The 256289-nt window shown below is 38.6% G+C and overlaps 1 protein-coding gene, 2 long non-coding RNA genes and 1 pseudogene across 7 annotated transcripts; 1 reads left to right on the forward strand and 3 right to left on the reverse strand.

Moving 5' to 3' along the window:
* The first annotated feature begins 65871 nt into the window (after nucleotides 1-65871).
* Nucleotides 65872-146344, forward strand: LOC135231225 (uncharacterized). The gene is made up of 3 exons (XR_010321881.1): nucleotides 65872-66080; nucleotides 102604-102809; nucleotides 146290-146344. It is a non-coding gene; the product is annotated as an uncharacterized LOC135231225 (long non-coding RNA).
* On the reverse strand, nucleotides 124662-132340 carry LOC135231224 (rRNA-processing protein FCF1 homolog; annotated as a pseudogene).
* Nucleotides 141339-163116, reverse strand: LOC111752118 (uncharacterized). Of its 2 annotated transcripts, none has more exons than XR_002787116.2 (3): nucleotides 153250-163116; nucleotides 146285-146517; nucleotides 141339-144764 (listed from the first exon to the last, which is right to left on the reverse strand). It is a non-coding gene; the product is annotated as an uncharacterized LOC111752118 (long non-coding RNA). The 2 variants fall into 2 exon arrangements; XR_010321880.1 differs by having other exon boundaries at nucleotides 146285-151484.
* An 11400-nt stretch (nucleotides 163117-174516) lies between these two features.
* On the reverse strand, nucleotides 174517-243546 carry AEBP2 (AE binding protein 2). 4 transcript variants are annotated; one of them, XM_003405352.4, is made up of 9 exons: nucleotides 242778-243536; nucleotides 218561-218768; nucleotides 209037-209144; nucleotides 202092-202278; nucleotides 197902-198026; nucleotides 182881-182948; nucleotides 180754-180867; nucleotides 178153-178179; nucleotides 174517-177611 (listed from the first exon to the last, which is right to left on the reverse strand). In XM_003405352.4, the coding sequence occupies exons 1-9, from the start codon at nucleotides 243422-243424 to the stop codon at nucleotides 177569-177571; spliced, it is 1527 nt and encodes a 508-aa protein (XP_003405400.2). In that variant the 5' UTR covers nucleotides 243425-243536; the 3' UTR covers nucleotides 174517-177568. The 4 variants fall into 4 exon arrangements, with proteins under 4 accessions (XP_003405400.2, XP_064140571.1, XP_064140570.1 ...); XM_064284501.1 differs by lacking the exon at nucleotides 209037-209144 and having other exon boundaries at nucleotides 242778-243546; XM_064284500.1 differs by lacking the exons at nucleotides 174517-177611; nucleotides 178153-178179 and adding an exon at nucleotides 178186-180120 and having other exon boundaries at nucleotides 242778-243538.
* Between the last annotated feature and the right edge of the window lie 12743 nt (nucleotides 243547-256289).

A 256289-nucleotide genomic window follows, 5' to 3' on the forward strand; every position in this document is an offset into this window, starting at 1 on the left:
GAAAAAAAATTGACAGCCAAGAATTAAATATCCAGCAAAAATGTCTCTCAAGTATCATGGCAAAATTAGGGTGCTTCCAGATAAACAGAAGTTTAGGGAATTTGTGAAAACCAAAGCAAAATTACAAGAAATACTAAAGGGAGTCCTCCAGTTAGAAAATCAATAACATCAGATAACAACTCAAGATTAGAACATAGGACAGAGCAATCAGATATCAGCCCAGATAGGGAAATCACAAAAATAAATCAAGGCTAAAACAAAACAGGAAAACAGAGATGTCATTATACAAAACATGACAACATTAAAACAAAAAAGAGGAACTAAAAAATGAAGTCATAGATGTTTCATATGGAGAAGAAGTAAAGGCAATATAAAGAAACGAAAGATTGGTTTAAAATTACAAAAATAGGGGTAAATATTAAGGTAACCACAAAGGAAACTATCAATCCTACACACCAAAATAAAAAATAAGAAAAACATAATGACTCAGCAAATACAAAAGCAACAACAGTGAAATAGAGCAAAAAAATATACATAAAGAAAAATGACTCAGCACAGAAAATTAAGTGGAAAAAGTACTGTCAACAACACACATAAAAAAAAGACATCAAAATGACAGCACTAAACTCATATCTATTAGTAATTACACTGAATATAAATAGACTACATGCATCGATAAAGAGACAGAGAGTGGCAGAATGGATAAAAAAAAAAAAACACAATCCATCTATATGCTGCCTACAAGAGACACTGCTTAGATTTCAAGACACAAACAAAAACTCAAAGGATGGAAAAAAATATATCAAGCAAACAACAATCAAAAAAGAGCATGAGCACCGATATTAATTTCTGAAATAACAGAATTTAAAGTAAAATCCACCACAAAGGACAAGGAAGGACACTATATAATAATTAAAAGGTCAATACGCCAGGAGGATACAACCATAATAAATATTTACACACCCAATGACAGGGCTCCAGAATTCATAGAACAAACTCTAATGGCATTTAAAAGAGAGACAGACAGTTCCACAATAATAGTAAAAGACTTCAACACACCACTAACAGTGAAGGACAGAATATCCAGAAAGAAGTTCAGTAAAGACACAGAAGATCTAAAAGCCACAGTCAACCAATGTGACCTTCATGGACATATACAGAACACTCCACCCAAAAGCAGCCAAATATACTTTCTTTTCCAAAGCATATGGAACATTCTCCAGAATAGACCACATATTAGGCCATAGAGGAAGCCTTAAGAGAATCCAAAACATCGAAATATTACAAAGCATATTTTCTGAACATAAAAGCAGAAATTAATAACAGAAAAAGCAAGGGAAAAAAAATTAAACAGATTGAAATTGAACAACACCTTACTCAAAAACTACTGGGTTATACAAAAAATTAAGGACGAATAATGAAAAATCATAGATTCAAATGAGAATGAAAACAATTCCAATCAGAGTCTTTGGGACACAGCAAAAGCCGTACTCAAAGGTCAATTTATAGCAATAAATGCACACTTCCAAAAAGAAGAAAGGGTCAAAATCAAACAATTACCCCTACAACTTGAACAAATAGAAAGAGAGCAGCAAAAGAAGCCCTCAGGCACCAGAAGAAAGCACATAATAAAAGTTAGACCAGAATTAAATGAAGTGGGGAACAGAAAGACAATTGAAAGAGTTAACAAGACCAAAGGCTGGTTCTTTGAAATTACGAAAAAAATTGATAAACGATTGGCAAAGCTGACAAAAGAAAAACAGGAGAGAAAGCAAATAACCCGAATAAGAAATGAGATGGGTGACATCACAACAGGCCCAAATGAAATTAAAAGAATCATAACAGAATACTATGAAAAACTGTACTCTAACAAATCTGAAAACCTAGAAGAAATAGGCAAATTTCTAGAAACTCACTATCTGCCTAAACTAACACAGAGGCAGAACAACTGAGTAAACCTATAACAAAAGAAGAGACTGAAAAGGTAATTTAAAAACTTCCAACAAAAAAAAGCCCTGGCCGTGATGGCTTCACTGAAGAATTCTACCAAACATTCAGAGAAGAGTTAACACCACTACTTCTAAAGGTATTTCAGAGCATAGAAAAAGATGGAATACTCCCAAACTCATTCTATGAAGCCAGCATATCCCTGATACCAAAACCAGGTAAAGACACCACAAAAAAAAACAAAATTACATACCAATATCCCTCATGAACTTAGACACAAAAATCTTCAACAAACTTTTAGCCAACAGAATTCAACAATATTAAAATATATATATATATATATTCACCATGACCAAGTAAGATTCACACCAGGAATGCTAGAATGGTTCAACATTAGAAAAACAGTCAATGTAATCCAACCACATAAATAAAAGACAAGAACCACATGATCTTATCAATTGATGCAGAAAGGGCATTTAGAAAAGTCCAACACCCATTCATGATAAAAACACTCAGAAAAATAGGAATAGAAGGGAAATTCCTCAACTTAATAAAGGGCCTTTATACAAAGCCAACAGCCAACATCATCCTAAACATAGAGAGTCTGAAAGCACTCCCCTTGAGAACAGAAACCAGACAAGGATGCTATTTATCACCACTCTTATTCAACATTGTGCTGCAGGTCCTAGCCAGAGCAATTAGGCTAGAAAAAGAAATAAATGGAATCCAAATTGGTAAGAAAGAAGTAAAAGTATCCCTATTTGTAGATGATATTATCTTATACACAGAAAACCCTAAAGAATCCACAAGAAAACTACTGGAACTAATAGAGGAGTTCAGCAAAGTATCACAATACAAGATAAAAATACAAAATCAGCTGGACTCCTCTACACTAACAAAGCGAACATTGAAGAGGACATCACCAAATCAATACCATTTACAACAGCCCCGAAGAAGATAAAATACTTAGGAACAAATCTAACCAGAGATGTAAAAGACCTATGCAAAGAAAACTACAAGACATTAATGCAAGAAACCAAAAGAGACCTACATAAGGGGAAGAAAATACCTTGCTCATAGATAGGAAGACCCAAAATTGTGACAATGTCTACTCTACCCAAAGCAATCTACAGATACAATGTAATCCCGATCCAAATTCCAATGGCATTTTTTAATGAGATGGAGAAAAAAATCACAAACTTCGTATGGAAAGGGAAGGAGCCCCAGATAAGTAAAGCATTACTGAAAAAGAAGAATAAAGTGGGAGGCCTCACACTGCCTGACTTTAGAACCTGTTATACTGCCCCAGTAGTCAAAACAGCCTGGTACTGGTACAACAGATACATACAACAAGACCAACGGGACAGAATTGAGAATCCAGATGTAAATTCATCCACTTATGAGCAGCTGATATTCGACAAAGGTCTAAAGTCTATTACTTGGGGAAAAGACAGTCTCTTTAATGAATGGTGCTGGCATAACTGGATATCCACTTGCAAAAAAAACATGAAACAAGACCCATACGTCACACCATGCACAAAAACTAACTCAAAATGGATCAAAGACCTAAATATAAAATCTAAAGCAATAAAGATCATAGAAGAAAAAATAGGGACAAAGCTAGGAGCCCTAAAACATGGCCTAAACGGTATACAAAACATTACTAACAATGAATGCACAAACGCCAGAAGAGAAACTAGATAACTGCGAGCTCCTAGAAATCAAACACTTAAGCTCATCAAAAGATTTCACTAAAAGAGTAAGAAGACAACCTACAGACTGGGAAAAAAATATTTGGCTATGACAAATCCAACCAGCGTCTAATCTCTAAAATCTACAAGATACTGCAAAACTTCAACAACAAAAGGACAAATGACCCAATTAAAAACTGGGCAAATGATATGAAAAGGCACTTCACTAAAGAAGACATTCAGGTAGCTAACAGATACATGAGAAAATGCTCAGGATCATTAGCTATTAGAGAAATACAAATCAAAACTACAATGAGATACCATCTTACCACAACAAGGCTAGCATTAATCTAAAAAACACAGCATAATAAACGTTGGAGAGGTTGTGGAAAGACTGGAACACTTATACACTGCTGGTGAGAATGTAAAATGGTAAGACCACTTTAGAAGTCAATTTGGCACTTCATTAAAAAGCTAGAAATAGAAGTACCATACAATCCAGCAATCTCACTCCTTGGAATACATCCTAGAGAAAAAAGAGCCCTCACACAAATAGATGTATGTACATCTATGTTCACTGCAGCACTGTTTACAGCAGCAAAAAGATAGAAACAACCAAGGTGCCCATCAATGGATGAATGGATAAATTATGGTATAGTCACACAAGGGACTATGGTATATTCAGACACGTGTCTGTCGGTTTGTTTTACTGTGGGGGCTTGCATGTTGCTGTGATGCTGGAAGCTATGCCACTGGTATTCAGATACCAGCAAGGTCACCCATGGAGGTCAAGTTTCAGCTGAGATTCCAGACTAACACAGATGAGGAACAAGGACCCAGCAGTCTTCTTCTGAAAATCATTAGCCAGTGAAAACCTTATGAATAGCAGCGGAACACTGTCTGATATAGTGCCAGAAGCTGAGCCCCCCAGGTTGGAAGGCAGTCAAAGGACAACTGGTTGAAGAGCTGCCTCCTCAAAGTAGAGTTGACCTTAATGACATGGATGGAGGAGAGCTTTCGGGACCTTCCTCTGCTGATGCGGCACAACTCAAAATGAGAAGAAACACCTGCAAACATCCATTAATAATCAGAACCTGAAATATACACAGTACGAATCTAGGAAAATCGGAAATCGTCAAAAATGAAATGGAAAGCATAAACATCGATATCCTATGCGTTAGTGAGCTGAAATGGACTGGTATTGGCCATTTTGAATCAGACAATCATATAGTCTGCTATGCTGGGAATGACAACTTGAAGAGGGGTGGTGTTGCATTCATCGTTGAAAAGAACATTTCAAGATCTATCCTGAAGTACAACACTGTCAGTGATAGGATAATATCCATAGGCATACAAGGAAAACCAGTTAATAGGACTGTTATTCAAATTTACACACCAACCACTAAGGCTAAAGATGAAGAAATAGAAGATTTTTATCAGCTTCTGCAGTCTGAAATTGATTGAACATGCAATCAGGATGCATTGATAATTACCGGAGACTAGAATGCAAAAGTTGGAAACAAAGAAGAAGGATCGGTAGTTGGAAAACATGGCCTTGGTGACAGAAACAAACCCAGAGATTGAATGATAGAATTTTGCAAGACCAACGACTTTTTCATCGCGAATACCTTCTTTCACCAACATAAACAGCGACTATACACATGGACCTCGCCAGATGGAACACACAGGAATCAAATTGACTACATCTGTGGAAAGAGACGGTGGAAAAGCTCAATATCATCAGTCAGAACAAGGCCAGGGGCGAACTGTGGAACAGACCATCAACTGCTCATATGCAAGTTCAACCCGAAACTGAAGAAAATCAGAGCAAGTCCACAAGAGCCAAAAATGACCTTGAGTATATCCCACCTGAATTTGAGAACATTTCAAGAACTGATTTGACACATTGAACACTAGTGATCAAAGATTAGACGAGTTATGGAATGACACCAGGGACATCATGCATGAAGAAAGCAAGAGGTCATTGAAAAGACAGGAAAGAAAGAAAAAACCAAGATGGATATCAGAGGAGACTGAAACTTGCTCTCGAACATCGAGCAGCTAAAGCAAAAAGAAGAAATGATGAAGTAAAAAAACTGAATAGAAGATTTCAAAGGGTGGCTGGATAAGACAAAGTACTATAATGGCATGCGCAAAGAGCTGGAGATGGAAAACCAAAAGGGAAAAACACACTCAGTGATTCTCAAGCTGAAAGAACTGAAGAAAAATTCAAGCCTCGAGTTGCAATAGTGAAGGATTCGATGGAGAAAATACTAAACGACACGAGAAGCATCTAAAGAAGATGGAAGGAATATATCGAGTCATTATACCAAAAAAAGTTAGTCAATGTTCAACCATTTCAAGAGATAACATATGATCAGGAACCGATGGTACTAAAGGAAGAACTCCAGGCTGCTCTGAAGGCATTGGTAAAAAAAAAAAAACAAGGCTCCAGGAACTGACAGAAGATCAATTGAGATGTTTCAACAAACGGATACAGCACTGGAGGTGCTCACCCATCTGTGCAAAGAAATATGGAGGACAGCTTTCTGGCCAACTGACTGGAAGAGATCCATATTTATGCCTATTCCCAAGAAAGGGGATCCACCCAAATGTGGAAATTATAGAACAATATCATTAATATCACATGCAAGCAAAATTTTGCCGAAGATCATTCAAAAATGGCTGCAGCAGTATATCGACGGGGAACTGCCAGAAATTCAGGCTGGTTTCAGAAGAGGACATAGAACCGGGGATATCATTGCTGATATCAGGTGGATCCTGGCTGAAAGCAGAGAATTCCAGGAGGATGTTTACCTGTGTTTTATTGACTATACAAACCTATTCAACTGTGTAGATCATAACAAATTATGGATAACATTGGGAAAAACTGGAATTCATGAACACTTAATTGTGCTCATGAGGAAACTTTACATAGATCAAGAGGCAGTTGTTCGGACATGACAAGGGGATACTGAGTAGTTTAAAGTCAGGAAAGGTGTATATCAGGGTTGTGTCCTTTCACCATTACCTATTCAATCTGTATGCTGAGCAAATAATCCAGGAAGCTGGACTATATGAAGAAGAACAGGGCATCAGGATTGGAGGAAGACTTATTAACAGCCTGCGTTATACAGATGATATGACCTGTCTTGCTGAAAGTGAAGAGGACTTGAAGCATTTACTAATGAAGATCAAAGACCACAGCTTTCAGTACAGATTGCACCTCAACATAAAGAAAACAAAAATCCTCACAACTGGACCAATGAGTAACATCATGATAAATGGAGAAAGGATTGAAGTCGTCAAGAATTTCATTTTACTTGGATCCACAATCAACAGCCATGGAAGCAGCAGTCAAGAAATCAAACGACACATTGCACTGGGTAAATCTGCTGCAAAGGACCTCTTTAAAGTGTTAAAAAGAAAAGATGTCACCTTGAAGGCTAAGGTGCACCTGACCCAAGCCATGGTATTTTCAATCACTTCACATGCATGTGAAAGCTGAACAATGAATAAGGTAGACGGAAGAAGAACTGACACCTTTGAATTGTGGTGTTGGCAAAGAATATTGAATATATCATGGACTGCCAAAAGAATGAACAAATCTGTCTTGGAAGAAGTGCGACCGAATGTTCCTTAGAAGCAAGGATGGTGAGGCTGCGTCTTACATACTTTGGATATGTTGTCAGGCGGGATCAGACCCTGGAGAAGGACATCATGCTTGGCAAAGTACAGGGTCAGCGGAAAAGAGGAAGACCCTCAACAAGGTGGATGGACACGGTGCCTGCAACAAGGAGCTCAAGCAATACAACGATTATAAGAATAGCGCAGGACCGGGCAGTGTTTCGTTCTGTTGTGCATAGGGTCACTATGAGTTGGAACCAAATTGACGGCAACTAACAACAACAACATTCACACAATGGAATACTACGCAATGATAAAGAACAATGATGAATCTGTGAAACATCTCATAACATGGAGGAATCTGGAAGGCATTATGGTGAGTGAAATTAGTCAGTCACAAAAGGACAAATATTACATGAGCTCACTATTATAAGAACTCAAGAAAAGGTTTAAACACAGAAGAAAACATTCTTGATGGTTACGAGTATGGGGAGAGAGGGAGAGGGGTATTCGCTAATTAGACAGTAGATAAGAATTATTTTAGGTGAAGGGACGGTCAACACAAAATACAGGGGAAGTCAGCACAACTGGACTAAACCAAAAGCTAAGAAGTTTCCTGAATACAACCAAACACTTGGAGGGACAGACTAGCAGGAGCAGGGGTTTGGGGACTATGGTTCCAGGGGGCATCTAGGTCAACTGGCATAACAAAGTGTATTAAGAAAACGTGCTGCATCCCACTTTGGTGAGTGGCACCTGGGATCTTAAACGCTAGCAAGTGGCCATCTAAGATGCGTCAACTGGTCTCAACCCACCTGGAGCAAAGGAGAATGAAGAACACCAAAGACACAAGGAAAATAACAGCCCAAGAGACAGAAAAGGCCACATAAACCAGAAACTCCATCAGCCTGAGGCCAGAAGAACTAGATGGTGCCTGGCTATCACCAGTGACTGCCCTGACAGGGAACACAACAGAGAATCCCCGATGAAGCAGGAGAAAACTGGGATGCAGAACTCAAATTCTAGTAAAAACACCAGACTTAATGGTCTGACTGAGACTGAAGGGGCCCCACAGGACATGGCCCTGGACTGTCTTTTAGCCCCAAACTAAAACCATTCCCAAAGCCAACTCTTAGACAAAGATTAGACTGGAATATAAGACATAAAATGACGCTGGTGAGAAATGTGCTACTTAGCTCAAGTAGACACATGAGGCTATGTGGGCAACTCTTGTTGGGTGGCAAGATGAGAAGGCAGAGGGGGACAGCAGCTGGTTGAATGGACAGGGGAAATACAGGGTGGAGAGGAGGACACTGCTGTCACATTATAGGGAGTGCAACTAGGGTCACATAACAACGTGTGGATAAGTTTTTGTATGAGAAACTGACTTGAATTGTAAACTTCCACTTAAAGCACAATAAAAAAAAAAAAAGAACTACCACACCAAAAAACAAAAAAAAGCAAGGACGATGGAAGGAATACACAGTCACTATACCAAAAGGAAATGGTCGGTGTTCAATCATTTCAGTAGGCAGCATATGATACAGAACCAATGGTGCTGAAGGAAGAATTCTAATCTTCACTTAAAAAAAAAAATTTTGGCAAAAAACAAGGTTGCAGGAATTGATGAAATACCAATTGAGATGTTTCAACAAGCTGATACAATGCTGTAAATGCTCAGTCATCTGCACCAAGAAATGTGGAAGACAGCTACCTGTCCGACTGACTGGAAAAGATCCATATCTGTGCCCATTCCAAAGAAAGGTGATCAACAGAATGTGGAAATTATTGAAAAATCTCATTAATACCACATGCAAGTAAAAATTTTGCTGAAGATCATTCAAAAACAGTTGCAGCAGTATATCAACAGTTTGCTACCAGAAATTAAGCCAGATTCAGAAGGGGACACAGAATGAGGTATATCATCACTGAGGTCAGATGGATCTTGCCTGAAAGCAGAGAATACCACAAAGATGTTTACTTATGTTTTATTGACTATGCAAAGGCATTCAGCTGTGTGGATCATAACAAATTATGGATAACTTTGAGAAGCACGGGAATTCCAGAACACTTAATTGTACTCATGAGGAACCTGTATATAGACCAAGAGGCAGTTATTCAAACAGAACAAGTGGATACCGCGTGGTTTAAAATTAGGAAAGGTGTGCATCAGTATTATATCCTTTCATCATACTTATTCAATCTGTATGCTGAGCAAATAATCTGAGAAGCTGGACTATATGAAGAAGAATGCAACATGAGGACTGAAGGAAGACTCATTAACAACCTGGGATATGCTAATGATACAACCTTGCTTGCTGAAAGTGAAGAGGACTTGAAGCCCTTACTAATGAAGATCAAAGACCACATCCTTCAGTATGGATTGCACCTCAACATAAAGAAGACAAAAATCCTCACAACTGGACTAATAAGCAACATCACGATAAACAGAGAAAAGACTGAAATTCCCAAGGATTTCATTTTTCTTGGATTCACAATCAGTGCTCATGTAAGCAGCAGTCAAGAAATCAAACAACAGTCCATCTAAGATGCATCAATTGGTCTCAACCCACCTGGGTCAAAGGAGAACGAAGAACACCAAAGACACGAGGTAATTATGAGTGCAAGAGACAGAAAGGACCACATAAACCAGGGACTCCATCAACCTGAGACCAGAAGAACTAGATGGTGCCCGGCTACAACCAATGACTGCCCTGACAGGGAACACAACAGAGAACCCCTGACAGAGCAGGAGAGCAGTAGTAGGATGCAGACCCCAAATTCTCATAAAAAGACCAGACTTAATGGTCTGACTTAGACTAGAAGGACCCTGGACATCATGGTCCCTAGACCTTCTGTTAGCCCAAGACAGGAACCATTCCCATAGCCAACTCTTCAGATAGGGATTGGACTGGACTATGGGATAGAAAATGATACTGGTGAAGAATGAGCTTCTTGGATCAAGTAGGTACATAAGACTTGGCATCTCCTGTCTAGAAAGATGAGAGGGCAAAGGGGGCCAGAAGCTGACCAAATGGACTTCAATATGGAGAGTGGAGGGAAGGAGTGTGCTGTCTCATTGGAGGGAGGGCAATTAGGAGTATATCCCACTGCCGTCGAGTCGAAAGGTGTATATAAATTTTTGTATGAGAGTGACTTGATTTGTAGGCAAATCTGCTGGAAAAGACTTCTCTAAAGTGTTAAAAAGCAAAGATGTCACTTGGAGGTCTAATGTGTGAATGACCCAAGCTATGGTATTTTCAATCACCTTATAGGCTGCAAAAGCTGGACAATGAATAAGGAAGGCCTAAGAAGAATAGATCTCTTTGAATTATGCTGTTGGCTAAGAAAACTGAATATACCATAGACTGCCAGAAGAACAAATAAATCTGTCTTGGAAAAAGTACAGCCAGAATGCTTCTTAGAAGGGAGGATGGCAAGACTTGGTCTTACACGTACTTTGGACACATTAAAAAAGTACATTCTCTAAGATTACATTTCCATAAATTTCAAAAACAGACAAAACTACTCTTTGGCTTAGAAGTCAGGCTGGTGGTTACTTTGGGGCCTGTAGGGACTGGGAATTTATAGCAGGGACCCTCTGAGCTTTGGTCTATTTTTGTTCTAAGTACAGGTGCCTTCACTTTGTGAAAGCTGATGGAGCTGTGCTGTTATGGACTACACACTTTTCTGTATGCATGTTATACTTCAATAAAGCATTGATTTTTAAAAATTCCCAAAGCATTTTCCCAAAAGAGAAACATTGATTTTTCTCTGCCCAGAACAAATAAGGGATCTCAAGACCCGCTAGTTCTACTATGAAGTCAACTAAACCACTGCACAGTTACAAATGACATATGTCTCCAGATGCAATTTTCCTAAGCCTGATTTATTGGCAAGATTCAATTGAACCACTCTTGAGTATTTTTTTCTCATTCTTGCTTGTTTTCTCTTTTGCCGTTCTGTTAAGTTTGTGTCTTGTTTTCTCTTTCCTTATGTGGTTCTGATGCTGATGAGAAGTGACTTGCTTGGATCTCAGAATTTCATTTCAATTTCTTAATTTTGAACGGCAGCTAAAACACAACTGCAGAAATTTATCAATTTAGAAAGAAAATTATTTAGATGCTAATCATTTCTACGGGGCCCTGCTGGCACTGTGGTTAGATGCTCAGCTGCTAACTGGAAAGGTTGGTAGTTCAAACCCACCAGCTGCTTCGAGGGAGAAAGACGTAGTATTCTGCTTCCATAAAGATTACAGCCTTAGAAACCCTATGGGGCAGTTCTACTCTGTCCTATAGGGTCACTGTAAGTCACAACTGATGGCAATGAGTTTGGTTTGGTTTGGTTTTGGAGCAGGGTGTTTCATTTTGATTTTAGCATTTTATTTTAAATTTCCATTGAGTTTTATCATGTAATGTTAGCATTTTGCAAAGGAAGAAATATTTATGAATTTCTACTGCAAATCATAAAAATATCTAGATATCTGTCACTTTATTCTTGATATTCTGTTTTCAAGGTCAAAAACAGCATTAATTCACTTGTGTGTTTTATTAAATGTTATGGTGATGTTCCAAATTCCCCCTGGCCCCAACTCTAATTCCTTTCCCACTTTTGATTAGTGTACTCTATCAGAACCAAAACAACTAAAATAGTCTGGGAAGAAGTGAGAAAGAATTTGAATTTAGTTATTGACTTTTCCAAACGGCACGGTAATGAATACACAAAGCCATCAGGTGGTAAATAATCACTGGAGCACAACGAGCTGTGCAAATGACTTTCCACTGGCATTTTTAAACTTTCTCTGTGATTAAGCTACAGTAAAGAGCAATGTCTTGCATAATTTCTGATTTCTATCGTTTCTAAATTGCTTAAGCAATTTTTTATTATTATTGCACTATCCAGATTTAAGTCTCTATTTTTGACACTTAATAAAATTAATCCATAAGTGCAATGCTCTGAGTCATCCTCTTTCAAAGATTATGTAATTCTGAGATTAAATATGATTTATGCCAAGATAAAAATGCGTGCTGTGTTTTTTACACAAATAAGTGTGTGCCTTCTGTGTGTGTTTGCTAACCGCAGTCTCACTCCACAAGGTATTTTCATAAGTACCGCTATGCTAATTCCTTTCACACGTTGCTGTACCTTTCAGGGGGACAGCACAGTTGGCAAACAAATGTAGAAGGCCCACATTATTTACCTAAAAATACGCTACTTGGAGAAGAAATACTAATTTAAGTCACAGCTTATAATTTCATTCAGAAAAATGGAAAAAGAATATTTCTGATTTTAAAACAATGGTGAATTTTTAATTGTCTCCCAACACCAAAAAATTGTTACCAATGAAAATGTGCATATTTGCAATGCACTGAGAGTACAATAAAAAAAATTATAAAATGACAGGCAAATATATTTACATGGCAACAACTATTTTATTACTGGCAATTGGGTGAAGAAGAAAAAAACTTGCAAGTCTGACTATTCTTTTGGAAGTGACAGTGGCCCTACCGTAACCTTTTTTTTCTCTAAATGTTAGTGATTCTTATGGCAACACTCCGTCTGTTTCCCACTCTTTTTAGAGGCTTTTAAAATTAAGCTTACATATGTCAATGTTCCAAGATTATCTCTGTGTTTGCATAAACCATATGGCTATTTGACAAAGTTGGTTATGCCAATAATATTAGAAAAATATTTAAATGTCACGTCTGTTGTTTAAGGAAAAAATGGAGATAAGATGGAATAAAATTTGGGGTGGGAAGCACTATTTCTACAAGGGAGTTTATGATCAATAACTACGAGCTTCTCTTAAGTTTCTGGATCAGAATGTGATTTAAATTCCAAGAAGGAAATAATCTACACTGAATATTCTTAAGTTTATCCAATACTTAAAAATCTATAAGAAATACTCAAGCTTCCCAATGCACCTTTATGTTAGCAGTCTTCACTATGTAAATTATTCAAGTTATACTAAGGAACATGTAAGAGATTCTATTTAAAAATCAAAACCTACCAAAAGGCAGATGGAATGTGTAAGTTTAACAAATTTGGAACTTTTTTTCTCTATATGTAGAGAATATAATTAGGTCCAGAAGAGGTGTCCGGAATGTTTAAAAAAAAAGAGAAAAGGTCAATTTTCACCCAAGATTTATTCTTCAGTCATGTGTGATAGAACCTCCAGCCACAGGTCTCATAGAAAGAAAAAAAAAAAAAAAAACAGAATCCTTAACCCTTAACCATTGAAACTTCAGTCCTAAGAAAGGCAACTGTATATGAATCCAAAAGACTAAAACCAAACCCACTGTCATCAAGTAGATTCCAACTAATAGAGACACTGTACAACAGAGTAGGGCTGCCCCCATGGGGTTTCCAAGGCTGTAATGTTCACAGAAGTAGGCTGCTGCATCTTTCTCCCGCGGAGCTGCTGGCAGGTTAGAAGTGCCGACCTTTTGGTTAGTAGCCAAGTGCTTAACCACTGTGACAACATGGCTCCTTATTAATGGATAAAAAAAATGGATACATGCCCACAAAAAGCATTAATTTTAAGGAGACCTTCTTGAAGATGTAGAAATGCATTTTAATGACGTCGTTAAATGGATGTGTTTCCTTCTTTTTTTTCCCTAATAGTCTTACATGTCTTGTATATGTACTATGAGCTAAAAAAGCCGGGAAGGGCTCACCTGTCGCCATCTCCTCTGCCACTCTAATTTGTCCTTTTGTCCCAAATCTCCACTATTTGCTTTCTTCAGCTTAGGTCATTGAAATTCCCAACAGAAACACATATCTGAGAGAGAAAAGTCATTACATCTGGGCTCAGCTGTGAGGAAATAGGACAAGTATGTTTTCATAGTAGAGAATGGCAGTGTCACTACTGGGTTTGGACTCTACCTAGAAAGAGCAGGCTGGAGTGAACAAATACAGAGGAAGACTTGCTAAAAGTTTGGGCAGGTAAGTGAAGACAAACACAAAAGGACAAATATGATCCCACTTACATGACGTATTTAGAACAGGCAAATGAATAAAGATAAAAGAGGTTACCAGAGGCTAGGGGGAGTAGGGAGTTATCGCTTTAAGAGAACTGAGTTTCTATTGGGCTGTTGAAAAAATGTTGGAAATAGGTAGTAGTAATGGATGCACATAAAAAAAAAAAAACCCACGGCTGTCGAGTCGATTCCAACTCATAGCAACCCTATAAGACAGAGTAGAACTGCTCCATAGAGTTTCCAATGAGCGCCTGGTAGATTTGAACTGCTGACCTTTTGGTTAGCAGATGTAGCTTTTAACCGCTATGCCACCAGGGTTGCACATGGTGAATATAATTAATGTCACTGAATAGTATACTTAAAAATGGTTAAAATGACCAAAAAAAAATTTGTTATATGCATTTTACCATAATAAAATCATTTCTTTAAATAATAAATCACTGAGACATGAAAAAAAATGTTTTGGCAGGGAGTGTCATGAGCACATTAGTTATCTGGACCAGGCACAAACATGGAAGGACAAAGGCAAACTTAACCTATCCTGAGTTTGTTCATGTTTAGGCCTGCCCTAAACCAAAAACAAAAAAAAACGCAGACCTATTGCCATAGAGTCAATTCAAACTCATAGCGACCCAATGGAACAGAGTAGATCTACCCCATAGGGTTTTCAAGGAGCAGGTGGTGGATTCAAACTGCAGACTTTTTGGTTAGCAGCTGAGCTCTTAACCACTGTGCCACCAGAGCCCTAATGCAGTGATACTTATCTTTCTTTCTATCTCAGATCCTTTTGAGAATATTATAGAAAGCTACAGACCTCTTCCCCAGAATTTCTTCTTAAATACAGGACTATAATATTTGCACTAATTTCATGGCTTTTAAGGTCCTTCTGAAGCACTAGGTCCACAGTCTATGATTTAAAGGATCCCCAGAACCTAAGAAGCTCCTCTGTCCTATGGTTAGGAAGATAGGGCTTACCTGACAAGGTAGGACCTCTCCAGAAAGTCAGGACAGTGGTATCAAGTCTTCAGTGTAACCAACAAAATTTCATATCTACAACTCAGAACAGTTATTGGTATTGCATTTTTTGATAAGGAAAAAAATCAGTGTACAGTATCTGTAATCTTGTGGGTTATGAACTGCAATTCTCTATCCTGCTTTATGGGATAGAAGATATCTGTATCAGCTCTTTGAAATTATCTAAAGCAACTGCGATTACAGAAATAATGTGTCTGTACCCCTACTGGTATGAAAAGAAAATAAAGAAAGTAGAAGGGAGGAAGGGGAAGGAATGGAAGACGGAGTTAATAACTTATAGTAAAAATGTTCTGTTCACACATGCTAGATACATGTCAACAGTGGTGCTTATGAAAATACCTGGTGGGGGGAGGGCATGGTTGGCAAACATGTAGAAAATGCCCATTATTTGCATAAAAACATGGTCTTTACAACAACAACAACAAAAAAGAGGAGCTGCTGAGGTTACTTATATATAACCAAATACCTCATGGGATTTGGTTCCTTGGTTTGGAGGTTTGGAGTCATGGTTTTATGGGCTATCCCAGTTAATTGTCCTACTACCGTATTTAGTGCTTATATTCTACCACCTACGTCACTGCATAGGGCCTGGGGTCTTAGAAGCTTTCAAGTGGCCACCCTAGAAACGGCAATTGGTCTCTATATGTGTGGAGCAACAGAGGAAGAAGGAGAGTCAGGAACAGGATAAGGAAACGGAATGTGTTAAAACATTTAGAGTTTATCTTATACTGTTCGTTTTAGGTCCACCTCCTCATTAATAATCATTATATTATCAGCCCATATTTATTGACTTATAAATACAAGTCAGCACAGTGCTAAGTATTTTATATACATTATTTTAATTATGTCTCACAATAATACTAGAAATTAGGTATAATTGTTCTGATTCCAAAAATAAGGCAACTAAGGCTCAAACACATTAAGTAACCAGATTAACCTTATCTGAAAACAACCTAAATCCCTTTAACTAAATTCACATTGTACTTTTAGTCTGTATTATCTAAAGCTTGATATTTATTTATTGCCTTCTTGATCACTGTGTCCGCTAAATTAGTGGACAAATTTGAGCGAATGTTCTTTATTTTTTCCTATAAACTTGTATGGATCTGGGAAAAGCATAAGTGTTTGAAAATTCCAGCTTAAATGTCAGTTAAATAGGTTCACACAAAGCTTTTTTTCTTTTTTTTTAAATGTGATCCACTATAGCTTTGTATTGAAATACATGTCAGGATTATCAGTGTTTATAATAGTTCTTGTAACCTAAAAGTCCTGTGAATCTATTATCTTTCTATCCATTATGACCAGGCTGATGTTTACAACATATCAGTCTGTGAATTAGAACCAGCCCCTGCCTCCGCTCAACGCCATGTGGACATAGAGTACTCTACCAGAACTCAGTCCATGTCAAGTGACAACTGTAGCGCAGCACTATTCAATCTTTTTTGAAACTCTTCATTTAGTTATGTGGGGCACAGAAAGTACTCTGGAAGACATTTTACCCATCTGTCACATTTTAGAATTGTCTAGAATCCATTAGTACCAACCAAGAGGACTTCAGAAGGTCCTAGATCAAAATATTACGGATGAATCACTGCTTCACTACTTGCTGTGTGACCCTGAAGGAGTTTCTTAAACTCCCTGAGACTCAGGCTCCTCATGTTTACAAGGAAATATTAAACCCACTGCCATCGAGTTGATTCCGACTCATAGCAACCCTATAGGACAGAGTAGAACTGCCCCAAAGAGCTTCCAAGGAGCACCTGGAGGATTCGAACTGCCGACCTTCTGGTTAGCAGCCGTAGCACTTAACCACTATGCCACCAGGGTTTCCAAGGAAATATTACGTGCCTCAAGAAGTTAAGATATTTAAAAAATTAATAGTAAGAAATGTTTAGTACTCAAGTACTCAGTACATAGGGCACACTCAATAGCTTTTAGCAGTTATTATTGTGATTAATGCTAAATAATAATAATTGATTCTAAAATTAGCATTCTAAATCAATACACATTGTAAATATGGACTTTCAGTTTTGATATTCGTCGGTTTAACATCCATTGCATTTAACCATATTTGAAGTCTCCTGACATATTTGTAATGTCTAATTTTGAAAAGAAAGGAATTAAATTGAGTGCAAGGTGAATATGGCTTTAGTGAGTATCTCTGGACAATGACCCAAAATCTACAGTTCAATATGGCTTCCTATAGTCTGACCTTTTAGGGTTATTCTTGTTAAGTAATAAAACGTCTCTTTGATTTTCTGTGGAAAATGCTGTCTCACTTCCTTATCAAAGTTGGCTGCTGATGTAAGGAAAGATAAAGTAAATAAATCTAAGAAAGAGATGGTTGGAAGCCAGAAATGTGAGTTTCGGATACATTAAAGAGTGAAATGCTGAATTCAGCAAAAGTTGGGATATATGATGTAAAGTTCACCATATGCTCTATATAAAAACAAGAAAAGCAATTCTTGAGATTGCTTCAAGAAGTGTTCCAACCAAGTGCAAAAATTGCTTATATATGAGAAATTAAGCTGTACTAAAAATAAAAAAGGGAGTTAACTTGCAGAATGAAGAGATGCTTTAAAAAAAAAAAAAAAAACAGATGGCTCTTGGGGTAAATGTGACTAGAGAAAAAGCCTGGAGCTTATTTTTAAAAATTTCTAGAGAAGCACTAGAGAGTGAGAGCACTGGACTGATCTTTGCTGTGAATAAAGGTAGATTCAAAGTGTTAACAAAGCATTTTTTCCCCAGAATATGAAGTAAACATGAGACACAGCATTAATTGACTGTGTTGCTATAGAAGCATTTTCCTCCAGCACCAAAAAACACATTGGGCTATATATTTCCACATGTATTCAATGTAGACCAAAAAAAAAAAAAAAATCACAATCACATGAAAAAAGAGGTTAATATTTTTAGATATGAAAGCCAATGTATTTTTACATCAATAATCTCTAGCTCCCAGTTATTCAAAGACTTTCCTGCCATTGACTAAATGTCATTAATTAAACTTTCAAAAAGTCGATTTTAAATTTTAGGTTATATTTGAGTACACCTGAGACAAAAGTTTTGCTTTCAGGGAAATGAGTTTTTAAATCATAAAATCTTCCCTTTTCCTATTAAAATAAAGTCTGAAGATCTGAGTAAAGATTTTATTATAAGACACAAGGCAGAGAGGATGCAACTTATAACATCAAAGGGCTTCACTTTGCCTAGAAAATGAAATAAAAATTTAAGTAACAGGCAAGAGGCAGACAGAACTGGAAGGGTAAAGATTAGAGCAACATGTTGCCTGAGACCTCAAGAAAAGAACTCATGGTTCACTTCCAACCTCCTAGGCCACAACATGATAGAAACTTTAAAAAATCCCAGATAGCATAGGGAAAATTCAAGAACATCCAGACTGCAGCTCCACTTTCCCACCATGCCCAACAAGGTAGAAAAGGATGGTTAGAGAGGTGTATCTAATTAGATGAGACAGATAGCTCTTCTAGTTGCCCATTGCTTGTGCATGGCTTGGTAGAAAGCCTGAAACTTGCACAACCTCCTTGGGACACACAGAAAATCTGAAAGGAATAATGGACTTGTTAGAGGATATTGATTTTAAAAAACAGGCATAATAATGACTCTCATACAAATACGAAGTGAACATATGTCAAAGATTTTATTTAACTCATTAATTAATGAAGGAACCACCAAGAGGTTATAATCAGTTCAAAGGAGAATTCAAAGACTATATACATATATGGTGTATAAATTTACAAATAGATGCAAAATGCATTTGTCTACACAGCAGTTATCTACTGCATTCCACTGAGTATAACTAATTTGCATTTCTATGGACAACAATCATTTGCATCATTATTAGTTTTCTACAATTTACATAAATGTAAAATAGCTCAAAGACAATAAAAGGTGCAGAGTCCACAGAGAAGCAGATAACCAAAAGGATATTTAGACCATGTCTAGTTTTCCACTGAAGACACCCAGTAACCTTTTGATACAGTTCAAAGACTTTCACAGTGACTGGAAGAAGCCTGAGATCTGGAAAAGAAGGCAGAGATCTCACCTTCAGAGGCAATGGCACATCCCATGGGCATTAGCAGTGGAAGTTTGAAAAATACCCAGCAACAGGATGCAAATAGTCACTATGAGTGACATCTGAGCACAGAGTGTCTGGTTACCAAGGTGAGATGAGGGGTCAGTTAGTGCTGGCCAGTAAGGGCCCAGAGGACAAAAGCCCACTCTCTAACCCCCCATCAGGATACTAAGTTTCTGCCTGAATCCAGACACCTTCTTGGGAAGCAGCAATGAGGAGAGAGCCCTTGAGAGGTAGAAAGAGCTAGGGAAGTTAAACTTTTGATGAATATCTAATAGGAAGAGACTATTTTAAACCAAAAGAAACTGGGTTACTTTTTTTTTTTATTTATTAACTTTTATTGAGTTTCAAGTGAACGTTTACAAATCAAGTCAAACTTCACATATAAGTTTATATACACCTTATTCCGTACTCCCACTTGCTCTCCCCCTAATGAGTCAGCCCTTCCAGTCTCTCCTTTCGTGACAATTTTGCCAGCTTCCCTCTCTCTCTATCCTCCCATCCCCCCTCCAGACAGGAGATGCCAACACACTCTCAAGTGTCCACCTGATACAAATAGCTCACTCTTCATCAGCATCTCTCTCCTACCCACTGTCCAGTCCCTTTCATTTTTGATGAGTTGTCTTCGGGAATGGCTCTTGTCCTGGGCCAACAGAAGGTTTGGGGACCATGACCGCCGGGATTCCTCTAGTCTCAGTCGGACCATTAAGTATGGTCTTTTTATGAGAATTTGGGGTCTGCATCCCACTGATCTCCTGTTCCCTCAGGGGTTCTCTGTTGTGCTCCCTGTCAGGGCAGTCATTGGTTGTAGCCGGCACCAACTAGTTCTTCTGGTCTCAGGATGATGTAGGTCTCTGGTTCATGTGGCCCTTTCTGTCTCTTGGGCTCTTAGTTATCATGTGACCTTGGTGTTCTTCATTCTCCTTTGATCCAGGTGGGTTGAGACCAATTGATGCATCTTAGATGGCCGCTTGTTAGCATTTAAGACCCCAGACGCCACATTTCAAAGTGGGACGCAGAATGTTTTCATAATAGAATTATTTTGCCAATTGACTTAGAAGTCCCCTTAAACCATGGTCCCCAAACCCCCGCCCTTGCTCCGCTGACCTTTGAAGCATTCAGTTTATCCCGGAAACTGCTTTTGGTCCAGTCCAGAAACTGGGTTACTTTTAACTGACCAGTTTAAACGGTAATTGGAGCAAAAGCAAGATGAGGTCACTTATATAAAATGCAAAAGGTTACTGCTTTTTGTCTTTGTACATCTATGTAGTTTTAACCGTGTCACATTGTATTAGATCTTCATCAATTTGGGGCATGTTCTCATACCCAAAATTACTAATAATCTTCAGCAATTATAGTTCTTCAACACCAGAGTCTTACGAACACCAGAGAAACGTCTCAAATAGCTTCATATCAGAAACACATAAACACCTGCAAAAAAGAAAAAACACTGCCAGTCATAGCTTTAAGAAAGAACCTGATTCACAAATGTCTCCTCTCCAGTGTTTTATTCGGCTTCATAATTTCCCCCTTCATCTTCTCCATTGCTGTTAAAGCAGCTTCTGACACTGGGTGATCCAAAAGGCCTAGAGAACTTTAACTACCCTGACCTGAATTGACCTGATTAAAGAATAAACCAAAAAATACCTGCCGTTCACCTTAGGGTTATGGTTAAATTACCACAGCAATAATGTCGTAAAACATGCTGCAGACTTTATTTAATGTGGCAGAGTTTATTTTGGTAGCTTTATAAATGCCATTAGACTGCTATTCATGCCAGCACTATAGGCATAAAGATGGTCACTTAAATTTTGTTTTAACTTACCAAACTCTATAAGAAAAATTTTATCATTTAGTGGTACTTCTGAAGGTCTTGGGATATATTCCTCAGAATGATAGAAAATAATCCCCATATTCATTATGAGTTTTTTAAGAGAGACTATTTCTCTGAAGTGGATAAAGCCAGCACAGGCATCAGGCCAGGCCTTCCAGTCATAGTAAAGTACAGCAATAAAACAATTATTTAAATTACAAGTAAAAATTTCACTTTAGTTTATTACAAGTAAAAAAATTCACTGTAATTATCCTCAACTTTCTGTTTGAGGTTTTATTTGTCAAAGTTCAAAAGAACTATTTTAATAAACTAAATGGAGTCCTGGAGGAGCAGTGGTTAAGAGATCATCTGCTAACCAGAAAAGGTAAGCAGTTGGAATCTACCAGCCACTCCTTGGAAACCCTACAGGGCAGTTCTACTCTGTCCTATAGGGTTACAATAAGTCAGAATAGACTCGATGGCAACTGGTTTTTTATTATTATTATTATTATAAAAATTCCATCATAATAGAAGATGTATGTAATAAAGGGAATGCCCAGATTAAAGACTGACAGAAGGGGCCTAATACCAATTACCACCCAAATTCTGCTTCTTTATTGAAGAAAGCTCCATGCCATTCGAAGTATGATTTAATGTTTCAAAACAAGTCTTTGTATGATCAATCCTAAGAGACAGAATCCTTATACATCTAGCAGGCAGCAAGATAAAACATTTCCAAATTGTTTCCTACCCCATTTTATTATTTATTCATTTATTCAGCAAATACTTATTGAAGATGCACCCGACATTAGAGTGTTCAATGCACTGGGGTTGTAATAAAAATGAAAAAAAAAGGGGGCGGGGGTCTGGGGAACATGGTTTGAGGGGACTTCTAAGTCAATTGGCAAAATAATTCTATTATGAAAACATTCTGCATCCCACTTTGAAATGTGGCGTCTGGGGTCTTAAATGCTAACAAGCGGCCATCTAAGATGCATCAATTGGTCTCAACCCACCTGGAGCAAAGGAAAATGAAGAACACCAAGGTCACACGACAACTAGGAGCCCAAGAGACAGAAAGGGCCACAGGAACCAGAGACCTACATCATCCTGAGACCAGAAGAACTAGTTGGTGCCCGGCCACAATCGATGACTGCCCTGACAGGGAGCACAACAGAGAACTCCTGAGGGAACAGGAGATCAGTGGGATGCAGACCCCAAATTCTCATAAAAAGACCATACTTAATGGTCTGACTGAGACTAGAGGAATCCCGGCGGCCATGCTCCTCAGACCTTCTGTTGGCACAGGACAGGAACCATCCCCAAAGACAACTCATCAGACATGAAGGGGACTGGTCAGTGGGTGGGAGAGAGATGCTGATGAAGAGTGAGCTAATTATATCAGGTGGACACTTGAGAGTGTGTTGGCAGCTCTTGTCTGGAGGGGGGATGGGAGGATAGAGAGAGAGGGAAGCTGGCAAAATTGTCACGAAAGGAGAGACTGAAAGGGCTGACTCAAAAGGGGAAGAGCAGGTGGGAGTACGGAGTAAGATGTATGTAAACTTATATGTGACAGACTGATTGGATTTGTAAACGTTCACTTGAAGCTTAATAAAAGTTAATAAAAAAAAAATGTTAAATACAAAAAAAAAATGAAAAAAAGAAAGTCCACATCCTCAAGGTTACTTAAGGCCCAATGCAGGTAAAAAATAAGTGAACAGTTTCAATACAGTGTTATAAATATTAAGAAAGAGCACAGGGCTTTTCATGCCCAATTAAAGGAATTATATAAAATTTCTGGGGAAGCAACTCTAAATGGGTATTTGAAGGATAGGCTTTTCACCCAGTGATTACTAGTTAAAAACCCAAGAATTTTGCCCTAAATAAAGGTAAACCCAGGCAAGAGTACCTGGAGTAGAGACAATACTCTGCTAACTTCAGCAAGAAAGAAAAACACAAATACCTCATTTCCAAATTTAGTCAGCTAGGGACATTGAGTCAGGCTACTTAAAACAGGCTCAAAGTTTAATCATTCCAAGTAGTTGAGTATTGTGCCTCTTATCTACTAATCTAAAATTAAATTTTCCATTTAGCTTTGACATAGAGATTATTTATAGGCATTTTTAAAAAAAGAAGGAAAAAAAAAAAAGGAAACCAAAAAGCTTAAACCCAGGGCATATTTCCTAAAACCAAAACTGGGTGAGAAGAAAGCGACACCTAATGGTTTTGTTACTTCAGAACAACCCCAGTTCCTCCCCAAAACTCAAGAAACCAAAAAAGAGAGACTTTGACATAAGCCATGAGATAAAGATAGCCTCAAAAGTCATCTTAAAAAATCAAAAAATCAACCAGCCCTCTGGGAAACCAGCCTGATGCATCCAATCTGATGTTGTGCTGGCCTGCAGAAACTTTTGACCAGAAGGCATTCCAAAGACCAACCATAAATAACTCACACGGTATTAGACTCCTTATAAAATTCTTTTTTTTACTTTTGTGAATAAATAATAATAACAAACACTTACGTAGTGTAATCAAGTACTAAACCCTGTTCTAAGTGCTTATATATATTAACTCAGTTAAAGATTTTTTTATACAATCCACAATATTTATACAAATGAATAAACAATAAATCCTGTTAAAACCCTTACGGTTAAATAGGAATAAATTGCATTGAGAAAAGACAAGAATACTAAATGGATTTAATCACTTCTTAGAAAAGAACTGCAAAGGAACTTGAGAGGTCAGGGTTTATTTTTGGCCCTCAGGAGCTGTTGAAAAATCTATCCCTTGAGAGGAAATGCAGCATTTTTACTTACTGTTATTTATTCCTTAGGGTTTTTTTTGGATAATCCTTTCTAGACTTTTCTTTGCTTTTTTGTTTTGCTCCTCTGTGAAAAGTATTTTTTCTATTTTTTATTCCATCACTAAATTTTGCTGGTATTTTACAGGCTTATAAGGTAAACTCCTGAACAAGTTATCTCTTTCAAGGCTTCATTCCTCCAATTCTAGAAACAGTTATCAGGTGAATGGTAATCTCTGGTTTAAGATTAGTAGGTCACATAACCAAGCCAATACCAAGAATAGGTATATAAATCACAATGTATGTTTCTTCTATAGCAAAATGTCTTCATAAGAAAATTAGAATATAAGCATTGATCTATATTTACTGAAGAAAGATTTCTTAAATACTGTGTTAATCATCCTAACTTGTCAACTATCAACCAATATAAACTGTTCCTAAATCTAAATGTAGTTCTATTTCTCATAAAAAATGGTATAAATCATATTTGTTCTCACCTACAGTTTTGGGCGGCGCAATCAGTTAAGGGCTCGACTGCTAGCCTAAAGGTTGGTGGTTCAAACCCACCCAGAGGTGCCTCAGAAGACAGGCCTGGAGTTTTGCTTCTGAAAGATCACAGCCTTGAAACCTGATGCAGCACAGTTCTACTCTGCACACACAGAATCAACTCAAGGACAACTAACAACAACAGCAACACTTTTATTAGTCAATGAATTACAGGTAGTCCCTGACCTATGACACAGTTGAGTTACATAAACTGCACTTGAAACTGTCTGCATCTGTTTTGTTTTCCATCTGATCGTTAGTAATATATACTGTATACAATGTTGCAGCATATAACTTGCTAATGTTACCATTCTCAGATGTTCACTCGCAAATGTTCAATGTTGATAATAAAAAGCAATAATAATGAAAACTAAAAAAACGAGGCATTCAACTAACATCAGAATTGACTTACAACAGAGCTGTCAGAACAGAACCCCGCTATAAGTCAGAGACTCCCTGTACGTAAGTTCGGTTTGAGAAACAACTTCAGGATGTAAGGTAATCACGGGATGAACGCATTAATTTATCTCTTCTCAAACCAATCAAACCCACTACCGTGGTGTCCATTCCAACTCATAGCAACCCTACAGGACAGGGGAGAACTGCCCCACAGGGTTTTCAAGGCTGTAAATCTTTACAGAAGCAGACTACCACATCTTTCTCCCATGGAGCAGCTGGTGGGTTTAAACTGCTGGGCTTTCAGTTAGCAACCAAGCACTTAACCACTGCATTACCAGGGCTCCTTAACTCCTTAATTTATCTCTTAAGCACTCACCATTTGTTCTGAAACATCTTTTGTTGTTATGTAAACACTCCTCACACTTCTTGAAGGCGGGAGTGGTACAGAATGGAGTTAACAGGTCTCCTGCTTTTGAAGTGTATTTCTTCTCCCTTCTTTTGTAATGGTCAGAACAGAAAAGCCTAGACTATATAATTTTACCAACTAAAACAAAACCAAACCCGCTGCCAATGAGTCAATTCGGACTCATGGTGACCCTATAAACCAAAACCAAACCCACTGCTGTAGGGTCATTTCTGACCAGTAGATTGTCCCATAAGGTTTCCAAGGAGCAGCTGGTGAATTCAAACTCCAGCCTTTTGGTTAGCAGCTGAGCTCTTAACCACTGCACCACCAGGTCTCCATAACTTTGCCAGGATGTATAAAACCTTTATTTTTCCAACCAAGAAGAGGCTCTGTTAGAAACCACATTTCTATATGACCCAATCTTCTCTCTTTTCAGATGGAATATTTTATGTATAATGTATTTTGCACGAAATACATGAGGATTATCCATTAACCAACCTGGTAATCCCCAGCTCCTTCCAAATTCCTTAAAGGAGTTGGTCAGTTTGTTCTCCTTAGAAGAAAAGGAGCCCTTATTTCAGACATATAACCCAGGGTAAGTGTGAAGTCGATGGACTCACTGCTGAATAGATAAAGCTCTAGCCCACATCATTTATTGGCAACTTCCAGGAGCATAAGAAGCAAGTTTTTTTATTTTTTAAAACAAACAAATCTTTATTGTCTAGAAATATATATATATTTTTTTTAATCCCCCACAAAAGATGCTATTCTCTCATTTCCCCATTAATCGATGCCAATTAAAATAAAATAAATTTTTTTTTTATATATAGATATAAACTCATTACTTCCCAACAAATGATTCTCTCTTCCCCTCTCTCCTCAGGCAACCACTAATAACCATTGGTTTCTATACATTTACCTATTCTTGTCATTTCATATAAGTGAGGTATTTGTCCTTTTGAAGCAAGATTTTTCATTATTTCTCTCAAAGAGGAAAAACTGGAAAAGAAAAAGTTATAGCTATTAAGAGGAAAAACTGTTTCAGTCATGCTTCTGGCTCTGGAAAAAAACGACACGCTACTCACAAAAAACTCAAGGATGAAACTCACAAAGTTCTCCTTCCCTCAGAATCCCCAAATTCCTTCACAATTTGAGCCCTGGAATCTCTCTTTCAGTTTCTTCCCAAGTAAGGTCCTCCTCAACCTTCCTCAGGAAGCACCATCTCCCAGCCCTCACTTACACACAGTTCCAATAGTTAAAACAGTGCTTGGCACATAATTAGGCCCTCAATCAATGTTTCCTGACTTAATTAGTTAGTTAATTGCCATATGAAAATACCTGCAATCTTTCTAACTTGTTCACAGGTCAATTTCTCTGGCCATAAACCCACTGCCGTTGAGTCAATTCCAACTCACAGCAACCCTACAGGACAGAGTTGGACTATTCCATAAGGTTTCCAAGGCTATAAATCGTTACGGAAGCAGGCTGCTATATCTCTCTCCTGTGGAGCAGGTGCTTGGCTCAAACTGCCGACCTTTTGGTTAGCAGCTGAGCACTTTAACTACTTCACCAGCAGGGCTCCTTTTCTCTGGCCAGTCAGACTGTAAATACGGTAATTTCAATTTCACATTTATATTTCCGGAGGTGTGCAGGTGAAGCCATAATGTTAAATCAAACTCACAACTGTTTCAGGGAGGAGGATGACAGTAGCTAGGACAATTTCTCCCAAGACACTAGGTTGCCTAGTCAAAAGAAACTTAAACAAGGCAACAACTCTCTTGGTCATTAGACGCCAGCAAGAACTCTCTTGGTCATTAGAAGGCTTGGTTTTCGCATCTGTGAAACAAAAGACTAGGTCTAGAGGTCTTGTGAAATACTGACATGACCTTTGCCATAGAGCTTAGGGTGAAAACAAGAAAGTGACTGTAGTAAACAAGAAGTTCTGCGGTATAGCCAAGATGGAAATATACTTTACCAGAGAACCAGATAGCAGAATGCTTCTCTCATGAGAAAAGAGAGACAAATCCCCAAGTATTTTCTTTTCTATGCAGCATGTCAACGAGAAAGAGAAGGAAACAGAGGAGAAATATGGCAATAAGGAAATTCTGTAGATAAGAAAAAAGACAGGGAGCTTTTTAGTAATGGTTGTAAGTGGTAAATTTTCAGAAGAGAGGATGCTTCTAAAACTGTCTATGATAAACAACCAGTTTTATTTATTTTTATTTCCAATCTGTTGTGGACCGATCTCTGTAACAGAGACATGGTAACACTTCATTCCTAAAGTTTGGAAAGAGAGCGAGCAGTATCTTGAAGGCAATACTTATCCAGTTGCTTAGCCCTGATCTGGAGGATTTTTTTTTTTTTAATTTTGCAGGATGCATTGACAATGAACACACAGTTAAGAACTGTGAAGGGCATGAGATTTTACCTGTGGGGTATACAATTAACTTTATCAAAAAATTTGGTCTTTGTCCCTCTAGGGTTCTTAGAAGACAATCTCTAAAGCCTTGGGATTTCCCTAGTGATTGGAGTCTTTGTTATTCATGGAAGGACTCCAAACCACACCTGACAAGTTGTGCTAAAGAGGTGACTCTTGGTTGGGATTGGCCAGGCCAGAAAGACTCATCATATATCAACCCAACCTGGAGGCTGGAGGTTGAATTTAACCCAGGGCTTTGAACTGGTTCTTTCCAGTTTGAACTCCTACTGAGAATTTGCATTTCTAACAAGTCACCAAGAAACTATACATAAGAATCACCTGGGGATCTTGTTAAAATTTAGATTCTGAGTCAGTATATCTAGGGTTGAAATACAATTTCTCAGCAGAAAACTTGTAAGAAGTGCAAATCCTCAGCAAGGATTCAAACAGTTCTTCATGGGCAATGATTCAATTAATCACGCCTATGAAAATAAATTTTCTTTTATGAAATGAAACACAAATAAGAACTCCCAGCACCCAAAGTGTTAATACAAATCCAACACCTTTTAGTCCTTTTTGAGTTCTGGAGGCAACATACTCCTCATTTACAAATTTTTCTTAATTTCACCAATAACTGTTGCTTGCAAACTGGCCTGCCTTGAATGGGGCCACCTGGAACAAAAGGCTCCAGAATCCGTACAAACTGAAATCAACAGACACTGCTGTTAGTGCTCTCAGAGACTCCTTTACTATAGAAGCTTTAGCAACCTCCTCTGGAGTCTCTGGACTTCTGAGTTGCCTGTGGGCTTCTGATGCAAGAAACTGCCCTTCCACAGCCCTGTACTATACACCATCAGAGCAGCAATTTGCTGGCTGTATTTGATTTAGAAGATTCATAAAATAAGATTTTGGACTTCAAGTTGAGATAAGACTTTTGGGATGATGTGGTGGGGTGAATGTGTTCTGAATGTGGGAAGGACATGAATTATGAGGGGCCAACGGGCGGAATATTATAGCTTGAATTGTGTTCTCCCAAAACTGTGTTGTAAACCCTAACCTCTATCCTTCAACCCATTTGGAAATGGGTTGCTTTGTTACGTTAACGAAACAGGATTAGTGTAAAGTGTCTTGAGTCAATCTCTTACAAAATATAAAAGGAGCAGATTAAGGTGGGGGTGGTGGTAGTTGAGATAGATGCCAAGCCACGTGGAGATCTCCAAGGAATCAGAAAACAGAGGCTGAAGAGACAAGGACCTTCCCCCAGAGCCAGTGCCTTGAATTCGGACTATTAGCCCCCTAAACTATGAGAAAATAAATTTGTTTGTTAAAGCCATCCACCGTGGTATTTCTGTTATAGTAGCACTTGATAACTAAGACTGCTGGCTCTCCTGAAAATACAAGCTCTCACTGACCCTGAGCCTATGATTCTCTATATGCATTATAACTTGGGTAATGAAAGTACCACCCTACATGCTACCTAGGCCTCCTTGCTACAGGGCGGAGACAAACCCAGACCCTCTGACATATCTCACCTGCAGGAGGAAGTGGCCTCTCCTGTCCTCAGTACCTTGCCAGATGCCACAGGCACTGAAGGAGGTCACCCCTCCCCGAGGTCCCTAGCTACCTGGAGAGCCCCTTCGGATCAACTAAGTAAATAACAATGGGAGTTCACAGACTTTACATGTAACATCATTACCATTATATGTGATGGTGCTTAGTGGAATGTTGCTGTTTTCTAACCCTTAACCAAAATTTCCCTGCTAAAGGATGGGACCCAAAGGTTAAGACAATTGGTCAAACTTAAGTAGTCATCTTAGCATTATATGCTTTGTCCAATAATCTGTCCCATCTGCATGTGTTTTACAAACTCTATGGCCACTGCCTAAGAGTTGCCTCCCTTTGGGATAAAGAACTCTGGGAATCTCTGGCCTCATAGATAACCAAAATATAAATCAAGGTAACAGATGTCCCTACATATGCTAAGGTCACAATACAAGGTCTCTCAAGGACACTCCTTATCCCTTTCAGAGTTCTAGACATTTCTGATAGTGATCAGGGCACTCATTTCATTTCTCAGAATATACAACCCAGGGCTCTTGAAAAAGGCATTCAATGGAACTTCCACCTTTCCTATATGCCCCATGTAGCCAGTTTAATGAAGAGGCCAATGGGCTCCTCAAAGAACTCCTATTTAAGTTACAAAGTGGCAAATGGACCCCCTGTTGGTTGTCATTTATGCCACAGGCCTTGATTAGCCTAAATTCACAACTCTTGGGGACATGCCTATACCTATGGCACACATGTCCCTCAATTGCCTTTTATGGCCATTAAGAGGGACATCTCTGAAGTTTGTGTTTTTTATGACCACTTCATCATGTGCCCTTTCCCTCTTGGTAAGTGCATCCTTCACTTCTCCTAGTCCTTAGATATCTCAGTCATCACCAAAGTTTAAATTGATGTCAAGGCATCAAAGAATCAATTGTGGTGTTAGGCTTGAAATTTAGATTCAATATTATGTGCTGCACTGACATGCGGTAAAATCAAGAGGGCCTCAAATTGCCTAACTGTAAGTCCTCTTGCCCACTCTGCTCCCACTGATAAGGTCCTGTAGCCAAACAATCCTACTTACATCATCGGACAAAGCACAGTGTCTGCACATCCCTGAGTAGTAGACTCCAGAATTATTCAAACAAGCCAATTACATCCACCCATGGGAATCAAGGGTCACCCTATCCTCTTGTTACTGCAAAGTCTGCCTCCCCAGCAGTCCTTACTTATTCACTCTGTTCCCAAGTGTAACCTCTGTGTAGCCCTGTATGGCATGCAGTGTCCTCTCCCTGGCTATAAGCATATATGACTATAAACTGCTATCAATCTCATCGGTCTAGTGCTGAGTGTTGTATATTTGGCCATCCCCATGATTCTAGGGCTGGAAACCTGCCCTCACCAATGGAATGTGATCAAAACACATATTCACAGTTTCCAGGGATTAGGACATGGACATCTTTGGAGCCATTATTCTGCCTACCACAAGACTATAAGAAAACCTACCCTTTGAGCCAGAGGGAGATATAATCTCTATCTTCAAAGATTATTAGCTATACAAACATCCTTGAAAAAATAGTCCAGAACAAAGAGCAATCAGTGTTTTGCTTTGCAAGACATGGAGAAATGCACAAGACTCAGGGAGAATTGTCTCTCAACACTCAGCACCACTTGCCACCCTCATATATTTGCATAAGAAACCAAGTAAAGATTTTAATTGTTTTAAATTATATATTTTTTCCCATACTGGTTTTTTCTTTCTTAATATGACATCTGACAGAGTGGGATTCAAGGCTGCCTTGATTTATATAGGTTTAAAAAGCTAGACAATTCCATGTACCTGTGGGAGGAGAAATTAGATCTTTTTAGCATAGTTTCTTAGTTAAATCAGGGACTATCTAATCAATCCTCATTCACTTGCAGAGATCAACCAACACTTATAGGAAGTAAAGCTATTCAAATAACTGCACGAAGTTGGTTTGGTGGCCAGCACTGGAGGGAGAGTTCTTTGATATTTTATTCCAGTGCTAAAAAATCTTCTGTATCAGGAAATTCTTCATACTTAACCTTAACCCTTGATGTCTTCAGCCGTAACTCATTTCCTCTTAATCTGCCCTCAGAGATATTTCTTTCATATGATTCTTTGTATCTTCCGGAAAGGGACAGAGTTAAAAGACTTTCATGATACTGCTCCCTAATAAATGGTTCTGCAAGAAATTTACCCTGCTATTCTTATACCAAACTCATAAAAATGACTTCTGGTAAAGTTTAGTTGTCCAGTGCAGATAAATTTTATCTATATAAAGCTATTCTCACTGGAGTGAACTGAAAGGTGTTTATTACCTTTGGAGAAGTGTTTGCATTTTTATATTTTATTTATAATAAACCAAAAAAAAACAAACCCATTGCCATCAAGTTGATTCCGACTCATAGAGGATGTTAAAATAGAAGTTCCACTGACAGAGCAAGGTAAAAATAGATGATAAAGGTGATATTAGACCATCTGCAGAATTTACAGTGAAACCTATTACATGACTTGAAATCTTTCATGCACATTAAGGTTATAAAATGTCAGATTGCAAGAGAATTTTTGAAGAGGATTTCTTTGGAGGTAGTTGCTACTCCTCTCTGAGCCCCACTCCTTCAATACCCTAATAAGGCTGGGGAAAACCTGACTGACCCTTGACTCACAGCAAGAGGGAGCCTGAAGGCGACTACCATGAGGGTAAAACATTTCTCCTAACTGACCTGGAAGAGCCCTAGTGGTGCAATGATTAAGTGCTCGGCCGCTAACCAAAATGTCAACAGTTCGAACTCACCAGCCGCTCCATGGGAGAAAGATGTGGCAGTCTCCTTCAGTAAATATTACAGACTTGGTAACCCTAGGGGGCAGTTCTACTCTGTGCTAGAGGGTTGCTATGATTCAGAATCAATTCAATGGCAATGGGTTAACTGATTTGGAAGCAAGAAGGGTTTTCTGCTGTGTTGGAATCAGCCTTTATTCCCAAAATTTGTCTAGGTGAAGAATTTAGTTCCTGTACACCATAGGTGGCCCCAGGGCCACCATGTATGCTTGTACAAGTTGTGTTCTGTTAAAGGTCCAACATCTGATGACAAGAGAGGGTGTGGGGATGAGCTTCATTCACATAATAGTCATCATAACCAAAAACCCTAAAACCCGTTGCCTTCAAGTTGATTATGACTCCTAGCGACATCATAGGTTTATATATTAATTTTCTGGTAGATAGCAGTAGAAGGTCTTGTTCTAACAAAGTCAATATATATTACAAAAATTTCTCAGCAGGTAAAGGTAAAATGTCTTGAGGAATGGGTATCTCTTTCTGATAAGCACAAAGGCACCTCACTGGCACACGATGGCACTATGCGAGCTTCATGACAGAGAGAACCAACATAATTGGTTGTCCTGAATTCCATTTCAGCAGGGCTATCTGGAGATGTTAATGAGACCTCAGCAAACAGAAGCCAGAGGTGAAACATCAGATTGCAAGAGTCTGCATGTAGAATAAACAAGGGTGTTCATCTTGAACAAGAGAACTACAGAGGAGAAACTCTCAACCATGAGAGGAAATGGGTGTCCATAAAACAAAAGAGAGCATCTCAGGAGAGGGAGTTCATTTTAAATAGTGGCAAACCCTCTTCTACTATATATTACATAAGAACCTACACCTCACCTTTCCTCCTTCTTCCCTGTTTCAACTGCCAGGGTCGGTATCATTGATTGGCAAAGAAGGAAAGAGTGATGGAAGCATACATGCAAGATGGTACCACAGAGTGGTTAAGAAGTCCTAGAGGAATGCTGCTTCTCAAACTTTTCTCTCAGAGATTCAGACACCATCCACACTTAAATCACTTCTGCACAACCCCAAAATCTATTTTACACACACATAGAGGTTCCTTCAATCTCTAAGATTTGGTAAATTTTGAAATGATTTTTTTATAGTTTGATCTTTACTAGTATTTACTGAATCATGAAATAGGGCAAACTAATACCTAGGAAGGAAATGTAGAGAACAATTAAGCTTAAAAGAGGAAAGAAGACCAAAAGGTAAAAAGGAATAAGGCAGGATAAATGGAAACAGGGTAAGGCCAACAAAAGAGCCAGGTTTCCAAGTAGGACAACTTGGTATTTTTTAACTTAATTGGTACCTCATGATAGATTCAATGAAAGCAAAATGGCTGTCAGGTGGACTCAGTCACGGCCTCCAGTGGTTATCTGGTGCTGCTGAGGTGATCATAAGCCGTTGTGCCATCCTGGGATGCCTAGCACGGAAGATCAACTGTCAAGTTAAAAGGCTGGGAAGCCAAGAAAATGGTTAGAATAGGAGCCTTGAAAACATCAATCACTGAAAGATAGTCCATATTCAGGTGGACACTGAATCCAAACAGAAGCCAGGAAACAAGCCAAAACCAGAGGTTTGCTGAACTCACTATGTCCAAACCAGAGCAACAACCAAGATATCTGAGGGAAACAAGGAAACTTTGAATAAGCGGCAGTCTTCCAAGAAGGGTATGCCTGCCCCTGAGGTGTGCAAAGACTTTAGAACAAGTACAGTGCACAGAGAGTTTTGAAGGAATCAGTTTTCAGATGCTCTACTCTTTCCTACAAGTGATCTCCCTTTTCACAATGCTTTTACAAAAGGTCTACTTCTCATCCATTTCAAATCTTAAAATGGTTCCAGAACCATTTATAATGAATGCTCTGCCAATGCCTAAAATTTGGTAAATTTTGAAATTATATTTTATAGTTTGATCTTTACCAGCATTTAGAGACAACTGAATAATTTCTTTGATCAAGGTCCCATAAATAGTTGCATAGATACACTCCTGAACAAATTAAGAAATGCAGTTCCTGCATATTTTTACTTATTTAAAATAATCATCAAATGTTTTAATATAGCTATACCATTTTGAGTGGCTGCAGACTATTAATAACTATAGTGATAATTTGATGCCAAAGAAATATTTTAACACAAATAATCCTATTGTCACAGAAAAAAATACATAATTTAATTTTAACCTCTATTTACATATATTTATTTTTGCTGCAGCTAAGCTTACTAAGGTGAGCAACAACAGAAATGCAAAAATACGTTGCATTATGATAAAACTCTCTAGAAGTGAATAAAATACAATTTCAAGGAGTAAAAAATATTTTTAGTATCCCAACTATCAAGTCTTATAGAAGAGTGTTTTAAAACAGATACTGCATCTTTTGTAAAAATTTTTAACTTACAGTGAAAAAATACTAGATGTCAACTTAAAAATATGCAAGGGCTATGTTATCAAAATTCCCTTAGGAGTTATGCAAGCAGAAACATTTGAAGACAATCTCTAGAGCAATAGGATATAACTGGTAAACTTAGGGACTCAGACTGTATCTGAATCTAGGCTCAATGTATTACATGCATAGTTGTCATTCTTGTTGTTAAGTGCCATCAAGTCAATTCCGACTCATAGAGACGAATTTGGGGAAATTACTTAAATGGATTCCTCAGTTTTGGGACTGTTGTTTTAATATGTTATCACAATCATACCATCTTCATCAGGTTTAGGGGAAGACTGAGATGTCTGCAAAACACTTAATATATTGTCTGGCTCAGAATAATTCCTCAAAAGATGATAACTAGGGCTGAGCGCTGTGGGGACCATGGTCTTGGGGAACACCTATCTCAATTTGCATAACATAGTTTATAAAGAAAATGTTCTACATTCTACCTTGGTGAGTAGCGTCTGGTGTCTTAAAAGCCTGTGAGCAGTCATCTAAGATACTCCACTGGTCTCACCCCTTCGGGAGCAAGGAAAAATGAAGAAAACTAAAGATACAAGGGAAAGATTAGTCCAAAGGACTAATGGACCACATCTACCACGGCCTCCACTAGACTGAGTCCAGTACAACTAGATGGTGCCCGGCTACCACCACTGACTGCTCCGGCAAGGATCAGAATAGAGGGTCCCAGACAGAGCTGAAGAAAAAGAAGGACACATTCTAACTCAAAACGAAAGACCAGACTTGCTGGCCTGACAGAAACTAGAGAAACCCTGAGAGTATGGCCCCAGACACCCTTTCAGCTCAGTAATGAAGTCACCCCTGAGGTTCACCCTTCAGCCAAAGGTTAGACAGGCCCATAAAACAAAACGAGACTAAAGGGGCACACCAGCCCAGGGGCAACAACTAGAAGTCAGGAGGGAACAGGAAAGTTGGTATCAGGGAACCCAAGGTTGAGAGGCGTGAATGTTGACATATCATAGGATTGTTAACCCATGTCATAAAATATGTGTACCGTTTAATGAGAAACTGGTTTGCTCTGTAAACCTTAAAGTACAATAATAAAAAAAAAAAAAAAGATGCTACTTATTATTCAGCAGATGTCATTTGCAGAACATAATCCACCAAGACCTATCATGCAGGAACTCACAACACTTGGCTTTTCCTGCCAGACTCACCTTTCTGTGACGTCTCCAGGGTTCTAAAGGATTAGTACTAAATCCCAATCTCAGCTCATAACATATATCATCTCCAATTTTCCTTCAGAAAGTGCCCTGGCAATGGAATCACCAAGTTTCTTAAATATATATTGGACATTAGTTCTCTCCCTTGTACTGGCACATATCCCAAGTCTCCTCCTAATGGCTGGCTCTCATTCCTTAACAGATTTCTAGTTGACTATGAGCTCAAAGTTCCTCCAATGATCTACTCAACTATGACATAGTTCTACAGTATAAAAACAATTTTTCTTTCCAACTCAGCTGACTTTGTCTAGAAGAGATGCTCACCTGGAGCTGTTTAACAGTTTCAGGTGATATGTGATAAACCGTCAGTCTGTTTCCATTGAAACCTTGCAGACTCAGCGTGCTTACTTTGATGATTCCTTTAGAGGATTTTCCTGAACTTCCGTAGATGTGTGGCTCTCTTTCAGACTCTCCTGTTCGTCAGCTGCAGAGTAGTTCTGTAAACTTCCTGGGGCTGTTTCTTTCCCAGAGATCAAATTATTCCTCTCAAGCCTTCTACCTGTGGAAACCAGAAATTATTAAACATTCCAACTATTTTCTGCAATTTTGCCTAGTTTTAACACTTTTAATCACACTGAATTATTTCTCCAAATAAGCCTTTGGGTTTTATTCAAGTTGAGCCTACGAGATAGGCCTATTCAAAGAGAGAAAACACAAACTATCATATTAAAGCTTCAACATAGCTGATTTTTAATTTGATCAAAGATTTTTTTTTTAATTTGATCTGCACAAGGCATGGGTTTTCTGAAACAACTTGTTCATTCCCCAATTTGATTTAAAAGTTTAATCAATTTTTGAAAATCATTTAAGTGCCACCATATTAAAAATATATATATATCAATTAAGTAATAATGAACTTTGAGGATATTTCAGAGAAATGGAACAAATTTTTTTTTTTTAATTACCACTATTTCCATCATCCAATAACAACTATTGTTAACATCTCTGGATTTTTTCTCTAAGCAAAAACAAAAGCCTATGCCCCCCACCTCCATACCCCCTTACACACACAAACACACACGCACACACTTCGAAAATTAAAGGAAAAAAACCATTGCCATCAAGTCAATCCTGACTCATAGGGACCCTAGAGAACAGAGTATAACTGCCCCACAGGGTTTCCAAGGAGCTCCTAGTGGATTTGAACTGTTGACGTTTTGGTTAGTAGTCATAGCTCTAACCACTACACCACCAGGGTTTCCTTGAAAATAAAGGAAGGGAAAAGAAAAATAGGTCCAAATGTGATTTCCTGACTTGAAATCTTTTGCAGACATTCATGCTATTTACGCCACAACCTTCATTTCCTTAGGTCACCAAAAAGAACAAGAGGCTTTCTGAGCTGGCTGAGTTGTTCTTACCTGTCCCTCTGCCCTTCTGCTAATGAAATTTCCAAAGTTGTCTCTTGCTTTTGCTAACTAGACAGGCTTCCTACCGTTTCTGTCCTTTAGATGGCAGCATGATCTCTAACACTTTACTGCCTTTTCTCCACCAAGTTATGCAGTTCTCAAAAAAAAAAAAAAAATGAATATGTTAAGGTTGAATTATTTAAGGGAGTGCGGAGGAGCTGGAGAAGTTGGCAAAGAGGACTGGTCATTGAGGGCGAAGGTGTGGAAAATTGGGAAGCTAGAAGTTGTCTGCGGAATGTAAATGTCAGATTACAGCCACAACAGCTAAACCAAAGACAGTGCACGTGTGGGTTATCGTGGTCATATCTCACTCTTACAATTGTTAGTTGTGAGAACTGATGAACAACATTAAATTTGTTTCATTTATTCAACACGTACTTATAAACATACTACTTGGTGCCAGACACTGGGATACAGAGGAGAATAAAACAGATAATTCTCATTCACTTGTTCTGCCCTCATGTTGTTGTTGTTAGGTGCCGTCGAGTCGGTTCCGACTCATAGCGACCCCATGCACAACAGAACGAAACACTGCCCGGTCCTGTGCCACCCTTAAAATCGTTGTCATGCTTTAGCTCATTGTTGCAGCCACTGTGTTAATCCACCTCGTTGAGGGTCTTCCTCTTTCCGGCTGACCTGTACTCTGCTAAGCATGATGTCCTTCTCCAGGGACTGATCCCTCCTAACAACATATCCAAAGTATGTAAGACACAGTTTTGCCGTCCTTGCCTCTAAGGGGCATTCTGTCTGCACTTCCTCCAAAACAGATTTGTTCATGCTTTTGGCAGTCCATGGTATATTCAATATTCTTCGCCAACACCACAGTTCAAAAGCGTCAACTCTTCTTCGGTCTTCCTTATTCATTGTCCAGCTTTCACATGCATATGATGCAATGGAAAATACCATGGCTTGGGTCAGGTGCACCTTAGTCTTCAGGGTGACATCTTTGCTCTTCAACACTTTGAAGAGGTCCTTTGCAGCAGATTTGCCCAATGCTGTAAGTCTTTTGATTTCCTAACTGCTGCTTCCATGGTTGTTGATTCTGGATCCAAGTAAAATGAAATCCTTGACAACTTCAATCTTTTCTCCATTTATCATGATGTTGCTCATTGGTCCAGTTGTGAGGATTTTTGTTTTCTTTATGTTGAGGTGTCATCCATACCGAAGGCTGTGGTCTTTGATCTTCATTGGTAAGTGCTTCAAGTCCTCTTCACTTTCAGCAAGCAAGGTTGTGTCATCTGCATAACACAGGTTTTTAATGAGTCTTCCTCCAATCCTGATGCCCCGTTCTTCTTCATATAGTCCAGCTTCTCAGATTATTTGTTCAGCATACAGATTAAATAGGTATGGTGAAAGAATACAACCCTGACACACACCTTTCCTGAATTTAAACCAATCAGTATCCCCTTGTTCTGTCCGAACAACTGCCTCTTGATCCATGTAAAGGTTCCTCATGAGCACAATTAAGTGTTCTGGAATTCCCATTCTTCGCAATGTTTTCCATAGTTTCTTATGATCCACACAGTCGAATACCTTTGCATAGTCAATAAAACACAGGTAAATATCCTTGTGGTATTCTCTGCTTTCAGCCAGGATCTATCTGACATCAGCAATGATATCCCTGGTTCCACGTCCTCTTCTGAAACCAGCCTGAATTTCTGGCAGTTCCCTGTCGGTATACTGCTGCAGCCATTTTTGAATGATCTTCAGCAAAATTTTGCTTGAGTGTGATATTAACAATCTTGTTCTATAATTTCCACATTCGGGTGGATCACCTTTCTTGGGAATAGGCATAAATACGGATCTCTTCCATTCAGTTGGCCAGGAAGCTGTCTTCCATATTTCTTGGCATAGATGAGTGAGCACCTCCCGCGTTGCATCTGTTTGTTGAAACATCTCAATTGATATTCCATCAATTCCTGGAGCCTTGTTTTTCGCCAATACCTTCAGAGCAGCTTGGACTTCTTCCTTCAGTACCATTCGTTCCTGATCATATGCCACCTCTTGAAATGGTTGAATATCGACTAATTCTTTTTGGTATAATGACTCTGTGTATTCCTTCCATCTTCTTTTGATGCTTCCCAAGTCATTTAATATTTTCCCCATGGAATCCTTCATATTGCAACTCAAAGCCTGAATTTTTTCTTCAGTTCTTTCAGCTTGAGAAATGTCGAGCGTGTTCTTCCCTTTTGGTTTTCCATCTCCAGCTCTTTGCACATGTCATTATAATACATTACTTTTTCTTCTCGAGGGGCCCTTTGGAATCTTCTGTTCAGTTCTTTTACTTCATCAATTCTTCCTTTTGCTTTAGCTGCCCAATGCTCAAGAGCAAGTTTCAGAGTCTCCTCTGACATCTATCTTGGTCTTTTCTTTCTTTCCTGTCTTTTCAGTGACCTCTTGCTTTCTTCATGTATGATGTTCTTGATGTCATTCCACAACTCGTCTGGTCTTCAGTCACTAGAGTTCAATGTGTCAAATCTATTACTGAGATGGTCTCTAAATTCAGGTGGGATACACTCAAGGTCATATTTTGGCTCTTGTGGACTTCCTCTGATTTTCTTCAGTTTCAGCTTGAACTTGCATATGAGCAATTGATGGTCTGTTCCACAGTTGGCCCCTGGCCTTGTTCAGACTGATGATATTGAGCTTTTCCTTCATCTCTTTCCACAGATGTAGTCAATTTGATTTCTGTGTGTCCCATCTGGTGAGGTCCACGTGTATAGTCGCCATTTATGTTGGTGAAAGAAGGTATTTGCAATGAAGAAGTCGTTGGTCTTGCAAAACTCTATCATTCATTCTCCAGCATTGTTTCTATCACCAAGGCCATATTTTCCAAGTACTGATCCTTCTTAGTTTCCAACTTTCACATTCCAATCGCCAGTAATTATCAATGCATCCTGACTGCATGTTCGATCAATTTCAGACTGTAGCAGCTGATAAAAATCTTCTATTTCTTCATCTTTGGCCCTAGTGGTTGGTGCGCAAATTTGAATAATGGTCGTATTAACTGGTCTTCCTTGTAGGCGTATGGATGTTATCCTATCACTGACAGCGCAGTACTTCAGGATAGATCTTGAAACGTTCTTTTTGACGATGAATGCAACACCATTCCTCTTCGAGTTGTCATTCCCAGCATAGTAGACTATATGATTGTCCGATTCAAAATGGCCAATACCAGTCCATTTCTGCTCACTAATGCCTAGGATATCGATGTTTATGCATTCCACTTCATTTTCGACGATTTCCAATTTTCCTAGATTCATGCTTCGTACATTCCAGGTTCCAATTATTAATGGATGTTTGCAGCTGTTTATTCTCATTTTGAGTTGTGCCACATCAGCAAATGAAGGTCCCGGAAGCTTTACTCCACCCACGTCATTAAGGTCGACTCTATATGTCTGTCAGTTTGTCATACTGTGGGGGCTTGTGTGTTGCTGTGATGCTGGAAGCTATGCCACTGGTATTCAGATACCAGCAGGGTCACCCATGGAGGACAGGTTTCAGCTCAGCTTCCAGACTAAGACAGACTAGAAAGAAGGACCCGGCAGTCTACTTCTGAAAAGCATTAGCCAGTGAAAACCTTATGAACAGCAGCAGAACACTGTCTGATACAGTGCTGGAAGATGAGCCCCCCAGGTTGGAAGGTACTCAAAAGATGACTGGGGAAGGGCTGCCTCCTCAAAGTAGAGTCGACCTTAATGACGTGGATGGAGTAAAGCTTCCGGGACCTTCATTTGCTAATGTGGCATGACTCAAAATGAGAAGAAACAGCTGCAAACATCCATCTGTCCTTATAGATCTCATATTCTAGTAGAAGACAATTAAAAAGTAAGCAAATAAATATATAATGTAAATTTTGGTAGTGATAAGGGCCAAGAGGAGAAAAATAATAGGTCAAAGGAGACAGAAAGGGTGTGCTGCTGCTATTGTTGTTAGATGCCACAAAGTCACCACATCCCCCACCCCCAGTTTCATGGCAACTCCATGCACAATGGAACCAAACACTGCCTAATAATGCCAATAAGCCCCTGGAATACACCACTCACGTAAGTTCTATCATTCCTAACCAAATCCCAAAGGTCTCCCTTGTTGGATGGATATAAGGTGAACTGCTGAAAGAACCCATAAACCAACCATACTGTGAGTGGCCTCCAGGAGTAAGTCCAAGAGAGGGAAAGAAGGAAAAAAAATGGAAAGGGGGTTGTCTTAGTTATCTAGTGCTACTGTATCAGAAATACCACAAGTGGGTGGCTTTAACAAACAGTAATTTATTTTCTCACACTTTAGGAGGGTAGAAGTCTGAATTCTGAGCACCAGCTTGAAGGGAAGGCTCTTTCTTACTGTCTGCTCTGGGGAAAGGCCTTTGTCTCTTTTCAGCTTCTATTCCTAGATTCCTTGGTGACCATGTCGCATGTATCTTTCCCTCACCTGTTCTTGCTTAGTTAATCTGCTCTTTTATATCTCAAAAGATGTTGATTTAAAACTATACTAATACTGCCTTATTAACATAACAAAGAAAACCCATTTCTAAATGGGATTATAACCACAGGTATAAAAACCAAAACCAAATCCATTGCCCTCAAGTTGATTCTGACTCACAGTAACCCTAAAGGACAGAGTAGTACTGCCCCATAAGGCTTCCAAGGAGCATCTGATGGCTTTGAACTGCCAACCTTTTGGTTAGCAGCCATAGGTCTTAACCACTATGCCGACACAAGTATAAAGGTTAGATTTACAACATAAATTTTGGGGGACCACAATTCAATCTATAACAGGGGTGGTTAAATGGATTGAAAGATGAAGAGTCTAGCATCCCATTGGCATTCTTGAACCATCTGTTTCTCTCGATCTGCTGGCTCCTTCTGATCTTCAAACCTATACCAGTCCCACGAAAATTAAAAAATACAACACGAAAACCTGATATTCTCTCAAGATTCTCTCAGGTCCATTTCTATCTTTCCAAATAACCCCATGTCCTTGCCTCAACTCAGACACAATCTGATTTCTGCCCAGGACTGTATGCTCTTTGCAAAGCCAACTGACCTTTTCATGAAATCTAATGGCATCTAATCTTCTTAACATTCTCTGACTTCTCAGTCACCTCTGGTCAGGGTCTGTTTCTTGAAATGTCCCTCCCTTTAATGCCACGGCAGGGCCCCCTGGTTTTCCCAGGGTCTCCCTTATCACTCCTCTGGCTTTTTCACTGTCTCAACTTTGTCTCCCCTCCCCACTAACACTGAAAGCCAAAATGCAGTGTTTCAAGGTTCTGTCTCTGCCACCATCTTTTATATCTCTGCACTCCCCCTCTTAGAGATCTCATTCACTCTTGGAGTACTCGATTTTCCTCCCAGATCCAAGGTGACCTCCGATGTCTTGTGTTTTGCTTTGAGTCCTTCGCCTTCCAGTGTATTTTATCTCTCCTGGAGGAGTTATTGTTGGTTGCCATCGAGTCTATTCTGACTCATGTGTCACCATGTTAGAAGTCCTTGAGTGGCACAAACGGTTAAGTACGCATCTACTAGCCAAAACGTTGGCAGTTCGAACCACCCAGAGGCACCTCTGAAGATAAGCCTGGCATCTGCTTCCAAAAGGTCACAGCCTTGAAAATCCTAGCAGTCCTACCCTGCACACATGCGGTCATCATGCACTGGAACCCACTTGAAGGCAATTACAATAACAACAACCTGGAGAGAAAATTCCTTCGAGCAAGAAGTCTTTTCTTATTCATTTTTTATTACCCATACTAAGAAGCCAGAGGGTCGAGGGGGGTTCTTATACAAATGATAAAACTGAGATCTAGAAAAATTAAATGACTTGGAACTTGTAATTTCTAATAAAAAAAAATAATAATAATACTGTGCACTTATTATGTGCCAGACACTGTTCTATACACTTCGCATGCATTTACTCATTTAATCCTCACCGCAAACTTACCAGCTAGGTTACTGACACCATCCCCATCTTGCAGAAAGATTACATACCTGCCCGAGGTCACACAGCTAGCAAGTGGTCATCAGAAGGTTTGAATCTTAGTAGTCTGGCTCCAGAGCCCATGCATTTAACCAATGTTATATTGCAGACGAAATGGGTTCTGTGGCCTTTTTAAATGCAACCCAGGTCTCCTGATTCCTGGCTGGCATTTTTTTCTAGTAGACCATAGTTGCAAAATCACTTTTTCTTCAACTTATTTTTTAAACTATTTATAATTTCAAATTAGTTTATCAGAGAATCCAACCCCTTTTGTAATGTCCAACCAGTATTTCAGTATAATTATCCTAGATTTCCCACTCCACATTCTAATTTTCTACATACATCTGTTTAGCTTTAAGGTCCTCCTATTTCTGCATGAATTTCTTTCCCATCTGTCCCCCAGAAAGAAAGAGTAAATTAAATTAAGTCATTGAACATTGTTCAGGCAACTGTGACAGAAACTCAATAAGGTGGGAAATAAGCCAATAACATCAAGCTTCCTTTCATTAAGATTTTCAATACCTATTTGGTCAGGCTTAAATAAGGCTGGATTCATCCGAGAGCTCTCGATTTTAAATGCAGTGGGTCCCACACAGGTCGAAACCTTTGGATGGCAGCTGTGCCATTTCACACTTTAAAAGCCTGAAGAGAATTTTGGACTTCAAATAGTAAGCAAATGTCTACATTACAAAAAAATTAAGATCAGAGTAGCCTTCATATCAAAGCTGCCCAAGTGATTTCATTCTAAGGTGGTTTCATACTTCATTTGCCTGAGGAACCCCTTTCAGAAATCACAGGAAAATTTTACCATTGGATAGCCCTATAGTGTGTCATCATCTCCCCAAATTTTTTTTAACAATTTATTTTATTTTTTGGTGAAAATATATACAGCAAAACCATCAATCAACAATTTCTACATGTACAATTCAGTGACATTGATTATATTCTTCAGGTTGTACAATTATTCTCACTGGCCCTCTCCAAATTATTTCTCCACACTAACAGTAAACTCACTGCCCCAAGCTTCATATCTAACCTTTTGAATTGCTACTGTCAGTGTGATTCCCTATACATAGCTCTTTAAAAGCAGCACAATGTTCAAGGCAGACATTCTTTACCAATTAAGCTAAACTATTGTTTGGTTTTAAGAAAACTTCAAAACCAAACCAAATCCATTGCCGCCGAGTTGATTCCAACTCATAGCGACTCTACAGGACACAGGAGAACTGCCCCATACGGTTTAAGGAGTGGCTGGTGGGTTTGAACTACTGACCTTTGATTAGCAGCCAAGCTCTTAGCCACAGCACCACCAGGGCTCCAAGAAGGCTTCGTGGGATATTTTTGGTTTAAGGTTTAAAGATTCTCTCAGGGCAACAGCTTTGGGGATATCCAGCCTCAATGGATCCAGAAAATCTGGATTCCACATCATCTCCCTAAATTTTTAAACCAGTTTCCAATATGTACCCAAAAAGGTATTTTATTAGAAGGTAAAAAATTATCAAATGTTTATAGCAGGGCAAAAATAATTAAATTTACACAGTTTCTCAATATCAATGCGGCAAATATTCATATTGATGAGGAAACTTCATGTGGCAAATCCCAATACTCTGTCAACAGGCTCCTGCTGTAAAGCCTGCTTCCAGGTTCTTCCAATGACCTATTTTTTTTTTTTTTAACACTAGTGACTCTTACCAGGTATAGCAGGCGATAACAAGGAACTCGTCTCATTATCTATCCAGGAGTATAAACCTAACAGCTGAGCCTGTAACTCCAATAATAAAGCAAGTCTCATTCAGCTGCCCTTGAATGTCAGAGACTCACACATTGCCTTTCTTTCAGAAGACTCCCTCTGCCCCTGGCTACAGAAGATCCAAAAGCATTCATGGTTTTCAGAGGGGATGACAAACCTCACCAAAAACCCAATAGCCTTCCTGCCTCTTAATGAGATTATGGAATATTCTTTCCTTTAAAAGGTATGTTCTTACACTAACTATGGAGTTGGATTGGGGTGTCATGTATTTTTACAGAAGGAAAAATACGATACTGTCCAACAAAGTGATATTCAACCAACATACATACGTGTTCCTAGTATTTAAGAGCTCTTTTGATTTTGATCAAAGACACAATCCATATTGACATTAATTGTTGTTGTTAGTTGCTGTCAAGTCAATTTCAATTCATGGCGACCCAGATGTGCAGGGTAGAACTGCTCCACAGGGTTTTCAAGGCTGTGACCTTTCAGGAGCACATCACCAGGCCTGCCTTCCGAGGCTCCTCTGGGTGGGTTCAAATTGTCAACTTTTCAGCTAATAGGAGAGTACTTAATGATTTGAGCCACCCAGGGACTATAGGGTCGCTATGAATCAGAATTGACTTGATGGCAACGGGTTTGGTTTATCGGGTTTGGGGATTCCTATATTGATGTTTACCTAGCATGTAAGCAAATACAACAAACACTTTTGGAAATATAAAAAGGAAATTCCTGGAAATACTGACATAACGGCATTTCACAAAACACACAGATTTATACATACTAAAAACAGATACTATGGCATTTTTCAAGTTATCAGGTTAAAATTTTTTTTTTTACACTCATAAATCAGCTATATATTAGTAGAAAAGAAAACCTCATAAATTACAAAATTCAAAAAATAATCCAGGCCACAACTGATGACCATTATACCATAAAAGTAGAAATTTAAAACTGAAGTATAAACACAAAGACTTGTCAATTTAAAAGCATTCACTCAAATGACTTTCAGGTGATAATGTTTTAATTGTAACTTCGGACAAAGTTTTTGTGTTTTTGAGATTAAGAACGATGTTTCTGATGTAAACTTTTCAATGCCAACGTTACCCCCTATGTGTAAAGAAATGTCACCATCCCTAGTCACAGATCATCCCATGGTATAATTATGGATGCTAAAATTAGTTTGATTCCCATAGAAATCTCAAACTGGTAACCCTCCAAAAAAGCCTACAGAAGACATATTACTGCAGACATTAGGAAACATCTAGAATCAGTCTAAAATATAAAATCAGACCCTTTGGGAAGTTTTATTACAAATTTATGGCCTCTTTAAAGGCTGTGTTTAAAAGAAGATGAATCCCGAAGTTGGGTAACTTAATACTAACTCAACCCATTTTCCCAAATGTCATTCAAGAACGAGAAAATTGCCGATTTGCCTCTAACTTATTCTAATTTCCCTAAAGCATGCTCTTCTAAGAGCAAAGAAACTCATTTAGACTGTTAATTAAATCTGTTCCCAAAAGATGAAGCAAAGAACATGAAGCTATAATTCTAAATACACCCTCCCATGTACCACCTTCTAACACCTAAAATATTTTAACATTTCTAAAAGGCATATCTACATAGAATCAGCCCAAAATGCAAAAATATTCTTTTGTTCTTATTCTGAACACGCCTCCAGAATTAAAAATAAGGCCTTTACAAGAACCATGACATACCATAAAAGAAGGGAGAAAACTATATGGTTTAAGGGTCAAATAAAATTATTCAAAGGGCACCTTAAAACTCAGGCATTTTCAACAGAGAAATTATTTTCCATAAAAAGAAACATATGTGACCCACACAAATGTTTTCATTAAACCTAAAGTCTCATCTATTTTCTGGTTATAAAAAGTCTACATATGGAAAGAAAGTTTAAAGCCACTGAAACTTGAAATTCAATGTGTGCACACATAGACACACGCACATAATTTCTTGGATGTATAACTTTAAGCAGTGCATAAAATGCCTCTGTGGGTTTTTACTTTTTTCAATGTTAAATGATACCGAGTTTCAGAGCAACAGTTTTGTGCCTGGGTTTACACTTTAAGAGGATTTCTTATTTTCTCTGGCCACACACAGTAGGAAGAAATTTAATTTGGTCCTAAGAGTCTAGGCAGGAGGCACCAGTGGTTCTATTTACCTCTTAAACAAACTACACAACCAAAAATTTATCATCTGCCTATCCTTCTATATCCAAGCTTGGGCTCCTTAATAGATTACATGGCAGAGAGGAAAGACCCACAAGACGTGGCAGTAAACAGCTTCACCACTTAGCAACTCTATGATTTAAGTTTCCTAAGGATATAAGGTCACTATAAGGTCGCTAGGAGTTGGAACCGACTTGACGGCAATGAGTTTTTTTTTTAAGGATACTAAGAAGGAGCCCTGGTGTTGTAATGGTTAAGTGCTTACCTGCCAACCAAAAGGTTGATGGTTCTAACCCACCAGCGGGTTCATGGGAGAAAGATGCAGCAAGTCTGCTGCTACAAGAGCCTTGGAAAAGCTGTGGTGCAGTTCTACTACAGGGTCGCTATGAGGCACAACAACAAGGATACTAAGGAGTTCCTGAATGGTGCAAATTTTTAATGTGCTTCGCTGTCAACCAAAAGGCTGGGGGTTTGAATCCACTCAGAGTTGCCTTAGAAGACAGGAATGGTGATCTGCTTCACAAAGGTCATGGATTTGAAAACCCTGTGAAGCAGTTCTACCCCGCACACACGGGATCACAATCAGGAGTGACTGAGGCAACTAACAAGAAGGATATTTAAGGAGTCCCTCGCGGGGTGCAAATAAGCCCTGGTGGTGCAGTGATTAAAGTGGTTGGCTGCTAACCAAAAGGTGGTTCTAACCCACCAGCCACTCAGCTGGAGAAAGACGTAGAAGTCTGCTTCACAGCCCCAGAAACCGGTAGCTATGCGTCAGAATCAACTCAACAGCAGAAGGTTTGGTTTGGGTGGGGTGGTACAAATAGTTAAAGCACTTGGCTGCTGACCAAAAGGCTGGAAGTCTGAGTCCACCCAGAGGCACCTCAGAAGAAGGGCGTGGTGAACTATTTTAAAGAAAATAGGCCATTGAAAACCCTATGGAGAAGATTTACTCTGACACACATGTGGTCACCATGAGTCGGAATCAACCAGACTGCAATTGGTTTGTTAAGGACAGTAAAGGATTGCCCTCATCTGTACTGATTCCTTTACTGACCGCCCTACAAGTCTGCCATGGGAGGAAATATGAGAAAATGAATGTTCCACACTCAAGGCACACAGTATCTCTGTGGATAACGTACTCTTCCTCTGAAAGCCTTTTTTCTTCAGAAATCCACAAGGATCATTGCCTCCTTGCCCCACCACCACCAACCCCACCACCACCACCACATGCACACCCTTCTGGTCTCTGCTTACGTGGCAACTTTGCAGTGAAGCTTTCCTTGACACTCTATTATTTTGTTAATTTGTAACTCTGTAGATAGTCTGTTTTGCAATAGAATCCCATTATTTTAATTTGGAGGTATATTTAAGATGTTTTAACTTTCATTTTTTACCATTTTATTGTGATTTACAAACATACGCAAAAGTAGATAAAATAGGTTAAGTAACCCACACATACCTGTCACTTCGCTTCAACACTTAACACATAGCCTCCGACGCGGAAGTAGAAAACAGGCCATTACAAAAACGGAGCTTCAAGACTTCACTCCTTCCCCGAGCAAAATGAAACTAAACCTCAACCAATCAGATGTTGCTGGTTCCCGTAACCTTATATAACTCAGCAAATAAGATTAAACACTCGGTTCTAACCAATCACATGTTAGCTTGCTTGGCTTCTGGTTTGCCCAATAAAAGCAATCTGTTCCTGTACCTGGAAGGATCCCTAGTGGCACAATAGTTAAGTACTCAACTACTAACTGAAAGATTGGGGGTTAGAATCCACCAGCTGCTCCGGGGCATCCATAAGGATTGTTGTTAGGTACTCTCTGGTCAGTTCCCACTCATAGTAACTCTGTGTACAGCAGAACGAAAACACTGTCCAGTACTACACCATCCTCACAGTCTTTGCTATGTTTGAGCTCATCGTTGCAGCCACTGTGTCAATCCATCTCATTGAGGGTCTTCCTCTTTTTTGCCGACCCTTTAGTTTACCAAGCATGATGTCCTTCTCCAAGGACTGATCCCTCCTGATAACATGTCCAAAATATGTAAGACAAAGTCTCCTTATCCTCATTTCTAAGGAGCGTTCTGGCTGTACTTCTTCCAAGACAGATTTGTTCGTTCTTTTGGCAGCCCGCGGTATATTCAATATTCTTTGCCACCACCATAATTCAAAGGTATCAATTCTCCTTCATTCTCCCTTTTTCATTGCCCAGCTTTCATAAGTATATGAGGTGATTGAGAACCTTAGAAATCCTTTGGGGCAGCTCTATTCTGTTCTATAGGGACTCTAAGGATTTGACAGTAATAGGCTTGAGTTTGGTTCCTATTCCTCAATGGAGCACCCAGCCACTTTGTGTTGTCACCAGACATCGTGTGCTGGAATAAAATCACAAGAATTTTATTAAAAATGGAATTTTTCTTTTTACATCTCCTTGTTTCAGCTATAAACCCTCTTCTTGACTATATTAGTATATATCTCAAAATGGTAAAGGCTCTTTTTTCTTTTTCTTTTTAGTAAACCCACAATTATATCACCATACCTATACAAAAAAAAAAAAAATTTTTTTTTTTTTTTACCCATGCCGGCTACTCCGTTTAAAATTACAACCCCCTCAGCGTTTCCTGTCTTTCCTCACTTGATTTTTCTCCATTATCTTATTACCTTCTGACATACTATGTATTTCACTTATTTGTTCATTGTCCGTCTCATCCAGTAGAACATAAGCTCCCTGAGGAGTTTATTATTGTCTGTTTTCTGCCATATGTCTCATGTCTAGAATTGTGCTCAGACATATTGAGGCCATTCAGTCATTCATTTCTGAATAAGTCGATCCATTCCAATCAAAAGAGCACATCAGATACGTGCTAAACATATATGCTAAACTTAAGGCATCACCCTTTCCTGGCTGCAAATGTCACTTTTTTTCAGCTAAATTTTTGATTAGACCAAGAGAACACAGGGTTGAAATTTGCTTTTTTTCAAGAAAATCTGAAATTCGGCTTTCCATATAATTGTTTAAGGGTATATTCAGGTGACAGAACAGGAATTTCAAAACAAACAAAATAACTATTAGCCCAAGAGACAGAAAGGGCCACAGGAACCAGAGGCTTACATAATCCTGAGACCAGAAGAACTAGATGGTGCCGGACCACAACCGATGACTGCCCTGACAGGGAGCACAACAGAGAACCCCTGAGGGAGCAGGAGATCAGTGGGATGCAGACCCCAAATTCTCATAAAAAGACCAGACTTAACGGTCTGACTGAGACTAGAGGAATCCCGGCGGTCATGGTCCCCAAACCTTCTGTTGGCCCAGGACAGGAACCATTCCCGAAGACAACTCATCAGACATGGAAGGGACTGGACAATTGGACAATAGGTAGGAGAGAGATGCTGATGAAGAGTGAGCTACTTGTATCAGGTGGACACTTGAGACTGTATTGGCATCTCCTGTCTGGAGGGGAGATAGGAGGGTAGAGAGGGTTAGAAACTGGCAAAATTGTCACAAAAGGAGAGACTGGAAGGGCTGACTCATTAGGGGGAGAGTAAGTAGGAGTATGGAGTAAGGTGTATATAAGCTTATATGTGACAGACTGACTTGATTTGTAAATGTTTACTTAAAGCTCAATAAAAATTATTAAAAAAAAAAAAAGGAACCTAATAATTATTGCCACCTTGACAGAAAGCCATTTTACTTCCTTACAGAAGTTTAGTTCCCGGGAGCACTGAGGAGCAGAGCATAATTTCCACAACCTGAATTCATACTTCCTGTTTATTAATAGGAGTCCCTGGGTGGCACAAAGGGTTAAGCACCCAAGTTCTAACTGAAAGAGTTGGCAGTTCGAACCCAACCAGAGCTACCTCGGAAGAAAAAACTGGCAATTTACTTCTGAAATATCATAGTCATTGAAAACCCTATGGAGTGCAGTTCTACTTTGACACACATGGGGTCACCATGAGTTAGAAATATCTCAGCAACAACAGCTTTGGGGTTTCTTTTTTGGTTTATTTATTAGTAGTCTAGGAACAGGCACATGCTAACAGTAAAATTTTCTGATTGTATCTTGAATTATAAGAGCTAGCATTTGTAATTATTATACACCAGCATTCTTCAAAGTGTTTCATAACAACTCTACAGTGTAGGTACAAATTTTATCCCCAGTTTGTAGACGATGTTGAATGAGAAACAGAGTAAGAACTCTACATTGCAGAGCAGTTCAGGTACAGCCTCAATCCAGACAGCCAGCATCCCTAGCTAGTAAATGAGAGATCATTACTTGAACCCCAGCGGAATGCGTCCTCAGCCTGCACTCAGTCTCTGCACCATCCCTAAAACAGCACACATCTGTGAGCTGCCAGGCTGGATTATCTGTGAGGAAACCAGTGCAGTGCAGTGGCTAAAAGCAAAAACTTAGGAATCAATTTGAACTAGATTAGAATCCCAGCTCTACCATTCATTGGTTATATGACCTTCAGCAAATTAATTAACCTCTCTGAGATTCAGTTTCTTCATTTATACAATAGGAATCATAATAAGACGTACATCATAGAGTTATTACCAGGATTAAATGAGAGACTTTTTGTAAGATATTTAGCATACCATGTGGTACTTAGTAAGTAGTCAATACAGCATAGCAATTAAGAGTAGTCTGTGGAGTCACACCGCCCAGGCTGGAATCCCAGCCTGGTGCAGTGGTGCAGTGGTTAAGAGTTCAGCTGCTAATCAAAAGGTCTGCAGTTGGAATCCACCAGCCACTCCTTGGAAACTAAAAGAGGAAGACAAAAAAATAACTGATACATTTGATCTGTGGTGTTTGCAAAGAATATTGAAAATACCACTGACTGCCTAAAACACAACAACAAATCAGCCTTAGAAGAAATACAATCAGCATTTTCCTTAGAAGATTACTTTGGACACATCATCAGGGAAGACCAATTGCTAGAAAAGGGTATAATGGTTGGTTAAGTAGAGAGTTGAGGAAAACCTTTAATGTGATGAATTGATACAATAGTCACATCGATGGACTCAAACGTACCAACTATCGTGAAGATGCCAGAGGGCCAGGCAACGTTTCCTTCTGTTATAGATAGCCTTCATGAGTCAGACCCGACTCCACAGCAACTAACAGCAGCAACATACCTCTATTTTCTCATTCATAAAATGGGAAGAACATGCTTAGACCAGCAGCTAACATTATAAATTCTCATAAATGTTAATTATTTTATTATTATAACTACCCATGTCATTCCTTCTCAACATATTTTTAAGCCAGCTACTCATATTTCACACACCCAGATTGTTATACACAGAGCAGAACATTAAAACTGACATTTCCACAGAGATCCCAAAAAATAATAGTTGTAAACTCCGAAGAAGGATGCCAGGTAACCATATTGAAAATTTACAAATGCAAAGTCCCAGAATTGGTTTCCAAACTCTTTGTCTCTTAGCCCACTGCCATCACCCAGAAATCCTCACCTCAAGAATACAAAAAGACTGAGAAGAAGGAGATAGAAAATCCGCAATGCAATTTATTTGGAACACTGTTCACCCTGTAGGGAGTCTCGCTCTCTCACCTTGAGTGCTTTCTTCTTTGCCTCAAGCCTGTTGAGAGTCTTCCAAGGGACCATTCACTGGACGTGAAATGTCTTGTGGGGCATAGGTATTGTGCCTGGGGAAACTAAAGCAGCCTGTGGTAGCAGGGCCCAGGTAGGTGCACTCAGATAGGGTGGGCCTGCATGCCCAGAGCTGTCAGAGCCAAGATGTGTGAGGATTTCTTAGGGATCCTGGGGTCAAGGGCTAAAGAAGGTGAGATTGGCACTATTTTAATTCCAGCCAAGAGGACCACCTGGAAGGGCGAGGGGCCTCCCACAGGGACAGCCTGTGGAATGAGGGCACTGAAAGGACTGAGGGATGTCAGCAAGCCAGAGGAGATGCGTCATCCACGCCAAGGGAGTTGCATTGTGCAATACTTGGGGAATCTTCAAGAAGCTCAAAAAATGGCCATTAGGAAGAGAGCTAGTTTTAAACATTCGTCAAGCCTGGAGAGAATGAAGCCACCCAGTTTTGGAAGGCCCTTCCCCTCTAACAGAGTAAACGCTGCATCTAGAAAGTGGGAGAGGCTGGAAAGGGACAGAAGAATCTGACCACGTCTCCCCTTTAAAGACCACAGGTTCCCTCCTACCTGCTGTGATTCCTAGCTAAGGTAGAGAGAAGAAGGCTGCAGGAGACAGACCCTGGTTATAGGGCTAGATGAGGAGGAGCCTTACCTTTGAATATGACTGAAATGTTAATATGTTGAAGTGGACATTTTAAATACAATGTTTGCAAACTATATATGTTTGCAAACTAAAGTATGATAACGCATTTACCAACAGTGAGCAGAAAAGCCATGGGCCTCCTAGAGTTTTCATCCAGAGGCAAGAGTATATCACTCCACTGAGTAAATTTCATGGGGTCAGCGGGAGACAAAAATAAATTTGTGTTTTGTTTACATTTTACATATTCAACAAACAAGCTATCTGTAGGTTGCCTTTGCCTACTGTGCCCCAACCTCCCATTCAGGTCTGGGAATGTCCCAGTAACCCTCACCCTACCTCCATGCTCTCATCTTCCCTTCTCCATCCAATTCCAGCAGATCTCACTTTGTGCCACTTTTAAGCTCACCTTGTGCCACTTCCACTGTAAGATCTCGCCGCCAAACCTGCTCGCTGTTGCCAGCACAAGTCATATTTACATACCTCTCTATCTTTACACATACCCCTCCCTCTGCCTGCCATGTCCTTTCCCCTCTTCTACACCTGGAGGACACCTGAAACACCTCATTAAGAAGGCCACCATTAGTCAGTTGCAAAAGGACAAATATTATATAAGACCACTATTATAAGAACTTGAGAAATAGTTAAACTGAGAAGAAAACATTCTTTTGTGGTTACTCGAGGGGGGAGGGAGGGAGGGTGAGAGAGGGGCAATCACTAATTAGATAATAGATAGGAACTACTTTAGGAGAAGGGAAAGACAGCACACAATACAGGGGAGGTCAGCACAACTGGACTAAACCAAAAGCAAAGAAGTTCCCTGAATGAACTGAATGTTTCGAAGGCCAGCGTGGGAGGGGCAGGGGTCTGGGGACCATGGTTTCAGGGGACATCTAAGTCAACTGGCATAATAAAACCTATTAAGAAAACATTCTGCATCCCACTTTGAAGAGTGGCGTCTGGGGTCTTAAATGCTAACAACCAGCCATCTAAGGTGCATCAATTGGTCTCAACCCACCTGGGTCAAAGGAGAATGAAGAACGCCAAGGACACAAGGTGATTACAATCCCAAGAGACAGAAAGGGCCACATGAACCAGAGACTACATCATCCTGAGACCAGAAGAACTAGATGGTGCCTGGCTACAACCGATGACTGCCCTGACAGGGAACACAACAGAGGACCCCTGAGGGAGCAGGAGAGCAGTGGGATGCACACCCCAAACTATCATAAGACCATACTTAATGGTCTGACTGAGACTAGAAGGACCCCGGTGGTCATGGCCCCCAGACCTTCTGTTGGCCCAGGACAGGAACCATTCCCGAAGCCAACTCTTCAGACATGGATTGGACTGGACAATGAGTTGGAGAGGGATGCTGGTGAGGAGTGAGCTTCTTGGGTCAGGTGGACACTTGAGACTATGTTGTCATCTCCTCCCTGGAGGGGAGATGAGAGGGTGGAAGGGGTTAGAAGCTGGCAAAATGGACACGAAAAGAGAAAGTGGAGGGAGAGAGGGGGCTGTCTCATTAGGGGGAGAGTATTTTTTTTTTTTTTTTAGCAAGGTGTAGATGGGTTTTTGTGTGAGAGACTGGCTTGATTTGTATACGTTCACTTAAAGCACAATAAAAATTATTTTAAAAAAAAAAGAAGGCCATCATACTATTGGACACTGCCTTGCTTTCTTAGGGCTGCTGTAACAAAATACCACAAACTGGGTGGCTTATAGGAACAGAAATTTATTGTCTACCTGTCCTAGAGGCTAGGAGTCCAAATTCAGGGCGTCCTCAGGACCATGTTTCTCCGAAGGCTCAAGGGGAAGATAATTTCTTGTCTCTTCCAGCTTCTGGCAGCTGAACATAACTGTGTCACATGGCTGTCTGCCTTCTGTCTCTCTTTCTATAAAGACACCGCTCAGATTGAATTAGGACCCACCTTTCTCCAGTATGACCTTATATTCACTGCTAACATCTTTAAAGACCCTATTTCCAAACAAGTTCATGTTCACAGGTATCAGGGGTTAGGACTTCCTCTTGTCTTTTGGGGGGACACAATTTAATCCATATCAGATGCTTTGCCAATCTTTTTCAGGTGCATCTAGCCCCTGCCTCACCTGCCTTCCAGCAGCATGTTGCATGTGGCCGCACTACAGTACCCATACCGTTTATACTGTGCTGTGTAATGTGACTGCGACCCTGGAGAAAGGCGCCACAGGGAAAGGTCTGTCCATGTCTAATTCATCTGGGTAGACTCATTAACCAGCACTGAAAAGACTCAATCTGTGTTTCCTGATGACACAAAAAGCATTTCATTTTAACCTTAATGTTTAAGTGGGTCTTTTCATAGTCTTCCTGACCTATTTTTCTACCTTTAAAATTTCATATTTGTCTTTTAAAGAACTATCTATATGGGATCAAATTGACACCAGCAAATTAAAAGGTCAGACAGGAAGCTTAGGGGGCAGTGAGATTTTATTAATGGGGAAGAACAATTTGGAAAAGGAGGGTGAGAATGGTTGCACAACCAGGAGAATGTAACCAAGGTCACTGCATTGTTCATGTGGAAATTGTTGAATTGGTGCATGTTCTGCTGTGTATATTCTTCACAACAACAACAAAAAAATTACTTTAAAAATGTTCATATTTGATGTAAATCAGATATTTCCAAGTACAAATTCAGAGCGGTTGGTTTCTGAATGAAACACAGTCTCCCAAAAATGAAGGCATGTTATGGGAGGCAAGTAACAATGAAGATCCAGTTGAGAAGATCATGTTGTCCATTTCTTTACTCCTGGCTGAAGAGGAGCCAAGGTGGCCACTAGGAGAGCTCATGCCCACAAGAGTTTGACAGCAAGGCTCCTTCCACTTGGAAGGTAGCACATGTGTTCCCTCCCTGTCAAAGCTTTCTCCAGAAGCAGCAAAGCAGATTGCCTTGAGATACAGACAATTTTCTCTGTCCTGTGCTGGGGCTTCCTGCACAGATTTCCCTTTCATCTGTCTTCAGCGCATTTTCTTGTCTGGCCTTAAAAATCTCTGGAGATACTTCATAAGGCTCAACAGATGAAGGCAAGGTTGGTACATTCCAAACTGAAGGAAGAGAACAGATGATGTGCACATTTTTTCAAGGCCACATGTACCTTTTCTCTGCTTAGGGGAAAGTTGGGCCTTTCCTAAGAGTGGACGGCTTCAACGAAGTCCTGCTAATAATCAACTGATTAACCTCTGCTTTGAGAGGAACTCAAGACGCTGCTACCTACATGACATTTACACTCACTCTGTCATTGTGAGCAAAAATAATCACCAAAGGCAGTTGTATTGGAGCAACAAACGTGTTTTCAAGGGAATAGTCAATACGACTAAGCAATTTCTTCATCCTGAGCATGATTTATAACATTATGTTTTCAATCTGGTTCTATCGATTCCATATGATGAAAATTCTCTCTGGTGCTGATAATTCAGTAGCTAAGTTCACTCTTTCCCCATCTCTACTACCTCAATGTGAAAGTGGTATCTGGCTGGGCACTCTTTGAACTAGAGACACAGACTTGGATTGGGAGAGGGGATAGTAGGGCAAAGGTGGAAAAAGGCATTAAGAAGTGACAGATACTATTGGTTGTTTGCCACACAGTAAGCATTCAGGAAATGTTTTCTGAACATATGTTCTGTCTGCAGATTCAAAGATATGGTACTGTGTAATCTTAATTATCACAGAACACTAAAGCCCAAGAGTTTTACTATTGTCAAATGGTCTAGAGTCTGATATGATAAAATATTGCATGAATGCCTATAAACATAAGATAGAAGATAATTCCATTACTAGGACATTATTTACTGGCCTGTATTACCCCCTTAAGGCCCTGTGCCAAGGCTTTGGATACTAATAGGCATTTATGAGTCCCTTTTTTTATTATGTAGGGAAAATTACTAGAAGTTGCAGCATGACTGGATGGCACGGCCTCTTCCAGTTACTGAAAGAAGGCAGCACTACAGCCTACTAGTTTAAACCAATATTCAGCAGTATCAAGACAAGCCACTAGACCACCCCAATCACAGAGTTACTACATTTCCTATGGAATCTTCCAAGGATACTCAGAGCTTTCAAGCTAGAGATTATGACGTTCCATTCAGATTTATTCTAACAATAACCTCATGAATAGGGAAGTAGCTTTCAATTTAAAGTAAAATAAATTGATGAATATCTAACCAAACACTGTATTTCTGAACCAAATAAACTGATTGTGATCAGTAAGGCTGTGTGTCAACTTGGCTGGGTAATGATTCTCAGCGATTTGGCAGTTATGATGTAGTATGGCAGCCATCTCCATGGCTGAGATCTGATAGAATGTGATCACCTCCATGATGCAATCTGCTGTGAGTAGCCACTCAGTTGAAAGGGATATTCCTTGGGAGTGTGTTCTGCATCCAATATAGGTAGACTTTCTGGCAAGGCTCGTGGGCTTTTGCTCACTTTAGATCCTGCAGCTGGATCCTGTTCATCTGACCTCTAGTTCTTGGGACTTGAGCTAGCAGCTTACCTGCTGATCTTGGGATTTGTCAGCCTCTGCAGTCTGTGAGCCAGGGACCTGCCAGCTTACCTGCCGATCTTGGGTTTGCCAATCCCTGCAGTTATATGAGTCAGAAGAAGCCTCCAGCTTGACCCACAGACTGGGGACTTTCCAGTCTTTATAACTACATGAGCCATTTCCTTGATATAAATCTCTCTCTCTCTCCTTCCCTCCCTCCCTCCCTCTGTGTGTGTGTGTGTGTGTGTGTGTGTGTGTGTATACATATATAAAGAGGGAGATGCTCCACTGGTTTTGCTTCTGTAGAAAACCCAGCCTAAGATATTTGGTGCCAAGATTGGTTCTAGAGAAACAAAATTGTAAGGATGAGTTTTCTAAATTTGCTCTGAAGTCTGGTTAGTCTTAAAGATGTTGATGACTCTGCTTCCAGTAGTAAAGACAGCACTGCTAACCCACCACATGAGGTGGCAGTAGAAATAGACAAAATATCATTACCAATATATCAGATATTGATAAGAGGCAAGGTTCTGGGTGATCACATGTTTGACACCTTTCTATAATTTTGTCATAATGAGAAGTGTAAGGAAGCTGCTTGGTTGGTCCTGCCTTCACTAGATGAACTGGTGAAAGAGATGAGCTCAGGGCTTCAGAGTCAAAGCTCAAGCACTGCATAAACAACCTCAAATTTTCCACTTGTACCTTGAAAGGAAGCCTTATTTCTTGTAGTAACAGAGCTGATATTGCCAAAAACCAAACCCAGAGTCTTATCGTAAGGGTGGCTGAATTACAATGCCAAATGAATTTCCAAACACTAGTGTTGTCTGAACTTAAAGTGAGGGTATTTGTTGGGAAGAAATGAAATCCTGAAACTGGGGATGGGGGCACATAAGCAGATAATCAGGAAGCTGCAGACACTGAGCCCCTAAATTCCACTGAATCGCTTCTGTCAACAGAACCAGCCATCTCATTTTCATCTGCAGAGATCATTCCATCTTTGTCCGCTAGCCCACCCTCCCTGGTGAAATCATTAGCACCTCTACCCCTATCCCCATCTTATGAGATTAACCCCGCTATGTCTGAAGAGCCTTTGTCTAAATCATTGCCTGGGGAACCACCTGAGGCAGATGCTTTACAAAAGACAATGCTGAATGTCCTCAAAACACATCTCCACCACCGATTCTGACTTTTAGACCTATAAACCAAAAAACCTGTGGTCATCAAGTCAATTTCAACTCACAGCAACCCTATAGGACAGAGTAGAACTGCCCTATAGAGTTTTTAAGGAACGTCTGGTTAGCAGCTTTAGCACATAACCACTACGCCACCAGGGTTTCCTTCTAGACTTATAACTAGACTTAAATCCCACTGAGCCCCAAAAGGTGAAGTATGAAGTATGACCCAGGAGGAAGTACGCTACACTCCAAAAGAACTGCTTGGCTTTTCTAATATGTACAAACAGGAACCTGGGGAATATGTGTGGGAATGGCTATTAAGACTGTGGGATAATGGTGCAAGAAACATAAAGATGAATCAGTCTGAGTTTATTGACATAGGCCCACTAAGCACAGATTCTTCATTCAATGTTTCAGCTGGAGAGGCTAAGAAAGGATCTAATAGTTTATCCGGTTGGGTCACTGAAGCATGGATTACGCAGTGGCCTACACTAAATCAAGTTGAACTACCAGACCTGCCTTGGTATACTGTAGAAGAAGGCATTCAAAGACTTAGGGAAATTGACATGTTAGAGTGGATTTATCAGGTTAGACCCACAGGCCCACAAATGGAGTGCCAAAAAGAGGCACCTTTTACCACAATTGTGAGGAACAAATTTGTGAAGGGAGCTCCAGCATTCTTGAAGACTGCTGTGATTGCTATTTTATGTAAGTCAGATTTAACAGTGGTAACTGCCCTAACTGGATTAAGACATCTAACTACAATGGGGCTGATTGGACCCCATGGTTGTAGGGGTCAAGTGGTGACACTCAATCGACAAAGACAAGGTGGACGTGGCTAATGTAATGGACAGCAGAATCAAAGAATAATCTGGCTGCTATTATGGACTTATAGTATTGGCTACTTAGTCATGGTGTCCCTAGGAGTGAAATAGATAAGAAGTCTACTAAATATTTACTTGATCTGTATAAGCAGAAGGATCCTAGGTCAAGTGAAAGACAATCTAACTTGAATCACCAAAATGGAGAGCCAAGTCCCCTCAATCAATTCCCAGACTTGAGCTAGTTTACAAACCCACAACCCTTGAATGAAGAAGAGGCTGGGTCCCCTTGAAGAAGGACCCTACTACACTGCCAAAAATGAATACTGTAATTCTTCCTCCCAGCCTTCCCAAAAGAGATCTATGGCCTTTTACAATACTGACAGTTCACTGGGGAAAAGGAAATAATCAAACTTTTAGGAGATTACTAGATACTGGCTCTGAACTGAGACTAATTCCAGGAGACCCAAAACATCACTGTGGCCCAACAGTTAGAGTAGGGGCATACATAGGTCAGGTTATTAATGGAGTCTTAGCTCATGTCCATCTCACAGTAGGTCCAGTGGATCCCCGAACCTATCATGTAGTGGTTTTCCCAGTTTCACAATGCATAATTGGAATAGATATATTCAGCAACTGGCAGAACCCCCACACTGGATCCCTGACAAGTGGAGCCAGGGCTATTATGGTAGGAAAAGCCAAGTAGAAGCCATTAAAACTGCCCCTACCTAGGAAAATAGTAAACCAAAAGCAATACTGCATTTCTGGAGGGATTGTAGAGATTACTGCCACCATCAAAGACTTGAGGGATGCAGGCGCGGTGATTCGCACCACATCCCCATACAACTCACCTATTTGGCCTGTGCAAAAAATAGATGGATCTTGGAGAATGACAATGCATTATTCAAAACTTAACCAGGTGGTGACTCCAGTTGCAGCTGCTGTTCCAGATGTAGTTTCATTGCTTGAGCAAATTAATACATCTCCCGGTACCTGGCATGCAGCTATTGATCTGCTAATGCCTTTTTCTCCAAACCTGTTTCAAAGGACCACTAGAAGTTTGCCTTCAGCTAGCAAGGCCAGGAATACACCTTCAGTGTCCTACCTCAGCGATATATCAACCCTCCAGCCTTATGTCGTAATTTAGTCCACAGGAAGCTTGATTGCCTTTCTCTTCCTTCCATAAGACATCACATTTGTCCATTACATTGATGACATTATGCTGATTGGAACTAATAAGGAAGAAATGTCAAGGACTGTGGACTTATTGGTAGAACATTTGCATGCTAGAGAGTGAGAAATTAATCCTACAAAAATTTAAGCAACTTCCACCTCAGTGATATTTCTAGGGGTCCAGTGGTGTGGGGCATGTCCAGATATTCCTTCTAAAGTGAAGAATAAGTTATTGCATCTGCCCCCCCGCCCCCACAGCCAAAAAGGAGACACAACGCCTACTGGGCCTCTTCGGATTTGGGAGGCAACATATTTCTCATCTGAGTGTGCTATTCCAGCCTATTTATCAAGTAACTCGAAAAACTGCTAGTTTTGAGTGGGGCCCAGAACAAAAAAACCCTCCACAACAGGTTCAGGCTGCCATCCAAGTGGCTCTGCCACTTGGGCCATATGATTCAGCTGATGCAATGGTGCTTGAAGTAGCAGTGGCAGATAGAGATGCTGTTTGGAGCCTTTGGCAGGCCCCTACTGGTGAATCACAGCACAGTTCCTTAAGATTTTGGAGCAAAGCCCTGCCATCCTCTGCAGATAACTACTCTCCTTTTGAGAAACAGCTTTTGGCTTGTTACTGGGCCTTAGTAAAGAGTGAATGCTTGACCATGGGCCACTAAGTCACCATGCAGCCTGAGCTGCCCATCATGAACGGGGTGTTGTCTGACCCACAGAGCCCTAAAGTTGGATGTGCACAGCAGCACTCCATCCTTAAATGGAAGTGGTATATACAAGATCGAGCCTGAGCAGGACATGATGGCACAAGTAAGTTGCATGAGGAAGTGGCCCAAATGCCCATGCTCTCCACTCATGTCACATTATCTTCCATCTCCCAGTCTGCACCTATGGCCTCATGGGGAGTTCCTTATGATCACTTGACTGAGGAAGAGAAAACTCGTGCCTTGTTTGCAGATGGTTCTGTGTGATATGCAGGTGCTACTCGAAAGTGGACAGCAGCAGCACTACAGCCCCTTTTTGGGACTTCCCTGAAGGACAGTAGTGAGGGGAAATCCTCCCAGTGGGCACAGATTCGAGCAGTTTTTCACTTTGCTTGAAGGAAAAATGGCCAGATGTGTAATTGTGTATTGATTCATGAGCTGTAGCCAATGGTTTGGCTGGATGGCCAGGGATTTGGAAGCAACATGATTGGAAAATTGGAAACAAAAGTTGGGGAAGAGGTATGTGGATAGACCTTTCAGAATGGGCTGAAGAATTGAAGATATTTATGTCTCATGTGAATGCTCACCAAAATGTGACCTCAGCAGAGGAGGATTTTAACAATCAAGTGGATAAGATGTTGTGCTCTGTGGAAACCAGTCATCCTTTTTCTCCAGCCACTCCTGTCATTGCCCAATGGGCTCATAAACGTGGTGGCAGGGATGGAGTTTATGTATGGGCTCAGCAACATGAACTTCCACTCACCAAGCCAACCTGGTTACAGCCACTGCCTGCCCAATCTGCCAGCAGCAGAGACCAACACTGAGTCCATGATATGGCACCATTCCTTGAGGTGATCAGCCAGCAACCTGGTGGCAGGTTGATTACATTGGACCACTTCCATCATGAAAAGGGCAGCATTTCGTTCTTATTGAAATAGACATTTACTCTAGTTACAGGTTTGCCTTCCCTACACACAATGCTTCTACCAAAACTACCATCTATGGACTTACAGAATGCCTTATCCACTGCCATGGTATCCCACACAGCATTGCCTCAGATCAAGAGACTCACTTCACAGCAGATTAAGTGTAGCAATGGGCCCTTGCTTATAGAATTCACTGGTCTTGCCATGTTCCCCATCATCTTGAAGCAGCTGGCTTGAATAGAACAATGGAGTGACTTTCCAAAGACATAAATACAGCTCCGACTAGGTGGCAATGCCTTGCAGGGTTGAGGCAATGTTCTCCAAGAGACTGTATATACTCTAAATCAGCATCCAATATATGGTGCTGTTTCTCCTATAGCCAGTTTTCATGTGTCAAGGAATCAAGGGGTAGAAATGGGAGTGGCACCACTCACTATTAACCGTAGTGACCTACTTGCAAAATTTTTGCTTCCTGTCCCTGTGAAACCTATGCTCTGCAGGTCTAGAGGTCTTAGTTCCAAAGGGAGGAAAGCTCCCATCTGGAGACATATCACTGATTCCACTGAACTGGAACTTAAGAATGCCACCTGGGCACTTTGAGCTCCTTATGCTTCTGGATCAACAGACAAAGAAGGGAGTTACCGTACTGGCTGGTATGGCTGATATTATGTAATGGAGGTAAAGAAGAATATGTTCGGAATGTAGGTGATCCCTTAGGGTGTCTCTTAGTACTACCACGCCCTGTGATTAAAGTGAATGGAAAACTATACCAACCCAATTCCAACTTGAATACCAATGGCCCAGGCCCTTCAGGAATGAAGGTTTGGGTCACTCCACAAGGCAAAAAACCATGATCAGCTGAGGTGGTTGCTGAGGGCAAAGGAATTACAGAATGGGTGGAGGAAGAAGGTAGTTCTAAATACCAGGTATGACTGCGTGTCCAGTCACAGAAATGAAAACTGTAAATGAGACTTCTGTACTGACACAGCTACCTGGTTTTCTACTCCTACCAGTAGAACAGAAAGATAGTATCAATAAAGAAAGTACCCTCTGGCTGGTTAAGCAAACATTCTCTAGATGTTCTATGCTAGGACTGATGATACATTAGTATGTAAGGTGTGCTTATAACTCATACTTAAAGCCCTCATTAATTCTCTCTAGAGAAATTCACATAAAATGCTCTAGTCACAGCTCCCTTAAAGCTCCAGGGGCTAGAAGAACAAAATTACCATTGCAGCCCTGTTTACAACAGCAAAAAGATGGAAACAACCTAGGTGCCCATCAATGGATGAATGGGTAAACAAATACTCACACAATGCAATACTACACAATGATAAAGAACAACAATGAATCCATAAAACATCTCATAACATAAATGAATCTGGAAGGCATTATGCTGAGTGAAATTAGTCACAAAAGGACAAAAATTGTATGAGACCACTATTATAAGAACTCAAGAAAAGGTTTAAGCACAGAAGAAAACATTCTTTGATGGTTACAAGGGTGGGGAGGGAGAGAGGAATTCACTAACTAGATAGTAAAACCAAAAAAACTAGACATAGACAAAAATTATCTTAGGTAAAGGGAAGGACAACACACAACACAGGGGAAGTCACCACGACTGGACTAAACCAAAAGCTAAGAAGTTTCCTGAACACAACCAAACACTTTGAGGGACAGGGTAGGAGAGGCAGGGGTCTGGAAACCATGGTTTTGAGGGACATCTAGGTCAACTGGCCTAAAAAAGTGTATTATGAAAACATTTTGCATCCCAATTTAGTGAGTGGTATCTGGGATCTTAAAGGCTAGTGAGTGGCTATCTAAGATGCATCAATTGGTACCAGCCCACCTGGTACAAAGGCGAATGAAGAACACCAAAGACACGAGGAAAATATTAGCCCAAGAGACAAAAGTGGCCACATAAACCAGAGACTCCTTCAGCCTGAGACCAGAAGAATAGATGGTGCCCAGCTACCACCTATGACCACCCTGACAGGGAACACAACAGACAGTCCCTGATGGAGTAGAAGAAAAGTGGAGTGCAGAACTCAAATTCTAGTAAAAAGACCAGACTTAATGGTCTGAGACTGGATGAACCCCAGAAGACACAGCCCCCATACTCTCTGTTAACCCAGAACTAAAACCATCCCCAAGGCCAACTCTTCAGACAAAGATTAGACTGGACTATAAGACATAAAATGATACTTGTGAAGAGTGTGCATCTAGTTCAAGTAGATACACAAGAGTAAATGGGCAGCTCCTGTCTGGAGATGAGATAGGAAGGCAAAAAGGGGTAGGAAATCCAGGGTGGAAAGAGGAAGTATGCTGTCACATTATAGGAATAGCAACTAGGGTCACATAACAAACCGCATATAAATTTTTGTATGAGAAACTAACCTGAGCTGTAATCTTTCACCTAAAGTACAATAAAAAAAAAAAAGAAGAAAATGAAAGCTAACCTGTGATTCAAATTCTTTTCTTTCCCTTAAAGTCACAAAGATTATCATTGTACTTACTAATTCCATACGATGAGGGTGTACATCAGCTTTGTTTCATCTCTAGAATAAACCACTGGCAAGGTGATTTCTAGCTGTCTATTCTTAAAGAAAAAAAAAATTCTTTTACAAATTCCATGGGGTAGCTAAATTTAAAGGAGTTTTTTTTCCCCCCTTGCAAATGTAACTGGCATTACCATCATTTCTTTTTGTGCCCAGTCACTTTCTCCTTTACTACTAAGAGTGTCTCATTACCCCATAAGGATGTCCTCCTCAGGGTATATTTTAAACTCCTTGTAACCTTAAGTAACACCTAAACTCCCTCTACACCTCCAGAGCAAAGCCCCACTCTAATCACACTTAGGAACCCCTCGAGATGCTGCCTTAACTTTATGAAATTGCTCTATAAGGCTAGGAATTGTATTTACTTTAAGGATTCTTAGGAAACCTATTACTTCTCATGTAATGGTTGTAAATAGCAGTCTAATCCATAAAGTTTAGTGTAAGACTGGTTAGGGAGTCAGATGAGAAAACACAGAAGCACAGGCTTTTGAACAGCTTTTCAACAGAGTTCTATCTTCCTTTCTTTCCCCTGCCGGTAGTTAAAAAGGAGAATGAGAGAGGGAGGGAGGGAGGGAGGGAGAGAAGGGGGGAGAGAAAAAGAAAGACAGAAAGAAAGAGGGAAGGAGGGAGGGGAGAGATAAGAACAAAGAAGAGCGGGCTAGAGGGTGACAAAGAGAGAATCTCTGTACTGTTGAAGTTGGGCTGGAAGTGGCGGGGGGGAACTCCTGTGGTTGTAGAACCTTTTGGATGCTGAAGACTTGCTTAGCAGAAGAGTTAAAACAGTAAGAAGGTAAGTTATGGATCTTGGTGGTAGAAATTATCTCTAGAGATACCCCCATCTTGGCATGGCTTGCTCAATTGTATGAATTCCTGATGGGGTATTGCTAGTAAGAAGATTTGACTCAGCTTTAAATCAGCTGCCAGTGACTCCACCCAGAGTGGGTTGAGGAAACCTACCAGTAGTTGCCTTTGCAGTACTCTGGGAGTCCTTTTATGACAGATGCATCTTATTTACTGCTAAATTAATGGTCCTCAAAGCACAAGAGGCTCTGCAGGAGAAAAGACCTGGCAAACTAATTCCATAAAGATTTCAGCCTAGGAAGCCCTATGGAGCAGTTTTACTCTGTCATATATGGTAGCTATGAGTTGGAATTGACTCAGTGGCACATAGCAACAACAGGCACTATCTCAGCCTCGTACTTATTCTTCAACTTCTGGACATTTAAGCAAAGGCCCTTCTCACTTTCATCAGTTTTGCAATGATCAAAGATTACCACTTTTTCCTTGTTAGAATTCCCCTCTAAAAACATCTGAGTCTGGTGATTTTTTTGTGCATTATTTCCTTAATTACTTTCTTCCATTTCTTCCACAACAAATGAAGTGTTTAAGCTTCCTAGTTTAAATTTTGGTAAACTGTATTTAGCTAAGAAATCATATATTTCATCTAGGTTTTCAATTTGTTTTTCCATAGAGGACTGCAAAGTAGTCTCTTAAAATTTTTAGTCTGTTTCAATGATTATTCTCCTTTGTCATTTCTTGTTTTGTATTTGTGTTTTTATATAAATTTTTATATTTGTGTTCTCCCTCCTTTTTTCTTGATTAAGTTACATAGTGGTTTGTAGATTTTGTTAATTTTTTTGACAAAGGATTTTGGTTAATACTTAGATTATTTTTCTCATCTCTACCTCGTTAATATCTGCTTTGATTATTATGTTTTCTTATTTGCAATTTCTTTTCATTTTCCTTATCATTTCCAGTGTATTAAATTCATTTATTTTCCTATTTTCTTTTTAAATATTTTAGGCTATGACTTTTCCTTTGATGACGGCTTTAAATATATCCCACAGATTCTGATAATGTTTATGTTACTATCATTTCTCTTTCGGAAATTATTTAGAATTGGTTTTATATTTTTACTTTCATGAAAGGGTTGAATAACAAAAAGTTTTTGTTTGTTTTTTAATTTCCAGGTAGAAGGGCCATATTGTTTTGCTTTGTTTTGTTTGCCTTTAATTCTTACATTTATTTTATTTTGGAGGACATAATTCAGTCTATAACAGTTAGATTCTTAAGAATGTACAAAATCACTTTTAGAAATTAAGAAGAGCAAGGTTTACCCTATTTGTGCTGAATATTTTTATAAGAAATTAAAAGAATTCTTCAGTCCTTAGGACTACACTTCGTGTTCTATAACTAAAAGATGATCAGGTCCATTTGTAAACTAACTGGGGCCTAGCATTCAATCCAGATTTGCAGCAAACCTTCACTCATATTGAAAACCAGATGGAGGATTAAACAACTTTATAGGATTTAGCAGCTGTCTTCTTTTGGTGTTCACATTCCTAGAGTCAAACCCCATAGCCTGCTGTGTCCCCTAGTCAAGTAAAAGGCTTAGAAATAAAAAATTTCTATGTTTTTTTCCTTGTTTCCCATCTAAAATGTCTCCTAAAACATTAACCAGCTTGACAGTACACCAAACAAACAGAGAGAAATCCCATCCAATGTAGCCTTACATCCATACAATAGCTAACTTCATTTCACCACATGGTATACTCACAAAATGTTTTACTACATAGTTTGTACACAAATTGAGAATAAAGGACAATAAATTGCTCAATACAAGACCATCGTAAAAGATTTGGCAACTAAACCTTACCAGTCAGAAAGACATACATATGGTTCCTCTCTTTCTGGCATGCACAAATCAGAGTCTTAAAGAGAAATGGATAGGAAATCTCAATTCAGTGTCCTCATTTCAGAAGACAACTGGTAAAAACAGATGGCAGAATATAAAGCAATTCCAGCTCTTTATCACTTTGGTTCTTTCAGAATTAAACTCTTAGACCACATGATTTTAAAATCCATCCATGAAAAAGCAGAAAACAGAAAAGACATGCACGTTTTCCTGGAATTCAAGATAGAGTCATGAAGATGAAATTAGTCTGGGCCTTAGTAAAATCAGATAGTGTGAAGATTGATCTTTTTCATACAAAATTAACATATGACCCAAAGCTCTCTGGTGCTTGCTGGTACCCAAATGGAAACTGTTTTCCAAGTGAGGTATTTTTTAAAGCTGGCTAAATAGCTCAGCTGGATGGCAATATTTTACTCATGTCATATGCTTCACCCATTTTCCTAATGTTCATTTTTGATATTTAGAACGTAAGAACAGCTGTAGATTAAACAGACCTACAAAACCCTCAGATTCAATTTCACTGTGAAATACAGTCGGAGATCCAGTTGCAGAAAGACATTAACCAGTTTGATTCCTGGCTTAGCCTAAAGACTCACCAAGGGTAATGGAAAGGACAGGGCGGCGGGGGAAAGAGGAACTGAATGGGAAAGGGCTGAAGAAAAACATGGGTCTTAGGAATCCTAAATCACTGCTGTGAATGAGCCTGATAACCTACTTATGGAAAGAATAAATACAAACCATATCAGCCTGACTTTCCTACACACTTACTGCTATAATTAATGTATTTAATTATTACTTTCCTGAAGCAAGAGAAACATCAAAGTTTACAAAAGTGAATTGATTTCAAACAAAATGAAAAATTATGCCACAGTTGTCTTAAGTACCAATCATAAAAGTAGACATAATAACAAAAGAAAATTTAAGTCCTATGTCCCAACACTATTGTTTCTAAGGCATTGCTATGCAGTATCTTCAGTCAATGAAGAATGGCATTCTCTTAAAACACTAAGCTGGACAAGAATGCTCAGCCTTTTTGTTACAATGCTGCCCAACCCTACTGGTCTGAGAAAGGTTAGAGATTCTGAGACAAGCTTTTAGGTGATTGGAATGCTGCCCCTCCAGAGTTCCAGGGAAAATCAGAGATTAGGATATCCAGAAGGAAATAAAGATTTAATCACTGTTTTTATTATACACTCAGAGGCAAGCCAAGATGAATTACGGAACAGAAAAGGCTTATCTTCTGGGCCCTTATATTTTCCTCCCTTTCTTAACAAAAGAAGACAGAGAGGCTCTTGGCTATGGAACAGAGTGCTGGATTTAGAGATAGAAACACTTAATTCTGTTACTTTCTAACGATGCATCGTTGACCAAGTTACTTAATCTCCACACTACATTACCCGTTCCTGTCAAGTCGATTCCAACTCACAGTGACCCTGTAGGACACAGGAGAACTACCCCATAACGTTTCCAAGGAGCAGCTGGTGGATTTGAACTGCTGACCTTTTGGTTAGCAGTCTGAACTCTTAACCACTGCACTACCTGGGCTCCCTCATTATGTTAATAAAAAAAAAAAATTATGTTACTAAGTTATAATTCAAGAAAGTACATCAAACTCATTTGCCCTGAACCCTGACCTCTCACCAGCACAGTACTAGACACTAAAGCCCAAGATAATCTCTACTCTTGCATTAGTTGTAGGGTTCAGGGAGGGTGCAGGTGTATATGTTTGAAACAAAGAAATGTTTTGCAACAGAGTTAGAGAGCAATTATATGGCAATATGGAAACAGATGTGAAAAAGCAAACAATATATTCTACAGTAAAATTTGAAGAAATTCAAAACTCATACACGATGAGTTTAGGGAGTGAGACTAAGACTTTCAAGCTGGGAAGTGGGTCCCCTTCCATCAGACAGAGCCCCACCTCTCCCTAAAAAACAAACGAACAACAACAAAAAAAAACCTGTGGCCCTCAAGTAGATTCTGACTTATAGTGGTAAAGGTCAGGAGTTCAGTTTCTGACCCGTTTGTTTAAGATTTCTGTAATACATCCAAGAGGAAATGTCAAACAGGCAGATGGATAGAGTGATTGGGGTTGGAGATACAAGTTGGTGAGTTACAGGTATATTGACACTGTTTACGGCCACGGAAAGAGATGAGATCTGCAAGGGAGGAGAGACCTGAGGACTGAGTCTGGGACACTCCCAGAATCAGGGGGAAGGGTAACCCGTTGCTGTCGGGTTGACTCTGACTCATAATAACTCCATGTATGTCAGTAGAACTGTGCTCTATAGAGGTTTCAATGGCTCATTTTTTGGAAGTAGGTCACCAGGCCTTTCTTCTGAGGCATCTCTGAGTGGACTCAAGCCTCCAACCTTTGGGTTAATAGTTGAGCATGTTAACTGTTTGTACCACCCAAGGACTCTGAGGGAAGAGGAGGGTCCAGCACAGGTGACTGAGAAAGAGCTCGAAGTGAGGTCGGAGGAAGCCCTGGAGGGGGTGGTGTCCTGCAATCCAAGTGAAGAAACACACTCCAAGGAGGAGGAGTGGTCAGTTGTGTCAAATGCTGCTGTTAGGTCAAGTAGGACAAGGCCCAAGAAGCCATCATGGGATTTAACAACCTGAGGGTCACTGTTTCTCTTGCTGTGAAGAGCAGATTATTCGGTGGAGTGGTGGGATGAAGTCCTGGTAGGAACTGGCATATAAGAGAGCAACTGTAAACTACTTATTTAAGGAGTTTTGGTACAAAGAAGTGGAGCAGTGTCTGGGAGAGGAATTGGGCTGAAGAGAAGGTTTTTGCTTGTTGGTTTAAGATTGGAGAATTAACAGCATATTTGTGTGTTGATGGGAATGATCAGAGACTGAAAAATTGATGATGGGGAGGAGAGAGGGGAGTTATTGGAGTGATATTTGGAGAAAGAGTGAGATCTAGGGTACAAGTGTTGTTGTTAGTTGCCACCGAGTGGACTCCAACTCCTGGCAACCCCATGCACAACAGAGTGAAATATTGCCTGGTCCTGTGCCACCTTCACAATGGCTGGTATGCTCGAGTCTATTGTTGTGACCACTGTACACTTTGAGTGCCTTCCAACCTAAGGAGCTCTTCTTCCAACACTGTAATGGGTAATATTCTGTTGTGATCCGTAAGGTTTTCACTAACTAGATTGCCAGGCATTTCTTCCCAGTCTGTCTTAGTCTGGAAGCGCCACTGAAACCGGTCCACCATGGGTGACCCTGCCGGTGTTTGAAATACTGCTGGCATAGCTTCCAGTATCACAGCAACACACAAGCCACCACAGTACGACAGACTGACAGATGGGTGGTGAATACAAGTGTAGGGGCTATTATCTTCCTTAATTTATAGAAAAGGAAAATTAAAACAGGGAGAATATGGCCTTTGACCAAAGTCAGCCCAAGCAACCAGGCAGGACTGAAAGTCTAGTGACCCTATAGGACAGAGGAGAACTCCTCCATTAGGTTTCCAAGGCTGTAAATCTTTATGCAAGCAGACTGTTGCAACTTTCTCCCACACAGCAGCTAGAAACCACTGATCTTTTGCTTAGCAGCCAACCACTTAACCAGTGTGTCACCAGGGCTGCTTTGCTTCTTTCTACTGCTTAGTAAATCTCATCCTCAGGATGCTGCTCTCGGTTAGGAGCCAGTTATACTCCTTAGATATTAGCAAAGTCCTTAATGTTGTGTTTTTTTTTTTTTAATGTGCTCCTACCTTACTGTTGACATGCATATAGTCAAAGTATTAAACTTAAATAGATAATACACAAAGTCTAAAAAGCTATTACATTCCAAAGAAATAAATTTCTAATTGTAAAATTTCATAAAAGATTACACAGCCTTGGGAGCTCAAGGGATTGAAAAGTGTGAGTGTGAGCGTGAGTGTGTGTGTGTGGGTGTGTGTGAGTGTTCAGAATGCCTTTCATATCATACCCAATGGGTAATTACATGCTTTTATTTGTGACAAGACCAGCCCTGAATGAATATATTTAACCTGATAATCTTCAAAGAAAATGTCAGTTTCACCTAGGCAGCTATTTATTTTTTCATTTACTCATGTCAAGTTTATCTAAATTACAGATTTATCCTATTTCTAAAAGCCTAATACAATGCCTTGCACAAATTTATGTGCTTGATAAGTACCTGCTAACTTGGGTTTTTAACCATTAACATTTTCAAACCAATTTAAAAATATGTATATAAATTTCTATTTCTAACTATTAAACTAAGGTGAGGCATTATGGATGCAACCCTGAGGTCCTACAGAGCTCCCCCAAGTTTTGTGAAAGGGTCATTTACAAAATGGTGTGGAACCAGTAACTCAAACACTAAAATTACCACCCTCAGCGTCTGGTCCCACAGAACATGAAATAGCCTCAGTGCACAAGGGCAATGGTTGTACCATAGTGGTTTAACAAAAAGCTTTGGATTTAGATAGGCAACAGCACTGGGTTTCTGGGGCACTGAAATCTCAACTCTTTCACTTAATGGGTATATGACCTTGAACAAATTATCTAACTTCTGTGAACATCAGTACATCTATAACCCTTTCAAGACCCAATTATTTTCTCTTTTGAATTTTTTGTTGATACTACATGTTTTCACTAACGAAGGTATGCTGACTAAAGGACCCATCCAGAGTTTTTGTTATGAATTATGGATTTTGATACCCATTATCTGGGATCCCATGGGTCCCAATGGCCCCTGAATGGCATAAATCCTGCCAAAGTGAGTCAATGATAAAATCTTTTGTTGTTGTTTGTTTGTTGTTGTTGTTGTTGTTTGTTTGATTTCTTGAGAATTTGCAAAACAAGAGGTTAAATCCAAAGGCACCTGGCAATGACTACACATAAATTTTATTCTAGTCTCCTCCTTAGCCTTTTTATTATTTCATATGAAAGTTTTCAAAACATGGTATAATACATAAAGCAACCTGGCAATGCCTGAACATAAATTTTGTTCTAGTCTCCTTGTTAATAAGGCTGCATTGAGCGGAAAATGCTTTCCTTCTTTTGGAGCCATAGCTCACCTGGCATCCTTCTTACTGTTGGCTTGTGCATCTCCAGAAATGAGAGCCTTTCTCTTCTCTTCCTTTTCCGGCACCCAGGAAGATACTACTCAGAACAAAATGAGGATACTTGGTTACATTTTCCCCTGTGGATAATGTTCCACACTGTAAAACTGTTTACTATGGGAAAGTCAATGAGAAAATACAGAAATCAATGCCACCATTTGAGAGAGCACCTTCCAACCTCGTATCTTTCAAGTCTCTGCTCAAAACAGTCCACTCCTGCCATAATGGAGTTGTATGATGCAACTGCTTTTGGGCAAGAGAAATTAGAGGAAGAACCATCTTTATTCTTCCTATCAACAACACTGATATCCTGTGGATTGTGTAAGGTTGACAAAACTGTCACAGGTTTATTGTCCTGCCAATTCCGCTGACACACATCCTTTCCTGTTGTTCTTGTTAGGTGCCGTTGAGGCAGTTCCGACTCATAGCGACCCTATGCACAACACAACGAAACACTGCCTGGTCCTGAGCGATCCTTACAATTGTTATGCTTGAGCTCATTGTTGCAGCCACTGTGTCAATCCACCTCATTGAGGGTCTTCCTCTTTTCCGCTGACGCTGTACTCTGCCAGGTATGATGTCCTTCTCCAGGGACTGATCCCTCCTGACAACATGTCCAAAGTATATATGAGGCAGTCTCGCCATCCTTGCTTCTAAGGAGCATTCTGGTTGTACTTCTTCTAAGACAGATTTGTTCATTCTTTTTGCAGTCCATGGTCTATTCAATATTCTTCGCCAGCACCACAATTCAAAGGCGTCAATTCTTCTTTGATCTTCCTTATTCATTGTCCAGCTTTCACATGCATATGATGAGACTGAAAATACTACAGCTTGGGTCAGGTGCACCTTAGTCCTCAAGGTGACATCTTTGTTCTTCAACACTTTAAAGAGGTCCTCTGCAGCAGATTTACCCAATGCAATGCGTCTTTTGATTTCTTGACTGCTGCTTCTGTGGCTGTTGATTGTGGATCCAAGTAAAATGAAATCCTTGACAACTTCAATCTTTTCTCCATTTATCATGATGTTGCTCATTGGTCCAGTTGTGAGGATTTTTGTTTTCTTTATGTTGAGGTGCAATCTGTACTGAAAGCTGTGGTCTTTGATCTTCATTAGTAAATGCTTCAAGTCCTCTTCACTTTCAGCAAGTAAGGTTGTGTCGTCTGCATAATGCAGGTTGTTAATGAGTCTTCCTCCAATCCAGATGCCCTGTTCTTCTTCATATAGTCCAGTTTCTCAGATTATCTCCTCAGCATACAGATTGAATAGGTATGGTGAAAGAATACAACCCTGATTCACATCTTTCCTGACTTTAAACCAATCAGCATCCCCTTGTTCTGTCCAAACAACTGCCTCTTGATCTATGTAAAGGTCCCTCATGAGCACAATTAAGTGTTCTGGAATTCCCGTTCTTCGCAATGTTATCCATAATTTGTTATGATCCACACAGTCCAATGCCTTTGCATAGTCAATGAAACACAGGTAAACATCCTTCTGGTGTTCTCTGCTTTCAGCCAGGATTCATCTGACATCAGCAATGATATTGCTGGTTCCCCATCCTCTTCCGAAACCGGCCTGAATTTCTGGCAGTTCTCTGACAATATACTGCTGCAGCCGTTTCTGAATGATCTTCAGCAAAATTTTGCTTGGGTGTGATATTAACAATATTGGTCTATAATTTCCACATTTGGGTGGATCACCTTTCTTGGGAATAGGCATAAATACGGATCTCTTCCATTCAGTTGGCCAGGAAGCTGTCTTCCATATTTCTTGGCATAGACGAGTGAGTGCCTCCAGTGCTGCATCTGTTTGTTGAAACATCTCAATTGATATTCCATCAATTCCTGGAACCTCGTTTTTTGCCAATGCCTTCAGAGCAGCTTGGACTTCTTCCTTCAGTACCATCAATTCCTGATCATATGCCACCTCTTGAAATGGTTGAACATCGACTAATTCTTTTTGGTATAATGACTCTGTGTATTCCTTCCATCTTCTTTTGATGCTTCCTGTGTCGTTTAATATTTTCCCCATAGAATCCTTCACTGTTGCAACTCGAAGCTTGAATTTTTTCTTCAATTCTTTCAGCTTGAGAAATGCCAAGCGTGTTCTTGCCTTTTCATTTTCCTTCTCCAGCTCTTTGCACATGTCATTATAATACTTTGTCTTCTCGAGAGGCCCTTTGAAATCTTCTGTTCAGTTCTTTTATTTCATCAATTCTTCCTTTTGCTTTAGCTGTTTGACATTTGAGAGAAAGTTTCAGAGTCTCCTCTGACATCCATCTTGGTCTTTTCTTTCTTTCCTGTCTTTTCAATGACCTCTTGCTTTCTTCATGTATGATGCCCTTGATGTCATTCCACGACTCATCTGGTCTTCGGTCACTAGTGTTCAATGCGTCAAATCTATTCTCGAGTTGGTCTCTAAATTCAGGTGGGATATACTCAAGGTCATATTTTGGCTCTCATGGTCTTGCTCTGATTTTCTTCAGTTTCAGCTTGAACTTGCGTAAGAGCAATTGATGGTCTGTTCCACAGTCGGCCTCTGGCCTTGTTCTGACTGATGATATTGAGCTTTTCCACCGTCTCTTTCCACAGATGTAGTCAATTTGATTTCTGTGTATTCCATCTGGCGAGGTCCATGTGTATAGTCACTGTTTATGTTGGTGAAAGAAGGTATTTGCAATGAAGAAGTCGTTTGTCTTGCAAAATTCTATCATTCGATTCCTGGCATTGTTTCTATCACCAAGGCCATATTTTCCAAGTACTGATCCTTCTTAGTTTCCAACTTTCACATTCCAATCACTAGTAATTATCAATGCATCTTGATTGTGCGTTCAATCAATTTCAGACTGCAGAAGCTGATAACAATCTTCTATTTCTTCATCTTTGGCCCTAGTGGTTGGTGCGTAAATTTGAATAACAGTCGTATTAACTGGTTTTCCTTGTAGGTGTATGGATATTATCCTATCACTGACAGCATTTTACTTCAGCATAGATCTTGAAACATTCTTTGTGATGATGAATGCAACACCTCTTCAAGTTGTCATTCCCAGCATAGTAGACTATATGACTGTCCCATTCAAAATGGCCAATACCAGTCTATTTTAGCTCACTAATGCCTAGGATATTGATGTTATGTTTCATTTCATTTTTGAAGATTTCCAATTTTCCTAGATTCATACTTCATACATTCTGGGTTCTGATTATTAATGGATGTTTGCAGCTGTTTCTTCTCATTTTGAGTCGTGCCACATCAGCAAATGAAGGTCCCGAAAGCTTTACTCCATCCACATCATTAAGGTCAACTCTACTTTCAGGAGGCAGCTCTTCCCCAGTTATCTTTTCAGTGCCTTCCAACCTGGGGGACTCATCTTCCAGCACTGTATCAGACAATGTTCTGCTGCTATTCATAAGGATTTCACTGGCTAATGCTTTTCAGAAGTAGACTGCTGGGTCCTCCTGTACAATCTGTTTTAGTCTGGAAGCTCAGCTGAAACCTGCCCTCCATGGGTGACCCTGCTGGTATCTGAATACCAGTGGCATAGCTTCCAGCAACACAGCAACACACAAGCCCCCACGGCACGACAAACTGACAGACAAATGGGGCATCCTTTCCTATGAAACTAAAATTCTCCACACTGTAAATTTTCTTTCCTCCTCAGCATGTATGGTAGCCCCTTTGTATTTTCTCACACTGTGCCTACAGCCTACAGTCCTACTTCATTCAGGCTTTTCACCAGATTACAGGATGTAAAGTAATTATTGAGCCTCTGAGAATGGTACCATGAATGGCATAGTCCCAGCACAACACTTTCACTAAGGCAAAGAGATGAGTCATTGCCTACATCTGTTTTTTTCACAATAGATGTTAAAATGGCTCACAAACCCAGTTTCAGAGTTATCCAAACACCACACTTTGTACCTGTATTTGAACGGCTCCATGAGCATGGATTGTTTTATTGATGAGTGGCCTTTGAATGGCACCATGCCTTCATCAACTGGCATGACACTTGATGGCACATACACCTCCTTTAGGTGACTACTGAGAGCATCTATAATTGGGCTCAGTTTGTAAAGCCAGTCATAGTCAGGCTCTCCTTTGGCCACAGCTTTGAATTGTCATTGCAGTGTATGTTTTTGGTCAGTTTTTTGAATCTGGTTTAGTCTTTAGGTCTTGAATTGAAGCAACACTCATGTCTAGATCACTGGACCAAAAAAGCTGTAGCTCAGGTAAGATGTGTACCTATCAGTATGTGCACAGCAATGTATGCCTTTATTTCCTCTGTGGTTGTAACCTGCCAGTTTAGGGTGGATCTTCTAACAGTCGTCCCCCTATATTGTATGGAATGCTCCTGGTTTGCATAAAGATCTGTTTGGTCCTTTACAGTTTGCTACATCTCTTCCATAAATACTGTCAGAAAATAATCTACTTCTCTGTCTCAGTAGGTCAAGTCTGGGTAAACTTGGGCACCTTGACCAAGCGAGGTAGTTATATTTTCAAAGTAGGAGACATCCTCGCTCCATCCACCTTCATCATCAACACCATCACCTACTCCATCCCTTTTCTATGCATCATCCATTGCTTCCTCACCCTCTTCTATCCTGTCAGTGTTGTTATCCCCACCTGCAGAACTTGACTCAGATTCAACATCATCTAAAAGACCTTCAAATGCATACTCATCACCTTCATCGTTGAAGTTTTCCTCTTTGTCAAGCAGAGAAAAAAAATAATCTAGAAGTTTCTGGGGGTATCTAAATCTCTTCACCATTTCTAAAACAGAGGGGTGTACCAGACAAAAAAACAGTTGTTGGTCCTACAAAAGTAGCATAATAGTATAACAGCTATAGCGTACTTCCAAGCAAACATGAGAATACAGAAGGGAAGAAAATCGCCTAGGTCAAGCCTCTTTCCCAAATGAATAAAACCAAAGAAATTTGAGTCTCAGGAAATATATCACTACTATGTATTCTTCATTACTACAAAAGCATTACTTGCATCCCAAATAAATAAAGCCAAGGGATTTATCTCAAGAAAATGACCACTACTATGTATTATTCATTACTGAAAAAGCAGTACTTACAGCCCAAATAAATAAAGCCAAGGGGTTTTTTATCTCAGGAAAATGATCACTACTATGCATCCTTCATTATAATAAAAACAGTACTAACAGGCAAGAAACAGACACAGCTGCCCTGGAATATTGCAGACCTGCTCACAGTGGAGCATTCCATTGCTACATGTGGAAGCAATGATTGGGCCCTAAGGTTGAATGCAGAGTACCAATAACTTAAAGGAGTTGATTTAGGAGATATATTGGAGCCATTATTCCCTGGCCTAGAATGTGACCTAGTTGGTGCTGGACTCAAAAAGACACATCAAGTGAGCCCTGAGGTTCAAAGACAATAGCTAGGACAATCTTGGAAAACATCTTTTCGGGAAACTTTCACAAGAACAAATCATAAAACAGAGTTCAAAAGACCCATATACTTTCCACTCTTATCTTTTTCTATTAACATTTAGTGAATAGTAAGATTTGTTGGACCAATGAAGACCCTCCTGATTGTTGTTACTGGAACCTGTACCAATGATTGTTAAGAAAGACAATTTAAAATGTAGAATCATGGTGATTTAACAATTTTTAGCCAATCTGTGAAAAGGTGATGCTTTCAATGGTTTTGCCCATTTATAATGTTAATATATACTGATGATTTTGTAAAGTTCCTCGGACTTGGGCAGACTTGGCTCTAGCAGCATGCTTGTCTGTTTTCCCACTTTTGTCTATTCTGTAATATTTCTTGGACTCAGACAGACACGGCTCTGGCATCATGCTTGTGTGTTTTCCCACTTTTCCTTATTCTGTAATATTCCTTGGATTCGGGCAGACATGGCTCTGGCAATGTGCTTGTCCATTTCCTACTTTTGCCTCTTTGATTATATGCTGAATAAAGCCTTTCTTGTTGCTTTACTAAACTTTGTGATGTTTTTACTCTAGAACAGAGTTCAAGGCTTTTGTAAGATAACTACTGTAATGCATTATTCCTTATTGTAAAGGCATTACTTACCATTCAGAGGCTAGAAAAGCAGTCCTGACAGACTGCAGAGCAAAGACTCAGAGCAGCGCAGGGAGCCAGTAACACCTGGAAACAGTAAATGACATCAGGGAGAAAATGGCCACCATGACTGAATGAAGAGTAGCCATGTTTTTTCCTGGCGACAAGACATTCTCATGAGAACATAGTAACTGGGAAACAGAGTGAGGAGCTTTATCTCACAGAATTAAAGGCAAAACTGTCAAAAGTTTAGAAATTTCACCATCCATGAGACATCACCTAACACAATGCTCAATCTACACAAAAATGAGGCTCCAGCTCAGGATTCTTGAGTTTCACTCATTTCAAAAGGCTCCCACCTTGAGACTAAAAGCATTGAAATTGGACTACAGCCTTTGCAAAGAACTCCAGAGGCAAAAAAAAAAAAGTCGCTGGGATACTGTATGTCCCACGGGTCTTGAAAGAGATAAAATACAACTAATACCTACTCATTTTTATGTATATATCAAGTTTTTTTCTTTTTTTCATTTTGTTTGTTTACCACACACACAATTTCAGGTATTCAAAACTCCTATACCCATCATGGAAACCCTGGTGGCACAGTGGTTAAGAGCTATAGCTGCTAACCAAAAGGTCAGCACTTCAAATCCACCAGGCACTCCTTAGAAACTCTATGGGGCAGTTCTACCACGTCCTGTAGTGTCACTATGGGTCAGCATCAACTCAAGGACAATGGGTTTGCTTTTGGTTGGTATACCCATTATACTATACGTCATTGAACCATGTGCCCAGTAACTTATAAAATGAAGCCACAATAGGTTAATCTGAAAAATTAACCTAAGGAATCATTGACAGATTTTTATGCATTTAAATAGCAATTCTGCAATGGGAGCTATACATCTGGAAATGGCAGTCAGAAATTCATTATTAAGTTTCTCTTAGTCTCAAGTCTAAAGTGTTTGGCTCAAGTAATAACGGAATGCAAATAGCTTTAGGCTTTCTATTAGCTAGAAAAGGTGACGTCTGTGCCCTTGCCAAAACCTCATGTTACACTAGGTCAGGTAATCTACCTCTAAATAGAAAGAGATGACCATCTGGTTCTCCAAGGTAAATCCAAATAGGCCTGAACATGTCTTCTTAGCCTAGGTTTGGTAATATGGCATTGTCTCATTTTTCTAGGGCTGCCATAACAAAGTACCATAACGTGGTTATTTTTTTCTCCCAAATCTGTCCTTCCTTGCATCAACTCTCGCCTTACCTGTAAAACGATCCAACTAGTTGCCCAAGCTTCCCATATTGTAACCGAACACAGGTTCTCCTCCTGTCCTATTAGCGGATTGAAATAAGGCAGACACCATACCACCAATTGCAAGGGAAACAGAAAGTGGGAGTTTACTGTTTTAGCAAACAAGGAGCAATGTGGGACCTAGCCGCCGAAAGACCATGTGCTCCCCATCTGAGGGGGTTGGGGAGCTTTTTATTTCCAATGCCATCTGGGGTTGTATTTGGTACTCGGAACTCTCTGCCCGTAGCCCTCCCATGTCCACATTTGGAGGCCCAGATGCTGAATTGTGTTACAATGGAAGGGACCTTTTGCTTTGCAATTGGGCTTCAGCACCATGGTGTGCTGGAAAGTATCTTCCTCTCTGGGTGATGCTCAGGTCCACGGAAAGACTGAGTACACAGCTCTTCAGGTCCAGTGCAAGCGCCAAAATCCTGCTTTGCGCATGCGCGAGGGATTCTGGCACCAAATTCAAACTGCAGTTAGGGCGGAGGCGCTGTCAGGCCAAACCGCAGGAAGAAGCCAAGGCTTGGTGGGCTGCGAGGGGTGGGGGAAACTGCAGCGGAGCAGGGGAGCCTCAGTGGAGGCGTCAGTATCTCACCCTGAGAACTTTTTAGCCCAAGCTATAAGTAATAAAAAACGTGCATTCATTTTCCTAATGAGAAGTCATGACCAAATTGTCTAGGTAGTGCTCTCCCTTGCTGCAGTATGCCAATAAACTCACTTTTATACATATAGAAAATATAACCGATAGTACTTTGTTCATAAGACAAATTAAAGAGGTGGCTTGTGTAAAGTGTTTGGTACAGTGTATTATAAGACTTTAACAAAAGTAGCTGCTTTGGGGGGGGATAATTCTCCATGGGCCTCACATTTCTGAACATCTTATGAGCAGAGGCACTGATAGACTTTTTTTTTTCCTAGGTTATCTTTTGAAGGATGTTTGCATAGTGAACACAGATACAAACATCCTTCAAAAGATAGTCTAGAAATTGTGTTTCTCTACAGAGAAGCAGGAAGATTTGATTGTTGCCCCATATAATAAAGATTTTATTTCCTTGGGGTTAAAAGTCGAACAGGTTTGCTTGCAGCTCATTATAAAAGATTGAGTTTTCCTAAGCTGAGGATTCCTTGGCTGAAACACAAACCCACTGCATGCACTTGGGTCACTCTGTCTCACCCCTGTGGGACTTGTGGGGAGAAGGAAGGGGAGAAGAGGAATGTGAACCCCATGCTGCTTGCTGTGCTATAATTAATAAAGTCCTTTGGTTCTGACCCAGAAGGCTCATGTCTTCTGTCAGTATCTACAAAACCTTTAGCAGGCTAGTTTGTAAGCTTGCAAGTAGGAAAAATCTTGTATTCTTTACATTTCTTGACACATGCTGCTTGTCATTTCTTTGGGAAAAATGAAGAGGGTTGAACAAAGTTTGAAATATTGTTGGCTACAGAACACACAAATCCCAAGACTATTTTTGCTTTTAGATGCAATGGGAAAATAAATACAGTCATGAAAATAAAAGGATTGCATATGGACTGCCTAGATTTCTCTGTCAGGACTAACGCACTCATTCTTCCAGTTGCCAGCGATCGTGGTTGCTGATGGATCACAGTTATATTGCTTTCTGGGAACTACCCTTGCCACGATTCTTTCTCACCCAAAGTAATGCCCCTTCCCAGGGTCAGCCTGCATCCAATGGTGGGGTACGAAGGCCTGGGCTCTTGCCTAAATTTAGGGTATCACCAAATGGCCATCCAATTGCCAGAGTTCCCCATGGGATCAAAGAGACCACTGTTAAAATTCTATCATAGATGAAGTCCCCTCTCTGCCCAGTTCTGCTTCCCTCACTTCCTTACAGGTGTTAATTAAGAGAGCATCTTCCCTTAGATCTTCTGCACGGAAATCTCGGAGTCTCTGACTCTGTTCCCAGGAACTTGAGCCGAAATGAGGAGAGCCTTTGCTTTTGTGTATCCACAGGGGATTCTCACCAACCCTTTGTGACCAAGCCTAGAACTAGTAGAGTCTGTTGCTGTTTACAACTTTCTTCCTCACTTCACTCAGATTGCAGACTAATCTACTAATAACCCATCATTGACCATTAGGATTTTTTTAATGGAGGGCACTAAGGAGCACATAAATTGTTACTTGAGATCAATCTCTTGAAAAGCTTCCTGGATGGGCATGACTTCTCAAGGATATTAAATTCGATGCAGATTAAGTATAGATTTTGTATGACTTTACATTTTCTGAACTGTGTACATTTTCTAAAGTGATGATCTGCTTTCTAAGAGAAAAAAAATAAAGGTGATTGGAATACTAGCATCACCAAATAAAGAGGGAAGGAGAAAACTGAGAACTATCGGAACAACATAGCCGATAGATAAGTAGCCAATACACTTAGACCTTTCTTTCATTTTTGTTTCCCATTATATTAAAATATCGTGTTTGATCAAAGCAAAGCTCATTTGCCTGAAAGATCTGAATGCTAGGACTCTGGCCACTTAACCTAAAAATAATCACTAACCAGTGTATATGTAAAAAAAAAAAAAAAGCCTCCCCAAAACAGTATGTATGATATACCAAGGGAATTAGGAAATATACCAAGGAGGACAGAAAACAGCTCTTTGTCGACATTTATTTACTGAAGAATTTGGATTTAATAAAACAAGAATTGGGCTTCTACTTTTCCACTAACAGCTAACAGAGCCAGAACATCAAAAGGTGCTCAGGTAATTTTTTTCCCTTAAAAAGCAAAAGTAGAAGCACCTACTCTTCATCCTCAGAACAGAACAATCTGCTTACTATCAAAAGCAAAAGGTCACCCAAAGGTAAGTCAGAGTCATTTGCCGGTCTTTTTAGGCAAAAGAAAGAACAAACGCATAAGTTGCTGTTCTTTTTACAGCATAGTTTTATACAGCATTTAATGCAGTGTTTCCTTGCCAATTAAAAGTGAATGTAGGACTTATCTTTCAGTTTTCATATCTTCGCCTGACTCTTATACTAGTAATATGAGCCAAAGGGATTAAGGAAACCATTGGGTATATGCGTCTCCAAAAGTGTTTTTACTGGAAATTATCTTTAGGGTAAAAGAAAAGGTATTAGGGCCCTAAGTGGAGATTTTTGGACTTCCTTTAGATGTGATTAGTACACCTGAAATATACTTGTATTTATAATGTCCAAGCCTGATTCTCTGGTCATCCCAGAGACTCTGTGAGCTATGTAATGCCCTTTCGTAAAATCCTTTCTCTTATAACTAGCATGAAGGACTGAAACTAAGAACAGTAAGCCATACAGTGATGGGTGCCAAAGAGTTTATAATGAACAGACCCTCAAAGAAATAGGAATCTTTGACTGACTTTCTTCCCCCTTCAAGTTTGAAGGCAGTGGAGATCCCATTACCATAAGAGTACTGTAGTTAATTGTACCTGGGATGAAGTGTTACTTACATTATCACCTGTAGTAACCTAGAATAAAGCACCTACTGTTGGCAAGACTGAGTAACTGCCGCTTCCACGTCTGTGTGTGTGTGTGTGTGCGTGTGTTGTGTGCCGTCAGTCAATTTTGACTCATAATCAACCTAAAGGACAAAGTAGAATTGCCCCATAGGGTTCCCTAGTCTATAATCTTTACAGGAGCAGATCACCAGGTATATTCTCCTGCACACCTGCTGGTCGGTTAGGTTCAAACCACCAACCTTTTGGTTGGCAGCTGGGTGCTTAACCATTGTGCCACCAGGGCTCCTCAGTCAAGACTGAGCAACTGTTGCTTCCACATAGAAAAGCTTAAATGAAGAAAATGGTGCTCCAGTATTTGAAATTCTTGACTCAAGGCACAATCACAGAATAGGAGGGTTTCTATGACTACCCTGAAAAGAGTCCCCTACATCTTGTTATTGCTTGGCTGAGACAACTGAGAGTCAGACAAAAAGTGTGATCCTGCAGTTGCATAATTACGTTGTAGGTTGATTTTACAGCCCTTCTCATACGTACAAGTTAGGGAACTGATTGAGGAAGAATGAGGCCCAAGAACTAGAATGGAGTCCAGTGGTACACCAAGCCCTTAAAGCCGCTAAGCCTCCCTTGCCAGACGAAGTAGTTCCCTCTTTTGCTGTGTGTTAAGTCACTTCCTAACTTACTAGAAGACCCTTGATTGTAACACCTTACATGGGGATGTTACTTCTTAAGGGGTGCCAATTCTCCTCACGTCCCACCCCTCATTGCTTCTATACCTACAAATGGAGACATAGTCCAGTATGCCATTTGAGGTAAATTGCAAAGTCAAACCATGGAGTATACAACATCAACAACAAAAACAAAAAATTACAAGAATTGGCTAATTGACATCACCGGAAATCTGAAGAATAAGTGTGAAGATGGATTCTGAGAGTGGTAAATCAGAAAGATAGGGGTGTAATTTTAGATTGATGAAGGTTATGAATGTGGAACCAAAGCCAGAAATTCTGGATCCAATGTACTAGTTCTATGTAACTCAGGCTGCTTCTGACGGTTTTCTTGATTATTTAACTCAAATCTGGACTCAACGATCGCCTACGGTAAATGAGGCTGAGACACTAGGTGATGTAATGTAGTTAAACAAATACAAAGATATAAGTAGACAAAAATAATAAACCAGAATTATCATGTGCAACTTGTTCATTCGTCCTCTAACTCTGTCACAAAAGGCCCAAGGCTGCTACCACAGCATTGAGAAGTATTTCAATGGTAAGGGAATTCCCATGTCTTTGAAAAGCCCTGTAGTGGTTGAACTCTGTGGATCAAGATAAAGTGGGAGAAGCTGTCATTGCAATACCCACTGCCCTCAAGTCAATTCTGACTCATAGCTACCCTATAGGACAGAGTAGAACTGCCCCATATAGTTTCCGAAGAGGGCCTTGTGGATTCGAACTGCCAACCTTTCAATTAGCAGCCATAGCTCTTAACCACTATGCCACCATAGCTTCCATAAAAAGGGTTTTCTTGGTTGTAATATTTGCAGGAAGCCCGGAGTTAACAGTAATCCACCAGACACTCCTTAAAAACCCTATGGGGCAGTTCTACTCTGTCCTATAGGGCCATTGTGAGTCGAAACCGCTAATCTTTTAGGTTAGTAGTCGAGCACAAATCATTTGTGCCACCCTGAGCAGAAGGAGTTAACTCTCTATGGGGCAAACAGTAATAAATAGGAGAAATGAGGCGGGAGGGAACTGGCAGAAAAATCACCTCTCTGCTTTCCTCCAATGGACTATTCTAACACTTATTTCCTGTACAGCCTATCTAGAGATGTCCTGAGCGGATGTGTGATATGCTCTTTCCATTTCATAATGCAATGGCCAATTTAGCAATGTGCCAACTTGCATTTGCTTCCCATCCTTCCCTGTGTCATTTCCCCTTTCTCCTCTCTTCACTGCCCAGGATTGCACCTCCCAATAAAACATGAGCCCTCAAGCCTCAGTTCAGCCTCTGTTTTCTTGAGTAATCAATTTGAAAATTGTAATTTTCAAAACAGGATTCATTTTGAAAATCTGGTTGATTGCTCAGCAAAATAAAAACTACGATATTTCATTATATAGGAAGTAGAAAACCTGAACAGACTAATAATCACAGAAGCCATTGGAAAGCTAAGTAAAGGTCTACCATTTTTAAAAAGACACTAGGCCCAGAAAACATAACAGTTGAATTGTGTCTAATTTCTAAAGCACAGATAATTCTTAATTTATTTAACCTACTCCAAACCACAGAATTCATTTTGATTATTTTATGGATCACTGTGCTTTTATTATCATAATATGACAAAGATAGTTTTAAAAAACTATAGTTTTTTGACAAATTTCTCTTATGAATAATGATGCAAACATTTTTAAATGGCATCAAATAAAGTCTAGCAGTGGATTAAAAGAAAAATTTATCATAACCAATTATTAACTCATTTTATCAGGTCACTCCAATGTTACATGTATGAGGGAATTCAATTTCTTCTCAGTATAACACAAGACATTTCAAGATCATTATCTCTTTCTCCTCTCTCTTTTCTCTCTCTCTCTCTTTCACACATAGGTACACACACACTGTAACCATATGAATAAAACTTACTAAAGATACTTCTGGTTTCTCATCAGAATCTTTTCATGCCTTCCTTGTGTTGTTCCTTCATTCCTCACCTGTTGGCCACTAGAGTGTCTTTGGAGTCAGTAGGGCTAGCCCACAGTGTATTTAACAGAGCACTGTTAGCATTTCAAGGAGTCCTGGTGGTACAAATGGTTAAACACTCGCCTGCTAATCAAAAATTTGGCAGTTTGAACTGACTCAGTGCCTCCTTCTCTGAGGGAGAAGACCTGGCAATCTACTTCCTTAAAGATTATAGCCAAGAAAACCCTATGGGGCATTTCTACTCTGTCACGTGGGGGCGCTATAAGTCAAAATCAACTCAACGGCACCTAATAACAACAACAACATTGGCATTTCAGGGGCAGTGGCAATTCAGTGGTAGAGTTCTCTCCTTCCATACAGAAGACCAGAGTTTTGTTCCTAGCCAATGCACCTTATGTGCAGCCACCATTGGTCTGTTAGTGGAGGCTTGCATGTTCCTATGATGCTGAACAGGTTTCAGCAGAGCTTCCAGACTAACAGAGACTAGGAAGAAAGACCTGGCAATCTACTTCAAAAAAATCAGGCACTGAAAACCCTATGGATCACAGTGGTTCGATTTCATTGTGCTTGGGGTCACCATGAGTTGGGAGTCGATTCAAAGGCAGTTTACAACAACACTGGCATTCCAGGAAAGACAATTTTTTGTGGAAACCCGACATTAAATTTCATAGCACTCCCGAGTGATTGACAACAAAAACGCCCCCTTCCTTTTCCAACTCTTTAATGAGGATGATACCCTGGTTAAGAATCACTGAGGGAAATTCCACAGAAAGCTAATAGACACCTTGCACCTGTATCCTAGTAGCTTCTTGGAATTCTCATCTCTGTAGATGACTTATTACTAGCTTCTTTCCCCATCCTTCCCACTCTAATATACCCTCTTCAGAAAGAGGAAAGGGCATCCACCATTTCAGTTCTCTTGGTCTTTCATATGTGAGTGTGCTAGAACATCAGGGCCCAGAAAACAGAAATCACCAGAGAATGAGATGGTATGCACTTCTATATGGAATGCACTAGAAAGCGACAATGTCCAAGTGCCATTTTTAGATAGCCAAGCTGACCATTTAATTATCATGTGATTTTGTTGATTGTATTGGAATTCAATAAAGAATTCACTTTTTCATTTTCACACAACCCAAAATAACAATCTACTGTTACTTACCAGGTAAAACAGACACCACCCCACTGAAGGCGTTCTTCTCTTTTGACTCTCAGTATAACAAATAACTAACGCTGCAGGCTCTAGGGGGAGACAGATATAAATCCAAATTCCCTTAAGCAAGTTTATTACCCCCCTGACTTTAGTTTTCCTCATCTATAAAATGAGGGAAATGGTACCTACCTTGTAAATTTGTTATGATAACTAAATGAGATAATGCTTGTAAGATGATCAGCACAGTGGCTAGCACAGACTAAGTGTTCAATAAATGTCAGCTGCTATTATCATCTCCCCTAAATACCACGCTAGCATGTAATTGTACCGGCAGTTTTCCAAACTCATTTTTAATTTATCCAGTTAATCCATTGAATGTTCCTTTTCATATATTTTAAGAACTTCAGCCATAGCAGCAGACTGATAAGAAACACACTTTTACAAGAATTTAGCCTTGAAAAAAGCTCATTTCTCTTAAGCATTCCTCACTTTTCATCATTCCATAGTCCAATACTCCACTCATTTGACACTGCTTAGTAAAGATCTATGTATCACTTCTTTTGCCTTTATCTATTTATTACCCATGTCCAGACCAAAACAAAAACAAGTACAGTCAAGATCTTGCCATCAGGCTGGCATTAATCAAAAAAACACAAAATAAATGTTGGAGAGGTTGTGGAGAGGCTGGAACACTTATACACTGCTGGTAGGAATGTGAAATGGTAAAACCACTTTGGAAATCCATTTGGTGCTTCCTTAAAAAGCTAGAAATAGAAGTACCATAAAAAACCATACGATCCAGCAATTCCACTCCTTGGAATATATCCTAGAGAAATAAGAGCCATCACACAAATAGATATATGCACACCCATGTTCAGGCAGTACTGTTCACAATAGCAAAAAGATGGAAACAACCTAAGTGCCTATCAATGGATGAATGGATAAACATGTTATATTTACGCAGTGGAATACTATGCAATGATAAAGAACAACAATGAATTTAAGAAACACCTAACATGAATGAATCTGGAAGGCATTATGTTGAGTGAAATTAGTAAGTCGCAAAAGTACAAAGATTGTATGAGACCACTATTATAAGAACTCAAGAAAAGGTTTAAGCACAGAAGAAAACATTCTTTGATGATTACAAGGGTGGGGAGGGAGAGGGGAATTCACTAACTAGATAGTAGATAAGAACTATCTTAGATGAAGGGAAGGGAAAACACACAATACAGGGGAAGCCAGTACAACTGAACTAAACCAAAAGCTAAGAAGTTTCCTGAACACAATCAAACACTTCCAGGGACACTGTAGCAGGGGCAGGGGTCTGGGGATTATGGTTTCAGGGGACATCTAGGTCAAATGGCATAACAAAATTTATTAAGAAAATGTTCTGCATGCCACTTTGGTGAGTGGTATCTGGGGTCTTAAAAGCTGGCAAGCAGCCATCTAAGATGCATCAATTGGCCCCAATCCATCTGGAGCAAAGAAAAATGAAGAACACCAAAGACACAAGGAAAATATTAGCCCAAGAGACAAAAAAGGGGCCACATAAACCAGATACTCCATTAGCCTGAGACCAGAAGAACTAGATGTTGCCTGGCTACCAACAAGGACTGCCCTGACAGAGAACAAAACAGAGAGGCCCTGACAGAGCAGGAGAAAAGTGGAGTGCAGAACTCAAATTCTAATAAAAAGACCAGACTCAATGGTCTAACTGAGGCTAGAGGAACCCCAGAAGACATGGCCCCCAAACTCTCTGTTAACCCAGAGCTAAAACCATTCCTGAGGCCAACTCTTCAGACACAGATTAGACTGGACTATAAGACATAAAATGATACTCATGGGGAATGTGCTTCTTAGTTCAAGTGGATACACAAGACTAAATGGACAGCTCCTGTCCAGAGACAAGATGAGAAGGCAGAAAGGGATAAGAGCTGGTTGAGTGGACACAGGAAATCCAGGGTGGAAAGGAGGAGTGTGTGGTCACATTGTGGGGATGGCAACTAGGGTCACATAACAAGGTGTGTGTAGATTTTTGTATGGGAAACTAACTTGAGCTGTAAACTTTCACCTAAAGCACAATAAAAAATAAAATAAAGATTTTACCTCCAGTGCTCAGCTTTCAGGCACCATTTCTAGGAATTGGTGGTATATTTTGCTAATAAAGTGAATTCTTAATAGATGTAGTTGGCACTCCTTCACCAAAGACAGGATGCAAAGAAAGTGACATTTTTTGAACACTTACTATGCAATGTCTCCCCTGTGTCAGGGCTTTTAAGAAACTCTATATAATTCTCATTCACAGAGCTGTGGTAAAGAACAAATAAAATAGTAAGACTACAAATATCCTGTGCATGGGGTTAGAAATTTTCCCTGTGCTCTCTTCCATTGTTCATAAAGTTTCAATTTTCTCTATGTTCTCCTGGATACTTTCTTTCATGTTGATTTATGGTAGTTATTAAAACAGTTTCTGAGGGAAGGTTTTAGATCCTCAATTGTTGACATACAGTTTCATGCATAGGAACTTGGTCTATATGCTGCATGCTAAGTACCTCACCATTATTGGTTAACATTAATATTTTTAATCTTCTCAAGTTGCTTTATTGTATCAATTCTCCCTTCAGAATGAAGCATGTCCAAAGGCACCCTTTAATTTTTAACATGTGTACTTGGAAATCAGTGTTTCATTTGGACCAGAGAATCACAAAACACATGAAAAGACTTCATAAATTTTTTATCAATATCATCTGCTATTAATATCTTTTTCATGCTTTAGAACAGCAATTTGAATGTTGAGTGCACATACTCCAGGGAGTAGGCCAACAGACTCACTGCAGAAAGAAAAGAAAAAAATACTAGATTTGTTACTTATATTTTTACCTTATTCTTATGAATTTTCATTTTCATGTATAACACAAAATATATTAGTACAGTGGATCTTATGACATGCTCAAATTTTTTTTTTACTAATGGAGAAACTGATGAAAAAATTCAGAAAATAAAATTATGAATTTATAGCATATTTTGCTTCTTTATTCATAAAATGTTATTGTAATAACCAAACTACAGAGCCAAAAGAATTTCAAAAACAGAAAAAGAATCATGTCAGTCATTGGGTAGTTAAGTGTTATTCAAGACTAAAGTCATGATTTTCTGGACTAATAACAGTGACCAGTATTTTCTACCAAGGGTACTTCGTGAGAATACTGAAAACAAAGTACTCAGCTTTTCCAACTCAGAAATAAGAAAAACACTTGTAAAACTCTGGAGTGTAAGCCTGTGGGGTATGTTTAGTGAAAAGATTGCTCCTCTTGCAAATAAGCAGAACCACTTGAAGGAGAGGTACAAGGTCACATAGCTAATAAGTAGCAGAATTGTACCTTCAACCATCCTCTCATTCCCAAATCCACTGTGTTGGATTTTTTTTTTCCTTTAATTTATACTGTACCTGTACCTTTTGAGATATGTGCAAATTCCATTACATCATGAGGACAATGAGGCACAGAGCTAATGTGATTTAATGAATGAATTTAATCACTAGAAGAGATTCAGAAGCTTCCATTTTAGCCCAGCTTCCACCACTTCTTGGATTAGTGAACTTGGAAAATTCTTTTAAACTCTCCAGATCTCAGTTTCCTCATTGTATATAGTTCTTATAATTGTTAGGTGCCGTCGAGTTGGTTCCAACTCATAGCGACCCTATGCACAACAAAACTAAACACTGCCCGGTCCTGCGCCATCCTTACAATCGTTGTTATGCTTGAGCTCATTGTTGAAGCCACTATGTCAATCCACCTCGTTGAGGGTCTTCCTCTTTTCCGCAGACCCTGTACTTTGCCAAGCATGATGTCCTTCTCCAGGGACTGATCCCTTCTGACGACATGTCCAAAGTATGAAAGACGCAGTCTTGTCATCCTTGCTTCTAAGAAGCATTCTGGTTGTACTTCTTCCAAGACAGATTTGTTCATTCTTTTGTCAGTCCGTGGTATATTCAATATTATTTGCCAAAACCACCATACAGAGGAGTCAATTTTTCTTCGATCTTCCTTGTTCATTATCCAGCTTCCACATGTATATGAGGCGATTGAAAATACCACGGCTTGGGTCAGGGGCACCTTAGTCTTCAAGGTGACATCTTTGTTCTTCAACACTTTGAAGAGGTCCTTTGCAGCAGATTTATCCAATGCCATGTGTGCTTTGCTTCCTTGACTTCTGCTTCCATGGCTGTTGATTGCAGATCCAAGTAAAATAAAATCCTTGACAACTTCAATCTTTTCTCCATTTATCAGGATATTGCTCATTGGTCCAGCTGTGAGGATTTTTGTTTTCTCTATGTTGAGGTCCAATCCATACTGAAGGCTGTGGTCTTCAGTCTTCATTAGCAAGTGCTTCAAGTCATTTTCATTTTCGGCAAGCAAGGTTGTGTTATCTGCATAACACAGGCTGTTAATAAGTCTTCTTCCAATCCTGATGCCCCGTTCTTCTTCATATAGTCCAGCTTATCAGATTATTTGCTCAGCATACGGGATGAATAGGTATGGTGAAAGGATACAACCCTGACACACACCTTTCTTGACTTTAAACCACTCAGTATCCCCTTTTTCTGTCCGAACAACTGCCTCTTGATCTATGTAAAGTTTCCTCATGAGCACAATTAAGTGTTCTGGAATTCCCAGTCTTCTCAATGTTGTCCATAATTTGTTATTATCCACACAGTCCAATGCCTTTGCATAGTCAATAAAACACAGGTAAACATCCTTGTGGTATTCTCTGCTTTCAGCCAGGATCCAAGTAACATCAGCAATGATATCCCTGGGTCCACATTCTCTTCTTCTGAAACTGGCCTGAATTTCTGGCAGTTCCCTGTCGATATATTGCTGCAGTTGTTTTTGAATGATCTTCAGCAAAATTTTGCTTGCTTGTGATATTAGTGACATTGTTCTATAATTTCCACATATGTCTTCCATATTTCTTGGCATAGATGACTGAGCACCTCCAGCGCTGCATCCAGTTGTTGAAATATCCCAATTGATATTCTGTCAATTCCTGGAGCCTTGTTTTTCGCTAATGTCTTCGGAACAGCTTGGACTTCTTCCTTCAGTACCATCGGTTCCTGATCTTATGCCACCTCTTGAAATGGTTGAACATTGATTCTTTTTGGTATAATGACTCTGTATTCCTTCCATCTTCTTTTGATGCTTCCTGCCTCATTTAATATTTTCCCCATAGAATCCTTCACTATTGCAACTCAAGGCTCGAATTTTTTCTTCAGTTCTTTCAGCTTGAGAAACACTGAGCATGTTCTTCCCTTCTGGTTTCCTATCTCCAGCTCTTTGCACATGTCATTATAATACTTCACTTTGTCTTCTCGAGCTGCCCTTTGAAATCTTCTGTTTGGTTCTTTTACTTCATCAATTCTTCCTTTTGCTTTAGCTGCTCGATGTTGGAAAGCAAGTTTCAGAGTCTCCTCTGACATCCATCTTGGTCTTCTCTTTCCCGTCTTTTCAAAGACCTCTTGCTTTCTTCATGTATGATATCCTTGATGTCATTCCACAACTCACCTGGTCTTCAGTCACTAGTCTTCAATGCATCAAATTTTTCTTGAGATGGTCTCTAAATTCAGGTGGGATATACTCAAGGTCATATTTTGGCTCTTGTGGACTTGCTCTGATTTTCTTCAGTTTCAGCTTAAAATTGCATATGAGCAATTGATGGTCTGTTCCACAGTTGCCCCCTGGCCCCTTGAGCTTTTCCATCATCTCTTTCCACAGATGTAGTCAGTTTGATTCCTGTGTGTTGCATCTGGTGAGGTCCATGTGTATAGTCGCTGTTTATGTTGGTAAAAGAAGGTATTTGCAATAAAGAAGTCGTTGGTCTTGCAAAATTCTACCATTCGATCTCTGGCATTGTTTCTATCACCAAGGCCACATCTTCCAACTACCAATCCTTCTTCTTTGTTTCCAACTTTCACATTCCAATTACCAGTAATTAGCAATGCATCCTGATTGCATGTTCGATCAATTTCAGACTGCAGCGGCTGATAACAATCTTCTATTTCTTCATCTTTAGCCTTAGCGGTTGGTGCATAAATTTGAATAACAGTCATATTAACTGGTCTTCCTTGTAGGCGTATGGATATTATCCTATCACTGACAGTGTTGTACTTCAGGATAGATCTTGAAATGTTCTTTTCAACGATGAATGCAACACCACCCCTCTTCAAGTTGTCATTCCCAGCACAGTAGACTATATGATTGTCTGATTCAAAATGGCCAATGCCAGTCCATTTCAGCTCACTAATGCCTAGGATATAGATGTTTATGCAGTCCATTTCATTTCTGAAGATTTCCAATTTCCTAGATTCATACTTTGTATATTCCAGGTTCCAATTATTAAGGAATTTTTGCAGCTATTTCTTCTGATTTTGAGTCGTGCCACATCAGCAGATGAAGGTTCCGAAAGCTTTACTCTAAAAAAAAAATTACTCTATCCACGTCATTAAGTCAACTCCACTTTAAGGAGGCAGCTCTTCTTCTGCCATCTTTTGAGTGCTTTACAATCTGGGGGCTCATATCCGACACTATATCAGACAATGTTCAACTGCTATTCATAAGGCTTTCACCAGCTAATGTTTTTCAGAAGCAGACCATCAGTCTGTCATACTGTGGGGACTTGCATGTTGCTATGATGCTGGAAGCTATGCCACCGGTATTCAGATACCATCAGGGTCACCCATGGAGGACAGGTTTCAGCAGATGTTCAAACTAAGACAGACTAGGAAGAAGGACCCAGCAGCCTACTTCTGAAAAGCATTAGCCAGTGCAAACGTTATGAATATATGAAAACCTTAATTCTATATAGAGGAGACAATAATCCCGGCCATACCTACCTCAAAGGGCTGTTAGGATGCAATGACATAAAGTGTGTCAACATACCTTACAAATTGTAAAGAACATGCAAAAGCCAGGCATTATTTTTCCATACTCACATTCAGAGGTGTTGCCTTGGACAGGATGGAGCCGGTACAATCCTGGATATTTCCCAACTATCCAGTGGAAGCCACTGATCCTCAACTTCAGTAATTTTTTTACCCCATTTAATGTGGCAAGCAGAAGAACCTACAGCTTTATCAGTCACCAGCTGCAGGAAAATGAATCTGTATTCAAATTAGGCTTAAGACTAATCCAACCAAAGAGTTTAAGAAGAGTGCTAGGGGAGAGGGGAAAACATCTGCCCATCTGTGATTGTGGAAGGCAAATCATTGTATGCCCTGAAAAATCAGAGGTAATATAGGTGCAAAAAATATTCAGTTTGTCATTCTTGGAGAAATGACTCAAAAGGTGGAATTCAAAAGGAGAATAAATGTTCCCATTCCAAAATCGTCACCTTATGGAGGAAAAAAAAAAAAAATTTTTTTTCAAGTCATGTTGCTTCTTCTTTTTTTTTTTTTTTAAATTGTTAGCTTGTCTTTAATATTTTACTGCATTGGATAATTCTACTATGGAATCATGTAGCCTAATCTTTTGTACTTTGTTAGTATTTCTTTTCGAACATTTTATTGTGGTTTGGGAGAAAATTCACAGAGCAAATTCATTTCCCATTCAACAATTTATACACATTCTGTTTTGTAACATTAGTTGCAATCCCCTCAATGTAACAGCACTCTACCCACTTCCTCCCTGGATTCCTCGTTTCCATTTGCCAATCTTTCCTGCCCCTTCTTGCCATCTAAACTTTGTTTTTGGGCAAATGCTGCCCTTTCAGTCTTGTATGGTTGATTGCTCTGAAGGGCACATTCCTCACACGTGTTATTGTTCTCCTTTTTTTTTGTTCAGCCTGTCTATTATTTTGTTGTTGAGGTGGCAGTTGTGGGGGAGGGTGGTGGTCTTGGCTGGGTTGCAGGGAAGCGGGATTTATTCCTTGGTCACCGGAGGTCCAGGCTGCTGGGATAGAGGGTTTGTGCTGCAAATCACCAAGAGGGTGGGGAAGGGAGAGCATGTATCTCTGGTCACAGGACAAGGGTGCCTAGCCTTTTCCTGTGGACTGCAGCCAGCAATCAGGGCTTTATTTCACTCCAAGTATGTCTACATAGTTATTTTGTGTCCTGTTGGGAATTCTGTGAAGTTGGCTTCTGTGATCCTCCCCGGGATTTCTATTGTCTTTGTCTCAAGATGGCCACGCTGTGCAGAGATGGCTGGCAGGGCCCCTTCCCTCTGTGTCTTCTCATTTGCCATTTTCAGTCAGTTTCTTCTTCCAGTCAGTGTTCAGTCTAGTTCTTTATCCTTTCATTTGATGTCATGGTTCCAGAATCGTCATCTGTATCTGCTTCACTTAGTTTCTCAGGTCTTTGCTGTAGAGGGACGCCAGATGTATCTAAGCTGTCACTTTGGCTGGAAATTTCTTGTGTTCCTTCTTTCTAGACAAGCTCAGAAACTATTACTAAGGAAAGGGTTTTTTCTTTTTGGAAAGTTGAAGTAACAAAAGGACTGCTGTTCTTGTGCATCAAGTCAACTCTAACTCATAGCGACCCTATAGGACTGAGTAGAACTGCCCCATAGGGTTTCCTAGGATAATCTTTATGGGAGCAGATAGACAGGTCGTTTCTCCCACAGAGCAGCTGGTGGATTTGAACTGCCGACCTTTCTGTTAGCAGCTGAGCACTTAACCATTGTGCTACCAGGGCTCCTCACAAAGGGGCTACTGAACAAATATTAAGAGCTATTACTTTCCTTTCTAACAGGTGATCCTTCTTTGTTTCCAACTTTCACATTCCAATAACCAGGAATTATCAGTGCATCTTGATTGCATTTTTTATCAATAACAGACTGCAGATGTTGGTAAAAATCTTTGATTTCTTCACTTTTGGTATTAGTGGTTGGTGTGTGAATTTCAATAATAGTGGTATTAGCTAATCTTCCTTGTAGTCACATGGATATTATCCTATCACTGACAGTGCTACCTCAGGATAGATCTTGAACTGTTCTTTTTGATTATGAATGTGTTGCCATTCCTTTTCGATTTGTCATTCCTGCCTGGCATGATAGATCATATGATTGTCCCATTCAAAATAGCCAATATCAATCCATTTCAGCTAACTGATGCCTAGGATATTGATCTTCAAGCATTCCATTTCATTTTTGGCAGCTTCCTATTTTCCTACATTCATTCTTCATAGATTCCACACACCAACTACTGGATGTTTGCAACTGTTCCTTTCATTTTAAGGCATACATGAAGAAAGCAAAAATCATTAAAAAAAAAAAAGACAGGAAAGAAAGAAAAGACCAAAATAGATGTCAGAAGAGACTCCAAAACTTGCCTTTGAACATAGATTAGCTGAAGCAAATGGAAGAAATGATGAAGTAAAAGAGCTGAACAGAAGGTTTCAAAGGACAGCTCAAGAAGACAAAGTAAATTATTACAATGAAATGTGCAAAGACCTGGAGTTAGAAAACCAAAAGAGAAGAAAATGCTTAGCATTTCTGAAGGTGAAAGAACTAAAGAAAAAATTCAAGCCTTGAGTTACAATATTCAGTGAGTCTCTGTGAAAATATTGAATGACACAGGAAGCATCAAAAGAACATGGAAAGAATACAGAGTCACTGTATCAAAAAGAATTGGTGGATGTTCAACCATTTCAGGAGGTAGCATATAATCAAGAACCGATAGTATTGCACTGAAGGCATTGGCAAAAAAAAGTCTCCAGGAATTGATGGAATACCAAATGAGATGTTTCAACAAACAGATGCAACACTGGAAGTGCTCACTCATCTACACCAAGAAATTTGGAAGACAGCTACCTAGCAACCAATTGAAAGAGGTCCATATTTGTGCCCATTCCAAAGAAAGGTGTTCCAACAGAATGTGAAAATTATCAAACGATATCATTAATATCACACTCAAGTAAAATTTCACTGAAGATAATTTAAAAATGGCTGCAGCAGTACACTGACAGGGAATTGCCAAAGATTCAAGGTGAATTCAGAAGAGAACATGAAATGGGGGATATCACTGCTGATGTCAGAAAGATCTCAGCTGAAAGCAGAGATTACCAGAAAGGTGTTTACCTGTGTTTTATTGACTAAGCAAAAGCATTCAACTGTGTGGATCATAACAAATTACGGATAACATTGCCAAGAACGAGAAATCCAGAACATCTTAATTGTGCTCATGCAGAACCTGTACATAGACCCAGAGGTGGTCATTCAAACAGAGCAAGGGTATACTGCGTGATTTAAAATCAAGAAAGGTGTGTGTCAGAGTTGTATCCTTTCACTGTACTTATTCAATCCATATGCTGAGCAAATATTCTGAGAAGCTGGACTATACGAAGAAGAATGTGGCATGAGAATTAGAGGAAGATTCATTAAAAACCTGCGATATGCAGATGGCACAACCTTGCTTGCTGAAAGTGAAGATGACTTGAAGCACTTACTGATGAAGATCAAGGACCACAGCCTTCAGTATGGATTACACCTCAACATAAATAAAACAAAAATCCTCACAACTAGACCAATAAGCAACATCATGATAAATGGAGAAAAGGCTGAAGTTGTCAAGAATTTCATTTTAGTTGGATCCACAATCAACGCCTGCGAAAGCAGCAGTCAAGAAACCAAATGATGTATTGCATTGGCCAAATCTGCTGCAAAGGATGTCTTTAAAGTGTTAAAAAGCAAAGACATTACCTTGAGAACTAAGGTGGGTCTGACCCAAGCTGTGGTGTTTTCAATCACCTCATATGCATGCGAAAGCTGGACAATGAATAAGGAAGACCAAAGAAGAATTGATGCCTTTGAATTATGGTGTTGGGGAAGAATATTGAATATACGCTGTAGACTGCCAGAAGAATCAACAAATCTGTCTTGGAAGAAGTATAGCCAGAGTGCTCCTTAGAAGCAAGGATGGCAAGATTCACCTTATGTATTTTGGACATGTTGTTAGGAGGAACCAGTACCTGGAGAAGAGCAGCATGCTTGGTAAAGTAGAGGGTCAGTGAAAAAGAGGAAGACCCTTAATGAGATGGATTGACACAGTTGCCTACAACAACGGGCTCAAGCGTAACAATGATTGCCAGGGTAGCGCAAGACCAGGCAGTGTTTCGTTCTGTTTTACATAGGGTCACTGAGTTGGAACTAACTCCATAGCACCAAACAACAACAAATTACTTTCTTTAGAATCACTTAATTCTATAATATGTAGATAGAAGTTTTATTTTAGTAGCACTGTGGGAATTATTTAACACTTTCCCTAGCCATTTGTGCAACTCACAGTTTGCTACTCAAAGAGTGAAAAAATAAAGTTGGTAATGCTGACAGTAAAAAAAAAAGAAAGAAAACTTTCTGTTTCATTCCTCTCTCACTACCTTTTTATTGCTCATCTGGATTGGCCAGTAGGGTGTAATGGCCAAGGAATTAATTAGAAATGTCTGTTCTGGTAGAAACGTTGCTGCTATTGCTGTGGTTAGTAATTTCTTTTTAACATAGCTTTCAAAGCTACCAACTGATGAAATGCTGTCTCATAGTAGTTCCCTCTTCATTATTCTTATAAATTAGCTGTCATTTCAGAGAGAGTTTAGTGCCATTTTTCCATTATGTTCAGTTCTTTTCTAAAAACTAAAGGAGGTAAATGATCCAAAGAACTCTCTATATTTCTAAAAGTCCTGCCAAGTCCTTTCTTCCAAACATGAGACCACACACTAAGATGGATACTGAGATTTCTTGGTTTCAAGACTAAGCGGAATGATAAATAAGCCAAGCAAAATAAAATGAGGTGACCTTTTTTTTTTTTTTTTAGTTTTTACCAGTTCCTTGCCTAAAACGCCCTCAAAATGCAATCACTGTAAAGTTGTTTAATGCTCCCCAGACAGTGACCTGGCATCTTAAGAGAATAAAACCACTTCGGATTGACAACTATCGGGCAAAGCATACTTAGTCCCAGGAATTGATAAGCAGAAGGAGAAAGTCAATGACAATGAACATAGTGACATGGGAAACCAACTACATTAGCACCTTAATGAAGTGTTCTGAAGAAAAGTCTGTCATGAGATTTAGTGTCTGGAGAATCAATATGACTGGTACAAATTAGCCATTCAATAATAATTGAATAAATAGGATGGAAAGTTTAGCCAGTCTGTAAAATTACTCAAGGATAATTTATTCTCTAGAAATCTAATTTTCAGTTGTTGGCCTTGAATGTTAGAAAAAGCTGTCCATATTCTTAAAGAAGGGCATAAACAGAGAGGTGCTGGTCTGACACAGACCATAATTGGAAAGGCCTACAGAGCAGGGCACCAACTTGCATTGTTTTGAATGGTGCTCAGCATACTAACATATGTCTGTAGAATTTAAATATATTTACTGATATTAAGATATCCCAGATAGAAAATTTGGCAGTAGATATTGGTGATGCTTTCACAACATGATTGATGCAATTGATGTCACTGAATTAAACACATGAAAAATGTTGAATTGGCAAATGTTGTGTTATATATGTTTTTACAACAATAAAAAGGAAAAAAATCAGAGATACAAGAAATGCTGTACAGAAGTATTTATAAAAGTAATATTTTCCAATCTCTACTTCTTGAAATAAACAAACTGAAAAAAGAATAATAGGAAACTCTTCTATGGTATATGAAACATGCCAAGAACTGAGCTCTTTACGTACATTAATCTTCATTTGGAAGTCTATAAGGTAGATGCTTTTATCCATGTTTATACAGATAATGCATTTAAAATATAAAAAGTTTAATCAGCTGGCTCAAGAACACAGAGTTAGAAACTAGTGGGGCTAGAATTTGAACCCAGGTAGTCTGACCCAGAACCCATATTCTTAACTCTTGTCCTGGGCTGTCTCACAAAAATAAGCAAGCAAACAAACACAAAAAGATGCCAAGTATTCTCTGAACAACCTCTTACCTGTTTTATAGAGTCCCTCAGTGGTGCAAATGGTTAATGTACTTAGCTGCTAACTGAAAGGGTGGACTTTCAAGTCCACCCAGCTGTGTCTTGGAAGAAAAGCCTGGTGATCGACTTCCAAAAAACCAGCCATCAAAAATCCTAGGGAATGCAGTTCTATTCCGGCACACATGGAGTCGCCACAAGTCAGAATCAACTTGACACCAACTGGTTGGCTACTTACTTTACACTACGATTATTATTTGGAGTTCTTCAGTCCCTTTTAGCTTGACCTCCAACTGTTGAAGAAGACACAAGATAGCAGATAAGTAGAACAGAGCTTTCCAATGGAAACAGTCCATAAAAAATTTGAATGAATGAAATACTGAGACTATCTGCTTTCTCTTAGCCATCTGTTAACACTATTATTATTCTCAACCAGCAGGCCTAATGCGTCCCTGTTTCTCTCCTTGCTCTGAACACAGATTTTCCAGGGACTTCTTCCTATGTTTAGCACCTTTTGTAATGTACCTGGCAGTAACTTGGCATTCATCTTTTCTCAGGTGTGCTCCTCTTCCACACATCTGCTTTTCTGAGTCTGCATTCCCTGCATATTCTCCGATGAAGCCATGCCAGCTTCTGCTTTTATAATTTTGATGAAATATTTTAGGCGTACAAAGCTATAACAAACACCACTCAGCTAAAAAGAAATAAACAAATGAAAATGACTGCTTCAGTTGACGCTTCTGTGGACCCTCCATTATCCTTTTTTCTTCTCTCTCCTGAATTAACTGCTATGCTGAATTTGGTGCACATTTCATACCTTTAACATGTATCTAGAAACAACATATAGTTTTACAGGATTGTAGGCTTTATAGAAATGATATTACATTGTACATATACTATTCCCTCAGCATAATAATAAAGTGAATACTTTGTCCTTACAACAAAGGTTAAGAAAAAAACATTTCTATTATCACAGATGCCCCATCTTAGTTTCCTAGTGCTGCCGTAACAAAAACACCACAAGTGGGTGACTTTAAGAACAGAAAATCATTGTCTCACAGCTTTGGAGGCTAGAAGTCCAGATCAGGGCTTCAGCTCTAGTAGAGTCTTTCCTTGTCAATAACTCATTGCTAATGAGTTGCTTTTGACTCATACTGATCCTATAGGGCAGAGCAGAGCTACCCCATAAGGTTTTCTAGGCTGTTTATTCTTTGTGGAAGCAGATTGCCACATCTTTCTCTTGCGGAGCAGCTGGTGGGTTCAAACTACCAACTTTTCGATTAAGAGCCACATACAATCACTGCACAAACAGAGCTCCTTCCTCCTTGTCAATAGCCCCCAGTGTTCTGTGGTATTCCCTGGCTTGTAGATAGATCCTCACTGGCATCTTCCTCTTTGTGTGTGATCCTCTGTGTCTGTTTTCACTTTTTATAAGACACTACTCAGAAGGGATTAGGTTTAGGACCCACCCTACTTAGGAATAACCTCATTAACAAAACAAAAGAAAAGCCCTATTTCCAAACAAAATAACATTCACTGATACAGGGGTTAGGACTTTAACATATCTTTTGGGGGAAGTAATTCAACCCCTCTTAGGATCCTCCTTGATCCCACCCCCACCTCCCCTTGAAGAAGTAACCACTATCTTGACTTCTGTGTTACTCCTCTATTGCTTTTTATAGTTATTACCACTTATGTATATCTTATGTATATATCCCTAGAACAAGTATTATTCAGTTTTTCCTGTTTATTCATTATATAATATATATATATATATACTCTTCTATAGCATGTTTCCTCTGCTTAATATTATGATTTAGAAATTATTCCACATTCTCACATAGCAGTAGTTCATCTGTTAATGGAGTTTTATTTTGTTGTTGTTTGTGTTTTTTTGTCTTTTTTTTTTTTTTTTTTTGGCTGTTACCAAAAAACCTGCTATAAATATGCTTGATTATGCTCATGGCATGCACCAGAATGAGTAACTCTGTGGTATGTATTTAGGAAGGAGCCTGGTGATGCAAACAATTCAGCACTCAGCTGGTAACCAAAAGGTTGGCAGTTAAACCCACATGGCGGCGGCACAGGAGAAAAGACCTGCTGACCTGCAAGGGGTTCATGACAACGTCAGACTCTCTACTAGAGCCAAGACCCTGATTTGGACTTCTAGCCTCCAAAACTGTGAGACGATTATTTCCTGTGCTAAATAGGTAAGGGAGGTTGTATGGGAGTACACTCAAATATATATATATATATATATATATATATATATATATATATATATATATATATATATAGGCATTGTGGATATTTCTATATACATATTTATATGTGCTTCATGGATATTAAAATGCATAATAGAGCACACAGGGCGCACAGTTATGAAACTTCTTGGAAATAACCAAGCTTCTCATAAGGCTGAGTTACTGGACTTCAGCACTAAGGACCATAGTCTCAGGGGACATCTACATCAATTGGCATAACAGTTCATAAACATAATGTTCTAAATCCCATTTTGGTGGGTAGCATTTGGGGTCTTAAAAGCTTGGGAACTGCCATCTAAGATACTACTATTAGTCTTTTCCTGTCTGGAGCAAAGGAGAGTGAAGAAAACAGACTCAAAGAACCATTTAGTCAAAAGGACTAATGACCAACATGAATCACAGCCTCCTCTATCCTGAGACCAGAAGAACTAGATGGTGCCCAGCTACCGCTACTGACTGCTCTGACCAGTATCACAATAGATGATCCTGGTTAGAATGGGAGAAAAATGTAGGATAAAATTTAAATTCATAAAACCATATTTAAGGGTCTGATAGAGACTGGAGGAACTCCTTTTGTGATTGACTTATTTCATTCAGCATAATGTCCTCCAGATTCATCCATGTTGTGAGTCATTTCACGGATTCATCATTATTCTTTATCATTTCATAGTATTCTGTTATATGTGTATACCACATTTTGTTTACCCATTCATCCGTTGTTGGACAATTAGGTTGTTTCCATCTTCAGTCTGTTTTGATGGTCTGAATTAATTATCTTAATTCCTGGGATTATTTGGAAAATAAAAGCAAAACTGTTTCCTCTTGTGGAATAAACCAGTGAGATAATCCAAAGGTTCAGTCTAGACACTTTTGAGATTTGCTGTCCAATATGGTAGCAACTAACTCCACGTGTGGTGATTTAAACTTTAATTGTAACCCACTGCCGTCGAGTGGTTGATGAAAATTAAATAAAATTTAAAATTCAGTGCCTCAGTCACACTAATCACATTTCAAGTGCTCAGTAGTGGCCAGTGGCTACCCTATTCAACAACAAAGATTCAGAACACGTCCATCATTGCAGAAAATTCTTTTGAACAGCACTGACTTAGAAGATGCTTGCAAAGGGAGAGTCGAGTAGATACTCTAAAGAAAGGCATTAGAGTCCCAAATAATAGGATTGGTGGATTAATGGTATTAGCAATAGGTAGCCAGTTTCACTAGTAATTAGATTTCACCACATGGCCCACAAGAACTAAAGGCCAGAGGGGTTGCACCAGGGTTATAGGCGGTTTTTCAGAGACCTCAAGGATCACACCTCCTTCTTTCTGTTGAGCTAGAGGGAGAGATTTGGACAGGAGCTCTTGTTGCAGCCCTTCATTTGGTCAATGCAAGTTGTAACTACTACTGCTGCTATGACTGCAGCTATCACTGCAGCCTCAGGCTTTGTTGAGAATTCTATGCTTTATGCCCTCAGTGCCCCATACAACTAGGGAGATTCCCATCCTCTCTTCCTGATGAAGTCCGGGAAGACAGGAAAGCTTGTCTAAAAGTTTCTGTGTCAGTGTGACTCTAGGAAGAAAGATCCTAAGGAATATATTTCACCCTGACAGTTCCCCCACCAATAATTGCTGCTGCCTGTAACAAATTGAAGAAAGGAAATTTCTACATTGGAAAAGGTGTGTTATTTAACAACACAGTATAGGTCCATCTCACCAAGTCTCAGTGACAGCAATTGAAAATTTGCATTCTTCATGTTTCAAGTGTTTAATGTTTGTCATTCTCTACAGTTCAATGATTAGACTTGTTAGTCATTGTTTATCAATATATTTTAGCTGTGAATCCTGAACATCTCTTCCTCTCTGCTTCTTTCTATAACCAGTCGCCATCAAGTCAATTCCAACTCATGGCAACCTCATGTGTGTCAGAGTAGAACTGTGCTTCACAGGGTTCTCAGCGGCTGATTTTTTGGAAGTAGATATCCAGGCCTTTCTTCCAAGACACTTCTGGGTGAATTCGAACCTCCAAACTTCTGGTCAGCAGCTGAGCACATTAACTGTTATCACCACACAGGGACTCTAGTTTCTTTCTATACCGTTGTTGTTAGGTGTGTTGGTTCTGACTCACAGAGGCCCTGTGCACAACAGAACAAAACACTGGCCAGTCCTGTGCCACCCTCACAATCGTTACATTTGAACCCATTGTTGCAGGCATTGTGTCCATCCATCTCGTTGAGGGTCTTCTTCTTTTTCACTGACCCTCCACTTTACCAAGCATGATGTCCTTCTCCAGGTATTGGTCCCTCCTGATTAAAAAAAAAAAAAAGATAACATGTCCAAAATACATGAGATGAGGTCTCGTCATCCTTGCTTCCAAGGAGCATTCTTTCTATACTACTTTCTAGTTCTTGTTTATTCAGTTCAGTCATTCAGTTCAGTGTCGTATCTTCTTCTCTCGTCGAACCAGTCTTGTGTCTATTAGCCCTCAAATGTCATTCCTCTCCCTTCACGTGGCCTGCTCTGTATAGCAAGGCAGCTGATGCCCGCAGGCTGTGTTTCCAAAGTTCAAGGCTCCCTTGTAGTTGGAGAATTCGGGAGCAGCCAGGAGGTATACTGGAGGGACAGTGAAAAGCAGGAGGAAAGAGAACCCAAGGTCTTTCTCCTCTCCTTCTCAGCCTTTGGCAACATCTCCAGCAAGGCTCTATCTCATCTGTGGTCCCAGCTCACACCATTCAGGCCTACTGTGGTTTCATTTCTCCTAGGGTGACCCTACACCCTGGGCTCCAGTAATGCTAACTCCTTCTTCTGTCACTTCAACCTAGAGTGATGTTAATTTCCTGCCATTGCCGATATCTAGATTGCCTCACCATCCCCTGTTTGAGTTCTCAGTAATTCCATCACCTGTATGACCAATTTCCTGCATTTAAATTCCTCTGTTCTAAATACTCAAAGTGGTTTCTGTGTTACTGGTGGGCCCTGATACACCCTTACAAAATTCTGCTTAAGCTCACATGATAAAGCTGGCAAATGTCTTTCACAGTGCCTTCCGCCCAGTCTTTGTAAAGTGCCCTCATCTCACCCAGGAGTGTATTAGCCTGTGCAGACCAAGTCCACAAAATTAAATCCTTCCCCTAAATGGCGTTCACATAGGTGTGCATGTGCTGCACCCTGCTCTGATTAAAATATATATTATATAACATATAACCTTCAAAAGCAAGAACTACAAAAATTACCACTATTGGGCCATCATGTCAGTGATTCATGTTGTGCCTTGTACAGCCCACCCCTGCCAAGGGAGTGTCTGAGGCAGCTCAAATCCAGCCCTCTGGCCATCAAGCCTTGTGCCCCTGACTCAACAAAAAACCAAACCAAACCCACTGCTGTTGAGTTGATTCCAACTCATAGCAACCCTACAGGACAGAGTATAAGTGCCCCATAGGGTTTCCAAAGAGTGGCTGGTGGATTCAAACTGCCGATCTTTTTGGTTAGCAGCCATAGCTCTTAACCACTATACCACCAGAGTTTCTGCCCCTGACCCAGGAAGGCTGAATTGGTCCACCCAGAGGAGTATCTTTTCTTATGGGTCTTTGCAGAAGGGTCACTTTTTTAATTTATCTACCCATAAGGGGTTTCTAATATGCACAAATGCAACTTTTGTGTTATAAGCAGCCCTGTACCTGTGTCTTCCATTTTCCTATCCAGATACACGTAGTTCTGTAGATCTGAATTCATATAATTGATCTTGTAAACTTCTGCTGAGTAGACTCAAGGGTCCAGGGACCCAACATTAAGAGAGTCACTCAGTTCTCTACAAATCCATAGCATCTTTTACATTATAGATCCCAATCCATTATAATCTACGGGTTTATCTGTCATTCCCATAGAATGTGAGCTCCCCAGGAGCAGGGACTGTCTCTTTCAGCTTTACATCTGCAGAGCTTAACAAAGTGCCTGGCACATAGTTGGTGCTCAATACATGTTTACTGAATGAAGACTGAATGGTGGTTTACAATTTACAAAGTTGTTTTACATAGATTATCACATTTAATGGTCACAGCAACACTGGGAGGTAATCATGGCAATTTTGCAGATGAGGAAAGAGACACTTAGAGAAGCCAAAGCCACACACCTGGTTAATGATGCAAGAAGGACTTCAACTTGGGTCTACATATTTCTAGACTAATGTCCTATCACAACTAGCCAAGGACTCCTCTTAGTCTTTATATATACTACTAACTTTGTACTTCTAGTGAATTAGGAAAAAGTGTCCCCCTTTAGGTTGATAAATTATAAAAAGTTTTTCCCTCTGAGAAAACAGATTAGAAAAAGATCCTCCATCCTCGTGGCTAAGGTTCCTGGGTAGTATGAACAGTTTGCACTTGACTTCTTTCAGTTAAAAGGTGGGCAGTTTGAACTCACCCAGCGGCACTGCGAAAAAAAGGACTGGTGATATGCTTCATAAAGATTACAACCAAGAAAACCCTATGGAGCAGTTCTACTCTGTAATGCACGGGATCTCCACGAGTCAGAATCCACCAGATGGAAATGTATTTCCTCATAGCTAAGTCAGCCCCGCCAGGGTGCAAAGCACATCCTGGCAATAGCACCTGACCCGGCACAAATACATTTCTGTTTGTTATCATCTTACCTGTAAACTAAGTTCAGGGATTTCTTTTGATTTAGTTTTTAAATCACAAACAGCTTCCTTTATTAATTCTAATATATATTTATACCGTAAAAATGCTTCCCCAGTTTAGTTTGTTTTTGACTTTTTGAAATGTATTTAAACTCAGCATTATTGAAGTAAGCTTTTGATGGTAATATTTTTTATCCATATCACAGTGAAATAGCTTTATTATTTAACCATATCATTTTTATCACTATCATCTTCAAATGATTATAGCACTGTGCAAGATAGTTTTGAATAGATTTCCAGGCTTTTCCCCATAAATATTCTATCTAAAACATAAATTGCCCTGCTCAAGAAATTAAGCTTTGCTTCTGTTGTTTGTTTGTATGTTGACTAATAGAGTGGGGTGTGAGGACACTGACATTTATCAGTTGTCAGTTTTTCATAATCTTTATTTTACTTTATTTTTAATTCTTTTGTTTTCAAATAGGAACTGTACCAAACTTAGTCATTTAGAAGGCAAGCCTATTCTACCTAACACAGCTTATATGCCTCCAGCAAGGCCTGCACTGTTCTGGTTTCAGGATCATTTTTGAAAATGCCAGCAACTGCCATCTCAGGCCCATGAAAATGATGGTGGCTGCCTCCTGATATTAAATTCACAACAACAAAAAAAGCAACTCTGCAAAAGTTTTTGCAACTTTCTCGTGAACTTCAAAAGAGAATCATAAGTCTATTCCCTGTTTCATATTTTCTCTGCCCCCCACCCCTTTACAGTATAAACTAGGGTCTCTTTTTCAACATATTTTTAGGGAATTGTTCCAGACCATTTTTGGGATTTATAAAACAATTTCCTTCACATTAATACAAAAATTTTGTTGCTTCCTAACTCATTAGAAATAAAAGTTACAATTTCAATTTTGTGTTTCTTCTCTTTCCAGTCTTTACCTCATATGTTCCTGACTCTTACCTTCTACATAATTTCAATCTCTAAGCTTTGAGATCAATCTTTTCCCTTTATTTCTCCATATCACCTTTAAAACCTTGTACAAAACAGGAATTCAATAATTTCAAATGTTTTCCTGGGCAGGTCTGATTTGTAAATGATTGGTTCAATACTTGGATTTGTAAATAACAAAAAAGCACAAAATTCTTTCTTCCAGAAATTAAAAATCTTTTTTTTTCCTCATAAACCTCTTGCTGTAATGATCATTTAAGTTATATACACTTAGCATGAGAAAAAAGATAAATTTTCTTCACTAATGTTCAAGTTTTCCTTGGAGCCAACCATACTGGAATTTGAGAAGACTAACACAAATATAGAGCTCATATCTCCTCTCTTGGTCTGATCTTAGCCAGAGAGCTTCATAGAGTCTGGACACTTAAGAACCTTGTCAAAATCCTCCCATCCACTCTTGATATTGGTTAGCATCAGCTTATTTATTTATCCTCTCTTCATTTTCATCAGTGCCCAGAGCTTCCTTTTCTTTCTATCTTCTGTTAATCACAGACATTTGCTGAACACTCTCTCCCCTCCCCAGTGAAGGCTGGTCTTGCAGAATTATACACCACTAAAACTTTTACCTATTAAAAGCTATATTGTTGACATTGATCTGATTAGATTTTTTTTTTTTTTTAAATCACTCTGGTCAAAAGCAGAAGAATGGGTGGAAGAATAAAATGGTATAAGAAGCAACTGCAGTGGTCCACAGAAAAGGTAATCAGGGATCAATTGAGGCAATAGCTGAGGTAACTTAGAAGAAAAGATGAATTTAAGAGAACTTCTGTGGTAAAGGAAACCCTGGCAGCATAGTGGTTAAGTGCTACAGCTGTTAACTAAGAGGTTGGCAGTTCAAATCCGCTAGGCGCTCCTTGGAAACTCTATGGGGCAGTTCTACTCTGTCCTATAGGGTCCTAGGAGTCGGAATCGAATTGACTCGACAGCAGTGGGTTTTGGTTTCTGTGGTAAAACTGACAAAACTCAATGACTGGGATGTGGAGATTGAGGGAAAACAAGTTATGGAGAATGACTCCCATGTTGGGCTTTGCTAGCGGGGCAAGGTTGTTCTTCATGGAGATAAGGCGGCAAGAGGAAGATCAAGTTTTAGTGAAAAAAAAATGATTACTTCAGTTTTGATAAACATCCTCCCTCTAAAAATCAATCCTTACCTTCTTGTTTCTTAATTCAATTCAAACGTGTCATGTAGCATTTTTAGGTACAGTGAGATATAAGAAAATTGATTTGTGCTTAGTGGTTAATTTTCTGTTGACTTTGACACCCCCAGGAACAATAAAAAAGATGATGACTGGTAAATAGTTATAAATACAAGTCTGGAACTGAAAGATTTGGGCTAGAATATAGACTTGTGTTAGGTTCTTTGTGCTATTTTTTAGATATTGTCTCTTGACTCCAAATTCACTCTTCTATACTGTGTGCTTTGTGACACTGGGACAGGGATTATGAAAATTACATTTCCCAGACTCCTTTGCCAGCTGGATTCCTGTTAATTCTCTTAAGCTAATTTACAGTTAGTTTTTCTAGTAGTTTTTAATTGAAAAAATCTCCCCCATTTGAAATTTCTTTCCTCCTCTCAGTTTTCCTCTCCCCTGTCGTTTCAATCTTACCCTTCTGGCCCCAACCCATAGACTTCCACCCCACCTGCTATTATGGTAACTCATGTAAAGAGGCTCCATTTGTTTATCTGAATCCTGGGACAACTCCCATCTTAGCTCTGGAGGCTCAGCTTCAGCTTCTCTTCAAACGTGAAGATCTCTCCACAAGAATGTTCATAAATGAAAAAGTTTTTCTTTATTTTACACAAATAAGCAAAACATAGAGTAATATAATCAATAATAGAAGTATGTTCAATGCTCTGAAGGAACACCGAGAAGGAATTGTTAGCTCTAAAGAAATCAGAAAACTCTTTCTAGAAGGAAGGAACAGTTTGTTAAGTAGAGAAGATTTTTCAGACAGATGTAATGGTCTTGAAATGGCAAAACCACACAGTGTCTTATGAAAATCTGTATTTTTTTGAGTATGAAGTGCTAAAGGAGAAAATGTGAGAAATGAGGCTAAAAAAGTAGATAAGAGTGAGCTCATGATGGTTCTTTTAAATGAGGCTAAAGAACTGGACTTGAGCCCACAGTCCAGAAGCTGAAAATCTAAATGCCTGCAAATGCCAAACAGATCGTATAAACAAACAAAATGAGATCATGTAAATGAGAGAAAAGATAGGAAGTGTAGGATCCTATGGAAACTGGGAAGTCCGGTGCCCTTCTAAGTGCAACAGTCGAATTATTTGCATACAGAATGCAAAGCTAGTGTTGCCAGAGCTTCCGGTTTTTCAGTAACAATGGAAAGTCAGATTTTTCAGTGCAATTTCCCAATTTTTAAATGTTGGAAACTGTTACACATTTTTCCAGGCTCTCAATGTGTATGAGGGAGGGTTGGGGAGAGTTTGAAAGCTGGTTTACCCAATAGAGCTCAACTTTTCACCTCCTCTATCAGCAACAGGGAACAACCATTATAAAATTTTCAGATAGGGAGGCCCATAGCTTTGCAGTGTTAAAGCATGCTCTGGTGGCAGGATGATGGTTGATTGCGGGAGGGAAAAACTGAATGAAGAGAGGGAAGTTTGAAGGCTCTTGCAATCAAGCATCAGTAGCAGACCTGCTGAGAGTCTAAACTGAGGCACAACACTTTTATAATCGATTATTATTTTTCAATGCAAGTAAGTGAAATGGCCTTGACCATTTCTTGCCAGAATCTGACCCCAAATAATGACTGTGGGCTTCCTTATTTCTGCAAATGTTGGGTGTTACATGCACTTTTGGGGACAGAATGGATTTATTTCTTTGTTACTTTCTATAACTTCCATTTTTTTCTCATAAATATAATTGTCAGTAGTAATAAAAGGAAAGATTGTACAACCGGCTTTATAAAGGCAGCCTGTTAGACCTCTACCCTCTGACTCCGTATTATATCAATTCTAGAAGTAAACAGAGATATTTTCTGCAAATGGCTCCCACATGCCCACATCTCTGACAGTAAAAGAACAGTGCAGGTCATGAAAACAGAGTGTTTTAAACAGCATTCCAACTGGGAGAATTATCTAAACATCAATCTTATTTTTACATTCACTTAAAGATGTCCTTCATTCTATCTACTAGATTAACTTTTAACAAGGAGAAAATAGGGGGTGGGGGCAGGGAGAGAGAACAGAGGGGAGAAAAAGAGAGAGAGAGACTGAGAGGGTATCCATCTGTTTTTCCATAGTTCTATTTCTATGTGCTTAGGTATAGGGTCGCTATGAGTTGGAATTGACTCAATAGCAATGGTTTTTTTATTTGTATTTTTTTTAGATAGGTATATATTTTCAACACAAAATTACTGCATCTAGGTAACAGATTCATCTGGGTAAATTCTAGCCACTCAGTATAAATTCAATATTTTTCTGAATTTGCATTCTGCAAATTCTGGGAGACTAAGCTATCTTTGTCTCCTGTACTAACAAACTAAATTAATGAGAAGCAATGTTCCCTAGTTCCACAGACAGGACCTGTCAGGGGCTGGCCAAGCTTAACCTCATCTTATCCCACCAGCTCGCAAGACAGGCCCTGGACATCAAGCCTGTCCCACTTTCCCCAGAATCAAAAACAAGTGAGATACTACATCAATAATCGCCATTCATCTGTCAGTTTGCCTTACTGTGCTGGCTTGCATGTTGCTGTAATGCTGGAAGCTATGCCATCAGTATTTCAAATACCAGCAGGGTCACCCTGGTGGACAGGTTTCAGTAGAGCTTCCAGACCAAGACAGACTACAAAGAAGGACCTGGCAATCTACTTCTTTAAAAATTGGCCAGTGAAATCCTTACAAATAGCAATGGAACATTGTCTGATATAGTGCTGGAAGATGAGCCCCTCAGACTGGAAGACACTCAAAATACAACTGGAGAAGAGCTGCCACTTGAAAGCTACCTTAATAACACAAATGGAGTAAAGCTTTCTGGACCTTCATTTGCTGATGTGGCATGACTCAAAATGAAAAGATACAAATGCAAACATTCATTAATAACTGGAACATGAAAAGTACCAAGTATGAAGCTAGGAAAATTGGAATTCATCAAAAAATGAATTGGAACACATAAAGGTCGATATCCTAGGCATTAGTGAGCTGAAATGAACTGATATTAGTCATTTTGAATCAGACAATCATATGCTCTACTATGATGAGAATGAAAAACTGAAGAGGGGTGGTGTTGCATTCACCATCAAAAAGAACATTTCAAGATCTATCCTAAAGTATAATGTTGTCAGCGATAGGATAATATACATACAAGTACAAGGAAGACCAGTTAATGACGACTATTATTAAAATTTAAGCGCCAACTACTAATGCCAGAGATGAAGAAATTGCAGATTTTTACCAACTCCTGCAGTCAAAAATCGATGAAACATGCAATCAAGGTGCACCGATAATTACTGATGATTCAAATGTGGAAGTTGGAAACGAAGCAGGATCGGTACTTGGAAAATATGGCCTTTGTGATAGAAATCATGCCCGAGATCACATGATAAAATTTTGCAAGACCTACAACTTATTCATTGAAAATACTTTTTTTCAACAACATAAACAGCGACTTTACACGTGGACCTTTCCAGGTGGAATACACAGGAATCAAATTGACTATATCTGTGGAAAGAGACCATGGAGAACCCTATTATCATCAGTCAGAACAAGGCCAGGGTCTGACTGTGAAACAGACCATCAATTGCTCATATGCAAGTTCAAGTTGAAGCTGAAGAAAATTAAAACAAGTCCATAAGAGCCAAAATACAAACTTGTGTATATCCCACCTGAATTTAGATACCATCTCAAGAATAGATTTGATGCCTTGAACACTAATGATTGAAGACAAGATGAGCTGTGGAATGACAGCAAGGACATCATGCATAAAGAAAGGAAAAGGTCATTAAAAAGACAAGAAAGAAAGAAAAGATCAAAATGGATGTCAAAAGAGACTCTGAAGCATGCTCTTGAACATAGAGTAGCTAAAGCAAATGGAAGAAATAATGAATTAAAAGAGATGAAGAGAAGATTTTGAAGAGCAGCTCAAGAAGGCAATGTACAATATTATAAAGAAATATGCAAAGACCTGGAGTTAGAAAACCAAAAGGAAAGAACACGTTTGGCATTTCTCAAGCTAAAAAAACTGGAGAAAAATCCAAGCCTCGAGATACAATATTAAAGGATTCACTCGGCTGCTAACAGAAAGGTCAACGGTTCAAATCCACCAGCATCTCCAAGGGAGAAAGCTATGGCAGTCAGCTTCCATAAAGATTTACTGCCTTGGAAACCCTATGTAGCAGTTCTATCTGTCCTACAGGGTCACTATGAGTCAGAACCGGCTGGATGGCAGTGAGTTTTTTTCATGAGCAAAATATTAAATGATGCATCAAAGGAAGATGCAAGGAATATACAGAGTTACTGTACTGTACACTGTTACTGTGGTTGATGATTCAGGAGGTAGTATATGATCAAGAACCGATGGTACTGAAGGAAGAAGTTCAAGCTGCACTGAAGGCATTGGCAAAACACAAAGCTCTAAGAATTGATGAAATACCAATTGAGATATTTCAACAAATGGACACAGCACTGAAAGTGCTCATTCATCTATGCCAAGAAATTTGGAAGACAGTTACCTTCCAAGTAAAGGTATTCCAACACACTGTGGAAATTATCAAACAATATCATTAATATCAAGTAAATTTTTGCTGAAGATAATTCAAAAACAATTGCAGCAGTACATCAACAGGGAACTGCCAGAAATTCAAGCCAGATATGGAAGGGGACACAGAACGAGGGATATCATTGCTGATGTCAGATGGATCCTAGCTGAAAGCAGAGATTACCAGAAAGATGGCTACCTGTGTTTTATTGACTATGGAAAGGCATTCAACTGTGTGGATCGTAAAAAATTATGGATAACATTATGAAGAATAGGAATTCCAGAACACTTAATCATGCTCATGGGGAACCCGTACATAGACCAAGAGGCAGTCATTTAAACAGATCAAGAGGATACTACATGGTGTAAAATCAGGAGGGGTGTGCATCAAGGTTGTATTCTTTCACCATATTTATTCAATTTGTATGCTGAGCAAATAATCTAAGAAGCTGGACTATATGAAGAACATGGCATTAGGATTGGAGGAAGACTCACTAACAACCTGTGATGTGCAGATGACACAACCTTGCTTGCTGAAAGTGAAGAGGACTCAAAGTATTTACTGATGAAGATCAAAGACCACAGCCTTCAGTACGGATTACACCTCAACGTAAAAAACAAAAACAAAAACAAAAAAAACTCCTCACAACTAGATCAATAAACAACATTGTGATAAATGGAGAAAAGATTGAAGTTGTCAAGGATTTCATTTTACTTGGATCCACAGTCAACACCCATGGATGCAGCAGTCAAGAAATCAAATGACGTATTGCATTGGATTAATCTGCTGCAAAAGCCCTCTTTAATGTGTTAAAAAGCAAGTATTCTATCTTGCTCGTGGATAGGAAGACTTAACATTATAAAAATGTCTATTCTACCAAAAGAGATGTATACATTTAATGCAATTCCGATCCAAATCCCAACGACATTCTTCAATGAGATGGAGAAACAAATTACCAACTTCATATGGAAGGGAAAGAGGCCCTGGGTAAATAAGGCATTACTGAAAAAGAAGAACAAAGTGGGAGGCCTTGCTTTACCTGATTTTAGAACCTATTATACCGCCACAGTAGTCAAAACAGCCTGGTACTGGTACAACAAAAGATACATGGACCAATGGAACAGAATTTAGAATCCAGACATAAATGCAACCACATATGAGCAGTTGATATTTGACAAAGGCCCCAAAACAGTTAAATGGGGAAAAGACAGTCTTTTTAACAAATGGTGCTGGCATAGCTGGATATCCATCTGCAAAAAAATGAAACAAGACCCATACCTCACTCCACGTACAAAAACTACCTCAAAATGGATCAAAGACCTAAATATAAAATCTAAAACGATACAGATTATGGAAGAAAAAATAGGGACAACGTTAGGAGCCCTATGGCATAAACAGTATACAAAACATTATAAAGAATGTAGAAGAAAAACTAGATAACTGGGAGCTCCTAAAAATCAAGCACTTATGCTCATCCAAAGACTTCACCAAAAGAGTAAAAAGGCTACCTACAGACTGGGAAAAAGTTTTTAGCTATGACATTTCTGATCAGCGCCTGATCTCTAAAATCTACATGATACTGCAAAAACTCAACTACAAGAAGACCCACTTAAAAAATGGGCAAAAGATATGAATAGACACTTCACTAAAGAAGACATTCAGGTAGCTAACAGACATATGAGGAAATGTTCACGATCATTAGCCATTAGAGAAATGCAGATCAAAACTACAATAAGATTTCATCTCACTCCAACAAGGCTGGCATTAATCCAAAAAACACAAAATAATAAATGTTGGAGAGGCTGTGGAGAGATTGGAACACTTATACACTACTGGTGGGAATGTAAAATGGTACAAACACTTTGGAAATCGATTTGGCACTTCCTTAAAAAGCTGGAAACAGAACTACCATATGATCCAGCAATCCCACTCCTTGGAATATATCCTAGAGAAATAAGAGCCTTTACACGAACAGATCTATGCACACCCATGTTTATTGCAGCACTGCTTACAGTAGCGAAAAGATGGAAGCAACCGAGCTGCCCATCAAAGGATGAATGGATAAATAAATTACAGTATATTCACACAATAGAATACTATGCATCGATAAAGAACAGTGAGGAATCTGGGAAACATTTCATAACATGGAGGAACCTGGAAGGCATTATGCTGAGTGAAATGAGTCAGTTGCAAAAGGACAAATATTGTATAAGACCACTATTATAAGAACTTGAGAAATAGTTTAAACGGAGAAGAAAATATTCTTTTGTGGTTATGAGAGGGGGGAGGAAGGGAGGGTGGGAGAGGGGCATTCACTAAGTAGATAGTAGATAAGAACTACTTTAGGTGAAGGGAAAGACAGCACACAATACAGGGGAGGTCAGCACAACTGGACTAAACCAAAAGCAGTTTCCTGAATAAACTGAATGCTTCAAAGGCCAGCGTAGCAGGGGCAGGGGTCTGGGGACCATGGTTTCAGGGGACATCAAAGTCAACTGGCATAATAAAATCTATTAAGAAAACATTCTGCATCCCACTTTGAAGAGTGGAGTCTGGGGTCTTAAATGCTAACAACCAGCCATCTAAGATGCATCAATTGGTCTCAACCCACCTGGGTCAAAGGAGAATGAAGAACACCAAGGACACAAGGCGACTACGAGCCCAAGAGACAGAAAGGGCCACGTGAACCAGAGACTACATCATCCTGGGACCAGAAGAACTAGATGATGCCTGGCTACAACCGATGACTGCCCTGACACAGAACACAACAGAGAACCCCTGAGGGAGCAGGAGACCAGTGGGATGCACACCCCAAATTCTCATAGGACCAGACTTAATGGTCTGACTGAGACTAGAAGGACCCCAGTGGTCATGGCCCCCAGACCTTCTGTTGGTCCAGGACAGGAACCATTCCTGAAGCCAACTCTTCAGACATGGATTGGACTGGACAATGGGTTGGAGGGGGATGCTGGTGAGGAGTGAGCTTCTTGGGTCAGGTGGACACTTGAGACTATGTTGTCATCTCCTCCCTGGAGGGGAGATGAGAGGGTGGAGGGGGTTAGAAGCTGGCAAAATGGACACGAAAAGAGAGAGTGGAGGGAGAGAGGGGGCTGTCTCATTAGGGGGAGAGTAATTGGGAGTGTGTAGCAAGGTTTATATGGGTTTTTGTGTGAGAGACTAACTTGATTTGTAAACTTTCACTTAAAGCACAACAAAAATTCTAAAAAAAAAAGCAAATGTTCCCTTGAGGTCTGAGATGCACCTGACCCAAGCCACAGTATTTTCAATTGCCTCATATGCGTGCAATAGCAGGACAATGAATAAGGAAGCGCAAAGAATTCATGCTTTTGAATTATGGTATTGGCAAGGAATATTGAATATACCGTGGACTGCTAGAAGTACAAACAAATTTGTCTTGGAAGAAGTACAGCCAGAATGCTCTTTAGAAGCAAGGATAGCGAGACTCTTACGTACTTTGGACATGTTATCAGGAAGGACCAGTCCCTGGAGAAGGACATCGTGCTTGGTGAAGCAGAGGGTCAGAGAAAAAGAGAAATACCCTCAATGAGATGGATTGACACAGTGATTGCAACCATGGTCTCAAACATGGCAACAATTGTGGGGATGGCACAGAACCAGGCAGAGTTTTGTTCTGTTGTACATAGGGTCACTATGAGTAGCAACCAACTCGACAGTACCTAATAACAAACAAATAACACATCAATAATCATATGCATTTTTTGCCATTTGAATATAGTCTAGGCTCCAGTGATATTAGCAGCCGTTTGCAGCCCTAACCAACTCCTGAAGCAGCTATGGATTTACACGCAGGAAGGGGTGATCAGGCCTGCTTTCCACCAAGTCTGGGCACTGTTCCCATTCTTTCTAAGCTTTTTTTCTTTTGTAAAGATGTGTATGGATATGAGCCTGGCACCAGAGACCCTAGTCTCATTATCGTAAAATTCCCTTTCTCCATCAGATAAAAATTAACACTCCCCACCCATCATGTGTATTGTCGGTAGGTCTCCTGTTTTTGTCTGTGGAGCCTCAGCTAAAGAGAGTACAGTTCCTATCACTGAAATCACAGTAAAGGAAAAATGAAATAACTTTGAATCCTTCAAGAGTTTTGACAAGGAGAGATGTGTTCCAGGTATTGCGTCAAAAATTGGAATACATTTTCTCTTAGAAACAATGATTACTTTCCCAGGCAAACTTATAAATCATATTTAACCCATAAAGTTCCCAGAATAATCCAGAAATTTCTAAGCAACCCATCTGTTCTCTTCCTATTCTTCCACTGTTAGTTTTTAACTGACTAGCATGGATATGACTCTGCTTTGCTAGATATGCCAACCTGCTTCACTCAAAATTTACAAAGCGCCATCTGTGTGATCCACCAGATATTAAAAAACTGTGTAGACTCAACCAATGATATTTGCAGTCCCAGCACTGCCTGCCCCACATCAGGCCCTTGCCAGGATGTGGGCATGTTCCATAGCTTTTCTTCTATCCTCGCGATCTTGAGCATTCAGAGAAAGTGTGGGAAAGTATGAGGCCTGTTATTTTAAATGGCCTGCCAGAGACAGACCCATTTATACACAGAATTTTTATATATGATATCACTTGATTAATAGAATAGATTGTTTATTAGATGGGGTTGAGAAAATTTTTCACTTTATGGAGAAAAGCAAATTCTTCTTCTGGATCTTAAGGTTCCCTTCCTTCTGTATCACTGGAGAAAAGATGAAAAAGAGGGAGATAAGTGTACTGAAATCTTGAAAAATGAGAAAAAAGATGTACAGATGGCAATTTCAATAGAGCTTCGATTTCTGTAACACACAACGGAAGAGTCCTGACTGTTATACTTGAGATAAATGTGTCCCTTGCTACTGGTATGAGTATCTAGAGATGGAGTTGTGAGGTATGTATCATTGCCTTCTTAGAAAAGTGTGTAGGAAGTCAGAGAGATTTCTGTGGAAATAAAATAATTTCCATTGTTTTCAAAGTAGCTTTTTCTATGTACCTAATGAGAAACTTGAAACTCTTATGGTACTCTTCTCTTCCTAACTCTCTAGCAGCCTTTTTTCAATCAGAGTTCTGCAAGAGAATCAAGACCTAGAGAAAATTATTTGAATGACTATTTTTTAATTCAGTTCTCAAAAGAATGATACATAGCTAGTATCATCCTAGATACAAAAGAGAGAAGTAAATTAATTACATGCAAAAATGTCTACATACAAAATTCTATAGTATAAAATTCTATTGAGAAGACTATGAGATACTTATATCTGATATAGCTTGACTACTGTATTCAATAAAGCTATTAAACTCATAGCAACCCAATGTGTGTCTGAGAAAAACCATGCCCCTTGGGGTTTTCAATGCCTGATTTTTCAGATTGTAATTAACAGTCATTTACTATAATTAATAAATTATAAAATGTACCTTTTTTACATTTTAACCTTGTATTTGATATTGTAAGAATTCTTTTTTTATTTTCTTCCTTTCTTTCTAAATAGTATATATAAAATTATGGTATCTTATAATCCATGGCTTCTTGGGTTTGCTAAAACATTTTGTTAATGAGTGTACTTAAGAAATATACACATCTTAAGAGCACAGATTGTTTATCATACAGCTTTTATTTCCATTCTTTCCACATCCCCAACACATGCAATCCACAGCACAGTAATACCATGTGACTATGTTATACTTTTATTTTGATGTGTAGAATTGTTAGTTTCCTTTGTGGTTATCTTAATATTTACCTCTATTTTTCTAAGTTTAAACCAATCTTTTATTTCTTGACATTGCCTTGACTTCCTCTTCATATGAAAGATCCATAACTACATTATTTAGTCCCTCTTTTTTGTTTTAATGTTGTCATCTTTTACATATTGATATCTCTGGTTCCCTATTTTCAGTGTTTTAGCTTTGACTTATTTGTGACTTCCCTATCTGGGTTGATATCTGGTTGTTCTGCCCTGTGTTCTAGACTTGGGTTGTTATCTGATGTTATTAATTTTCTAACTGGAGGACTCCCTTTAGTATTTCTTGTAATTTTGGCTTGATTTTTACAAATTCCCTAAACTTCTGCTTATCTGGAAATGCCCTAATTTCACCATCATATTTGAGAGACAGCTTTGCTGGATACATAACTCTTGGCTGGCAATCTTTTTCCTTCAAGTCTTTATATATGTCATCCCATTGCCTTCTTGCCTGCATGGCTTCTACTGAGTAGTCCTAGTTTAGTTTTATTGACTCTCCTTTGTAGATGACTTTCTGTTTATGCCTAGCTGCTCTTAAAATTATCTTTGGTTTTAGCAAGTTTGGTTATAATGTGCCTTGGTGACTTTATTTTGGGATCTAATTTGCATGGGGTTTGAGGAGCTTCTTGGATAGATATCTTCTCATCTTTCACAATATCAGGGAAGTTTTCTGCCAACAAATCTTCAACAATTCTCTCTATATTTTCTGTTATCCCTCCCTGTCCTAGTACTCCAATCACTCGTAGGTTATTCCTCTTGAGAGAGTCTCACATAATTCCTAGGGTTTCTCCATTTTTTTTAAACTCCTTTATATGATACTTCTTCAAATAAGTTGGTGTCAAGAGCTTGATCTTCAATCTCGCTGATTCTGACTTCCATTGCTTCAATCTGCTCCTGTGACTTTCTATTGAGTTGTCTAATTCTGAACTTTTATTGTTAATCTTTTGGATTTCAAATTGCTGTCTCTCTGTGGATTCTTGCAGCCTGTTAAATTCATCATTATGCTCTTGTATAACCTTCTTAAGTTCTTCTGTTGTTTTGTCTGTGTGTTTTTTGGCTTTTTCTGCATTTTGCGTGATCTTCTTCCTGATCTATTGAAGAGCTCTGTATGTTAATCTTTTGAATTCTGTTGTACAAGAAATTCTCTTTCTCTGGAAGATTTCTTGATTCTTTGTTTTGAGTGCTTGCTGAAGTCATCATGGTCTGCCTCTTTATGTGATTGATATTGACTGTTGTCTCTGAGCCTTCAGCAAGTTATTATTTTATTTATGTTTGCTTACTGTGTCCTAGCTTCTTGCTTTGTTTTGTTTTGATAACAAATAGGCTGCTTGTGTGAGCTAGTTTAATTATTGGCATCTTTGAAGCTCTCACGTCCTGTTATCAGGTGGTTAGAGCTGTTACATAGGTATGTGAGCCCAGGATTCCATTTACTTTTCTTGTATGGATTCAGCTCAGGTGTCCAGCTAGTTGGTCACCAAGTATGTGGTATAGGCTTTCACCCACAGTTCTAGATGGGCAGGGTGTTGGAATAGGCACAGGTATCTGGCTGTAGGAGGGAGTCATGCGCTTAGCAAGGCAGGGGCTGACAGCTGCCCCTGAGTGTCTGGGAGGAAAACATGTCCTTGTTCCCTAGAATGCATGGCTTTTGCAGCCGGACTACGGGCACCCAGTGCTGTTGGACTGAGAGGCACCACTTATTCTTGGATCCCTGTCGTGGGGGGCTAGTTGGTGTGGGTGGAGCCATCAGTCCTCAGGCCCTTGATGTGGGTAGGTGAGGACCCTGCTTAATGGGTGGAGCGGTGTCAAGTGTTACGAACCTGCCACTCCACCTTATAGTTGACACAGTTGAAATTAGGCTTCAGATATATACTCTGTTGTACTGTGCTAACGAGGGCTTACACTATTGAAATGGCCCCACACAGGTCTATTCAGGGGTGAAAGGCATTCAAATTCCATGGATACCTTATGCCAGTGTCTAGGCAATAGAGCTGTGCCTGCCCTGAGTTTCTAGCTGAGAGGAGTTGGCAGATTATTTTTTCCTGTTTGTTCATTTGTTCCCTCTCCAGAGCCGGGAGAATGGCTCAGATTGCATAATGGGTCTTGTCTTGCTAAAAGGAAAGTTCTATGCCATTGACTCTGTTAGCATTCAAAAAAAATGGAATTTTAATTTTTTATAAGTTATTGGGTTCATTTAATTTAAATGATAATTTTTAATTTAATGATAGTTACTTGTAATGATAAACCAAAAAACCAAACCTGTTGCAGCTCAGTCAATTCTGACTCATAGCAATCCTATAGGACAGAGTAGAACTGCCCCATAGAGTTTCCAAGGAGCAGCTGGTGGATTTGAACTGCCAACCTTTTGATTAGCAGCCATAGCTCTTAACCACTGCACCACCAGGGCTCCACTTATAATGATATTTATTAATAATTTACCAAAACCAAAACCAAACCTGTTGCCATCGAGTCAATTCTGACTCATAGTGACCCTGTAGGACAGAATAGAACCACACCATAGGGTTTTCAAGGAGTGGCTGGTGAATTTAAACTGCTGACCTTTTGGTTAGAAGCCAAAAGCTTAACCACTGCACCAGCAGGGCCCTGATAATTTACCAAGTGCCCTGTTATGTACTAAGTGGCTTACTTGTATTATGTGTCATTTGATATTCACAGCAACCCTCTGAGATAAGTATTCCCATTAAAGAGAATTCTAAGTGAGGATTAGAAAAGTGAAGTCACTTGCCTAAAAAGATATCAGTGGTGCATGGTAGGGCTTGTCTTAATCCAGGCCTGCCTGACTGTAAAACCTAAGTTCTCAACTACTAAGCCACACTGCTTAAACTTTAAATTGCTTCCATATATATTATTAAAACTGAAATCCAAAGAGACTGATAATCTCCTGGAGAATGAAAATACAAAGATGTGTAAATTACTATGTTTAAAAGTAGAGCCAACCAAACGTGCTTTTAAAAAGTCTGAATCCTAGTTAAGTATTATCCAAACTGTTCACCCTGGCATTTGAGCCTTCTAAAATTTACCCAAACCTACACTTCCAGTCATATCTCTCATTATACTTCTACACTACCATCACCACCACCTACTGCAGGACTTTATTCTCTATTCCAGAAATAGGCTCTCTTGCATCGTGTTCTACCCTCTTCCCCTTCTACTTTCTCTGCTTAACTGCATCTCTCTTCCTTTTCATGTTTGTTCAAATCCAATGCCACCTTTTCCAGGAAGCTTGTCTGATCTTTTTCTCCCCCCAGACTCTTTAGCATGAGTCTTCCTTATTTTTTATTTCTTATATATCTCTGTTTATTCCCATTAAATTTTTAATTTTTGGAAGAAAGGAATTGGGCAATATGTATTATTGAAAGTCCTTTAATTGTCTGGGCCTCAGTTTCCTTATCTATAAGATAAGGATACGACACTGCCAGTAAAACACAGGCTTGTGGTAAAGTTCAGATCAAGAATGTGGCTGTAAGGCTCTTTGTTAAACCTCAGAAATATTTAAACTAGTCCCTGATAGATCCTCTCAACCAGGCCATAGAACTTCTAAGAATCTTAAGTGTGTTGTTGCCACAGCACTGTGTCTCAGCCCAATGTATAGAGGGGTTTATAGGTATGGCTTTTGTCTAAAGGAGTGAGTCATAATTTGACACAGAGGAAGAATACAAAGTTTTTTAAACCTTAGGGTAAATGGGTCAAAGACAGTTCAAAATGAAAAAAAAAAATGCCTTTAAGTAGAAATCAAGCTGAGAATGCTACTCAGATGGAAACACAAGACATTTCTTATAAAAAAGAAAGTATGACACAGGCGGTGGAACCAGAACCCAGAGGACAGAACAAAGAGCCACAGAGAATGACTCTCAGAGAACAGAACTGGGCCCTGATGAAAGAACATTCCCTCCTTGCAGAAATGGTGACGTGTGCCCAGCTCAATTTCAAAACTGCTATGGACCAGCAGGAGTTTCATGCCTCCAGCTCTCCCCATTTTTTGAACAGGGCTGACCATTGTTATTATCCTATCCCTCTCACATCATTATATGTTGGGTATATTGGGATCAGAAAACTTGTCTTTTTTGTTTACAAGACTCTGCTCCTTAAGAGCAGCCACTCCTGAGCTTAAGAGATATTGAACTTAGAGCAAATGCTGTAATGAGACTTTTGAGGGAGAGATGACTATATTCTGTGTGTGGAAGGGATGTATATTTTGCTCCAGAGGGCTGACGGTGGTGGTTCCCAAATATGGCCACAAATAATTCATTTCTTCTCTGTGTGTGTATGCCAAACTTCATTAATAGGTAGAGTTTATTTCCCCTTCACTTGAATCTGGGCCAGTCTTATGCCTATTTTCACCAATAGAATGTGACAGAGGTAATGTTTCAGGACTTATGAGCCCAAATCTTAAGGAAACACGCTACTCCTATTTTTTCCCACTTGAAATCCAGGAACTATGGTGTAAAAAGCCCAAATTGCATGGACAAGTCAAGTGGAAGAGAATCAAAGTGAACAAATCCAACTGAACTTCAAGTCAACAGCCAGAACCAACTAAAGAGACACGTTAGATATTCTAGGTCATTTAAGTTTTTAGATGACTACAATCTCAGCCAACATCACATGTAGCTGAATACCCACCCAGATAATGCTAGTCAAGCCAAAGAATCATGAAAGATAATAAAATATTTGCTGCTTTAAGCCATTAAGTTTTAAGGTGACTTGTTATGAGTAATAAATAACTGAAATAACTTTTAGGTAACAAAGAATATGAACATAATACTAGAAACACTGTAAAGATCATCTGCTTTAGACTAATGTGTTGTTCCCTCCAGGAGAGAAATTGTAGGCCACACAGTAAATTCATGAGGAGACAGCTCTAGAACCCACCTTAACAGCTCTTGAGGCCTTAAAGAAAAATCAGTGAGCAGACTGCATGTGTTCTCTACATTACAGTTTCTTTACAGAATTACTCTTGAAAATAGTATAAAATACTGTTTTTTATTCTCTTAAAAAACAGCAGGGGCAGTAATTCCTTATGAATGAGAAGACATTTCTATGATTACATGGTATGAAGAAATAGTTAATCAATCTATTAAGGGCAATGATTTAGAGAAAGTCTCTCCTCATATAAAATTTCAGAAGAGAGAATGCTGTTCAAGGAGAGAAAATAATCATCTAAAAAATGTTTTCTATAAACAACAGGAAAGATTTAGATGTTGCTCATAGCCATTTTTCAGGTGGTAATTTTTTTGTTTTGTTTTTAAGGGGATCTGGAGACCATATGTTACTACTCAAGGTAGAGGGATGCTCATGGAAAGTGAAATCTTAAATATTAACACGGCTGTAATGTGAATGACATTCCAGACTAGTCTCCCCAAAATGGAGGTCTCTAGGAAATCACTCTCTTACCATTTGAAGGACCCTGAAACAGGCATTCCTTTCCAAAAGATTTAGTGATCAATACTCAAGCAAGTTCATAAATAATAACTTCATCTTTTCATCTTCCAGTTTTCCAACACTATTCTATTCTTTGGAAGCAACCAGAGGAGAGTGAAGGCTTCAATTATGTTGTTGTTAGGCTCCACTGAGTCAGTTCCTACTCACAGTGACCCCATGTACAACAGAATGAAACACCACCCGGTCCTGCACCATCCTCACAATTATTGTTATGCTTGAGCCCATTGTTGCAATCACTGTGTCAATACATCTCATTGAGGGCCTTCCTCTATTTCGCTAACCCTCTCCTTTACCAAGCATGATGTCCTTCTCCAGGGACTGATCCCTCCTGATAACATGTCCAAAGTATGTGAGATGTTGTCTTGCCATGCTTGCTTCTAAGGAGCATTCTGATTGTACTTCTTCTAAGACAGATTTTCTCCTTCTTTTGGCAGTCCACAGTATATTCAATATTCTTCACCAACACTACAATTCAAAGGCATCAATTCTTCTTCTGTCTTCCTTATTCATCGACCAGCTTTCCCATGCATATGAGGCAACTGAAACCACCAAGACTTGGGTCAGGCACATCTTAGTCTTCAAGGTGACATCTCTACTTTTCAACACTTTAAAGAGATCTTTTGCAGCCATTTTGCTCAATTTCCTAACTGCTGCTTCTATGGGTGTTGATTGTGGTTCCAAGTAAAATGAAATCCTTGACAATTTCAATATTTTCTCCGTTTATAATGATGTTGCTTATTGGTCCAGTTGTGAGGATTTTTGCTTTCTTCATGTTGAGGTGTAATCCATAGTGAAGGCTGTGGTCTTTGATCTTCATTAGTAAGTGCTTCAAGTCCTCTTCACTTTCAGCAAGCAAGGTTGCGTCATCTGCATATCACGGGTTGTTAATGAGTCTTCCTCCAATCCTGATGCCCTGTTCTTCTTCATATAGTCCAGCTTCTCGGATTATTTGCTCAGAATACAGATTGAATAAGTATGGTGAAAGGATACAACCTTGATGTACACCTTTCCTGACTTTAAATCACGCAGTATCCCCTTGTTCTGTTCAAACTACTGCCTTTAAATCTATGCACAGTTTCGTTATGAGCACAATTAAGTGTTCTGGAATTCCCATTCTTCAAAATGTTATCCGTAATTTGTTATGATCCACGCAGTCGAATGCCTTTGCATAGTCAATAAAGCACATGGACACATCTTTCTGGTATTCTCTGTTTTCAACCAGGATCCATCTGACATCAGCAATGATATCCCTCATTTCACGTCCTCTTCTGAATCCGGCCTGAATTTCTGGCACTTGCCTGTTGATATACTGCTGCAGCCACTTTTGAATGATCCTCAGCAAAATTCTACTTGTGTGTGATATTAATGATATTGTTCAATAATTTCTGAATTTGGTTGGATCACCTTTCTTGGGCATAGGCATAAATATGGATCTATTCTACTCGGTTGGCCAGGTAGCTGTCTTCCAAATTTCTTGGCATAAACAAGTGAGCACTTCCAGCACTGCATCTTTTTGTTGAAACATCTCAGTTGGTATTCTGTCAATTCCTGGACCTTGTTTTTCACCAATGCTTCAATTATAGTCTTTTAAAATGAATACACATTGAAATCTTTGGCGAAAAGACATTTGACAACAAAAGTTTGATTTTACTTTGGATACTGATCAAATGAGGCATAAAAGAGAAAAAAACATAGCTTTCTTATTATCATAATCATTAAAAGTTCTTAAAGAAACTTGGAAAAATTTAATAATCTCAAATTAAGTGAGACTATGTGTTATATATATATTTTTTATGTGTTATATTGGAAACCCTGGTGGCATAGTAATTAAGAGCTATGGCTGCTAACCAAAAGGTCAACAGCTGGAATCCACCAGGCACTCCTTGGAAACTCTATGGGGCAGTTCTACTCTGTCCTATAGGGTCACCGTGAGTCGGAATAGACTCCAAGGAGACAGGTTTTTTTTGGTTATGTGTTATATTATACAAATATCCACTTTGCTCAGTATTGCCAGTCAAAATATCAAAATTTAAGGGAATAATACAAAGTTTTAAAAGGATAGTATTTTGGAAATTATATTAGTATTATCTGTACTATAGTAAAAGGGACTACAGACTTTGGTTAAATTGTATTTTTTGGTCTGGCGGCTTGTCTTGGAAAAGAATTTGATGTTAATTGCTAATTAAGTTAAAATTAATTCTCAATTAATCCTCCACTTTAAACCCATTGCCCTTGAGCTGATTCTGACTCATAGCAACCCTATGAGGCCCTTTAAAGACTCACTTCATTCTTCTACAGGGCTTGAGTTGTGTTTTACAACTTTTATTTCTCTTGGTTTCTGGATTTCAGTATCTATTTTTCACATACAGCCCACTTATATAGCTTTCCCTGTTCCTATTTCATTCTTAAAACTCCAATTAACTTGTAACTAGGATATTGTGCCTTTACAATGTGTCACAACACTGTATATCATCAAGAAAAGGGGGTGAATGGTGCAGAACCAACCGTAACCATATGAAGTTTAATTCTGTTTTCTTTCATTAAAACATGAGAACACTGAATGTCTAATAAACAAGACATTTATATCCGGAACACTATATTTTCCAAATCAGCATTTGTATGAATTAAAAGATTAATAAACTTTAAAAGTTTGATGAACTTTTCCCTGAAAAATGTATGACTCAGTAAGGGAAAAGACAAATAAAATGAATTTTAGATTTTTAAAAATATTTGGACAACTATTTAAGACATCATACCTATTGATACTATTTTTTTTTCTTTAAGCCATAAAATAGCATGTTTAATGAACTGGAAACAGAAAGTTAGTTGAAGGAAGGCAAAGAACCTTGTTTTGTAAGAATCAAAACCAAGGGGCTCCATGAGCATCTGTCATCCACTTGATATTGCACCTATGGTTAGAAATATGTATGACAGGAACTCCAGGAATTTTCCAAATTCTTCCCTTAACACCCCAGTCGACTGTGGCCACAATGTAACACCTGTGTTTAGTTATCCTCTGTACCAAGCTGTCATCTGCGTAGGTTCCTTTATGTGTGCCTGGTAATTGTTCAAATCTTGGATCCTTGGCAATCTGCAGAGCCACTCAATACTTCTGCTCCAATTTCTCAGTATCAGCCACTATACAGTCAGTAACACAAGAGATAGACTTGACATACAGACAGTCCACTGTTAATTTCACTAAGTCCAATGTAGTTTTAATGGAGAAGATGATAAAGTTAGTAACAACCACGATGTGATAAGGTAGGCCCAGCTGTGTGTTATATTGGAAGGACAAGCAGGAAGGGTGTTGGGAGACTTCTCTTTCCTTAAGCACACTGGGTCTTTTCTTTCTTTTTAGGTTTTAATCCATCTTTTTCTTTACTCACAGAACTCTTGCAAGGTTTAAAGCCTCTGATCTCTGAGACTAAGCATTCGCATCATTGTTGCATACTTCCTTGCTTTCTTTTGCTTCCCAATGTTCACGTCACACTCCTTTCTTCCCAAAGTAACAAATATTTTTAATGGTTGTTTTGATATTAAATTTCTTTCAACAAATTATACTGATATCAACTTATACAACAAAAAAAAAAAAAATTTTTTTTTTTAACCCTACTGTCTACATTTCTGTGATCTTCTCAAAATGTAGATACTGTTTTTACATAAACAATCTTTATTGATAAAAAGTCTTAATGTTTTACTTAACATTTTTATACATTTTCACATATATACACGCATTATTCATAAATATCACTTCTAATATTTATGTAAATAATCCATTAAGTAAGCAGAATATAAGTTGTTTATTTTCCTCCCATTTTTGAAGTATGTTTTATTTCTATAATAGAGATATTATGATAATCTCTTTAAACATAGCTTGTTTGTTCTTTGGAATTATTTCTTCTTTTTTTTTCATTTCTATTGTACTTCCAATTTAAAATTTATCCTCCCACTTCAATTCCCAATCCTAAATACCAGCCACGCCCACCCCAAACTCCAGAGAAATCATGTCAGATTTTCCTAAGTGTGGAGTGGTCATACTGCTTCAGTCCCTGTGGCAATGATTCCAATCAGAATTATAATTACAGAGGAAAAAAAGCCTAAAATTTTTTTCAACTCATTTTTTACTGACAAATTTCTCTTCAAAAGGATTGAACCAATTTATACTGCCTGCTGGAAAAGATGATGTTGCCAGTTTCTTCAAAGCCTTGCTAATGTAGAAATTTAAAATTTTTATTTATTTTATCTTTAGTTTGCTTTCCTTTTAACAATTTTTAAATGTTGGATTAATATTTGCATATTATTTTATGCAATCTTTCTCTACTACCACAATCATTGTCCATTTTTCTACGGAGGACTTCGTGCTTCCTGCAAAAATATTTTTCCTCATAAATATTTTTTATATTGGGCTGTGCTGTATCATATTGGTCATTCTGGTTTTGGTTTTTACTTTCATGGCACAGATTTTTTTTTTTAATAATTTCTTTCATTTTCTGAATGGAAAAAAGAGTTACATTTAGCTATACACACCACTTTGAATTTTTTTATGAATTTTGTTTCAATAACCTAATTACGGGACAGCTATTAAACAGTGGTTTGACATAAATGTTAACTAATCTATCTTTCACCAGGGAATTCTTTCAACTGTGTTAGAAAAGCATTCTTTGGTTTTTGGCCTGTGGATAAGTTCCTAGCTGCAGGACAATCTGCATGCGATGGTGGGATGCAGAAGAGAGAGCAGAGTACATTCATTGTTCATGGACTTCACTTTCATTTGTCCCTGCTTCTCTCTCCCATCCACTTTTAGACTTACAGTTTGCAGATTTCACTGGGAAGGAGAAATGCAATCTTTTCAGTTGGAGTCCTTTCTGCTCATATTTAAAAAAGTCTCCAAACTTTTTTTTGGTCATACCTCCCATCAGTGAGAAATTTTCAAGCATAAAACCTTGCAATGTATGTTTACTTTTTAATTATCTCTATAACATACATATGTATTACTGTATGGAAACTCTCTGTATTATCTTTGCAAATTTTCTGTAAATCGAAAATAAAAAGTCTTTTTTTCATTTCTATCTTACATCCAATTTAAAATTCATTCTTCCACTTCAATTCCCAGTCCTAAATACCAGCCACCCCTGCCCCAAACTCCAGAGAAATCATGTCAGATTTTCCAAAGTGTGATGTGATTCCAAATCCTCCTACCACATGGCTTAAGGGGACCAAAGATAAGGACTCCTCCTCTACGTGACAAAGGGAAGAAAAATTTTCCAATATCCTGCTACAAAATCCTTGTAAGGAACCTTCCATTCTGTCTCCCATGCATTTTGATAAATGGGTCCAATATATATCTATTTAGAATGTAGGAGCTTTTAATAACAATAGTGTTAAGCCCTGAGACCTCAGCCAAAACCCAAGCCAAAAGAGAAAGTGCCATTTAACATCATGTCACTCTATTATAAGAAGTTTTCTTCGTCACAGATTATTTTATTGGAATTTTAATGGAGCTACTATTCTGCAGGCACTCTGGGCTTGGACTCAAAAGCTCCCCAGAAATACCCATAACAAAACTTTAGGCCACAATTTTTTAAATCTATTGAAAGATGGATTAGAAATTTCCCAACAGTCTATAGATAATGAGAACCCTGGCCATAAGAGTAAAATAATTCACAGTACATCAGTCCTGCTGAATTTCCATTTTCCCTGTTAGGTTATCATCTGGGTCTTTAAAAACAAAAAATACTTAACTTCAGATTGTAATTTGTAAATTAGTAGAGATCTGTTAAGTCTCTGCTCCTTACCTCCTCACCTGTTTCGATAATGCCCATGGTTAGAACACAAAGTAGGTGTGAGTGAAGTTTGATGTTCTTCAAGATTTGTTCTATTGTAACAGATAATAAGAGATAACGGTTGCCTGACCTAAGGCACTGACTGAGGAGACAGAAAGACATGAATAGATTTTAGACTTATTTGATAGGTAGAATTAGCAAGACTGAATATACGGTAGAGAGAGAAACCAGGATGCTGCCTAGATTTCAAGCTTGGCCAGCTGGATGGCCAAAGTGGCTATTCACAAAGATAGGAAACTCAGAGGGAAAAGCAGGTCTAATGGAGAAGATAATAGATTTAGCTTTGAACTGGATAACCAAATGAAAATGTTAAGAGGTTAGTTGGATACATAATCTGAAGCTCAGAAAAAACCGGGGTGGTGTTATAAATTTGGAAGTTGTTGACATATAGATAGTACGTGAAGCCATGGAAGTAGATAAGATCATTGAAGAAACGCACATAGAGTGAGACAGGAAGAGAGCCCCAGACAGAACCGTAAAAAACACCAATATGTAAAGGGTAGGTAAAGGAAGACAACCACACAAAGAAAACTAAGACAGATGGGTCCAAAACACAGAAGGAAACCTAGGAGGAAGGAGAGTAGGGAGTATTTGAAAAAGAAAGTAGTAGTCAACAGGGTCAAATACTTCTGGAAGACATATGGATAAAGACTGATACATCTTTGGATTTAGCAACAGGAAGTTCCTGGGTAAGAGCATATTCAGTGAAGTGATGGGGTTGGAAGTTAGTCTGGAATTAGCTGAGGAGTGAGGAAGAGAGGAAGTAGAAACAACAAATGAAGGTGACTCCACTGTTTCATGAACTTTGACCATGAGGGAACAGAGGTAAGCAGTACATGGAGGAATAGATTTTTATCTTTTATTGTAATTCTATGCTTTAATACAGATCCATAATCTCTAAATTCAAAAGAAAATTCTCTTCCCACTCCCACCCAGGAAAGACAACAAAATACTGCAAAAAGTAGATACAAAGTGGGAGAACAGGTTTTCTTCCTGCTCTCCCAACACTCACCCTAAAAAGATACTTAAAAAAAAAAAGTTCTCAGCAGGAGAAAGGAGAGTTTGGAGAATGATGAGAAACAGCATAGGGGCAGAACAGTGGCCATTCACCAAGGGACAATATGGAAAATCTTTAATTGGGAAATTCAAAAGTAAAGGGATTTGTGGTCAGTTCTAAATTTGGAATATTTTGAGAGCTTCGGACATACAGAAGCACTCTGGGTTACAAGGTGGCAAGACAGTGGAGAAGGCAGTAAGCGATATCTATACCAAACAGAAGCTAGAAACAACCCGAGTTTCCCTACATTTCCAAAGGGGATGGAGGAGATCCAGAAGTTTCCACAGGTGTTATGTGGGTAGGTATGGATGCCCAGCTGCCAGATGCCACCTGCAGGGCAAAGCTACACACATTACAAAGCTATGACTTGGCCCTCCTGAAATAGGTAAAAGAGGACACTACTGATTTTGAGAGCCATCATTTTTGCCAGGTTGTTTGGTGTGATCCAAATAAACACAGGCACACTCCCCAGTGAAAAAGCCAAGGATAGACCAAGAAATGAAGAGCTCCCTCCTCAGTTAGAGTTCCTGGGTGGTGCAGTCAGTTAATGACATCGTCTGCTAATTACAAGCTTGGTGCTTTGAGTTCACCCAGAGGTGTCTTGGAACAAAGGTTTGGTGATATACTTCTGAAAAATCAGCCATTGAAAACCTTATGGAGCACAGCTCTCCTCTTACACACATGCGGTTTCCATGAGTTGGAACTGACTCCATGGCAACTGGTTTTGGTTTTTTGCTCCTCTGCTATGCAATATTAGATGGCAATTGTGTCAGCCCTTAGGAGTTTAGAACTGGGACATGGACAAGAGAAAAGGAGATCTTGAGAAGTGGCCATTCTGCACTGGGGTTGTTTCAAACTGAAACTGGCATGGAAACTAGACTGGACTGAGAAACAAAGATAACATGTACTAGACCAAGCTGTCTGACATAAGAAGGCTGAGAGTTCAGAGTGGTCAAAAAATCAAACTGACTTACAAAAAGAATGTTACAAGAATGCACATCTGGGTTTATGAATATGAAATTCACAGCCATTATATATTTTAACTTTTTTTTTAAGTGTCATTAAAAACATCAACTATGAACACATTGGAGATCACCATCGCATTAATGTCCATTCAGTTTTCCTTATTCCTATGCAGACCTTGAAATAATAGCATTTTTAGCCATCTCTGGTATATATATTATATATATGTTTGTGTGTGGGGGTATAATTAAAGAAGTAGTAATTCTGCACCATTCTTCCTTTTTTTAATTCATACCTGCACATGGCCTCTCACATAAAGTTACACAGGGATTAGACTTATCCTCACACATATTAATCAAATTCATCAAATGCCAGACAAGGTTCAAAGACTTCTGCTCTGTGCTTGTTCTTGTCACAAAGCCACAGAAGGCTGTACAGCTATAGAGCAATAAGCAAACACATATCATGATAACCATTTAAATTTAAGACTTGTCGTTGGCTTTAGATTTTTTTGTTTAAATTATCTCAACTTCTTGTCCTTTATGCAGTGTAACTTTACAGCAGTTCTGTAGCCCACCAAGATACAAGATTTTGAAACAAAACAGTGAACCCAAAACATATATATGTAAGGAACTCAGATGCTTCTGCCACATGGAAAAACCTAACATCATCAACAAAAATTTTACGTGAATAATATTTAAATCTGGCAATGAAAGTGCCTTAATAGGACCAATCGACATTCATTGCAAATGAGGAAAAAACAAATTCTGTCACAAAGAGTTCATTAAAGTCTAAAAAAAAAACTAGTCTATGTTAAATAAGCAAACACTTACAAAAGCATAATTGCTCTCATTTTCTGATAAAGTCCAGGCACTACTGGCATTTAAGGTGAGACAAGTACAAGTCACTTAGCATTTGTGGCTCAAGGAACTAAATGCCAGTCGCACCCTCAGTTGTTTTAAGTTATAAATGCCCCAATATGTTTCCAAATATCCTTGAGGGAGTGGTTTAGTTATCTAGTGCTACTATAACAGAAATACCACAAACGAATGGCCTTAACAAACAGAAATTTATTCTCTCACAGTTAAGGAGGCAGAAAGTACAAATTCAGGGAGGTAGCACCAGGGGAAGTCTTTCTGTCTTTGTCAGCTATGGGGAAAGGTTCTTGTCATCAATCGTCCCCTGGTCTAGGAGCTTCTCAGTCCAGGGACCCCAGGTCCAAAGGATGTGCTCTGGTCCTGGCTCTTCTTGCTGGGTGGTATCGAGGTCCCTCTCCTGTCTCGCTTCTCTATTTTATATCTCAAAAGAGATTGATTCGAGATACAACATAATCCTGTACATTGTGTCCTGCCCTATTAACATAACTGCCTCTTTAACATCATAGAGGCTAGGATTTACAACACATAGGAAAATTATGTCAGATCACAAAATGGAGGACAACCAAACAATACTGGGAATCATGGCCTAGTCAAGTTCACACACATTTTTAAGGAGACAAAATTCAATCTATAACATTCTATCCTTTGGTCTATCCAAAATTCATGTTCTTGCCACATGTAAAACACATTCACCCCTATCATATCATTCCAAAAGTCTTAAATCAACTCCAAGTCCAATATCCATCCTGGGGAAAAACTCCTCTTCATCTGTGAAATCTAGAATACAAGTATCTGCTTTCAAAGTACAACAGTAGGACAGGCACAAAGTAGACATTTCCATTACAAATGGGAGGTAAAGAAGGGATAACGGGCATCAAGCAAGCTCAAAACCCAGCAGAAAAATGTATATTAGCTCTCAAGCCTTGAAAATAATCTTCTGTTCTCTGTGACCATCTAGGCAATGACCCTGCCCTCCAGACTCTGGGCGTTGGCCATACTCTCCAGATTCTGGCTGGAGGCCCCTCAGCCCTGGGCTTCAGCTCTGCCTTCCAGGTCCACTTGAACTGTAACTCTGCTCCCTTGGCTTTGGGAGGCCCCATTCTCCTAGTCCACCTGAGGGGTGACTGTACACCTTGGCCCCTCAGGCCCCATTCTTCTGCCCCTTGGGCATGACAGCCCTGTCCCCTCAGCTTTGGGCAACAGATCTGGCCCCATCCCACTGGCACTAATGAAAGGCAGCCCCACACTCCGGATCCGAGTTGGTGAAGATCTGACTCTATGAAATGTAGGAGCCCACGCTTTGAGACCTAGTAGGCTGTGGTTCCACCCTTTGAGACCCCAGAGCACCTGGCCCTACGCTTTGAGACAGAGGCAGCTCTGCTTCCTATGTTCCTTGCCTACTTCAGCTTCTGTTTCTTGGTTCCTTGGCCTCTTGGTACTTCAGGCCTCTTGGGCCAGCCTGGCCTCTGCCCCATTTGGACAAGTGTTACAAAGTTCTTTAGTTCTACCAGTAAGTGCCCAGAGGCACCCCACTCCACCAGTAAGCCTTGGTTCGAAGGCGCTCCCTCTCACTCTGTGAATGGGTAAGCCTCTCTCTGCTGACAAGTGCCAGAGGCACCCTACCCCACCAGGAAGCCTCCTACCTAAAAGCCCTTAGCTCTCTTGCTCCAGGGGTGGGCTGCCATGCCATCTCCCAACAGTCACCTTGTTCTGTTGCTACCATCTTTCCGCTGCTCCTTCTCTTCATCTGTGCCATCTCTGGTATTACAGCTCTTCTCACTTTCTTCTGAGCCTTCACCGGAATTGTCTTTGATATCCATAATTCCACAAACAGTCTCTTCAAGGCAATCTAGGCTTTTACAATTGGGCATTTTAAAATTCTTGCCAGCTTTACCCATTACTCAATTCCAAAACTGCTTCTGCATTGTAGGTATCTGTTACAGCAGCACCCACTCTCAGTATCAAATTCTGCCTTAGTTATCTAGTGCTGCTATAACAGAAGTACCACAAATGGATGGCTTTAACAAACAGAAATTTATTCTCTCACAGTTTAAGAGACTCAAAGTCCAAATTGAGGGTGCCACCTCCAGGAGGAGGCTTTCTCTCTCCGTCGGCTCTGGAGCAAGGTCCTTGTTATCAATTTTCCCCTGGTATAGGCACTTCTCAGAGCAGGGACCCCAAGTTCAAAGGACGTGCTCCACTCCTGGCACTTCTTTCTTGGTGGTAATGAGCAAACACTTACAAAAGCACAATTACTCACATTTTCTGATAAAGTCCAGGCACTGTTGGCATTTAAGGTAGGACGAGTACAAGTCATTTAGCATCTGTGGCTCAAGGGAACTAAATGCCAGTCGCACCCATAGTTGTTGCAGGCTATAAATGCCCCAATATATTTCCAAATATCTTGGAAGGAATCATACCAATATGGTATTACCGATCTAATAAAAAAAATGCACATTCAAAACACATAGCTGGTAAATTCCTTAAAAGCTTTAGATTTTATAGCTCAGCTGAATTAAAATAAGGATTAGCTCATCTCTGTGTTTTTTCTTGTTTTTACACATAGTCACACAAGTGAACAAAAGGAAGGTTATTATATAAAACACAACTGGAGGAAAAAAACTTTAATTTACCATTGACTAACGTGTCAAACATGTAGCCATGTCTATTCTGACAATATGAAAAGAGTTGCTCAGATAAAAGTGTTGCCGAAATAACGTTCATGGTCATTGTGCTAAATAGTCGCCTACACAACATTTTCATTTGGATAAAGCCATTAAAGTTGTCAAATTTATTAAGGCATAGCATTTAAACTGGAGATTTTTCAGATTTATGTATAATGTTAAAGGTAGAAACCTGCAAAATGTATACTTTAATACTGAAGTTTCTTCTAACAGTTTCAAGACAAGGTGGTTGTACAGATATTTCAAATGAAACTAGAAATAATTTTTTAATAAAAACTCCCTAACTGTTCAGTTTATTATAAATTCACACTGACGTTTTTAATATTTTTGAGACAAGGTGTTGATACAGATATTTGAAATGAAAATTATAAATATCTTTTTTGTTTAAAAAAATTATCAATTAAACATCTCTCAAATGTACCTTGGTTATAGCAGCTGGAATATTTAGCTGCTATTTTTAATTAGGGGAATGGGCTCATTTTGGCAGTGCATGGTTTCCACGTTACTGCTCACAACTACAGAGCAGTAGTTGTCAGCAACCAAACTGAAACCAAGTTTAGACTCAAAATAGAAAATAAATTTTTACTCTTTAAAAAATTTAAGGGAATGTCTGACGAAACCTGCAACTAAAGAGACATTTTCAAATGGCACCATTAAATAATGCAGGATTTTATGATGTTTTAAAAAACAGCATCAGCCAAATATGACGATTTATGCTTCCTCGGGAGTCTATTCATTAATTCCTTGTAAAGTGAACCCTCCCCAGTCTAGAAGGTGAGTAGTTTTTTAGGATATTGTTAGTAATTGAAAACTGGTATAAAAGTTTCCTAATGTTGCTCTCTCAGACTTCCTGAATAATTTAACTGAAGAAATTGAGATTGAGACTACACCAGGCCTATTTAAAAACACGAAAAGCTACTATCTGTCTTTTATCTTATCTTGTGTGGACCAGGAGTTTTTTCCATATAGTGCTACCGAACAAAATACAGATATAAATTAGATTCTGATGTTAACATAAAATTGTAATTGTCACCTATAACTTTTTTAATTGTTTATGAACACCAAAGCAGCCTCTGTTCTCATTGTCTATCAGCCCCATTTTTCCAACAGCATCTGCTCACTTCATGTCTCTGTGTCACATATTTCAAACTTTTAAATTATTAGTATATCTGTCATGGTGATCTGCGATCAGTGATCTTTGATGTTGCTATGTAATTGTTTTGGGGCGCCACGAACCACATCCATGTAAGTCGGCAAACTCAATCGATAAAAGTGGTATGTGTTCTGACTGTCCCATGGACCAGCCGTTCCCCAACTTCTCTCCCTTTCCTGGGGCCTCCCTATTTCCTGAGACACAAAAACATTGAAATCAGGCCAATTAATAACCCTACAATGGCCTCTAAGTGTTACGTGAAAGGGGGAGTCACAGGCCTCTCACCTTAAATCAAAAGCTAGACATGATTAAGTTTAGTGAGGAAGGGATGTCAAAAGCTGGGACAGGCCAAAAGCTAGGCCTTTTGCATCAAACAGCAAAATGTGAATACCAAGGAAAAGTTCTCGAAGGAAATTAAAGGTGCTACTCCAGTGAACACATGAATGATAAGAAAGTGAAAGCGCCTTATTGTCGACATGGAGAAAGTTTTAGTGGTCTACTTAGATCAAACCAGCCACAACATTTCCTTAAGCCAAAACCTAATCCAGAGCAAGGCCCTAAGTGTCTTCAATTCTTTAAAGGCTGAGAGAGGAGAGGAAGCTGCAGACAAAAGTTTGAAGCTAGTAGAGGTTTATTCATGAGATTTAAGGAAAGAAGCCGTCTCCACAACATAAAAGTTCAAGATGAAACAGCAAGTCCTGATGTAGCAGCTGCAGCAAGTTCTCCAGAAGATCCAGCTGAGCTAACTGATGAAGGGGCCGCACTAACCAACACAGACTTCTATTGGAAGAAGATGCCATCTAGGACTTTCATAGCTAGAGAGAAGTCCATATCTGGCTTCAAAACTTCAAAGGACAGACTGATGCTCTTGTTAGGGGCTAATGCAACTGGAGAGTTTAAGTTGAAGCCAATGCTTATTTGCCATTCCGAAAAGCCTAGGGCCCTTAAGAATTATGCTAAATCTATTCTGCCTATGCTCTATAAATGGAACAACAAAGCTTGGATGACAGCAAAAAAAACCCAAAACCAAACACAGTGCCGTCGAGTCAATTCCGACTCATAGTGACCCTATAGGACAGAGTAGAACTGCCCCATAGAGTTTCCAAGGAGCGGCTGGCAGATTTGAACTGCCGACCTCTTGGTTAGCAGCCATAGCACTTAACCACTATGCCACCAGGGTTTCCTGGATGACAGCATGTCTATTTAAAACATGGTTTACTGAATATTTAAAGCCCAAGGTTGAGGCCTGGAGCTCTGATGGCAGAGTGGTTAAGAGTTATGGCTATTAACCAAAAGGTTGGCAGTTCAACCACTCCTTAGAAACCCTATGGGGCAGTTCTACTCTGTCCTATAGGGTCGCTATGAGTCAGAATTGACTCAGGAGCAATAGGTTTGGTTTTTGGTTGAGACATACTGCTTAGAAAAAAAAAAAAGATTCCTTTCAAAATATTACTGCTCATTTACAATGCACCTGGCCACTCAAGAGCTCTGATGGAGATGTACAAGGAGATTAATGTTGTTTTCATGCCTGCTGTTATGGATTGAATTGTAGCCCCTAAAAACGTGTATCAATTTGGCTAGGCCATGATTTCCCGTATTTTGTGGTTGTCCATCATTTTGCGATCTGATGCGATTATCTTACATGTTGTAAATCCTAACATCTATGATGTTAATGAAGCAAGATTAGAGGCAGTTATGTTAATGAGATAGGACTCAATCTAGAGGATTCAATTGTATCTTTAGTCAATCTCTTTTGAGATATAAAAGAGAAAATCGAGCAGAGAAGAGAAGGGCCCCATTAGCACCAAGCAAGAGCCAGGAGCAGAGTGTGTCCTTTGGACCTGGGGTACCTAGGCTGAGAAGCTCCTAGGACAAGGGAAAATTGATGACAGTGGTCTTCCCCTAGAGCTGACAGAGAGAGAAAGCCTTCCCCTGGAGTTAGCGCCCTGAATTCAGACTTCTAGTCTCCTAGATTGTGAGAGAAGAAATTTCTGTTTATTAAAGCCATCCAGTTATGGTATTTCTGTTATAGCAGCACTGGATAATGAAGACACCTGCTAACACAACATCCATTCTGCAGCCCATGAACCAAGGAGTAAACTTGACTTTCAGGTCTTATTATTTAAGAAATACATTTCATTACTGGTCTGACAGAGACTGAAGAAACCCTGAGAGTAAGGTCCCCTGACACCCTTATAGCTCAGTAATGAAGTCACTACTGAGGTTCATCCTTCAGTCAAAGATTAGATTGGCCCATAAAATAAAATGAAACTAAACAGGCACACCAGCTCAGAGGCAATGATGAGAAGGCAGAATGGGACAGGAAATCCGGTAATGGGGAACCAATGGTCAAGAAGGGGAGAGTGTTGACTTGTCGTGGGGTTGGCAACCAATGTCACAAAACAATATGTCTATTAATTGTTTAATGAGAAACTAGTTTGCTCTGTAAAACTTCATCTAAAGTACAATTAAAAAAAAGACAAGAAAGAAATTCATTTCATAAGGCTTTAGCTGCCATAGATAGTGATTCCCCTGATGGATCCGGGCAAAGTAAACTGAAAACCTTCTGGAAAGGATTCACCATTCTAGATGCCATTAAGAGCATTTGTAATACTTGGGATTAGGTAAAAAATATCAACATTAACAAGGGCTTGGAAGAAGTTGATTCCAACTCTCATGGATGACTCTGAGGGGTTCAAGACTTCAGTGGAGCAAGTAGCTGCAGATGTGGTGGAAATAGCAAGAGTACTAGAATTAAAAGTGGAGCCTGAAGACATGACTAAATTGCTGAAATCTCATAATAAAACTTTAACAGATGAGGAGCTGCTTCTTATGGATGAGCAAAGAAAGTGGTTTCTTGAGATGGAATCTACTCCTGGTAAAGATGCTGTGAACATTGTTGAAAGGACAATAAAGACTTTAGAATATTGCATAAATTTAATTGATAAAGCAACAGCAGCATTTGAAAAAATTGATTCCAATTTTGAAAGAACTTCTACTGTGGGTAAAATGCTATTAAATAGCATCACATGCCTCAGAGAAATCTTTCACTGAAGGAAGAGTCGATGTGGCAAACTTCATTGTTGTCTTATTTTAAGAAATTGCCACTGCCCCCAGCCTTCAGCAACCACCACCCTGATCAGTTAGCAGCCATCAACATGGAGGCAAGACCCTCTACCAGCAAAAAGATTATGACTCATTGAAGGCTCATATGATGGTTGGCATTTTTTAGCAATAAAGCATTTTTTAATTAAGGTGCGTAGACTATCTTTTTAGACATAATGCTATTGCACACCTAATAGAGTACAAAAAAAAAAAAAAAAAAAAAAAACCAGTGTTGTCAAGTTGATTCCAACTCATAGTGACCTTATAGGACAGAGTAGTACTGCCCTGTAGAGTTTCCAAGGAGCACATGGCAGATTTGAACTGCCAACCCTTTGGTAGCAGCCATAGCACTTAACCACTACGCCATCCGGGTTTCCACAGTATAGTGTAAACATAACTTCTATACACACTGGGAACCCAAAAAATTCAAGTGACTCACTTTATTGTGATATTTATTTGCTTTATTGCAGTGGTTTGTAACCTAACAATTATCTCTGAGGTATGCCTGTATATGATATGAAACAGTCAACATTTACTCAAAAGCAAAGGTGAGAAGGCAAGGAGGGGAAGCGAAGCTAGATCAATCCAAACAGAACAAACATTATGGAAATAATGAGAATGCTGACATATTTAAGAATTGTAACAAATGGTAGGGGAAGTTAGCACAACTTGACCAAGGCAAAGCCACGGAAGCTTCCTAGGCACATCCAAACACCTTGAGGGGCCAAGTTACTGGGGTCAAGGGCTGGGACCATGGTCTCAGGGAACATCTAGATCAATTTGCATAACATAGTTCACAAAGAAAATGTTCTACATCCGACTTTGGTAAGTAACATCTGGGGTCTTAAAATCTTGCGAGCAGCCATCTAAAATACATCTATTATAGGGATTGCAAGTAGTGTCACATAACAGTATGTGTATAAGTTTTTGTATGAGAAATTAACTTGAGCTGTAAACTTTCACGTAAAAACACAATTAAAAAAAAATTCCACATGTGGTCTGAGCAATGCAGGGTACTAATACGGAGCTGGACTTCTATTTATGCACTCTTAGGTAGCTTTCTTAGCAGCTCCATCACCCCATTGCTCAAACTAATCTTACGGTCAATTAAAACCCAGGGCTTCCTGTAAACTATTATTAGAATCTCTCCCCTCAGCCTTCACTTGTTTTCCTTTCTCTAAAATATACACTTTGATGGTAATCTTCTGATTACAGTATAAAAATAATACTCATTTTAGATTCTTAGAAAATTGTGGTGTAATGGTTCGCTTTCGTGTGGCCTTTCTCACCTTGGTCATGACTCCCACCCAAGTGATTGGGTAGGACTGTGCAAATAGGTTAATTGTGGCCCACTAAGGGGATTGGTCAGTTTTGCCACCCCGCTGGGCTTGAAAAAACCCACCCCAGAGGCAGGAAAGAGAGGATCCCACACCACCAAGGAAGGAAAGCCAAGAGCGGAGAGTGTCCTTTGGATCCAAGATCCCTGCACTGAGAAGCTCCTGGAACCAGGAGACACAGAGAGAGAGAGCTGTAATACTGAAGGCAACAAGAAGTGGTAGCAGAGACCTGACCCCTGGAGTGAGAAAACTGAGTGCCTTCGGGCAAAGCCTGAGGGCCAGGGAGAGGTTGCCTGAGAGAAAGGCTGGAAACAGGCTATCCTGATGGAAGAATTGTATCCTGAGTGTTCCTGAGCCTGAATTTTAACTGTTACTTCCCTAATAAACCCCATAATCATAAAAAAAATAAAATATATCTACTGATCCGATCACATTCTGAGCAAAGAAGAATGAAGAAAACCCAAAGCACAAGGAAAATATTAGTCCAAAGGACTAATGGACCAAATGAACCACAGCCTCCACCAGCCCAAGCCCAGAAGAGCTAGATGGTGCCTGGTTACCACTACCAACTGCTCTGACAGGGATCACGATAGAGGGTTCTGGACAGAGTGGGAGAAATACGTAGAAAAAAATGCAAATTCACACACGCGCACACACACACAAAAAAACAGACTTACCGGTCTGACAGAGACTGGAGGAACCCCTGAGACTATGGCCCCCCGAACACCCTACCAACTCAGAACTGAACCACTCCCGAAGTCCACCTTTTAGCCAAAGATTAGACAGTCCTATAAAACAAATAATAGCAGACACAAGGAATGTGCTTCTTGGTTCAACCAAGTGTATGAGACCAAATAGGCAACATCCGCCCAAAAGCAAAGATGAGAAGGCAGGAAGGGACAGGAAACCTGGTCGAATGGACATGGGAAACCTAGAGTATAAAGGGAAAGGGAGAGAGGGATGACACATTGTGGAGATTGCAACCAATGTCACAAAACAACGTGTGCATAAATCTTTGAATGAGAAACTAATTTGCACTGTAAACTTTCACCTAAAACACTATGAAATTAAAAAAAAAAATGCAACCACGGCACAGAACAATTTGCATAAGAACTGTTAAAGGGTATCTAACGTGCTGTGTAAACTTTCACCCAAAAGGCAATAAAATACTATTAAAAAAAAAAAAAAAGCCAAAAACCAATTCTCAAGCTTGTTTCCCTCATTGTTGAATTGCTTACTCTTGCAGTTCAGAACTCGTGCATTATTCTCAGAGGCACTGGTTGGTCAAACCCACCCCAGAAGTACTTACACCTCATTTTTTCAAACATGCTGTGTCTCCAGTCAGATCTAGAACTTGCCATAAATCTAAAAATCATCACCACCAGCTGGAAGCTATCCCAATCAGCCCCCAAAAAGCAGTCTTTGCATACCATTTGGCTTACAAAGAAGAGCTGCAAGGGCTGAGTTTGTGTTTTTAGACAAACTTTGCAAACCCCATATGAAAGGCCGAGGGTGGTTGTCATGAACGTAGTTTTAGATTATTTCATTCTTGCTTCAAACTTTCAGAAAAAGCTTGCCACCAGCTTTGTTTAAAAGGATTCCATCTCATATGAGTGATTTCCTGGCATGGAATACCTTTCCTTTCATGTTATATTAAAGCACGTGCACTGCATTTCTTCAAAAGGCAAGCTTTCATCTCACAAGAAGAAAGCAAGCTCACGTATGGCAATCTATACAAAGCAACAACATTTCGGTATTCCAATTCTAGCTTTAAGACAGTTTGAATTATATTTACATCAAACATTATGATTGCCTCGCTTGAATCAGGCAATATTTTGTAATCATTCTATTTTTTGGCTAATCAGAAAACCATGTTCTTTATTTCTTGGTGCTAAAATCATAAATGGTCTTTCCTGCAACATTGGAAAAAATGACTATGACTGTGAAAACAATGTTTACCGCCCAACAAACGATCATTCCCCAATACTCTGCAGTAGGAATCAAAGGCATTTCATGGCGTCAGTTGCCTGCAGCTGGAATCTCTCTTTCCAGGCAAACAAGAAGGTGAAGATCAGGAACAGGACCTCAGGCAATGCTCTTTTGACTCAAGCAAGTTGATTTGTGATGGTAATAAAAATTGTTACCTTGTCCCACTTCACAGAGGAGTGTCCAAGGCTGACTACTCAACTTAGTGAGTGAATGATACGCGCTGAGATGCAGAGAAATCAGTGGCTAGGCTCACAGTCCTGGAGATGCACGCCCTTTACTTCTCTTCCCCTGAAATAAGTAGCGGTGGGCCTGTGAGGTCAAACGAAAGACTTGATGCAGAACACTGAGAAATGCACGGTCCTCTAGGGATTTTTAGATACAGTTACTTTTATTCTTTCACAAAAAATTGTGAGACAAATGTGTACTTTATTCCATTTATTGTGTGGTGTGGACAGAGGATCTTTAAACTTTTTATTTAGGGATGTCTGCTTTCTCTTCTCTAATTCCTTTTCCATTGGAAGCCTTGTCCCAGAACATAACTAGAAGTTTCACTTTATTTACACCAAAAATGAGTTGTAAGACTATCAAAAATCCCTATATATTACAGCTTCCATTTTTAGGACAAAAGCAATGATTAAGCCATTATCTGAAGGGTGAATTTTCAAGGCCAGGTACCCAGGTTGTGGAGAGTGTTCCAGGCAGAGGAACAGCAGGCTCAAAGACTCAGAAGCAGAAGGCAGGGAGTGCTAGAAGAACAGAAATAAGTCCGATATGGCTTCTCTCCACCAACTAAATATTCATATCAGGGGGACAAAATGCTGAAGAAGCAAGAATCCACACATAACCCATTTGTTGAAATCTGTCAAGATTCAATAAGCTTTAATTTAAAAGTGCTTATTAGCTTTCTGGAGCCCTTGGTGGCTAGTGGTTAAGAGCTTGGCTGCTAGCCAAAAGGTTGGCAGTTCAAATCCACCAGCTGCTCCTTGGAAACCCTATGCAGCAGTTCTACTCTGTCTTATAGGGTTGCTATGAGTCAGAATCAACTTGATGGCAACAGGTTTGGGTTTTATTAGCTTTATACGGCACATAAAACCAAAACTCAAACCAAATCCATTGCCATCGAGTTGATTCTGATTCATAACGACCCTATAGTGTTATAAAAGTGTTTGTCACATAAATGAATGAATGAATGAATGCATGCATGCATTGCTGACAAGTTTCACTGTGCCTGGTCACTTGAGATCACCTGCAAATGAACATAATACGGAGGCTTTCTATCAAAAGACAGATTTCTAAGTGGAAAAAACAGAGACCAGAATAATAATGAACATGTTAATTATTTGGAGAGCAAGATTTTTTTTTCTTAATTGAGAAAGAATACTTCAAAAGCAAAGTGCTTTACAATATATTGTTTGAAAAGCAGTTCTACAATTGACTCCCACACCTTTTAATTACATAAAGGTAAGTAAGTATGAATTTTACTTCATGATAATAATAAGACTTAATGCTTCATTTCTTTATTTTTATAAATGAAATTAGTCTGGCATGGGTCTCACCCTACCATCACCCTACCTTCAATGTATCACAGGTTAGAAGAAGGGGGATCTCCTTCCTGTTATTTGGTGGAAGGTCTTCCCATCCATCTTCCCAGCTTTATGTACGAACTCTGTGAGATTACACAGTGCTTAGAAATGAGGGGAGGGCCCTTAGTCTGTGGTTGTTGCCATGGTTACTGTTGCTCTTCCTACACCTGAAGGTACTGACAATTGCTGGTTAGCATCATTCCAGGTTGGTTCTGATAGCCAATCATAGCTATCCTCTCCTCTTACCTCAGGTTCAGCGAGGGAGACACTCTCAAGGCCAAAATGCTGTATGTGCGTGCATTCTCCACAGTCTTCCTGCAGTCGTCCTCATACACACAATAATGGCTACAGGCCAGTGGACTCAATTCTTCACCACTCTTTCCAGCATCAAGGTAGTTTCTCTTAGAATCAGCCTTCAGTCAACCCAATCTTGTTCCTCCTCTTCTCTGAGTCATCCAGATTAACCCCCATCAATGGATCTGAAATACAAAAACCCAACATTTTCCCCACTGGGGCTGAGGGGTAAAGCAGGCTGTAGAACCACTCATATCTTGAAGAAACAGTGCTGGGCTCATATTCTGGGGTAGGAGTATGTAATTGGTTAAGACTGTGTGTCAGCTTGGCTGGGCCATGATTCTCAGTGTTTATGTGTTATGACTCGCATGATGGGATCTGCTGTGAGTAGCCAATCAGTTGAAGGTGAGTTTCCTTGGGGATGTGGCCTGCATCTGAATATAAGCAAACGTCCTGGCTTTTTGTTCACTCCGGACTCTGCACTGCCTCCTGTTCGTCTGACCTCCAGTTCTTGGAACTTGAGCTATCAGCTTATCTTCAGATCTTGGGATTCGTTGATCTTCACAGCCTTTTAGTAGGAGTTCTACCCTCCAACCTGCTGATCTTGGGTTTGCCAGCCCCTAAATCTATGTGAATCAGGAGAAGCCTTGAGGTCTTCCCTGCCAGTCTTGGGATTTGTTGATCTTCACAGCCTGTGAGCAAGAGCCCTGCTCCCTGACCTGCCAATCTTGGGTTTGCCAGCCCCTGGAACTATGTAAATCAGGAGAAGCCTCTATCCTGATCCATGAACTTGGGACGTTCCAGCCTCTATAATCGTGTGAGCCATTTCTTTGCTATAAATCTCTCTATATATATTTATACGATTTGCTGGTTTTGCTTCTCTAGAGAACTGAGCCTAAGAGCGGTTAATGGGAGATTTTTTACGCTTCCTGGATAAATACACAGAAGCAAAATAAAAAACCCAAAGCATGATTTTTTCTCAATAATTCACTACTGTGATAGAGGTGTTTACAATTTTTCTCTACAGACCAAAAACTATTTACATAAACATGGTCACATGTCAGTTCAACGAAAACATTAACTCGTTTTCACTCCCTCCCTTTCTCAGCTCTCTGTGGCTATTTGTATTCATTTCTCCCATCCTGACACATTTGAGCAGATTTAATTAATCCTTTGAAACCTCTCCAAATCCATTTTTTATTCCCTTTTTGTCCCTACTGTTTGTCTCAGACTCTGATACTGTCTCTCTTTATTTTTTTTTTAAGAACTTTTAGAGTAATTTCTACCCTGCATTTATTGACTTCCTTTTTATCCTCCCTCCACACTCCACCCCTTCTGGATTATTCCAGACTTCTTAGCTCTCCTTTCTCCCTCTGTAGACTTCATGCAAGGACAATTATTCTGAAATGAGTGCCACCTGTTCTCATTAGTTAAGACACATTTTTTCCCTGTCATTCTCTTTGCACATCTATTCACACCTACTTGTCTTTCTCTTTTGCCTAGCTGCCTGAAAACTGTCTTTTTCATTTGCTCACTTTATCCAAGCATACAGAACAAGTACTGAGAAAAAGACAATGAACACCTTTGTACCCATCTGCCAACTGTCAAGTCTTAACATTTTACTATACTTACTTCAGATCATTTTTTCTTCAATGCTGCCAACACAATTGAAATCCTGTGTTGCCTGACTTGATCCCAGTCTCCCTCCTCCCGCCTGAACAGCACAGTTAATATTATCAGACTTGTTACATTTGTGCCAATGTGATGGTGATAAATGGTGTCTCTTTGTTTTAACTTGCATTTCCTCAATCGTTAATGATTCTGAGCATTTTTTTAGTGGCCATTCAAGTCTCTTCCTAAACCACCCTCTTTAGTAGTTCTTCCATTGAGAGCTTAGTGGTAGGCTCAGTCTTTTCTTTTGACAAGTCTTTATTTTGCCCTCACTCTTAAATGTTTAAATAAAAAATTTTTTTTTTTTTTTTTGTTTAGCAGGGGACAAATTCCAGATTGCCAGTTATGGTCTTGCAGCATTTTGAGGATATAATTTCATTGTCTCAGTTTTTATTTTTGCAAATGAAGTCTCTGTCAGACTAATCGACATTCCTTTTTTAAATAATCTGCATTTTCTCCCTGGTCAGCTTTCGGCATTTTGCAATTTCACTACCAAGTATCCATTTTACTTCTTAAGACTCACTATGAATTCTAAGTATGAGGATTCTTACATTTTATCAGTTTTTACAAAACTGCATCTGAATATAAGCAGACGTTCTGGCTTTTTGTTCACTCCGGATTCTGCAGCTGGCTCCTGTTCATCTTGTAAAGTTCTTAACCATAATCTCTTCAAATTTTGCCTCTCCTCATTCTCTCAATTCTTTTCCCCTTAACTTCAATTGGATTTATGTTGGAGTTTATTTCTATTCTATTTCTAAATATCTCTTATTTCATTTTTCTTGCCTTTCTGTTATATACTCTCAGTAAATTTCTCATATCTAAGTTCTAGACCTGAGAATGTCTCATTTGATACTTAACCCACCCCTTTAGAGTTTTGGTTTTTATTTTTGTATTAATTCCTACTCAGAGTAGATTGTCCCTGACTCCAGAGCTTTTCTCCTTTCATACATAGAGTATAAAAACTTATCCTCAGTGAGACTTTGCCTATGAAAACCCTTTGCTGTCTAGGCTGAGGCCATATTTCTCTTTTATGGCTTTATGGTCAGAAAATCTGCTTTGTAATATTTCAATGTTTTGGATTCTGTTAAGGCTTGCTTTCTGGCCTAAGATGTGGTCTATTTTGGAGAACGTTCCATGTGCGTTGGAGAAGTAAGTATATACTTGGCTGCTGTTGAGTGTTGTGTATATGTCTATGAGATCAAGTTGGTTGATTGTGGCATTTAGATCTTCCGTGTTTTTACTGAGCTTCTTTCTGAATGTTCCGTCCTTCATCAAAAGTGGTGTGTTGCAGCCTCCAGCTATTACTGTGGAGCTACTTCTCTTCCAATGCTGTTAGAATTTGTTTTATGTTTTTTGAAGGCCTGTCATTGGGTGCATAAATATTTATTATGGTCATGTCCTCCTGGTGTATTGGCCCTTTAATCATTATATAGTGTCCTTCCTTATCCTTTGTGGTGGATTTTGCTGTAAAGACTATTTTGTCAGAGATTAATATTGCCACTCCTGCTCTTTTTTTATTATTGTTTGGTTGATATATTTTTTTCCCTCTTTTGATTTTTTGTTTGTGTCTTTAAGTCTAATGTGTGTCTCTTGTAGGCAGCATACAGACATATCACATTTTTTAGTCCATTTTATTGCTGTCTCTTTATTGGCACATTTAGTAGACGGGTTTTACAGCTGGTCTGTGGACACCCAATGCTGCTGGCTGTAAGGACTGGGAGTCACTACTTATTCTTGGACCCGTTGCAGGTGGCTCGGTGGAGTGGGTGGAGCCACCAGTCCTCAGGCCCCCAATGTGGGTAGGTGAGGACCCTTCTAATACACCTGTACGGAAATCCTGTCTTAATGCAGGGATCTCATTCCTAATGCCCTAACTCACCTAGGTTAAGTCTTTATCTCCTGTATTCTCCACAGATGGTAGAAACTAAGACTAATTAAATCATCAAGACCGACTCACCACTCCATATCCTCTCTACCCACATCCATACATACACAGAAGCATATGCACCGAAACAAACCACCTCCACCATCAGTCACCTTATGCTAAGGATATTCAGGTTAGTTCTGTTTATTTCCTTAATGGCTATATGAGACCCATTTTGTTGGGGAAAAGTGGGACTTCCCATATTGCTAAAAAAGTAGCCACTCATCTGGGGTCTTAAATGCTAGGAAGAAGTCACCTAAGATGCACCAATTGGTCTCAACCCACATGGACCAAAGGAGAATGAAGAACATCAAGGACACAAGGTAATTACGAGCCCAGGAGACAGGAAGGGCCACATAAACCAGAGACTACATCAGCCTGAGGCCAGAAGAACTAGATGGTGCCCAGCTACAACTGATGACTGCCCTCATAAGGAACACAACAGAGAACTCCTGAGGGAGCAGGAGAGCAGTGGGATGTACACTCCAAATTGTCATAAAAAGACCAGACTTAATGGTCTGAGACTAGAAGGACCCTGGTGATCATGGCCCCTAGACCTTCTGTTGGCCCAGGGCAGGAACCACTCTCAAAGCCAACTCTTCAGACAGGGATTGGACTGGACAATACGATGGAGAGGGATGCTGGTGAGGAGTGAGCTTCTAGTATCAGGGGGACATTTGAGACTTTGTTGACATCTCCTGCCTGGAGGGCAGGTGAGAGGGTAGAGGGGATTAGAAGCTGGTGAAATGGACATGAAAAGAGAGAGTGGAAGGAGGGAGTGGGCTGTCTCATTAGCGGGAGAGCAATTTGGGAGTATGTAGCAAGGTGTATATGGGTTTTTGTGTGAGAGACTGGCTTGATTTGTAAACTTTCACTTAAAGCACAATAAAATTTTTTTAAAAAGTAGCCACTGAGGTAAAAGATTAAAAACCAAGATTCTTTAAAATGAAATACCTCCAATTTTGAAAGCAGAAGGAATAAAGGAAGAAAGCACAGGCACTTAAAAGCCACAAACTTTGATGTTAAGAGAGGGAAGTTTCGATTAAGCAAGAATGAAAAGATAACTTCCAGCAAGAGAGAGTAGCTTTTCTTATGAGGATGGACAATTTTGCAAAATCTTCTAGGGACAAACAACTTTAAAGAAAGGGTTGGGTCTTTCTGGCCTGTGTGAGGGGAATACTCCGGTTTTTCCTAGTTAGCCCTCACTCTCTCCACATCCTCACACCTTCTCCGCTAGCAGCAGCTCAGGAACATTGTTATAAAAGAGACCGAAGAGCAGCAAGGTAATTGGTAGGGCGGCTAAAAGAATTGTCTTCAGTTGAATGTGCACAGCAATCACACTTTATACTTAGATTATGTGTTACAGGTCAATTAAAACAATAAAGGCTTTAAAAGATTTTCATTAATACTTCACATAAATTTCAGAATGTACTTTGTTCTTGTCAAAAATATATATTTAAATTTGAAATAGTTTTGGGGATGAGGATGGGTGAATTTTGAAGAAGGTATTCCCACTTCACCTCCAACTTCAATCTCAGCAGATGACACCTCCAACTTCTAAGAAAAAATAAATTCATTAATCAAGAACTTATTTAGTTTCCTCAGCTGTAAAATTGGGATAAAAATAGTACCTATCTCCTAGGGTTGTTGTGGAGATTAAATGAGTGATATAACACACAAAGCACTTTAATCAGCAGATGGAACACAGTCTGCACTAAATATTAGCTACTGTAATTATTATTCCTCAACTTTCTCCTAGCAAATCCGTAAATCTATCTGCTTCTGCACCCACTAATTTTCCTTCCTTACAACTAAAGTGATGAGCCTCCTCCTACCTAAGCCATCTAGGAGACAAGGCATTATCAGTTATTCTCCTTCATTTCTGTATCTTCAAACTTTTCTCTCCATTGGCTCCTTCCCATCATGAGAAACTAAAGTTAAATCATCAAGACCGACTCACCACTCCATATCCTCTCTACCCACATACATACATACATAGAAGCATATGCACTGAAACAAACCACCTCCACCATCAGTTACCTTATGCTAAGGATATGTTCATTTGCATCTCCACAATAATAAGTGGATATTTTAAATAAATATATTCTCCACTTTTTAAATAGACTGTTGCTACATACTAGTTATGATTCAAAACTGAACTCATAATCTCCACATTTCTCGAATCTCAGAAACCTTTGGTCCAATTTCTCTTTAGGTGTGAAGCCTTTCAATCCCTAACATTTACCATGAAATTAGTATATTTGTCTTGTATTAATCAGGAAAAACTGAATTACGCTGTGGTAACAAATAACCCCTAATTGTCAGTAGCTGAAAACAATAGGTTTCTTTTGCAAATTATATATCCATTGCACCCAGTGGGGTCTCTGTTTCAATGTCTTCTCCATTAGGGATCCAGGCTGAGATAAGCTCTACCGTCTGGAAAAATGATCATAGCAGCAGTGAGAAGAAGACATAGAGAGAGCGAGGAAAATTTTGTACCAGTTCTTAAATGTTTATCCTAGGGTGTATATGTCACTTCTATTTATATTTAATTGACCAAGGCAAATCACATAAGTATAATCTCCCACATACTGAGAAGGTGAGGAGAACAGGAAATAATGAGTAGCCCTTATGTCTACTACATTTCCTTTCTTACGGGTAACAAGTAGAACAAGCACATTGTCACTGCTGTCTTTTGCTCTTATCCACTTTTTAAAAATATTTTCGAACAGGAAAAACTACATACACATTTTGCAATAAGGATGAAAAGATACAAAGCTTGCAAAAATCCTGTAAAATATCTTTCTGTCCAGAAATTATGCTCACCTATATATATTTTAGGAAAAGTCTATTCTTTGAGTTTGCCACCGTGGGTCTTCACCTCTATCACAAGGGAAATGGAAAAGGTGTCCAAATCCCTTCCCCTGTTTTTTAAAAACCCTTGAGTTTAAATTGTGTGCCCTGCAAAACCAAGTGAGCCATGCTGGACCAGTGGTTTCTAGAATATCTGGGCTTTCAAAGTAATTCCATCTTCAATGATTAAACCAGAAGCTAATAAAAATTGCCACGTACAGGCAGTGGATTGGAAAGGGGTAGAAAGGACATGAAATGGAATGAGACTACTTATACTTCTTATCAGAACTATATAAAAAGTGTACTTCTTTTTATATAGTTTTTATTTTTGAACAATGTTCGTATTTATATATATTCAAAATTATAAAATTATATATTTTTTTTTACAGGGGAGAAAAAACAAACAATTGGAAATTAAAGTATTTAAAAATGCCATTTACAATAGCATCAGAAAACATGAAATACTTACCAAAAAAACCCAAATTCATTGCCATCTAGTCAACTCATAGAGACCCTGTAGGACAGAGCAGAACTGCCCCAGAGGTTTTCCAAGGTTGTGACTTTTATGGAAGCAGGCTGCCACCTCTTCTTCCTGTGGAGCCCCTAGTGAATTCAAATCACCAGTCCTTTAGTTAGCAGTTGAACACTCAACGATTGCGCCACCAGGGCTCCTTATGAAATACTTAGGTAAAAATTTAACAAAGTATGTACATAACCTGTCCAAAGAAAACTACAAAACACAGAAGATAGAAACTCGGAAACATCTTAACAAATGGAGTGATGTGTTACATTCATGGATTCAAAACCAGTATTGTTAACTGGCAATTTCCCCCAAACTGATCTATAGTTTCAAGATAATCCCAATCAAAATCAAAGCAAGTCCATTTGTAGAAATGACAAACTGATTCTAAATTTTATATGGAAATGCCAGAAACGATCTTGAAAAGGAGGAAAGTTGAAGGGCTTAACACCTGATTTTAGGACTTATTATAAAGTTACAATAATCAAGACAATGAAGTATTGACATAGGGCTAGGCATAGGGGTCAATGGAACAGAAGATAAATAGATTCGCACATATATTATCAGTTGATTGTTGACAAAGGTGTCTAGGTAATTCAATGAGGACAAGAATAGTCTTTTCACCAAACAGTCTTGGAACAACTGGGTATTCAAATAAAAAAATAAATCCTGGCCACTGCCTCATACCATATACAAAAATTAAATTGAAATGGATTGTAAGCTTAAAGGTAAAAGTTAAAACTGTGGAAGAAAATTTTCATGACTATAAGATAGGTAAAAATACTTTTAGATGGGACACAAAAACCACTAATCATTAAAGAGAAAGTTAATAAATTGGACTTCATCAAAATACAAAATTTCTGCTCTTAAAAGACACTGTAAAGACAATGACAAGGCAAACCACAGAATGAGACAAAATACTTGCAATACAATCTGAACAAAAATAAGTCCGTCTAGAATATATAGTACTCTTATAATGTAATAATAAGAAAACAAAAAAGCCAATTTAAAAATAGCCAAAAGATTTTAACATAAACTTCACAAAGGATAATATACATATAGCCAATAGACATATGAGAAAATGCTCAACCTCATTAGTCATTAGGAAAATACAAATTAAAGTCACAATGAGCTATCACTACACACTAATTAAAAAGACAATACCAAGTGTTGATGACAACCTGAAGTAACTGGTCCTCCCAAACACTGATGGTAGAAATGATACAGTCCCTTGGGAAAACTGGCATTTTCTTATAAACATATTTACACTTACCATATGACCAGCAGTTCCACACTTGGGTATTTACCCTAAAGAAATGAAAACATGTATCCACACAGAGAATTTTACACAAATGTTCATGGTAGCTTTATTAATAGTTCCCCAAAACTGGAAGCAATCCAAATGTCTGTCACAGTTTAATTGTGGTACATCCATACAATGGGATACTATGCACCAATAAAAGGTCTGAATTCCCGATACATGCAACAACAAAGATGAATATCAAAAACATGCTGAACAAAAGAAAACTTACGCACAAACACACACACACAAAAGATACAACATAATTCCATTATATCAAACTCTACAAAAGAGTTAAGCTTTGTTTAATCTACAGTGACAGAAAGGAGACTGGTGGTTACTTGAAGCTATAGCTGAAGGTGGGAGGATCAACTCAAATGAAGCATGAGAAAACTTTTTGTAATGATGGAAATATTCTATATCAGGTCTAGGTCTTGGTATCTAAATACTATCCCCCTTAAAAGGAGTCAGGGATGCTCAGGAAAATGATCAGGCAAGGTACAAGATGAGTAGGAAAAGAATAAGGTGAGAATTAAACAACTTGTGCAGAAAAGGCAGTGCTCAAAAACTAATGGGGATATGTCAAAAAGAAAGGGGGGAAAGAAGACGGAAGAATGTCAACTAATAATTATAGAAAGACAATAGAAATAGAAAAAACCATTTCATAGTAACCATAGCAATAATTGGTTCAGGCTAAATTTATGAATGGATGCTAAAATTAGATGAAAGATTGCTGGAAAACAGGATATAGAGAAATATGGCAGACAACAGCTTAGCCAAATTATCAAAATTAACATCAGTAATCCCTGGACAAACTGTTGTTATCTGCCTTCTCATGTAATGCACTGAGATGGCTATAACATCACCTATGTAGTATTCTACTCACAGAAACATTAAAACTGATCATGAGACAGCTGCTGAGCAAATATAAATTGAGCGATGTTCTGCAAAACAGCTGAGCTGGACACTTCAAAAACTTTCAATGTCATGAAAGACAAAAATAAGGCTAAGGAACTGTAATAGATTAAAGAGACAGGTCAAATAAATGCAGTGCTTGCTCCTTAGTATTTACTTTAAAAACAAAACCTAGCAAGAACATCAGGACCACTGGATGAAAATTTGAACATAAGCTTCTTATTAGATAGTGGTGTTGTACTAATATTAAATTTCTTGAGTGTAATGATTGTATCTTCTTAGGAGAGACAGGCTGATGTTATAGGGGTGCTGTGTACAACTAGCAGTCAAATCGTTCAGAAAAGTGTGTGTGTGTGTGTGTGTGCGTGTATGGAAAAAAGGAGAGACAGAGACAGGAGAAGAAAATGGGACAAAATGTAAAAAACAAAAACACGTACCTAGCAATTCATACACACAAGTTAATACCACCTTTGTCAACCAAAAGGCAGTACAGGTAATACCTGGTTGTTGATCAGTACAGCACTAGGTAGAGAATAAAAGGGACAACGGAATAATCCTGATTAGTCTCTGCCCATTGGAGTCCTGAAACTCCCATGTCATTGTTTGTAAACAGTCAAAGTACGCCAAGCCAAGAAACTGTCCCTCAGTGCGTATATTTCTATCTCAACAAAACAGGACCACATTCATCTAGTTGCTCAAGCTGGAAAACTCACCCAATCCTAGTAATTCTATTTCCTAAGCAATTCTCGGATCCACTCATATCTTCTCATCCTTGTTGCCACTACATAAGCCCAAATTATCACCTCTCCTCACCTAGCCTACTGCAACATCCAGATTCCTCCAATCTATTCTCACATTATAATGCTATAAATTAAAATCTGATTGTGTCCCATCCATACTAAAGGCCTTGCGATAGCTTTCTTAGGATAAAGTCCTTAACGTGACTCTCTAGGCTCTACAGGATATAGCACTTCTTTGCAACCTTGCTTTGTACCACTCTTTGTTTTGTTTTCTCCTGTTTCAGGGCTTCTTGCACGTGCTGTGTGTTAGGGTTAGGGTGTGTTTGCCTGGCTAGTTTCCTCATCAGACCCATAAACCCGCTGCCGTAGAGTAGATTTTGACTCATAGCAACCCTATAGGACAGATTAGAACTGCCCCATAGTGCTTCCAAGGAATGCCTGGTGGATTCCAACTGCTGACCTTTCCGTTAACAGCTGTAGCACCTAACCACTACGTCACCAGAGACTAAATGTCTTTGCTTTCTACCTCTGTAGTTTCTTTTTGCTAAATTCCCTTCTGGTCATACTCATCCCACTTGTAGTTACTTTTTCAGTGTGCATGTCTTCCTGGCTAGAATGTAAGCTGTGAGAAGGCAGTTTTGTGTGTTTTATTCACTCTCATACCCCCAATTTCTAGCACAGAGCCTGGAATTTAAGTGTTCAAGAAATTTCTGTTGGTTGTACTTTAAAGAAGACTACAGGCCTGGTGTAGGTGGCAGAGATGGAATAAAGTCCCCTTCAAGCCCTCCCCTCACAAAGCATCGCTTTGCTGGGCAGCGGATGGGGATGAAAGGGAGTCTATCAATGTAGCTAACATTACCCAAAATCAAGCTAAAAAACAATGGTTCATTTTGTAAATCTCTAATCTTTAGGAAGATGTGTGGAAAAAGTGAATACACACCCTATCTAACTGGATAAACGTCTAAAGATGACCAGGACGGGACTTTTTTTTCCCCCCAGGACAGGATTTTTAAAAAACATCAAGCAGCAGTAACAGTCATAGCTGATTGTCACTCTTCCCATCTGTGGAGACTTTTTTAAAAATGTATTTTTTCATAGACGATAAGAAGTAAAAATTTATGACCTTCATATTAGAGATTAAAAAAAACTGATAACATCCAGAACTGGTGAAGATATAGAAAAATGAGTGTTCTCATACGCACTTGCTGGGACTGTAAAATCAGTAAGGCCATTTTGGAGGGCAACTTGGCAGCACTGTATTGATTTTGAACCAGTAATTCCACTTCTAAAATTTATTCTTCAAAAATATTTCCAGACATGCACAAAGATACACATACAAGAATTTTCTTCATAGCACTGTTTTAATGGAGGAAAGGTCCTAAATGCCTGTTAATAGAAAACAAGTTAAATAAACTACAGCGCATCATTACAGTGGAACACTATGTAGCCATTAATAAAAATGAGATAGATCTTTATATGTTGATTTGGAAAGATCTCCAAGGTTTATTGATAAGCCAAAAAAGAAAAAGAAAGAAGGAAAAGTGACATCCATTTGTATAACAAAAGGGAGATACATACATACACCATGTATATAGCCGACTATCTCTGCACATGTAAAAAATTATTAACAGTGTTTGCCAATGAGGAGAGAAGCTGACACAGTGCTAGGAGAACAGTTCATTATAAGTTTTCCTGTATTGCTTGAATATTTTCCTTTCATTAACATGTTACTTTTAAATAGATTTTTAAAACATTTAATGTAAAAAAACAAAAAAGTATGTTTCTGTTACGTACCTGCCTCATTCAAATAACCTCTTTTGGCACAAAGTATGAATACATTTTACATTCAGTTTGTCTGTCTGAACAGTGTCAGTAAAATATTTAGAATTAAGTCACTGGAAAATTTGTAGCTTGAGGTTCAAGAAGTGACTAAATATTGGGGAAAACATACAATAAATAGGAAGGCCTCTGAGAAGAAAAATACGAAAATTTATTATGAGAAACAAAGTTTAACACTCGAATGAATGAAAAAATACATGCCCCTGGATGGGAAAACTCAATATTGTCAAGATGTCGATTCTCTACAAATCAATGTAACAATTTCAATCAAAACACTAATGGAATTTTCACATACAACAATACTGATTTTACCATTGATTGGAAGAATCACTTTTATCATAATAATTCTTATGTAATACTTCATATATGATAAAAGCAGCACTTCAATTCAATGAATTAAGGTTACATATTAAAGGATGCAGGTTAGCTGTTGCAAGTGGGGAACAAGAGGTAGATCCAAGCTTCAGATATTCACCAAAATATATTCCAGTTGCATTAGACAGTCAAATGTACACCCCCCCAAAAAAAGCACACTTCTTTTTCAACAAAAATTGCAAAAAGGAAAATTTGCAGATTAAAATAAATTTAAGAACATATTACAACCCAAAGCAAAGTATCGATCTTACTTGGTTCCTAATTTCGAACTTGTAAAAACAATAATTACAAGTTAATGAGAAAATGGCACTGATTAATATTAGGGGTTCTTGTTAAATTTTGAGTGTGTGATCATGTTACTATGTTTTAAAAAAGGAAATCCTTAGAAATACATCTTTAAATATCAACAGATGAAATAATACTCTGATGTCTGAGATTTGGAAACTCTGGTGGCGTAGTGGTTAAGTGCTACAGCTGCTTACCAAGAGGTCGGCAGTTTGAATCCGCCAGGCGCCCCTTAGAAACTCTATGGGGCAGCTCTACTCTGTCCTGTGGGGTTGCTGTAAGTCAGAATTGACTTGACGGCAGTGGGTTTGGGTTTTGTTTTTTTTTTTTTGGTCTGAGATTTGCTTCAAAATATCTCAGGAGGATTTCGAGAGAGGCAAATATATATAGAACAAGATTGTTATTTCTTAAAGCTGGGTAATGGGCACCACGGGTTCATTATACTACTCTCTTTACTTTTATATATGCTCGAAACTTTACTTTTTTTTTTTTTTTAATGAAACCAAGAAATAATCTGAATAAACTCACTCTAATACTGGATGGGAAAGGACTTTCTACACATTAACAAAAGAAGAAAATGACTGAGACAACTGATTAAAAATCTGTATAAAAATAACAAAAATTAGACGAAAGCTCTTTGCAACCTATGAGAGGAAAAAGGATTAATAATCTTAATATACAGATGGCTAACAACAAATATAACTGGCTAATAAGCATAAGAAAATATCCAGCCTTTATTTTAATAAGACAAACGTAAGCTAAAACAACAAGCTGGACTTTTATACTTGCACAGTTTTATAATTTTATTAATATTTAGGGTTCGAAAGGATACTTAAAAGCAACGCCATATACCATTTCTAGAAAGCAAATAACAATAGACAACAAGAACTAAAAAATGTTACTACATCCTTGAGCAAACCCTGGAGGAACTTAATCTAGGGGAAAAAACCAAATACACAAAGAATCAAGAGTGTTTATGAAAAAAATTACTTATACTGGTGAGACAATAGACACTAAAAAGCTCAACAATAGGAGACTGGCTAAAGTACGGTACACAGATACAACAGAATACCACACGGGGTTTAGAAATCCAACAACGTGAAGATGCTCAGGATATACACTATACATTATTAACCCAACCGGGAAAAAATAAATGTGTCTGTGTAGATAAAAGGAATTATCCTATTACCAGTGATTACTAAAATATAATTGGATTATGAATATTTATTTATTCTTAAAATCTACATATCACTTTCATATTTTAAAAAAATTTTAAGGAAATTATTTGATGCTTTCAGAAGAATGTACTTCACTAACAATTACTCTAACTTTTTGCTTTTATACAAAGGGGCTCAAGAAATACAAACAGATGCTGCTAAAAATGAAGTCACCGTTTTTCTTTATATGTCATCCAGCTGTTACTCGAAATAAAAATTTAACTGTTGGAGCACTACATTTTCTTCTGAAATTTAGACTTGTGTTCTGCAAAAACTAAAAAGCCTACACAACTTCAATTCAGATTTGATAATCATTTCCTGTTAATAGATTAGTTAATCCTATAAATCAAAAAGGAAAGCTGCTTTTTGCAATATGAGCTCATTTAAATTCACCTTCTATTCTCTGTACATAAAAGAACTAGAAACAACTTAGAGGTGTATTCATCAATTTTCAAAAGACTACCTTAAGTTTTCTCCTTATATGTGGTTGTACCTAGGTGAAAGAACAAAAGCTATCCAAAATTCCTCCTCCTAATCACGGCTAAAAGAACATTCTCAGATATTGCGCCTCGTAAAAATCAGTTTACAGCCACAAAACCAAAACCGTCTGCACAAACTGTGGCTGTATATGAAAGTTAAGCTGACTCAGCAAATAAAATTTGTCAAAAACATTAGTATTTCCAACGGCAGCTGTACTCCAGTACTGTTTTCATAGGTAAATTATCTCCATTCTCTATCACTAACACTTGTGATGCCCCTTAGAATATTTGGAAATTTTAAAAGAATTCCAGTTCCCTCACACCATATACAAAAATAAACTCAACATGATCTAGTTATAAGAACCAAAACCATAAAATTCTTAGAAGAAAGCATAGGGGTAAGGCTTTAAGATCTTTTTTTGACATTGGAATCTTAGACATGACACCAAAAGCACAAACAACAAAAGACAAAATAGACAAATCCGAGTTCATCAAAATTAAAAACTTTTGTGCAAAGGACTTTATCAACAACGTAAAGAGACAACCTACAGAATGGGAGAAAATACTTGGTAGCTATACATCTGACAAGTTTTATATATATATATATATATAAACTCCTACATCTCAACAAAAAAAAACAAAAAATGGGCAAAGAACTTGAACAGATATTTCTCCTAAGAAGATATACAAATGATCAATAAACACATGAAAAAATACTCGGCTGTCATCAGTCATTAAGGAAATGCAAATCAAAACCACAATGAGCTACCACTTCACACCCACTTCTTACCACAGTGAAAAAGTTTGGAAGTTCCTCAAAAAGAATTACCATGACCCAACAAGTCCACTCCTAGGCACATACTCAAAAGGCTTAAAAGCAGGGACTCAAATACCTGGACACCAATGTTCACTGCAGCATGATTTACAATAGCCAGACGATGAAATTAACCCAAGGGTTCATAATGGATGAATGGATAAACACAATGCGGTATAAACATACGATGGAATATTATTCAGTTACAAAGAGAACTGGATTTCTGATACAAGTACATAAACCAAACCAAACCAAACCCAGTGCCGTCGAGTCGAGCGACCCTATAGGACAAAGTAGAACTGCCCCATAAGAGTTTCCAATGAGCACCTGGCAGATTTGAACTCCCGACCCTTTGGATATCAGCCGTAGCACTTAACCGCTACGCCACCAGGGTTTCCTCAAGTACATAGAAACCAAATTTATTAGTGGTTACCAGGGGTTGGAAGAGAAGGGAATAGGAAGTTATTTCTGAAGAGGTACTGAGTTTAGGGAGATAAAAGCAACTTTTAGAAATCAATAGTGGTGATGGTTGCACAACATGGTGAAAGTAATGTCACTATACTAAAATGAACACTTTGGAATGGTTAAAATGGTGCACACACACACACACAAAAAATAGTGCTATGGGGGTTAAGTGTTACGGCTGCTAACCAAAAGGTCGGCAGTTTGAATCCGCCAGGCGCTCCTTGGAAAATCTATGGGGCAGTTCTACTCTGTCCTATAAGGTCGCTATGAGTTGGAATCTACTCGACGGCACTGGGATGGGGGTTAAGGAAAAGAAAGCAAGCTACTCAAGTGTAGTGGCCTGAAGGATAAATCCCTAGAGGAGGTGACACTTGAACTAAGTCATAAAAGATGGTTAAGGTATTGATGACGGAGATGGAGGAAGGGGCGCTCACAACACGGAGATGGGAAAGTGAAAGAGAAGGCTAAGACAATAGTCTAGTCCCAGAAGTTCCACACCTTTATCTTTTCTGAAGCCTTTTAGGAAAGAGGTCCAGGATGGTGAGGGGCTGAAAAAGAGGAATTAGCCATCAGAAGGATCAGAAATCGGGCTTTTGGACCCCAAGGGAGGTGCCTGTGAGGGCAACAGGCAAGTATTTTGTGGAGGCAGGAGGCAAAGAGCAGCAGCTTAAGATCTGGAATTGGGGCAGAGTCCAGGTTCCCTCCATCTGAGATCTTAATGGACCAAGGTGGGAGGCAGAGGACGACCCTTAATGGTACCGGGAAGAGGTCGGCCTGGAGCGTCAAGGTCTGACTCACTTCTCAGGTTAGGTCAGCAGGCCAGCATTTGCTCAAGTGAACTTGGAAGTCAGAGTGAATATTAGGATCTGAGGCAGCTTGGCTATATCCAGCCTCCTGGGATCAAGCCACTGGGTAAGGAAGGTTTCCAGAGTCTCTTGGTCTCCAGGAGGGTTTGTGGGTGCAGCAAGGGAAGAATGGGCAGATAGCTGGTCCCACAGTTAGCTGGGGCCAAGAATTCTCTTTTAAAAACTTTCTCCAGAGAGAGGAGAGACCAGTGAGCACCTTTTGTGACCTGGATATATTAAATCACACTCACACATACACACACTCCTCAAATGAAGTTACATTCAGACAAGTATAGAGAGACATAGATAATTCATGTTTGTAAAAACCAAAGGAAAAAGAATGCCTTGCATTAGAAGGATAAACATCAACTTCAACAAAGTGGTTATCCCTGGGGTGAGAATGAAGAGAGTGGTCAGGTAGTTGGGGTTTCTATTTTATTTATAACATTTTATTACATAAAATATACAGTTATACGGGAAGTGAGCACAACCAGACCAAAGCAGACACTTAGAGGAACACGCACACCAAAAAAAAAAAAAAAAACCACCACTGTTCCTCACTCCCATGACCTAACTTGCTTTCACCTACAAACTGGATTTCACAGATCACATTATATTTTCCTAGGACCTCTTTCTCTCTCCATTATACCAGCCTAATTATCTGTTCTAGTTATATCCAACTCTTCACCTACTCCACATCTGCACCCACACAGCTAATGTTTGGCGGGGGCGGGGGGGGGAGTACACAAGGTATCTACCCTCAACGTACATTTATGATCAGCCTCAAATGTCATTGCAGGGCTGCCCAGTATTTGTTACTTTCTTTATCCCATTCACTCTCCCAATCTTCCAGATAATAGTTTTTCACAGCTTCTCTTCTCCCTCTGGAAGAGGCTGGAATACATCCAACTGCCTACTCAAGCTGTGGCACTCAGCCGCTTAAAAAGCACCTCAAATTTAACCAAACTTTATTTCTTCATCAAAACTCATTCCTCGTGTAGTCTTTCCTCAAAGATGTTTCACTTTCCACCATGCTGCTCAAATAGCTTGAGTCATCCTTGATTACACACGTACACTTATTCTTCTCTAATACCTCTAGTATTACCCCTTCTTGCCAATGCCACTGCTGTTACTTGATTTCAAACCATGATCTCTTTCCAAGATTCCTATGAAACTCTCCAATAGCTTTCCCTGCTTGCACTACGGTGTGAAAAATTGCTTCCCATAAAGCAGCCTGTGATTCTTTAAAAATAAGTTCTATCATTTTATTTACTTGTTCATGGCCCTCCAATAACTTCTATCACATTTAAAATAAAATCCAAACTGCTTTCTATTGACCTGAGAGACGACCCTACATCACCGACAAACCATGGGCAATAGGCCAAATCCAGTCCACTATTTTTGTAAATAAAGCTTCACTGGGATGCTGCTATGCCCACCCATCAACGTAGTGTTTATGACTGCTTTCCTGCAAAAATGGCAGATAAGAGATCTTATAGCCCCTGAGTATCACAAATACTGCATAGCTCATTACAGAGAAAGCTGGCCGACTCTGCCCTTTATGATGCACCTCTAACTCTGCCCTCATCTGCTGTGCTACAGCCCACTGACCAGCTTTCTATTCCTAAAGCAGGCCAAGCACGCTCTCCACTCAAGGCCTTTGTACTTCTACCGCGCCTGGAACACACTTGTCTCACATATCTACATGACGGGCTACCTCATGAAATTCAGTTCTCTGTGCCCAAGTTCTCACAAAGAACTTCCCTGACTGTGCTAACTAAAGCAGCACCGTATCCTTCTCTAATCTCACCCTGCTTTATTTTCCTTCACAAGCCTTATCACTGACTTCATGTATTTATCGCCTGTCCTTTACCTTCCCACTAGAATATAAGTTCCATGAGAAAAAGGCCTTTGTTTATTCATTGCTGCATCCCAGAACACTGCACATAGTTAGGATTCAGTATTTAATAATGAATGTTTCTGATTTTTATTTGATTCCTTTTTCCTAAGAAAAATACAGTATGGTTGAATATAGTGCCTTCGCCAAAAACCAAACCCAGTGCTGTTGAGTCAATTCCGACTCATAGCGACCCTATAGGACAGAGTAGAACTGCCCCACAGAGCTTCCAAGGAGCGCCTGGAGGATTCGAAGTGCCGACCCTTTGGTTAGCAGCCGTAGCACTTAACCGCTACGCCACCAGGGTTTCCATAGTGGAGTAGAGGAACAATAAAACTTCAAACTCATTTTAAAAAAGGCAATATTGCAATTTTGCCGGAGAATGCTTAATGTAATCTGGCAATATATTATGTAACAGACTGAAAATACATTCCTCATCCTTATGTATGTTTAACTTTCAATTACACTAATGAAGCCTTAGCATGTAATGAAACAAAATGACAGGTTACTATTTATTTCTAATGGATGTGTAACATATATATCTCGCTGTTTGTCATAAATTAAAAGTCATTTCAACCCTTAGGCAATCAGAATTGTGTAACCAGTGGAAATGGCTTGGAAGCATGCAGGTAAAGCAGCAAGACTTGAGATTTCCCTGCCACTGATTAATAGGTCTTCTTTCAGAAATACACATTCTTCTAACCAAAAAACCAAACCTATTGCTTGTTGGAGTCAATTCCAACTCACAGCGACCCTATAGGACTGAGTAGAACCGCCCCACAGAGTTTCTATAGGACTGAGTAGAACCGCCCCACAGAGTTTCTATAGGACTGAGTAGAACCGCCCCACAGAGTTTCTATAGGACTGAGTAGAACCGCCCCACAGAGTTTCTATAGGACTGAGTAGAACCGCCCCACAGAGTTTCTATAGGACTGAGTAGAACCGCCCCACAGAGTTTCCAGGGAGTGCCTGGTAGATTCTAACTGCAAATCTTTCGTTAGCAGCAGAACTCTTAACCACTACACCACCAGGGTTTCCACTCTTTTAACACAACACTGTAAATACATTAAACAACTTACCACTTGCCCTCATGTTGCATGTTAGCTGTACGGATTAAATGTGAAGGATATACAAATTCACCTACCCAACTGTCCAGCTAATTCTGTCTAATGATCAGGTAATAAACGTCAATGAACCTTGAAACTTCCTCTTCCCATTAGCTTCATAAATTAAACTTGACAATTTCATGGCCAATCACTAGTAAGTGTAATTTCAGAGTATGCACTTTGTGAAGATCATTCCAATTCTACCTTACTTTAAAATTTTGCCTGTGTCTTATTTTATTATTTTTAAATATCATCTTGCTAAAGTATACAGCCTTTTTGAAACAAGGTGGAGGTAAAAATAGACCAGGATAACAGTTTTGTATTTTCTCCAAGGGATGGAATGGATGAAACTACTCCAAGAAGAAAGTGAATTCTAGAGGTATCTCAACCTCTACTCATCATACTACGGGAACCATGTCAGACCTACTAGCCCATATTCCCAGCCCCATGAAACGTCTAGTATGCCCACCCTTGTTGGCTGCAATGATTCACTTCTATATTTTACATTTTCCTTTTTTCTGGCAAAGGAGATAAAATTTCAATTGCTTGATTTCTCCTAAATCTGCATTAAATATCTCCCATGTTCAAATTTCTGATGGCTGACGTGGCATGATTCAAAATGAGGTCAGCTGCAAACATCCATTAATTATTGGAACATGGAATGTACAAAGTATGAACGTAGAAAAACTGGAAACCATCAAAAGTGAAACAAAATGCATACACATCAATATACTAGGCATTAATGAGCTGAAATGGACTGGTATTGGTCCTTCTGAATTGGAAAATCATATGGTCTACTATGCTGGAAATGACAAACTGAAGAGGAATCGTGTTGCATTCATTGCAAAAAGAACATTCCAAGATCTAACCTGATGTACAATACTGTCACTGATAGGATAATATTCATAAGCCTACAAGAAAGAGCAGTTAATACGGCTATTATTCAAATTTAAGCACCAACCACTAAGGCCAAAGATGAAGAAACTGAAGATTTTTACCAACTTCTGCAGTTTGAAATTGATCGAATATGCAATCAGGATGCTTTGATAATTATTGGTGATTGGAATGCAAAAGCTGGAAACAAAGAAGGACAGGCAGTTGGAAAATATGACCTTGGTGATAGAAACGATGCTGGAGATCACATGATAGAATTTTCAAGACCAACAACTTCTTTATTGCAAATACCTTTTTTCAACAGCATAAACAGTAACAACAGAAGTGGACCTCACCAGATGGAATATATAGGAATCAAATCGACTACATCTGTGGAAAGAGATGATGAAAAAGCTCAATATCATCAGTCAGAACAAGGTCAGGGGCAGACTGAGAAACAGACCATCAATCGTGCATATGCAAGTTCAGGTTAAAGCTGAAAAAAATTAAAACAAGCCCACGAGAACCCAAGTACAACCGCCGAGGATAGCCCACCTAATTCAGAGACCATCTCAATACCAGATTTGACACATTGACCGCTAATGGCCGAAGACCAGACGAGCTGTGGAATGACATCAAGGACATCCAACATGAAGAAAGCAAGAGGTCATTAAAAAGACAGGAAAGAAAAGACCAAACGGATGTCAGAAGAGACTCTGAAACTTGGTCTTAAACATCGAGTCTAGCTAAAGCAAAAGCAAAAAATGAAGTAAAAGAGCTGAAGAGAAGATTTCAAAGAGCAGCTAGAGAAGACAAAGTAGTGTAATGACATGTGCAAATACCTGGAGTTAGAAAACCAAAAGGGAAGAACACGCTCAACATTTCTCAAGCTAAAAGAACTGAAGAAAAAATTAAGTCTGGAGTTGCAATACCGAAGGATTCTATGGAAAAAATATCGAACGATGCAGGAAGCATAAAAGAAAATGGAATACACATAGTTACTGTACCAAAAAGAAATAGTTGACATTCAATCATGTCAGGAGGTAGCATATGCTCAAGAACTGGTGGTACTGAAGGAAGACGTCCAAGTTGCACTGAAGACACTGGCAAAAAACAAGGCTCCAGGAATTGACAGAATATCAATTAAGATGTTTCAACAAACAGATGCAGTGCTAGAAGTGCTCACTCATCTATGCCAAGAAATTTGGAAGACAGCAGCTACCTGGCCAACTGACTGGAAGAGATCCATATTTATGACTTCCTAAGAAAAGTGATCACACCTAATGCAGAAATTATCAAACAATATCCTTAGTATCACACACAAGTAAAATTTTGCTGAAGGTAATTCAAAAATGGTTCCAGTGGTATATTGACAGGGAACTTGCCAGAATTCAAGACAGATTCAGAGCAGGACGTGGAAGGAGGGATATCACTGCAGATGTCAGATGGATCTTGGCTGAAAGCAGAGAATACCAGAAACATGTTTACCTGTGCTTTACTGACTACGCAAAGGCATTCGACTATGCGGATCATAACAAAGTATGGGTAACCTTGCAAAGAATGGGAATTTCAGAACACTTAATTGTGCTCATGAGGAACCTGTACCTAGATTAAGAGGCAGTTGTTCAGATAGAACAAGAGGTTACTGTGTGGTTTAAAGTCAGGAAAGGTGTGCGTCACGGTTGTATCTTTCACCATACTTATTCAATCTGTATGCTGAGCAAATAATCCAAGAAGCTGGACTGAACAAAGAAGAATGGGGCATCAGGATTGGAAGAAGACTCATTAACAACCCGTGTTATGCAGATGACACAACCTTGCTTGCTGAAAATGAAAGAGGACTTGAAGCACTTCCTGATGAAGATCAAAGACCACAGCCTTCAGTAGGGATGATACTTCAACATTAAGAAGACAAAAATCCTCACAACTGGAGCAAAAAGCAACATTATGATAAACGAAAAAAAGACTGAAGTTTTCAGGGATTTGATTTTACTTGCATCCACAATCAACACCCACGGAAGCAGTAATCAAGAAATCAAAAGATGCGTTGCAATGGGCAAATCTGCTGCGAAAGATCTCTTTAACATGTTAAAAAGCAAAGATGTCACTTTAAGGACTAAAATGCGTCTGACCCAATCCATGGTGTTTTCAAATTGCCTTAGATGCGTGCGAAAGCTGGGCAATAAATAAAGAAGACTGAAGATTCGACACCTTTGAACTCCGGTGTTGGCACAAAACATTGAATATACCACAGACTGCTAAAAGAATAAACAAATCTCTCTTGGAATAAGTACAGCCAGAACGCTTCTTAGAAGGGAGGATGGAGAGACTTCCTCTCACATACTTTGGACATGTTATCAGGAGGGATCAGTTCCTGGAGGAGATCATACTTGTTATAGTACAGTGTCAACAAAAAAAGAAGACGACCCTTAATAAGATGGATTGACACAGTGCCCGCAACAACGGGCTCAAGCATAACAATGACTGTGAGGATGGTGCAGGTCCGGGCAGGGTTTCTTTGTTGTACATGGGGTTGCTATGAGTCGAACTGACTCGACGGTACGTAAGAACAAAAACGTTCAATGTCCTTACGAACAATAAGTGTTAACTAACCTCCCTATAACAACTATCATTGTTTCAAGGTACATGCCTTATGTTGCTAAGTTCTTCATTTATTTTTACAATGTCACAAAACAAACCATAATTTGAGGAAAAAAATACTTTTGGCTCATTAAAAAAAACCAAACCCCTTGCTGCTGAGTCGATTCCAACTCATAGCGACCCCACAGGACAGAGTAGAACTGCCCCAGAGTTTCCAAGAAGCAGCTGATGGATTTGAACTGCCAACCTTTAGGTCAACAGCCAAGTTCTTAACCACTGTACAACCAGGGTCCTTTTGGCTCAGTCTCATCTTAATAAGGCTATTTTCCCTCCATCTGAAAACACATCCAGGTAGCACTTGTTTCCTAGTTTGAAAATGACATACCATAAAGGCAAACAAGTTTTTAAGTATTTTAAGGATGTTTTTGATGTTTTCCTTTACACAAAGATAAAATAGGCAACTTACTGTACTCTTGTATTACTCTAGTACTTTTCATATTAAAAGAAAACATATATGGGTACAATCAAACCAACACAGAACTAGAAAGTTTACTTAGTCTAGCCCCCTACCCCACCCCAGAGAAAAGTCAGATTTATTTAATAGATATTTGATTCTTAAGATATGTAAAACAATATATAATTTCCCAGTATTTAAGTCTAATATTTTCCAATCTTAGAAAATTTTCAGCATAACATAAATGTTTTTGGGAAACTTAGTTCTTTTCATTTTATCCCCTTAGTGGAGAACAAGGCAGAGATGTAGCCTTCAAAGTAGTCTCCCATCACCACTCTACTAGGCCCAGTCCACTCTCTACTGTTAGGCACAGTGATTAAAACAAATCTGATCGCACAACTGGACTAAACCAAACACAGTTTCCTGAATAAACCCAACGTTTCAAAAGCCACAGTAGCAAGGGTGGGTGTCTGGGGACCAAGGTTTCAGGGGACATCTAGGTCAACTGGCATAATAAAATCTATTAAGAGAACATTCTGCATCCCACTTTGGTGAGTGGTGCCTGGGGTCTTAAATGCTAGCAAATAGCCATATAAAATGCCTCAATTGGTCTCAACCCACCTGGAGCAAAGGAAAATGAAGAACACCAAAGACAAGATAATTATGAGCCCAAGAGACAGGGCCACATATATCAGAGACTCCATCAGCCTGAGACTAGAAGAACTAGATGGTGCCGGGCTACTACCGATGACTGCCCTGACAGGGAACACAACAGAGAATCCTCGATGGAGCAGGAGAGCACTGGGATGCAGACCTCAAAGTCTCATAAAAGGATCAGACTTAATGTCTGACTGAAACTAGAAGGACCCCTGAGGTCATGGTCCCCAGACCTTCTGTTAGCCCAAGACTGGAACCATTCCCAAATCCAAATCTTCACATAGGGATTGGACTGGACTATAAGAAAAAGATACTGGTAAGGAGTGAGCTTCTTGGCTCCAGTAGACACATGAGACTATGTGGGCAGCTCCCGTCTGGAGGCGAGATGAGAAGGCAGAGGGGGACAGAAGCTGGCTGAATGCGACACAGGGAATACAGGGTGGAGAGGTCTGTGCTGTCTCATTAGGGGGAGGGTAACTAGGAGTACATAGCAATGTGTATATAAACTTTTTTATGAGAGACTGACTTGATGTGTAAACTTTCACTTAAAGCACAATTAAATACAAAAACGAATCTGACCACCAGTCCACTCACTAAAACCTTAAATGGTTCCCCACCCATCTTTTAGATAATGACATGTGGAAAGCAAGAACTCAACAGTTGGCCCTTCCTACCTCTTCAGACTTACCTCCCACTATTTCGGCTCATGGAGACTCCTCTGTCTTAAACTATCCCATCTTCCTCTCCAACCCCCATCACAAACTCCCACACATTCTTAAATATCAGTTTTTCCCAAACTGATCCATAGACTCAATGTAATCCCAATCAAAATCCTAGCAAGATATTCTGTGGATATTCACAAACTAATTCTAGTTTTTATGAAAAGCCAAAAAGATCCAATATGGTCAATATGATAGTGAAGAAACAAAGTCAGAGGACTAATACTACCCAAATAACTTCAAGACTTACTATGAAGCTGCAGGAATCAAGACAGCGTGGTATTTATAAAATATAAAAAATATAGAGCCATAGAAAAAAATAAAGAACCCCGAAACAGACCTACACAGTCAGCTGATCTTTGACAAAGGAGCAAAGGCAATCTCAATAGAGAAAATAAGTCTTTTCAACAGCTAGTGCTGGAACAGCTGGATATCTAAGTACCAAAAAAAGAATTAAGACAATGTGGCCTTATTACACATTTCACAAAAATTAATTCAAAATCGATCACAGATCTAAATGTAAAATGCAAAACTACAGAACTCCTAGAAAGTAACGTTAAAGAAAATCTAACTGACCTTGGATTTGGGGTTAATTTTTTAAAAACAAAACATCAAAAGCATGATCAATGGAAGAAAAAACTGATAAATTAACTTTATTAAAATTAAAAACTTGTACTCTGTGAAAGACATTTAAGAGAATGAGGAGACAAGTCAAAAACTAGGAGAAAATATTTGCAAAACATGCAACTGATAAGACTTGCATCCACTCCTTTGCAATGAGACCAGAACTGGATGGTGCCCAGGTATCATTACTGAACATTCTGATCAAAGATTGTATATAAAAATCCTAATCAAAAGGGTGAGAGACATGGGAACAGCATTTCAAGTTCTCATAGGATCTACTTTCTGGATTCAGTGAGGCTGGATGAAGCCCCAGAGCTACTGTCCTGAGATAATCTTTAAACCTTAAACCAAAATATCCCCGGCAGTCTTCTTAAAACCAAACAATAGTTTTATTAATAAAGAATGTATGCCTTCAGCATTGTGCTCTATTAAAGAAGTATCTATACGGAACCAAACTGACAACAGCTACTTGAAAGGTTAGATAGGAAGCTTAATAGGCAGTGAGTTTATGTCAATGTGAGACGGACAAATCAGAAGAGGAGGATGAGAGATAACACTACTTCAAGAATGTAATCAATGTCACTGCATTTTATGTGTAGGAATTGTATTGGTATTTCAGTTTCGCTGTATATATTTTTATCAATTAAAAAATGGGGGAAGAAAAAGACTTGCATCCAAAATGTACAAAGGAACTTAAAACTCAATAATAAAAAACAACCCAATTAAAAACTGGGTAAAACATTGGAACAGGCACTTCACGAAAAGACATACAGATGGTAAATAAGCATACAAAACGTGATTTATCATGTCACCAGAGAACTGCAAATTAAAACAAGATACCACTACACACCTACTAGAATGGGCAAGAAATGTTGGCAAGGATGTGCAGAAACTGGAACCCTTATCTACTGCTGGTGAACAGTGCAAAATGGTGCAGCTGCTGTGGAAAAGTCTGGCAGTTCCTCAAAAAGTTAAAAAGAATTAACCATCTGATCCAGAAACTCTATTCCTACTTATATACTCATAAGACTTGAAAGCAGGGACTCAGATACTTGCACACCCATGTTCACTGCAGCATTATTCACAGTAGTCAAAAGGTGAAGCTAACCAAAGTATGCGTCAAAAGATGAATGGATAAATAAAACATAGTGTAAACATGCAATGGAATATTAGTTATAAATGAAGTCTGATACATACTACAACAAGGATGAACCTTGAAAACGTTATGTTGATTGAAGTCAATCACAAAAGAATATTTTATGACCTTACTCATATAAAATAGCTAGAATAAGCATATGTGTAGAGACCAAAGTTTCTTAGTGGTTACCAGTGGGGGAAGGATGAAAAGGGGAGCCATTGTTTAGAAAGCACTAAGTTTCTATTTATGGTGACAGAAATTTGGCAATGGACACTGGTGACGGTTGCACAACATGATTAATGTAATTGATACCCCTAAATTGCACACATGCAAAATGTTAAATTGGCAATTGTTTACATATGTGTATATAGACACACACGCACACCACATACACACACACATAAGAATAAAATTAGTTCTCACCCAAAAAAACACCACTGAAACTTTAGAACAAATTTTGAAAAAACTGTCAACTGTTCACAATATATTTTAAAAAGAAACCATCTATTTCAGATGAATTAGGGTAAGATGTATTTGGAGAGAAGAAATATGGGGAAAAACTAAACATAACTTCTACAAAGACTGACATTTACAATGCAGAAATTAAAAAGATAACTAACTAGGTTCTCTTTTAATTTGTAAAACAAGAGGACACAAACTGGAAATTTTATGATCCATCCTGCAGTGCTCAATGACTGTACTAAACTAGCTGCACTGGGTCCATCTATCTGGGGTGAAGTTCTCACATCGATCCTCAAATTTTAAAACCTATTATTATTCCTTAGCAACACACCCTCAAACTCACACACAGACACACAAAACCGTTCTGCTTTTCTAAAGGGAAAAGGTCCCAAAACATGTAACCTTTGGGGAATAATGCTCTGGGACCAAAACATTGAATAAATCAAATATTGGGAAATTTTTTCAAAATAGCATTACTTAGATCAAATCTAATTCATTAGGAACCACCATAAGAAAGTTCTTAATAGGTAGCTATGTTTAGAGGCAAATTTGATATGTTACTTGAATCGTAAAATTGAAATCTTGTTATAAAACGTAGGGCTCCAACAAAAAAGATTGAGCATATTTTTAACAAAATTGAAATAAACTGACAACTGAGTATGTAAGAATACAGCATCAATGACCCTTTGCATTGAGAGTATTTGTACAAACTATAGTTCCCTTTATAAGTTTCATATTAAAAGTTAAATACTCAAAAAATAAAGTTATATGACATTATCACAGATTTTGCCTTATGGCAGGTCAGTTCAACCCTACTGGTGTTTTATCACTGTAACTCTCCAAAATATCTGTGTAACAAGTAATCACCTGTAATACTCATTCAACTAATATTTGAGACTCTAATTTGTGCCATACATCACACTAGGGACTGCAACACGTAACTAAGGCAGAAACACTTTATAGAAAGCAACTTTATGTGGTATTGTAATGTACATTATCACTTCTCTCACACTGTGAGAGGCAGTTTGACAGAGTAGAAAGAATACTCCCCCAGAAAAAAAAGATCTGGGCTTTAAATCCTGCTCTAATCTGCTCATGAGTTGTTTTTAATTTTTAGATCAACAGAACTACGTATTACACCATGAGAACTTGATTCAATAAAGGAAATTAGACTATGCAAATGTGTAAAACAAAAAATAAAAAAATACTACATTCTTAAGGCTACAGAGGTTCATATTCATCAGAAAAGACAAAATGTTCTAAAGTCAAAGAAATACAAAACTCTGAAGACCTTTATTTTTAAAGCCATAGCGTTGGAACTGCAAAAGCTCCTACATCAGGTCACAACATTCTTCAAGAATTAGCAAGAACAAAAAAAGTCTGCAGGAAATTTTCTAATAGAAACTGTATCCCTTTATGTAGTAATTGTTTAGAATAGAAAAATATTTTAATGTAAAACCACCAAATAAACCACTTCTCTTTAAAAAAAAAAAAGCAAACCTTCAAATGACATAGGATTTAACTCCAGGCTTTACTATGTAACAGACAGAATGTACACATACTTGTATTAACAGGAATGTACCTACACTGAGAATTTCTTAGTTGCAGAAGTATTATTTTTTTTTTAAAGAATGAATTGTGACTAAATAGAAGGCCTCCTTCAGCTATCTTAATTATGTTACTCTCATTTTCCCCATATTTTGTTTAAAATGTAACACTTTTGCTAATCATATATTACACTGAGGAAAAAATTCAAATAGCAAAAACAATGAAGCATGCTTTATATACTTGCAGCAAATGTATCCTCTTTTTAAAGAATATATGCATATTTTTAAACATTTTATTGAGATGTAAAAGGGAGAAAAGCTTCACACTCACAAAGGTTTACTGACATGATTATCAATGCTTTCAATGAGTACAACAAATCTTAAAATATGCATTGAGAGCTAAATACTGTCCATCTTAATTTCCTTTCCCCTAAAATTCAGAAGTAATAATGTGGGTCCGCTTTATGGAAGATTTATATATGAAAGGTAAGTTTATTAGAAAAATAAACAACTTTAAATTTTACAATTTTTCCACTTTCTCTTAGATAAAAATGTGCCATATGGTTTAAACATGATCTGATTTACAAAATCTCATTTAGTCCTATTTAATAACACAAAATACAAGCCATAAATGGTAAAACTGTTGGGTTATTAGCAATTATTAAGAAATTCAATATAAAATTTAGGAAAAAATTTAAAAAGAACCATATGTTGCAGGTACCTAGTATAGCAAAGCATACTGTAAATTAAGGAACTTTCACTAGTTTTTAATGTACTGGCTTATTTTCAATATTAACACAATCACAAAAAAATGCAAGTTGTGTGGTCTAAATTTATTTTGCCAAAAATTTTAGCAACTAGACCAGGAGTCAGCAAACTTTTTCAAGGGTCAGATAGTAAATATTGTAGACTTACAGACCATAAGGCTCACTAGTCAACTCTGTCACTACAAACAGAAATCATTAACAGACAATATGTAAATGAATGGGTATGTTTATGGGCTGAATTCAACCGATTCAGAACAATGAATTTTAAATAAGAGACTGATTATTTCACGTGCCATGTTACACATGTTGTCTATAGGAGGGACAATATAGATGAGTAGACATCAATAAATGAACGTTACAAATTTAAAATTTCACACTTATTTCCCAATCATAACTGAATGTGTGTAATAATAAGTTACAAAACTAGCTTATTTTAATTCCACATTCTCTCTCGCGTGTTAATAGTAAGGAATCAAAGGCAGATAAGATAAGCAGCAAACACTAGAGGCCAATTGATAACCATGAAATTTAGTTTTAAAATACAAATATTTCTACAAAGGATAAAAGTAATTTATCCATGTGCCCCTAAAGGAAATATTAGGTGTATATTTTCAGATGTCATTTTAAAATTTAATTGAATTGTTACAATTTTGAAGCTAAACGTGATTTGCTTTGTTTTATTAGAAAAAAATACTCAAGCAAAAGGTCTACAATCATTGGTCAATTAAGAATGACTTACAAGAACATGAAGCATTAAAATAAAAATACAAGTACAAACTATATATCTGAAACACTTCTATTTGGCAATTTCATAACAAATCAAAATAAAAAAAACAAAGGAGATTGCAGGTTACTTTGTAGATACAGAATAAAGCAACTGATGAAGTGCTTAAGCAAAAGAAGATAAAAAAACACTTTCTTTTCAAAAAATAAAATCACATTTGTTACAGATAATATGGATAATAACCTTATTAAACATCCATTCCAGAATGTCTTATAGTAGCAGTGCTTTTATTTGCACTTATTTAATTTTATATGACTCATTTCATGTATACATCTCTTTAATCCACTGTGATGAATAAATTCTCCCATAATTTTTATTTTTTTTTAATTTTTTAAAGCAAATGAGAAATGATTTATCTATCATGGAACTTTTCCCATTTTGGAACCAAAAGCTTAATTCTATATTTTTGTCTATTATTTCTTTAAAAAATTTAGTGTAAAAACTGCTGGTTTTTATATTTACTGTAGTAAAGTGAAAACTCCTCAATCAGGAGTATTTTCTGCAGTTTGACTGCATATAACCACATACTTTACAATATGTCCTTCCAACAGTAAGGAAATAATTGACTTCACGGTCACTGTCAGAAATGAGTGCCATAATTCTATTATGGGTACAGGTCCTCCCTCAAAGACTTTCTGGAAGGATGTTCAATGTGTTTTGTTCTTATAGATATTAACAGTAGTACATAGTCCCTTAAGTTTGCAAAAGACATTTATTGTTAAAAAAGGTGCTTTATTAACAGTTTCTCTGGTAGCACTAGTGAATTACAATATCCTTCAATATTATTTCTACCATAATATATACATTTTTCATGCCTCTAGAAAAACATCTACAGTACATTTCATAATATAAAAATATATTACAAATCTGCTGAATTATTTACAAGCAATGTTCTATTATCTCTATGCAACATTTGTTTGATACAATGCTAACAAGTTACACATATTTCCATTTCTGTAAGTTAAAAAAAATCCATATGGCTTCTTGCTTACCAAGCAAGAAAGTGATTTTATTTTCCTTTTCAAAACCAACTTTGGTGCATAAAAGATTCAGTTTGAAGATACTTTAAAAAAAATACAATTTTTCTTACATTAAGAAAAAACAACTCAAAAACCAAATGCTTTCCTCAGAAAAAAAAAACTTATATAGGTCAAAATGAAAATACGAGGATTACTCAAATCATGTGAGATAGAGGTTTTTCAAAAACCGTTAACAGATTAGTTTTATAGGTAAATAATAACATACTGTACTCCATGAGAAAACCCTAGTCCTGCAAAGGGAGCCACCAGACATACTGCAACACTCTTAACAGTAATTTTCAGCCCTAATTCGATAGACGAATTTTTAGTTGATTGCAAATGTCGTTCACTGTTTGCTTAAATACAAACTGAACATTTTTCTTAGAGTTCTGCAAAAGAACACAAATGGCAACCAATCACATCTATTTATCAAATTGAAAGGTAAATTATCTCTTGATAATTTTCACTGTCTAAATATTTCCTAATATGACTTCAAATCAATAGACACTGTCAAGACAAATATCCTTCCAGTGCTTTTGGTGTTTTTAAGGGCACATGTGATTTTTCTTTCAAATATGAACTACTGTAATCACTAAAGGGAAAAAAAAAGCAGCTTAAAGCAGTAAGCATGCAAAGCCTTCAAGAAGCTGTTCCGCTAAGTTGCCAGAAGAGTGTTTGCTCAGTCTCCCACAGTACCATTCCATGAAAATGTGGATATACAGTAATATATTAATATATTCCACAGAAGAGTCTACTTCATTCACAGAATGTTTCCACTAAGCATAAATATTATTCTAAATACTGGAATTAAAAAAAAAAAAAAGGAAGGGGTTTGACTCTAATGTGCAACTTTTCCTAAACCCATTGTCAGTGACTAAGACTGCAGGTGTCCCCGCTTGTTTGCTTTTTATGTATTTATTTATTTTTTACCTCTTCAACCTCTTCTGCGGCATTGTTCTAGAAAAAGAGAAAAAAGAAGTTTTTTTTTATTGTTCAACTGAATCAAAAAACACACTGAACATTGCAAAAGGGACACATTAAAAAAATTCTTAACACAATCTAGGCAATGTAGTTATCTATTATCATTAAAATTTATTTCCAACATATTCCCACATAATGGATTCAATTTAGTTTTCATACTTTTTGTTTTAGTTCTCTTTAGGTAGCCTGCTAATGTGTTTTGAAGAAAAATTCTTGTGTCTAACACATGCATTTTAACCAATTAGCACTTTAAATGGTTCCTACGGGTAGCACAAAGGGTTTGTGCTCAACTGTTAACCTAAAGGTTGCCAGTTCTAACCCACCCAGAGCTACCATGGAAGAAAAGGCCTGGCAATTTGCTTCCGCTGAGATTACAGCCAAGAAAACTCTATGGAGCGGTTCTGCTCTATAATATATGCGGGAATCGCTGTGAGTCAGAATTGATTCAATGGCAACTAACAATGGCATTTTAAAACTGATGTTTAAATACCAGTTAAGTATGTTTTTTAGTCTCATTTTGAAGTTAAATATATTTCTGGAAGGTATGACACGTGAATATCTGTAGGAAATTATTTGTCCTAAAAGTTGAAATAATTGTTTTTTTCCCTTTTACTTAAGTCCACAAGTTATTGCAATAAAAATCCAGAAATCATCAAGATGCTACACCAGGGTAAAATGTAGGGGTTTCTATAACTCTGCACCAATTCACGGCAGATTCCATTTCAATTTCTAGAATAGCAGAAGCACAAAAACTTGAGTCGAATTAAATTTTTAAAAATTGGGGGAGGTGGAGTGCAGTTAAGGAAAATTAAATCCACTGAAGTACCTAATCTTTAAGATACTCTCAATTCCCCAAGAATAAAATCAATAAGAATTGTAAAATCACATGCTTTGAAAATATACTACAGAATTCCTGTGCAATTCTGGACACAAGTTCTGAGCTTGAATGATATTTTTAAGTCACTCTCACTAAGATATCTAAGTTTCTTCCTACGCAGCATGGCAACAGTAATAACAACCTGTGTTGTGCAAAGGGAAGACTTTTAGAGAAGGGGAAAGTAGAACATGGGGCAGAAACACAGAGCTGAGTCTTAATCTAATTACGATTCACGCCCCTTTATCGATCTTTGCCTGAGATGTTTTCAACCAGTTCTAATGGCAGAGTGGCTCTCTCAAAATATTACTCTTCTAGGAAGCTAATTTTGATAATCTTCATTCCCTCCTCCTCCAAAGAATAAACAGAAATAAACCCTAAAAATTAGTTATCAGTAGTGAAGAATATTCAAAAAAATTTTTAATAAACAGGTTACTTGTAATTTGTCCACATTTTTGGTAGTGTATTTTCCTCATCTTCTCCTTTAAGGTTTCATCCCACAAAGAACAAGTTTTATTGTACTCAACACCTTTCACCAAAGGATGCTAAAAAAATTTTTTTGAATCGGGAAAACTCAAGAATCTCAGTATTTCCAGACGGCATGGACCACTATGTTAGAATTTCATCTTCAGGAGGCAGTTCAAATTATAGGAATCCATCATACAAACATTTCAGGTAGTTGAATTGTGTAATGAACAGAGCTTTCAAAGTGTTTAAATGTACAATATTTGGTAAAGGCCATAGTCTCTTTAAGAAAAAAGAACTACTAAAAATTATATTTGAGGATTTTCACTTATTTTGTGTCATTTTATTCCTGTTCAACCTACTGCTATGTAAAATACACATTAAATTAGAATTTCCTTTTAAAATGCATAAAATTAAAGTTTATTAAGAATACTTTTTAAAACCAAATTTTAAGCATTTTCACCACTTTTTAAATCATCCTAATGTCTGTGATTTGGGTAGAGCAGTATAGTGTTCTGCCGTATTCTATCTGTGTAATGTTGGGTAAGACAGTTAACCTCTGGCCTCAGTCTTCCAATCTGTAAAACAAAGACGGGGGTAGTAACACCTACTTCACAGGGCTGCTGTGAGGATGAAGTATATGTAAAGCACCTAGCAAAGTGACTCAGCACATAGTCAGAAATGCTGGGCTCTTCTCCTTCCCCCCCTATACCTTCATTAGCACAGCGCACTAAAACAAAGGTCAGATCAGAAAATCATTAGAAATGTGAACATGCTAAATTACTTCCTAAGAATAAACAATGATATTTAAAATGCTCTTTTTAAAAGTTTGGGGAGAATATAAATTTTTACAAAGTCAACAATTTATGGTATTAAGGACATGTAATACATTCCCAGTTCTATAAAAATCTAACATTATAAAGAGAATTACATATATATATTTTTAAAAGGCATTTATTTTCAAAATACTATGTATGTTACAACCTAAACTACTTGAGATAAATCTAGAATTAAATTGGTATAGAAACTTTACAAAAATACTGTCTTCAGGATTCCAGCATTTAAACTCTTTGTGCTTTAATTTCCACATACCAAAGCACCAAAATGGAAGATATGCTTGGTACCGAATTCAGTACTTCAGAATAAGTCCCAATCTTATACTCAAACTTGAGGGAGAAACAAAGTAAAACATCAAGTCAAGATTACATTACCTGTATATGTTTGGATCCAAAAGCAAGGCAGTATCTTTGGGTAGCTTTGATAAATGAACTACTTTAGTTTTTAATTGATGTCGTTCACTTTCATTCACCCATACATCAGGCAGTCTATGAATCAAAAAACAAGTCATTTCTTCATCTCCAAAAAATGGCAAGTGCATAATTATAACTAAAAGCAAGTGGGTCAACTTAAAAATACAGTTTGTGAGCAATATACTAAAATGCTGATTCATGAAGAATGGAAAGAGGGATATCAAATGTTCCTATTTTAAAACAAAGAATAAGACATTTGGCATTAATTTCCCATGCTATTAAAATTACTGAACATATAAAATTAATCTATTGTGATGGTTATTTTTAAATTCTAACGTTAATTTTACAGATTTACCCTTCACACGTCTTCACATTACCCAGCCTTTTCTGCTAGTCTAATAGGGCCACCTAGTTTAACAAGCTTCTCAAAAGCCAACGAACCTCAGCAACCTACCTAAACAGCTGGATGTGGAGTCTCAGCTACAAAATGGTAGGGTTAAATCTTGGGTATGAATTTAGAAATGGATTAGGAATTTCTGGTTGGCAAAACCATTATCAAAATTAGAAACACATTAGAACACACTGGCTAGCTTTTAGTTCACTGATAGAAACTCACAGTTGAGGTTGACTTGATAGAAACCTGACAGCAGATTTCTTTACTAAGAAATAAGGAGTAAAAAAAACCGCAAGACTAAACTTCACTTTGGAAAAAAAAAAAAAATGCACATGTGACTGAAATTCTGAATTTAAGAGATTTAATCCTATAGGAAAATTCAAATAAAAGCATCTAATACTTGAACTAATCAATTTCCAAGATACTAGATACATAAACATTTTATCTCAGTATTTTTAAAAGGAACTATACTTATAAGCTTAAACAAAAAGAGTTCTTAGAAATCAGTATGAAACAGATGAACACTCACTAGAGGAAAAGAGGAAGGTACAGGGAGAAAACTCACACAATCTATCAACTCACCAAAGAAATAATGGTTCAGAAACTGTCTTACTTGTAATCAAAGAAATACAAAATTTGAAAGAATGATAATAAGCTAGTGTTGATAGTAAGCCAGGGCAATAAGCTAATACAACACAGTAGGTGGGGATACATATTGGTACAAACTTGCAGGGGAAAATGGTTAAATTTAATGTTCGACAAGAAGGAGTTAGTTTAATAAATTTTATAATACTTAGAGTAGCATTTCCCCAAAGTGGTCTTGGCTGATGTGTGTGCGTGCACGTGCACACATGCACGTCAGCACAGATAATGAGTGCGTCATATTAAAGTAAGTTCGATAACCACAGGATGAAAGTTAGATTTTTTTTACTTAAATATGATAACGTGCACTATGAACTTTCTAAATCTATTTAATAACTCTTATCTCATATCAAAACCCATTAACATCTCCTTAGAACAGAGTCTGGAAAACCATTTAATAAAAAAATATTTAATGACAAGAAAAAACGTTAACCACATATTAATTTTTTTAAAAGTTACGGTTTAAGTTTTTTTTTTAATCAGATTTCATTCAACTTACTATTCTTTGTTGCTTAGCTAAGCAAATTTTCATCTAAATTTTTTAATAATAGTAAAAAGAAAACTATACATGGAATATCTGAATTGAGGCTCATCTGTGCCAGAAGTGCTCTAAAGGGGTACTAAAGTTCAAAGAAAAACGTAATGGCTGCTGGACAATTGATATTTTCTATAAAATACTTTTCATCATATGTATAAAATGCTACAGATTTTTAATAAATGATTCAAACACAGGCATAACTAAGGCTGCTTGCATACTAATAGGTCCTTAAAAATCTTAAAAATGATGACATCCTAAGTGATTAAAAATTGCTCCAACAAGTGTTATTAGTACCAACAAAAAAAGCTAACATTTTGAACTTAAACCTGGAGCCAGGAACTTGAAGAGCTTCCAGAGGCTATCGCTTTACTCCTGATAATCTCAAAATGCTATACAGTTTAATATCAGTGACATATTTTATTTGAATTCAATGGCTTAAGTAACTTTTGAATGTAAGATTTTAATAAAAGAGATTAGTCTATTAATTACATAGTATTTCAATCCAAATACTTACATGTCTTCAGGCATCCAATGAAGCAAAAGTTTTATCTTTCCAGAATCTTCTTTTCTCTTAGCTATTACCTAGTAATGATATCAAAAGGAAAAAAAAAATCATAAAAATGATTTTCAAAACATTTTAATGTATCATTAAAAAAAAGCACATTTAAACATATTCTAGAACTTTAAGCCTGACCAGAAATTCACCACAACATCCTATTCTCCCTTGCTTTGTATCACTCAAACTTCTATCCCTCCCACAAGACTGAAAGCTCTTTGAAGGAGTAAGGACTGTATCATTTGTACATCTGCATCATATCACCTACAGCAGAGTTTAGCCTAAAATTAATTCAACTTTGGGGAATTTACCGTAAGGAAATAAACCTAAATTCAGAAAGCCTCAAGACTTCAAAGATGCTCACCTCAGAGCACGTTTGGCTGCCCCCCTCCCGCCCCCAAAAGGAAAGCAAACATCCAATCACTAAGTCTATTAACTAGTCTCTGAAATACAGATTATTATCTCCATCCAAGCTGCCATAACCCAGATTGAGGTCTCCAATCTTCTGGACCTCTTCTAGTCCCAAAGCCATCCTCCACTCAGTACCTAAATTATCGAAAGGACAAATTCGCTATCACTTCCTTGACTAGAATTCTTCAAAGGTTCACCTGAGCACTTGGGATAAGATTATTCTTAGTACGATGCACAAAACACTTCATGATCTGACCTCTCCAGCCTCATTTAATTTTTTGCTTTGAATTCTTTCAGCCACATACTGAGGATGGTTTTCTGAATTATGAGACATAAAAAAGCAGCTTTCCCACCTCACCTCCAACTCACCAGATCAAGCAACACTCTCCAAACTTTTTGTGCACTAGGGGCATTAAATGTTTTCGAGAAGAAATGGCTACCAAATTTCCACTGTACACAGCAGTGAAGCAAAACAAAACCCACCCTTCTATAAGTACAGTAAATATTTGTACCTATGAAAACTAAGTTGAAGACTTTTGGAAGACATGGTAAAGGGGAGCCGTTAAAAATGATATGCTGTAGATTACAGTAAAAGATTGAGGAGGAAACTCACAAAATATCTCAAAGATTCCTGCAACTGGATAGCTCTAATGGCTTTAAAAGTGTGTCCTAGTTCTAGCTCTAAATAAATAAAAGCCGCTTAAGGGTGATAACTGAATGATGTGATAAACATGTTTAATGTCACCGAACCGTAAACGCGAAAACTGTTGAAATGGGAAATGTCTTGTTACCTACATACCTAAAAGAATGTAATTAAAAAAAAAAAAAAAAAGACTACAAGCCATCAGACTATATATACATTATGTTGTCTTTGTGTACTGCCTAGTTGATTCTGACTCACAGTGACCCCAGATGACAGAGTAAAACTGCCGCATAGGGTGTTCTACGCTGTAAACTTTATGGCAGCAGATTGCCAGATCTTTCCTCCATGTAGCCACTGTGTGGATTTGAACTGCCAACCTTTCAGTTAGCAGCTGAGCACTTAACCACTGCACCACCAGGGCTCCATATAAACTCACTGCCATCAAGCCACTTTTGACTCACAGCACTACAGGACAGAGTACAAGTGCCCCACAGGGTTTCCAAGGCTGTATATCTTTAGAGAAGCACACTGTTTTGACTAGTCAGGGCTTCTTTCCTTTCCATATGAAGTTGGTGATTAGTTTTTCCATTTCAGTAAAGAATGATGTTAGTATTTGGACTGGGGTGGCATTATATCTACAGATTGTTTTGGGTAGTATTACATATACTTTTTTTAGAACACATGCATTATCATCTCTTCTTCCTCTACCACCAATCCCGATGATGGCTTCAGTGTCCCTGTTGTATGTCCCCCAAATGCTGGGTGCTTACTCTACAGTACCATGTATTATGCTATACTGTCACTGCTTTATATGTCTATTTTCACCCACACAATGTGGAATATTGCCAAATCCAGATTCTACCACAGGCATGACCCGAAATATTTGCAATAAAAAGGAGAATGTAAACAAATAATGATAATAGAATATTATACAGTCATTTGAAATTATGTTTGCAAATGCTAAAAATAAGTAAACATGCTACTAATGCAAAATTAAATGGTACACAGCTGTGCAATGAGGTACACTTAAAATCTGCACTATTCTACGTAAATGAAATTTCAAAACAGTAATTCACTGAGAAAGAGATAACCTAAAGAATGGGAAAAATATTGGGTAACCACTTATCTGATATGGATTTAATATCTAGATTATGGTGGGGAAAAAAATTCCTACAACTGAACAAAACAAAAAAAAACAATTTAAAAACCAAGTACTTGAACAAATATTTCTCCAAAGAAGATATACAAAAGGCCAATCAACACATGAAAAGATGCAAAATTGTCATTAGTCATTAAGGAAATGAAAATCAAAAACCACAATGACATACTACTTCACATCTACTAGTATGACTATTACCAGAAAAACAGGAGTAACAAGTGTTGCCAAGGATGTAAAGAAAATGGAACCCTCATGCATTGCTGGGGAATACAGAATTACGTAGCCACTCTGAGAACAGTTTAGTGATTCTTCGAAAAGGTAAACAGAAAATTACCATATGACGCAGCAATTCCATCCTAGGTGCATACCCAAAAGACTTGAGAGCAGGGGCTCAAACAGATACTTGCACACTAACGTTCTTTGCAGCATTAGTCACAATAGCCAAAAGGTGAAAATAACCAAAATGTCTATCAAGAGATGAAGGGATAAGTAAAATTTGGTATGTATCTGGAATGGAATATCGCTCAGCCATAAAACAAAATGAAGTTCTGGTGGGGCCAAGATGGCTGAGTAGCCAGACATTTCTGGTGGTCCCTCTTATGACAAAGACCCCAAAAAATAAGTGAATCGATTATATGTGACAATTTAGGAGCCCTGAATATCAAAGGCAAAGTTGAGGAACTGGACAGAGTGACAGCGCAAAGGAGAGATGGCTCCAAAGCAGCGAGGAGTTGCCAGACCTGACCCAGTGGGAGCCGGCATCCCGCAGGCTGGATCTGCTGGCACAAGCACAGTGTAACAAGCATTGGAATGCAAGACGCCACATCAAGGGAGACCAAGCAGCAGAGGGTTCACTCATGCCTCCAGAATCAGCAAAAAGCGGCGCTCTCAGCGTAAGTGCTTGCATCTAATCTACCACACGGATGAAAAAACACCCCTTCGGGAAAAACCTCTTCCAGTTAACTGAGCCCTCCCCATTCTGCACCAGGTCCCAAGCTGACTTCAGTGACAGCCACCTTCCCTGGGCTAGAAGTAGGACCTGTCACAGTCCCTGAGCCATTCCCCTGTCCTTGGAGAAGGAACAAATTAACAAACAAGGAAAAAATAATCTGCCGCCTCCCCTACACTGGGAACTCAGGGCAGAAACAGCTCCTTTGCCTGCTGTTGTTGTTAGCGGCCGTCAAGTCGGTTCTGACTCATAGTGACCCTATGCACAATAGAACGAAACACTGCCCAGTCCTGAGCCATCCTTACAATCATTGTTATGCTTTAGCTCATTGTTGCAGCCACTGTGTTAATCCACCTCGTTGAGGGTCTTCCTCTTTTCGGCTGACCCTGTACTCTGCCAAGTATCATGTCCTTCTCCAGGGACTGATCCCTCCTGACAACATGTCCAAAGTACGTAAGACACAGTCTCGGCCATCCTTGCTTCTAAGGAGCATTCTGGTTGTACTTCTTCCAAGACAGATTTATTTGCTCTTTTGGCAGCCCATGGTATATTGAATATTCTCTGCCAACACCACAATTCAAAGGTGTCAATTCTTCTTCGGCCTTCCTTATTCACTGTCCAGCTTTCACATGCATATGATGTGACTGAAAATACCACCACTTGGGTCAGGCGCACCTTAGTCTTCAAGGTGACATCTTTGCTTTTCAACGCTTTAAAGAGGTCCTTTGCAGCAGATTTACCCAATGCAATGCATCTTTTGATTTCTTGACTGCTGCTTCCATGGCTGTTGATTCTGGATCCAAGTAAAATGAAATCCTTGACAACTTTGATCTTTTCTCTGTTTATCACAATGTTGCTCCTTGGTCCGGTTGCGAGGGTTTTTGCTTTCTCTATGTTGAGGTGCAATCCATACTGAAGGCTGTGGTCTTTGATCTTCCTTAGTAAGTGCTTCAACTCCTTTTCATTTTCAGCAAGCAAGGTTGTGTTATCTGCATAAACACAGGCTGTTAATGAGTCTTCCTCCAATCCTGATGCCCTATTCTTCTTCATATAGTCCAGCTTCTCAGATTATCTCAACATACAGATTGAATAGGTATGGTGAAAGGATACAACCCTGACGCACACCTTTCCTGACTTTAAAGCACTCAATATCCCCTTGTTTTGTCTGAACAACTGCCTCTTGACCTATGTAAAGGTCCCTCATGAGCACAATTAAATGTTCTGGAATTCCCATTCTTCGCAATGTTATCCATAACTTGTTATGATCCACACAGTCAAATGCCTCTGCATAGTCAATAAAACACAGGTAAACATCCTTCTGGTATTCTCTGCACTCAGCCAGGATCCATCTGACATCAGCAATGATATCCCTGGTTCCACATCCTCTTCTGAAACTGGCCTGAATTTCTGGCAGCTCCCTGTCAATATACTGCTGCAGCCGCTTTTGAATGATATTCAGCAAAATTTTACTTGCATGTGATATTGATGATATTGTTCAATAATTTCTACATTCTGTTGAATCACCTTTCTTCGGTACAGGTATAAATATGAATTTCTTCCAATTGGTTGGCCAGGTAACTGTTTTCCAAATTTCTTGGCATAGGCAAGTAAGCAGTTTCAGCGCTGCATCTGTTCGTTGAAAACATCTCAATTGGTATTCCGTTAATACCTGGAGCCTTGTTCTACGCCAAGGCCTTCATTACAGCTCGGAATTCCTCCTTTAGTACCATCGGTTCCTGATCATATTTTACCTCCTGAAATGGCCGAATGTTGACCAATTCTTTTTGGTATAACGACTCTGTGTATTCCTTCCATCTTCTTTTGATGCTTTCTGTGTTGTTTAATATCTTCCCTATAGAATTCTACAGTATTGCAACTTGAGGCTTAATTTTTTTCTTCAGTTCTTTCAGCTTGAGAAATACTAAGCATGTTCTACCCTTTTGGTTTTCTATCTCCAGATGTTTGCAGATGGCCACTATACTACTACTTTGTCTTCTCCAGCCAGCCTTTGAAATCTTCTGTTTAGTTCTCTTACTTCATCATTTCTTCCTTTTGCTTTAGCTGCTCGACGTTCAAGAGCAAGTTCCAGAGTCTCCTCGGACATCCATCTTGGTCTTTTCTTTCTTTCCTGTCTTTTCAATGACCTCTTGCTTCCTTCATGTATGATGTCCTTCCTTGATGTCATTCCACAACTCGTCCAGTCTTTGGTCACTAGTGTTCAATGCACCAAATCTATTCTTGAGATGGTCTCTAAATTCAGGTGGGATATACTCAAGGTCACATTTTGGGTCTCGTGGACTTGCTCTGATTTTCTTCAGCTTCAGCTTGAACTTGCGAATGAGCAAATTGATGGTCCATTCCACAGTCAGTCCCTGGCCTTTTCCATTGTCTGTTTCCTCAGATGTAGTCAATTTGATTCTTGTGCATTCCATCTGGCGAGGTCCATGTGTATAGCTGCTGTTCATGTTGGTGAAAGAAGGTATTTGCAATGAAGAAGTTGTTGGTCTTGCAAAATTCTATCATTCGATCTCCAGCATTGTTTCTATCACCCAGGCCATATTTTCCAGCTACCGATGATCCTTTTTCTTTGTTTCCAACTTTCGCATTCCAATCACCAGTAATTATCGATGCATCCGGACTGCATGTTCGATCAATTTCAGACTGCAGCAGCTGATAACAATCTTCTCTTTCTTCCTCTTTGGCCTTAGTGGCTGGTATGTAAATTTGAATAATAGTCGTATTAACTGGTCTTCCTTGTAGGCATATGGATATTACCTTTTCACTGACAGCACTGTACTTCAAGACAGATCTTGAAATGTTCTTTTCAACAATGGATGCAACCCCATTCCTCTTCAAACTGTCATTCCCAGCATAGTAGACTATATGATTGTCTGATTCAAAATGGCCAATACCAGTCCATTTCAGCTCACTAATGCCTAGGATATAGATGTTATGCGTTCCATTTCATTTTCGATGATTTCCATTTTTCCTAGATTCATACTTTGTACATTCCAGGTTCCAATTATTAATGGATGTTTGCAGCTGTTTCTTCTCATTTTGAGTCGTGCTACATCAGCAAATGAAGGTCCTGAAAGCTTTACTCCATCCACGTCATTAACATCAACTCTACTTTGAGGAGGAAGCTCTTCCCCAGCCATCTTTTGAGTGCCTTCCAACCTGGGGGGCTCATCTTCTGGCACTATATCAGACAATGTTCCACTGCTATTCATAAGGTTTTCACTGGCTAATGCTTTTCAGAAGTAGACTGCCGGGTCCTTCTTCCTAGTCTGTCTTAGTCTGGAAGCTCAGCACAACCTGTCCTTCACGGATGACCCTACTGGTATCTGAATACCAGTCGTATAGCTTCCAGCATCACAGCAACACGCAAGCCCCCACAGTAGGACAAACTGACAGACAAGTGGGAGTTTTTGCCTAGGCACAGGCATAAGTGGTCCCCGGACTGTGAGTGTCTTTCACCCCTGCACAGAACTATGCGGACCCATTTCAACAGCATAGGCCCTCATTAGCACAGTACAACAGGGTATATACCTGAAGTCTAACTTCAACTATTTCAGCTATATGGTGGAGAGGTAGGTTCATGATGTTTGACACTGCTCTGCCTATTAAGCAGGGTCCTCACCTACCCACATTAGGGGCCTGAGGATTGGTGGCTTCACCCACACCACCTTGCCACCCTTGACAGGGGTCCAAGGAGAAATGGTACCTTCCAGTCCTTACGGCCAAGACCCCCAGCTGCAAAACCTACCCACCTAGGTGCTCTGGGAACAAGGACGTGACACTCAGGGGAGGTTGTCAGTCCCCTGCCTTGCTCAACACATGACCCCCTACTCTAGCCAGATACCTGTGCCCACACCAACCACCCCTGCTCATCTAAAACTGTGGGAGCCTGCATGACACACTTGGTGTCTGACTACCTGGACACCCGAGCTGAATCCATACAAGAAAAGTAAACGGATTCCTGGACTTATATACCTAGTAACAGCTCTAACCACCTGGTGGCATGACATTAGAGCTTCAAAGGTGCCTATAATCAAACCAGCTCACATGAAACCTACCTCTCACAAAAATCCTCAACAAAATTCTAGCCAATAGAGTTCAACAACGTATCAATAAAACAATTCGCCATGACCAAGGGGGATTCATACCAGATATGCAGGGATGGTTCAACATTAAATAAACAATCAATGTAATCTACCACATAAATAAAACAAAAGGCAAGAACCACATGATCTTATCAATTCATGCAGAAAAGGCATTTGAGAAAGTCTAACACCATTCATGATAAAAACTCTCAGCAAAAGAGGATAGAAGGAAAATTCCTCAACATAATAAAGGGTATTTATACAATGCCAACAGACATCATCATCTTAAATGGAGAGAGTCCGAAAGCATTCCCCTGGAGAACAGGAACCAGGCAAGGATGCCCTTTATCACTATTCTTATTTAACATTGTGCTGGAAGCCCTAGCCAGAGCAATTAGGCTAGAAAAAGAAATAAAGGGCATCCAAATTGGTAAGGAAGAAGTAAAAGTATCTCTATTTGCAGATGATATGATCTTGTACACAGAAAACCCTAAAGATCGGTCTGAGTTCAGAAGAACTAGTTGGTGCCCGGCTACCATCAATGACTGCCCTGTCAGGGAATACAACAGAGAATCCCTGATGATGGAACAGGAGAAAAGTGGGATGCAGACCTCAAATTCCAGTGAAAAAGCCAGACTTAATGGTCTGACTGAGACTGGAGGGACCCCATAGGTCATGGCCCCCACACTCTCTGTTAGGCCAAAACTAAAACCATTCCAGAAGCCCACTCTTCAGACAAAGATTGGACTGGACTAGAAGACATAAAATGATACTGGTGAGGACTGTACTTCTTAGCTCAAGTAGATACATGACACTAAGTGGGCAGCTCCTGTCTGGAGGCAAGATAAGAAGGCAGAGGGGTGCGGGAGCTGGCTGAATGGACATGGGAAATACAGGGTATAGAGAAGGAGTGTGCTGTCACGTTACAGGAAGAACAACTAGAGTCACACAACAATGTGTGTATAAGTTTTAGTACGAGAAACTGACTTGAATTGTGAACATTCAATTAAAGCACAATTTTTGAAAAATAATAAAAAAAAAAGATTACAGCCTTGGAAACCCTATGGGGGCAGTTCTAGTGTCCCACAGAGCTGCTATGAGTCAGAATTGACTCAACGGTAACAGGTTTGGATTTATTTATTTTTTTTTTTTATTAAAAAAAGGAAGAATAGGAAGAAAAAAAAAAGGAAGTTCTGACACATGCTATGACATGAACTTTGAAGACATTATACTGCATGAAATAAGCCAAATGCAAAAGGATAACTATTACATGATTCTACTTATATGAAATATCTAGGATGGGTAAATGGATAGAGGCAAAAGTGGTTACCAGGGGCTGGGGGTGAGGGGGAGTGGAATGCGGAATTACTGTTGAAGGTGCACTGAGTATCTTTTTAGGGGACAGAACTTTTGGAAATGGGTAGTGGTTGTGGTTACACAAACATGGTGAATGTAATCAATGTCTAAGAACTACACACTTAAAATGGTTAAAATGGCAAATGTTTTGTTATTTATATTTCACAACAATATTGTGACATATACATACCACACTATACATCTTACCGCAATTAAAAAAAAAAATTTTTTTTTTAAGGTAGAAAAACTTACGTGCAATATTATCCCACAAACTAAAAGGCAGTTTTGTATGGCAATGACAATGGTGTAGAACTTTTCCTTCTACTTTTGTTTATTCTTCATAGAGTCTCAAACACTTTATTTTTTAAACAGCCTCTTCTCAAATTCACTTTTTGAATATACTTACAAAAAGGAAAAGAGAAAATAAAGAACTCAAGAAGCTTTATAGTGCCAGGCACTAAAATAATTAGGGGACTGAAAATACCATTTGTTTTGCTAAATTTAGCTATATTGTAGTTTAGCTGTATTCCCAAACAAGCATCCATCTTGGTTGAAATATTCTTAAAGAATAAATAGTAAAGAAAATACTGCTGGGAAGGAAAAAGTCTCTCTAATTTACCACTTAAGGCGTTTGTTGTTTGGGTGGGGTTGTTTTTTGTTCATTTGCTTAATTTTAAATGAAACATCAGCCAATCAATCTGAAAGTCCAATCTCAAGGAATCCTAATTTAAATAGTGGAACAAACAAAACAAAAAATCCTGCAGCAGTTTGAGAAAAGCAACATACTGGCCATAAATTATCAGATTCCTAAAATTAAGGTGATGCTTAAATTAAATATAGATCAAAACAGTATTTTATAACTCTTACAATTTCAATACTCTAAGTCTCAATTTATTTTATTTTATTTATTTTTTACCAATTTTAAGTTCCAAATTGGCAATGCTATAATGGCATCTCAAAAACCATTTAGAACTCTGACAGTAATAAGTAATCAGTACTCTGAGCAAAAATACGCCCATTTATTTAAAAACCTTTATTAAAACCATTATTTAACACTCAGTTATTTAAATAAACAATTCAAGACTTGCTAAGAGCTTTAAAAGTCCAGAAACAGATCTGGAGATGCTGAAACAAAACAACCGTGTAACAAGATAAGCTATAAAAACAACACAACCCGACTGAACACAGGAGGCCAAATGACTGGTTACTAGGATTCTGCTGACCTCTTCTGGAGAAGGCTCGAAAGAAAATGTTTCAAATAAAAAAACAAGACATCACACACACACATACACATATTTGCAAACTGTGTCACAGGGATCATTATTAGTATTTCCTATAAAAGTAAAATGATAACTGGAAAAATTAAATTTGCAGTTAGTATTGAGTATATGTACTACTCACTTCTGTTTAACGTACACTGCTTCCATCTAAACCTTCCTAGTCATGGGACTTCATGGAACTTGTTCACCTAGCCCCCTTCCCTTCTATGGTGTCCAATGAAGGCCCTTTTCCCAGTGTGGACATTTCTTCCGTCCACTTTCCTTTCCCAGCAAAATGGTTCTTCAGACACTCCATCTGTGACTTTTTTTAGGTACCTCTCCCTCCCCGATTTCACTTAGGGATATCAAAACATTCTTATTCTTCAGCTTTTTAATTCATGCCACACATAATCATATATATGATACATAAGTATCATGCACTAAAGTCTTCTCAAATATTTTCTACAGCTAGAAAATTATTGTTCATGGGCTATTTTGACCCTGGGTAATTTTTAAATTTTGTTTCATCTCCTAATAAAACCCAGTGCTGTCGAGTCAATTCCGACTCATAGCGACCCAACAGGACAGAGTAGAACTGCCCCATAGAGTTTCCAAGGAGCGCCTGGCGGATTCAAACTGCCGACCCTTTGGTTAGCAGCCGTAGCACTTAACTACGATGCCACCAGGGTTTCCCATCTCCTAATATCATCTCTCTATTCCTCCCATGGTGAACCTAAAGACTGCACCACAAGGAGCTGATCTAATAAAAGCATATGAAAGCTGGTGCCTCATTGTTTTAATCGTTACTTAACATCACCACCACCATTTCCTTATATGCTCATTACTAGACCCCATTTAATCGTATCTACTGTTCTTTAAATCATTAAATACTGGTGGCCCTAACCTCAGTCCTTTGACTTTTCTCCTTTCTATTTACACTCATTTCCTACGGGATATCATCTAGTCTCTTATCTTTAATACCATTGATATGCTCAAAACTCTCAGATTTGTATCTGCAGCCCACACCTCTCCTCTGACCTCCAAATCCTCACATCTACCTGTCTGTGAGTCAGAGCCACAGGCCTCTAGCTTCATGTATTGAAATTCGAGCTCTTGATACTCCTCTCTCCTCCAATCTGTTTACCTCAGTGTTCCCAACAGCTAATAATCGCAACTCTATTCTTAACATTTGCCCAGGCAAAAACCTTGGAGTCATCTTTTCCTCTCATTCTCAATCTGACTCATCAATACATCTTGTTAGCACCGTCTTCAAAAGTTATCCAGACTCTAGCCATTTCTCACAATCTTTACTGCAGCCACTACATTCCTGATATACTGAAAAGATTAACGCCCCTTTTCCCCAGCCTACCGCCTTACAATCTGTTCTCAACACAGAAACCAAAGTGAGTACAGGTAGTCCCCAGGTTATGAGGGAGTTCCATTCCTATGACTCCATCATAAGTCGAATACAGTAAGTCCCCAGTTAATGTCCGCCTTAAGCACAATACATACTTGCCCTTTTATATTTTGTAAATTTGTCCTCACTTTGAAGCAACTGAGCCAACCCCTACTTGCAACAAATTTTTCATCCCAATCCCCTTCACTTGGTGCTCATGCAGTTTTTAAATCTCTGAAAAGGTTTCAAGGAGTGGAAATCAAGGTGACATAGACATAAAAGTTCGGGTCAAACTTAGAAAAACAGCCGTAAATATTAAGGTAACCACAAAGGAGACTAACAACCCTACACATGGAAAAGGTTTCGAGCCTTTTCTTGCACTATAGTAAGGATAAATAAGAACCATATGCACCTGTTCCGATTTACTACAAATCCGACGTAAAGATCTACACTTAGGAATGGTGCTCATAGCCTGAGGACTGCCTGTGTCTCTAGTTTTCATTACTAGTACCTTTTACTATAACTATCTTTAGAAATCCCATCTTTGTCTTTAAGGGTTGGAGACAGAAACATCTTCGAGTGAACATCTGAGAATGATAACGTCAGCAAATTACATGTAGTACATATTACTAAGGATAAGATGTACATTAAAACCTAAGCAAAAGAAAACAGATCAGTGAGTTTTCTACGGCAGAGTGGAGACAGGAATGAAATGCAAAGCTACCAGGAAACTTCTGAGAATGACAGAAATGTTCTGCATCTTAACTGTGGTGGCGGTTTCACAGGTGAGTACAACTGCGAAAACTCAGACATGTATCTTTTAAAAGGGTGTAGTTATTACATATAAATTATACCTTAGTAAATTATTTTTTAAAAAATCTAAATCAGACCATGCCTACCCAAACTCCTTTAATGGCTTCCAATCACATACAGAAAAAAGCCAAAGTCTTAGTCCAACAGGGTACTTCCAAGTACCTCTTATCTTACACACTGCCTCACTCACTCTGTCCGGTCGTACAGGCCTCCTATTTTTTCAAGCATGTCAGGTATAGTCCCACCTCAGAACCCTGTACTTCATTATTCCTCTGCCTAAGATGCTTATCCCCATAATAACTGAATACCTCATTTTACTTTATCTTGTTTATTGTATCCCTTCAAATAGACTGTAGAAATTTTTTTTTTCAAATGTTTTGTCCACTGTTGCATTATGAGTACCTGGTACACAGGTGCTCAGTGTTTAAATGAATGAATAAATTAGCCCTGTGTAATACCACACTCTGGGCATGACGATCACATCTTCCAAAACCAAAACCAAGCCCCGCTGCCGTGGAGTTGATTCCAACTCATAGCGAACCTATAGGACAGAGTAAAACTGCCCCACAGGGATTCCAAGGAGCGGCTGGTGCCTTTGAACTGCCGACCTTTTGCTCAACAGCCAAAGGCTTAACCACTGCACCAGAGCTGACCTTTAAAAAAAAATTTATGTACCTACCACATTATAAACCTATGTTATCAAATTTCAAAGGAGAATTTCTATCATCACTGCTGAGCAAGGCCCTAATGTTGCTGGATCCTAACAAAATTCTCAAAACAGCCATCTTAATCCTTTGCCTTTGTCTTCAAACCCTGTAATTTTTCTTTCCAACTCTCTCACCCTTAGATACCTTTATTTCCTGTGATCCTTGATGTGCACCTTTCCTCAAACCCAAAATCACACCTCTCACGTCTTCCAATCTGAGAAAAGGTTCCCTTTCCTCCGCATATAATCTTTTACTTCCTAACTGCCTTTGATTCCCCATCTTAAATTCTTTACTCTCTCCTCATATCCTTACCTCTGACTTATCTCCAACACCCATAAGTCTACACTACATATAAAAATAAAACCTGCCTGGAGTTTACTAACACCTAACTATTGTACTATTTTCTAACTTTCTTTTAATACCACACTTTTCAGTTTAAATAGGCCGAGGGTAGAGGCCCATAAACCCTAGAAAACGGTAATATTCAACTACAACTACACTATGTCACACTGGAAAAGGCATGTAACCTCTCAAGCCCCTAGTCTCCTCACGTGAAAACTGTGAGTCAGACCACAGTGGTGGCTGTGTGATGACTATAACTCTTCCAATTTAATTTTATCATGATACATTTAATGACTGGCCTTATTGTCAAGCATGCCTCCATTTACATTTATTCCATAAAGAAAATCCACCATTGGCTCATTCAATGGGTCTTATAAATTCCATTTCCTAGAGTTCAGACCAACCCAGAGTGAGATTTTATATTACATAACAATGAAATACTATGAGATTTCCTCTTTCAACTTTACTTAGTCATGTCTAGTAACCATATTTTACCATTCACATCCTATGGCAGTTATCCACAAAAACATATCAAAAAAACATTTTTTAAATCTTTAAAATAAAAACCTACCCAGTGGTTAAGTGTTACAGCTGCTAACCAAAAGGTCGGCAGTTCAGAGCCACCAGGTGCTCCTTGGAAACTCTACGGGGCACTTCTACTCTGTCCTATGAAGTTATTATGAGGCGGCAATGGGTGGTGGTAGTACATATCAGATTGTTATAACAGCAGGCCAGTAACTGCTTTTGTGTTTAACAGGGAGCTAAATAAAGACGGTGAGCTAAATATGTAAGAAATTGACAGGAATAAAGAGAACAGTCAAGATAAATGTGTACATTAAAATGGATACGTAAAAGTAACAGAAAAGCCAAATAATTGGGGGGGGGGGTGTCAGAAAACGTCATTATAAAAGACGAGAAAAAAAGAGCTTCAAACCAAACAAGATATTGATATCAACATTGATCCCTTATGTTTAAATTCTCATGCGTTTTGACTAAAAAATAAAAAGTAACCCAAATTTATTAATTTTATATTTTAACGGACTAAATTAAACAATCTTCTTTCCAGGAATTCAAATAACCAAGAGAGCCTGGTCTACAATTTACCTCTGCTAACTTGCCTATATTAAAGATTACTGGGTAACAAAATGGCTAAGATACATGGGAAGAAAGAACGATTCCCTATTAACTTCTAGTTAATCTAAATATAAACTGTATGTATTGCTCTTTCAAATCTGACACTTTTCTTCTTTTATGTTCAACAGCATCATCACACAACAGATACACTATACTCAGGAGACATCAGCGGTTACAAAACAGATAAACACCCCCACCTCCAAAGCTCTAATGCCAATGTTATCTTACTTTCTGTTTGCCTGAGTGTGTTGAAGTAGAGTGAGGAAGGCCAGGGTACAAGCTGCACACAGGGTTGTGAATGAAACTTCTTAGAGCTAAAAGGAGTCTAACGTTCTAACGTTACAAATGAGGAAACCAGAGATCAGATAAGACACCTAGTTTAAGGTTAGAGCCTGGTCTTCTAATGTCTAGTAGCCCAAAGCCATTTCCACTGTATGCCATGCCACCCCAATATTCCAAATAGCTCAAACTAAAAGCTAAGATATTCAAATTTATCGTAAGCGTGTATAACTGTGGGAAACATCTGCTTTACAACCAATATTACAAGTAATTCTTAAAATATGGATAAAGTAAAAAGTTTTATGATTTTTACTAAAACGTATTTTCTTAGATTTTGAGCAATTTAGTAAGTACGATTGTGAAAGTCAAAATACACACTTTTTTGCAAACCTATATATGTGAATTTTTTTTTTTAAAAGAATACTTACAGTACTATGAAAAACAACACTGTGCCCCTTCCCTAAACTTTCTATATGAGCTGAGAGGTTAAAGCATATGGCTCGATGTCTTATTGCATCCAGTGTTTGTGCATCGAAGAAATCATGTGGTCGTGCTGAAAGTCAAGGTAAAGAATAGTTAGAAAAATGTAACAATGTGCCCAAGTGCCAAATAGTCTGTTTTCCACAAAAATAGGTAATAAAGATTGAAATAATCAATTAACAAATACCAGTGTCTCATGTTTAAATTCAAGATATTCTTTGCTTTCAAAAAGTAAGAACAGCTGAATAGACAAAAAAATGTACAAAAGGAGAATTCCAACTAATGAATGAATGTGGGTTAATTCTGCCCATTGGCATATGAGGTTCTAACCTCAGACCTCAGGATTCCACAATTCAGCTACTATCTTTTCACATAATTCTATTTTTTGCTTCAGCATCTCTCCTGAGCATCAGTCCTGCATTTTCAACAATATGAACATCTCATTCTGTGCACCATACTGGGATCACAAAATCACCATGGCCAAAAATACGAAATACATTTCATGAACATTCTATATTAGTATGCAATAAAATTTTTATAAATTTGACAAAGTGATAATATTACTTTAGAGTTTTGTGACAAGTATTTTTTTGACTACCAAGAGTTTTCTAACAATGATATATGAAAATTATGAACACATTTTTGAATGCCAATGAACCCACCAAATACTCTTTTTAATTCCCAGCTCCACCAGTTACCAGTTGTGTGACTTTGGGCAAATTGCTTAACCTACCTTAGAGCCTGTTCCTTATTTACAAAATGGAAGTATCATACCAGCTATAGATTGTTGTTATTAAATAAAACAAACGCATTTGAAAAAAACACCTTGAAAGTTATAAAGTAGTTTATATTAATGATGCTAAGCAACTTTTTAAAATAACAAACTGTTTCAAAAACCTAGTGCAGGCAATCTTTTAGCTGATCACAACAAAGTTACATATTAAAGATTTAGTCTGGCAAGAACATTTTTCAGATTTCAATTTTCACCCCACTAAATAATACTATAAACTGTGCCATTCTTATTCCTAACAAGAGAGTTGCTCAATATAAAGAAAATTAGTTGCTTATTTTCAAACTGTGAAGCTTCATAACATGTAATTTTTGAAGATCCTCTGTAATTGAAAATACTATTAACAATAAAGAAACACCTTGATTTCATGGTGTAACATATTCTAAATCACATCTCTGCTGATTTATCACACTATGGATATTTATGGGGTTCTCAGAGTATCTACACAAATGCACCACAGCTTTAGCGGGGAGCCAACTTCACCAGCTGGCATATTCAATAGAACACACCTAAAGACACTTCTTTTCTCACTGGATTTTTCCTCAAGAGGAAATAAGTACACCATCAGTAATAGAAATAAGCAGAACATCAAGCTATCAGAACCCACAAGACTAAGAATGCAGTAACAAGGAAAATCAGAAAGAAAAAATATTTGACACTTTTTGGGGAGAAAAGGTGAGAATTTTACCTAATGCTGACAAACAAATCCCCTTCCTGTCAGGTCTATGGCAACTGGGAAAAACGTGTACTTTCTCTATGCTATCCAAATGTATGCTTTCTCCTGAACAGGATACACACTTACAGAAAATAGTCACAGTTCACTCCTCTGAATCATTCCAATCAACCATTCTCATTCAAGATTTAAACACAGAAGTCGTCATTTTAATTAACTCATAATAAAAGGAGTTGAAACTTCGAAATCTATGCATTCAGACCTTATGACCACGGTATCTCCGCCGTTAAGAGTATAGTCTCAGGAATGCCAAACTAGAACAGTAATCTCCAAAGCAGGCAAGTGCCGTAACTCATTAGGGCAAGGGAAGAAAACAATACCACTTTATTTATCCATTTCATCCTTATTCAATATTCCTTCTTGACAACTGTTTTATACTGTGCATTAGTAGTATTACCTGTTTACAATGTATTAACACACATTAGGATCGTGTGCCAAGCATTTTTTAAACTGATGAGGATAAAATCAAAATATCTTTGGAAACCACAAAAGCTGAGACCCTATTTTCCTGTAGATCAAAACCATACATATTATGTGATTTTTCCCCCTTAGGTATAACAATGGTATTGTACAAGAATACCTTCATTCTTAGGAGATGCACTCTTGTGTTGGATGAACACTCAAGGTGGCTGTAAGTTACTTTCATTTGATTCAGAACCAAGAAAGTGTATGTGTTGTGTGCACGTGTACGTATGGAGATATGCAAGCGTGGTGAGTCTAGGTGAAAGGTTTACAAGTATACTATTCATTGTACTGTTCTTTCAAGTTTATCAAAATAAAAGAAATTTATGTTGAAATGACAAGCCTTCTGTTAAAATTTTACAATAAAAAATAAATTTAAATAATTTTATCAAACAAATTTATGTAGCAGTTCTATTTACAATGTACTTTTTCCTTAAATTAAAATGATCACATGGCTTGTCTTTCTAGCCAATACTGGAAAAAAACCCATCTGTCACCCAAGGTAGGCATATACTAAAGTAGGTGCTGGTGTTCCATTTTTAAGCAAAAACTGGATATTTAACTGAGCCTATCTTCTTTTTTTAGTAGCAAACTATTAAGTACTGCCAAACAAGTATCAAAGAGAAAATCTAAATGATTACTGTACATACACTGAGACCAAAATAATAATGAGGTTAGGTGAAACAGATGGGAAAGTTATCCTGTTTTCAGTATCATTATACCTTTTTACACAAATGACGCGTGCCTTCTACCTGTATCTGCCAATTGCACCCTCCCTCCACGAGGTATTTTCTTAAGAGTGCTATGCTAATTTTTGTGCAGCAACATTTAAAAAAAAAAAATTAGCATAGCACACTGATGAAAATACCTGGCAGGGGAGGGCATGGCTGGCAAACACATGTAGAAGGCATGCATGATTTGCATAAAAATATGGTATTCAGTAATTTTCAGTGTGCAACTGCAAACTATTCAAATTTTCAAATAAAATGACAAGGATATTATTTCTGTTTATAAATGGAAGTCAAAAGGAAAATGAGGTTCATATAACCTAAATTCATTTAACAGCCAACGAGGAAAAATAAACATGTCTATTTTAACAGTAAATTTAAGATAATCTTAATTGAAGATTTTAGGAAAGTTTATTTTTTACTTGTGGTTTATTCATTTCTCCGTTACAGCTTTGTAGTAACAAAAAAATTTTCCAAGTTTTTGAGATTAGCTTTATTAGTCTCTGAATTATTACCAGACTGGATTAGTGTCTGGAGACTCTTCTACACTCTAATCAAACTCCAAGAGAAAGGGTTAGAGGCAACTGATTTTTCTCTTCTCTCCAGCTCACCCTTGCAAGTAGATTCCCTGCCAATGACAATTCCACTCATTCATGCTCTCTTCATTCATACTTATTCATTCAGGATACATTTAAGTAGCCAGCTGACACTAAGAACCCACCCACTAACCCACTGCCGTCGAGTCGATTCCAACTCATAGCGACCCTATAGGACAGAGCAGAACTGCCCCATAGAGTTTCCAAGGAGCGCCTGGCAGATTAAAACTGCTGACCTCTTGGTTAGCAGCTGTAGCACTTAACCACTACACCAGGGTTTCCACACTAAGAACCAGACACTGAATTTCAAAGTTAATTCCTGCCCCCAGCATTTACAAGTCTTATTACATAATTTTTTTTATGTCCTAAAAATCAAGGATACATCTCAATCTGGTAATTATGCACATAACCACTGTACATATGTGTTACAATGTAAGTGATGAGACATGGACTATATTCAAATCTTTTTGTTACTCGCACACACTGCTTTGGAGTAGACAGGTTACTTAACTTCATGTGAAATTACCTGGTTTTTAACCTTTAAATTTTCCTAAAACTTCCCTAGAAACGCCAACATTATAATACTTTAAATTTATCTAATTCTATATGAAGTCTGTATTCTAAGACCACATTTATTTATACTCCCTTACCCACTACAGATAAAACATTTATCTCTAAATTCTCACACTGACAGACAGGTATCGTACCCACCTATTATTGTTAACAGAAACAGGTAAGCAGAGTTGAAGAATGCCAAAATTGGGTTTGCAGGAAAGCCCGAGATAAAAAAAAGCCATCTGATACAGATTTTCTTAAGTAAAACACTTACGTAGTGAGCGTCGTCTTTTGTTCTTTAATTTTCTCCTTTTGTTCATTCCAGCTTTAGAAGGGGATTCTTCTTTGGCCTTTGGCTGGCTAGAAACTTTTGAGGAGTTCTGCTGACTGAAGTGTGTAGGTACATGACGAGCTAGCCCTCCCTGAGAAGCAAAGCTGGCATTGCAGCCACCAACAACACACTAAATGAAAATCAAAGGAAAAAAGATGTCAGGAATGCTTTGTAGGGAATGAAGAGAATATGAACAAATTGAATATTTATTTTCAGAAGTAAATCAGTAACACAATAGAACTAATTCCAGATTCAGAGGACCGAAAGTAAACGTGAAAAAGTTCTACTAAAAACGAAAGCAGATAAATTTGATCTAGGACTATCAGTCTCAATTAAGGTCAATTCTGCCTCTCAGTAGATACTTGATGTCATTTTTGGTTGTCACAAGTGGGTGGGGAGCTACTGGCATCAAATGGGTAGAGAGACACCAGGGATCCTGCTAAAATCCTTCAACGCACAGGACAGGTCCCTTTCCCCCACAACAATGAATTATATGACCTAAAATGTCAATAGTGCCAAAGTTGAGAACTCCTGATGTAGGATGACATCCTAGAGAGTGAAAATGCTTTCTATACCTTTACCTTACAGTGCAGCAATGAAGCAAGACAAATAAGGGATGGGAACAAACGAAATATTTTCCATTTTGAATCGCAGTTAGATTTCAGGACTAAACTTGTTTTTATTCACATATACCGATAAAATCTCATTATCAAGACACAACAGGATAATCTGCCAGCATGCAAACTAAACACAGCCAAACTAATGAACGATTTTTCTAACTGCTTCTCCTTTATCCCAACACCAGTAGCTCGGGTCCCAAATACCTGACTTTCTTACTTAATCTATGTAAAGGCTCCATCATTCTCCAGTCACCAAGCTCTAAAATACTCACTATGACTCCCTCTCCCTAATTACAGACAAGTCTTCGGTTACCAAGATAGGAAATTCATATAATTTTAAAGCAGAAAGGGACCATCAGGGACTAGTCTAACCCACTTATTTTATAAGTAAGCTTAAGTTACCCAAGGTAACACGCATTAAGCAGTGGCAGAGCTGGAGAAAAAACTCATATGTCAAGATTCACCAAGACTACTAATCTTTCCACTCTACGTAAGACAAAAACAGTGGTCTATCACCTTTCCAGGAAAATCTAGTTTTGAATTAACCACTTTTCTAAGAGGAACAATCAAGTTTTTGTTTCAAAGAATTAGATATCCTATCAATTACCTGGATTCCAGATTTTATTACTTTTAATAAATATGCTACTTCAAAACCTTCAGTAGCTTCCTACGTTCTACAGTTATAACAGACATAAGTACAATTTTATCGACTTTTAAAGAATTCTCATATAAATTTGTTAAACTATTGGATTTAGCCTCTCTCACAGACAGCTTGTGCTCAGAACTGCCCTTCTGCAGTCCTCTGTAAGTTCCATGAAATACTGCCTCCTCAGCACTCTGTACTTGCAAGATTGTGAAATTAAAGTTAACTACCCAAGTCACCTAAACAGGTCAAGCTATTCCAATAATAAATGAAGGACCATTCAGGTATCACTAGAATTACATCACACAAATTAGCTAAAGTGTGTGATTCCTGGTTCGATTGTAGGAAATAATTTTGACAGGTCTTCTTACCATTCAATCTTAGTAATTAAACACCATTTTCCAAAATAATCCCCAAACAGCAAAATCCATAGCTATATTAACTTTTCTAGATAATACCACAGACAATCAAAGTCTTCAGGTTCTTTCAACAGAGGTAAGTAACTCTTACCACTTTAAACTTCTAAAAACATAACATGACCCTCTATTTGTAGAAATCACAACTTTCTTCACAAAGTCTCTCTAAATCTGCCCAAATGCAAAGGAGCTAATCCTCCTTTGAGTGTATCCTCATACTTTCAGTGAATCTAGATACTTATCTTAACTCACCCTTCTCTCCCTGTATTTTGAAGGCAGAAATGTGCTTTTATGGGTACCTAGATTCCCAGAATTAGCTTGTATATAATAGATATTTTAAAATATATTAACAAAACTAGCCATGTGCTTATAGATTCTGATAAAACTGATCTGGCTAAAACAGTTCATAGCAAGCTATTTACATAGGCTATACTTATATAGCCTATTTATTTTGACATACCAGAGACATTTCAGGGACTTTAATGGCACTCAGTATTTTTTACCATTACTATCACCATTATTAAACAGATAACAATGGAAACTAAGCAATTATTTCATCACCCATCTCAGTGAATGATACAGAATTAGTATCACTCATTTCGGCCTAATACGTAAGGACATCAATTACCGAAGTTTTCCTGTATACGCAACAATAAGCTGCCTACGATAATGGGGCTAAAAGTTTATCTCGTTCAATAAAGTCTTATTTCTCTATCAGCAGCAATTAAGAAAAGCTCTTGATTTCAAAACATCTAAAAAGCCTGCTATCTCAAGTATCAAGCTTAAAAAAAAGGCTGACTCTTTCAAGCACTATTATATCACAATAAGAAGTTATTCAAACCTATAAATGGTATTAAAAGAGTTGATCATGTTGGGATTCAGGAGACGAGTCGCTGAGGAAAACTCACATTACATAAATTAACCCAAGGTAACTAAGTAGCTATAAATACTGAGTTGAAAGTAAACAGAGATACTGGAGTAGGGAAGAAAAGTGGGTGGGAAGAAAGTAAAACCACTGAGCGTATGTGAAAAGTACAACTACGTAATTTCTAACATACACATATTTATCCAAACTACAGCTACAGTTGGTAATAAGTTAAAATCTCCAACAATACTATATACAACTAATTTTTATTTTCCTTAAAAGAAAAATATATGGAAAATATATCCAAGGACAAAGTAAATAATTCTTTTAACTAATCTCTTACATTTATTTGACACATACTATACCCAATATACAGTAACTAGCTACTCATTAGATATTGAGAAAGCCGATCCAGGTTACACTTCTAATAAAGATGTCAAGGCTAGGATCTACAGTATGCCTACAGGAAAGACTGAGTGTTAAAGTTATGGGACCCACATGCTAATAGCAAAGTCAGTGAGACCATTTATTAGGGAAAAAAAAAAAGAAATACAGTCCTTAAACATAGGAAAACATCTCAGTCTCATTCGTAATTAAAGAAAAGCAAATTAAAACTACACCTGGATACAAATGCTCATCTATTAGACTGGCAAGAACAGAGAAGTTTGGCATCAACATCTCACTAAGGCTATGGAAAAGGCAGATGCTCAGATACTGCTGATGAGGGCACAACCCTAGAAGGCAATTTGTCAACGTTTATTAAAATTATCAATGCTTATTATTTTTTTTTTATTATAGCCTTTGATGCACCCACCTATATCATTTCTGGGAAGTTTTCCTATGTATGTAATTATACATGTACAAAATGACGTATGTTCAAGATTCTTCACTGCAGCACTGTTTGTAATAGCAAAACACTGGGAACAACCCCAATGTCTACGAGATTAAACACACTAGGCTACAGCCACACAAATGAATACTATGATGCTGTTTTAAAAAGTAAGAATATTCTCTACCAACTGATACAGAAAGATCTCTAGTATAAGGTATGCTTAAAAAGCAAGGTATATGAATGGTACTTAACGCCACTGAATTCCACACTTAATGATTAAAATGGTAAATTTTATGTGTACTTTACCACAATAAAAAGTTTCAAAAAAAAAAAGACAAGATGCACATGCCAATATAAGATGTTAATAATAGGTGAAACTGGGTTAGGGAACCCTCCATACTATCTTCGCAATATTCCTATAAATCTGAAACTGCTCTAAAACAAGTTTATTTACAAAATAAACTCACAGACAGTATGAAGTACACACAGCTTTTGTGTAAAAAAGAATTAGATTACTTGAAGAATTAATCAGCAACTAATAAAAAAAAAAAGTATACTGGGAACGGATAGGGAGAGAAACAGAAAAGAGGAGGAAAATTTCTCGATGTAAAATTGTTTTTTTATAATCCTTTTAACTTATTAATGATTAACCCAGTGCCGTCGAGTCGCCTAATCAAAAATACTAAGTAATCTTTTTAAAAAGCAACTCCACTTCCCATCACATCTTCCTTCCCCTCCCCAACATTTACATGCTGTTCTCAGATGAAGGCCCATAGTGTGGGGGGAGGGGCAGGTAGGCCAGAGCACCATCCTGTGGGGGCTGTGTATCCTCAACTGTCATCAGCTAGTGGCTCAGGGCCAGAGAGGTGGGCTGCGAACACCTTACTGATGCATCAAACGAGTACACTCTGACAGGAAAAAAAATGTCAAACTGTATAGTTTTTGCAAGACAGCAAAAACCAAACTAGTCATCAATAATATTTCTCTCTTCATTTTTAAAGAACTGGTTGCTTGGAATATTGTCACAACAGCTAAGAGAACAAAATGGATAAACTGTATAACCTAGTATCTTCTATATACCGTGGTACATTTCAACAATTATAAATTTATACAAATGGCCAAAAATAATTTAAAAGCCTGAGATAATTCATTTATTGGATATTTATTAGACAAATTTCAACTTACAATTTTAAATGATCACCTCATTATCTTTTATTGCTTTCATTTACTTATTATCATTGCCAAACAAGTCAAAGAAAATACAGTAGTAATAAAACTGATGTGAGGGGCACGTCAGGCCAATTCCAGTGTTGTGTTTGTTTCATACAAACCCTTTCCAAACTATTGCAAACCTTATCATACCCACATGTAAAACTGTGTTTCCTTGCATCAAGCCAGTGAAGTCTGGGTTTTCTTCTGTGCTATCAGTTGCAAAATCAGAGCTATTATACTAATGGAATAACTGCACATTCTACTCAGTCACTATAAAAGGCCACAGTTTCAGTTTGCATGGTTTTTTTCTTCAGTGGTTGCACAGGTAAGAATCCATTCCTGGGACGGAATTGTACTTTTAAAGTCATTTTTTCCTTGAAATGGATATGTATAAATAAAATAAATGGAAACAGGAAAAAAAAAAAAAAAAAGCAACCCCCCTCATTCTCTAATGGAACTCAAGCAAAGTTTCTAGCATGGTATTTTTGTATCAAGGAACCCTGGTGGCACAATGGTTAGGTGCTAGGCTGCTCATCTATAGGTCAGCAGTTCAAACCCACCTGCGGCTTAGCTGGAGAAAAGACCTGATGGTCGATCTGCTCCTGTAAAGATTAAACCAAACCAAACCCGTTGTTGTCGAGCAGACTCCAAGTTACAGCAGCCCTACAGGACACAGGGTTTCCTAGGCTGTAATCTTTGCCATGGAAGCAGATCACCAAGTCTGGAGCAGGTTGGTATGCTCAAACCACCAACCTTTCAGTTAGCAGTGAGTGCTTAACCACTGTGCCACTCTTAATAAACTATTCGACTTCTTTAATTAGAAAGCAATATAATGAATGGAAAAATTATATTTACAGAAACTTGCTCTTTACCCAGGTTTCACAGAATCATCTATTTGACAAAGTGATTTACAACTAACCTCTGTAATGACCTCAAAATTGAGTGAACAGTATCAAATCCCTTAATGCTCCATAATTCCTTTATTTCATGTTATTATTATTCATGTTATTTACTTGTAAAAAGGCTGAAATCTGTGACTGTAAGAAAACATAATCAGACCACAAGGATTATCAACAGCTGATCAATTTAAAAGACACAGCCTTTAAAACCAAATGGCCTTTGAAGCCAAACAATGATTTAGCTTAACTAGTAAAGAATGTCTGCCTTGAGCATTACGCTCTTTAAGAACTATCTGTATAAAATGAAACTGACAACAGCAATTAGACAGGAGCCTTAGTGAGTCTGTGTTAATGGGGGAGCAACAACTCAGAAAAAGAGGGTAAGAATGGTTGTCACTGAATTGTACACAAAGAAACTGTTAATTGTTGTCTGTTTTGTTGTGTGTATTTGCAACAACAAATAGAAAAATTGTAATAAATAAATAAAAGACATGGCCTCAAGTCCCTGACCTCCGTGACATTTTTTTCTTTTCTTCAAATTGGAAAAAAATGGATTAAATGATCTCTACCTCCCTTCCACTTTTCTTTCATATGCAGTATTTATCATTTAGCTTTATTAAAAGGAGCCCTGGTAGCGCAGCGGTTAAGCACTCGGCTAACCAAAAGGTTAGCAGTTGAAACTCACCAACTGCTTGCTCCACAGAAGAAAGATATGGCAGTCTGCTTCCATAAAGATTTACAGCCTTGGAAATCCTACAGGGCAGTTCTACTCTGTCCTATCGGGTTGCTACAAGTTGGAATCGACTCAATGGCAATGGGTTTTTTTGGTTTAGCTTTATTGAAAGAGCAGTAACGTATTCATCATAGGATGTTAAAAGGTGGAAAGAAAGCTGAAGATCATTCGTAGTACAATCTCTTCAGAAAACTTTGTCTGAAAGAGAAGTAGCTTGATTTATGTTCACGATCCACAATCAACTGGATCTCTGAGTTAAAACCTGCAGTTACTCGTACCCAGTTTTTACGTCCCTAGGTGGTGCAAGCTGTCTCCAACTCAGCTAGAACCAGAGGGTTCACATTTGGAATCCACCCAGTGGCACTGTGGAAGAAAGGCCTGGTGATCTACTTCCGTAAGAGTACCCACTGCCATAGAGTCGATTCTACCTCATGGTGACCCCTATGCGGTAGAGTAGATCTGTTCTGCAGGGTTTTCTTGGCTGCATTCTTCACAGAATTAGATCATGAGGCCTTTCTTCTGCTCCCTTCCACTTTTGAAATTCTACGTATCTACAGAAATGTTACAACAAATGGTTTAAAATTTAGGAGGACAAAAGTATGCCCATTAAGAAACACGTCAACTTAAGCTGAGAATTACCAAAGACAGCCCCACACATACACACTTACCTTGAAAGGTTTGTCTCCACTGTGTGTTAGCATATGCCTTTGTAACCAACTTTGGCTGGTTGATGGAGTGTTATATACTTTACAACCTTTCCATAAGCAAACAAATACCTGTTAAAAAGAAAAGCCATGTTAATTTCCATGACTTATTTCAACAAGAAGTTTGATTCCTTGTAAATTAAAAAGAACACCTTTTAGGTCTTCACTTAATAAAGAGCCATATATGAATCAAACAAAGCAGACATGAACTCACATCTCTAACTAAGAAACACACATAATGTAATATAGAATCTGTGCTTTAGAAGCTTTTTCTTTGATTTTTTTATATTACAAATAATATATAAAAGACTTGCCAAAGTTTACTGATCTCTTCTCTCATGATCCAGTTTTTGACTCATTAAAAATCTATACTTCAAAATATATTTTGAAAAAGTTATAGAAAATATGATGTAGACATGCCAAAATGAATATAAAGACTTACCAGCAAGTATTAAAATTAACTGAGTTTTATTCTCCCCAGGTATTAAAAAAAAAAAAACCAAACCCGTTGCCGTCTAGTCGATTCTGACTCATAGCAACCCTACTGGACAGGGTAAAACTGCCTCATAGTTTCCTAAGTGTAATCTGCTTTGAATACTGCATATTTCAAAATGAGTTGTTCTAACAACACACTCACACTCAAAAGGTACTTTTACAGAAATCTCTGTACAATCTAATGACAAATTTATTTATAACAATTCCAAGCAATTAAGATTTCCACTAAAATAACTTGATAGACAATTCTAATTAAATGATTCAGAAAGTTTAACTACATTAAGCATTTTGATTTGAAATTATCAAATCAGAACTTCCCAGTGTGAGAGGCAAAGCTACCTCTTCCCCTTAAGGAATTGACAAACCAAACACAAAGTACTATTCAGAAGGAAGCATACAAAATTTTAACAATACATCCCTAGGAACTGGGACTATGGACCATTATTACTTTTTTGTATTTACTGCTTGAGAGAACAAGAATGTACTTATTTTAAATATCAGGAAAATAATAAAGCTATAAACAGACAATAAAAATAAATCAAGAGTCAATAAACATTAACTAGTGGGTACTGATATTTTTATCTTCAAATGTGTAAAGTTATACAATTAATTAAATTATAATTTTTGTCAATTTTTCCCTATTCTCACATGCACGCTAATACTAATTATAACGTTCTATTAATTTAAAATTATTCCCAATTATCTTGATTATAAAGCAAAATTTAATAAAACTAGGATATTTGCAAAAGCAATGGGCACATATTCCTCTATTATTACAACAGATCCATATATTTGGGTTCAGGCAACTGAGCCTGACTTGGTTTGGAATGTGACAAGACCAACAATCTTTCTTTATCATCTTCCTACTTGTGAGATATCAAGTTCCTGACTGTATTTCCACCAAACTGAACATTAAAAACTGCTCCCCAGAATCCATAAGCATAAAAAAAAAACCCAAGCCCACTGCCATCAAGTCGATTCCAACTCATAGCAACCCGATAGGACGGAGTAAAACTGCCCCACAGAGTTTCCAAGGAGTGCCTCATGGATTTGAACTACCGGCCTCTTCGTCAGCAGCTGTAGTACTTTATCACTATGCCACCAGGGTTTCTAAGAGGAGTATAGATACATTGTAATCACCACCTTTAGAGAGCCATTTATAGGTTCTGTTCTTTATTAAGAGCAGTTAAGGAGCCACACCATCAAGACTGTAACATACTACATTACATACAGAACAGAACAAAGATACAGAACTGAGGAAACAGTCTTTAAAAGTCAATTTCAAAATAAAAAATTTTAAATACTAGAAAAATCTACAGTAGTCTATGAACAAATAACTGAGATCAATTTTTACTCAAAACTAAAACCATTTTATATCAAATAGGTCTAACAGGGCCATACCACTACTGCCAATTCACTTGACTGTTTAGAGAATTGCATATCCTGATCCCACAAAAGATTTGCTAGTTCCTTTTTAGTTAAACAGATACAGGAAGTCATAACATTTCCTCCTTCATACTTTAAAATTCTTCTCCCTACCACGTTTATAAATAATGCCTGAGGTTCCCAGAGTTAAAAATTGCTTTTTAAATGAATTCAGGAAAAGAAAAAAAAAATTAAAGCTATACATACACGTTGGGGAAATTAATCTAGTATTGTTTAGACTGCAGAAAATCAAGAGCTATCTGTCAATTTCTTGACTCAAGACTAGTACTAGATTCTGAATAGGAGTCTTAAATTTTCAGTCCAAGTAATAAACAGGAATCACAGATTGATTTAAAATTATCTCACAATTCAGTGCCATAAGCAGAAATGCAAGTATTTGGAAACAAAATCACTTTTTGTAACAATTTTTATAACAGCAAAGACTTCGACTAATGTAATCCTTAAGGACCCCCACTCTGAGTTACTCTCATATCACAGAAAAGGTGGGATTTAGTTCCCCCAGATAAACACCCCCCTACCTAACATTACCCAACCACTACATATGGCAAGTAACAATCTCTGATTTTTAATTCTTTCCCTATGAATAAACATGACAACGGGACAATGGCAGACTGTAATTCCATGAGACACAGCCTTAATTACTAAGTAGATATGGTCTAGACTCTAGATTAAATGCCTAATAACACTTTCAGGGTAATACTTTCAGGATTTCAAAGAAAAACCATCATCTTCAGCCTAGTAAATTTTATATGAAGTGTTAATAGGCCAAAGTTAACTATGTTTAGCCATATACGGGTGAAATATTTGTGTCAAGAATAATACATTGCCCCTTCCCTTTGAAAGCTAATTCTGGGGGAAAGAAAACACCAAACTTCCACAATCGTGGAAATCCACATCAAGTATCTACATAAACCACAGAACTGTTCAAAAGCTAAATTTCCTTCCCTCACCCTTATTAAGAAACTCCTTTGATAAATGGTTAGAGATAGTCCAAATCTGACAAAGGTTCTTTCGAAACCTGAAATTATGCATATTTGTAAAAACTTTCTTATAATTTATTTTATTTTTGTTTGTTGTCAAGCACACACAGCAGAACATACACCAATTCAGTAATTTCTACATGTACAATAGAACTACCCCATAGGGTTTCCAATGAGCGACTGGTGGATTCAAACTGCCTACCTTTTGGTTAGCAGCCACAGCTCTTAACTATTGCGCCACCAGGGCTCCGTATATTTAAAAAAAAAAAAAACAAACCCACTGCCGTCATGTCAATTCTGACTCACGGCAACCCTACAGGACAGAGCAGAACTGCCCCATAGGGTTTCCAAGGAGAGCCTGGTGGATTCAAACTGCCGACCTTTTGGTTAGCAGTCATAGCTCTTAATCACTATGACACCAGGGTTTCCATGCATAAGATACAGAGATCTAAAATTTTCAAATGTTACAGGAAGGTCTGGACATTCTGTCGAGAACTCTAGGAAAACTTACTCATTTCTGTTGGAATGAGTCAGCCTTATCTTAAGGGATCTTCTCCAGAATGCCCAAAATGAAGAAGACTAGTACAAACCTGGGAACTTTGCCTTAGTCTCAACTCCCTTGAACAAACATGGCAGTATATTTATTTAAATATATGCATGACCTATACCTTTAATGGCTCACTTGACAGGACAGATACATATACCTATACGCCTATCTGGTCACTAACTCTTCACACCTTAAGTGCACAAATGACTCCATCTAAATTTTCTGTAAATAAATTAAAAATCCACTGCAAAAGAATGCAATGTAATCTGATAGAGTCTAAGTATGCATAAAGAAATTTTGTTATAATTAGTAAATTAAAATCAGTCATATACAAATACAGAAAATGAGTCAGTATGGTTTACGTTCAAAAAAAGAAATGTCTAGTTATACTGAGGAATTAGATCCCTTTTGCAATTAAATAATACAAAAAGATGTATAAGGCAAGAGACATACCACCTGAAGTTAGGAAGGAGTTGGATGATCTCATGATCCCTTCAAACTCTAGTATTTTGAGGGGAAAAAGCAAAAAACAAAAACGGTCCATTCTTTTTCAGTATGTCAACATACAAAAGAAAATCAAAGTATTTTTTAGACCCAATTATTTTGGTTAAGATCAGATCATTTTTTCAAAATCTAACTAAAATACAACAGACATAATTTTTTATCCAAGTACTTTTAGCCACTATTTTCAGTTTCACGTATAAAGGTATTTAATATAAGACAGGATAAGGATATTTAATAAAACGTTCAAATTACAAGAATAAAACATTTCTTGTCTATAGCAAAAGACAGAACCAATTTCATGTCTAGATGCCAATTAGCTACCAAAATTCAAAGTGATGTCCTCAGGTTGATCTCACATCCTAGCAGCACTCTAACTAAGAGTTTACAAATGCCATTTTGCAAAACACATAAAGGTCACTGTTCTTATTCAAGTTTTTGAATATCCTACCATCTCCTCCCAAATTTCTTCCCTTGACCCCCAACTAAAAAACACATGAAACAAGTATAAAAGGAAAATTAATAAAATGACGAAAGTATCTCCTGCACCAAGAAACCTAAACAGGTAAATAATTTTGTTCATGAAAAGATTTTATTAGAAAAGCGAAGACAACCTACCACTGGGAGAGTATCTTCAGGAACCATATATCCATTAAGAGACTAATATCCAAAATATACATAAAACTTCTACAACAACAAAAAGATAATCCAATCAAAAAATGGGAAAAGGACCTGAATAGGTATCTTACCAAAGAGGATATTCAAATGGCCAATAAACTCATGAAAAGATGTTCAAGGTCATTAGCCATCAGAGAGATGCAAATCAAAACGAGATACCATTTCACTCCCACTAAGATAGCTTAAGGAACCCTGGTAACACAGTGGTTAAAAGCTCAGCCGCTAACCAAAAGGACAGCAGTTCGAATCTACCAGCTGCTCCTTGGAAACCCTATGGGGCAGTTCTACTCTGTCCTATAGGGTCACTATGAGTCGGAATCGACTTGACAGCAATGGGTAAGATGGCTCAAAAAAAAAGGAAAATAACAAATATTGGCAAGGATATGAGGAAATTGGAAACCCTGGTGGCGCAGTGGTTAAGAGTTCAACTGGTAACCAAAAAGTCAGTAGTTTGAATCCACCAGGTTCCCTGGAAACCCTACGGGGCAGTTCTACTCTGTCTTACAGGGTCAATATGAGTTAAAATCAATGACAACCAGTTTGGATTGGTTGGTTTGGTGGGGAAATTGGAATCCTTATCCATTTATTCATTGCTGGTGGGAATTGGAAATGGTACGGCTGTTGTGTATTTGCTGTCCATCGATGAATGAATGGATTAAAAAAATGTGGTATATACATACAGTGGAATACTACTCAACCAGAGAGATAAATGAAGTTCTGACACATGATACAAACGTGGACGAATCTTGAAGACACGATGCTGAGTGAAAAAAGTCAATCACAAAAGGACAAACACTGTATAAACCTCACTTATATAAAATGACAAGAATAGGCAAACGTACAGAGACCAAAGTTTATTACTGGTTACCAGGGGCAGGAAGGAGCGGGGAAAGGGAAGTCACTGTTTACAGGGCACTGAGCTTCTGCTTATGGTGATGGGAAACTTGGCACCCATCAAAGATAACTGTTGCACAGCAGATCATTGTAACTGATGCCACTAATCTGCACACCTATAAGAAGTTGAATTGGCTAATTTTGTGTGATATATAGGTTCTACAACAACCAAAGAACAGCAGCTGCTGGTGCTGTTTATATACAACCAAATGCCTCGTGGGATTTGGTTCCTTGGTTTGGAGGTTTAGGGTTATGGTGTATTGGAACATTCCGGTTAACCGGCCAAATATCATTTCATGCCTACTCCTGTAAAATCAACAAGATACATGTAGTTGTTTTTGTTCTACCTCCTAGTTCACTGCATAGTGCCTGAGGCCTTAAAAGCTTGCAAGCTTACAACAATTGTTAACAATTGTTATACTTACAAGGTATAACCACTGGTTTCTATTCCTCTGGAGCAACAAAGGAAGAGTCAGGAATCAGAGAAGGAAATGGAATGTGTGGCTAAGTGCCTCCATGAACAACTGCCCCTTTTGCCATGACAGCAGAAGAACCGGATGGTGGCCAGCTACCATTACTGAACATTCTGATAAAAGATCCTATAGAAGAATCCTGATGAAGGGGGAATATCTCACGGAATCCAGATATTCTGGAGCCAGAGGCTGAGTGAACTCCTGAACTATTGACCTGAGATAATCTTTAAACTTTAAACCAAATATATCCACCTGAGGTCTTTTCTAAAACAAGTAATAGTTTAGCTTAACTAGTAAAGAATGTCTGCTTTGAGCACCGTGCTCTTTTAAAGATCTACATGATTATCAAAGTGACAACAGAAACTCCAAAGGTTAGATATGAAGCTTAGGGGACAATGAGTTTATGTTAACAGTGAATGAATAATTCGGTAAAGGAGGCTGAGAATAGTTGTACAACTTGAAGAATGTAATCAGTGCCATTGAAGTATACATGCAGAAACTGTTAAATTTGTGTATGGTTTCCTGTGTGTATTTCAACAAAAATAAGATAAATTATTAAAAAAAAAGAAGAAAACTGAACAGATTTCTTTCTGGCAAGTGACTGTAATATGAAAAAGTTTAAAAAAAAAAAAAAACCGATGTATCTTATATTGAACCAGTAAAACACTACAAGATGAAGATCCCCACTTACTAAAACCTAGGTGTGTATTAATCAAACAGAGGAATTTGAAATTTGATTAGTAAAGCAGTTCAAAACCTACCTTTTGGAACCCAGACATGCACAGAAGTACCCAATTATATTACACTTAACACAAAAGTTTTATTATTTTTCTTTTTGGTCTGTTTTTGTTTTTTAAATAGCAGGAACCACTCTCATGATTTAAAAACAAGAGTGGGAGGAGGTTATATTCATAGTTCGGTGTTTAAATTGTTAATTTAATTTTTAATGTAGAATTAAATATCTACCCACTTTGTACAAATCAAGGTCAAGAAAACCTACACTGCACTTGACTTCTGCCTTCAAACATAATTAAAGTCCACATTGACTTGGCAACATTAACTTCAAGGCGGGCGGGGGCGGGGTGGGGACAGAACCTTCTAAGCTGTTGTATGTTTTGTTTGCTTTTTCCAGGAACATTAGAGAGGGATAAGGAAAAAAAAAAAAAAAAGCAGTAATTAATACAGCGCTTAGATCTTGCTAACTTACTGCTCCAGTCAAATTGTTATCTTTCAACAATAAGAAGCATAAAGTCTTCTAGGGTTACCAATTTTTTTTCTCATTTATTTCTGTTCCATACGACAGTTTAATACTCAGGATAGAAACAAGAAATCTAAAAAAATAATTATAGCACCAAAATCATATGTTCCAACCAACTACTACTCTATTACAACCTCAAAGGACAAAAATCAGATTAAGAATTCTTGTCCTATATAGTCATAACAAGTTTTCAAATTCTCATTCACATTTTACCATTCAGGAAGTACACAAATGATTGAAATATAGAACTAAATGTAATATATTTTCTGCATTTTTCTGATCTCTTATACTTTAACAACTAATGTCCTTCAAAGATCAGGGCTTCTTTTCTTTTTTTTAGAATTTTAATATTTTGCCATCAATATTTATTCATGCAAGAAAAAAAGAAAATAATTAATAATGAAGAAAATATCCTGGTTAACACTGTTTTTGTTGTTAGGTGCTGTCAAGCTGGTTTCCATGCACAGCAACCCCATGTACCATAGAATCAGGGCTTCTTTCCTGATTAAAACAGCATTATCCTTAAAGATCTCACTATTTGTAATAAAGTAATTTTATGAATAAGAAACTAAGAAATGATACCGGGGAGGGGATTAATTTCAGTAAGATTATACTTATGGTAGTGATAACAAGACTTCATGCCTAGTCCTATAAAATCAACAAGGAACAAGTAGTTGCAGTGATTACTGATACATCTGAATTATAAAATTTGGGCTGTAACTTCCTTCTTTCTGCAAACCTGTAAAAGCTGAAAACATTCTCATTGGCTAACTTAAACTGGAGAACCCAAGACTCAGAGATCTAAAACATTCACACACCTACTAAGAAAAGCTCAGTGATCTTCTACCTAGCCTGTGATCCTTTTTTTAAGTCAAATGACAAAAAAGCATCATGCCATCACTCAAAAGACTATCTAGGTGGTATACGCCAAGTGACCTCAAGTGCTGGCTCACAAAAGGCAGATCTGTAATGGCCAGAACACCAAATTGATGAGACAGCCCACAGTGAAAAATCCAACATATATGAGGCAGTAAAAAAGACTAAACTTCCCAAAGTAGCCTAACCACTGAGCTGGATTTTGCAGTGAAAACACCATGTATGGCCCCACTTCATTAACAGCCTATCTGGAAGTACATTTTACTAGTTACTCAGATAACATAAATATTAAACCCAACAATACAAATCTTTATTTATCTAGTGTAGATAACAAAAAGATTGCTGACATACAATATACTGTGACAGAGGCAAATATTTCTTAGAAGAAATTTCAAATGTAACACCACTGGTTAAAATGTTAAGAATTCTTATATGGTACTGTCTTAAAAAGGAAAAAAGATCAATATTATAATCTAAATATCAATACAACCTTGGAAACAGTTACTCACCCACTCACTTAAACCATAATGATTTTTTAACCACTTTAGTATCAGTGTATCTCAATAGTAATGGCAAGCTGCTAGGAGACATGCGGTCTAATGGATTATCTGTACTTACAATGTGACATTTATTTCTGGAAAATGTACAAAGTGTGGTAACTATTTAAGACAAACCCAGGTAAAATTGAAAAAAATTATAAATTAATAGTTTGGTCCATTTCACCTTGCCTCACCTAATTTGCTTAGGTCTTTATTTACTACTCAATAATTATGTGAACTAACACATAATTAAATGCACTCCTGAGGATATAGGTCAATAGTGACTAATCAGGACTTTCCAACTAAACCAGCTCTGACAAGACTTGGGAAAAATGATCAATTATTACTCACAAATAATGAGTGAGGGTTGACATTTAATAGGATTGTATATACTGATCCTGGTATCAAGTCTTTCTAATTAATGTCAGCATCAGGAATAATTTAGAACCACTCTAACAATAGAAATACAAGGCAGTACCAATCCCTAAACGTTCTCAAAACATCAGAACGATGGAATATATTTAATTCATTTGTAATAGTCCCACTATATTATCAGAAGTATAATTTCTTCAAAATAACATACCTAACAGCAAATTAAAAACCAATGTATAGTATGCTCTATTTTCATTTGAATCTATCCAATTTGTGGGAAGTAAAAGAAAAAAAAATCATTCAAGGAAAAAAAAAATCCTATGTAAAAACAATTCCAAATTACTTTCAGAAAACACATCTGTCTAGTAATTATAAATCATTAAAACTAATGAAAACAGGGAGTGGAAAAAAAGAAATGGCAAAACCAACCCCTCCTCGCTGACCGTCTACGTGTATGGAACGGATGTGATCTGCCAGGTCTGGACTAGAGTTGAAGCAAGCCTGGCACTGGTCCCAACAACAGTTATAAGCAATATTTTTGCTTGAAGAAGTAGTGCTTCCTTGTCCATTCATCATTGCTGGAGTTGAACGCCCACTGGAAATTGTGCTGTCTACATCCATTATAGTACTGCTTATGCTATAAAAGAAGAGAAAAGTCTGTGTTATTCCTAGAAATTCACTAACATGATCTTACAAATATTTAATTCAGATTACCACTTGATTTAAACCTTAAACCAAAAATATCCTCTAAAGTCTTCTCAAAACCAAACAATAGTTTAGCTTATAGTCTTTTAAGATCTTTCTACATGGGATCAAATTGACAACAGCAACTTGAAAGATTAGCTAGGAACCTTAGAGGGCAGTGAGTTTATGTAAATAGAGGAAGAACAACTCAGAAAAGGAAGGTGGGTATGGTCACACAACTTGAAGATAATCAATGTCACTGACTTCTACATGTAGAAACTGCTCAACTGGTGTATGTTTTGCTGTGTATATTTTCAACAACAACAAAAAATAAGTTATTTTAAAACAATATATTACCACTTGGCATTCTGCTCCATACAACAAAGCACACTAACCGTATTTTCCATTGGAAAAAGGCACCACTTTGAAATTATTTAGCTGGCAATAAAGTAAAAATCAGGGCAAAACAAACAGTACCTCAAAACAAGGTTATGAGATAATTTGAGCAACTTTTGGCAGACATGAACTCCCCAATACCATACTTTACAGAAAGCAAGCCAAACATACACATAGAGAACTATATAATCTTGCCACATCTCATCCCTTCCCTAATTCTAAGAGGCATGATAAAGTACTAAGTTTCCCAGAATAAGTAATTCAGAATCAAGACATTATCTTTACAGTTCCGCGAATTATTTGTTGACCTGAAACCTTTTATTCACTAGCCTGATAACACAATTGCTGCCACAAGCTACCTCTTTCCATCTCAAAGAAATTAAGAAATTTTTCTCTCTTAAATAAAAATGCAAAATAGAAAAAACTCATGAGTGTAATACAACTCTGATTTTACTGTAAGTCCAAATAAAAAGTCTTTTCCTGGCCCTCAAAAATTTTTTAATCTCTATGGACCAAGAAAGACAATGTCAATCAATTCCTTTTACTTACCTTTAAACAAATTATTTCATCATTAGTAGTAATCCTTTTATTTACTTTAAAATTTACATATTAGTGATCAGAACGCTCAAAATTTCACATCTTAATAAAATGCACCATGCTTTTGCCTTTATTTTAAGAGATTCACTTTTTAATTTTCTATTTTCAGTATCTTCCCAAAAGATAGCTCTGTGCAAGTAGCTTCAATCACACACACAAAAAAGGGTCAATAGTAAGAAATCTTTTCGGACTAAATGTCTGCTTGCAATTTAAAAAGTTCCAGTAGCCAAATGTGAAAATATATCAACTTTTAAGGGGTATACTCCCAACCCCAAGTTTTTATCACGAAAATTCTCAAACACACAGAGAAGTGTATCTAAACCAGGATTCAACAATTAACATTGTGACCTATTTGCTACATACAATTTTTGTTTGTGTGAAGCCAGAAGAAAGTTGTAGACATCATGACACTTCAACAATTATTCCAACACATACCTTCTAAAAATAAGAGCATTAGCCTATGTAACTACTACAACCTTTTTCTTACCTAAGAAATTTAACATGAATTTTAACTTATTAAGTAAACTTGATAATGGTTTGTGTGGAACATTAATGAACTCACCTTTAAGTTAGCAAAAACGTTTATGTGGGATATTTCAGATATAAAATGTCTCACACTTTCTGGAATCATGGAAGCTATATGCCTTGGCTGTCGAGTCAATTTCAGCTCATAGCAATACCCCTGTAGGACAGGGTAAAACTGTCCCACCGGGTTTCCAAGGCTGTAATCCTTATGGAAGCAGACTGCCATATCTTTCTCTGGAGCAGCTGGTAGGTTCAAACCACCCAACTTTCGGTTAGCAGCAGAGCACTTAACCACTGCATCACCAAGGCTCCTTGGAGGCTGGATAAAATTAATGTCCTGAGATAATCTTTAAACCTTAAAACCACAAATATCCCCCTGAATTTTTCTTCAAACCAAGCAACAGTTTAGCTTAACTAGTAAGGAATGTCTGCCTTAAGCATTGTTCTCTTTTAAGGCCTATCTATATGGTATCAAAGCAACAATATCTCGAAAGATAGACAGGAAACTTACGGGGTAGTGAGTTTATGTTAATCAGGGAGGAACAACTCAGAAAAGGAGAATGAGAATGGTTGTACAACTCAAAGAATGCAATCAAGGTCAATGAATCGTACATGTAGAAATTTTTTAATTGGTATATGTTCTATGGTGTATATTCTCAACAAGAACAAAAATAAAATAAATTATTTAAAAAAGTCTCAGATTCCCCTTTAAAGGACATTCAGTTATTTAACCTCATTTGGCTAACTACAAGTCAATATAGATTCTAAATTTCAACTCTACAGCTCCATCCTGAAAATTTATAATCTGTATAAAATGCTTAAGTGTGAATGAGCCCTTGTATATCTGCATATTTATTCATATTATTATTTGTTGGTACAGGAATGTACCATGAATGCAGGAATTCCCTGTGACTACAGTTCTTCCATACTGAAATACAAATTTTAATTTAAGCCCTAGAAATTTCAAGTTTCATGCAGCCCATACCCTGAAGTGGTTATCTATTTTCCTTGTCATTTCCTTTGTATATTTTTAATGTTTCAACTGTGAAGCACATATTTACATTAGACACACTAACTCCAAAGGCAAATACTAGTAATTTTAAGAGAACCACCAATCGGTCCAAATTTTTTCTCTGGAAGAGATCAATCTCAATGAACTACTGTTTTACCATTGGTACCATCTCCAAGTACAGAGTTAAGTGAAAACAAAAAATAAAAACATAGGTACATGGTAGGAATTTTAAGATCTGCATGCCCAAGTGGCAGAGAAGGGAGATGGATACAGACACAGATATCCTCTAAAGAGGAATCTCAGAATGGTGCAAACTTGCTAACTCAAAAGGTTGATGGTTTGAGTCTACCCAGAGGCACCCTGGAAGAAAGTCCTGGCAATCTACTTCCAAAAAATCAGCCATTGAAAATCCTATAAAGCACAGTTCAACTCTGACATACATGGAGTCTTCATGAGTCGAAGTTGGTACCATGCCATACTCTAAAGGTTATAACCTCTTTGGAAGGATACAAAAAAATACAGTAGCTGGGGGTGGGGGAAACAGGTGAGGCAAAACGAGAGGAGTAGGAAACTTATCTTTCGCATACCTGTGCTGTTTTTATTAATAAGTCCAAAATTAGTTGAAAACAAAACCCAAACAATTCTTTTTAAATTAGGCAAAGTCAAGGGAGACTCATATACTTGTGATACATTCAACTATGAATAGACACTGTCTGTTTACACAGTACTTAATGGACTTCTCTCATTAATAGTGGGGGAACCTTACAAAAAAGTATAACTATCCATGAACATCAAGATTGTTTCATCAGTCTATATGCAATATTATCACTTGAAAAACAGTAATTCATGTGAATATAGCTCCTCATAAAAGGACAGCATAATGCAGGCGTTAAAGAGTATGAACTCTGTCTACCACTTACATGTAAGGCCCAAATGCAATGGCAGAGGAAGTAAGGCGCAGAGTTGACAGAGCCTCTCCCACCCACAGCTTCGCAGAGCCAACTGGACTCCAGCTTCACAGCCCCTCTCAGGAGTCTCAAACCCCTACGAAGTATTCAATGCTAAGCCGCCAGGCTTCTCTTTGATCCCAGACCCATGTTAGAATCAGTGATTCTTTGATTGGGTACAGTCCTAATGCAACACAGGGACAAATTAGACAAGTTACAAGTAATTTCTGGCTTTGTCAAGATCCCGAGCACGTGTGAATTTCATAGAAAGCTGTGCCCTTCCTGTATTATTGTAGATAACAAGATGATCAGAAGACAAGGAGACTATCTACCAGATCTCACAAAATTCCTTAAGACGATACATACATCAAAAATTTTTGTCCCGGAGAGAGCAGGAGAAAAACGTAGAACAAAATTCACATTCACAAAGACCAGACTCACTGGTCTGACAAAAACTGGAGGAACCCTCAAGACTATAGCCCCGGACACCCTGCTAATTCAGGACTGAAGCCACTCCCAAAGTCCACTTTTCAGGCAAAGATGAGACACGCCTATTAAGACAAGCAATAATACACATGAGGAACACGCCTCTTAATTCAATCAAGTATACAGGACCAAACGGGCAAATTTCTGCCCAAAAGCAAAAATGAGAAAGCAGGAAAGGACAGGAAAACTGGATGAATGGACATGGGGAAGCCAAGATGGAAATGGAAAGAGGGAGAGTGCTGACACAATGCAAGGATTGCAACTGATGTCACCAAACAATTTGTGTATAAATTTTTTTAATGAGAAACTAATTTGAGCTGTAAACTTTAGCCTAAAACACAATAAAAAAAATTTTTTTTTTTTTTTGTTAATTCTCCTCTTCATTGAACATTTACTGATTCTGTGAAATGTGAACACCTAAGCAACCTTCCTAGAAGTTCAACAATCCTAGTATTTGGAGGAAACCCTAACCCAGAAAAAGCATTCACACTACTCAGCTTCAATAATCTAAAGAAGTGCTTCTCAAACTTTAATATGTATACGAATAACCTGGATCTTATTAGCCTGGTGGCGCAGTGGCTAAGAGCTTGGCTGCTAACCAAAAAGCCAGCAGTTCGAATCCACCAGCCACTCCTTGGGAACCTTACGGGGCAGTTCTACTCTGTCCTATAGGGTCACCATCAGTCGGAATCTACTCAACGGCAACAGCGGGATCTTATTAATTGCACATTCTCGTTCAGCAGGTTTGGGGGAGGAGAATATGGGGAATTATTACTTAAGGGATATAAAGTTTCTGTATACCAAACCCAAACCAAACCCAGTGCTGTCAAGTCAATTCCAACTCATAGCAACCCTACAGGACAGAGTAGAACTTCCCCATAGTTTCCAAGGAGCACCTGGTGGATTCAAACTGCCGATCCTTATGGTTAACATCCATAGCACTTAACCACCACGCCACCAGGGTTTCCAGAGTTTCTGTACAGAGGGATGAAAAACATTTGAAAATGGGTAGTGGTGATGGCTGCGCAACGTGGTGAACGTCACTGAACTGTACACTTAAAAATGGTTAGAACAGCAAATGTTGCTATTATTTATTTACCACTAATTTTTTAAAAAGCTATTAAAATATTCCCGCTCTTTTCAACTAAATACCTGCGTAAGGCCAAATTTTCTCCATATAGTTCGACCAAAACAATTCATTGCAGCAGACTGAATGCACTGAGGGGCAGACAAGAATTTAGCTGTCTTCTAATGTCAAGCCAGACACTGAAGACAATTACAAAGGTATAAAACACCAGCCCTTTTGTATTTTTTAACTTGGGAAAATTATTGTTCATTAAAAATATGTTGAGATTTTTTATGGTGAGTTGTCGCGATTTCTTGCTTCAACAATGCTTGGACAGAACCAGGTACTTGGACAGAACCTAGTACTCAACCCTTCGCAACCTCCTCCCAGCATTCTCAGATTGCCCCAAGGCCCCCACTGCTCCAGCACAGCACAGCAGCCTCACCTGCCTGCCATGACAACAGCATCCCCCTTGTGGGTGCTCCAGAACTACAACCAAAACTCGGAGGCCATCATCCTGGAGCCCTATACCTACTACATTTACCTGCCCATGTCTTACTACCCTGACTGTAAAAATGTGGCTTTCAAGAATCTTGCCAAGTATTTCCTTCACCAACCTCACAAGAGGGGACATGCTGAGAAGCTGCAGAACCAACAAAGCGGCTGAATCTTCCCTTAGGTTATCAAGAAACCAGACCATGACAACTGGATGAGCAGGGTGAATGCAATGCAGCATGCATTAGGTACACTTGAAAAAAAGTGTGAACCAGTCACTACTGGAACTACATAAATTGCCCACTGATAAAAATGACCCATTTGTGTGACTTCGCTGAGACTCCTTACCTGAATATAAGCAGATGAAAACCCAAAAAACCAACCAAACCCAGTGCCGTCGAAATACATCAAAAATTTGGGTGATTACATAACCAACTTGTACATTATTGGGCCCCTAGGAAACTGGTCTGGCAGAGGTATCTCTTTCATAAGCACACCCTGGGAGATAGTAATTAAGAGACCTAAGCTTTACCCTGGCTTCCTCATCGCCACAGGTGTGACTTCGGTGGTCACCTACACAGTACCTGCATGTTAGGTTTACCTTTATTTTTTCTGTAAGTTGTATCAAAATATCCACTTAAGTTCCTTCAAATAAAGTAACTTGTCCCCTCCCCACCAAAAATAAATGACTTTTAAAAATGTTATTTATGTTAACATGCAACAGGTTTGGAGCCCCGGTGGCACAGCAGTTAAGAGCTCAGCTACTAACCAAAAGGTTAGCAATTCAAATCTACCAGCCGCTCCTTGGAAACCCTACAGGACAGATCTCTGACCTGCAGGGTCACAGTGAGTTGGACCTCGTTTTTGGGTTCTGTAATGGGTTCGTTATTTTTAAGTAAATTAATAAATGGTTTTAAAAGTTCTGTTTTAATTTTGAATACTGTAAGTAGTGGTAAATATAACTCACATAAACAAAAGCTCTTTGGTCTCCTCAATAATTTTTAAGAAAGCAAAGGGGTCCTAGGACCAAAGAGTTTGAGAACCACTGATTTAGGCTGTATCTGGAGCAAAGCTTAAATGCCTCTCTGAAACAGACTTGCAAGGGTGTATTTCTGACCTGGGATATTATTATTTTATTTTGGGGTTAACTGCTGAATTTGAAATTCAGTCTGAAGTTAAAAAAGTGGTAAGGCCAGCTTTACCTGCAATCTACTCTTCAGTGACCTGTGAGGAAGTAAATTTAGGTTGTGGATTTTCCTTGATAACTTTGGGTCTTTCTCAACTTCCCTCACCCCTTAAGTGGGTCTAAGCCACTTTTGAACACAAGGACCTGAAAGGTTAAGGGTGTATACTCTGAAGTCAAATATAATTTACTCTTGACTCTCAAAAAAATTAGAATCCAAGAATTTCAGAATTTTTTTTATAACTTTTTTTATAAATATGTCATTGATTAGGAAGGCTACAGCTCTGCAGTGTTTCCCTGACCTTAGTTTGGATGTACATAAACTATGCCTGTGAATCACACACCTTATGCCTAACTCACTTAAATGTCTTCCAAAACTCACAGTTACTTGCTGCCTGCCTTCCCCTCTCCTAGAGGTCTAACCACGTATGTGGTAACAAATTACAATGGCAACATGAAACATTATAGTTTTAGTGCTTCAGTTTGAAGTTCTGTTCATTTTTGTATTTATGATATGAAGTGAAGACAATTAAGATCATTAAGCAATGGTGTCTTTCAAACTAAATTTCCACACTAACAATCCCCTTTGACAGCTCCTCACAAGCACTGCCAGGCCAATCCTCTTTCACATTGCTGTAAAAAAATTTAGCACAGTATGCTTACCTTGAAGGGGCAGGGCACAGCAGCCAGCAAACAAACACGGAAGCTGTGTGTGATCTGCATAAGAATACCGTATAGTCTCAACAAAAAAATTAGTTATTAAAAATTATCAATTACTAACTGTGAAATAAAAAGTGCTTGTAAAGTTACAACCCGCTGAGCTATATTATACACAAAGTAAGTCACAGAAAGGATAAAAAGCACTATACACTTAAAAAATGTAGTAGAAAAATAGGATGATTAAGTCTAACCACTTTCTCAGGATCTAAAAGGTAAAGTATGTTTGATCTGAGGTTTCACATAAGATTCTCCTTAATCTCTAATGGACCAAAGCTGTTTTATTTTCACTTTACTGATAAAAAACACATCCTTCGCAATTCTTCAATTCATAGTTTGCACCTTAATTATTATAAAACAAATATCCCATCATTCCAATTCTCAGTTTTCAAGAATGGAACACTGTCCATGTGGAATGAAGAAAGGGAGAAAAAAAATTACACTGGTCCAAGTAAGGCACATTTAACAAAAGGTCAGAGTGAGCATTTTAAAAATAGCTTAATTTTGTAACTGGTTAACAAGTTTTGGGTAGAAACAAGTGTATATAGTTTTTCAAAGTTTATCTGTCAAATAGTAGGTAAACAACATTACAACTATACACATGGCACTCTTACCTTGTTACAAGGTAAACTATCATTTGGCCAACAGGTGGTGTTTCATCTACAACAGAATTCCCACTGATGAGTGGAAAGATTACACTATGCCTTCCCTATCGTTATAATCGGTATTATCATTAAATGTTAAAATTCAAAAAAGTATAAAGCACTTAGTAAGACCTTATGTTTTGAGAAGCCTAAAGTTGTTTGTTGTTGTTGTTAGATGCCGTCAAGTTGGTTTTGACTCATAGTGACCCTACAGGACAGAGCAGAACTGCCCCATAGGGTTTCCAAGGAGCAGCTGGTAGATTTGAACTGTTGACTTTTTGGTTAGCAGCCAAGTTCTTACCACTATGCCACCAGGGTTCCTGAAGCTCCTATAATAGGTGGTATTGTATAAATTTAAGAGCAAAAATTATTCATTTATCTATACCTCCATCTGCTGGAATGGAACAATTACATTCCCTGCTCCCTTAAAAATAGGTGCTGTCAAATCGGATCCAACTCATATTGCGACCTTATGTGTAAGAGAACAAAAACGTTGCCTGGTCCTGTGCCACCCAACAGTAGCTATGTTTGAGCCCACTGTTGCATCCGTTACGTCAATCCATCTCATTGAGGGTCTCCCACTTTTCCGCTGACGCTCTAATTTACCAAAGCATGATGTCTCTCCTGCGATTGGCCCCTCTTGATATGTCCAAAGTAAATGAGACAATTCTTGCCATCCTAGCTTCTAAGAAGCTGTGGTGAAATGAGTTCCTTCTGACCTTTTGCCTTGGTTCTTTGGAAAAACAGCTTTGAGAAATTTTTATCCTAAGCCTTGAGGAGTTACCTTTGCCCTAGTTTTCTACACCAGAGGGTTTCTTTTGTCCAGGTTGACTGACATTTCCCGAGTATGCTGTAAACAACTTGGTTTTGATACGTTTCATCTGGTCCTGGGCTACAGCCTGCCCTGTGATTGGTATGCACCTTGCAGGGATTGGTCAATAGACTATGCAAATGAGGTGATTTGTAACATGCCCACACCTACCATGCAAATGCAGTATCTGTGGCCTACAAAAAGGGGATTCAGTAGTTTGTGCCCCCTCTCCAGGCTGTGCCTTGAAACTGACAAGGAGTTGTGTGTGTCTGTATACACACACACACACACACACAGCCAGCCCCACAGAGGTTTGGTCAGACAAAAAGCAGCAGGAAGAAGGAGAAAAAAAGACATAGTGAAGGGAGAGAAGGAGAAAGTCAAGGAACCTCCTAAAAAAGCTATAGCACTGGCCAAGTGCTGTTAACACTGAAGAAAGTGAGAGGCCTGGAGGGGGCCCAACAGCAGAGCTGATGGCAGGGCAGAAATAAGCCTGTCCTGGGGAAAGGGGAGTAGAGAAGAGCCCATCCTCAGGGGGCTGAAAGGAAACCTGTCCTGACAGACCTGCACAGCCAAGAGGAGCTGAGAGAGCTGTCCTATGCTAAAGGGAGCCTTTGCTTACATGCTTCCTGTTTCTGATTCCAAGTTGTAGCCTCTTATTTAATAAACCACTTGACTGTTTAACTATGGTCTGTGAGTTTTGTGTGGCCACTGCAATGGATTAAGAAACCCAGAAGTAGAGAGTGCTGTAGGAGGGATGGCTCGTGACAGGATTGGTAAAAGGTTAGGCTGATCTTGATTTGTATTATCCCCCCTAAAGTTAGACAGGTACTGACACTACCACTACTCCCACCGTTGTACGGTTTTCTGGTTGTATTTCTTCTAAAATGGATTTATTCGTTTTTTTTTTTTTTTTCTTTTCTGACAGTTCATGGTATATTCAATATTCTTCGCCAACACCACAATTTAATGCATCAAGTCTTCTTTGGTCTTCTTTTTTCACTGCCCAGCTTGCACGTGCATATAAGGCAATCGAAAATGCCAATGTTCAGGTTAGGTGCACCTTAGTCATCAAAGTGGTATCTTTGCTTTTTTAACACTTTAAAGAGATCTTTTGTAGATCTGCCCCATGCAGTATGTCCTTATTCTAAGCATTGACAAAGGAATTAAAAGCTAAAACAACCGAACCAATTAAAAGACACAGGTACTTCAAGAAAACCATGAATAGCCTGCATGTCACTCATATCTTATGACTTTCTTTTGAGGATAAAAAAAGGATTACCATGTGTAACTTATTGAAATTATATCACAAAAGTTACTCTATTTAAACCTGGCTGCCCATTCTTTATATAGTAACAGTGCTTAATGAGTACTGTATGTCCTGTGATTGTGTCAGATGATATTTTTTCAAAGACTGCCATACTATATCCTCTTGTTACAGTATAACACTGACGGCCTCCATCAAGAAGTGGGGTCTATGTCCCCTTCCCTTGACTCTCAGCAGGCCTGTGACTACTACCAGGGAAGTGATACTGTCAGCTTTCAAGCTAGGTCAAAAAAGGCAGCTTCTGTCTGGCTCTTTCCCTTGGGATACACAGCTTGGGAGCTGTGAACTGACATGGAAGAAATGTGGCTCCCTTGAGGCTGTCATGCTGAAAAGGTAGAGAGAGATACCAGAGGAACCCTAGCTGCTTCAGCCCCCCGCTGTTTTTGAGTCTTCTCAGCCCAGGCCCCAGACACAAGACAGATACATAAGCAAGCAAGCTTCTTGATGACTACAGTCCCCAGTCTTTAAGTAACTCCGGCTGACATCAAGTGGAGTAGAAATGAGCTGACCCCAAGGAGTTCTGCCCAGATTGTAGATTTGTGAGCAAACTAATTATTTTAAACCACCAAGTGTTTGAGATACACCATAGTAAGTGGTACAGTGCTTGATATGTATGAACTTATTTAATGCTTACAGCAACCCTGTGAGGTAGGTATTATTAGTAAGTATTCCAAATTTACAGGTTGAGAAACCGAGGCACAAAAATTATGTGACTTACCCAAAGTCACACAACTAGTAAATGCAAAACAGTAATCCCAAACAATTTAATTTCTAAAGCAAAATCTGAGAAAATTACTGATTTAAGTAATACTGAAATGCAGCCATAATACACATCAAATAACTGAGAGGAGTTTAATCTAGTGTCCATAAAACACAAGCAGAAGTTTCTTTGGTTTTGTGTACCCACCACACCACAAAATAAATACATACATACACACACAAAGATAACTATTACATTTGATTCCTACAAGTTAATTGGCTTTGTTTTTAAAAATTTATTCAAGGTCAATCACACAATCCTCAGGTGGAACTTGTCCCAAATTTAGCAGTCAGGCCACTGATGAAGACATGAGCCTAACAATCTCAACATAAAATCCAATTCCAAATATTCATTCCAGGGACAAAGGGGCAGTCACTATACTTTTTACTTATCAAAGACAAACACTAAGTCATAAAACTGGTCTTAAGCAGGGTTGAAGGAATTTAGATCACATCCAATTTCTGTAGGGTCCCCTGGTTTTGTTTTCTGACCTGCTGTAGGTTTTTAGGTCTTTAAACTCAGAAATACCTAGATAAGAAAGTACCTATTTTACTACGTATGTATTATATACGTTCAAGTCAAATTTCCCCAAGGCCTTTCCCACTCACCTAAGATGTAAGAAATTCTGTTCCCTCATGAACCACTTGATTCAGACTGTGAATCACCTATAAATGCCTCGTGTAAATTAAGTTCCCAAACCTAGCTAGAGCCTTACACATAGTAAACTGCTCATGCTTTCAATGACAAATTTAAGTAGGATTTTTAACGCGAGTAAAATAAATGGCTTTGTTACACTGAGATTATCATAAAAAATTAAGGGGAGCCCACTAGAAATCATTAGTCAAAAACAAGATATTATTATTACTATTATTACTGTAATTATAAGCTATTATCACTATAATTTAAAAAGCTAAAATGGATTTTTCTAATCAGGAAAAAGACTACTCTCTATCCCCACAATTATTTCTCTGAATAAAGACAAAAGATTTTTTTTTCCAAAGACCCAGCAGCATTCACTAAATTGGCCAAAAGGGACTTCGTGCAATCATGATGAAATATAGTCTGTGGGAAACAAGTAGGCTGTATTCTGAAATCACTCCTAGGTACTGCGCATACTTTTACTGCGCATATTACTTTAAATTTCTCATTTTTAGTTTACTGCCCTTTAAGATTACTGCACCCAAACTTTCACCCAGTTTAAAAGATGAAGCAATTATCTTCAAAAAGAGTGTAAAAGAAATATTTTACCTCTATACAATTATAGTATAAGGATTTACATTTTACCTTCTTAAAAAGATTTCTAGAATAATGTCTATATGCGAAGATGGTACATAAAAAAAATCTGCTATGTAGGGCAACACCCATTTCTGACAAGAAAGACTATGGTGGTGATCAAGAACTCAAGAGATACATTCTGGTGACTAATTTCCCTGATAAATTACTAAAAGGTCTACTATGAACTCATCCACTCTCAGCACTTTAACAAGTATTTATTTAAAAAAAATGACTTTTTAATTTAGAAATTAACTAGTAAATGTTTTCTCAGAAAAATACTAATAACCTACTAAAGTCTCAGGATTTTCTCTAACTGGTAACACTTTACCTTTCTAGGTACTCCAAAAACAAGTGAAAATCAGAAAGCAAGTCAGGGACTTGAAAATTGTTGACATTAAAGAAGCAAAATGCTAACAAAATGACTAGCTATTCCCCTAATCACAGAATAGTTACAATACTTAAAAGTTGACTTGTATAAATCATAAAATCTTAAGAAGGATCTAAGCTATAAAGTCTCTTTCAGTTATCACAAATGAAGATAAGGCCCAGAAATATACAAAGAACTCTCAGCCCATTGTTCTCCACAAAAGACACAGGTTGAAAATTAAAAAAGGTGCTTACACATTTTAAAACTCCCCTGGTCAACATTATTACTCCGGTCATCTAGGCAGTGTAACAGTTAAGATCATGTACAGAGGCAGGACTCCCTGTGTTCCCTTCTTACTAGCTGTGTGACTTTGGGCAAGTTATAATCTGTTTTCTCACCTCACTAGAGTTGTTTTGAGGGTGCAAAGAATTTAACTTCTGAAAATCCCTTCTGTAAGCTGAAGAAAAAGCCTCACAGGTTCTTAAGCAGACTATAGTTTTGTCTTATAACAGCCCATAAATTTACTTTGTTAAGAAACAAAAAATAAGTTAAAGTTTGCTTTTTTGAGTTATTCAAATAACCACAACTTTTTTCAAATACCGTTTACACATATGCTGTTAAAGAGAGTTGAGGGGACATCAACAGAGGAATGGATAAATAAAATGTGACCTATCTTTAAAACAGAATATTTTTTAGTCATAAAGAAACATGATGTTCCGATGTATGCTATGACTTGGATGAGCCTGGAAAACATTATGCTAAGTGAAGTAAGTCAGGCATAAAAGGACAAATACTGAAAATACCACTTTTATGAAATATGTAGAACGGGCAAATGTAGAGAGACAAAGTTTATTAGTAGTTACCAAGGGTAAGGGGGTTATTGCTGATAAAGAAGTGAGTTTCTGTTTGAGATGGTAAAAAAAATTTTGGAAATGGATAGCAGTGATAGTAGCACAACATGGTAAACGTAATTAATGACACTGAATTGTACACTTAAAAATGGTTTTAAAAAAAACATGCAGCAAACACTTAAAAATTGGAAAAACAATATAAAGCAGAGATTGGCTCTCTTTTTTGTTTCACACAGCCACACTAATGACAGGGAGAAGGAAGAAACACGCACCAAGTACTGCTACATTAGGTTGAATTTAACCAATTACTACGAGCCTGAGTCGACTTGACAACAGTGGGTTTGGTTTTTGGAGGAGCAGTTCAGGAAACCCTGGTGGCGTAGTGGTTAAGAGCTACGGCTGCTAATCAAAAGGTTAGTTCAGATATACCAGACACTCCTTGGAGTGCCGTATAGGGTGGTTATGAGTCAGAATCGACCTGAGGGATGAAAATCAACAGTTTACTATGTGAATGCTGGGTGTATAAATAAGACCTGATCTTTAATCTTAAGAATGTTACAGCCTAGAGAAGACAGTGTGGGTATTGTGACATCACTGAAAATATAAAATAGAACTATGATTTTTGAACGCAGAACCTAACTTAAGTACTTGTGAGAGCCTACATACAGCAATGCCACACCTGCAATGTTCTCTGGGTTTGTCTAAGGGAGAAAATACATATATATTTGTTCTGACTTCCATTTAGGGTACTTGGCAAGTCTACAAAGCATTATCATTTGTAAACTCCAAATTACTTTGTTTAGTCAAAACCCCTCATTTTAAAGAAAATCAATGTGAAGTCTAGGGAAATACAATGATTTGCCAAAATTCCTGCAGGCAATCGCTACTAAAGCCATGCCTAAAATACTGATTACTTAAGCCCAGTGGAGTAATCTTTCCATCACAGTGCTGTGTGTGAGAAATGGGAGGAAAAATGGCTATGCATTACACACAGACCTGTAGACCCTTCACATATGCTTTCTCCCTTAATCCTAATTAAAACAACTTCAGAGAAGTTGAGTTATATTAACCCGAGTCCTTCTGACTTGAAAGTTTATGCTCTTTCAGTACCCAATGTTCCTTTAGTTATTTTAGGGATGAGTGTGTCTGGAAAAATAAGGTAAGCTATTGTTCCAATTAAATCCTTAAGAAACTTCTGACCCAGAAAATTAACATAATATTTTTCTTATAGACCACTCAGGAAATTAGCTTTTCTTTCCTTTAAGGTTCCCAAGCACTAGGACTTTTTCTCCCAAGCTCTATCCCTGGCTCAAGTCTCTTCATTTCACACCTAAACTGCTCCTAAAAAAAACCAAATTCATTGCCCTCAAGTCGATTCTGACTCATAACAACCCTATACGGCAGAGTAGAACCGCCCCATAGGGTTTCCAAGGAGTGTCTGGTATATCTGAACAAACCTTTTGATAGCAACCATAGCTCTTAACCACTACGCCACCAGGGTTTCCTGAACTGCTCCTCCAAAAACCAAATCCACTGCTGTCGAGCCGATTCCGACTCATAGTGACCCTATAGGACAGAGTAGAACTGCCCCCATAGAGTTTCCAAGGAGCGCCTGGGGGATGTGAACTGCTGACCTCTTGGTTAGCAGCTGTAGCACCTAACCACTACGCCACCAAGGTTTCCTCCTACTACCTCCTAATTGGTCTTACAGCTCCCAAACTTTCCTTCTTTACCTTTTTCACATATGATTAATTTTCCTGTAACACAACAAAGAGTTTCATCGTTCATCTAAAATGTTTGCTGTTGCTGTTAGGTGCCATCAAGTCGGTTCCAACTCATAACAGCCCTGTGCACTACAGAATGAAACACTGCCAGGTCCTGCACCACCCTCAACTGTTGCCATGCCTAAACCCATTGTTGCAGCCACTGTGTCAATCCCCCATGTGACTGTCAGTTTGTCATACTACGCAGGCTTGTGTGTCACTGTGATGCTAGAAGCTAGACCACCGGTATCCAAATACCAGCAGGGTCAAAAAAATATTTACTGATCTAACATGCGTTTCAAGCGCTTTGCCTGATGCTGCAGATAATGATACCGATTAACATGGTTCTTATTCTCAGGGAGTTTACAATCTAGCAGGAGCGACAAACAGTAAACCATTACTCAAGTTGTGATAAGGGCAATGAAGAAAGCAAACCAATTGCAATGTGTCCATCAAAGAATCAGGAACAGTTCGCCTGAGAAATGTTCAAGGTGAAACCCAAACATGGCTAGAAGTCACTTACAAAAAGAGATGAAAAGAGGCAAAAAAAATTTTGATTTACAAACCTACGCAGAGAAAGATACGCACATTGTGTTGGCATAAAAGGCCCCACTCTGTCCATTAATTCTATTTCCACTTCCAATTTGGATCCTCTGATCTAGGCAGAAAGTCTCCTGAATATGCCACACTCATTCCTGTGTATATGCTTCAATTAGGCTTTCTAGAAACCAGTCTTCATCATTCACCTAATCCTCAAATTGAGTCCCCTTCTCCCACCAAAATTTTAGTCACTAACAACACAAGACTCTCCAGTTCTAATCTTAATGCACTGTGTCACAATTTACAGGGGGAAAAAAAAAGCAATCATCTTTTTAATCTTCTCTTTAAAAATTAAACATGGGGGGATTCAATCACATTTTTTATCACTAAACTGTGCACAGTGTGTGTCATCGGTAAATGCTCAATAAATGATTTTTTAAACATCCAAGCATCCTCTCATCTCCTATCCAGGCCCCAAACTGTCCATTTACTTCTAAGACCAATATAATTATGCATTTCAAAAATGCAAGCTATTAGTTATAAAAATAAACTTGTGGTTAGATCACTGCAAATCCATTTACTGGAAAACATATTGCAAAGTTTTTACTAACAATCAATAGCTTCGCTTAACACGTTAAGAAGTATTAAAAAATATAAGGTATTATGAAGATTTTTTAGGCCAACCATAAAACAGACATATATGTTCAAGAAAATTTATTAAAAAGCAGATTTTGTAATGAAATAATTTAGTATAGCATATCCTTTTACAAGTTTTTGCAGCACTCATTTCTAGATACTTGCAACATGTAACAATGGGTACAGTACTTTTTGGAGTCCCTGGGTGGCCCACACAGTTAATTAGGTGTTTGACTATCAGCCAAAAGGTTGGCAGTTCAAACTCACACAGAAGCACCTCTAAAGACAAGTGTGGCAATCTGCTTCTGAACGGTCAGAGCCTTGAAAACCCTATGGAGCACAGTTCTACTGTGACACACATGGGGTCATTATGAGTTGGAATCAACTTGACGGCAACCAACAACAACAGACACTTTCTGGCATACCAGATCTTTTACTGCTTCATAACAATAATAGATCACTACTGAAACCCATTGCCATCGAGCCAAATCTGACTCATAGTGGCCCTACAGGACAGAATAAAACTGCCCCATAGGGTTTTCCAAGAAGTGCCTGGTGGATTCAACCTGCCAACTTTTTGGTTGGCAGACATTACCACTTAACCACTATGCCCACCAGGGTTTCCAGATCACTACCAGCTACTATCAATTTATTTGTTCAGTTTATCTGTCTCGCCCATGAGAATGGAAAGCTATGAGGTCAGGGCCTTTGCTTTATTCACTGCTTTATACCCAGCATCTACAACAGAACCTGGCACAGAGAGGGGGTTCTACATACATCTGTAGAATAAACACCATCTCACAGTAAATGCTTACTGTATCGTGTCCCAAATAATCTACATGTAATACCCATAACTATCTTGCAGGATATGAACTATTATTTTTTCCTTTTACAGATAAGAGACGTGAAGTAGTAGATTTTAAATAGCTTCCCCACGGTCATCCAGCTTAAGAAAGCCAGAATTCAAACCCATACATTTTGATCCCAGATCCCACTTTTAACCACTACTCTCCCTATACTTTCTCCCTCCTTAACTTCAAATTTCACATCTAATTTTGATAAACTGTTAAACATTTTTATAGTAAATGCTTCTAAAAAAAAAGGCTGTTTTAAAAAAAAAAAACCCTCTGGCGATTATCCATTTCAGATTTTCCATGCTCATGCTCATTTTTTTTAAAGTACGCTTCTATAGAAATTAACAATTTCAGGGTTGTCCAATCATCTAACATTTATTATGTACCTTTGGATCTCTTCTAAGCCAGGAGTTCTTAAATCAACCCAAACTCTTTGAGAATATGATAAAAGCTGCTGACATCTCAGAAAAATGCCCACGTAAAATTTTGTGTGTAATTTCATGGATCTTAGTGGAGTGCACCCACCAGATTAAGTCTTTTCTCTTAACACTTTCAAGTACTAAATTATAAAGAAAAATACGAGTTAGATACTACCTCTTTATCATTAACATTTCAAGTAAAGGCACAATGCTAACCAAGTGCAACCACTAAAGGTGTAAAATGCAAGCAATCAATATTAATCATATTTATAAATTTATCCTTTTTTAACTGGCAAAGTTAGGGAAAAATTGCCCTTAAACTCATCAATATCAAATATAGTTATCCAACAAAAAGCAGCAATTCCTGGCCCTCAGTTTATAGTCTTATTTATATAAGCTCTACCGTTGGTATTCCAATTTAAAGCTAATAATTAATTGAGTACGCACCATAGCCAAGGTAGGGTGTTAGGTACTACAGAGATCTAACTAACTGCAACTGTCCTGCCCCTTGAAAAAATCATTCTACATCAGGAAAGATGAAGCAAGCATTCGAACGACATGGATACTTCAGAATAGTTCCCGAGGCTCTCTAACAGACATTAACTTCACTCAGATCTTAGGATATCCTCATGGTATTACCCTAACCCTGTTCCGCAGTTGAGGAACTAAGCCTCAAAGGTATTACTCAAAATCATAACGTAGGTAGCAATGCTAAGATCTGAATTGTGTCCCTTGCTCCAGATTACATGCAGGCTCTTTACACAGCAATATTCTACTTCCCTCAACATACAGAATATGGCCATAAAAAGAATACAAAGAAATAAATAAGAATAAGGAAATTAAAAGGAGAAAGAAATTAATACCCAGAAAGGATTCATGGTGGCATTTTGATGGGCTCTGAAGGTTTATCTCAGTCAACAAAAATCTGAAGCAACTATCATGAATCAGATAGTGTAAATAAAAAGAAAAACGGAAAAGTTTATCCGCTAAAAAGATGTATGAAAAAAACATGAGCAGGTATATTTAGGGCCTAAAAGGGCATTGTTCACTTCCTCTTTTTAAATCTTTTAAATCACTCACTCTAGGGAAAACAGCTGCCATGTTGTGATGACACACAAGCAGCCCTATGGAGATGTTCACGTGGTGAGTAACTGAGGCCTCCTGCCAAGAGCTATGTCAGTGAGCCATCTTGGAATTAACTTCAGCCTCAGTTAAGCCTTCAGACAACGGTGGGGTTAGCCAACATCTTCACTGCAACCTCATTATACCCTGAGCCAGAACTACCATGCCCTTTTGACTCTCAGAAGCTGTATGAGATGATATATGTTTTATTTAAGACCCTAACTTCTGGGGAAAAAAATTGCTGTACAACAATAAATACAATTGGCAACATGTGAAATCTGTTTACACTAGTCAATGAAGCTTTTGTGCAAGCAGCTATAACATAATATACACCGTAGAATTGAAAGTCTAATAGCAATACGCGAGATAGACAGATTGAGAAGCATTTTGTATTTCTATCTCCCACCACCCTCCAAACGGTCTTGTACATAGTAAATAACCTGGTTTGGTAGCAAACGGGTCTATAAACAGGATTTCCTAACTGATCCAACAAAGTAGTCTTAATGTTTCTTAAAAGTAAAATGGACCCCTAAAATCTCTCTATATAAATTCAATTCTGAAATCTATATATATATATTTTATTGTTGCATTGTTTTGTTTTGAAGAAAGCCATAATCTTACTCAACTGAGAGTTACAACGTGTTATCGGAAACCCTGATGGCGTAGTGGTTAAGTGCTACAGCTGCTACCCAAGAGGTTGGCAGTTTAAATCCGCCAGGCGCTCCTTGGAAACTCCATGGGGCAGTTCTACTCTGTCCTAGAGGGTCGCTATGAGTCGGAATCGACCCCACGGCAGTGGTGTTTACAATGTGTTATCAATCAAAACTGAGACCTATAAGAAGCTCTTTTCTCTAAATTTAATCAAAATGAAACAGAGTACCTAACAAAGGGATTCTGGAGAGGCTATGGACAGCTGCTTCAGAGTACCTAGTAGAGTTCTGTTATGAAGTACATGCAAAATATTACTTTACATACAAGTATTTTATTATCTCAACCATAAAGATCCTCAATAAATCTCAACAATAATCTCAATACGCAGCTTTCCAGTAATGACTTGATTTAAAAGTTTAGCCTCTATACTAGAAAAAGAACTTCCTAATCATGCTACTGGGAAGCAATAAAAGCCAGCTTTTCTAGTTTCAAAGCAATCTTAGTTATATCTCCAAGGTCCCAACCCAAAGGGCTGGGAATCCAAACCTTGACATGCACAAAAAGGTAAGACCCTTGTGGCCTTTGATGACCATTAACTTACTATAAGCCTATCACCACTTCCTCACATATATACTTTTCACTTGACGTCTGGATTTATCCCAAAAGGCTGTTAAAGTGGCTGAAAGTCATCTTAGCTTTTATAAAATAAGTTATGGCTTATATTCCAGTTGGAAGAAAAAAAACATAACATAAAATGTTGTTGTTGTTGTTAGTTTCCATCAGGTCAAGTCTGACTGACAGCGACCCCATGTGTGCAGAGAACTGCTCCAAATGATTTTCAAGACTATGACTTTCTGGAGGAAACCCTGGTGGCGTAGTGGTTAAGTGCTAACGCTGCTAACCAAGAGGTCAGCAGTTCGAATCCACCAGATGCTCCTTGGAAACTCTATGGGGCAGTTCTACTCTATTCTATAGGGTCGCTATGAGTCAGAATCGACTCAACGGTAGTGGGTTTGTTTTGGGTTTTGGGACGTTCTGGAAGCAGATCATGAGGCCTGTCTTTTGAGGTACGTCTGAGTGAGTTTGAACTGTCAACCTTTCACTTGGTAGTCAACTGCTTAAACTAACCAATTGCGCCACCCAGGGACTCCTTATATAAAAGAGACAAATAACCACAAAAAGAGAGGCTATTATTATCAACTCCCCTATACATAAAAAAGCTGAAGGTTCTTTTGTGCATAATCCGATTTAATAGCTAGAACTAACTTGTAAACTAAAAAATGTTACAGGCATTTTAAATTCTAAAACTTTAAATGCCAACTCAGCCTCTAAAATCACCTAAAGGAAAACCGTAGTAGCTTTTTTAATCGTAAGCTTAAGTTCAAAGTCAAAAAAAAAAAAATTAGTTTTAATTGTCTAACATTATTCTCCCCAGAAAAAATTCTATTACCTTTGTAATCAAAGTAAAATTACATATCAATTTTACGATTTTCTAGATTTACTGACCAAAACCAACCCAGTGCCATCGAGTGGATTCCAATTCATAGCGACCCTACAGGACAGAGTAGAACTGCCCCACAGAGTTTCCAAGGAGCACCCGGTGAATTCAAACTGCTGACCTCTTGGTTAGCAGCCGTAGCACTTAACCACTACGCCACCAGGGTTTCCAAATTTACTGAAGTAAACACATTTACAGACTTAAGACAATTTTAAATAACTTTCTCCTGGGGAAAATAACTTTTTTTGTACAAAGTGTGATTTAACAGTTTGATAAATTACTCACTTTTCACCACACAACACTTCCAAAACAAGCTTGTAAAAGACACAAAAATGAAAATACCACTTTAGGTCATAATCTCTAAGTCTTTGTACTTAATTCTTCTTTTAAAGGAGATAATTAAAATTAAAGATATTTAAGAGATCTCAACAAATTCTAAAGCATTTCAGATACGCTCAAAACTATAATCTAATTTTGATATGACAAACTGAACAGGCACTCTAACAGAAACGCAGAGTAAATTCTGACACTGTAACAGTAATACCTAAATATTTTTAAAAGCACTTTAAAATCACAGTATCTTTCCACCAGTTATAAAAGACTTTCTACCATCAAACCGATCTATAAAATCTCCACAGATTGGGTAACCTTCAGTACAATTTGTAGAAATTATGGATCCTTTCCAAATTTAAACTGAAAAAAAATTTTTTTCTTTAAATCCTCAAAGACAACAAGGGGACATTTCAGAATTAAGATTATTAAGACCACAAACCAGTTTCATTAGTAATGTAAGGGTTTTCATGCAAGTGATAAATCTATTAATCTACAACGGTATGTAAAAATTATTACAATATTTCACAGTTTCAGAAAGGCAACTATGCTTGGTTATGTAAGTTTTAACCTTACATGGATTTGTGACACCAAATTTCACTCCTACTCTAATAAGGTATGATGTAAAAATTATTCAAATGAATCTAATGAATATCAAATGAAGTCAAAACTCCATTCTGTGAAACATTACTTGACTAACAATTCCTGGTCTCCGGAAAGGATGCAGTTGACAGATATTAACACACACAACACACATATAAAAAAAAGAAACAACCCTGACATATACAACGTGTTACTTAAAGTGAATTATTCTAACTCTTGTAAAGTGGAAATAGCTGGTGACTTGGGAACCTTAGAGGAGCCCTGATGGTGCCGTGGTTAAGCACTCAGTTGCTCAATGAAAGGCAGCGGTTGGAACCCACCAGCTGCTCCACAGGAGAAAGATGTGGCAGTCTGCTTTAATAAAGACTGCAGCCTTAGAAACCCTACAGGGTAGTTCTACCCTGTCCTACACGATGATATGAGTTGGAGTTAACTCCACCGCAATGGGTTTTTGGTTTTGGGAACTTTCGTTCAGATCCAGCTCCACCGCTTTCAAACTATACTGTTTTGACACGGAACTCAACTTGCTTCTTCAGAGTTAAATGAAGTCAAAACAGTATTTAAACTGCACCATAGTGAGGATGAAACGACTGAGACACTGGAACTGCGCAGTGTCAGGCAAATGTGCTTGTGTCTGTAAGTATACTCACAACAAAACTATGGTAGATGCCAACTACATAAACTACCATGAACTTTCAAGTACCCGATGATATCAATGACAGAGGAAATAACAAATGATAAATAGAATGTGCTTCACTGAACAGTTCACATCAATTTTTAATTTTCTTGAGAATACGTTCCTTCCTGCCCATGCCTATAGTTAAGTACAATATATCTAAGGTTTGCACAGTCTATTTACCCCATCCACAACGTTTTCTTCACAAGACGATAAAGTAGACGTCAAACAGAACCAAATGCTAGATTTTCAAAATATCCAAGCCCTTCTAGTCTTTGTTACATTAAAGACAAACTGATGTTCATTTTTATCAGTCAGCCATCACAATTCCTGTAGAACTTTAGGATACTTAAACTTTTAAACCACAATCGATCCTGACGGTTAGAAATTCTAGCAGATGCTCAAAATAAATTCTAACGTATTTAATCGGTACAATATGGGTGAAGTGTTTCTCTTTTTAAAAAATATATTAAAATACGAAGTTTTCCAAAGGAATCAAAAGTAATGATTGCAACAACTGAAGCATATACTACAACAATTTTCTAAAACGTTCTGAAAATACTGGGCACATTTTTAATTACTCTCCACATTATTTCCAATAAGCTTTAAAAAGTGGTAATAATCCCTTCATAGGCCTCTCCAATACATGACTTTAAATATTATCATCTAACATCACAATTCTCACTTTTAAGCATTACTATAAAGAGTTTAAAACGGATACTAGTATGTGGTGCCTTCAAGACTATTTTCTTACGAGTCTTTGATTTAGCAAAGTTATTTTAAAAAACAATTCGTTATTCTTTCCTACAGTGATTTGGTCACAAAATAGATTATTAAAAATCACGCTGGGTACCACATTAATGACTACTAAAAGGGAATCTGGAAAGCATTCATTAAATTTAAAAGAATAGTCTTGTTTTAAGTAGAAAAAATGATAGTTGGGGTCTCCTTGCTGGACAAGGAAGTTATGTTAGATTCAAGCGAGACCAGCCATGTTGGAAAACACTTGTCAATAATAGTTCTGACAAGTGTTCACGAACACGCTTGGATGAAGCTAACCTTGTGTATCGTGGTATACATCAAGGTCTCCTGCTTCACCTGGAGGTCTGGGCCTGCTTTGGAGACTGTTTGGGAGTTAGACCCGTCCTTAGATCCGTAAAGAGTAGAAAGCTGAGGGGAAAGAGGGCGGGGAAAGGAGAGTTGGGGGGCGAAGGGAAACGGTTTGAGAGTTGGAAGCCGCTATCCGCTGCAAGAGGGGCGCGGCGGCGGGGAGCGATTTCCGAGTTGAGAATCTAAAGGAGGGGCCAAGGGTTCGGGGAGTAGGAGATCCCATCAAAAAGTCCCCCTGGTCCCCTCTGAGGGGGCCGGGAGCGCAAGAGGAGGGCAAGGGGAAACGCTTCAGCGCACTGACCTGTCCTCCGAGTCCATGCGGCTCAGGGGCTCCCCATCCGACGACATCTCCAAGCTGCCTCGCCGGCCTCCGGAGGTCGCGCTGCTTCCGCCTCCCCCGGTCCCGTAGCCCTCGTCTCCGCCGCTAGAGACGACGCTACTGCTGCTGCTGCCGCCCCCGCCACCGCCCTGGCTGCCCCGCGGTCCCTTGGGCTCCTCCAGGCCCTCCTTGCCGTCCCCATCGCCGCTGCTGCTGCTGGCAGCGCCGGGGCTCAGCGAGCGCGTCTCGTCGCTGCTGCTCCCGCCGCTACTGCCCACCAGGCTCTCGGCGCTACTCTCCTCCTCGCCACCGCCGCTGCTGCTGCTCTCGTCCTCCTCCTCGTCTTCGTCCTCGTCCTCATCTTCCCCGGCCTGGCTGGCACTCTCGGGGCTAGGCTCCGACATCGTCTCCGCCTCGCCGCCCCCCACTCCGCCGCCGCCCCCACCAACGCCGCCGTTCAGCAGCAGCGCCGCCACAGCCTCGGCCTCCGCCTCCTCTTCTTCCTCTTCCTCCTCTTCCTCAGGGGGCTCAGCCCGACCCCGTACCGCCGGGCCAGGGCTGCCGGGGGGCAGAGGGCTCAGGCGGGAGAGCTCCTCCAGGTCGGCCATATCAGTGATAGCGGAGGCCATGGCGGCGCCTACTCCTCCACCTCCTCGCCGCCGCCGCCGCCGCAGCCGCCGCCTCCTCTCTCGACTCTCGCTCCTTCGCCCCCTCCCAAACGCCCAAAACTCAGCCGACGCCGCTGCAGAGCAGGAGGAGGGCCCGCAAGCTGCGTCAGCCTGCACACGCGCTACGGAGCCCGCGCGGGGACAGGCGCGCGACTGCGCGCACTCACGCGGAGACAGCTGCGCGCCTGCGCGGCGGCACGTGGTGGCGCCTCCCCTGACCGCCGATCCCGCGCTCGTGTCCGCGCCTCTGCGCCCGCCCGTACCTCGTTGAGTTCTCGGAGTTTCCTCGGGACCTTCCCACGTTTTCCACGGCAGCGCTTCCTCGGGACCTTCCCACGTTTTCCACGGCCGCGCAGTGGGCGGGACGCGAGGGAGCGAAAACCCGAGCCCAGGTCGGAGATTTTAGCAACACACAAAGTTCTCTCGATAAAGTAATTCACTTCGGAGCTTTTTGGCCCAGCGCCCGTACACAGCGGGCAATTTCCAGGCATAGAACAAGTCCGTGGCCGTCAGAGTTTACAATCTACGAGGAGAGGCGATTAAAATGAACGAAAATAGGTAACACCATGCAAGGTACTAAATCCATGTACACAACATAGAGCCACAAGTTTTTATTAGCCTGTGTCTGAATCAAAGCTTTGAACCGGTTTTTCTAACAAGTTGCCGAGGGATGCTAATGCGGCTGATACGAGACCAATTCTGAAAACCACTAGTAGAGCCCAAACCAACACTTATTGCCCTTGAATCCATTACGACTCAAAGCGATCCTACAGGACAGAGTAAAACTGCCTCGTAGAGCTTCCAAGGAGAGGCTTATGGATTCGAACTGCCCACTTTTGGGTTAGCAGCCTGAGCTCTTAATCACTGTACCACCAGGCCTCCATTAGTAAAGCCCACTCACTGCCATTGGGTTGATCCTGACTCATAGCGACAGTATAGGAAAGAGTAGAACTGCCCAGTGGGGTTTCCAAGGAGCACGTGGTAGATTCCAACCACTGACCTTTTGGTTAGCAGTCATAGCTCTTAACCACTATGCCACCAGGGTTTCAAAGTAGTAGAGCAGTGGTTCTAAAATTTTATTATACATAAGGGTCACCTGGGACTCTTATTAAAATATAGATTCTAATTCAGTATATCTGGGGTGGAAATGCAAATTCTCAGCAAGGGTTCAAGCAGCTCCCAGTTTGAAGACCTGGTATCTTCGAATGATCCTTACCCCTGTCTATCACATTGTGTTTTCCCCTTTTATAAGACACCACTCAGAAGGGATTAGGACCCACTGTACTCCATTAAGGCGCCCTGGTGGCACAGTAGTCAAGCACTCAGCTGCTAACCTAAAGGTGGCCTCAGCACACCAGCTGCCACCTTCTCCTCAGGTGAAAGATAAGGCAGTCAGCTTCTGCCCTATTATAGGGTCACTATGAGTCAGAAGTCGCTATGAGTTGGAACAGCAGTCAAGAAATCAAAGGATCATTGGGCAAATCTGCTGCAGAAGACGTCTTTAAAGTGTTGAAAAGCACTGATGTCACCTTGAGGACTAAGGTGCACCTGACCCAAGCCATGGTGCTTTCAATCACCTCATATGCATGTGAAAGCTGGACAGTGAATAAGGAAGACCAAAGAACAATTGACAACTGACGCCATCGAATTGTGGTGTTGGAGAGGAATATTGAATATACCATGGACTGCTAAAAGAATGAATCTGTCTTTGAAGAAGTACAACCAGAATGCTCCTTAGAAGCAAGGGTGGTGAGACTATGTCTCACATACTTTGGACATGTTATCAGGAGGGATCAGTCCCTGGAAAAAGACATCATGTTTGGTAAAGTAGAAGGTCAGTGAAAAATGAAGACCCTCAACAAAGTGGATTGACACAGTGGCTGCAACAACAGGCTCGAGCATGACAAGGATCATGAGGATGGCTCAGGACTGGGCAGTGTTTCGTTCTGTTGTGCATAGGGTCACTATGAGTCGGAACCAACTGCACGGCACCTAACAACAACAACATGAGTTAGAATCGACTTGAAGGCAGTGGATTTGGTTTTGGGTAAGCACACTTGAAACTGTGTATACAAATTGACATTTAAGAGGTTTTTTTTTTTTTTTTAATTCCTATGACCATAAAACTTTTAAGTGTTATTATTTAACGATCAAGCAAATATATTTCATTTTTTATAAGTAAGTATTAAACATAAAAGTAAAATTTTATTGGAAATACATCTTACAGAAATGGACTTGGATGGATTTTTTCAACTAGTTTATTTTGTCAGTGGATGAGTATTAACGAGAACAAGAAGGAGTTCAGCATGAATTCTGTTCTTTCAATTCTGTGCGTGTAAGTGTTGAAAAGACATAAGCGTTGAGAAAACTTGTTCACATAAATAAGTACATGCCAATGAATGGAGTTTTGTATAGCAATGTCACTCAGCTCTTTACACTCCTTCCAAATTACGTGCCAAAAAAGTCAACAATGACACTTTTAACGATCTGTCAGCTGATAACTCTGACTAGACACTCCTTCAAATTTGTGGAAAGCAAGTAACTGAAAACCACCTGACTTGTAAAAGGATACTACCCATTCTCATTCACCAGTATTCCCAATTGTCCCCTTCTTTGGTGTCCCTGGAGGTTTTTGTCATCCCAGAGGTTTTTGCACCTTTCTAAAATTCTGGATGGGATGGAGTTATGTCTTTCATTTGTAAAATAGGAGGGGGGCAATTGGAATAAGGAAGTGGAAAAGGAGATCACATTATACCTTGACCAACTTCAAGGCACGTTTTCAGGCAGATCAATTTCAGGGGTCAGAGAACTGATAGCCTTAAAAAAAAATCTCTGCTTATTATACACATCTTGGAAGTTTTGTGTCCAGTATTATGTCCACTGCCTTAGGCCTTTGGACGGCTGTTGCATGGAATGTTGCCTCATGGGAAAGCAAAAATAATAAATAATTGTTTGTGGCATTATAGTTTACAAGTACCTTCTTCACACACACTAAAACCCAATTAAAAAACCCAATGCTGTCAGGTCACACACACACTACAACATGTTAAACTCAGAGCCACAATATAGAGCATGTTAGGTAGATGGATAAGGAAGGAGTGTTATCGTCCTGTGCTGTAAATGAAGAACTATCACACTTTAACTTGGTTCCTCAAAAGTGTTTGAGTGTATGTGCCGGGCAGTGTGTTAAGCACGGGGGAGTAGGCTCACTTTTGGCCAGGTTAATCGTGGAAAGCTTCATGAAAAATGTAGGATTTGAACAGATGTGTAGAGTTAAGATAAACGCTAACTACGTGTAAGTTTAATTTGAGCTGGATCTTGAGTGATTAGAAATCTGTGTGAGGGGAAATTCTACGATTAAGAAGCAATAACATGGAAAAGTATAAAAATTTATTCAAGACAGTGTTTATTAGCCACAGGAAAGCAAAGCTAGAAAGCTAAAAAGAGTTAAAGACCAGATTGCAGAAGGTCTTGAATAAAAAGTTTTGATGTTGAAAGACAATGGGTATATACTGAGGTATTTTAATAAAGGTGTAATATGATTAGGGTTATGTTGTAATGCTACCTAATGCGTAGGGGATATGGTAGGGGAGAAAAAGTGAATGGAGATTAAAAACTCGCTGCTGTGGAGTCAATTCTGACTCATCACAACCTGGTAGGACAGAGGAGAGCTGCCCCATCTGGTTTGAAAGGCTGTAAATCTTTACAGAAGCAGGCTACCACATCTTTTTTGCTCAGTGCGGCTGGTGGGTTCAAACAGCTGACCTTTCAGTTAGCAGCTGAGCTCTTTAACCACTGCGCCACTGGAGCTCCGTGAATAGAGATTAGACACCTGGAAATAATAGTTATCGAAGCTAAAATGAATGCTCCAGCTGCAGTATTTACACCTGAAGACTAAAATCAGCTATCTCGGAATTGGCTTTATGGAGAAAAAGTGAATTTCCCATCACTTAGGATTTTTTTTTTAATTACCAATTTTCTGAAAAATTGCAAGAATTACATAATAAATACCTGTACACCTACCTAGATTCATAGATTACTAACATTTTACCACATTTGCATTCTCTGTGTCTCAAGTTCAGTTGCAGACAGCATTGATTCTTCGTGCATCTCCTAGGAACAAGGCCACTCTCCTACGTAACTGCAGTGTCTTTGCTTTCAAAATTTAATGCTGAAGTCTTTAACTGCAGGAAGGACTTCCTATTGATAGAGACTCTCTAGGCAACATTAGGTGAGATGATGGATGATAGTGTACCACGCGTGGTCCACAGAGCAGTGTCTGTCCACGAACCGGCAGTTTGTCACTGGTCTGAAACGAGATGAGTACCGAAATTAATGTTTAGAAATGTTTATACCTGCTTGACAGAGTAAATTGTCAAGGATTTCATTTTACTTGGATCCACAATCAACGCCCACGGAAGCAGCAGTCAAAAATCAAAGGATGTATTTCATTGGGCAAATCTGCAAAAGACCTCTTTAACGTGTTAAAAAGCAAAACTATCACCTTAAGGACAAAGGTGCACCTGACCCAAGCCATGGTATTTTCATTTGCCTCATGTGCATGTGAAAGCTGGACAATGAATAAGTAAAAAACCAAACCAAACCTGTTGCCATCCAGTCAATTCCAACTCATAGCAACCCTATAAGACAAAAATTGATGCCTATGAATTATGGTGTTGGCAAAAAATATTGAACATACCATGGATTGCTAGAATGAACAAATCTGTCTTGGAAGAAGTACAGCCAGAATACTCCTTAGAGAAAATGCTGAGACTTCGTCTCAGGTACTTTGGACATGTTATCAGGAGTGACCAGTCCCTGGAGAAGGACATCATGCTTGGTTAAAGTAGAGGGTTAGCGAAAAAAAGGAAGACTCTCAACAAGATGGATTGACACTGTGGCTGCAACGACAGGTTGAAACAGCAGTGATTGTTGAGGATGGCACAGGACCAGGCAGTGTTTTGTTCTGTTGTACATGGTGGGGTCACTGTGAGCCAGAACCAACTCAACAGCACCTAACAATAACAACAAATCCAAAAATAAAAAATCAGAGCTTGTATTTTTAATATCTTTTTTAATTAATTTCATAATTCTGGTAATTCATTTTTACTGTATTTTACAAGTGTATCTGTCAGTTGGAAATTTACCAAAGAAAACTGGCCCTTCACACATTAAGAATCACTTTTCTACAGTTCCATCCTTCCAGCTTGGAGAGTGTGTGATTCTCTATGTAATTATCAATTGCCCAGTAACACCCATTGCATAAAAGTTGTTTGTTTAGGAATATTATCCAAATCCATCAGTCACAGTACTTACTAATAGGATCAAATTAGCAACAATAACTCAAATTTCAGTGGCTCTTCTACCTAGCAAACCTACTAATATAGTCATGACACCTCCAACTTCCAGCAAAATGCATCGGAAAATACCTCTGAGAGCTCCTGCAGCAGGGCTTTCTCTCACATGCTCACTAACTCCTCTCCCAACCCGCTCCCTCCGCACCACCCCTGCTGAACCACTGTTCTAGGCACTGCAGGCTCCTACCAGGAACTGTGATACAAACAGCCAAAGCCACAGTGTAGTGTGAGGACATGGAGACCTTTGTGTTGATCACTGTTAGGGGAACCCCAAAGCAGACTGCTTATGCCCAATATTTTACACAGTTTTCAGTGAAATAGCTCTTTATGGTCTTACTCAGAGCTTTGTCTCTCTCAGGGACCCAGACGTGCTTTCATGGGCCTAGATTGGCGACAGATCTGAGTAAGCTACCCCAGGCTGTATTTATTACTCCCCATCCAATGACTAAGTCTTTCTGATAAGAGTTCTCTGTTTAATTCTCTTTTCCACTAAAATGAGTTTTATTCTAGGAAGCAGCCTCAGCTCCCATGTAAGCAAGTTTCTTTCTGTACTTTCTCACCAGTTTACTAGACAAGCCCAGACATGCTTGAACCCCGGCAATAGACCCACTTTAGATTCAATCTGAGATTCCTCCTATACTATATGTGAGATGCTTCTGGAAAATTCTCTAAAATAATGCAGCTATTTCAGGTTTTGTGCCTTTAGGTTCCTCATTGTGTTATTACCATAGTGAGAAGTGTCAATAGCATAACCTCATTCTCTGACTGACTTGTAGTTTAAAGGAAGTATGTATGAAAAGAGGTAACATCTCACAGGATGATGAAATGATAGAACCTTAGAACTGGAAAGAACTAGAAATCGGATGCCAGCCTTCCAATCTGTAGGTTGTAATCCAACCAAAACAAAACCACATAATGATTTCTTTTTGAGTTAAAATCTGTCAGTGTAACCATTTTGAAATACAAGTGTTTTAGCTGATGTCCTTCCACAATAAGGAAATCATATACATGTGTATTATTTTGAATTTCATAAAATGCTTCTATAAACTATAGGTGAAGGGGTAGGCAAAATGTGAAAAGTGAATACATAAAGGCCTCTTTTTTTGGTCCTTTTATGTGTTTTATATCTGATTTGATAGCCGAATAACTTTATTAGATGTTCAAAACCCAGTTATTAAAATTGGATCTGACAGATTAGTTATTGTAGCATAGCAGTCACAGTACCAGCTAATACTTTTATCCATCAAATCCCAGGAAAGGCAGGAAATAAGATAAATATTTAATGAGTGGCATACAAAGTCTCTGAGCAGTTCGGATAAATTAACTTGGCTTTTAGAAAGCTTCAAGCCTAATTAAAGCAACCCCCTTCTCTTTACTTAAGTGTACAGATATCCATGGCATCTATTTTGACTACTAATCTTAGTCATACCCTTATTTTTCCTCCCCTTTTTTCCTTTCTCCTGTATTTCTTTACTTGCTTTTATATCTACCTTATGGGCCTATATGCATCCTGAGAAATTCGCTTAAATTATTTTTTTAATGAAGTGAGTTTTGTTGGGCACCCCCCAGCCTGCCAATCCTCCTCCCTTTTCACCACCACCATACTTACCTGCTGGGCACATGGCCTGCCAGCCTTACTTACAACTAGGTTTGCCCATGTGACTAGGTTATGACCAATAAACTGTGAACAGAATCACATCCTTAAAAGGAAGCTGCTTGCTTGGGGTTGAGCCAGCCTCAGCCATGCATACCAGGACCACACCCTAGAATGACAGAGCTTGGTCTGTACGTGACCTCATTGTGCAATGCCACCCACCCCTATGGACTAACAGCTCACACTTCTTATGAGTGAGAACTACTCTTTTAAATTGGCCCAATCAATATCTTAATACAGGTAAAATAAACAAATAAAATTTCCTAGTTATCAAAAAACTGAGACCATCAGGAGTAAAATTCTTTAGTTTACCACCCTTTCATCTATAAACTTACCTATACCCTCACTGATTTTTTTTCTTCCCTATGCAAACTTAGGCTTGCTACTAAGCCAGACCCTTAGGTGTCCCTGAAAAAAATGCCCATATATGTATGTTTTTTGTTTTCCTCATCTTTGTCTTGGGCACATGGCTGCCCAGCTAGAGACTACATTTCCCAGCTTCCCTTACTCTCCCTTTCACCCAGTTAATTAACCTAGGCATATTTGCTCAATCAAGTGTTACATTCCTTTGGGTAGATAAAGGTAGCTGCCAAAGAAGGGTAAATTGAATAAAAGCTAACTCCTTACAAATTTACTACCATGTCACAATAAAAATAAGTTTCAGCCCAAATTCTGCCACAAATATATTTATTAAACAAACATTCATTAGTAAGAAATCACAAAATAGTTCATATAACCAGTTCTATAAGCTCAATGAAATTCCAGCTCTCTGTCCTTTTAGGTGCTTCAATAACATGTATGAAAGATGCTCTCAAAAGACACAGACTCTGGACTCTCTGTTAGCCCCAAACTAAAACCATTCCAGAAGCCAACTCCTCAAGCAAAGATTAGATTGGACTATAAGACATAAAAATATACTCATGAAGCATATGTGCTTCTTAGCTCAAGTAAACACGTGAGACTAAATGGGCAGCTCCTGTCAAGAGGCGGGATGAGAAGGCAGAGAGGGACAAGAGCTGGCTGAACGGACACAGGAAACCCAGGGTAGAAAGGAAGAGTGTGCTGTCACAGTACAGGGAGAGCAACTAGGGTCACATAACAATGTGTGTATAAATTTTTGTATGAGAAACTAACTTAAACTGTAAACTTTCACTTAAAACACAATTTAAAAAAAAAGAAGAAAGAAAGATGCACCCAAAACAGAAAAGCGTTTCAGGGACAGGATTCTGTATCCTCTATTCAACATCGTGAAATTGGAAGTCGCAGTGACTCAACACAGGATTATTTAGGAATCAGACATCACAGGCCTCCCTAAACCTTGCTGTTCGTGCAAAGGCAAGGAGAGTTGTAACTGTTATAGACAACCTTCATACCTTTAACTTCACCATTTGTAACACTCATCCTGCTATTTAACAAATACAAAACCCATTTTTCATATTCAGTAAGCCCATTAACAAAGTGCTATGGAGGTATTGATAGCAGAATTTATTTGCAGCAGCCTCCAGAGTCTGGGCCTTTCTGGTATAACACTGGCTGAAGACTCCTGAATTGGGCTTTTTGGTTTAATAGCATGTTTGTTGTCCCTTTATAGAATTAAACCTTAAATTATTGGCACATACGTTGTTACGGTTTGAATTGTGTCCCCCAAGAAGTATGTATTATAAATCCTAACGCCTATATGGTCGCTATGAGTTGGAATCAACTCAACAGCAACAGTTTTTGTTTTTTTTTTTTTTTAATACCCATGGTAGGAGCCCTGATAGCACAGTGGTTAAATGCTTAGCTGCTAACTGAAAGGTTGGTGTTCAAACCCACCATGGGAGAAAGATGTCGCAGTCAGCTTCCATAAAGATTTACGGCCTTAGAAACCATATGGGGCAGTTCTACTCTGTTCCGTAGGGCCACTGTTAGTCAGAATCAACTCAATGGCAATGGGTTTGGTTTTGGTTTTTTATACCTGTGGTTATAATACTATTTGGGGAATGGGTTTTGTTTGTTATGTTAATCAGGAAATATTAGTGTAGTGTGTCTTAAATCAATCTCTTTTGAGATATAAACTGAAAGATTAGGTACCAGGAAGCAAGCAAAGATAGAGGAAGACAGATGCCATATCACATGAAGATCACCAAGGAACCAAGGAACAAGGACCCCCAGAGCCCACAGAGAGCCTTCCCCTAGAGCTGGTGTTCTGAATTCGGACTTCTAGCCTCCTAAACTGTGAGAAAATAGATTTCTTTTTGTTAAAGCCACTCACTTCTGGTCTTTCTTTTACAGCAGTACTAGGTAACTGAGACATACATAATATCACACTGTTGTTGTTGGTTGCCATTCACTTGACCTAACTCATGGTGATCCCATGGATTCAGAGTAAAACTGCTTCATGGGGTTTTCAAGGCTGTGATCTTCTGGAAGCAAATCACCAGGCCTGTCTTCCAAGCCACCTCTAGGTGGCTTTGAGTCACCAACCTTTCAGCTAGTGTTTAAGTGCTTAACTGTTTGTACCACCCAGAACTCCTTATATCACACTAACTATATCTAAATACGCTATTTTTAACTGAATATAGAAAATTTAGCACTTATGGTAGTCACATGACTGAATTCTCAACAAGAGAATGTGAGCAGAGGTAATGTGTACAACTTCCACTTAATTTTCCCTTGACTTTTTTTCCCATGTGCTGGAATAGAGCCATGCCATTGATGCATAGAGGTGGTGAAACAACTATATGGAAGGACTGTGGGTCTGTGAGTGATTTCGTGGTGCAGAGCTGCATGCCAATCTAGACTGGCCAGACTGTTACGTGACAGAGAATTTAGTTCCTATCTTATTTAAGCTACTATATTTTAGGGTCTCTTTTTAGCCCTTAATTAACAAATCTTCACCTTACACCTTGATTCCATCATCTTCCATTTCCTCTTTGTCTTTGTCTTAGGCTGGGTTCTCTAGAGAAGTAAAAACAGTGAAGCGTATAAATACATATAAAGAGAGATTTATATCAAGGAAATGGCTCTCACAGTTGTAGAGGCCAGAAAGTTCCAAGTCTGTGAGTAGAGCTGTTGGCTTCTGCTGACTCACATAGCTACAGGGGCTGGAGAACACAAGATCTGCAGGTCAGACAGCAGGCCTCTGGCACAAAGGCTGCAGAGGCTGACAAATCCCAAGATTTGCAGGTAAGCTGCTGGCTCAGGTCCCAGCAACTGGAGGACAGTTTAGTAGGAGCCAGCTACAGGATCCAGAGCAAGCAAAAGCCAATGAGTTTGCCGGAATGTCCACCTATATTGGATACAGGCCACACCCCTAAGGACACTTCCTTTCAACTGATTGTCTGCTCATACAGATCCTCATCATGGAGGTGATTACATTATATTAGATTTCATTTTGGAAGTAGTTGCATCATTATATAGGTACCAAGCTACGTTATAACTGCCAAACCACTGAGAATCACAGCCCAGCCAAGTTGACACACGACCTTAACCGTCACAGCTTTCAATTCCATCCTCTATACTAGCTCCTTCTTTTGGCTCATAACCATGATCAAGTCTTTCATCCTTAAAAAGCAAACAAATATCGATTCCATTCTCACCTAAGCTTCCCAAAAATACGAACTGTATTTCACTTCCTTGCCTCCAGCACATTGTTCTATACACTGCACTATGACATCCATTCCCAGTACATTTTTAAAACTACTTTCAGTAAAACCATTAACCGCCAAATCTAGAGGATACTCCTCAGTCCTGATCTTATTGTACCACTTTGACACATTTTCTTCTTTCCTCTTCCCTCTCTTGATTTCTGTGATGCCACAACTCATCCAGATTTCCTGTATCTTTCATGATTTCTTCTTGATCTTCCTGGTTTTTAAATGGATCAAGTTTACAACCTTGGCCCAACTCTCATCTTGCTCTACATGGTCTTCTTGGTAAATAGCATCCATTCTCATGATTCTGATCTCTGATAAGAGCTTTCCAGATTTATCACCCACACTCTGGGCAGCACTGTTGCCTCCTTGAGATAAAAACCAAACCCATTGCCACTGCATCGATTTTGACTCATAGTGACCCTATAGGACAGAATACGACTGCCCCATAGGGTTTCCAAGGCTATAAATCTTTACTGAAGCAGACTGCCTCATCTTTCTCTCATGGAGTGGCTGATGGGTTCAAACTGCCGACCTTTCAGTTAGCAGCCAAGTGCTTTAACCACTGTACCACCAGGGTCCCTTCTTTGAGACAGGGAACCCTTAATTTGACACCGATATACAAAATTGTATGTGTTTCTGTCTGTGGACTGGACTTTTCTCCATGTATTGCAAATTGGCCTCAGCAAATTTGGCCCTTCAGCAGCTGACACGTTCTTCTGGTAAATATCAATAACATTCATCCATTTGACGTAGGTGGGAACTAAGCATGCTGTTCCTCACAACTTCAATAGCAGGTGGTAGATCACAATGATAACAGGACTTCATCCAAATTCTTCCAAACATATAAACATTTGCCAGTGGTGTTGGGAAAATTACGTTTCCACATGCAGAAAAATCAAACAGGATCCATGCTTCACACCATACATAAAAACAAATTCAAAATGAATTACGAACCTAAATGTGCAAACTAAAAGTGGTGAAAACTAAAACATAATACAAAATGGAATACCACTTAGCCAGTAAGAGAAATGAAGCCTTGATACACGCTACAATATAGATGGATCTTGAAGACGTTATGTTGAGTGAAATATGTCAATCACAAAAGGACAAATACTGTATGGCCTCACTGACATAAAAAGAAAAGGCAAATGTATAGAGACCACAGTGTATTAGTGGCGATGGGATATTGCATTGATTAAGGGATGAATCCCTGAAACTGTTGCCCTGAGATAATCCTCAAACCTTATACCAGAAATATCCCCCGAAATTTTCTTTAAACCAAACAGTAGTTTAACTAGTAAAAAAAAAAAAAAAAAAAGGCTGTCTTAAGCATTACGCTGTTTTAAGAACTATCTATATGGGATCAAATGACAACAGCAACTCAAAAGATTGGATAGGAACCTTAAGGGGCAGTGAGTTTATGGTAATGTGGGAGGAACAATTAACAAAAGGAGGGTGAGAATGGTTGTACAACTTGAAGAATGTATCTAGGTCACTGAATTACACATGTAGAAACAGTTGAATTGGTGTATGTTTTGCTGTGTATACTCTTAACAACAACAAAATAAAAAAAAGAAAGAAAATGTATTTCTAACATCCCTTACAATAATTAGTGAATTTTCTGGCATAAATTTCAGTAAAGATCCTTGAAAGTTTAAGTAGCCACCTGGGGAATATGGATTCTTGATTAGGGCACTTCAAATTCTAACCACCCCTGGAGTATGAATTCCTAATGGAGAAATTCTGTGATAACTAACATCCCCTAGAGTGTAGATTAAAGTTAATTTACACACAAGTACATTGTTTGTAATGAAGTACTTTAAAGTAAATTATAACAGAGACAATATAATGACATGTCAGGAAGCATGGTTGTCCAGAGCTCTCAAGTTTCACATAACCTTTAGTTGCCCATCAGTCAATTCCAGCTCACAGAGACCCTGTGTGTACAGAACAGAGCTGAGCTCCATAGGGTTTTCAAAGCTGTGACCTTTTGGAAGCAGATGGCTAGGCTTTTCTTCTGAGGCACCTCTGGGTGGGTTTGACCCGCCAACCTTTTGGTTAGTAGTCGAGAGCTTAACTGCTTGCACCACCCAGGAACTCCAAGTTTCACATACTGGTTTTTAGAATGCTAAAAGTCTTCTATACTGCAGGTGAGTTACTGCTGCCCTGAGTTCCCA

Source organism: Loxodonta africana, chromosome 4 (genome assembly GCF_030014295.1).
Source record: "Loxodonta africana isolate mLoxAfr1 chromosome 4, mLoxAfr1.hap2, whole genome shotgun sequence".
Classification (NCBI taxonomy): domain Eukaryota; kingdom Metazoa; phylum Chordata; class Mammalia; order Proboscidea; family Elephantidae; genus Loxodonta; species Loxodonta africana.

What these genes read in the sequence shown, in the direction of transcription:
- AEBP2 (XM_003405352.4), bottom strand. Translation starts at nt 243,424, where the DNA reads ATGGCCTCCGCTATCACTGATATGGCCGACCTGGAGGAGCTCTCCCGC. An exon ending in TAGACGGTCAGCGAGGAGGG is followed by an intron (nt 209,145 to 218,560) that starts GTTGGTTTTGCC and finishes TCTTTTTAACAG; the next exon opens with GTATTTGTTTGCTTATGGAA. An exon ending in CAAAAGACGACGCTCACTAC is followed by an intron (nt 198,027 to 202,091) that starts GTAAGTGTTTTA and finishes CTTGACTTTCAG; the next exon opens with CACGACCACATGATTTCTTC.